This window comes from Notolepis coatsorum (assembly GCF_963971535.1).
Source record: "Notolepis coatsorum genome assembly, chromosome: 12".
Lineage (NCBI taxonomy): Eukaryota > Metazoa > Chordata > Actinopteri > Aulopiformes > Paralepididae > Notolepis > Notolepis coatsorum.
This window is the reverse complement of record NC_140176.1, coordinates 66,049,263-66,285,319: the sequence shown is the minus strand read 5'-3', so window position 1 is coordinate 66,285,319 and position 236,057 is coordinate 66,049,263. Positions and strand designations below refer to the sequence as shown.

The following is a 236,057-nucleotide window of genomic DNA, read 5'->3' as shown; positions in this document are numbered from 1 at the left end:
GGGTGATGAGACCTCCCCTCTGGCGCTGTCACGGCTGTTGAGGAGGTTGTGTTGTCTCCTACAGTCGTCGTTGGCTCGATCCCCGTCGACCCTCGGAATAGTGGAAGAGGTTGTGATTCTCTCCACCCTCCGCCTGGTCGTTGATAGGGGCGATAGGGGCTCAACCCCCTCGTTCGATGACACCCGGTCAGTTGATAAGGCCTTACAGCCCTTCTGTTGACAGCCGGAGCAGTTGATAAGGCCTTGCAGCCCTTCTGTTGACAGCCGGAGCAGTTGATGAGGTGTGGCAACCCCAAGCCACCCCTGGGCTTGGTGATTGATGGGCGCTATGTGGCGACCCAATGGCTGGGCGGCTGCCCATGTTTGGGCGTCCGCTTCCGGACGCACCTGTCACTAAATACCCATCAGAGTGATTACCTGATTAGCGAATCACGGCGCGGTGCGCCTGTTGGAGAGGGGGGACTTAATGGAGCCGAGGAGCCTCCTCTCAGTCCCCCGTAGCAGCGCAAGGCAAAAGGCCACAGAGCGGAGACGCCGCCCGGCCGACAGCAAACCGTTATTATTTGACTAAGAAAATAAAGAGTATGATTTTGGGAACTGCAACCTGTCTGTGTGTTGTTTATTCTGCCACCCCTACACCTGGAATTGCCACAGTGGTGGAGAATGTGGGCATAGTCTACTGGCAATCAGGGGTGCAGAATAAACAACAATAGACTTTATCAGAATAGAATAAAAGAAATTAAAAAAAAAAAAATAATAATAATATATATATATATATAAATTTAATAACGGAAAAAGCATGGACGCGCTGGTGCAGCAGCTTGTACAGGCGAGCATGGAACAACAGACCCGGCACGAAGAGGCCCTGCACGAACAGAGGAAACAGACGGGGATGATCCACGCAGAGCTCCAGCGGATGGCCGCTCACCGGCAGGAGGAAGGGGCCGCCGGGACGCGGCCTAACCCCGGGCGCTTCATCCCCAAGCTGACGGAGCAGGAGGATATAGAAGCCTATCTCCTGGCGTTTGAGCGCACCGCCGGCCGGGAGGGCTGGCCCGAAGACGACTGGGGGGGACTGCTGGCCCCCTTCCTGTCGGGTAATGCACAAAAGGCCTACCAGGACCTGCCACCGGAGCAAGCCGGGAACTACACTCGGCTAAAGCAGGAAATTCTGTCCCGGTACGGCCATAGTCTGCAGTCCCGCGCGCAGCGGTTCCATGACTGGGTGTATGACGCACAGGCCTCCCCGCGCTCCCAGATGCACGACCTGGTCCGCACAAGCCGAGCCTGGCTAATGACTGACCCCGGAGGGCCCACGGTTTTGGAACGGATTGTTATGGACCGCTTTGTCAGAGCCCTCCCCTATGACTCGAAGAAGCAGGCGAGTCAAGCGGACCCCCGCTCCGTGGAGCAGCTGGTGAATATTGTGGAGGCCCACCAGGTAACGCGGGAGTTACTCAAAGGGGGGCGAGGGGAAAAGCCAGAGCGGCCGAGAACAAGGAGGGGTCCCGACGAGCCCAGCCCAAGGGGCCGGGTAGGGAACGCAGGTGAGCCCGAACTACCCCGAAGAAGACCGCTGTTCGACCAGGACTAAAGACGCTGCTACGACTGCGGCGAGCCCGGGCATCTCTCGTGGAACTGCCCAGGCCGGGATGTGTCCATGCCATCGGCGGCAGCTTCAGACCCCCGCGGAAAGACGTGCAACTATGGCGCAGCCTGTTGGGCCCATAAGGAAACATCGGCGACACTTTTACCCGTGCGCGTCAACGACAAAGATGCCGTAGCGCTCCTGGACTCGGGTAGTGCCATAACGCTGGTACAGCCCCATTTGGCACACTGCGACGCAGAAGCTCCGCAAGTGTCAGTGTCCTGTGTGCACGGGGACACAAAGTTGTATCCTACAGCGCCGATCACCCTGACAACCACCAAGGGGGTCTGCTCGATGACAGCCGGCGTCATACCTAACCTGCCGGTAGCGCTGCTGATTGGTCGAGACTGCCCCCTGTATCGCCAGCTGTGCTCAGCCGTCATCTCCCCGCGCACCCCACCCTCTACGGGTAAACCGAGGAAGAAGAAAGGGTTAAGTCAGCCGAAGGTGTGTGCTCTGAACGTAACGGGGAGTGAGACTGAGACGGCCTCAGATGTAGGGGACGACGCGCCGGAACCCCTGGATATACCGGGGAGTGAGACAGAGACGGCATCAGGTGTGGGTGACGACGCGCCAGCGCCCCAAGCGGGCCCCGAGACGGATAACAGTGACGAGGACCCCTTTGCGGAGTTCCCCCAGGCGGACGAGGTGGGGAGGGACCTGGCGGGTCAGTTCGGAACGGCCCAGCTGGAAGACCCAAACCTAACGCAGGCCCGGGCGAATATCAAGACCATAGATGGAAATCCCGTGGAGGGGGTGAGTAACCTGCCATATCCTCACTTTGCAATAAAAAGACAATTGCTGTACCAAGTGGTAAAAAAGAATGATGAGGTTAGGGATCTATTGCTGGTACCGAAGTTCTTTATTCCCACTGTACTCCAGCTGGCGCATTCACATATCCTCGGAGCGCACCTGGACGTGGACAAAACCATGGAGCGCATAAGGGCGCGTTTCCATTGGCCGGGCATGAAGAGAGCGGTAGAGGACTATTGCCGGAGCTGCCCAGAGTGTCAACGCGCAGCACCAAAGGTACAATATAAAAGTCCTCTGATCCCGCTGCCCATCATTGAGACCCCATTCTCAAGAATTGCCCTCGACGTAGTGGGCCCTCTAGTTAAATCGTCCCGAGGCCACCAGTATATACTGGTAATCATAGATTATGCTACCCGTTACCCCGAAGCCATCCCGTTACGCACGGTGACGGCCAAAATTGTGGCACGGGAGCTCTTTCATTTGTTTAGTCGGGTGGGAATTGCCGACTCTATTCTCACGGATCAGGGCTCGTGCTTTATGTCGCGGGTCATGAAAGAAATGTGCAAACTAATGAAAGTGGAACAGCTACGAACCTCCATATACCATCCACAGACGGATGGACTGTGCGAGCGCTTTAACAAGACCCTGAAAAGCATGCTAAGGAAGGTGATGGAGAAGGATGGGAAGAATTGGGATCAGTTGTTGCCCTTTCTGATGTTCTCTGTGCGTGAGGTCCCACAGGCCTCCACTGGCTTCTCGCCATTTGAGCTGCTCTACGCCCGCAAGCCGCGGGGTCTCCTGGACATCGCAAAGGAGATTTGGGAGGAACAGCCGTCGCCCCACCGGTCTCTCATAGAGCATGTGCAGGTAATGAGAGACAGGATGAAGGCGCTCTGGCCAGTGGTGAGAGAACACATGCAACAGGCCCAAGACGCACAGAAGCGCATTTATGACCGGGGCGCACAGCCACGGGAGTTTAATGTGGGGGACCGAGTCCTAGTACTGGTACCGACAGCAGAGTGCAAATTCCTAGCCAAATGGCAGGGACCCTACGACATAATCGAGAAAGTGGGTCCCGTCAACTACAAGGTCCACCAGCCCGACCGTAGGAAGCATCGACAGTTATACCATGTTAACCTGTTGAAGAAATGGTATGCCCGGGATGTGTTGCTCTCGCCCCCCCCTCTTCCCCCTTTTGCGCAGCAGGTGGCAGAGGCGGCCGATGTTCCCATCGGGGAACAGTTGTCCCCGACCCAACGGGCTTCGGGAGCTGGTCCAACAGAACCGGGACGTGTTCTCGGCCACGCCGGGCCGCACCACATTGGCCCAGCACCACATCATTACCAGCCCGGGAGACAAGGTAAAGCTGAAGCCCTATCGTATCCCAGAGGCAAAAAGAGAGGCAGTCAGAAGAGAAGTGCGGGTCATGCTGGAGATGGGAGTAATTGAGGAGTCTCATAGCGGGTGGTCCAGTCCTATTGTTTTAGTGCCAAAACCCGACTCAACAACCAGGTTATAATAATATAATAATGCAGGACCTGTTCAGAGGTCTTTAATTGGCATGCAATTATCCTCAACGTTTTAGCGATTAGCACACACGGTTAGCACACACACACACCGGAACACACACGCATGCATTGTCTTTTGTAGGATCGCCGATGCGATTCGTCTCTGCGATTAACCCATCCCGTCGTCCTTCCCCCCAAGGGCAGCCGGGAGCAGACAGGCGTCGGCGAGGGCCGCGCCAGGGGACCAATCCAAGTGCTCCTGCCCGTCTTCGTCAAGGACACCACAGCGTTAGCGATCTGTTGTTGTGCATGTTTTTCCATTGGGTTTATCTTATCGGGGGGGAAACCCTTGCGAGCACGGGGAGAACATGCAAACTCCACACAGAAAGGCCTGGGAGATACCCCACCTGGGTACCTGGCATCATGGAAACCTGGTCCCCAAGCGGGAATCGAACCCTGGACCTTCTTGCTGTGAGGCGACAGTGTTAACCACTACACCACCGTGCCGGTTCTGTAATGATTTCAGGAAGCTTAATGAAATTTCAAAGTTTGACGCCTATCCCATGCCTAGAGTGGATGAGCTCATTGACAGACTGGGCCTGGCCAGATTTATCACGACACTAGACCTAACGAAGGGTTATTGGCAAGTCCCTCTGGCCCCCGCCTCAAGGGAGAAGACGGCTTTCTCCACCCCAGATGGGCTGTTCCATTATAAAGTTCTCCCGTTTGGCCTGCATGGGGCGCCATCTACCTTTCAGAGGCTGATGGACAGACTACTACGGCCCCATCGGGAGTATGCAGCCGCATATCTCGATGACATTATCATCCACTCGTCAGATTGGGACACCCACCTCCAAAAGGTGAGAGCGGTGTTGGGGGCCCTCCGGGAGGCGGGTCTCACCGCCAACCCAAAGAAATGCAGGCTGGGATTAGAAGAGGCAGAGTACCTGGGGTTCACAATAGGCCGGGGCAATGTGAAACCGCAGAAGAGGAAGATTGATGCAATAAGGGAGTGGCCTCGCCCTTTAACCAAGAAGCAGGTCAGGACATTTAATGGGCTGGCGAGCTATTATAGGAGGTTTATCCCTAACTTTGCTGCTCGCGCTGCTCCCCTCACAGATCTGACCCAGGCGCGGCGGCCGTTCACGGTGAAGTGGACACCGGAGGCGGAGGCGGCGTTCGAGGACCTCAAGACTGCCCTCTGTTCGGGACCGGTGCTGATCTCCCCGAACTTCGACAAGGAGATGACGGTACAAACAGACGCATCAGAGGTGGGACTGGGAGCGGTCCTCTCCCAGCAACTGGAGGGTGAGGAACATCCGATTTTATATGTGAGCAGGAAGCTGCTACCACACGAGCGCAACTATTCTGCGGTGGAGCGCGAAGGTCTGGCAATTAAGTGGGCACTGGAGACGCTCCGCTATTATCTGCTGGGGAGGCGTTTCACGCTGGTGACGGATCACGCCCCCCTAGTCTGGATGGCCAAGACAAAGGGGACCAATGCCAGGGTGACTCGATGGTTTCTGGAGTTACAGTCATTTAACTTTTCTGTCATTCACAGGTCAGGGGTGGCGCATAGCAACGCAGACGCCCTCTCCAGGAAGGATGCCTGTTGGGCGTCGGACGCTCTTCCCCGACGGTCGGAGCTGGAGGGGGGGTACTGTGGCAACCCCAAGCCACCCCTGGGCTTGGTGATTGATGGGCGCTATGTGGCGACCCAATGGCTTGGCGCTGCCCATGTTTGGGCGTCCGCTTCCGGACGCAGCTGTCACTAAATACCCATCAGAGTGATTACCTGATTAGCGAATCACGGCGCGGTGCGCCTGTTGGAGAGGGGGGACTTAATGGAGCCGAGGAGCCTCCTCTCAGTCCCCCGTAGCAGCGCAAGGCAAAAGGCCACAGAGCGGAGACGCCGCCCGGCCGACAGCAAACCGTTATTATTTGACTAAGAAAATAAAGAGTATGATTTTGGGAACTGCAACCTGTCTGTGTGTTGTTTATTCTGCCACCCCTACACCTGGAATTGCCACAGAGGCCTGTCCTCTCCTCGGAGATTGCCTGTCGTTTGGCCTCTCTTGTTCCCTTCCGAATCCTCAGGACTCGGACACTGCATTGGCCGGTACTCTCAATGCTTGAGAGTTAAGTTTCTCCTGGATCTCTTGGTACCCACAGTGTTATGGTTCCCCATGGAATCGCTGGGTAGACACTAGCCAGTGGCTTGGATCAACAGTACCGATGGAGTCCTTGGTTTTCCTCGTACCACACTCTGATGAATGCTGACAAACCAATCTCCCATCCGTATCCTGCAGTGAGTATATATCGCTTCGGTGGACAACGCAGGTTACTTATATCACAACAATTGATTGAGAATTTTTCCTCCCTCAGACACTGTTCTGAGTTTGACAACTTTCTTTTCTTTTCCAAATCATTTATCTATATATTTCATGGCTTCTAGATCGTTAATATTCAAAAAAATTCACATGGCTCTCATTACTTTGTGCTGTACTCTATTACTAGACCAATGTCTCAAGTTCAACACAATATACCCCACCACCCTTTGAGTGTGGAATATCATTATTTACACAATCATACCTCTGTTTCCAGACAGTTTCCTCGGTTCGGACAGCCAGCACTGACGAGACCCCGTCACCAACAAATCCTATAGCCTGGCAACAAACCACAGTCGCCTTTAAACACACATCTTTCACACGCTCTGCCAGCCTCTAACAAGCCGTCAGAGTCCCCCACAAGCCAATTATCAATTGCACATGTTCACACCTTACACAAAAGCTATTTGGCCAATTGCGACCAAAATCTACAGAGCTTATCTATGTACAGAGAGTCATGTTTTTCCAACACTCACCACAAACTGCGACACAACCTCCCAGATTCTAAATCTGGATTCTTAATGAGCGGAGAACAAAATCATGAACCAGCTCTAGTCCATTCACCTTGTTCCCAGTCCATTATATAGACATTTCCTACCAGTCCTGCTGTGTCGCCACCATCCTCCTACCCTGACCGGTGAGAGATCACTCCCAGCCCGTCAGGTCCTAAGAAAAAAATAGAGAAAAGAAACAAAAACAAAGAAAAACACGCCAAAACAACAAACGAAAATAATAAACGAAAAATGTGAGTGTCCTAGCAACACCCCCATCAAACAGAATCAACCTATCATCTAGAGGCATAAATACCCCCGTAAACACTAAGAAAGAGAAAGAAAAAAATTAAAAGAAGAAATAAAATACTCAGTACATTCTCTCATGTTTTTCCTTTTTTTTTTTCTAAGTCTGCAGTCCACCCTTTGACCAATCCAATTATTTATCAAGCATGGATAATCACTACTGGTCACTAGCTGAAGTAGTACCATATCATTACTCTGTCTAATATTAAATGTTCCAAAAATCTGTTTAACTACCATTTAGTTGTTAGTATAATTAGCTCATGCAACTGCCAGTTACTTCATATTCCACTTTCCCACGTTAGTCACACATTCTTTTAGTAACTTGCACACATAATCTAATCATCTAACCTATCTATATATCTTCTTTTCTATTTTTTATTCTAGTCAGTAGCATTTTTCATTTAATTTATTATTATTTTTAATACCTCTCAATTTTTTTTTCTTCAGCCTATGGCCTCTGCAGACACGACCTTTGATAATGACCTATCATTCCACAGGTCCAGCAAGCCTGTCCTTGTTCCCTCGGTTGTGGGGCCCTGTGGGCCCCCCGCCTGTACTCCGATGGCCCCGGGTTTGTCGGCCCCAGAGTCTGTCCTTGCTCTCTGCCATTACCTCCATGGCTTTTTCCTCTGACAGTCCATCTTTGGGCTCGCCCCCCTTGAGCCTGTTCTGGGGAGAGAGGCACATACCTGTTCCTTTCAGCCGCTGTCCTTTGAGCCTGTTGTTGGGAGGGGCCTGGAAACTCACCCCTCCCGAGGTTCTCATCACCATGTTGCGGCCCAGTTCCCTGTCCGGGCAACGGAGCAAGCAACATCTCTTGTTCACGGAGTCCTAGTTCTGCAGCACGGAACATAACTTCTAAAATTACATCACTCATGATCTCAGTCTGTTCCACCAGTTCTAGCATTTCCCTCTCGTGTGTGACTCGGTCAACCGCCAGCTGTTTCTCCACCAGCTTTCTACGGACTGTCTCATGTCTTTCGGACGTTTCCGTGAATGCCCTCTGTCTTTCTGGAGAGAGGCACGTCATCCTCTCTTCCTCCACCCTGGCCCTCGCTGACTGGCTCCTCATCACTGGGCCACGCCTCTCAGTTTGGCTCTGGTGTTGGGGGACGTCTGGACAAGGGAAACTGGTGGGCTGTGGAAACTGTTTGTGTAATTTCCCATACCTGCTGTCGGTCTCTGTTCCAGCCGTACGGCCAGAGTCAACTTCCCGGGACTGATGTAACAACGCTGCTCTCCTCAGTCGCTTTCTTTGTCCCTTGGTTAAATTGCAGTTACCTGCAATGGACACTCCAGCGGGGATCGGCTCTGGTAAAACAGTTGTCTCTGGTTCTCTCTCCTCAAAGACCCCCTGTGTTGGAATCAAAATCATCATTCCAAGTCCCTCAGACACGCTCGTCACATGAGGGGAATCAGTCATATTCAAATCAATCAGGTTAACGTCACTGCTCAATTCGGTCAGTGAAGTGTCTGCAGAGGTTATTGGCCTGCTGTCATTGCCGGCATTATTTCTTTTCGCCCTTCGTTATTTCTTTTTCTGTTTCTTGATTTGGTTATGCAGCCTATAACGACCTCCTCTTCTATACTTAAATACAAGGTTTTGTAAAGGCCTGAATATCTTTGGCCATTGCTTCTTCACTTTTATTGTGACATCTCCAGTTATTGAAATAGACAGATTGTCTACCTTTGCTATTGTTATTGCATCTAAACCCTTAGTTGCTCCTATCAATGTTCCACCAAGGTGAACCTGTTGGGTATTCGGCATTCTCACCACTTTCACATACTCGCAATATTACCGTTTGGAAAAACAAGTTTCTCTGTGTTTAAAACAATTTTTACAAACTTGAGTTAAAAATCACTCACACTGTCAAATTTTTACTGGTGCAGACAGGAATCGATAAGTCGCTTATCATACTATACCCAGGCTTCAAATAGCCAATTTTTCCCCAGTTGGAGTTGGAATCGTCAGCACTGTCTCAGTCCGCCCCGAGCAACTGTGGAGAAAGAAAGAAAAAAAACACTTAAATATCAGTGATATTCGCTTTTCATTCCATTATTATCTTAAGCATGGAAATGTTGCGCATCTCTATACTAATACCACTTTAGAGAGAGTTAGTGCAATTTATTTGGACATAACGACACAGCCTTAGCCTTTTTCCGTTGTCCAATTAGAAAACTGGATTTTTCCCAATCCCTTGTCGTGTCCTCTCACACGACTCCCTGAGGAACACAATTCTGCATCAATCTCCACTTCTGTTCCGGTATGGTTGGTCCTCCTTTAGGACAATCAGAATTAGTTTTACAACCTATCATTTCTAAACATTTGTGATGGATATGGTAATTTAGTTGATTAAAATGTCTTCTTTGCTTAATGTATTTGTCCTATAAATCTCATATAACAGCCACTGACAGCTTAATGCCTATGTGTAGATCTAATTTTAACATTTCCTTCTATGTGTAGCGCTTTTTATTTCTATCTGAGAAAGTCTAAAATGTATTCCTTGCTTACATTACATTTTACATAACAGTATTCACATAATTACTAACCACATCTCCCCCCTCAACACCAAAACAATTCGGTGTTGACTACAGCCACCAACATCTCACGAGGAAAAATGAATTTCCAGTGGCTTATACCACTGAATCCCCGTGCGTTGCACAGTGTCCAGCTGTCCATGTTATAAACCATAGACCCCAGCACTATACTGCAGCAATATCCCCACAGATCCCTGACCTCCAAGGACCTGCCACCATGGGCAAGATTATTTTTATTTTAATAAAATTATAATAATTGTGAGAAACAAATCTGAATTCTATTATGTTTTGTTTTACAATACATTCATTTTATAGTAGTAATCATGTCACATTATAAGGCGAACCTTCTGTAGTGTGGCAGTGAAAGGGTTAACGCGCGGCCAAGCAGCAGCAGCAGAATGCCCCGCACGATAGATTGTAAAGCTTGTACAAAGCCACTTATTCTGAGATGATAATTAATGTATCTGGATAACCAATGCACGGATTTTGTCGAGGCAGGTAGCGTTATTTCGGGAAAATTGATATCTATAGTCTGGTATATTTTTCGTCCATGAAAAATGGAGGCTGTAATAATTATTATATTATATTTATATATATATAAAATATTATTATGAATAATAATAATTAGAGCCTCCATTTTTCAAGTCAGTTAAAAATGATCCCCCGTAGTGCTGTGTGTGTGAGTGTGTGTGTGTGCTGCTGTACTACCTAAATAAAATAAAAAATTAGGGGTTAGGGCATTGTAAAAACGCTAAAATAATAAAATAAAGGTCAAAAAAATCGGGTATCGTTCGCCAAGCAGTCGAACTCAAGTTCAAACTCCGCCTATGCCTGCCACCACTCAGCCCAAAGCATATCCGCTACAGTTTCGAACCTGAACGAAAGACCTCGGCTCCCTTTATAAGGAATATCACCAACATCGTCCCACCATACACGTACTCCAGACGGACAGCGTCTACCCGGCTCCCCGACTCCCACACCTGCCATAACAACACTTCCCTGCACAACCTATGCTAAAGAATCAGAAGTGAGTATGGAGCTAGCACCTTGTCTAAATGAAAAAATATACACACCACGTCCACCCAAACCTGAACTAAAACCAACTCACACCCAACATGGCATAAAGCCTAACGCTTTTCCAAACGCATCCCTCAACCGCTACTACCACACATCTTCCCCTACAAAAATAATACACAAACCTAAGCTAAAAATTGAGAAGATTGGCATTTTGAATAGGAAAACACAATCCCCACTATGAGAGGGGGGGATTAGCAACCCGTTCTAAACACAAAAAATACACACTATGTATCGTCAACCCAGAACCATAATTAACCTACAGACTACCCAGCATCACTTAATCCAGTATATAAACAGGAGACACTAATAAACAAATAAACAAGTTCACACCATACCCCTATAGGCCACATTTTGGAAAGGCCGCCACCAAAAAGGAGAAAAGGAGAGAGACAGAGAGCTTACTGAGCTCCTATCACTGTAAATTCCCATACCTAACCTAGTCTGAACTCAACTGCACATCTAACCTGTATGAGCCACTAGGCACACTGAACCAAATTAATAACGAGGGAGAGTGAGAAGGAGAAGGGGGGGAAATAGAGTGAGCGCACCACTGTACCTCATTGCACTCCCATATGCACACTGTACGCCTCCACATTTACCTATCACATTGTTCCAACCACTTCAAACGCAACACCAACAACCTAACAATGCCTGCCCCATTCCCTAAACCAACATCTGGGTCGACCACCGATCTTGTGCAGGTGTGAGGTGCAGAAGAAATCGGAGTCCACACGAGCAAGTTAGAGTGGTATTTCGGCCGCTTTATCTAAGAGATCCCCTGAAGGTGGTTGTCTCAAAAACTCTAGTAAATACACACTCATATAGTGCCAAGCCTAAAACCTCATTCATTAACACCAAATAAAACCATAAGTCTATAACTGAATTACAAATAGTAAGCCACTTTAGATCCCAACTTGACAAGGGAAAGAAAGAGAGAGAGAGAAAGAGGGAGGGAGAGAGAAGGGGAGGGGGGGGGGGAACAAGCCGGGCTCCCACATTTCCCTACATCTCACTACCAGACTAAACTATACTACTAATAACTATCACTGCTTAACAATCTAACCTCACTATCAAACCAACCTTAATCCTAATGCCAGTAGCATAACAGAAAAAAACACCCCGTGTGTAAGATCAACATAAAAACCAAAAGCAGCTCTGAATGGAAACCTAACCTGGCCTTTTCCGCCCCCTACTGCATTCCTAAACAAACACCACTCCTATTTACCACCCCATATGCTGGCCACTATTGGTTCAAACCAGGTCTTATTGTCACAAACAAAACACACACATCTGTCCCGCTTTCCCCCTACTACCATCATACTGGGCCCACAATATATATAGATCGATAACCAGATTTGTACAGACCAGATCAATCGCCATCATTCCAAAACGGGAAAAACGAAGAAAAAAAAATCCCTCAAAATGGTCGCCACGGCGCCCCTACCCTAGATAGCCAACAAACTTTTCAAAATGGTCGCCCCGGCGCCCCTACCCAAGATGGTCGCGCTTCTTGTTTACATGCCAAGTTGCATTAGTAGCACATCGCGAGATATACCGAGAGTTCCACCATGCTATGTCGTTAGCATATGTAGCTCAGCATATTAGCTTCGTTAGCTATTTGTGTGATAGCCTAGCGCGGCTAGTTAGCATTAGCTTAGCTTCAACAACGACACCGCAATAACGTCCCCAAACGGCATATTGTCCCGTTGTGTCGAGTGGCCCGACACACCGCAATGTTAGCACAACACAGCTCCACCCGCAACAGAACTTTAATCCCTTTAAGCGCTAGTTTACAGATTTAAACAAAACAAAAACATTACATTATACACAGGCCATTGCAATTGCTAGCTTGACCCCACCGTCAGCTTCCGCCATCTTTTCTAGCTGAGCTTAGAACGACTTCTTCGCCCCATTCGATTCCTTATTTCATTAAACAATGACCCTAAACCCACCGAATTCGAAAATTCTAACGTACACCACACATCCCAGTGGCCCCATGACACTCCCGATCCATACCATATACTCGATACCACGACGCCCCGTCCATATTTAATCCCGCTCGCCCTCGCGGCTAACGTAGCAGCTAACGTCTGCTGCGTTCCAACGGCCCCCGAAAAAAACGGCACTTCCTATATCGTTTCCCCGCAGCTGATGGTCACTAGAATTTCATAATAATACAACAATAACCCACACATATTTGGCATTCAATCCTAACCACTAACAGACATCCATCAGCGAAACACATTATCCTAGTTATAAACATCCATTCATTTCCAGTGCTTGCACATTGTATCTCCCAACCTAAACCGCTCGTTACATTACTTTTTTCAATAGCTTCGCTGCGCACATTTCTATCACGCTAAGAGCATTAGTACACAATACCCGCAATGAACATTTACATTGTAAACAGCCTAAATTAAACGATTGTTTCTAAGAGCTTGTTGTTTGTCGCGGCGTAAAACAGTGAAACAGACGCCGAAGCGTGCACGCCCTATTGGGATCTTTGCCGACCATTGCCTTCTTGAATTAACCTTCTCGTGGTCAACAGGCAATCCCGCACCCCCTTAATCAAACCTCAATAACGGCTAGATCATGGTTAGGACAGCTGATACCCCCCCAGAGAAATTCCCCGTCTGTAGAACACCGGCATTTGGCTAGTCTGGTTTGGTACTTTATTAGCTTACGTGCCCGCCTTGGAAGGCACCCTTGTACGTCTGTTTTTCCACCATCTTAATATTCCCACGACCCGTAACGAACTTATCATATCGGCGCTTTTCTACATAACCAACTGATCTCGCAATCTGTACAGTGTTGGATTGAAGCTTGGAAGACCCATTGCGTTCATGCCGACATTCTATGCACCCGCCTTCTGCCGTTTTGAGATGCTGCAGTCGGCGGAGGCCTGATGTTATCCCAGCAGTCACACACTCTCATACCCCACTCACTGTAAAGCACACAAACAAAATAACTCATCACACCTATACACCCCTGAAAAGGACATGGCCTGTCTGTTATCCCAGGGTGTACACTACCGCACTTCTCGAACGCACAGGTGATTTGGCAGCGATCAGATGCCATTTACCCAGCGCAGCACGGTCCCATCAATTACCGAGTGACGTCCTGGACATCCTCGCTTTAAATTGACTCTCTACAATATGATATCGTACGTTACGCATCCCCGTCACCATCATTGCGCCCACCGAGATCCCCGCGACACACACGGAGTTCTGGCGGGCGTCCTCAGCAACCCCATCCCACCTGGACGCCTCGTTGTCGGCATAATCGCCTTGTGTCTGTCACTCACCTGATTCACATAGAATTGTAGAATGTCCTGTGGTGCGATCCAGATCATCCGGCGCTGAAAAATCACGAACTCCTTGCTCGTATGCCGAAAAATTTACGTTCCAGCTAGGGTCAAACGGCACCATTTATCGTAAAAGGGTTTTACCTTAAAAAACCATCTATCTAAGCTACTCTGCGTTGTGTTCTGTATTTCACCTTAAAACCTATTTACTGATAAAACCAACACGGTCTGTAAGACGGCAGCGGAGCAGGAGAATGAAGAGAAGTTTTCTATTTCCCAGATCTGTTTTAATTCAAAGTCAAGAAGTACAAGAAATTCTCTGAGTCCGGATTTCCTGAATCAAAATGTAGCAAATAACCCAAAGCATGACGAAAATGCCGGAAACAGTTAAGCCTCTCTCTAAATATATACCAGTGTTGGAATGACTTTATTGTGTTCATCAATGAGGTCATTCCACCAGTGTTGGAATGACATTGTTGTGTTCATCAAAGTAGCAAACGATATGCAAGTCGTCTATAACAAAGTGTACTGTGTATAATACGATTCATAATACATTATAATTTCAGTCTCTGGTCTCTGAGGGGACAAATAAATATCAATGCAAAAAGATCTATCTGGAATATTCTGGGTTTATCGCTCAAATGCCCTGGGTCTCTTAGATCATTCTGGAATGTAAAATAGTCTAGGCACTAGTATATTCTACAACCTTCTAGAATATAAGGCACCATGACAACGAAGCATACAACTCTAACAATAACATTCGGTGTGTAGACACATAGCAGATAATAAATTAAATGAAGTGCAATCAGTCCTTAATAATACTTTAAAATTAACCACACATAAACGTATGAGCACAGCAAGGTCATTCTAACAATTTAAGTAATCACTCCATTAAAGGCACATTGAAGCGCTAAAAGGCGCTGCTTTTCTATCTTATCTAATCAGTTCAATCGGTTCTAGTGGCTTCTCCACGTTGATAATTATTTATCTCTTATTCCTTATCTATATCTTTCCATTGATTTTTATTTTATTAAATTTTTTCTTCTCATTACTCTATATTTTTTAAATATATTTTAACTTACATTGTTCTTTTCCAATGTTCTTCACATTAAGGTGTCAATATTACTCTATATTTTTTAAATATATTTTAACTTACATTATTCTTTTCCAATGTTCTTCACATTAAGGTGTCAATATTGCTCTACAATCTTTTCCTTTTTTTCCCCCACACGTTAGTGGAGGGTTCGAAGGAATATGTCGATAAAGGTTTATTCTTTTTTTTTATTTTATTTTTTTTTTTTATCTTTATGTTATTTATCACAATACTTCATTACAGTAAGGGAAGGTGCAAGACCAAAAGCGACATTCTATTGCAATAGAATGGAAATGTTAGATCCTATGGCAATTAGCATAGGAAAATTAGGATTACAATGCTCAGTTTGGGCAATCCGGTGGACCATGGGAGAAAGTCAATCGCGGAGGATGTGTTCTTGGAACACAGGCATGTTCGACTTTCTGGGTGAGGGGAAAATAGGGGATTTTTATTTGTATATATATATGTTTTTAAGCTCAGCTCTCAACGGGACCTCATTAATTGGATGTGCATCTATTGTAGCTTCATACTCCAGAAACATTACCAAAAACTACACGAAAACATGCATAGACTATGGCTAGTTTGAATATAATGGTATGGAACACCGGTGGGATAAACAAACAACACAAGCGCAAAAGCGTGCTTACACTGATGAAAAAAGAACATGTGGACGTGGCTCTATTAAGCGAAACGCACATTTTAGAGGGAGACATAAATACGTTAGCGGATAACATATACCATAATATTAGTCACTCTTCTTTTGCTACGAGAACTAGAGGGGTAGCCATAGTCGTCAGACGCAAATTAAATATCGAATTGAAAGGGGTATGGTCGGATGCTGAGGGGCGCATAACTATAGCTAGGATTATACACAATAACAGGAAAATTGCATTGGCAGCGGTATATGCCCCGAATTTGTACGAAGTGGGTTTCTTCACTTCACTAACAGGAGAAATGTTAAACCATCCCGAGTACTCATATATAATAGGTGCGGATTTTAATGCCATTTGGAACCCAAGGATGGACAAAACTTACCTTTCCTTCTCCAGCGAACAAAAGAATTCATCTAAAGCATTAAAAGATTGGTCGAAATCAACAGGAGTAACTGATTTATGGCGTTCACTTAACCCCATGACCTGCAAGTACTCCTGTCGTTCGGCGAGACACAACACACTATCCAGAATTGATTACGTCTTTGCATCCCCGAGAATATTTGATAAATATGAAGTGGAAATGACACCCAATGCGCTATCAGATCACTGCTACTTAATCCTGAAAGCAACATTTGGTACACTATCTACCCGGGCCCCAAGATGGCGTTTTAATTCGATGCTGCTTAACAACAAGGAATTCATTACACAAATTAAAGAAGCTCTCACAGTATTCCTACAAGATAATGCTAACTCGGTGCAAGATCCCAGAATATTATGGATGTCGGTAAAGAATATGATCAAGGATTTCTCGGATAGATTTACCTCCATATTGCGCAAAAATCAAAACACAAAACTGTCTGAAATGGAAACGCTTTACTCAACGCTTTTTAATTCTTTAAAATACAACAACTCTACTAGACTAGATAACCAAGTTAACATTCTAAAGACAGAGATCAAAGCAATGTACAGACAAAAATCGGAATTGCAAATACGCAGCACTAGACAACAGCAGTACTTCCAAGGTTCTAAACCTAGTCACCTATTAGCCATGCGACTAAGAATTAATGCAAAATTTGCAGATATAACTGCCATTAGGAAACAACAAGCTCTAGTAACAGAACCCAAAATAATAAACGATACATTCAAAGAATTCTACTCCGATTTATATAACTCAGAAACGACCTTTGATCAAGACAAATTAGACACATATCTTAATCAAATTACTCTCCCTAAACTTACGGATGAAGACGCTAAACAGTTAGAAGTACCGATCACATTAGAAGAACTCAAGAAGGCCATATCCGGAATGAAAAACGGCAAAGCTCCGGGAATTGACGGTATCCCATCAGAAATGTACATTTCTTGCTGGGACATATTTGGACCCTTATTACTAAATATGATCTTATACTCAGTCAAAGAGGGAAGCTTCATTGAACACCAAAATACCGCACTCATTTCAGTTCTTCACAAAAAAGACAAAGACCCCACTGAGTGCGGTAGTTACCGTCCTTTAAGCCTCCTCGGAACCGATGTCAAACTGTACTCTAAGATATTAGCCATCAGATTGCAAAAGCATATGACGTCTTTAGTTCATCCGGACCAAACAGGCTTCATAAAAGGTCGCCTGATCAATGATAACATAAGGCGAATACTGCACGTACTAGATACAGACAAAGAGGACATCACACCTAAGGCGATACTATCCCTGGATGCTATGAAAGCATTTGACAGGTTGGAATGGTCGTTTCTATGGGCAGTATTGGAAAGGATGGGGTTAGGAAAAGGTTTCATTGATATGATTAAAGTACTATACAAGGACCCATCGGCCAGGATTACAACAGGCACATTCATCTCCGATATCTTTCCGGTATCACGCTCAGCCAGACAAGGTTGCCCTCTTAGTCCCGGACTATTCGATCTATCATTAGAACCTTTAGCACAATTTATAAGACAATCCCAACACATAGAACCAATAGTAATCAAGGGCACACATCATAAAATTAGTTTATATGCGGACGACGTAATATTGTTCATGCAAAACCCCAACAACACATTGCCGCTTATACTCAAGTTGATAGAGAACTTTGGTGATTTATCGGGATTTAAAATAAATTGGCCTAAGTCGGCTTTTCTTCCTCTTAACACCAGTGCAAAAAAAGAGACAACCCTCCCAGGTGCGATACCCATGGTCAAACATTTCAGATGCTTGGGTGTGGAAATATTTCCCACCATAAGACAAACGGTGAAGCACAATTACACAAAAATACAGAACAAAATCAAAGACGACCTGGACAGGTGGGCAAAACTTAAAAACTCAGTACAGGCAAGGGTATCAATAGTTAAGATGGATGTATTACCAAGAATCAATTTCTTCAGCTCAATGCTTCCGTTACCTCCTCCAGAGGGCTACTGGAAAAGATTACAAACCTCCACATACAAATTTATTTGGAATAACAAACCACCTCGCATAAAAAGATCCACCGCACAGATAAATAAAGCAGACGGTGGCATGGCAGTCCCAGATTTTTTACAATATTTTAATGCCTTCACATTAAGACCATTGAAGAAGATATGGTTTGACCCCGAGGCTTTGGTATCTTGGAGAAAATTAGAAGAAAACATAGTAGCCCCACAGAGATTGAAAGACATAGCATACACTAAACTTTCAATCAAGCATTGTGAGCGAGAATTTGGCCCAATAATTACCCATGCAATCAGGACATGGCGGGAAACACAAAGGAAATTTCCTAACCCTCAAGTATGGCATAATCACACTCCCATATTCAATAACAATGCTCTCTTAATGGGAAAACGACCTATAAGATTCCCTATATGGGAAGAGAGAGGCATACACTCATTAGGGGATATTTTTAATAACAAGGGCCTCTGTAGTTATGTCGAAATATGCATAAAGTTTAACCTCACCGAGTCCACATGGCTTTTTTACATACAGTTACGACTTTGTATGAGATCTCACGGTGTTCCATTACACATACCAATTGAACACCACAGATACCACAATTTTTTCTATGAAAGAGATACATTGGGAGGTTTTGTATCAGGTTTTTATTATCAATTACTAACGTCCTCGTATGAAACCCTTCAACTAGACAATGTCTGGAGGAGGGATATACCAGACCTGGAAAATGACTTTGATTGGCAAGGAGCCTGGGCAAATGTCCGACTTACATCAAGGAACCCGGATCATCAACAAATCAATCTGAACTATATTCACAGGACATACTTGACTCCTATAAGGCTGTGCAAAATGGGGCTTATACAAGACTCCAAATGCTCCCAATGTACAAATGGGGACGAAGGAACATTTATGCACATGTATTGGGACTGCCCACCAGTTAAGGCATTCTGGAAAGATGTGTCCCAACAATTATCAATACTCGTATTTTGGAATATACCTGTACACCCCGCGGTATTGCTATTGAATGATGTTTTTGAGTTTGCAGTGAATCCACAACTAAAAAGATTGGTTTTATCGGGTATCACAGTAGCTAAAAAACTGATCGCATCACGTTGGTTTCAACCGGAAGAAATGTGCCGGAAAGTGTGGTTTCTTACATATCTCGATGTGATATATCAAGAAATATCTACAGCAAGAATTCTGGGGCTCAATGAATCCAAAATGTCAATGTGGTTAGAAGTGGTGGAGAGAATAAAAGCTAGCCTATAATGGTGGTGTCTGGTTAGGAGTGAGGGATAATGGAGGTACTATCCAAGAGGGGGTCCGGGAGGGGGGGGTTTGAGCTGGAGCATATGTGTGTAGGGTTTTAGAAAATAGGTATTAGGGGTATATTATATACTAACATTTATATAATTGTAACTTCGCTGGATATACACTGTATACGGTTAAAATGTTATTATTGACTATTTTTGTTTTATCCTGTTTCTGTACTTGCATATATTTTAACCACCTTTACTGAAAGTTTCATTATACATTGTGTGTTGAGTACTGACTTTTAATAAGTTTTGTTTTGCAATAATAAAAAAAAAAAAAAAAAAAAAAAAAATCTCTGAGTCCAAATGAGTATACTGTGCAATAATATTAATGTACCAAACACTATGCCATTTGTCATTAATACTAGACTAATCAAATACAATTAAAAATAATGGTCTTCTGGTGTTTGATGATCTGGCTTCTCCTAGGGACAAAGAGATTGTTTTCTCGTTTCAAAAAGCTTCTTCTTCGTCCGTTCCTCTGTTCGCCGTCCTCTTCCGGTGGGGGGTGGTGTGTGTTCTTTCTGTTGTGTTTCCCACACCCCCCTTTTATCAATGAGCTGAAAACTCTCAACGTGAGGTCATCAGTGACCTCACACAAATTGTTTCATCCAATCACCAGCATTCACAGTTCAAATCTCAATGGAGGTGGGACTTGGTCCAACTGCTTCATTTTTCATTGTTTCAAATCAAATGGATATTTACTAGTTAAAAAATAGACTTAATAATTTTGGTATTAAGTCTCAAAACATTCATGGTTGAATGCTGCTTAATTCCCTAAACACATACATTATATTTTTGTCTCAAAATCATTTGATTCTAGATGAGAATCACTATTTGTCTCATCAGTCTAGTTTTATAGCATTTTAATCATTCCTTTTAGCTTAAGTTAAATAGCTACTAGCAGTTATACTTAGTTTATCATTTAAAATATGTCCAACTTGATTCAACGAAGGCTTAATTGTATCGCTCAATAATTCTTCGCTTATATACAACATTATTTCATATCATCCCATTCATCAGCCTTTGTACAGTTCAACAGTAACACTTGCAAGTTGTTTCCCATTAATGTAAGTATATTAACAGTTAAAATGAATCCAAGTTACTGAAAAGATAGTTTCTACTTGAAACCTCCTCTATACCACTCAGACCAGCTGTCTGTCATCTGTGTCACAAGGCAGCTAGGTAAGAGATAACAACTACATGATATGTGCTCATCCTTTGTTCAACATTTGGCCAACACCCGTTGTAAACAGAGTCTCTGTTGACCATCCATTGTCTCAGTGTTTGGTCACATTCCAAGTCGCTTCACACACACCCTATTTTGAGAACAGTTCTTAACTACATCATGTTCCCAGTATACGTTACTGTCTCTATGATTAATCATTAACTTTTATTAGACTAAAAGTGTATTACAGTCATTTTGCCCCTAATATAGCTTTACTTTAATTAACTGACTATCTTATTGCAAAAATACCTATTCCCTGCATCCAGTATCTGTTTCCCTGTAACCTGAAAAAACCTTTGTCACTTTCTGCACTTAATACCTTTTGGGGAAAGTTCCACAGTATGTTTTAAGAGCTATAGTTATCAAATTATACCACAGTACAGTAGATCACTATCCAAGTCATTATGTGACTGATTCAAGATAACATCTTTACACATTCATACATAACGGACAGGCAAACAAACATGTGATCTGTTCTGAGATCATTATTAATTATTTAAGTGTCCATGTTATCCGTTTAATAAAGCGGCACAAACAAATTCTCCTCTGTCCTGATTCTCCTAGATCTATCTGCAGCCTTTGACACAGTCAACCATCAGATCCTCCTCGCGGCCCTCGCAGGAATGGGAGTGGCTGGAACTGCGCTGACATGGCTGTCATCATACCTCAATGACCGCTCCTACCAAGTGTCATGGAGAGGGACCCTGTCGGCCACCCGCCCCCTGCGGACGGGTGTCCCCCAGGCAGGGCCGCCTGGGAGAAATGCGAGGCCCTGTGCGAGATTGATTAGTTAGTAGTTATTTTTTTTCATACAGTCAACATATTCTTAAATAATAGCGCTGCCCGAGGCTGGGCATGAAACAGTCAACATATAGCAAGAGCCTTTAGCTAAGCTACTAGCCGACATGGCTATCCCGACTGAACCACACGTTAGCACTCGATATTATAACATAGCTAAAGCTAACTAGCTGTCCCTGCCTTTAGCTAAGCCGACATGGCTAGCTTGACTGAACTTTCTAACATGCAACAACTTTCATCTTCAGTCCATCTGCCGAACGACCATCCTCTTCGTCTTGGCTGGCATAACCTCCAATGCTGCACGCGCGAAATAGTCAGACGCAGCTGACGCACGCCGGCCGACTGTACACATGTAACCCCTCCCTTCGTTGAAACCAATAGTATGTCTGCTGCAGAGCCCCAGAGCTCCAATAGTGTATCTGCAGTCTGCAGAGCCGCAGAGCCAGGAACAAGTCAGACACATTCTACAAACGTGTCTAATGTGAAATATATAAGCATATAAGCAAAACTAGATTTGAGGTCTGTGAGGAAAAAGGGCCTCGCGAGAAGGGGGCCTCGAAATAAAAAAAAAATAAAAAAAATAAAAAATAATAATAAAAAAAAAGAAATAAAAAAAAGAAAATTGTGCGAGGCCCCCCTTCCCGCGAGGCCCTGTGCAACCGCACTGCTCGCACACACCCTGAGGCGGCCCTGCCCCCAGGGCTCGGTCCTAGGACCCCTTCTCTTCTCTCTCTACACTAAATCACTGGGTAACATTATCACGTCTCATGGCTTCTTGTATCATTGTTATGCCGATGATACTCAACTCCTCCTCTCCTTCCCTCCCTCAGATATCCACGTCTCTGAGCGGATCTCGGCCTGTCTGTCCGACATCTCCGCCTGGATGACGACCAACCACCTCAAACTGAACCTAAGTAAAACAGAATTGCTCCACTTGCCAGCCAAATCCTCCCCCCTGACCGACCTTTCCATCACAGTCGAGAATGCAGCTGTGACCGCGTCCCCGACTGCCAAGAACCTTGGTGTCGTCCTCGATGACCAGTTGAACTTCTCTGCTCACATCGCAGCGACAACCAGAACCTGCAGATTTCTCCTGAGCAACATCAGAAGGATCCGCCCCTTCCTGACAAAAGAAGCCACCCAACTCCTCGTCCAATCAACAGTCATCTCCCGCCTCGACTACTGCAACGCACTGCTCGCTGGCCTCCCGGCCACCGCCACCAAGCCTCTTCAACTTGTTCAAAACGCAGCGGCCCGCCTGATCTCAAACCTCCCGAAGTCGGCCCATGTCACCCCACTTCTTAGGGACCTGCACTGGCTCCCCATTGCTGCACGTATCCGCTTCAAGGCCCTCGACCTGGCATACCGTGCGGCAAAGGGAACCGCTCCCGCCTACCTCCGGTCAATGGTCTCTAACTACACACCCTCAAGACCCCTACGCTCTGCATCTTCTGGCTGCCTCAGACCTACTCCTATCCAAGCTCCGGGAGGGTCATCAAAGAGAAGCCGCCTATATTCTCAGTCCTTGCCCCACAATGGTGGAATGAACTACCCACCCCAGTTAGGACAGCTGAATCCCGTCCAATCTTTTGCCGTCGACTAAAGACGCACTTCTTCAACCATTATCTGAAATTTAAAAAATGTAAACTAACCCTAACTAACCTTACTGTCATGCACTTGTCCTAATAAACTAACCTACACTGTAACACGCAACACTTTGATGAGCATTGTTACTCAGCTGATAGAGTTGTACCCTTCCTGATGACTTGTCGTACAGAACTTGTAAGTCGCTTTGGATAAAAGCATCAGCTAAATGACTAAATGTAAATTGCCTACCCCCACTCATCTATAAACAAACCAGTTTAATACAGTATATATTACCAAACCAGTTTAATACAGTATCTATTACCAAACCAGTTTAATAAAGTATCTATTACCAAACCAGTTTAGACAGTATATATGACCAAACTAGTTTAGACAGTATATATGACCAAACCAGTTTAATACAGTATATTACCAAACCAGTTTAATACAGTATGTATTATCAAACCAGTTTAATACAATATCTATTACCAAACCAGTTTAATACAGTATCTATTACCAAACCAGTTTCTGGTTGCAATGTGCCAACAACTACAACAATAGTGCAAGTGCTTATAAGTGGGTGGGGGAATCTAATTTTGACTTGTTGCCATTACCAGAGATTACATCACACTGCCATTGATGTTGAAAAGGGGTGGAAAATACTCAAGAGACTCGAAGGTTGTTTGAAAGTTGCTAGTCATTATGTAACTCAGCCTTCTGAAAACCATATCATTTTACTTTCACTAACACTCTACTACAAATCCGCACATCGAACCTTCGCATTCAGTTGGGTGCGCTTCAGGGGCGTTTTTAGGGTTAGAAAACATTGGGGGCTTCAGCCCAGGGGGGTGGAGGGGGGGGTCACCCCCCCCCCCCCCCCTTTTTTTATGTTTTTTTATTTTTTTTCTAGCACAGAAATACGCAATTTTAGAGTAATTAGAGATGAATACTGAATAACTAGAATCATTAGAGGTTCTCAAAGTGAGGTCCAGGTCCATGAGAGGGATCTGGGCAGTCCCCATAGAAAATTCAAAGTTAACAATAAACTGAGCGCCCTCCAACCTAACAAGGCCACTGGCCATGACAACATCCCCTCCAAATTCCTCAGAGACTCAGCAGCCGCCATCACCCCAATCATCACACACATAATAAACCTCTCCATAAAACAGGGACACGTCCCCAAGGACTTCAAAATTGCGAGGGTGACCCCTCTGCACAAAAAGGGCAGCAAATTAGACCCAGGCAACTACCGCCCTGTTTCTATTCTCACCTCCATCTCGAAAGTCATGGAAAAAATAGTCTACGAACAGGTCGAAAAGTACCTAGCGGAAAAAAATCTAATCTACGAATTCCAATCTGGCTTCAGAACATCCCACTCCACTGACACATGCCTTCTCTATTTGAATGACCACATCAAACAAGAGGTGGACGCAGGCAAATACTGCGGCATGGTCATGCTGGACCTACAAAAGGCCTTTGACACGGTCAATCACTCCATTCTGATTGACAAGCTAAAAGCAATTGGTTTTGATAGTCTATCAGTGAGCTGGATGCAATCCTACCTTGAGGGGAGGGAACAGATGGTGGAGGTAAACGGTACCCTATCCCCCCCCCTCACAGTGAGCTGTGGTGTTCCACAAGGAAGCATACTAGGACCGCTACTGTTCCTAATTTATGCAAATGACATGTCGTCAGCTTGTGACTGCAACTTGTTCCTGTTTGCGGACGACTCAGCCCTGCTGGTCTCTGACAAGAACAAGTTACAGGTTGAAAAAACCCTCAGCTCGGAACTAGGCAGAATCTGCATATGGCTCGCTGATAACAAACTATCATTACACATGGGCAAAACAGAGTCCATTCTCTTTTTCTTCAAATAACAAACTCAGCAAGACCGACGGCTTCTCAGTTACAGTGGGTGACAATATTGTCACAAGGAAAGATGAAATTACCTACCTGGGTTCCATCCTAGAGGCTAATCTCTCCTGTGACAAAATGGCATCCAATGTAATAAAAAAAGTCAACCAACGAACTCGATTCTTGTACCGGATCTCCTCTCTGGTAAACAAGAACACCCTGAAGACTCTGGCAGGAGCACTCATTCAGGGGTACTACGACTATGCTTGCACCTCATGGTACCAAAGCACCTCAAAGGCGCTAAAAACAAAATTACAAACATCTCAAAACAAACTGGTCAGACTACTGCTTGACCTTACTCCTAGAACCCACCTCACCCCTGCCCACTTTGACAACCTAGGATGGCTTAGAGTAGACGACAGAGTACAACAACTTGCAATGGGCCTGGTCTACAAGATACACTACACGACCAAGGTACCCATGTACATGTCAAAATACTTCCCAAAGGTCAGTGAATACCACGATCACAACACCAGAGGGAGCTCCACAAATCATGTTAAACCCAGATTCGGCTCAAATAAGGGACTAAACACGTTTCGCAATTATGCCACATCAATGTGGAACGCCCTACCCAAAGCTGTAAAGGAATGTGGATCACTACCCACTTTCAAAACCTCTCTCAAGGGACACCTACGGGAGACTGCAATTCAACACTGGCCCCTGTAAATATCCTAACCCAACCCCCTCCAAGGTACAGTCATTTACCTAGTATGGTTTTGTCAATAGTTCAATGTACAATTTTGTTTGTTTGTACAGTGTCTCCTCCCCCCCCCCCCCCCCTCAATGTACAGTTTTACTTGTTTATACAGTGTGCCCCCCCCCCCCCCAACCACCTCCAATGTAAATGACCCAGTATGGTTGTCAATATCCCAATGTACCCAACCCCCCCCACCCAACCTCCTCCAATGTACAGTTTCTACGTCAAATGTATATACTCCCTTTTCTTGACTCCTTCTGTATCACAAACAGTACTGTATTTGCAAATCTGGTATGTCATAAATGTATAGATGTAGCAGTACTGACTATCTGTATGTCATGTATGTCATATATGTCCTGATGAATTGAAAATGGGGGACCCTGATGTAAACAAGACGAAAGTCTTTCTCTGGTCTGCATCCCCTTAACAATTGTGTGTATTGAGCTGTACTGTATTGTACCCATTCTGCAATCTGTTAATAAAGTTTTCAATCAATCAATCAATCAACAGGACCAAATCATCAGTTTCTTATTTATTTATTTATTTAGCCAGATAAAACATTGATCTGGTCCAAGAAGCCCCAACAGGAGTACAAATATACATATATACACACATATATATATATATATATATATATATATATATATATATATATATATATATATATATATATATATATATATATATATATATATATATATATATATATATATACATATACTGTACATACATACACATATACACCAATAACAAAATAAAAACACAGTTAAGAATCATACACATAAGCAAATAAACAAACAAACAAACATATGCACAGCCTATGTACAAAATAAATAAACAGTTCATCTCTAGTCTTTACAGTTTTCTTCAATTGCATAAACACTCAAATCAAAAGTATTACACAATTATCAAAACCTTACACTCAAGGAGCAAAATATAGGCCCAGATTTGCACCCCTACAATGTCAGCCTCACTTTTTGCAAAACAATACACACAGTGATTTGCAAAACACTAAACACACTTGCATTACATTAGACACAGAATGTCAAATTACCACACATATGAGCCAATTGGTTAAACACAGCCATCAGATGCACAAACACACCATTGCTTAATTGTAGATACACAATCAGGTTTAAGCACTATAAAAATGCAGCAGGTGAGTTCACCTGTCTTCAACCAAAATGGAAGGAGAGTGAAGTACTGTACACAGAGAACGTGAAAATATACAATACATTCACCAAACACTACACAAGACAACCAATGATGCAGACTGATGAAAATATACATTTTCTCCCATTTTCCCAAATCAGTCAACATGTCAACATGGAGAATCACAACAAAAAAATATCTTGCCAGATCCAGCTAGGCAAAGAGATAATGTCTAGTATTTTCTGTTTAAATTTTTTCAAAAAAGAAATTGTGTTACTGTAATTTTAACCTGTACTGGATACAGTATTTTATGTTTGTCTGATATTTGCTGAGCTTACAGTGTTATGCACATAGTAGCATGAAAACTGGGACATGTATTGTTGTGATTCTCCATGTTGAAATGTTGACTGATTTGGTTATATGGAGAGAACATTTATATTTTCATCAGTCTGCATCATTGATTTGGGTATATGGAGAGAAAATGTTATTTTTTTCATCAGTCTGCATCATTGATTTGGGTATATGTAGATACATAAATTATATTTTCATCAGTCTACAGCATTGGTCTTGTGTAGTGTTTGGTGAATTTATTGTATATTTGCACATTCTCTGCGTACTTCACTTACAGTACTCTAATCAATGAGAAGTAGAATTGCTAAATGTGTTTTAGGTTAAGCACAGCAGTGTGTGTAACTGGTTCAAACAGAATTAAGTCATTATGTAACGTGTGTTTCATATGGTAACAAAATTAGTGTATGGTTTTGACAAGTGTTTAATTTAGCAAAGGATCTGAGGTGTTCTGATAATTGTGTGTGTGGTTGTGCTAATTGTGTGTTTTGAAACACCGGGCCCCGTTTTCAAAATCATGCTTAGGCAATCGAAAAAAAACTATTGTGTGTTTCATTATATACATATGTTTCAGTCTTCTCATAAAAAAACATTTGATTTTTGGGTCTTTTCCTGCCTTTGGTCCGCTTTGCATTCACATCTCAAATGAACCGCAGCAGGGTTCACTTGCAAGAGTGAATGAGCTTTCACACCACCCCAAACCAACCGGACTATCCGAGGTTCGATTAAAGCTTATTATAGGACACTGGACATGGGTATGGATGGCTCCAAGTGCTGCTGCTTTAAAGTGCACATCTTCAATATCTGTACTATTTAAAAGCACAGTGCAGGACACACTCAAAGGTTATCGCACCTCAGAGATGGCAGTGGACATGTATGACAGGACAAAGGCCATATGTAATGGCCTTTGGATTGAGGAACATACTACCAGCCAAAGGAGGAAGCAGAAAAGGATGGACGAGTATGTAGTTGAGTCATCTTGTGGCACAAGCTCAGACCTCAGCTCAGGAGATCAGCTGAGACAGAGACTGTTCTATCCAGTCGTCGACAGAATGCTGCAAGAGCTTGAGAGCAGGTTCTCATGAGTTGGATAACAACTTATGAGAGTCATACAGGCATGTTATCCAGCCTCAGACCAGTTTCTCTCAGTGGAATTGCTGCAACCCCTCGCCACACATTACAATATCCAACTATTGCCAGAGGAGATCATAGTTGCAAAGTGTTTCCTGGTCAGGACAGGCAGAGATGCAGTCCCTACTATCCAAAGTGTCTTTTCCCTCCTGGATGATAATAATAATAATAATAATAATGCATTTGATTTATAAGGCGCCTTTCAGGACACTAAAAAAAAGTCCACAAATCGGTGAATGAAAGAATTATACTATAGGATCAAATGAAAACTACTTACTAAAAATGTTTAAAAGTACTAAAAACCAACAAAAAATACCAAACACTAACAAACATTCAGCACAGACAATGGGGATGCTGACAAAAAAAAAAAAAAAAAAAAAAAAAAAAATTAAACAATTTTTTTTTTTTTTAGATCCGGGGCTAGGAGAAAAACATCCGGAAGCCCAGGGCTAACGACGCGACTGGTGCGCTTGTTGTTACTCCCGGGTGTTCCCAGGTGCTGCGCCAATTTGAATGCCTTGCAGTAGAGTAATATAGTAACGTTAGCGAATGTAAAGGTGCATTTGTTTTGATAAGGGTATAGTACCTGTGCCTAGAGACTTTCATGTTTCATGGAGTATATTTTCACCCCTTTTCAACATCAGTGGCAGTGTGAAAGGTAGGCTGAGATCTACTGAAGTGAGCTATTGCTTTTATAAAACAGTTACCAAGTAGGCTATGGCAATTATGAAAGTAAGACACAATTCAATTTAAATAGTTTTTATTAGTAAATTATTATTTTATTATTAACCTTTATTTACCCAGGGTAGGTTCTCTGAGCATGGATGCTCTTTTTCAGGAACGCCCTGCTTCACATTCACACAGTTCCATTCACACCTGGGAGCTGCCCAGTACAACCACAGTCTGCCACCGTTGGCCACTGAGCAACTCCACTGGAGCAGTTGGGGGTTAAGTGCCTTGCTCAAGGGCACTTCAGCGGTTGGTGTTAAGGGTATGGGAGAGAGTTATTAATTCACTTCCCCAGCCCAGATTTGTTCCTGTCGGTCCGGGGGATTGAACCAGCGACCTTCCGGTCACAAACCTGCTTCGCTAACCATTAGGCCACCCGCTGTCCCAAAGCCCCATTATTATATGCCGACTATTTACCAAGGCCAAATGCAGTTTTAACATATGACCTAGGACGTATGACCTATTACTGTATACAGTTTTAATATTTTTTCAGGCGAGAATGTACCCATTTAGATTCCAAATGTAGTCAGTTTGTCCAAATAACGGCTTGTTTGAAAATTTGCTCCAACGTTTTTGATATTCCTTTATCTGCAATTTATCAGTCTCTCCAGTTAGTAGCTACATTAATACATTTAGTGGAAGTGGCAATAATACAATTATCTGAATAAAAGCATCGCTTTATCCGTCTGATTCAGATGACGCTAACAGACATTTTGAACCTATCTTGGTCCATATATGGGCATATGTTAGTGCCGTGATGCAAGGGCTTCTCCAATCTGCATGCATCAGCCCCAGTCTCCACCGTAGACCAGACCATCTCATTTAACAAGGCTATTATTTTCCTCAGGCACGGAGTGATACTGACTGGTGAAAGAACCATAGCTGTGGATTTGCGCTCACCATGGCTATGAACCGAGCAGATTGCTTGATTTGAGCTACTCATTTTATAAATTGAGCATACACGTTCAGGGAATCTAACCTGTGTGTGCGGGGGGGGGCGGCTCATAGAACTGTCAGAATATCCTTTCAGTGATGGCTCTCCATGATGCTGAGCGGTGGAGATGTGTGAGCCTCGCTGACAACCTGAACCAGTCTGCTTCTGATGTTCCTTCAAACCCAGGAGAGTGTCTAAATCCTACACTAATGGTTTCTATCCTGCCAAGTCCAGCTAAATGGTTGAATATGAAACACACTCTGCCTTTGAGGCATATAATGAAGGCTTAAATTCCCACATAGGCCTTTGAATTACCCCCCCTAATGAATTTCCTTTTCTGAGCGTGGTCGTCATTCCTGACAGCCTCTATTATTCTCTCAATCTGACAACTTTCCATTATTTGCTTTTCATCAGGTCTCTCCCTCCGTCCGTCTGTCTGTCTGTCTGTCTGTCTGTCTGTCTGTCTGTCTGTCTGTCTGTCTGTCTGTCTGTCTGTCTGTCTGTCTGTCTGTCTGTCTGTCTGTCTGTCTGTCTGTCTGTCTGTCTGTCTGTCTGTCTGTCTGTCTGCACTATCCTAGCTTTGTGACAGACTAGCACCATCTGCTACAGTAAAAAGAGAGAGAAATGACACCTCCTGCAGCTTTTAATGGCGAAATATTCATCTGTTGGATCACTGCATGGGTCCGTCCCATTCCGCTTTGAACTGTAAAAGTTGTCTGTCCAGCAGTTGAGTGGTCCATGCAACACTCAGGCAATCCTCCTCCTCTCCGGTCTCAAAGGCAAGGGGGGTGACAGTTTCCATTCCCTCTTTGAGAGAGAGAGAGAGAGAGAGAGAGAGAGAGAGAGAGAGAGAGAGAGAGAGAGAGAGAGAGAGAGAGAGAGAGAGAGAGAGAGAGAGAGAGAGAGAGAGAGAGAGAGAGAGATGATCAGGCAGTGACTGTGACACATTCAAATATACAAATATATACAATAATTGGATAATTGCTTTCAGGGATACCAATCAGGGCTCACCTTATACCATATCGTATTCTATTATAACAAACATTCAGACAAATATGTATTTCATTCATTCACACAATGAGTAGAGAATTAGTTGATGGGTAAGCAAATGACATAGTATACAATAATGCATAGTAGAGTATTAAATGAGTAAATACACTAAGTGGCCAGAGAAAGAGGCTGTACTCTATGTCTATTGTTATATGTTTCTGTAATCAGCCAATCTCATCTCATCATCTCCTTCGTGACTCTCCCTGTCCTGCGTTGTTTGTATCAACCCCTGTTAGTACATCCATTAGTCATAAGAAACGACACTGCAACATGATCTCTTTCCTTAGCTCCTCAAGTTTATTTTCATAAACATAGCCTCTGTACCCGATGTAACCCATTCTGTATTGTCCTTGAACAGTCTTAATTCATTCTTTTCCATTGAGTCTCTTCTGTCACAACAGTCCGATGGTCCTGGGCCTCGTCATGGCCAACCACCATTCCCTGTTAGCCGAAGCTAGCGATGACATGGCATATTCCCTTCCTCCCCGCGAGGGGAGGAGGGACCGTTTCAAAGTCTCTGATCAATGCGTCTGCTCGTCTGGGCTTCGTATCTCAGTCTAACTTACCCCGGAAGGAACTCACACCTCATAACATTATCCCCATAACAACAGGCCTGCCCCATCTTCTTGTTACTACGTGACACGCTGTCTTTGACAACGGCTCCTTGACCCAAATCACTATAGCAACGGTGATGTTGATATTACCGGACCTCTTACCCCAAACAAACGCTGTGGCACTTTCTCCAGATCGAGTAACCTTGATGCTGTCGCTATCAGCTGTTGATGTTAAACAGCACAGCCCGAATCCTCATCTGCTGCTGTTAGTCTGCTGCAACACACTCTGACTGCCGGCTACTTTTAAGATCTATAGATTCGTCTGAGTAGATGCTGTCACCCACCAATACATTATATACACATGTGTCTGTGGGACCCGTTTTCAATGTTTACTCAAACAGAAATGATACAGTTCATTATTATTTTTAAACGTGAGACTCACCGGCCTTGGCTCATTCTCTGTGAAACACATAAAAGAACACATTTTGATTGAGTGCACATTGTGCCCCCCCCCCCCTAAACATTATTACATTATGTGATGTTTGGGTCCACTGGGCCTGAACGTGTGGTAATTGTACAGTAGGTGGAAACAAGTAAAACTGGTAAGAATTCAACAAAAAGGTTAACTGTGTACTGTACCTTCACTGTCTTCCCCCAGCTTGTTTCATTCACATTTTTAAGATAAACATGAATTGGGCGGCTGGGTGGCGCAGCGGACATTGCACTCGTCACCAACGCAAGAGACACCGGGTTCGACTCCGGCTGTCGGCGTTGCCTGCGGCTTGGGCCATCCGTCATACTAACTCAATTGGCGGGTGGAAGTCGATGGGTGGTAATCTGGACGTTGTGGACAGCGACTCCTACAGGTCGGTTGGGGGACGCCTGCACAGCAGAGACAGGAAATGGCGGGGGTAGTGTGAGCCTCCCACACGTTACACCTCGCCAATGAGAGTCCGCGCTGGCAGGTGAAAAGATGTGACAGGCTGCCTCCACGTGTATCGGAGGGGACACGTGATGCAAGGCTTCTATCCTCCCTACAACCGGCCAGTGGGGGGCATATGCGAGCAACGTTCAAGACAGGGGAGGGGAGAATTGGCACAGTGGAATTGGGATGGGAGAAAAATAGAAAAAGAGGAGAAAAAGTGGATACAAAAAAAGATAAACATGAATTATTCCACTCACGTCTTGATTTAAGATGAATTCTTTTTTTTACAGACATCATTTATCACAAAAAACGAATAGCACTTTTATTGATAAATGTGATCTAGCAGAGGAAAATGGCAAATATTAACCATAATGCTGTCTAGATTGCTTGTAATTAAGATATGTTAAGTATTTTACATTAATTGTTTATTCTACCAGACCTGTGAACGTTGGGTTAACGAGTTACTCACAAACACCACACAAGGGTTAACAATCTGTCATGACACTGTTATTTCACAAGCGCAATACAGTAACATATGAGTAATGAATGCATTGTGAGCGCCCGGTTAATGTAAGTCAACATTGTCAAGCCAGAACACTGCAACCATACATTATTGCCTGGGGGCTGCAGGGACCAAACAACTCCGCCAAGACGTTGAAGTACGCAGACAGGAAGTCCATAGTCTAACTAAAATTACTTAATTAAATCACTCCTCATCCCTTATTATCTCCACCCGGACATGTCCACCGGTTTGAACCCCACGAAAGCTACCCTTTATGTTTGCCTTTTCATGAATAAATCATGACAGGGGCACTTGAATTGTGCTTTGATAGGCTGTGCATATGAATTAATAATTTGTAGTTGGACCCTGTGTGAGGGGTTAGATTGGGTTAGAATGGATAGATTGGGCAAGGTGATGAGGTAAAGAGAAAAGTCATTCATCTCTACACATGTTTCAGTCTCTATGGAGCTGGGGCCATACATGCTGTGGACAACTGTGGCAATCAAATATAATCAGCAAGCCTGCATCCCATTCCCTCTCATCGTCCCCATGGATACCGCATAAACAACCGTCTCCGTGCTCTCTATCTCTCTTCCATGTGCATCAAACGCCCAATCCCCTCAATCACCACATATTGTATATGGATGTGTTTTCTGCCTTTGTAGATCAATTTAATCTTTAATCTTTTCCCTGCTTTAAAGGCTGGCCAGTGTATGTGAAAATGTGTCTTAAACACCACATGAACTGAAGAAAGTAATCACATTGATAAAAATGTGTCATAGACACTGCATAAACTGAAGGAAGTCATCACATTTTATTAAAATGTTATTTAAACATCACATAAACTGAAGGAAGTCATCACATTTGACAAAAATGCCATGCTACAAACAATGCTAATCTATTCAGAAACGCAACAAGAGGGGATGTCAGTAAGACAGGTTCACTCATTGAAGTGACGTTTGTGGGAGGCGCTTTATACGTATAACAGCCGAAATCAGAGATCTTAAAAAAAGATTAAATCTGCATGAAGACACGCACATGTATCCTCTCTTGTAGGAGACAAGCAAGGAAACCTCAGACAAAGAGGCTGGATACAGGAAGAGGGAAGACAGGTTGGAAAATGAACAGGAGGTAATGTCCTCACTGAGAACTCAACACACGTCATTCAAAATGAACAGGAGGTGATGTCCTCAGTGAAAACTCAACACACGTCATTCAAAATGAACAGGAGGTGATGTCCTCAGTGAAAACTCAACACACGTCATTCATGTTAGCGTTGTTATGCAGAATAGCAATCAGCTGCTTATCAGGAATGTCAATTTCAATATTGTAAATAAAATATTTTCTCAATTTGATGTCAAAACTAACCAAAATCGCCTAGTTTACCCTCGCTTTTTGGAAATCATCAACAAAAAGTGAAATACATCATCAGTAGGCCTATGCACACAAAATATAACAAAAATCCCTTTTGAAAAAGATTCACTGAATGGCGTTCTGAGTTTAAAATGTCAATATGTTTCTAATACCCTAACATGGCAAATAAATTAAATACAGTAAGCCTCCTCTGCTATTACTGGTATAAGGGAGCCAGGGAGCTCCATGTATCAGTTCCTCTGCGTCTCTGCCTCAGGCTTCCTCTATGTGTTTCTTATGGCTTTGGAACACACCTCGCTGTCGGGGGGAAATAAGCGGAGGAGGCATGTGGTAGTTCTACACCCTCCCCAGACTGACAGTAGGGTAGCGCAACAACCAGGCATAAGAATTGGCACAACGACAAAATTGGGGGATGGGAGTTATAAAGGCAAAAAATATATATATCTTTCTAATGCCCCCCAGGCAAATGGTGCATTTATATAGCGCTTTTATCCAAATAACATTCAACCGTTCACTCACACATTCACGCACCGATGGCGGAGGCAACCATGCAAGGTGCCAACCTGCGCATCGGGAGCAATTGAGGGTTAAGTGTCTTGCTCAAGGACGCTTCAACACGCTGCCCAGGAGGAGCAGGAATCTAACTGGGAACCATCCGATTACCAGACGACTGCTCTATCTCCTGAGCCACTGTCCCATATCATGGGGCGACAGTTAGCAGGTGACTGTCATTAATCAATCAAATCAACTGATAAACTCAATAATTTTTTTATGCCACTATACTGCAATTCACTTTGACATTATAGAGTATGCTGTCCTACACACAACGACCTTGTAAGTTCCCCTTATTTTTCATCCTGTGTGTGTGTGTTTCTAATGTTTAAAGGTCCCATATTGTGAAAAGCTTTTTCTTTCTTGTATGTCGTGTTTGACCTAACGCTCTTTCCCATCATGCATCTCTCCCATCAGTTCAACATCAAAGCCCAGACAAGAGCATATGATGTATGAGATATTCCTTCCAGGCTCCAGCAGAAACAGTTGACTGATTGATTGATTGATTGATTGATTGATTGATTGATTGATTGATTGATTGAAAACTTTATTAACAGATTGCAGAATGGGTACAATACAGTACGGCTCAATACAAACAATTGTTAGCACATTCGGGGCCAATCACGTATATAATGTTTTTCGGCGCCATGCTTAACACTTTGATTACCACTGGTGAACATAGTAAAACGTGGTTAAATGCCACCACCCACTTCAATGATAGCGTTGTGAACGCATAATCTCTGTCTTAAATTATGGCTATGTGTTAGGGGTGTAACGGTACGCGGATACGTACTGTACCGCCTCAATGTGGTCCTCCGGTACAGTACGCGCTGTGCACCGAGCGATTGCAACGGTATGGCATTTTTTTTTGCAGAACTTAAATCCCCCCGGCCCCACATAATTTATCAACAACACTGTAGTCTGCTGTGAGCATTATAAAACAAACGTGTGTTTAACCGACCGTGAATTAAAGTGTCAATGCTGTTTGTCATTTTAACAGCAGATACTTTCTTAAATGCCACATCGTCCCGACAGAGCGGTGTTGACGGGGAGCTCTGATGGGTTCGCTTGGTGGTGTTATTAGCATTGAACAGCTAACCGAAAGCTAGCGTTAACTAACGTTAAAGGTTTAGACATAACGTTACCTTGGCTAAAGTTGGGGCTATTCATAATCCAGCAATAATGGCTGCAGACCTGCAAGCAAAGTACAGCAAGTTGGCAAAGGAGTATTCCAACGTAAATCACATTTTCACCAGTAAAGTTAGTCTTTCCATCTCCCGGTAGCTCATGCTAGCTAACCTAGCTCACGTTAGCGTAGTCACTGAACCACCTCGCGTACACAATTAATGACATGTTGCGGACAGCCATATTGGTGACAATGTTTAGCTTTTAGTGCCAAATGATAAGAGTCTGAGGCGGAGTCTCAAAAGAGAATGTTGAATATTTATTGTGCAAAAATCACAACAGATCCTCTGCACTTCAACGGAGCCTTCTGGAAGCAAGTGCAGCAACGAATAATGTCCGTGTGGATCATTGGAGTAGGGTATATCTGCAGTGCTGCAGCCCCATACTACTCATTGATTAATACTAATACAAATCTATACAATCACCTGTTGTTGAATAAATACCATTACTTTCTAGTTATTACTAAAAAACAGTATATATAAAACAGTAGCTGTATAAAAAAATTACCGTATTAAACGTACCGAACCGTGGATTTTGTGTACCGTTACACCCCTACTATGTGTCTAATCTGCCCGTCGTTTATCAATGACTTGTTTGCAGTCAACATTGTCGAAACGGATTGTTTTTTTAATCGGTTCATTTCCGTTTTATAGCATTTTGAAAAGCCCTAGTTTTTCACGAAAATATATAGATTCCGTGATAAACGGCATTTACTGGAATATTCTGGCATACACAAAAACGTTGTAATTTTTCGGCCTATTTATGATAGTATATGTGTACTTATGTGTAACGGTTGTCATCTGGTCAGAGATTGAAGAGACGGAACTGCTTTCGACTGTTTATTGCCTATAAAAAGACATGAAATAGAAACAGCTGTAGTGTTTTCTTGGTCACTGTACATCTGGTAGACCTCAAGCAGACCAGTACAACACTGCTGGATAGATACGGTGTCCCCACAGGGACATGCAGCGCGATATACAATGACCTCAACACGTCACCAGGTGGCTCCCAAAACAATATGGTATGATGTTTCTCAATTTAGATAAAATTCACATGCAAACAAATATCATTTCTAACTCCGTTACACCCACCCCCACTGAATTTTGGCGACATTGAGCACCAACCACGTACTACCTACTAAAGGCACAGTACAACACAATCACACACACACTGGGTCTTCAAAATAACAAAACCAACTCAAAGTATCCCATAAGGATGAAGTGGTATGAGAACAACGCTCTCAATCCAGCTACTGGCGGTAGGGTGCCTTGTACACCCCACAAGACCCTCATACACTGTGTAGTATAAGCCCATGAAAATAAATCATCCGAACATAAAAAAAAATGTATGTAAGATAAATTACTCTGGACTGTCAAAACCTAGAACAAGGACCCTGTGTCGCGAACAACATCCTGCCTTGACATGGTCTGTATTAACCTGCTAACTGGTTTGATAAGGCGGCCAAATCTAGACCGAGCCTGATCAGTGTGCACGGGTGGACTCTGTATGTCACTGCACTGCACATTTCTCGCCCTATCAGTCCGTGTCACAGTGTCAAGTGAAGGATCCGCCTGCACTCTGTGTACAGAACTGTCAGCATCAACAGTGACGTTCACTGGTCCATAGTCACAGCTCACAGACCGAACCTCCATCTGGCCCTCAGGTCCCTCTGAGATGTCTCGAGACACAGAGGCTGCACTGCTTATGTCTGTAATGTCGGCCTGCGAAAGACTAGGAACGGACAATTGCGTAATCCAGTCTCGGGTCCTTCCTTCAGAGTCCACAGATGCTGGGCCAGTCAAGAGATCCCCACTCCCTTCCTCAGAGATGTTCTCTGTGTTCTCCCCCACACCGTCGACACTTGGAATGGACGATTGGGTCTCAGGCATGGATGAGGCAAGGTCGGACACTTCACTCATGTCATCCACAGGGATAAAATTGACAAGCATCAGCAGGTTCCTATGGACCACCTTCTCACGTCCAGCAACTGTGTCACAGATCCTGTACGTATGTGTCTCAGCATTCATGCCCACCACAGTGTAGATGGTTGATTCCCATCGATCAGCGACTTTCCTCTTCCCCCTTTCCCTCCTGTTTGCCAAGAGCACCCTGTCGCCGACCTCAATGTCAGACCCCTTCACTTTCCTGTTGTAGAGCCGAGCATGCCTGTTCTGCTCCTTCGTGGCATGTTCCTGGGCAATGGCCATGGCCTCCCTCAGATCTTTAGTGAGAGATTCTACATACTTGTCATAACTCGTCACACATGAGTCATTCAAGACGGTTCGGAAGAGGACATCTACAGGTAGACGGGGAATGCGGCCAAACATGAGATAAAAGGGGGCGTATCCCGTCGTCTCATGGACCGTACAGTTGTACATGAATGTCAACGTCTGCAAACGCCGTGGCCAGTCAGCCTTTGCTTCAGGTGTCAATGCACGGATCATCCCACCCAGGGTCCTGTTGAATCGTTCCACACTACCATTTCCCATTGGATGGTAGGGTGTTGTGTGCGACTTCCTGACACCTGAAACTCTGAGAAGCTCACTGATTAGCTGACTCTCAAAGTTGGCCCCTTGGTCGCTGTGGATCCGCTCTGGGAACCCGAAGACACAGAAATATCTGTCCCAGAGGACTCTCGCCACTTGCTTGGCTGACTGGTTTCTACAGGAAAACGCCTGAGCCATCCTCGTAAAGTGATCGGTCACCACCAAGACATCGACTGACTTGTTTCTGGAATCTTCAGCCGACCAAAAGTCGATGCAGACAAGCTGCAGCGGTCTGGTTGATGTTATACTCTCTAAGGGAGCTCTCCCCTCAGGTTCGACTGTCTTGCTGACGATGCATCGCTGACAGTGGCGCACATGGTCTCTCACATCCCTGTCAAGGTTTAGCCAGAAGAACCTTTGTCTGGTTAAACTGAGACTCCTGAACTGGCCCTGATGTCCTGCATCATCATGAACACCCTTCAGAACCTCAACCTTGAGTGAATCAGGCACGACATACTGAGACCGCCTTGCCTTGGTGATCTGGTCTCTTGAAACTCTGTACAGCACACCATTGCTCACAGCGAGCTTCTCCCAGTGCTTCAAGTATCTCATGACTGTGACAGACTCTTTCACTCTTTCTCTCCTGGAAGGTCTCCGACATCTCTCCACGTAATACAAGACACGGGAAACGGTTCTGTCTTCCAACTGCCTATCACGGAGGTCCCTCTCTGTGTGGGCAGGCAAAGAGTCTTGTCCAGGCGGAACCAACTGAGGCAAATACTGCAGCACTGCCACAGCACGAGCCCTTGAACCAGCCTCCCATTCCACATGTGATTGTACAACAGCAGACACATCTTCCATCTCAATGGATTGAGTATGCATGTGAATGGGACTGCATGAGGCCTGAGCATCGACACTCATCGGGGGGTGTTCCCTGTGACCACTGGAAACCCGAAAGGCATCTTGAACAGAGCCACTCGACATATCCCTGACTTGGGACAGGAGACTCAGGTAGGGCTCTTCCAGCAACCTATGACCAACACTGTCCTTAACAAACGGCACACGGCTCAGGGCATCAGCCACAACGTTCAGCCGGCCTGGCACATACTTGATGTCAAAGTCGTAGCTTGCCAATTTAGCTACCCAGCGCTGTTCACAACAGTCCAGCTTCGGCTTTGTCATTATGTGAGTCAGCGGGTTGTTGTCAGTCCAAATTGTAAACTTGTGGCCCTTCAGCCAGTGACTAAACTTGTCACAGACTGACCACTTCAAGGCCAGAAACTCCAAACGATGAGCTGGATAGTTCTTTTGAGACTGAGACAAGGACTTGCTGGCGAACGCAATAGGCCTGGCTCTGGTTTCGCCTTCCTGGACTTGTGACAGGACAGCACCAATACCATCCAGGGATGCATCCGTCGACAGCATGAAGGGGCGGCTGAAGTCAGGGTGAGCCAGGACCACCGTGTTAACAAGGGATGTCTTCAGCTTCTCAAAAGCCTGTTCCTGGTCTGAGGTCCAGTCAGAGGCTCTCAACTTCTTGTTCGACAGTCTGTACTTCCCCTCCTTCCCTTTTCTTCTCTCGCCCTTTAACAGAGAGAAGAGAGGCTTGGCGACGGCGGAGTATCTGGGAATGAAGTGCTGGTAATAGTTGATCATCCCCAAAAACGATCTTATCCGCTTCTGTGATGGGTTCACCCCATTGGGCTCCATGAGGTCAGCACTCGTCATTTTTGCAATGCTCTCAACCTTGCTGCGGTCTGTTGACACGCCCTTCTCGTCTATTATGTGACCGAGAAATTTCACAGACCTTCTAAGGAAGAAGCATTTCTTTGGGGCCAACTTCAGGTTATGACCACGCAGTCTGTCGAACACCATTTTAAGGCGCCCCAAGGCAGTCTCCTCATCTGGAGCAAACACCAACAAGTCATCCAAGTAGCACAGTAAACTCAAGTAGTTCTGGTCCCCGAAGATACTGGTCATCATGCGCATAAAGCTCCCGGGGCTATTGCAGAGGCCCTGCGGAAGGCGGTTGTACTCATACAAGCCCATGGGCGTGGTGAAGGCTGAGTACTTTCTGTCGTCCTCATGTAATGGCATGTTATAGAACCCGGAGGTCAAGTCCATTGTACTGAAGAAACAGTTGCCACCAAGCGCAGCCAGGCAATCCGCCTGGTGAGGGAGAGGATGAGCGTCCTTTAGGGTCCTCTTGTTCAGCCAACGGAAATCCGTACACACACGGAGATCGCCATTCTTTTTCCACACAAGTACCAGAGGAGACGCGTATTCACTGGTGGACTTTCGGATGATCTCCTTCTCCTCCATCTCACTCAGTACCCGGCGTAATATCTGATACTGGCCGGGGGGAACCCGCCTGAATGGGAGCCGGAATGGTCTGTGGTCAGAGAGGTGAATGCGGTGTACGAAGTCCTTCGCTTCTCCACAGTCAAGATGGTGGCGTGAGAAGATGTCCTCATACCGCACAATCAGGTCAGCCATCTCCTGTTTCCAGCTCTCTGATACATCACAAGACTGGACGTCGAGACTGCTCAACCCAACTGACTCAAGTTTGTCATCAGTGGAACGTACCTCGGCAGAGGCGGGCATCTCCACTTGAGTGCAACTGACCAGGGGGACCTTTGGAGGGTCAGCGACATCCATGTCCTCAAGCGCCATGCAGGAGAAGACGTCGGCCAGCTTTGCATTACGCCTCACCAACACGGGCCTGTCAGAAGTATTGATGAGCTTCAGTGGGACCCATCTGTCTCCCCACAATGGAGTAACAATCCTTGCTACCAAAACTCCCCTCGGGGCCAAACGAGCAGATGTGGGCTCTGTCATTACGGTGCTGCCCGGAGATACAACAGTGTCTTTAGGTAGTTTTCCCCATACGAGATATTCACGGCCAGGTTCAAGGCAAACAGCTGAATTGCACCTCACAGTGCCAACTTTGTCCGGCACGTCCTGACCTCTCCACGGACTCAGACCAGAGAGCATAGATAGGAACTGTTCAGATTCTTGATCTTTGGCAGTGCAGGGGTCGGATACAGCTTTCCAGTAGGAATCGCACAGCTTAGACTGACGAAGGACATGCTTAATAACATTAGTCCCCAGTATCAACTCATCATGCTGTCCCTGAACAACGAGCGTGGGGACCGACATCTTACAGCCATACACTTCCATCTCCACATCGAAGGCAGACTTTGGCGTGACACGACGTCCACCACATCCAACAAGGACCACGTTCACATTGATCTGGTTGTGCTCAGTTATCACTCCAGCCTCCCTCAGCTTCATCTCTGCTGCCTCGCTGATGCTACAAGCCATGGAACCGCTGTCCAGCATGCCACCCAGCGTTGTTGTACCACCCACACCCACAGGTGTATAAAAAAGACTGTCACTGCTGCTAATCCTGTGTATGTTCTGATACACAACAACTTCTGAGTCATCACTTGAATCCTTCACAGACGTATAAACCGTCTCAGCATCAGATATATAACTAGTTTGGGAGTTCACGACGGGACCTGTACTGCCTCCCTTCACATACAGGTCAGTTAGTTTCCCCCAAACTGAGGTTGGGAGGACTTATTGGCCTGACAGTCCCTCTTTGTATGCCCAGGGGCCAGACAGGCGAAACACAGCCTCTCATTCATGCAGTGTGAAATGGTGCTATGACTAGAGTCATCACAGACCCGACAAGCTTGCTCCCTGGGACGTCCCCCTCCAGGGGTACGCGGGAACCTCCCACCACGCATTGGCGTAGCGACATTGCGCTGCTGCATTTTCTCCATCATCCCCTGAAATATGTCCACCATACGGCTAAGAAGCCTCTCCTCCGACTGCTGGAGATTCTGACCGACAACTGCCGTAGAGGTGGGGCGTGGGACATGGCAGAACTCTCCTTGAACTGGGACAGAACCAGGAGAGGGGTAAGGAGTATGACACTCCTGGTGTTGGGCTTGAAGAGAGAGAGAGATAGGACTCTGGGTGTGGCACTGCTCAGGTACTGACAAACTGGCTGGTGATGAGCTAGACTGCTCATGGAGGACAGTGGTGGTGTGACTCTTTAACTGCACAGCCCCACTAACTCTGCTGCTAGCCCTCAACTCCCTTTGGTAATCATCAATCCTCATCTGCACATCTCGTGAGGTCCATTCATGGATTGGCTTACATTTCAGAGTGTAGGATAACTCTGGGTCAGGACAATGTTTCACAAACATGAGCGCCACCTCATCACTCATGTTCCCTGCTTGCTTGCCCTGTCTGTCCAGACCCTCAATAGCTAGGTCTGCTGCCTTGTTCAATCTAATCCAGTAATCGACTGGGTTTTCTCTGGGTTTGGGCAGGGTGGCATAGAAGTCTGAAAGAGGGAGACATGAGGATGCATCACTGAAGTACTGAAGGAGGATATTGTAAATCAGCCCAGGGTCTCTATTGGCATCAAGTGATGGATCACTACGTAGGCCGATCCTCACAACATCTCTAGCTTTACCCCTTAACCGACTCAGAATTTCCTCAGCCTGCTCAAGCATAGGTATCGCCTGTTTCCTGAGATGAGACTTAGTCATGTCAATCCACTCCTGAACTGAACACTTATCAGAACCGTCACCTCTGAATGTCTGGGGTTCTCTGTCTGGCCTAACCTGAACTGTCACATGTGGGGCTTCCTGCCTGGTAGCTTCCCTGTGCGTATCCTGACGTGAAGTATTCTGGAGATCGCCACTCATGTTTATTACACCAGATGACATCAACTTTGCGACTATAGACTCGCCAATCTGGGCACCTAACTGCCCTACCATGTCTGTGAGGTTGTTCATAGCATCAGCATCACTACTAGGTGTAGAAGTGTGAGGACCCTCCCCCATGACCTGCCCAACAGGGGCACAACCTGGGCTCTGACTCAACCCTGTACCCCTACCGCTGTCAGCCATGGACCGGGAATGCCCCACCCCCCCATCAAACTTCCTGGTGACATCGCTGCCTTCAGCATAGCCACTCAACGCCAAACCTCTTCCCATCGATAGGACTGGGCTGGCAAAAGTATCCACCCTATCGTCATCAACTCCCCCCTCAGACATTGCAAGTACTCACGTTGTGTTAAACTACGGAATATCAAATGAAAAGAAAGAAAATAAAGAAAAATAAATAAAGAAAAAGAAAATTATAATCAAAATAATAATTATATATATATTTTTTCTTTCTTTTTAACAAAACAAAACAAAACTAATCGTCACTCTATGTATGGGAGTGAAAACACTTCGCTCTGACCAATATACTAGTTACAGATCTGACCACACACTGATCTTGTACACTGGACAGCCACACAGCATCCACGGCGATCGGCATCGAGCTGATCTTGAAGATCCAGAAGGTCACGGCACCAGTGTAACGGTTGTCATCTGGTCAGAGATTGAAGAGAACTGCTTTCGACTGTTTATTGCCTATAAAAAGACATGAAATAGAAACAGCTGTAGTGTTTTCTTGGTCACTGTACATCTGGTAGACCTCAAGCAGACCAGTACAACACTGCTGGATAGATACGGTGTCCCCACAGGGACATGCAGCGCGATATACAATGACCTCAACACGTCACCAGGTGGCTCCCAAAACAATATGGTATGATGTTTCTCAATTTAGATAAAATTCACATGCAAACAAATATCATTTCTAACTCCGTTACATATGCACGCTATAGAAGCGGGCTGAAATATCGATTCTCTCATTTCCTGATCAGCGCACACACACAGACACACACATATGGGACACGTTGATATATCTGTGAAAAAAGCTCTGATTACCCCAAGACTGGTAAAATAGATTCCTTACCTCAGATCAGATGTTATCCAAAAAGATTATTCCAATTCCATTCGAAATATCGATCGCGTTTATTGATTCAGCGTTGGGTACTGTAAATATATATTCCACGCGTTTTCCGGGCCGGCGATCAACTTGGGTCACTTCAGTTGGCTTGACGGAAAAGTTAAATGGGGAGTTACACAGGGAGAGACGGTAGGGGGCGGTATCTTCCCAATTGAGCTCAGAGAGACTCTGCAACACTAGCGTGAGGCTCGATTGATGAAATATGAATTCAAATCGCCAATAAAAAAAATATGACAAACAAACGCTATATGTCGTTGGCGGCACTCAACTGGCGGCATGAACTAACGACATATAGCGTTGTTGGCATCCAAAGTGTTAAAGGGCCAACCACGTATATATATACATGGCAAGGTTGTTTTGGCTTTTATTCCATTGTAATATCCTACTCAATGTCACCGAGCGGCACTGCATATTTACCCTACTCTTGGAATTCAGAAAAGTGCATTACCGGCCAGATCCTCGTAGGGGCGCTGTCTCGATAATGCAGTGTTCCCTGTTACAGACCGGTGTTTTTTTTTTTATTATGAATGGACTTTTCTGTTAGCCTAAAGCTATGCGTGTAGCCGATCGCCTAGAATAGTTTTTGGGACGCTGAATTCAGTGTGCAGTAAAGGAATATAGCATCAGCCAATGGACATATTGATCTACCAGATGGCGATCGATAACTGGGAAATACTTTTTGCAGTCCAACCGGCCACAGGTAAGAGCGATTTGACGTCAATTTCAGCTTGGTCGGGCCTTGCTTTGATAGCCATCCACCCGGTCAGCGAATGAGGCTACTGAGGCTAATGCCGTTATTGGTAATCAATAATCAGAAACGACGTCCCCCGCCCCCCCCCCCCTTTCATGCATTGATGGTGGACCATGATACCGACAATATGCATTTTGAGTTTTAACTCTAGCTTGTCTATAGCCGAAACGCCATTCGATTTAACGTTATTAGCTTAGCACCATATATCTCGCGTTCCAGGAAATACCCCAGAACATTCTGCTATAACGTTCATATTCAAGACACTATAAAATGGGAACGTATTGATGAAAAAAATATTTATTTAAGGCATATTGAAGGGACGGTTTATAGTGTCAATTGACAATGAGAATGGACAGATAGCAATAATATTAAGTATAGATTTAGCTCTACAAACAGCCTCACACACAATGAAAGGTTGTTATGATATCCTGGCCGTATAGAGTGGGCCCCGTCTAATCCCAATGGCCCCGAATGTGTTAAGGGGATGCAGACCAGAAAAATACTTTCGTCTTGTTTACATCAGGGTCCGCCATTTTCAATTCATTCATCATGACATTTATGACATACATGACATATACAGTACCGTTTCATTCAGACAGTTTTTTTCCCCAAACGTATTCAAGAGTAAACATCATAACCATGTCACAACAGCAGTCATAGTGTATATTTTCAACAATAGGTTGGTTTACCAATAGGTTAAAGTGTTATTAGTGATATTTTAGTTTTTGAAATGTGTTGTTGTGATCGCAGAGATCGGCCATTTTGAATTAGCGGCCATCGCTGAATGATGGATATTGTAGTCATTTTGAGAAGAGGACATCCAGAGCTTTCAATGAGCGTTGGAATTTTTTTAAACTACACTTCCCAAAGGCTTCTAGCTCCCTTATTTGCTTATGAATTTCTTTTTATTCTCTTATTACTCAGGGGAAAAAATGGAACGTTATTGGCATATATTGGAGCGCAGTTAGTTTGTCTCCCCTATTGTGAGCATTTAGCAACCATCCGATTTGAAATCAGTTTCAAAATGGCCGAGCTGTTACAAGAATAAAAAACCTACTGTACAGTAGATTTCATTCTCTGTTCTTCATGCACGCCTGGTGATACTAAATCCAAATTGAACTCTGCCATTGGAAAGAGTAGATTTGGCCCGATCCATAGTATGCAAGTTGGCTATAATAAGGTAATTTATAGGCCTCATATTCTATATTCTATAATAATATTTAAAATTGCATGGGTCCTGATGGCAGAATTCAGTACTGTATCTACAAAACCTTCTGTTTAACTGTTTAGACCTTCTGTCTTCCCTTTATTCATTTCATTAGATTTTTTGTACACATGATCTCAAGAAGGTACTGAATGAGCTCAGTGGCAGTTTCTTATGTCTGGTCATTTTTAGCATGGTGTTATTCACTGTCAAAGATGCAAAGAAAAATCATAATTCATATTCTCCTTTGTTTCATCACAATTTAAGCAAGCCTAGAATCAAGAATCAAGAGGTTTATTTGTCACATACATTTCAGGGCATACAGTGAAATGTGGGTGGCCATGCCCGTGTGACGGATCATACTGGTCTGCGTTGTGTTTGATGTTAAATGAGAATGTCCCGAGGGGGAGTCGAACAGGGGGCTCCCGCGTCCGCGGGCGACGACACAGGCCGCTGCACTAAGAAGTGAATTCACTCCTAACTACCGTACCTATGCGTCTGTTAACCCTGTTATGGGGATGTGAGTTTAATTTACCAGCCCGCACTGCCACAGTCACTCGTCAACACACCTGTTTCCGTGACTGTGGACATACCCACAGGCTTCCCCGTTACACTCACCTCCCTAAACTCACGCCCCTCAGGACATCCGGGTCACTGGGCACCACTGTGACGGATCATATTGGTCTGCATTGTGTTTGATGTTAAATGAGAATGTCCCGAGGGGGAGTCGAACAGGGGGCTCCCGCGTCCGCGGGCGACGACACAGGCCGCTGCACTAAGAAGTGAATTCACTCCTAACTACCGTACCTATGCGTCTGTTAACCCTGTTATGGGGAAGTGAGTTTAATTTACCAGCCCGCACTGCCACAGTCACTCGTCAACACACCTGTTTCCGTGACTGTGGACATACCCACGGGCTTCCCCGTTACACCCGCATCAATTGTACAATAATACAATAATAAAAATAGACATAGAAAAAAAACAGGTAAGACATAAGATGTGCATGATAAAAATAGACATGCTAAATTCCTGAGAAGGCACTGGTTCCTATGTACACTACAATACAATATACAATTTTAACTCTGTCATTAGTTATGCTTACTTTTATTTATTTTTTTTTATTGGTCTTTTTCCCCCTCCATTTTCCTCCGATTTTCTCCCATCCCAATGTTAGTCGTATGCCAATTCCCAGTCCCTTCCTGGTCGCTGCGCTTTACCCCCCACAGTCAGATCATTTGGGAGAGTGGAGGCTACCACGTGCTTCCTCCGACACACGTCCAGCCAATCACCGCTTCTTTTCACCTGGCAGCGCGGATTCTCATTGAGAGGGCGTAGCGTGTGGGAGGACCACACTATCCCCCTCACGTCCAATCCGCGTTTAGCAGGCGCCCCGACCGAACTGTAGGAGTCGCTGTTTACAACGACCCGGACCCACCCCGCCAGCTTCTCCCACCCTCTGATACAGCCAATTGTATTAGTGCAGACGGCCAGCCAAGCTGGTGACAACCCCGGAGCTGTGAGCTGGATTCGAACAGGCGAATCAAGCTCACAGCTCCGGGGCTGGTGACGAACGCAATCTCCGCTCGACCACCTAACCGCCCCGTTATGCTTACTTTTCTAAACAAGAACCACATCTGTTCTTTCCTTAAAGTGACTTTTATATTACTCATTCCTTTCAAGTGACTTTTCCATTTAGTTTAAAGTGACATTTTGTTTAAAGTGATTGTTTAATGCGGTTGCAGCATGTGTGTTGTGTGTGTGTGTGTGTGTGTGTGTGTGTGTGTGTGTGTGTGTGTGTGTGTGTGTGTGTGTGTGTGTGTGTGTGTGTGTGTGTGTGTGTGTGTGTGTGTGTGTGTGTGTGTGTGTGTGTGTGTGTGTGTGTGTGTGTGTGCTCATGTGTACTTGTGAGTGGAGAGTTCAGTGTTCAGTGTTCTCTCTGTTCTCGTAGCGTGTGTCCGTAGGCACTTGCCTGACCGCAGCAGCTTGAACAGGCTGTTGTTGGGGTGGTGCAGGTCTTTCATTATTCTGCAGGCTCTGGATTTGCACCTCCTGTTATATAAGTCCTGCAGGGGTGGTAGTGCAATACCCATAGTATGCTCTGCTGAGCGCACCACTCTCTGGAGGGCCTTCCTGTCCTGTGCTGTGCTGTTTCCAAACCAGGCAGTGATGTTTCCAGTTAGGATGCTCTCTACAGCCCCGGAATAGAAGGAGTGGAGTATCTTCCCCGATACTCTGAACTTCCTTAACTGTCTCAGGTGATAGAGGCGCTGTTTCGCCTTTTTCACCACAGAATCTATGTGTGTTGACCATGTCAGGTCCTCTGTGATGTGGACTCCCAGGTACATTTATCCACAGTGGCGTGTGTCTCCCCTGCTGTATTCTCCTAAAATCCACGATCAGCTCTTTGGTTTTACCAATGTTCAGGAGTAGGCTGTTATCCCGGCACCACCGTGCCAGTTCATCAACCTCCTCCCGATAGGCCTTCTCGTCATTGTTAGAGATCAGCCCCACCACCACCGTGTCGTCCGCAAACTTCACTATGGAGTTGAACCTGGCCACACAGTCATGTGTGTACAGTGAATACAGCAGGGGGCTCAGAACGCAGCTAGTAATAGCCTAGTAATAGACACAATATTTCTGACACTGGGAATACATTCACTGAGGTCCATAAATGTCCCTAGATACCAAGAACATGCAAATGGACCTTGTAGAAGTGGAGCAATATTCCATTTACTTAGGTATGTATTTTAGTTTTAAATCTTTTTATTTTTCATGAGGTTTCACATTCAATCGACAGATCTACAGAATGTTCAGTGTCACTCTCATGAACAATTTTTAACAATTTTCCTTGTGCTCCCCACTCAATCCATTCTCCCATCTCTCACTCACACTCACACACACTGGGACATACACACACGTACACGCGCACACACGCGCATACAGGCATACACACACACACACATACACACACACACACATACACACATACACTTGCCCACATACACACAAATAAACAATTAGACAACAATAAAAAGAAAATAATAATAATAAAAATAAAGTAAAATAAAATAAAATAAAGGGACAGTAGGTAAATCATAAGTAAATAAGGAATAAGGAATAAAAGTGCAAATGTCGGTATTGTAAACAGTGACATTTTATAGCACCCAGTTGCTCACACCCGCTTATCGATGGCTACTCCGACAGAGAAGGGTCCGGGCCGCTTCGTGTTCAGCTCCCTTTCCCAGACCCGACCCCGTGGGGGCAGGGTTTAACAGCCATGCGCAGGCAACCAGGCACTTATATGCAGACAAAGAGCCTCAACAGATCAGCTAATCTAATCTGCTAAAACTCCACGTCTGTTATTTAGATATGACACATTTATAGGACTACATTATGAGTTTCCAGTTGAGTATAGAGTGGATTCCAAAGTTCTTGAAATAAGTGACCCTGGTTGTGCTTTTCAAGCGTTATCTTTTCTAAGGGAAGAAACTGAGATATTTGTTCTATGAACATATTGAATGTTGGTGCGATTTCATTTTTCCATAGAAGAAGTATACATTTCTTTGCAAAATATGTTATGTATACCAACAGTCTGCATTTCTTTTGGTCTAAGTGGCAGTTTGTTATATTATTTAATAGATGGACACATGGTGATAACTCAAATTCCAACTCCATGACAGATTTAGTAAATAAGTGGATCTTGTTCCAGAAATGCTTCAATTTGCTACATTGCCAGAACATATGCAGAAATTTTCCTTCTTTAATTTTACATCTTGGGCAATTTGGTGAGTTTTCTTTCGAGATTTTGTGCATTTTTACAGGAGTAAGGTAGAATTTATGAATAAATTTGAAATTACTTTCTTTGATCTTATTGCTTGTAAAGGGAAAGAAAGTTCGATCACAGGTATGTATTTTAGGCGGATTTTCAGAAAATAGGGCTCCGGGCTTAAGAGGTAAATTATAAATTCATATTTGACCTTGAACTTGACCTTATTATGGCCAACTCATACATCTATGGATAGGGAAAAAGCTCGTCTTTCCAATGTGTTAAATCTGGATTTAGTCATTTCCTCGCGGTTTTACGATAAAAGAGATATAATTTGCATCAGTAAATCTTAAAAACATCGGTACAAATAAAAATATACACTTTGACTGCTGTTTTGATAGGGTTAAGGTATTTACTCTTGGCTACATTTGTAAAAGAAACACAACATTAACCTCTTAACATCCAAGGGACGATTTGCGACGAGCCACTTTGCCGACCTCTAGCGGCTCAGGTGTGCATTTCTATATAGAATTAAAGCCCTATTTGTTGCCTGTCGATTGTAACAAAATCCGTTCAGCGGTTCTCGAGTTACATGCCGATATGTGAGGCGTGCGTCAAAGTACACTGCAAAGTACACAACACGTACACGACTTCCGGGGCTCTAGCTCCGTCAATCATTTAGCGATCTCGAAAATCTTTGGACAGGGTTGTAGCCAATGAGTGTGGCTTTCCATTGATACCCCACGTGGGGATCTAATACGCCGAAATACGGTCTGTATTGATCTAATTATGATAAAAAAGGGGACCCTACAGCTTAACAGGTTATGTAACTTATTTAATAACTAACATTATCAAATATACCTCATCTTCTTTTGTGCTTTTCTTTTTTTCGGTCTTCTTCCTGGCGTGTGACAGGGAAACTATAAAAGAAAGAAGGGCCATCACATCACTGCGTAGCACGTGAACGCACATTGGTGCCAAGTGTGGAAAATGTCAGTTTGGCCTAAATTGGTCCTCATTCTCGAACATGTTCGTAAGTACCTTTGTAAATATCTTGGTACAAATTTCGTACTAACACATTTACAAAGATCCTCCTCCGGATTCCTGAGCGCATACGCCTGAATTTGCATACAGACACGCCCGCCACCTCTTTATGATCATCCGCCGTCATAGCCTCAGTTTCCACTCCTACACAGACGACACACTATACTTCTCCACCAAACCATCCACCCAGCTCCCCCCATGCTCCCTTGTCAACTGCCTCCACGAAATAAAAACCTTGGATGTCATCTAACCTCCTGAAACTAAACAACAATAAAACTAAGCTCATGGTTGTGGCACCCAAGGCCCTGCTCCGGAAGGTTGGAGATCTCACCCTGGACATAGACAGCTGCTCCATCTGCCCTTCCCCAAAGGTCTGCAACCTGGGCGTCATCCTGGACTCCACCCTTTCTTACCAAACCCACATCAGTTCTGTCACCAAATCCGCCTTCTATCACCTCAGAAACATCTCCAGACTCCGACCATCACTTTCCGACTCCACAGCAGAGACCCTCATCCATGCCTTCGTCACCTCCCTCCTGGACTACTGCAACAGGGTCCTGTCCGAGGTTCAAGCAAAACCCTGGACAGGTTCCAGTATGTTCAAAACTCAGCTGCCAGGGTTCTCACCCGCACAAAACCCTGGCAGCACATCACCCCCACCCTCATCCACCTTCACTGGCTCCCCATCAAATCCTGCATCACCTATACAAAACCCTCCTGATCACTTACAAGTCCCTCCACGCTCTGGCACCTCAGTACCTCACTGACCTCCTCCACCCTCACACTCAGTCACGGTCCCTGCAATCCTCGGACACTGGTCAGCTCTCCATTCCCCGAACCAGACTGCGGACCTTTGGGGACAGAGCTTTCAGAGTGGCAGCTCCCACCCTCTGGAACTTCCTCCCAGCAGAACTCCGCAACACCCCAAATCTGGACTCCTTCAAAAACCTCTTCAACATGGCCTTTGACCCCTAACTTCATACATTTAATGTTGTGTCTGTGTCTGTCTACCATGTTTGATATTGTTGTTTTCGCCCCCTGTGTAAAGCGACCTTGGGTTTTATGAAAGGCGCTATACAAAACCAAGTTATTATTATTATGACAGAGAATTTATGAAAAGGTAATGTATGGACTAACCTTTACTGTCAACTTTCTGCTGGAGCCGGGAAGGAATATCTCATACATCAGGCTCTTGTCTGGGCTTTGATGTTGAATTTATGGGAGAGATGCATGATGGGAAAGAGCGTTAGGTCAAACACGACATACAAGAAGGGAAAAGAAAGAAAAAGCTTTTCACAATATGGGACCTTTAAACATTAGAAACACACACACAGGATTATTTCATCAGGCATAATTGCTGTGTTGGTTGGATGATTTCTAGCTGGGGTGCCTGAATCCAAAGCAATTGATTAGAAGTGGTATCAGTGGTTCTGCCTGAATGTCTTATTTCCACTACTATTTATTTGGGTAGTCTCTGCTGACTTTGCAGACTCTTTTGCTAAAAATGCTTCGTCGAGAAAAGAGTTTCTTGAGCCTGAAGATGACAGAAGTACACCAAAGCTCCTGTTTGCAAAACAGTCCAGCCAGACTGCTTCTGCTGGAGCCGGGAAGGAATATCTCATACAACATCATATGCTCTTGTGTGGGCGTTGATGTTGAATTGATGGGAGAGATGCATGATGGGAAAGAGCGTTAGGTCAAACGTGACATACAAGAAGGGAAAAGAAAGAAAAAGCTTTTCACAATATGGGACCTTTAAACATTAGAAACACACACACACAGGATTATTTCAACGTATACAGTTCAACGTATTACTCCACGCCTTCAAAGCCCTCCATAGCCTGCCACCCCCCCCTACCTGACTGACCTCCTTCTCCCTTACCACCACACCCAATCCCTCCAGTCCTCTTCCCTCATCATCCCGTCAACCAAACTAAAACATTTTGGTGATTGGGCCTTCTCACGAGCTGCACCCCGACTCTGGAACACCCTCCCTCAGACCATTAGAGACTCTCCCTCACTCTCCACCTTCAAATCCCATCTCCAAACCTACCTGTTCTCCCTAGCATTTAACCTTCCCTACCCATAACCACCCTCCTCCTACCTATCACCCCCTTTTGTGTATTAATATTGTTTCCTGTTTCCCTGTGGTTCTATGTTTCTTTGTTTATTCTTAAAAAAAAATTGCCTATTGTCAGCGACTTCGGGTCATTGAGAAGCGCTATATAAAATAAATGTATTATTATTATTATTATTATAAGACGAAGGAGGCTTTGCAAAACGGCGAGGGCCGTGTGCAAAACAGCTTGATAGGTTGGGCATTGCATCTGCACCATGCTGACCCGTTCTACAGGTAGCAAGGAAGCGATTTGTGACTGATCTCAAAATTTGATTAGATTCAAATGTATTGTACAATACACCATCCAACCAGAGTGGATAAATAAATGCTCCAGAAATAAATAAATGCGTGGAGAAACGGCTTAGTGAGGCAGTCTCAGTGCACGAGCACACACACACATACACACACACTTACTGTATACATGCTAAATTAATCGTTCCAGCAAAGTAGGCTTCTATTATTCTAATGACTTGTTTTATTAGGTATTATAGTAGTAAGTCCTACTGTAGAACATGACATAGTATTGACATTACTAAAGTAGATGTCATGCTAATATGTCATGTTCTACAGTAGGACTTACTACTATAATACCTAATAAAACAAGTCATTAGAATAATAGAAGCCTACTTTGCTGGAACGATTAATTTTGCACGTATACAGTACGCGCACGTGTGTGTGTGCTCGTCCGCTGAGGCTGCCTCACTAAACCGTTTCTCCACGCATTTATTTAGTTCTAGCAATAGGAATCAAACCAACAATAAATAATATCATAGAGAAGAAGACAGTATATGGCATATTAATACAGTATATTACACTATACAGTAGTTATATCCGCAGTGATCGGTTTAGTTCTTATTTATTTAGTTTGCAGTGTGTAATGCTCACGATGCCTCATTGTGTCAGGACTATAAATGCTAAATGTAATTGTTAATGATACAAATATTGTCATATTTATTATCATTATAATTATTTAATTCCACGGATGTCTGTAGTATCGGCAATCCCCAATGACTTGTCCCAGAGAAAGCTGTTGAAAACACGGGCACACACCGGTCTGTCTGAGTTATGACTGCCTTTTTGAGTTCTTAAATCCTACAACAAATTTACAATACGAAGCCGTTCGAGAATGCCTAAAAAGTACGTAAATCGAGTTACGAAGGAATTCCTTGGTAACTTTTACGTATGTCCATTAGAGAATGAAGACCATTTAGTTGAATGGGATCAACCATCTCCTTGTTTATGACCCACATAACGTGCACCGGGACGTATACATGCTCACGAGCAAGTCACGGCACTTTGCGACTAGCGGCTCTGGGCTGCATTTTTCACTGAACCTATAATATACCGCTCGAAAGATCTATTTGTTGGCGTCCGAACGCCACCTCACTCGACCAGATCTGTGCCTAGGTTCTCGAGTTACATGACGATATGTCAGGCGAGCGTCTTTTGACGTGCCACGCGTCATATGACCACCCCGGACTCCAGACGCTCCAGAACTGCCAATCATCCACAGATGGTGAAAATGCTTGCGAAAACCCGAAGTGATTCAGACTTCAGAACACACAGCGGTGGATGAGGAAATGGATTTTGGAACGCTTTTTTTGTGTGTCGGTTTTACTCAGACATCTCTCAAAAACCCATTTCTGAACGGATTTTAATAAAATGTGGACTTGTACTACATAAGACATCAGGCTATGGAACCGCTGTGTTTTCCAGCTTATACCTCTATGCTGGAATATTGGAATATGGAATCTTGCAACCACTACAGAACAATTTGAGTACACAAGTTCAAGTTCAACTCAAGTTCAGACCTCTGTCTCTGTTACTATATTTCAGGGGTGGCCAACCAGTCAGAGTCTAAGGCCCAGTCCACACGAGCGCTGGATTTAATATAACCATGATTGTATGTGCGCAGTTGCACTGTTCGGCCACACACAACCGGGGTTTTGCTACACTGCAACCGCGGTCTTTGAAAACCGGAGTCCAGGGTGAAATTTGGCGCACATCCCGGTTTCAGTGGGTGCGTGTGGGCATAGTGTTTACGGCAGAGCTGTCGCAATTATTTTCCATGTTTACGGCAGACTGTCGCAAACAATAGCAAGTTAGAGAGGAGCAGAGCCAGCTACATCTGAGGGAACACCGTTTTGAAAAGACAGCTACTGAAATGGAAGTGGTGGTGTCGGCTGTTCATGGATGTTATGCTCTGTTGATGAACGCGTTGCACGAACGTAGGCGCATGGCCGTGATTCGAAGAAGGCTACTGCTCTTGTCTGCTAGCCCAAATACAACTACACGAAGACAGCGGCGATGCGCTCGCCAGCGGAGGTTCTGGACGAGACCAGGTCGGACCTCTAGCTGGTGGGATAATTTCGAGAATGAGGTCGTGTTGGAAGAAGAATGGCGAGAGAACTTTAGGATGTCCCGACCAGCGCTACTGTCGCTCAGTGAAATGCTTCGCCCGCACATTCAAGGACAAACAACAGTCATGCGTTCGCCGGTCGGTGTGGTAAAGAAAGTAGCCTGCACTCTCTACTATCTAGCAGATGAGGGAAGACTGCGAAAGACAGCTCATGCCTTTGGCTTGTCGAGACAGGTGGTCTCAAAAATAATCCGGCAGGTATCTCGGGCAATAACAATACACATGGGCCCCCAATATATTCCTCGCACGGTTTCCGAAGTCCAAGAACTGACCACAGCCTTCGAAAGAGCCCATGTCATGCCACAATGCATCGGTGCGGTCGATTGTACACACATTGACGTACGACAGCCGCTCTCCAACTCCATGGATTACCTGAACAGGTGAGACAACCTTTCACTTTATATTGTATGACAGCTTGGTGTACAATACCATTGGATTAATTGATAAATCTGGTGTGTGCTGTGTGTGCCCATTAGGTGTGCTTGATTAATCAATTTATTAATCCAATAGTATAGGACAGGAAGCAAAGATGCCTGTTGTGTTGTATTATTCTGAAATTATATCCATGTAACAGGTTAACTGGGGAGTGGATTGCTGTTGGACATTGTTTTCCTTTGTGTGTGTGCCTTTTTTATTTTGAACAGGAAGGGACGATATTCTCTCAATGTCCAGGCTGCCTGTGACTACAAGTACTCCTTCATTGATGTGGACGTGAAGTGGCCGGGTAGCTTACATGACGCTCGTATCTGGGCCAATTCAATGCTGGCGTCGCATCTAAAGAACGGGGTTATCCCTTCCTGTCCCAAAAAAATCCTGGACCATGAGGAGCCTGTCCCAGTCTTTCTCCTTGGAGACCCAGCTTATCCTTTGTCTCCCTACTTGATGAAGGAGTATGCAAGTGGAGGCAGCACTCCCACGGAGAAGTACTTTGGACTGACCTTGTGTCAGGGGAGAATGGTAATTGATTACTACATTATTGATGTCTAAAACTATACATTTTGACAAATATAGCCACAATATAGGTGCTGCTTACAGGTTGAAAAAAGCAGTACATTTTAGTAGCTCTAGAGATGGCCAATAATGTTATACTAGTTGCAACTATGCAAGTGACAAACATCTGACTGCCTTTTTACTTACAGGTGATCGAATGTGCTTTTGGAAGATTGAAAGCACGCTTTGGTGCACTGAGAAGACCGATGGACATCAATTTAGATGATCTCCCTTTCGTTGTTTATGCCTGCTTTGTCCTCAATAACTACTGTGAGGCCCAACGTGAGAGCCACAAAAATTACTGTGGTACCACAAAGAGCCACACCAGCGTTTCTCAACCTTTTTTTCAGTCACGGCAGCCTTCATGTGTTTATAGGTCCCACGCTCTAGCCTCTGATGTTGCTAATGTCTTTTTTATTTGGGCCTCACAGGGTTAACCTCTTAAGCCCGAGCGGTCCGGTACTGGACCGCAAATATCAGGCCATAAATCCATCTCTACAGAATGTATGAATTAATGTTGCGTTTTCTTTTCAAATGTAGCTAAGAGTAATTTTCAGCATTACGTTTGTTTACCAATGATTGATTGATTGATTGATTGAAAACTTTATTAACAGATTGCAGAATGGGTACAGTACAGCTCAATACATACAATTGTTAAGGGGATGCAGACCAGAGAAAGACTTTCGTCTTGTTTACATCAGGGTCCCCCATTTTCAATTCATCATAACATATATGACACACACGACATACAGATAGACAGTACTGCTACATCTATACATTTATGACATACCAGAATTGCAAATACAGTACTGTTTGTGATACAAAAAGAGTCCAGAAAAGAGAGTATATACATTTTGACATAGAAACTGTACATTGCAGGAGGTTGGGTAGGTGGGGTGGGGTTGGGTGGGTGGGGGGGGAACTGTACATTGGAGGTGGTTGGGTGGGTGGGGTGGGGCGGGGGGGGTTGGGTAGGGGGTGGGTGGGGGACACTGTACACTGTACATTGGAATATTGATAAAGCCATACTTGGTCATTTACTGTACATTGGAGGGGGTTGGGTTAGGACATTTGCAGGGGCCAGTTTCGAATTGCAGTCTCCCGTAGGTGTTCTTTGAGAGTGTTTTTGAAAGTGGGTAGTGATTCACATTCCTTTACAGCTTTGGGTAGGGCGTTCCACATTGATGTGGCATAATTGCGAAACGTGTTTAGTCCCTTGTTTGAGCCGAATCTGGGTTTAACATGATTTGTGGAGCTCCCTCTGGTGTTGTGATCGTGGTATTCACTGACCTTTGGGAAGTATTTTGACATGTACATGGGTACCTTGGTCGTGTAGTGTATCTTGTAGACCAGGCCCATTGCAAGTTGCTGTACTCTGTCGTCTACTCTAAGCCATCCTAGTGTAGCAGGGTGGATTATCCCTGCTTCGTGGGAACTGTGGTGCACGGTCACTAGGTAGCGAGACACAGTAGCACTCTGGCCAGCTGCACCTCCATCTTTGGGGTCCGGAGCGTCAACTGGAGGCTGGCAGTGGGAGTGTATGAGGCCCAGGATTTACAAACCTGGTCCGGTACTCTGGTCTTCCTCCCTCTCTCTTCGGCAGTCAGCAGTACTCCCCAACACACCCTCACCCTCCACAATTGTCTCCTTAGCCCTCCCACACCTAATGACTGGATGGTAAAGAAATAACTTGGTTCCCCCCGCAAGCAGTACCCTCCCTCAGTAACACCAGAAACCTTACAGTGGAAATGGAAGGTGGAATAGGAAGGGGTTAATGATAGATATATTACCCGCATCAAAGGGTTAGGATTAGGGTTAGGCTCAATAAAAGACACACACACAGTGCTCATGGTACCAAAGCACCTCAAAGGCGCTAAAAACAAAATTACAAACATCTCAAAACAAACTGGTCAGACTACTGCTTGACCTTACTCCTAGAACCCACCTCATCCCTGCCCACTTTGACAACCTAGGATGGCTTAGAGTAGACGACAGAGTACAGCAACTTGCAATGGGCCTGGTCTACAAGATACACTACACGACCAAGGTACCCATGTACATGTCAAAATACTTCCCAAAGGTCAGTGAATACCACGATCACAACACCAGAGGGAGCTCCACAAATCATGTTAAACCCAGATTCGGCTAAACTAAGGGACTAAACACGTTTCGCAATTATGGGGCGGAACGCCCTACCCAAAGCTGTAAAGGAATGTGGATCACTACCCACTTTCAAAACCTCTCTCAAGGGACACCTACGGGAGACTGCAATTCAAAACTGGCCCCTGTAAATATCCTAACCCAACCCCCTCCAATGTACAGTAATTTACCTAGTATGGTTTTGTCAATAGTCAAATGTACAATTTTGTTTGTTTGTACAGTGTCTCCTCCCCCCCCCCCTCAATGTACAGTTTTGCTTGTTTATACAGTGTGTCTCCCCCCCCCCCAACCACCTCCAATGTAAATTACCCAGTATGGTTGTCAATATCCCAATGTACCCAACCCCCCCCCACCCAACCTCCTCCAATGTACAGTTTCTACGTCAAATGTATATACTCCCTTTTCTTGACTCCTTCTGTATCACAAACAGTACTGTATTTGCAAATCTGGTATGTCATAAATGTATAGATGTAGCAGTACTGACTATCTGTATGTCATGTATGTCATATATGTCCTGATGAATTGAAAATGGGGGACCCTGATGTAAACAAGACGAAAGTCTTTCTCTGGTCTGCATCCCCTTAACAATTGTGTGTATTGAGCTGTACTGTATTGTACCCATTCTGCAATCTGTTAATAAAGTTTTCAATCAATTCAATCAATCAATCAATGCTCCCGTTCTGGATTAATGTTATTGTAACGTGGCCTAGTTACAACAATGCTACGTCTGGTGATTATTGCACCATGGGTATCAACACACAATGATTACACTGGCATAAATCAATTATAGAATTACACCCAGGCACCAAGTGCTCTCACGGTACCCAGACTAAGTGCTGCCCACGTCTGGGCTGAACACAGTATCTACCTTCGCTAAGGAATTACACATATACTGCTCCAGGTCGGTAATATGGGGAAGGAAGGGGGAGCATAGGGAAGGAAAATAAAAGGGATTCACTGAACGGGAAATATTATGAAACACACACCTTATCACGCTCAAAGAAAAGGAATGAAATAAAAGAGTGAGCCCACAAAATACCAGTAAAAGTCCTATCTTAATGCCGGCATATATTGTTCGGGGTACCCCTATGAAATGGTAGTAGCAACGTTACTTTCGCCCACGGGCTGCACCACACTGTGTATTGTATAAGGAATCGGGAGCATCAATGCTCATTTGTACTCATCCGAAATGGCCGCCTCGCCACTCCACTGTTGTCCGGGAGGCAAGATGGCGTCGAACGCTCTCGGCGAGGATGTTAGCAGGCGGAGCTAGGCAGAGAGGCAGCGCCGGCTGAGAGCGTGTGCTGAGCGATGACGACCCCTGCTGGATGGGCGGAACTCCCGTCGGCCGCAGGCAGCCTGGTGCAGGTCTGAGTGAAGTCCTCCGGAGCAGGCTGAATGCAGGCAGCCGGTTGCAGGTCTGGTCGAAGTCAGCCGGAGCAGAATGGTTGTTGGCCCACGCTCGTCCTGGTGCGCGCACTCTATACCGCACACTGTAACTACTATAACTCGGTAGTTAAAGACTTGGATACTTGGTTAACCGCACGTTACTTATACCGCACACAGTAACTATCATAACCCGATTGCTAGTGCCTGGCTCTGCACTAATTGTTCATATACTATCGCTGGTACTGCTAGGATATCGTGTCCACTAGCCAGTACTTGTTATCACCTGTTGTCCTCTCACGGGGCCCTCTGGCATAACGTCAGCAACAGGGCTATCCAGAGCCCCCGTTAGCTGCGACTACTCGTTGTCCAAGTTCACTGCCGAAGAGAACGGCTTCCGCTTGCCTCCTCCCTATATCACCTCTCAACTCTCTCCGCCACTCTCTGCCTGCTACCGCCCCCTGCTGGTCCCGCCTGCCAGTCACAAGGGGAGACGCATTGTAGAATAGATCCAATACTGTCATTTATAATCCATATTCCAGTGCTCTTATGAAGGGGACGCTTGTGTCATTGTTCGTGTGAGTATCAATGAAACTAGTTAGAATGTCTTTGTGTACAAAAGGGATATAAAACACCAGTCAGCAGTCCTGAATAATATACAATATTTTTCAGACTGCTACATTTCCCCCCACTTTGAACTTGCTAAGTCCTCTGCAAGTTAACAACAACAACAACCAGTGCATGCATGAAAACGGTCCTGAGACCAACAGTTTCACACATCGATTGACAATTACACATTATGCTAACAGTTTTACACACTTCTTCAGGAGTTGGACACACTGTTCAGCAAACACACTCTTGAGCACGTAGTCCTGGCAATACCGAGCGGGTAGCCGACCTCTGGTGCTCCTCTGGGGCTGAGCGGGCTCCACTCTGGGGGGTTCCACCTCCCCCGCCTCCGACTCCGTGTCGGATTCTTCAGTGTCCGTCGGCGGGTCATGGACCACAGCCGCGCCCTCCGGGGCCATCGGTGGACCGCCCACGACCTCCTCTTCGACTCCGTCTCCGCCGCCTTCCCCCTCCTCTCCTGAGGGGGTCGACTCCACCTCTGACTCGGCACTCGCGGCCTCCTCAGGGGCGTCCCGCAGGGGCCCGGGGTGGTTACACGCCCTAGGATGCGGTTCCCGCCGGTGCCCGAAAGCACCTCCGATGTCTGATTCGGACGAGCTCCGCGGTGCCACCGGGATCTGTCGAGGGGCCCTCCCCCGCACTTCCGGGTCAGAAGCCGGGAAAGGACAGGTCTTGAGCTGGTCTCGATGCATGGTCCTTTCCGGACCCCCTGCTTCGGGCCTGACCGTGAACACGGGCGTCCCTTCGTGGCTCTGCCTAACCACCACATACGGCGTAGGCTCCCACTTGTCCTGTATCTTATTACGGCCCCGGATTCGGTGGTCGCGTATCAGGACCCGGTCTCCGGCCCGCAGGAGTGCACCTCTGCTCTTCCTGTCGTAAATTCTCTTGCGTCGATGAGACGCCTGCTTCGCCGTGGCCTCAGCGGCCTCCGCAGCAGCCTTTAGTCGCTCATGGTGACTCTGCACCCACTCGTCTAGGTCCGCCGCCCCCTCCTCGATGACGTCTCTGCCCCCCAGGACATCCCGGGGCATCCTAGCGTCCCTCCCGAAGAGCAGGTAGAAGGGAGAGTATCCCGTGGAGGAGTGCACGTGGCAGTTGTACGTAAGTACCAACTCGGGTAGGTGCTCCTTCCAGTCCCGCTTCTTCTCCGCGGGCAGACTACGCAGCATGTCGTGCATTGTCCGATTGAACCTCTCGCATTGCCCATTCCCCTGGGGATGGTAAGGCGTGGTACGCCTCTTTGAAATCCCGTACAGTCGGCAGAGCTCCTTGATGACGCTCGACTCGAAATTTCGCCCTTGATCGGCATGGAGTCGGGCAGGGCAACCGTAGTACATGAACCAGTACTTGATGATGGCAGCGGCGGTGGTCTTCGCAGTCTGGTCTTTGGTCGGTACGGCAATAGTGAATCTGGTGAACATATCGATCAGCACCAGTACGTTCTCGTAGCCACCCGCCGACCTCTCTGTCACGTTAGTGCAGGTCATCTGGGCCTGGGCTTTAGGGAACACGTCGCGGGCTAATGCACATCGCTTGCATTGCTGCACCCATTGCTTCACCTCTTCTGCCATTCCGATCCAGTAGTAACCTCGCCTCATCAGGACCACCGTCCCTCGTCCCCTGTAGTGTCCCGCGTCTTCGTGCTGGGTCTCGTAGATCCTCCTTCGCAGGGCTGTGGGCACCACCAGCTGGAGAACCTCCTCTCCATCCCGGGGATCGCTTACGCGCCGAAACAGCACTTGTTGGTGCAGACGGAATCGTTCCCACTGCCCGTATAACTTGCGGAGTTTCGGGTCTCCTTCCTTCAGCTGTACTTTAGTGGGAGGGACCCCCTGTGTCACCGCCCGCCACACCGGACCCAACTCGGGGTCGTCTGCCTGGAGCTGCCGCATTTCCGCCCAGTCATATCCGCTGTTCCCCTTCTGTGCCGCTATCCGTCGTGCACCGACACTCGAGACCTCCCGCGTCTCCGTCGGTCTCCCGGGGCACAGCTGGGTCCGTACTTCCTCCGCTGGGACCACGACGTAGCCCTCGCGGGCGACTGGGGCGGGGACGGACAATGGAGCGGCCCGTTCCTGGAGACCCTGACGGGTGTGGGGGCCGGCCGCGGGTATCATTAGGAAGTCCTTCTCAGTGTCTTCCACTTCCGGTTCTGATCGCATCGGCATGCGAGACAGAGCGTCTGCGTTCTAGTTGAGTCGACCAGGTTTGTAGTGCACCACGAAGTCGTACTCCGCAAGCTGAGCGTTCCACCGCTGCTCCACTGCTCCCAGGTTGGCCGTGCCGAGGTGCCTCAGCGGGTTGTGGTCGGTGATCACGGTGAACTGGGCGTACATCAAGAGGTCTCTGAACTTCTCAGTGACTGCCCACTTCAGGGCGAGGAGTTCCAGCTTGAACGCACTATAATTTTGGTCATTCCTTTCGGACCCACGCAGGCCTCGGCTCGCGAAGGCGATGACCCGCTCCACTCCCTCTTGTTTCTGGCTTAGTACCGCTCCCAGTCCCAAGTAACTCCCGTCTGTGGTCACTATGAAGGGGAGCTGGAGGTCGGGGTAGGCCAGCACCGGGGGTGCCAGGAGGCACTGCCGCAGGTGGTCGAAGGCCGTCTGACACTGCGGAGTCCACTTGAAGGCCTCGGGCCGGCCTTTGGCGAACCCCTTCTTTTCTTTCCCCATCAGGGCGTGCAGCGGCTGGGCCACCTGTGCGAAGCGGGGCACGAACCGCCGATAATAAGACAGGAACCCGATCACCTGCCTCACTTCCTTCGCTGAGCGTGGCGCCGGCCAGTCCTCCAACGCCTTCACTTTGTCGGTGTCGACCTGTATGCCTGCCGCGGAGACGACGTGTCCCAGGAACTTGACTTCGGTCTTCAGAAGGAAGCACTTCCGGGGCTTGAGTTTGAGCCCATGCTCCCGAAGTCGTCCAAACACCAGGTCCAACTTCTGACAGTGGCTCTCGAAGTCCCTGGCGAACACCAAGACGTCATCTAGATAGACGAGTAGGACGTCGAAGGCCAGGTCTCCCAGCACGGCGGTCATCAGCCGCTGGAATGTCGCTGGTGCGTTGCACAGCCCAAAGGGCATACGGGTCCACTGGTAGAGGCCGAAGGGCGTCGTGACTGCCATCTTCTCTTGGTCTTCTTCTTTCACCGCCACCTGGAAGTAGCCGGCGGTGAGATCGAGCGAAGAGAAGATCTTGGCCTGCCCCAAGGCGTCTAGGGACTCCTCGATGCGAGGTAGGGGGTACGCGTCCCGGTGCGTCACGTGATTTAGGCGGCGGTAGTCGCAGCAGAACCGCACAGAGCCATCCTTCTTTATGACGATCACGGCTGGTGACGCCCACGGACTGCAGCTCTCTACCAGGACACCCTGGTTCACCAGGTCTTGTACGTGTCTCTTCACTTCTTGGAACACGTGGGGCGGTATTCGGCGGTGTCGTTGCTTGACCGGGTGTGCGTCACCAGTGGGAACGTAGTGCGTGACGGTGGTTGTGTAACCATAGTCCCCGTCGTCGACGGAGAACACCGCCTTGTGTTTCTCCAGCACTTGATTTAGCCGGCTCACTTGGGCCGGTGTGAGATCCTGCAGGTTCGCCTGCACGGCCACGGCGAGCCCGCGGATCTTCCCGTCCGGCTCCGCCTCTGGCGGGCTGGCTCGAGTCTCAATCGCCGTCACTCGGACGCCTCCGTCTACTTCCTCCACGGTCACCCTCTCCTGGGGCCGTACCTGACGGGGGCAGTGAAGCTCTGCCAGCCTGGACCGGGGTCGGAGCACCATCTCGACGTCGGTGGGGTTCAACACCCGCACAGGCACTATCCCCTGTCGGGCGTATGCCACCACGTTCGCCACCAATAGTCCGGGAGGCAGGTTGGCACTCGGCGTATTCTCTAGCATCACGGGGCGCCGCATCCCTGCTGTCGTCTCGCAGCGGCCTGAGACGATCACTTCGCTGTGCGGGGGAATGACCACAGACTCTCTGCCGGCCACCTTGACGTACCCCATCTTTCCCGGGGCGGTACACTCTCTGCCTTCTTGGGCCAGGACGGTGACCACACGGCGGATGGCGATGCTTCTAGCGTCGACACGTCTTCGGTTCACCGGCCGCATCCCCTTGATCCCTGCGAACAGGCCGTCTACCCCGCCGAGCACGTTCATGCCCAGAAGTCCCTGGACGGCGTCTCCTGGGTCCCCTCGGCCTGGGTCGTCTTTTTCCCCGTAAATGTCATATCTAGGCACTTCACTTCGGCGTAGAGACACCCCACTACTGGGATCTCCAACCCGTTGGCGGCGATGAGAGTGATCCAGTTGGCGGGGGTCAACTTCGACTTCGGGAAGTGTCTTCGAAAGTGGCTCTCGGACATGGTTGTGACTTCGGCGCCGGTGTCGAAGAGGCAGCGGGTCTCGACCCCGTCGATCTGGACGTCTAGTGTGAGGCATTCCCCTTGCACGTCTTGCGTCTCGGTGCCCTCCGCGGCCGAGTCGGCGACTCCGGTTACGACGGCGTCGACTGTCCTTCGTGTTCCGGGTCGGTACCCTGACGAGCCCGGAGCTTCGGGGTTGGGAGTAGGGGCGGGGCGTGGCTCGCCGGCTGAGCGGGGGCAGTCTCTGCTGATGTGGCCCGGCTGATTGCAGGCATAGCAGATCAGCCGGCCGTCTTCGTCTCGGCGGGGCTCTCGTGTGGCGGCGGTCCCGTCGTCTCGGCGCCGCCGTCCGGTGGCGCCTCTCCGGGGCGCGTCACGTTCCTGTGAGAAGGTCTGGGCTAGTTGGTCCTGGCGCGCACCTAGCCGCTCCATTCCCGCCTGGATCTGCTTAATAGTGTCCCGCAGCGTGTCCACGCTCGGCGGGGTCTCTCGTCCCTCCCCGGTCGCGGCGTGGACCAAGCCCCGGGGGGGACCCTTGTCGGCGGGGAGGACCAGCTCGTCTTCCGTCCAATCGATCGCCGCCTGCAGTACCTGGGGAAACGGCCGCGTCCCGTCCTCCCTCATGTACTTCCGCATTTCTCTCCTCAGGGCCTCGTCTCGGAGACCCACCACAAACCGCTCTGGTATCAGGGCGGTGGCGTCGGCCACCAGCGTAGGCGACGGATCCTCTCCTGCAGGTCATAGGCGAACTGGCGTACGGTCTCGCCGGTGGCCTGTCTTCGGTCGAAGAACTCCCCCAGTCGAACGCTGACCGGGACCTTGTCCCCATAGGTTTCCTCGAGGAGCGCGAACAAGCCTTCCGTGTCTGGAATAGTTCCCTCCGTCCGGAAGCGTACCATCTGCTTCGCTTCGCCTTTGAGGTGAAGCTGTACGACCTCCGCTTGTTCTTCCGCGGGCACTCGACTGGCACGGAGATGGGTCTTCATGGCCTGGATCCAGTCTTCCACAAGCAGTTCCCTTCTCTCCTTTTCACCCCCGAATTCGCTGCACTTCCGCTCTCGTTGGACGTACACCACCGGGAGGGGCGCTGGAGGGAGCTGTAGGATCATGGCCTGCGCCGCTGCAAGCGACTCCTGGCGCCGGGCCCTTTCCAGTTGTTCGGCCTGGTGGTCCAGGACGCCCGCCTGGTCTTGGAGTTGACCCTTTAGGAACTCCACTTCTGCGGCCAACGTCTGCACCGTCTCGGCTTTCTCTCCTTCTTCTTTGAGAGGGGACGGCGGGTCATCTCGTCGCTCCGACCGGGACGGCCCGGCTTTGACCTCCGGCTTCGGGGTGTCGCTGTCCGACATCTCAGGCCTCTTGGTCGTCACTTACGAGGGAGTGGAGTAGGATGTTGATCCTGTTCGTGATGCCAAATGTAGCAGGGTGGATTATCCCTGCTTCGTGGGAACTGTGGTGCACGGTCACTAGGTAGCGAGACACAGTAGCACTCTGGCCAGCTGCACCTCCGTCTTTGGGGTCCGGAGCGTCAACTGGAGGCTGGCAGTGGGAGTGTATGAGGCCCAGGATTTACAAACCTGGTCAGGTACTCTGGTCTTCCTCCCTCTCTCTTGGGCAGTCAGCAGTACTCCCCAACACACCCTCACCCTCCACAATTGTCTCCTTAGCCCTCCCACACCTAATGACTGGATGGTAAAGAAATAACTAACTTGGTTCCCCCCGCAAGCAGTACCCTCCCTCAGTAACACCAGAAACCTGACAGTGGAAATGGAAGGTGGAATAGGAAGGGGTTAATGATAGATATATTACCCGCATCAAAGGGTTAGGATTAGGGTTAGTCTCAATAAAAGACACACACACAGTGCTCCCGTTCTGGATGAATGTTATTGTAACGTGGCCTAGTTACAACAATGCTACGTCTGGTGATTATTGCACCATGGGTATCAACACACAATGATTACACTGGCATAAATCAATTATAGAATTACACCCAGGCACCAAGTGCTCTCACGGTACCCAGACTAAGTGCTGCCCACGTCTGGGCTGAACACAGTATCTACCTTCGCTAAGGAATTACACATATACTGCTCCAGGTCGGTAATATGGGGAAGGAAGGGGGAGCATAGGGAAGGAAAATAAAAGGGATTCACTGAACGGGAAATATTATGAAACACACACCTTATCACGCTCAAAGAAAAGGAATGAAATAAAAGAGTGAGCCCACAAAATACCAGTAAAAGTCCTATCTTAATGCCGGCATATATTGTTCGGGGTACCCCTATGAAATGGTAGTAGCAACGTTACTTTCGCCCGCGGGCTGCACCACACTGTGTATTGTATAAGGAATCGGGAGCATCAATGCTCATTTGTACTCATCCGAAATGGCCGCCTCGCCACTCCACTGTTGTCCGGGAGGCAAGATGGCGTCGAACGCTCTCGGCGAGGATGTTAGCAGGCGGAGCTAGGCAGAGAGGCAGCGCCGGCTGAGAGCGTGTGCTGAGCGATGACGACCCCTGCTGGATGGGCGGAACTCCCGTCGGCCGCAGGCAGCCTGGTGCAGGTCTGAGTGAAGTCCTCCGGAGCAGGCTGAATGCAGGCAGCCGGTTGCAGGTCTGGTCGAAGTCAGCCGGAGCAGAATGGTTGTTGGCCCACGCTCGTCCTGGTGCGCGCACTCTATACCGCACACTGTAACTACTATAACTCGGTAGTTAAAGACTTGGATAACCGCACGTTACTTATACCGCACACAGTAACTATCATAACCCGATTGCTAGTGCCTGGCTCTGCACTAATTGTTCATATACTATCGCTGGTACTGCTAGGATATCGTGTCCACTAGCCAGTACTTGTTATCACCCGTTGTCCTCTCACGGGGCCCTCTGGCATAACGTCAGCAACAGGGCTATCCAGAGCCCCCGTTAGCTGCGACTACTCGTTGTCCAAGTTCACTGCCGAAGATAATGGCTTCCGCTTGCCTCCTCCCTATATCACCTCTCAACTCTCTCCGCCACTCTCTGCCTGCTACCGCCCCCTGCTGGTCCCGCCTACCAGTCACAAGGGGAGACGCATTGTAGAATAGATCCGATACTGTCATTTATAATCCATATTCCAATGCTCTTATGAAGGGGACGCTTGTGTCATTGTTCGTGTGAGTATCAATGAAACTAGTTAGAATGTCTTTGTGTACAAAAGGGATATAAAACACCAGTCAGCAGTCCTGAATAATATACAATATTTTTCAGACTGCTACACTAGGTTGTCCTAGTTTGTAATTTTGTTTTTAGTGCCTTTGAGGTGCTTTGGTACCATGAGGTGCAAGCATAGTCGTAGTACCCTTGAATGAGTGCTCCTGCCAGAGTCTTCAGGGTATTCTTGTTTACCAGAGAGGAGATCCGGTACAAGAATCGAGTTTGTTGGTTGACTTTTTTTATTACATTGGATGCCATTTTGTCACAGGAAAGATTAGCCTCTAGGATGGAACCCAGGTAGGTAATTTAATCTTTCATTGTGGCAATATTGTCACCCACTGTAACTGAGAAGTTTGTTATTTGAACCGAAGAGAATGGACTCTGTTTTGCCCATGTGTAATGATAGTTTGTTATCGGCAAGCCATATGCAGATTTTGCCTAGTTCCGAGCCGAGGGTTTTTTCAACCTGTAACTTGTTCTTGTCAGAGACCAGCAGGGCTGAGGCCATGGTTACGTTTTTGTTGCTGAATGATTACGTTTGCTGTCCAAGTTAAAAAAGAAACGCCGTTTTGGCAGGAAAACGCGTTGTCCTACTGGCAACGCTGAAAAGGTGTTTTCGTTTTGGATACTCGCCAAAACTCACCGACAATGATGCCATGTAATCTGCGTGAGCCGGATACGGAGCCGTTCTGCCCAATGCCCATGCGCAGTAGAGACCCGCACGGTTATTTGTTGTCAAGTTATTGTTACCACACAAGAGTCGACTGCATGAGCAGCTCAGAGCTCCTCTTTCAACATAACAAGCATTAATTATTCAATAACAATGCACTCTTGATTGGAAAACAACCTAGAAGATTCCCTAGATGGGAAAAGCAAGGCATACACTCATTAGGAGATGTTTTCAACAAACAGGGTTTTTGTAGTTATGATGAAATACGCAAAAAATGTAATCTCACCAAGTCCACATATTATTTTTACGCACAGTTATTGGCATGTTTGAAGGCTCACGGTGTTCCATTAAGGATACCAATTGTACACCACAGATACCACAAATTCTTCTATGAAAGAGAGACATCGAGAGGTTTTGTTTCAGATTTTTATCATCAATTACTAACATCCTCATATGAAACCCTCCATCTAGACTCAGTCTGGAGGAGGGATATACCAGACCTGGAGATAGATTTTGACTGGCAAGAAGCCTGGGAAAATGTTCGACTTGCATCAAGGAACCCGGACCATCAACAAATCAATCTTAACTATATTCACAGGACATACTTAACTCCTATAAGACTGAACAAAATGGGTATTAAACAAGACCCAAATGCTCCTTATGTACAAATGGGGACGAGGGGACATTTATGCACATGTACTGGGACTGCCCACCAGTTAAGATATTCTGGAAAGAAGTGACCCAACAATTATCAAATCTCTTAACTCTGAATATACCTGTACACCCCTCTGTATTACTGCTGAATTATGTCTTTGAGTGTGCAGTACATCCACAGCTAAAGAGATTGGTTTTATCTGGTATCACAGTGGCTAAAAAGCTGATAGCATCACGATGGTTTCAACTGGAAAAAATGTGCCGGAAGGTCTGGATTCTTACATATCTCGATGTGATTTATCAAGAAATATCTACAGAAAGAATTTTGGGTCTCAATGAATCCAAAATGACAATGTGGTTAGAAGTGGTGGAGAGAATAAAAGCTAGCATATAAAGGTAGTGTCTGGTAGGAACAAGTTATAATGGATGTATTATCCAATGGGGGGTCCGGGAGGGGGGGGTACGAGCTAGAGCATATGTGTGTAGGGTACTAGATAACAGGTATTAGGGGTATATCCTGTATAAGACATTTAACTAAATGGTGATTTCATTGGATATGCACTGTTAATTAATGCTTGTATATCTTATTGTGTGTTGTCATGTTTGTTTATATGTTTGTTTAAAAAATTATTAAAAAAATAAAATACAAAAAAAAACAAGCATTAAACAAAATGGCCCAGTCATCTATTCACTTTTGTTTAATACATGAGGCGTTGTCTAATGTTATCTAGCTACTGATAGCTCCTGATATCAACGTTTGATATCATCAGTTTGGTGCTGGCTGGCTAGCGTCGCTCGTGAGCTAACTTAACGTTACTTTCAGACCCTGTTAGCTGCGGCTACCAACGTGTTGTCAAGTTATTGTTATAAGGAGCCCAGTCCAAGCTACAACAGTCTGCATTCCCTTTTGTTAAATAACGTTTACATCCATTAATTCTGCTAGCATTAACGTTACCACGCTGCTAGCCACAATGCTATACTGTTATACTGGCATATTCCAATCACGTTAGCACGTAAGCTAACGAAATCAGCGATATTTTTGTGAGACTAAACAATCCGCTCTTGGTGGTAAATTGTGTTTATGTTGGTTTTGTTTCATCAACAAATGAGAGGCAGAACACACAGTGAATGTATCCGTTTTGTTTATTGCACTTTCTTTGCTGAAAAAATAAATGCTACGTTGGCTAAATGGCTCATGCGAGGCATTTAAAGATGGTGGATTGTTGATTTTTAGCAGGAAGTGTATTGGCACATTCAACTTTTCTGATTGGTTGAAAATGGCCTTCATGTTTGAACTACGTCGCATTTGCATAAATTAGGAACAGTAGCGGTCCTAGTATGCTTCCTTGTGGAACACCACAGCTCACTGGGAGGGGGGGGGGGGATAGGGTACCGTTTACCTCCACCATCTGTTCTCTCCCCTCCAGGTAGGATTGTATCGTTGACTCTGTTTTTTGACTCTGACATTATTTGACTCTGACATTATTACGTTGACTCTGTTTTTTCATCGCCTTCGGGTTGTTTTGTTTTTGCCTTGAGAGGACTCGTTTTTCTTCACGTAGATTTTTCCTTAAAGGAACAGTGCTGCATTTTTTGTTGTTCATGATTCCTGGACTCTAGTGTAATTCACCCTTAAATGAACAGTGTTGCCTTTATCTGTTGTTTAATAAATACGCCCTTGTTTTGGCTAACTCTGAATACCTGTCTGTGTCGTGCAATTGGGGTCGCATTACAAGACCTCGCCATGTCGACGACCCCAGCCGGCACAGACGGTATTAGAGCAGCCCTGGTTGATCAGATCCAGCTGACAACCGCCCACACCCAGCAGCTAGAGGCGGCTGCGGTTGCTGTGCAGGGCCTCCGGGCCCAGGTCCAGCCACTCCTGGCCGCTTTGGATGTCCTAACCACCCAGCAGGCTGCGCAGGGGGTTCAACAGGCAGATATCCTGCAGCAGCTACAGGCCCTCGGTACAGCACTTAACACCCTGCTGTTAAACCAACCTGTTGCTGGAGCCCCAGTAAACCTACCCCCCGCCGTCGCAGCTGACCCCGCGCCCCCCAACCCAGCTCCCCAAGAACCCCATCTCTCCAGCCCACGACTTTTTGATGGTGACTTCGAGAACTGTGCCACGTTCATAATGCAGTGTGAGCTGGTCTTCATTCATCAACCCAGCAGGTTCACGACAGAGGCTGCCCGGGTGGCGTACATGACAAACCTGTTCACAGGCCGAGCAGCACAGTGGGCCACTGCTTCCTGGTCCATGAGGGCTAATTTCTTGTTTTCCTACAGAGACTTTGTGGCGGAGCTCCGGAGGGTATTCCACCACCCAGCTAGCGGGGGTTCGGCTGGGTAGTTTCCAGCAGGGCAGTGGCAGTGTCACTGACTACTCGCTGGAGTTCAGGCTGGCCGCAGCCGAGAGCGGTTGGAACGACAGGGCGCTTCGTGTCACATTCCGGAGGGGCCATAACGAAGCTGTGAGGGACCAGCTTGCCACCCGGGAGGAGCCCGCCTTGCTCGAGGACCTAATCAGCCTCGCCATCCGCATCGATAGACGCCTCCGGGAGAGGGGGCGCGAGCGAGCCCGGCAGGGACCCCCAACCATTCCCCAGTTTTCCCACACTCGTGACTGGACTGCTGCTCGTCCTGCCGCTCCTGCGGCTAGTACGTCCTCCACCTCCCAGCCCGTGACCGGGGAGGAACCCATGCAGCTGGGACGCGCACGCCTTAGTCCGGCCGAACGAGATAACCGATACAGGTTCGGTCTTTGCCTCAACTGCGGCCTTACGGGACATCGATACAGCAGTTGCCCTACCCGGTCGAGGGACCCCAGGAGATCCTGGTGAGTCACCTTTCCATCATGACCCCTGCCCTGCTCTCTGTCTTTCAGCGTTCCCACCCCGACAAGCCAGGCAGGTCGCCAGGTGGCTCCCGTGGAGGGGGGGGTACTGTGAGGGCTGGATGGGCACTGCATGCACCACACACCTGATGATTTGCTCGTCACGCACCTGAGAGGAATTTCAATCTGCTCGTCCTGGAGAGCTTAAATGGGCAGGCTTCCCTCTGTTCGTTGCAAGGTCATGCCGTATACTCCCGTGTCTCCTGTGTGAGACGTTGCATCGCTCCCCACCGTCCCATGGATGTTTTCCCTGGGCGCTTGCTCTCTTTCCTAGGATCCGTGTTTTTGAATTGCCCGTTCAGCAGTTGCCCCCTGGTGAGTCCTTTGACCTTAAAGGAACAGTGCTGCATTTTTTGTTGTTCATGATTCCTGGACTCTAGTGTAATTCACCCTTAAAGGAACAGTGTTGCTTTTTTCTGTTGTTTAATAAATACGCCCTTGTTTTGGCTAACTCTGAATACCTGTCTGTGTCGTGCAATTGGGGTCGCATTACAAACCTTAACACAGGGCTTTTGATGGACTTTCGAATTTCGACGACCCTCCCCAGCTCACGCCAGCCCCTGTCATCATCTGACTTCTGGATAAACTTTTTTATTTCTCTTATTTTTCGGGATTATCTCCCACAAACCTGAACGTTATTGCCATAATACAGAACACAGTTAGTTTATCTACCTTTCTGTGAACGTCTATCAAAAAACGGCATTGCAATCTGATGAAAAACTTTGGAGAAATTTACATTATAAAAAAGTAACTGTAGGCCTACTTGTGAATCATGCCTGGTGATACTAAATCCAGATTGAATTCTGCCATTGGAAAGGGGAGATTTGGCCCGATCCATAGATGTGCGACTTGGCCATAATAAGGACATTTATAGGCCTGATATTCTATAATCATATTTCAAATTGCATGTGTCCGGATGGCAGAATTCAGTACTGTATCTACAAAACCTTCTGTTTAATCATCTTCCCTTTATTAATTTGCTTAGATTTTTCAGGTCTGGTACATTTTTGCATGGTGTTATTCAGTCAAAGATAAAAAAAACATATATATATATTGAATTGATATTCTCCTTTGGTTCATTACAATTTACTCAAGCCTAGTAACATACACAATATTTCTGACACTGGGAATACATTCCCTGAGATCCATAGATGTCCCTAGAATCAGATACCAAGAACATGCAAATTAACCATTTAAAAAAAAATCTGTAAATGTTTATTCTACGACACGTCTTATGGAATGAATGACACATTTTTAATTTTTTTTATTGAGGGAGGAGCCACACATTGGCGGGCAAAGATTTACATCAGGTTGTTCAAGTAAGTTGAATCAACTTAACCTGTCCCACACAAGGTGAAAATCCGCCTAAAATATATACCTAGGTAAATGGAATATTGCTCCACTTCTACAAGGGCTATTTGCATTTTCTTGGTATCTAGGTACATCTATGGACCTCAGGGAATGTATTCACAGTGTCAGAAATATTGTGTCTATTACTAGGCTTGCTTAAATTGTGATGAAACAAAGGAGAATATGAATTATGATTTTTCTTTGCATCTTTGACAGTGAATAACACCATGATAATAATGACCAAACTTTAAAAACTGCCACTGACCTCATTCAATACCCTCTTGAGATCATGTGTACAAAAAATCTAAGGGAATTAATAAAGGGAAGATGATTAAACCGAAGGTTCTGTAGATACAGTACTGAATTCTCCCATCCGGACAAATGCTATTTGAAATATTATTATAGAATATAGAATATGATGCTTATACATTACCTTATTATAGCCAATTCGCACATTTATATATATATACATATATTATCTTTCAAATGCCCGAGTTCAATTTGGATTTAGTATCACCAGGCGTGCATAAGAACAGATAATGAAATCTACTGTCATCTACTGTACTTTAAAATTTTCCCCACAGTGCAACCGTTTTGAAACTAATTTCAGATCTAATTGTTCCTATATGCTAACAATAGGGAAGAGAAACTAACTGCGTTTCAATATTTGTCAAAAACGTTACCTTTTGTGGCTTATTATCGCGAATCATAACAGTTATTGATATGATTCATTCAGAACGCTGAACTTTGAAACCCCACAGTATCTGACAGGAAGTGTAGTTCGGAAAAATGTTAACGCTGCAAAATGGCTGCAAAAAGACTACAATTCCCATGGTTAAAAATGTCCATTTCCGTTTCCGTCTGCAATAGACTTCAGAAAATCGAAAACTTAAAACTATCTAATGGCACTTTTAACCTATTGCTAAACTAACGTATTGATGATAATATACATTCTACATGCTTTTGTGACATGTTAGTGATGTTAATACTTGAAAACGTTTGATTAAAAAATCGCAACTTAAATGCAACACTGAAAAATATTGATTTATGACCAGATATCGCCCGGTCATGCCCCGTTATATACAACATCGTGGTTCTAGTTTAAATATGGCCCGTAGCAGAGGGTGTTATGAACAGGGAGCATGTTATACTAGAATATGGAATGAGACTGTGAGAGACGGGTTCGCCTATCTTTGTCGCTCTTCATAATGTAAGCCTGGAGCACGGATTTGACGTAGTGTCAGAGCAGACCGCTCTCCAAGAACTACACCCACCCACCCATTCAGTGCTCAACTGTCAGTTTTCATGAGAGGAACTCCTCTCTTCTTCTCGCCCAATGAAAAACGAGCCCTACATCAAAAGCTGACACTGCAACAGCTCCCTCGGCAGATCCTGACCCTCCCCTGTCCCCATGGTAACCCTTGACCGCACACTGTTAAAAGGATGGGGCAGATGCAGTCGTGACACCCTCCGTCTGACATATAGGCTAACTGTAAATGATGGATCACCGTAGTAGAGGGCAAATGCCTTATTACTTCCCCGATATATTTCAGGATTCATTTACACGCATAAATCATCAAATAGTGTTCTAAACCAACGGTAACATTCTCTCTCAGGCCGTGGTGTGAATATTTCATCAGGCCCTGCATCATAATATATTCAGTAAGGTTTAATGATGCTATTGGAATATATAGAAAAGAGGTCATAACATGGGCCTACTGGCACAACTTCTGCCAAAAGGCACCCATGCGCTTTAGCTCTTGCAGTTGTACACCCTAATAGGATATGGTAAGAAATCTCTAAAGGGAGATTCCTTTTCCCCAAATTGTTCCAGTTATGTTTCGTGAAAAGGGCCACTTTTTCACTGTAGCGTGTATACAGTCTTTCTACTGTATGCGAGAGGGATCCACTTTCTCTACAATATATTCACATAATAGGCTAGTTGAAATGGGAGGAACAGAACACAGCCAGTGAACCGTATACTGAGCAGTCTTGAGGAGTTGCATGGACCTCAGTCACTTACCCCATTTAGACTCGAGATAAGGGAGTTAACACCAAAATTGCGCTCCAGTACTCCCCATTCAGACCTCTGACTTATTCTTGGAATTAAGGCAATTGTGCGGCTAGGTGGCGCAGTGGGCAAGGCGCTCGCCACCAACGCAGGAGATGCTGGGTTCGAGCCCAGCTCTCGGCGTTGCTACCAGCTTGGCTGGTCGTTCATACTAATACAATTGGCAGTATTAGGGGGTGGGAAGCTGGTGGGTGGGGATCGGACGTTGTGGACAGCGACTCCTACAGGTCGGTTGGGGCGCCTGCCCAGTAGAATCAGGAAGCGACGAGGGCGGCGTGTCCCTCCCACGCAGACCCTCGCCGCTGAGAGATCGCGCTGTGCAGGTGAAAAGATGCGACGGCTGCCTCCTCGAGTACCAGAGGGGACACGTGATGCAAGGCTTCGTCCACATTGCAGCCGGCTTGTGGGAGGCATGGCCTAACAACGTTCGAGACAGGGGAGGGTAGAATTGGACAATGCGAAATTGGGGACGGGAGAAAAATTGAAAAATGGGGAGAAAAAGTAGAAAAAAAAAAGAATTAAGACAATGATTTATGAATAATTTATTCAGGTAAGATTGCTGAATTTCTTTTTATCCGACTCCATCAACAGCAATGTCTCCTCTATAGTTTTATCTCCATGGGCCCAATTCGCTCCACCTTACCTCTGAAGCGGTATCGATAGGGATACAAATAGTATAAGATGAATACCTGGCGTCGCTTTCATTTCATAACGGATTGAAAATCAAATGCAACCCTATTCCTCGAGATGAAAAGAGCCAATAACTCAACAACTGCGCAGGCAATAATGATGACAGCTTGGAATGATGGTGAGCTACAAAGCACCCAGAAACCATTTTCTGTTTTGAAGCAGTGAGCTGAGCTGAATAACATTACAGCAGAACGTTTGTTCATTTACAGCAGCTACTAGTATTGAATATCTGCTCAAGTCTGCTTTATTCACACCATTTAATTTTCCACTCCGAAAACATCAGATCCATGTACAGCATCTGTGATGATGGGGCAAATCAGTCTCTCTGTGCATTTTCTCCAATCCCTCCAAAACCGGCGTGCATCCAATTATTTTCTTGTTGGATGGCAAAACCCTTAACTGGCCAAGTAACTATAGTCGAGGGCAAAACCCTTAATTGGCCAAGTGACTATAGTTCGATGGCAACAACCAGTGGTGGAAAATAAGTATTTTTACTCAAGTACTGTACTTACAGTACATACTATATTATACTTTTACTCCACTACATTTCAAAGGAAATATTGTACTTTTTACTCCACTACATTTATCTGAACCCATCAGTTACTAGTTACTTTGAGGAAAAAGACTTTGCATAGAAAACATGGTGAAAATGTATGAAGATGATATACTTTCACATTTGAAGCCTGTCAACACTGAACTACACAAACGTTTACTTTAGATACTTAAGTACATCCAATAGCAAATACTTCTCAACTTTAGTAGAATTTGAATGGAGGACTTTTACTTTTACCAGATTATTATTTTATCTGGGTATTTCTACTTTTACTTAGGTAAAGGAACTGTGTACTTCTTCCACCACTGGCAATAACTGGCCAAAGTCTGTTGTAAAAAGCTGTAAGGTAATTTGGGAACTGGCCCAAGACTTTGGTATACTGGAAGGTGAGAGCTGTAAATCAACTTATCGACTATCGTCAATAAGGCTCCCCTGACTCCTCTCGGCCATGCCCATAAAAACACTTAAGAACCAGTGAAACTTCCTCCACCTCTCAAATAAAAAGGCTTTAAAGAATTGTCATCTTCCTCCACCTCTCAAGTAAAAAGGCTTTAAAGAATTCTCATCTTCCTCCACTTCTCTAGTAAAAATACTTTAAAGAATTCTCATCTTCCTCCACCTCTCGAGTAAAAAGGCTTTAAATAATTCTCATCTTCCTAGGCTCAATCACACATCACACCGCTGGCTTCACTGAAGGGCCAGTCAGGCCTGCTGGGGAGAGGAGGCAGTCTTATCAACTGCTGCCATGACATGTCGATAGCAAGTCTGGCAGCCATGTGAAGTGCCAGATGAATGCGAGGCCTTACTTGGACAGCAAAGTTGTCCGGAAGAATGCTGCAGAAGGGGAACATTTTAACGATCCACCAGGAGTGGAACATTCCATCTGTGAAATTGGTTCAAACAAGCTGTAGGATCACCTGCTGGATGCAACACTCAGGGATTCCTTTTTAACATGTGAATAGTGCCCTGTCACTCACACTGCAGAGATGAGAGAGATGTGCACACAAGTTCATACTGACTAGCATGTGGCAGTGAGTTTATCTGCAGAGAAGCCCCCCCCCCCCCCCACCCCCCCCCATGCCTGTATTTTTACCTCCTTACACTACAGCATTATTGGAATGGAATTGTGGAACCTATGGAACCCCTTCTAGTGACTGGCTGGTACATAAGGACCCTTGAGTTTTCTCGGAACAGGGTAAATCTGCATTTTGCTATGATGCCCCTAGGTCATGGAATGAACTCCTCGATCTCCAACCTTTGTCAATTAACTCATTGACTGCCACGCTGTTTTTCCATCTTTAATATCTGGCGCCAGTGTTTCAGACCATTTTGACGATGTCTGCAGACCCATCGTATATTCTATATTATAGCTATGGAGACAATAGTATGGCTAATTTGAAAGGCAATATTTATAGTCCAACAGGGAACAAAGCGTTTATTTCTACATACCTTCGTACCTGCGCCATCCCAGGCTAAAAAGCGCCCCGTTTCAAAATAATCCAGGCTAGTTTCCTAGAACGTGAGATATTGCATGTTTTGTGTGCAGCATGCGCATTTCGTGCTTGTTGCTTGCCTGACACCTATATTATTTCCAGGTCAAAGGTAAACATGACCATACATGGAATTGTTCTATTCACAAAGCCACCATGGGGGGTGGGGGGTCCCTCACCGGTTTTCTGAAGCTGGGATCATCACAAAGGCATGTTTTATGATGGGGTTCAGTAAAATAGATGTTACCTTTGTCAGCAGGTCCGCCAAAACCCAATCCACTCTTGCTCCGAAGTGTCAACTAATAAATAATGTTAGTTGGCTCTGGCAAATACCGCAGAGCGGAGAACAAATAACGTTAAAGCCTCGGCCGGTTTGAAAATTCTAGAGTCCAACGTAGTCTGGTGAAAACGCCCTCTTCATAATAATCTCCAATAGTTCGCTCTAGCGATCGCCATTGCCGAACGTTACTCTAGAGTGCTCTCAAGTCCGGTGGTGACAACTGCGGAGCGGTGAACAGATACACGTTACATGCTAGGCCGGTTTGACTATAGTATTTTTATGATTTACCAGAAGTGCTGAGTCCAATGTAGTCTGCTGAAAACGCACCTTATCATCCATAAGTGTGATTGTCACCTTTTGTTCTCTTCATAATAATCTCCAATAGTTCGCTCCACGCGTCGCCATTGCAGAGGCAGACAGTTTGCTGGCGACTGTGGCCAGTGAGCAACCCCCCCCCCCCGCCAGGAAACTAGCCCAGATACTTGTTTTTGGCATCCAATGAGTTAAGTTGTACATGTTTTAATTGATTGTTATCTTGTCTAATTGTTATGATTGTATATGCGGTGTGATTTGATATGCCTTTGTTTTACTTAATACACTCGACTTGACTGTAAATGAGGGAAACCTCAGTTGCCTTTAGAGTCTAAAAGGTTTGAAATTTTTTTTTCTTTTATAAAAATGTCTTTATTATTTACTAATAATTATTCCTTCTATTTTGCTGTGCTGTGGACTTTCCTGTGCATCACCCTTTAGGCAGTGAATGCACGTTATATTGTGTGCATGTATGCCCTCCCTACTTGCCATTTCCTAGGCTGGTAAAGATATGTCTCCTAAAGTGTGTAAACGGAAGTACATGCTACAGGCTTTCCGGTTTCGACAAAACAATTATAGAAACGTGTGAAGTGCACAATATTTCCTTGTTTAAGCCACTGCAACGGCTTTGCCTGAATAATTTACTACATGACCGGGACGTTCTAGCTTGTTTGCCGACAGGATTCGGGAAGTTTGGTCCGTTCGGAGGCAGCTTCCAGGGGAAGTATACACCGGAAATTCTACCCCATACACACTTTCGGCTGTAGTTCTTTACCAGGCTTTATCTCACGGAGGAGATAAAAAACTGGGAACGAGGTTAGCCATTTCCCCACGTGGAACACACCTGATTGGATAAACACGCTGCTAGTGGTCAGTCCCTGGTTCTTTGCTCCCATTTTCAAAAAGAAAAATGGTGGCTCATTCGCTCGTCAAATTTCTTTTTCTCTACCTAAATTTGAACCTAAAATATGTTTCAGACAACATTTTACACGGAAAATAAAATGTGCAATTGCTAGATCTTGAGTCATATTTGATCTGCAATGCCCAGTTTGTATAGTAGTCATAGTCAATGTCAGACGTTTCAGCCTATAGAGGTTTGTTTGCACTTACGTCACGGTTTGGTCAGTAACCCGGATGCGTGGCCATTGTGGAGATACTGGGATTTAAACATCAGAATGGATTGCACGTTGAATGTTAGATTAAAAAAATATATATCTTTTTCCCCCTTTTCTTTTTCCGTTTTTCTCCCATCCCATCCCAATGTTAGTCGTTATGCCAATTCTCAATCCCCTTCCTGGTCGCTGCGCACTCTACCCCCTACCGTCGGTCTGGGAGGGCGGAGACTATCACATGCTTCCTCCGACACATGTGTAGCCAGCCCACCGCTTCTTTTCACCTGGCAGCGCGGACTCTCACTGGGAGAGTGTAACGTGTGGAAGGTCACACTACCTCTCCCAGATCCTTCCCTTGCTGTGCAGGCGCCCCGACCGAACTGTAGGAGTCGCTGTTTACAACGACCAGGACCCACCCACGCCGGCTTCCCACCCACTAACACTACCAATTGTGTTAGTATGGACGGTCGGCCAAGCCGGAGGTACCGCAGCTGGATTCGATCCCATTCCCACTGGCTCTGTGGTGGTAGACAGACGCTTAGTCTGCTGCGCTACCCGGACACCCTCTGAATGTTAGATTTAAGTAGATTTTTAGGTTGTCTCTAAACCACAGAAAAGTCCAGGAAAGTGCGTGGAAGCTGCTAGAACCTACAGAGAAGGACTTAGTTGTCAGGAAATGGCGCAATATTCTGATAAACTCAAGACTAATAGGTGGTGAAGATCCGTACAAGCTGGCTCCTTCATCTTGGAATTACGACAAGACAATTCTGCCTTCTATTGCCTATCCCGACATAGTGAACTACCTTGTTTTTTCACCAAGCCCATACACAGATGAAGACATTAAATCTTACAAAGGTTTGGATGCCTACAACCAGATGGTGTGTGGATGGGTGAGAGAGGCACAGTATTAGCTCATCGATGACATGTGTATTGTGAAAGCCAAGGTAGGTGATTCAATAACGTTACTAGATCAACTGATTTTTTTCCTAATAGTCTACTAGTACACATGTTTGGATCTAAATGCTGATCGGTAGTTTGGTAGTTCGATCAGATGGGAGGAGGGGGGTGTTCGCCTCCTTTCCACAGACAATATTTTGCACTCTTCTCCCTGATTTGTAATATCGTTTGGCAATCTAAAGTACTCCAAATGCTTTTCCCTGTCCAACCGATTAGTACAGCCAAAAACACTGCAATAATTGAAAAATGTTTGCAACAATGACCAGGAACAGTTGCGAGTTTGGTTGCGTTGGTTACGTTCAGTATCACCAAAATGGCCGACCTCTGGTTTGATGACGCGCCGTGAAAACACTATATAAACACGTTGTTTTGGTGGTTCTGAGATCTACAGGCATCTGGGGTGGCGACAGTGGCTCTTGAGGTAGAGCAGTCATCTGATAATCCAGATTTTCCCGGTGTGAGTGCATGAGTAAAATGTGAGGAACAAATTGTAAAGCGCTTTGGATAAAAGCACTATATAAATGCAGCCATTTACCATTTACAGGCTGAAACTACGAAGTATGCCTTTAGTACTGGTACAGGTACTCACAATTAAAAAGGGGCTTGGAGCCAGAAGTGGAATTCCAGGCAAGAATTTGCTCTACATATCATATTTATAGCTTTGGATGAGAACTATACTGTACTACCAAAAGATCATTCCTATACATCCACCGAAATACTAACTTGACGACAGGTGAGAAGGAAACGTGTATATTTCTTGCTCTAGTGAAGTGAAGAAATCCCTTCTGGCTCCGGGACATTCATCTGGACATGAGCCGTATCTTTCCCTCTCTCTTTCCAGCCATGGATGTGTCTACACTCTCGGCAACACCAACAATGATTAAGAGGAGATAAGATCAGTGTGTGAGATTCTAGCAATTACCAAAAGTAAATGCTTAGAAAAATCAATTTTTTTTTGTGTAATCCAACACTAGCGTTGTAGTAAATGGCACCCTGTATTGCACTGCCAGTTCAATGGTATCTTGCGTTTGTATGGCTACATTCACATTGCAAGCCTTAGTGCTCAATTCAAATGTATTGCTCAGATCAGATTTATTTTAGTTTGGCTGTTTTTCTTTTTTAAGTGTGGCCAATATCAAATTCCAGTGTGAACTGGTCATGCTCCTGAACAAAGAAGATGGCCGTAAATCCTTTTTGACAATCTAGAGTGACGTAAAAGTTGCACAAAAGTCACATGAATGTTCAGACTGAGGTTGCATTGCAAAACAACCAGACCTGTATCTGATTTAGGACCACTTTATGAAAGTGGCCCAAATTGAGAATTGAAAAGATCAGATTTCATATGATTTGTGCCGTTCACACTGTTGTGAAAAGAAATCTGATCCAAGTCACATAATGAGCAAAGAAATCAGATTCGGGACACTTTTGCCTGCAGTCTGAACGTAGCCTACTTAATCTAGTTCCACTTCACTCTCAATACAACGGTTTAACCCTTTCACTAGCACACAACCAAAGGGTTAACACTTTCACTGCGACAATACAGATGGTTAACCCTTTCACTATCACACTACCAAAGGGTAACACTTTCACTGCGACAATACAGACAGTTAACCCTTTCACTGCCACACGACAATGGGTTAACCATTTCACAACCACACTACAGAAGGTTAACCCTTTCACTACCACACTACAGATGGTTCCGTCTGTTTGATTGATTGAAAACTTTATTAACAGATTGCAGAATGGGTACAATACAGTACGGCTCAATACACACAATTGTTAAGGGGATGCAGACCAGAGAAAGAATTGTGGTAGTGTAAGGGTTAACCTGCTGTAGTGTGGTCGTGAAAGGATTAAGGTCAGATCCGTCTAGAGCAGAGATTTATAGTACCTGGAAATGCTGTCAAGTCTTAAGTGCCGACTCTCGTATCGGAATGCCTCTCTTTAGAGGTTTTCTGGTATGGTATACCTGTATAAAACACCACATCAACAACTAAATATGGTGCGGAACAGAACACCACTGATCAGATAATCCAGTCCTCCTCGACATCCTAGATGCTGCACATCCCAGGGTCTCTTACATCACCCCTAATGATATACAGCCAGGATAAGAATTATACACATTTAAAATGACTCTGGAACCGCATTGGAAATGTATTCGTTTAACACAAGAAAAGCCCACATTGCATAGAATTAGTTTATAGACCCTTTAAGTGTGTTTCATTTTTTCTTTATGCACGCACCGACAGTCCTTAGAATCACACTCTCCCTCTCGCTCAAAGTCTGCCCTTACCGCCGCCCCCGGACACCTCTAGCAGTCAATTATAGTCCCCGTTCTTCAAATGATTCCCTCCGTGGCTGCATGGAGGATGGTGGCGGCATGCCAAGTCTTCACCTGTGCTGCTCAGTAGGAACCGACAAGACGGGAGAGAAACCCCAGGGAGCGGCTCCCCCGACGCCAGCCGCCACACGTGGAGGAATGTGGACGATAACGTTTGCAATATGTTCACGCTCCTCTTAATGGCTTTAATGGCATAACGACTGTGTCAAGTGACATGTACGTGTGATGCTCGAGTGCCAGCACATGCAGAGGGTAGGTACTGTATGTAAATGTGATAAGAAACTCTCAAGAGCGAAAGGTATATTCAAATGTATTACACAGCAAGTACATCGGCCATTAGAGGTAATCGTAACTGGCCGTAAAAAAGAAATCTCCATGAAGATGTGAGAAAAGCAGATCCTTGATGACAGAAAACACAACATTAGAAACATCAATAAAGCATGAAGTGATGTCAACACGGAGCGTCATGGGGGCTAAATGCAGTCAAACGGAAATCTCATTGGACACGCAGTGACTTCGTATTGATTGCAGACCATGTTTTTCCCCCTCCGTCTGGTCTGGTGCTGCTGCTGCTGTTCTAGGTGTGTTAACGAGTCCTGGAGACATTAGTCATACTCTTGGTTGCGTTCAGTCGGTCCTCGTAAACTTCATGTGACCGAATGGTATGTACAAGACGGCGGATTCAGACACTTCAGTCAACCTTTCCGTCTCAGGAAACGTCATGTTCAGTTCATGATGAAGAACGTTTTCGCCGCGAAAGGGTGAAGGATCGGTGAAACGCCACGACTCGTAAACACGGGCATCACGGGAGTTTAACACTTGCCGTTCCAGTGCAACTTCCTGGCGGTAAACTGGGACATTTACAAGTTGACGAGGACCGACCGAAGTAGGGCTGTCAAAATTGGCCAAAAATGACATTAGAATATTCCTTCTAAAAAATGGATTATATTGGAATATCTATTTTTGCATATATATAGAAAAAAATATATATAAATTGTTTTACATTGTTTGTTATTTCCGTTATTCCGTCGTTATTGTTGTTGTTGTAACTATGTCCTGTGAAGTCCTGTTTATTGTTGTTATTACTGTATTGTGTCATCTTAAATAAATATATAATAATTCAAATATATACGTTGATAGCCCTAGACCGAAGACACGTTCTGACCTGGAATAGAACCGCGGCAGGAGACTCACGGTCGATACTCCACCACTGTCCTCCCACTCCCGTCTCCATGGAATCATCCACCCCTCCTCCACTCCACTCCTCCCTGAAGGAGATGCTTGTGACAGAAATCTCTCTCCTCCCTCTCCCTCTTCCTTTCTCCCCCCGACCTTCCTCTCTCCTGAGCCGTTGTGGGAAACCCGGCTAATCCCACAGATTGACCCCCGTCTCCCTGCAGCGGCGGCGGTTCTCCTTGACCCGGTTGTGTAGCCGAAGGCACTTTTTAAGAGAAAGAAGAAAAGATTTCATCCGGCTAGACCACTGATCCTGAGATTAAGGGAGCAGCATCCACTCTTCTAATCCTCCCTAATCCCTTCATTCCGAACTCCATCGCTCTTCCCCCTCCCCCAGAATCATCCGTCCTTGCTTAGTCTCCTCGGCCCCGCCTCTCCCCTTCCAGCACCCTCCTCCTGAGCAGGTCCAGCTGGTCTCCGGCCAGGGCCTCCCTCACGGCGCTGAAGAAAGCCTGGTAGTGGGCCGTGTTGTGGAGCATGAGCAGCACTCCGGCCAGCAGCTCATTGGTCACCAGCAGGTGGTGTACGTACGCCCTCTGGTGGTTCCGGCAGCAGTAACAGCCACACCCCTCCACCAGGGGTCTGAAGTCCTCCCGGTACCTGGACAGAAGTTACCAGGTTACAGGTCTCCACACACACACAAGGAGAAAAGTTACTTATTTTAATAGCCTTCATTATAATAGCGTATCCACGTCTGGCACCACACAATTAAAAACACACCTGTCCAGAGTCAAACACCCCTGTAGCAGCAAAGAGGAGCGCTAACATAACGGAACACTACTTCAACAACTGCACAATTAATGGCGATATCCAGGTAAGGCATGCTTGACTAGGTGATTACTGTAGCATGCTTTCCACTGCTGACAGAAAAGGAAAATGTTTGGAGGTAAATTTGACGGCTGGACGGCTTGTGCTAAACATGCTGTTGGAGCATATTCACTGTTGGCAAAGCTAGCAACCATAATGCCTGCTTTCTGAAAAAGATGAAGACACATGCTTTCCACTGTGTCTTTGTGTTGCTTGGCAACCATTCTGCTAAATGTCTGAAGAACTAAATTGCTCGGCGGAAGAATGATTTTGTTATCAGCATTTTTATTTTGCTGTGTTTATTTTATTAAAACTGCCAGATATTCATATTGCCATACTTGGTGATTGTTTTATAAAAGCAATAGCTCACTTCAGGCCGTAGTATATGGTTATTACCCCACGCCCCTTTGCTGTGATATAATAACCATATACCACAACCTGTTGTGAGCTATTGCATTCAATGAATGATTAAATTAATGATTTTACTTGTGTCGGGCCATTCCAACCTTACAGGATTATAAAAAAAAATGTAAAGAACAAATTAAAACTACTAAACTACTTCTCTGCATGTTACGCCCACTCCCAGCTGTTTCATTATTTCCCTTGCCAGATCATTAATAAAGGTAACAAATAGGGTTGGAGATAGAGCATCACCTTGTTTCACCCCTTAGGCTTAGGGTGTTGGGAACCAGTATAATATTAATTTAGATTAACATAAGCCATGGGTACCCTATAGTTGGACTGTACAGCATGGTAGAATATGCTGTGGATTCGTGTTTGAAGGAGCCTAAATGCAAGGTGGTCTCCGTTAACAAAACCAAAAGTCTTTTGGAAATCAATAAAACAGGTAAACCTGTTTTCCTGAATTCTGTTTCTAATTACAGTACATTAGATTCGATTAAAATGTATTGTCATAGGGCGGTCAGGTGGCGTAACGGAGATTGCGTTCGTCACCAAACCCCGGAGCGGCTAGATTCGCCTGTTCGAATCCAGCTCACAGCTCCGGGGTTGTCACCAGCTTGGCTAGCCGTTCACACTAATACAATTGGCAGTATTAGAGGGTGGGAGAAGCTGGCGGGGTGGGTCCTACAGTTCGGTCGGGGCGCCTGCTAAGCGCGGATAGGACTTGAGTGGGATAGTGTGATCCTTCCACACGTTACGCCCTCTCAGGGAGAATACGCGCTGCCAGGTGAAAAGAAGCGGTTGATTGGCTGGACGTGTGTCGGAGGAAGCACGTGATAGCCTCCACTCTCCCAGACCGACTGTGGGGGGTAAGTGCGCAGCGACCAGGAAGGGGATTGGGAATTGGCATAACGACTAACATTGGGATGGGAGAAAATCGGAGGAAAATGGAGGGGGAAAAAGATCTTTTGAGGTTTTGGGAACGTAGTGAGACAGCAAAAGTTAACGTTACAGAGCTGATGGAATGGGACGCATTCTAATGATGATGGATCACGAGTCGCAACGTTTGTAGGACAAGAAGCTGCAGTGTCCAGAGATAAATAAACATTAACTCTCTAAAAATCAATCACACGTCAAAGTTAGTTAGGAAACATAAGGAGGAGATTGTCGCTTGCAACCAATGAAGCTCCTCTCCATAGGAAAGCCAGCGTCACATCCTCCTCGTATTCTCATGCAAAACAAGACGTGCCTCACTGGAGCGCCGATAGATACCTGCTCTTTTTCCTCCCCAGAGCAACGTGGTTGTTTTAGAAGTGCCTGGTATGCAAGTTATCCAAGTACGTTTACTGGTCTCATTTACATTTAGTAATTTAGCTGATTTACTTGTTGTACAAGTTAGCAGGAAGGGTACAGTAAGATTGTGCTACAGTCTTGAGTGCATAGTAGTATAGACATATTCGCAGAGTAGGTAGTAGTATAGACATAATGTGATCAGGCACAGACTTCAGGTCTTGTTGAACAATCTTTAAAAAATAATTGGATTTGGATTTCTTGGATATGAAAGTACAGGTTCATACCTTCAAAATAAGACATCACTTGTACAAATCGGGCGAAAACTTTTCAATCCATGTCTTATTAACCAAGATGATACCACAATAGGTAGTTTAGAGCGACAGAGCTTCAAAGGCTTGGATCTGTTTCTCTTAACGATGCATTCAGCACTACTTTACCCACATTGCAACACACCTAACCCCTCCCCCACCTAACACCTTCTCCAGGTGAGCTGCAGGAGAGCTTTGTTATTATGATGTGAGAGATGTGTCTGGGCTGCTCCGGAGAATAATGTGTGTGTGGGGGGGGGGGGGGGGGGGGGGGGGGGGGTGTGCGTGTGCATGTGCGTGTGTATGTGCGGTGCCCGCACTCAGTATCGGAGTCGCTCCGTTATGAGCGAGCAGCACAAGTCAGTCTCACTTTCGACTGAAATAGATGCGTTTGTTAGAGAAATTCAATAATCGAACAGTTATGCCTTTATTATATGCCTTATGCGCACTGCCAGCCTGCCTTTATGCGATGGAGAGATACACTTTCAATCTCCGTCGCATAAAGGCTGGCTGCGGCTGGCAGTGCAGTTCTATACTACAGTGCGCTCCGCACTGCTGCTCTTGTTCGATTGTTAGAGGAGTTTTCGCAAAATAGGTCTGCTGCCATATTTTGCTCCCCTTCGCAAGATTCACTCGTATGTCGGATTGTGTGAGCCATGCATGCAAGTCAATTTTAGAGTGAAATGTAATGTGTGGTGGTGAGTTTAATTCGTTTCAAAGCATTCGGATCATCATCTGTTATAGTGGGTCCGATTGTGAAGATTAAAGCAATACTTCACTTAGTTTTCACCATATGGGCGAATATGCCTATTACCTCCATGTAACCCACTTGAGAAGTCAATCACCAAGTTTCTGTGTCCCTGTGACAACTTTGAAATGGTCACATTTTGCTCCCCATCGACTTTGATGAGTTAAAAGAATTATTAAAAAAATCCTAATAACATGTTTGCGAACACATTTCTAGGCTCTGCAAAGAGGAGAGGTTGTCAGACCTTCTTTTATTGGCAACTGAGAAGGATGTTCCAATCAACCACAATGATGTCACAGAAATTTTTCGGGACCTGGCCAACAGGGAGATTCGGTTGTGAACCGGGAGGAGAGAATCTGTTCTCTATTGAACATCATACAGTAACATTGCATGTGTGGCTGTTTTGAATGGAAACCAAAGATTCTATTTCACACTATTCCACAATACTGTACCCATAGTATTCATTTCTCTCGCTTATATGATAGATAGATAGATAGATAGATAGATAGATAGATAGATAGATAGATAGATAGATAGATAGATAGATAGATAGATAGATAGATAGATAGATAGATAGATAGATAGATAGATAGATAGATTCTGTATTTATTCTTTTTATTATTGCTAATGTCATTATTGTTATTATTATTGTGGTATTGTGAGGTCTTGTTATTATTATTACTGTATTGTGTTTGTCTTTTTTTGTGTATAAAATGAAAAATAAATAAAAATATTTGATTAAAAAAAAGAAATTAGATAGTTCGTTAGAGAAATTAAATAATCGAACATGCCTTTATTATATGCCTTATGCGCACTGCCAGCCAGCCTTTATGCAATGGAGAGATACACTTACAATGTTGACGGAGAGAAGATAATCTCCCGAATGAGATATAATTCAACACAAACGGTTCCAAAGATATTAATCTTTCTCTGCATATTTTCACACAGCCAACAAAGTACTGGGTCCGTTGTCTCTGAATGGATTTGGTAGCTTGTCATCTCTGCGCGTCTCGTCTCCGACACTTGAGACCTGAGTACTTAGCCACTCCCCTCCAACACAACTGTAGCATTTTCACACAGCGAGGGATATAATACTGGCGGACAATCTAACATTAATTAACACATTTACACGTCGTATTAGGTTTTGCAAATAAGGAAACAGATAGAGAACATTTCAAAGCACAAAAAATTGCCAATATCTCAATTTCGACCTATTTCTGAATCACGCAACGTTTTGGGATTTTCTGAAGAATCGTGCGCTCCGGCATAATCCCCCCCACCGCCCCCCCAACATCACCGGCTGTCAAAACATATCCCGTTCCGCCTCAAAACCTAGTCACATTCCAGGGAAGGTGAATGAATGAAAACTTTATTAACAGATTGCAGAATGGGTACAGTACAGTACAGCTCAATACATACAATTGTTAAGGGGATGCAGACCAAAGAAAGACTTTCGTCTTGTTTACATCAGGGTCCCCCATTTTCAATTCATCGTAACATATATGACTTACATGACATACAGATAGACAGTACTGCTACATCTATACATTTATGACATACCAGATTTAGGTCTTGAGGTGGGAAGTTGGCAGTACAGTCTTCCCTGGATATCGACCCCTACTCCCGTTCACATATGGGGAATGTTCCTGAACACTTCAGGGATCCACTTCATGTGTGATCCTAGAAGATAGAAGCTCGATTCTTCTCTTCGATTTACCCCACCCCTACCCCTAGAGGGGATGCTGTTTGAGGTGTAAATTAGGCCTTATGGAGAAATTCTAGACAATAAAAGCAAGATGTAGGAATCTAAACATAGAACTGCAGGCGCAAAGCAGAGCGTAACAAACCTCTTATCTTGCAGATTGATTTCAAAGGGAGTCATCATTTGCATTTGGTCATCAGGCTTGACGGCTCCATTCTCTCGCGAGTCCCCTGCTGTGTTACACTCTTCATTCGACTCCAGCTCTGTCGACATGACATAACACACCGCAGTCGCATTACTCCCCAAAACACCCCATTTCACTACACAATCCCTTCCCCAAGAAAAGACATTTCCCAGAACAACACTACTTTGGCAGCTCTGATCCCCAAAACACATTAAACACCAAAAACATACATCAAAGCCAATTAAATACCGCATTGTCCTAATTTCATGCAGCTGTGGTAAAATAGTTATTGGACTGGCTTTGTTCCAAACCCAACCAAACAAGCCCCCCCCCCACCCATCTCCCATCCCTTAAATGATGCATAAATAAATACCAGCATTCACACATAATGCTGTAAAAGGCTCCCTTGCACATTACGTAAGCGATGTTCTCCACATGCCAAGCCGTTTCTATCATGAGGAACCGGCTGTAGTTAACGGGAGGGTGACCCAATGGGGGGGGGGGGGGATTACTGAAATGCATATGATGGAGAGAAGAAGCTGGCGATAAAAGAAACATGAGACAGAAAGATGAGTAGTGGAGCCAAAAAGACAGAGCAATGCCGGAAGAAAGAAAATGAAAATAAATTGAATGGACCAGGATGAAGAAAAGAGGGCAGGGTTTGAGATGGGTCAATTATTAAAGAGGCCTCAGCCTTCAAAGGGGAGGTGGTGTCCCAGGCGTGCTCCATTGGCTTTTTAAACGTTTTTTTCTCCTGGCGCTGGAAAACGGTAGAGGAAAGACCAGCGTGTATTTTGAGTTCCAAGTTTCAAGTTGTTTTATTTGTCACATATAAGGTACATGTACATTACAGTGAAATGCTTGGTTCTGTGTGACCCTCCTGAGATTGTGCTTCATACAGTAAAAATGTAAAAGAATAAAGACCAAACACTACACAAAATACACAATACAAAACTAAAATGTACAAAATGCAAAAAAAAACTCTTTGTGTGCAAGTACTTTGTGTTTGAGTTTAATAAAAAATAACGTTTGGCCTCTGCCTCTCGAGTCTCCGTCACGTCCTGTTTTAGGAAACCAGAGTCAACAGGGGGTTCTGCCTGCGGTTCTGTGGCCCGTTGATGAGGTGCCCCAGGTGTGGCCAACGTCTCGTTATCACTCAGGAATTGGGAGCCACTTGTCTGTCTCACCGACCAGCTGACTACCAGTTGACGAGACAAGTGACTCTCCATTGGCTCTCCCACAGGGCACTTGATGTGAAGAGCGCTTTTAGTGAGACTGAAGAGATTGTGAGAGGGGGGAGGTGGCTACACACATGTGGCAAGATGGAGACTAACAGTACATTCAGATACAACATGAATAGGAATAGCTTTACTTGTGTCAGCTCATAACTAACAAAACTGGCGTGGAGAGATGCAAAAAAAAAATTAAAATCTAAATGTAACCTATTCAATATCTATTCATAGCAGTCTATTTCATGTTCATTGTTCATCTCTGCCTGGTGAATTTCATGGATTTCCTGGTGAATTTGAAAGATTTTCCACTCAAGCAAACACCCTGCCTAGAGAGAAGCGGCGTCGGTTCACGTCTTTCAACTCTGATTCAGATTCAAAACTAACTTGACTTTGTACGCATTTGTGTCGCCTCTAAATCTTGCTTGTTCGTGTTGTATTTGAACCATACCTGGGTTACCATACCTTTTATTTGTACCATGACTGGGAGGTGTGTGTGAAAGGGGTGGGAGTGGGGGGGCCGTGCCTCTCCCACGGGGGCTTATAATTGGCTGAGAGGGAATCTCGCTTCTGGATTCGCCGGCCGGTGCCAGCGGTGCTGTTCTCACCTCCGGCGAACTCCATTATACCGCCGTGCGGAATCGACCGGTGCCGTCTGACACCAGGAACCCGCCAGTCCACCCCAGAGGAATCCGTAGCGGGGGCATGGCCACTCCAGCACAATCAAAAAGGAACAGAGTGCTAAGGAGAGGGCCGGCGCAGGTGGATAAGCATAATGGCCCCCTGCTGTGACACCATACTTCCCCCCATGGGGGCTTTTAATTGGCTGAGAGGGGGATTCGGGATATCGCCTCTGCTTTGCCGGTTTGGCAACGGCGAGGCTCATTGTCACCTCCAGTGACCTCCATTAATACCGCCTGTACAGACTACATTTAGTGCCGTCTGACACCAGGAACCCGTCCGGTAGACCCGGAGGAAAAACATAAAAACCTGCTTCATTCTTTTTCCACACAACATGGCATAGGGGCATGCGGTTTCATTGTTACCTCGCTGCTGCGAGGCTCTCTGCAGATTTAATTTCACCGGCTGGGTCTTTTTCTACCCAATTACTTTGTCTGATCTCGAGGTGAGAGGATGTAAACTCCCGTCAAACACACGTCTACGATCTTCTTATTAGCTCTCTCTCTGCTTCAACAAACTAAACTGCCCCCCCCATAATGTTGGCGTGTTCCTTTAACTAAAGCCAAAAATCGAAAACTAGGTGTGGAAAAAAAACATAAGACTAGAATTGTAAAAGGAAACTATATTGTGCACTTGCAGAATTAGTTCAAATAAAATACAAAATGAAATACAGAAAATGACTCTGAAAAAGTCTGTCAATTTGGTCAAATGTATCAACAAAGTAAGCATGAGGAGGCATTGGTGCATAATGTTCATTGAGACTGGGATGTTTACATGACTGTCAATTGCCTTCATGATGTTTGTATTTCACAATACCTATTCTGAACTTCTTAAATCGTGCCCCTGACAAATATTATAATGAAAAACTTTTTTCTGAAACGAAAACTAAACAATTTTAAAACAATAAAAACTAAACTGAAACTAACAAACCCACTCTGGAAACTGTTATGTATGTACCGGTATGTATATATGTATGTACGGTGTGTATGTATGTATACAGTATATGTACGTAGGTATGTATGTATATGTAACCGGTCTTATTTGACATGCCCGGGGTGGGAGTCGAACCCCGGTCTCCCGCGCCGCGGGCGGCATCACAGACCACTATACCAAGAGGTGAATTCACTTCTTGTTAATGGGTCTGGATGCCTCTGGGGAGTGAGTTTACTTGCAGTACCACTTAACGTCCACAGCCACTTCACTACACTGTCCATCCTGACTTAGTCCAGTCATTATAGGCCAGAATTAGGCTAAACCTAGGACAAATTGCAACATTAGCAAACTCAACTGATTTTGTATCCTCAATATGTCTTTAGTGAGAGAAAAAAAGTCCCAAGGAATCCCATCATGGGAAATGTGTTTTTTTTCAATGTACTTGATTGCTGGCAGGATCACTGACGACACTGTCTTTCAGAGATTGTGACGCGTTCAAATTTTGAGGTAGCTCAAAAGTAAAGATACCATTTGATTCTAGACAACCTCGGGTTTCCAATGAGACCAACCATGTCATGTTACCTCATTGGAAAGGGGGCTACATACCTAATTATTCAAAGTTAAGACGATTTTTTGGGGAGGGAAATATGGCCATCACCATTTTTCAAATGGTCCCTTGGCCTTCTACCTCAATATATGTTAATGGAAATGGGTTATAAAAAAAAAAACATCTCCATGGACCTATCCCCACGGACATAAACCCTTGAGCCCCATCCTCGTGGACTGAGCTCCACAGAGCCTATCTACTAATATTCCAAGAAGAAAAAATTTTCTTTATCAAATGTTTTGATTCGTTCTGGCGTGTATGCTAATTGGTGCATATCAAATAAGATAATGTGTGATTTGCATGAGTAAACAGAATAATTCAATGAAGTTGTGATTGACTTTTTTTCTTGTCTTTGTGTGTGTAATCAGCTTGTGAGTTTTTATAGTGATATCTAAAAGTAAAATTTTCACCACTATGTTATAACAGGCATTTTTCGATATGAATATATATAGGTCGTTTTCAAAACTTTCCCATGATGGGATTCCTTGGGACTTTTTTTCCCTCACTAAGGACATAATGAGGATACAAAATCAGTTGACTTTGCTACTGTTGCAATTTGTCCTAGGTTTTTTCATATAATGACTGGACTAACTGTGGATAGACACGTGCTACCTCCGTTACATATATTAGGGGTGGGAATCACCAGAGGCCTCACGATACTTAAGCCACGATACGATAGTATTGCGATTCAAAATATATTGCAATATTAATATTGTGATTTATTACCTTTTTTCAATTGCAAAGTAAAACTTTGTCAACATGTTTTATCTAATAAAATAGTTTTCAGTCTGTTCATCTCACATTTTTATTGCAGCAAATGGGATTTTCTCAAGCAGACAGATGTCAACACTGTAATCTGTGTTGCATGTACCTGACAAACTGAACTGTTTGTATTACAGTCATATTCCAACTTAACTGAATGCACACGTGTGCATGTGTGTGGACTACTGTACTATTACAGGTATTGAAATGAACAATGCAACTTCCTTATACAAAAAAATTATTATAATAATTTATAATAAATAATAAAATATCGATACTTGGCGTCCTTGTATCGATACAGTATCGCCACGCAAAGTATCGCGATACTATACTGTATCGATATTTTCCCCCACCACTGATGTATATGCCACTGCGTGTGTGCTGTCCTGCAGAGGCAAGCTGTAGTGGCTGATATGTGTCTTTTTTACTTTTCTTTTAAATTGTTATCATTATTTATTTGTTTAATTAGCCTTTGTAGGGCTACATGTATCAATCAATCAGATTTATTTATATAGCACATTTAACATGACACATGTATGTATGTATGTATGTATGTATGTATGTATGTATGTATGTATGTATGTATGTATGTATGTATGTATGTATGTATGTATGTATGTATGCATGTATGTATGTATATATGGATAATGCACGCAAGCATGTTAACCTTACGGAAAAGAGAGAAATCCAAAATGAATAAAAGAAAGAATTGATAACAAAAAAGAAACTGAACGAAACTAAACTGAAAACTAAAATAAAAAATGAAATAAAAATAAAAGCGAATAAATTTTTTAAAACTATAATAACCCTGGCTCCACTGCAGGCAACCCACAGCAGTCAATGTTCTCCCCCGTCAAATTGGATGTGCGTTGAGCGCTCATTAATTTGTGACGTCAATCTAAAGCAGCATAGTATAGTTAACCATATCCACGGCTATATGGTGAATCCGAGATCAATCTTCCTGCAGGCGTCACCACTCTGAGCTCTGAGTCTTCATCATCATCATCTGCTCTGCCGGTCCGTTATTAATCTCATCTTTATCACCATCACGAGCGTCATCCCAGGGGAGATGCTTAGGCCCTCTGTGATCTGCTAGCGAGAGGTGTGCATCTTTTATCCACCCTCGACGTTCTCATCATTCTGCATCAAGGAGGAGGAGGCTAAAAGGCTCAAGGAACTAATCAGAAAAAGGCCGGACACCGTGGAAGTTGTGATAAAGGAGAACTCATCTCCGCCCAGAGGAAACGTCTCACCCTCTCTACGTGATGATGAGATCGCATGGCTAAGGAGCACATGTCACCCGTCTCTGTAATGGCTCCTCCTGTCACGATGGCTCTAGCCCTCTGATGCTGATCTGCACCCGTGGCCCCGTTACATACTATCCGTCTCTATATTTCTATACGGGGGGCGACGGTGGCTCGGGAGGTAAACGCATGGTTCCCGGTTAGATTTGTTAGATTCCGACTGCAGCGTGTTGAAGTGTCCTTGAGCAAGACACTTAAACCCCTAACTGCTCCCGATGAGCAGGTTGGCACCTTGCATGGTCGCCTCCACCGTCGGTGTGTGAATGTGTGAGTGAATGGGTGAATGCGAGGCATTTAAGTTGTAAAGCGCTTTGGATAAAAGCGCTATATACAAGGCGGTTAGGTGGCCGAGCGGAGATTGCGTTCGTCACCAACCCCGGAGCTGTGAGCTGGATTCGCCTGTTCGAATCCAGCTCACAGCTCCGGGGTTGTCACCAGCTTGGCTGGCCGTCTGCACTAATACAATTGGCTGTATTAGAGGGTGGGAGAAGCTGGCGGGGTGGGTCCGGGTCGTTGTAAACAGCGACTCCTACAGTTCGGTCGGGGCGCCTGCTAAGCGCGGATAGGACTCGAGGGGGATAGTGTGGTCCTCCCACACGCTACGCCCTCTCGATGAGAATCCGCGCTGCCAGGTGAAAAGAAGCGGTGATTGGCTGGACGTGTGTCGGAGGAAGCACGTGGTAGCCTCCACTCTCCCAGATGATCTGACTGTGGGGGGTAAGTGCGCAGCGACCAGGAAGGGACTGGGAATTGGCATACGACTAACATTGGGATGGGGAGAAAAATCGGAGGAAAATGGAGGGGGGAAAAGACCAAAAAAAAAAAAAAAAAAAAAAGCGCTATATACATGCAGTCCATTTACCATTTCTATATTTGGGTTTATCTGAAATAATTTACCAGATCATTTAACCCCATTTGGTATATTTAATACTTCATCTTAAAACGTAGCTGCTCATGGTTTGAATGACTGTTGCTTGTTGCAAATAGCTCATGACATTGTTGTTTTTTATTTATTGTTGTTTTATTGTTGGGGCACCTATTGTAGTTGTGTGCTTTCTTCTTTCTTTCATTCGTTATACTGTAGTGTGTGTCTATGGCAACCCATAGAACTGATTGGTAACATTCTATGAAACGGTGAACAATGACTATAGACCACCGCAACACTTCCGGGATTCTGAAATCAGGGAGGAGATAGCGGGGGGAGCAAATTAATGAATGTGGATGAGAGCCTTGATATAAGTTGTTGCAGCTACGGCTGTGGGGGTGCTGGAGACATGATCCAATATACTTTTATTTTTATTTTTTACTTTGGCCATTTCCCTGGCTCTTTTATACGTTTATCACATTTATACTTGGTCAAGTTCGACCGACAGAAGCAGGCTGAAAGGGTTCAGATGGGGGGGAAGACACTCTGGGAAAGGCACGGCTGCAGTCCGGGATTCGAACTCGCTCAGCCCCAGATCCGTGACGAGCACGGTTGTCCACGGCGCTGAAATAGCACTCGCGGTACGTGGTGAGCTACTGGAGCTCCCCGATCCAATATACTTTTATGTGCCTGAGTCTCCTGAACACGGCGCAACCAATTCCAAATCGATCAGAACTAAATCGGCCGAGCTAAAGTCCCCTTTTCAGCACCTACTCCCCATACGCATGCGCAGATTGCCAACGGAGTCTGAACGGCGCACGGCGCGCGACGCGGCGCGAATGAATGTTGAATGTTCCATCAGAGGGGGGGAGCTTGTGGTGGTAATGTGAGTGGCTATAGACCACTGCACTTAAATATAAACATTAGTCTACCTGGAGACTCAATGAGGTCATTGTAGATGTCGCCATAAGACGCGTCTGGCCATTGAGTGGGATCATTTTACCATTATCCTGTTCGGCTGAAAGGACACTGGCCACCGAAGCAGGCACAAGCTCCCCCCCTCTGATGGAACATTCAACATTCATTCGCGCCGCATCGCGCGCCGTTCAGACTCCATTGGCAATCTGCGCATGCGTATGGGGAGTAGGTGCTGAAAAAGGGACTTTAGCTCGGCCCATTTAGTTCTGATCGATTTGGCGCCGTGTTCAGGAGACTCAGGCGCATAAAAGTCTATTGGATCATGTCTCCAGCACCCCCACAGCCGTAGCTGCAACCACTTACATCAAGGCTCTCATCCACATTCATTAATTTGCTCCCCCCGCTATCTCCTCCCTGATTTCAATGTAACGCGGAAGTGCAGTGGTCTATAGGCGGTTTTGCTGGAATTCTGTTGCTAGGGAATAGTTTGGACCCAAATGTGTTCCAAACATTGCAACAGGAAATACACGTGTGTCCTTGTAGAATGCTATTGTTGTCTCTTTGAAACAGTCAATAGTTGTGTCCCAGGGGCCGTATCATTTGAAGACCGGATGTGTCACAGCGGTGTGACCAAGGTGGTCCGGTTTCAAAAGATCCTTAAAATGCAGCTGAGAAAAGCAGCCTTCTGGAGGATCCAACGGATGGCTCCTTTGGGACAGCCAAGTATCCCAGAATGTATTTCACATCAACCGGCAGCAATGACAGAAGGCTGAAAGCTGTTGTAATGTGTGATCTAGGACCGTTATCATGTCGGTATTAATATTTTTTCGATTTACAGTCCCAATATGTGGTCAGTTTATACAAATAATGCCTGTTTGGAAATTAGCTTCAAGGTCTTTCCAGAAATGGAGCAGCTGCAAGAGGACAGCGGTTGACTCATGCCCAGTTGTAAACCCTGAGGTTTAACAATCGTGACCAGTCGTCCTCGCTATGTTCCTTATCAGTCATTTGTCAGCCTCCCCAGTTAGTAGCTAAATTAATAAACTTAGTGGAAGTGGCAATAATCAAATAATCTGTATACAAATCATTGATTTATCTGTCTGATTCAGATGACACTGACACTCTCATCTCTTAATCACAACACAGTATGGATATTAAATATTATTATATATTATTTACACAGAATTGATATTAAATATTATATATTATTTAATATCAATGCTGTGTTGTGATTAAGAGATGAGAGAAAACTTAATTATTCCCAGGGGGAAATTATGTTGTTGGAAGGGATATTGCAAATTATTTCAATAACTATTTCACAAATAAAGTAAATACTATAAGAAACAACATGCCACCTGTAAATGCTAATTTATCAGATTAAATTATAAAAGGTCAGATCATGAAGGACAAATAATGTGAATTAGAATTTTTGTTCACAAATCTTTCAGAAATTGAAAAGCTATTGTCTGAATTAAAATGTGACAAACCCTCTGGTCACGACAATCTGGACAGTAGACTTTTAAAGCTATCAGCTGGAAGTATTGCTGGTCCGATTCAATTTGAGTCTCAACACATTGAGTGCCGACCACGAGATTAGTCGGGTTAACTCGCCATGCGTTGAGTGCCAAGGCCCGAGAAAACCAGAGAAAACTCAGGTTTTAATCGTTATTTCTTTTATTAGCAATATCCATTCATTTTTCATCCATCCAGCCTGACGTTATCATTGGGAATGGGTCTGAGCTCGAAAAGGGCAAATACCGCCGCCTATCGTCTCCCGGATGGTATGGCACATTGGATTGGATTGGGTGGGGCTGTGCATCAGAAAAAAAGTCCGTCCGGGGTTTTCCCTTCTCTGGCAAGCAGTATCTGTTACCACATTCACTGGGGAGGCTCGGAGCAGCTTTCGATTATGTGTTTTGGACTATAACGTTGGATCAATAAACGCGATCAATATTTGGAATGGCAATCAGGAATTGGATTAATCTTTTTGCAGAACATCTGATGTGAGGTAAGGACTCTATGTTACCAGTTTTGGGTTAATCAAATGTTTTTTTCACAGCGATCACGTGTGTGTGTGTGTGCGTAACGTTAGCACTAAGCACGGCATGGATAATCGATTTTTCAGCCTGCTTCTCTAGCGTGCATAAGTACACATATACTATCGATAATCTAGCGTTTATTTGAAAACTATTCATAAATCAGCCGAAAAATTACAACGCGTTTTGTGTATTCCACTAAAGAGCTATTATCGCGGAATTTCTCTGGAATTACTAGAAATCTCCAAAACTATACTCGTATTCAAAACGGTAAAAAACGGAAATGTACCAATGAAAAAACAATACGTTTCGTACATGTTGACTGCAAGCAAGTCATTGATAAGCGAGGGGTGTTTTAGACCCATAGCCATAATTTAAGATATAGTTTAAGCCTTCGCAAATTTCCCAGACCTCCCATTGACTTCCATATTGGCACGGTAGCCCTAATATGGTCAAAGGGGCGTGGCACTGAATGTGTTAACACTTTCACTGCCACACACGAGATATCTCTTCTAAAAAAAATATATATATATATATATATATTTTTTTTTTAAGTGATCTGAAATCATATTGCATCACGCGAGCCTACCCGAGTATACCCGAGCACCGCCGGCGATCAGATGTGGAAAAAAGCGCCCCCTATCGTCTCCCAGATGACATAAGGGATTTTGGAATGGACTCAATGAAAATGGATGGGGAAAAAAATCCTGTACTCCACAATTTCCAGTCCACTGATGCAGCCGGGGTTACCACAGTTCATTCTGGAGCCTCTCAGCTCCGCGGAATCATGTACTGTGCTGTACACACGTTGGATCCATACACTTATCGATTTTTTCGAATGGTGATCAGGAATTGGAATATACCAGTTGGATACCATCTGATGTCAGGTAAGGAATCTATGTTCAGTGTTAGGATAATCAGACTAATTTTGATGAAGATATAGGCTGTTTTGTGAAATGGGCTCTTTCGGTTTCACTGTAAAAGTCCAAGAGGAAATGAACACGGCGATTATCCGTGCGCGGCTCGAATGTGCTTGCGTGCACGTATAATATTGATCATCTAGCATTTATTTGAAAACGATTCATAAATAGGCAGACGAATATCAACGTTCTGGAATATTCCAGTAAAAGACGATTATCATAGAATGGTCTAGAATGAACTGTTTTTTACCTCAAAATGAATGCTTTTCAAAATGCTCTCAAACGGAAATGAAGCGATAAAAAACCAATCTGCCTTGACAGCACTGACTGGAAAAGGATTCTTTGATAAGCGACGGGCAGATTAGACACATAGCCATAATTTAAAACATAGATTAGGCGATATTAAGCGTAACATTGGCGCCGATGGTGGCATTGAAGCGATACCTCTGGCGCCACCTCGTGGCATTCAAAGTGTTAAGGAAGGAATTTATCCGCAAATATGGAAGGTAGCTAAGGTCACTCCTCTACCAAAAAATGTAAAAGAATCATTCATTGGACCAAATAGTAGGCCAATCAGTATTTTACCTGTTTATACTTATGGAAAGAATTGCATTTAAACAAATTCAAAATGACTTCTCCCTTAATAACATAAATTCTGACTTTCAACATGCTTATAAACCTGGCTATTCAACATGCACAGCACTTACACAATTGGCTGATGATTGGCTAAGAAATATTGACTGTAAATTATTAGTTGGTACAGTACTGTTAGATTTTAGCGCAGCTTTTGATCTCATTGATCATGAACTGCTGCTTACAATATATAATATAAATATAAATAAATAAATAATGCTAAATAATGCTAAATAATGCTTGCAATAGAGAGCATCCTGACCGGCAACATCACCTCCTGGTTTGGGAATAGCACTGCACAAGACCGTAGCAGACTACAAAGAGTGACACGTTCAGCCGAACGCACAATTAGAGGGGGGCTTCCCACCCTCCAGAACATTTACAACAAGCGGTGCAAGGGGAAGGCTAAGAGAATTATTAAGGACTCGAGCCACCCGAACAACTGCCTCTTTGAACTGCTGCCGTCAGGCAAGCGATACCGGAGTCTTAAGGCGAGCACAGAAAGACTCAGAAGGAGCTTCTATCCCCAGGCCATCAGGCTGCTAAACGAACAATAATCGCTAAACGAACAATAATCACTATGCAACAACCATCAAATGCACACAGCACACACACCCACACGCACACACTCACTCAAACAAACAACACACTGCAGCACCCACTCTCCACACTTTAGATCACACAAACACACTTACACTTTATATTTATTGATAAAGGATTTGCACTACAACTCGTACACCTACTGTGAATTGTACCTAAACTGCACCTCGTCCATTTATGCCTTGCACTATATAGTATTGTATATTAGTACACTGCACAGTATTGTATATTGTATGGTAACTACTAGGGATGTCCGATATTATCGGCCGACCGATATTATCGGCCGATATCGGCAGTAAAATGTGATATCGGAAAATATCGGTATCGGTTTAAAAACAAAAAGAAACAATAACAATATTTGTTATATATATATCCAGTGAAATTATTAGTTACCTGAAATTATTCAGTTTTTTGGACGGGGAAACCCTGCATATATCGGTATCGGTTGATATCGGTTGATATCGGTATCGGAAATTAAGAGTTGGACAATATCGGAATATCGGTATCGGTAAAAAAGCCAATATCGAGCATCCCTAGTAACTACGTCTACGAACATTGTACATATGTCTAAACTGAACACTGTGACCTCTTTTTTTACTTCTAATTTTTACTATGTTTTTATTTCATACTTATCTTGTCATGCACAGTCTCTGGAGCGCAACAGTAAGAAGCATTTTGTACAAAAGTATTCTGTACTTCTGTATGACAACTATTAAAGAAACTTGAACTTGAAACTTACAAAACTAGCTGATTATGGTTTCAAACACTCAGCTTCTAACTGGATGAAAAGTTACTTATTCATGAGACAACAATGTGTCCTGTTTAATGGAACTTTATCAAGCGTTAAAACGCTACAATGTGGCATTCCTCAAGGAAGTTGCCTTGGACCATTATTATATTCAATATTTGTAAATGATATGCCACATAGTTTAAAAAATGCAAGCAGTTCCGTTTATGCAGATGACACATGCTTCGGCAAGCAATGCCAAAGACCTCAGCAGTCTTCTTCAAAGCGAGTTAATGCAGATTTCTGAATGGGTCATGGTAAATAAGCTGAAACTAAATGAATCCAAAACAAAATGTCTGATTATTTGTTCAAAGCATGCTCAGAAAGATAAACACAGATTAAATATTTCTTTGCATGGTGCAGATATTATATAGATAAGTTAAGGAGGCCAGATTGTTCGGAGTTATAATAGATGAAACACTCTCTTGGTCAACACACATTAACAATATTGTAAAAAATTTAAATAAAAAATTAGCAGAGGCGGCTGAGTGGCGCAGTGGGCAAGGCGCTCGCCACTAACGCAGGAGATGCTGGTATCGAGCACAGCTCTCGGCGTTGCTACCGGCTTGGCCGGCCGTCATACTAACACAATTGGCAGTGTTAGAGGTTGTGGACAGCGACTCCTACAGGTCGGTTGGGTGACGCCTGTACAACAGGAAGTATCGGGGGCAGCGTGAGCCTCCCACGCGTTACTCCTCGCCACTGAGAGTTCGAGCTGTCTGGTGAAAAGATGCGACAGGCTGCCTCCTCGTGTACTGGAGGGGACACGTGATGCAAGGCTTCTATCCTCACTACAGCCGAGCAGAGGGAGGCATAGTCTAGCAACGTTCAAGACAGGGGAGGGAAGAATTGGAGTCACGAAATTGGGATGGGAAGTATTTAAATTATTAGACGGAATGCCTATTTTTTAACTGACACAACTACCAAGCAAGTCATACAATGGCTAGATTTGTCACATCTGGACTACTGTCCAGCAATCTGGTCAAATGCATCTAAACAAGACTTAAATAAAATACAGCTCACTCAAAATAAAGCTGCAAGACTTGCATTGCATAGCTCAATTAGAAACAGTGTTGAAAAAATGCACAAGGAACTGTCATGGATGAGAGTCAATGAGAGACTAGTGTGTAGTCTTATTTTGTTTATGAGAAATATTTATACTTTACATAAACCTGTGTGCCTCTTTTCGCAGCTGGTGCTTACTAGTGATGGTCATGGCTATGGCACTAGACAAGCCTTGAGGGGTTGGTTCGCCCTGCCGAGACCCAGAACTGAAGCCTTAAAGAAAACTGTAATGTACAGGGCAATGTCCTACTCTGGAATAGACTTCCACAGTATTTGGTTTCAATTACCAGTAAGGTGGGATTCAAGAGGAGACTAAGAGGGGCTGTAATGCAGAAAGAGATTGATTTAGGTTGGGTCTAATCTGTGTCTAATGAATGGGTTCTTGTGTTGGGTTATGTGTTGATTTGGAATGTCTTTGTCTAGTGGTTATGAGGAGTATTAGTGTATGGAATGTCGTGCTGTTTTTGAGCATGTTTTAGTTTTCTCTGAGATGTCTCCGTTTGTTGTTTTATTGATATTTGTTGTTTTATTGATATTTGATTTGTTCTATGTTTGTATATTTGTTATTGTTCTATATTTGTTTGTATGTTTTATTGGTGTTTTATTGATATTCGTTTCATTTTTATGTAGTTTTATAGATTATTCTTGTTTGATTTTTATATGTTTGTATCCAGACCCCAGGAAGAATAGTCGAGGCAGTGACTAATGAGGATCTGAAATAAAGAAATAAAGAAATATACAAAAGGTAAATAAGAAGAAAGAAAGAAAGAAAGAAAGAAAGAAAGAAAGAAAGAAAGATAGAAATAATTGTGTTAAGCCCGCCATGTACTGCAATTGTCATCATAACCTAAAAATCAAAGTTAAATCAAATAATACAATAATAATAAGTATTTACTCAGTCAAATCCCTTTGATATACAGAGATGAAGAGCATTTAGTTGATTAATTTTCAGCAGCTGCTCCCACTTTAGAATTTAATTATAACAAATGCTTGTTATATTCATCCTCTTTCTCGTGTCTGTGCAAATTATTTTTGATGGGAGTTAGGAAAATAATAAGGAGACTGGCTTCTGGATGTCAACCACATGAGAAAGGAAAACTGCAGGTATATACAGTATGTTGAAGTCATCAAAAGATTTCAACTAGAGCAGTCTGAGGCAGGCAATGAGCAAAACGTAATGCAAAGCCAGTGTTATAATTGAAAGGAAAGTGAAAACTTTGAAGCAAGCTAGCATACGAGTGCGCTGACTCCAAGTCTACATTCTTCATTTTCTTTCCCCCAAAGCTGATATATGTAAGATGTTTGATTGCTTGGAATGAGGACAATGTAACCTCAACTACATACAAATGATGTTCAATAAATAAATCAATGTTGCCAGCATGAAAAAGTAACTACATTCTTATTGAATCCCTTTGAGGATTTTTTTAGAATGGAATATGTATCTCGGCTGCTACACTGTAATGTGACTGAGTCAGTGTGTCCGTGTCCACTTGCTTTACAGGCAAGAAATAAACAAACAAAAGAGGCCATTTACCTCTGAATGGCTTTGTTGTTATGATTTGGGGCAATGCCCCTGTTCACTTGAAGATCATTTAGAGGATGTCAGCAGCTATAAACAACCGCTACTGGTCCACAAACCTGCACAGTTACCCGAGATATTGCCTGAAAAGGACATTCCTTGACAGGGCAGCAGGGGGAGAAAAAACGGCAGAGAATGATGGATTATGGCTTCAGATTCAAATGGTTTCCTGTTAGCAGCACGATGTGATGGAGCTTACCGGTAAATGGAACAGCGGCAGATACTGTGACTTTGAATTAGCCTACACATCTCACAGAACACTCTGTATTACCCACGCGTCCACATGGATCTGAATAAGCGGCCAAATGACACAGGTAAGTGAAAATCTCAGGTAATTTTCCTTTACATTCCAACAGCACTGGTGGGTGAATGTAGATTCATACATACACATAGAGGGGCGGGGTTAGGCGGAGATGGTTAGATTCATACATACATACTAGGGCTGACCCCTATTAGTAGAATAGTAGACTAATTGATCGAAAGGAGCCGTAGTCGACTGCCAACCTCTTAGTAAAAAAATAAAAAAAATTAAAAATATTTAAAATATTTTTTTTTCTTTTCTTTTTTTTATCATTCTTTCCAAAAAGAAAAGAGGCCTAGAAGCGTGGCTAACGCTAATGGCACGCATACCAGAGGCTAACTGCCTAAGAAAACAGGCACAGAGGCACTGAAAGAGGATTTCACCCATCTAATGAACACACTAGACTAAATATCAAGATGTATCCATCAGTGGACCAATTGCATGCTTTTGCAGAGAACAAGAAGCCTTCAGTCGACTCATTCAGACATTAAGCACCCCCCACAGCCCAAATGGAATAAAAAAATATATATATACCTTTTTTTTCACTTATTTTCGACTAATAGTCGACTATCGGCTAATTTCGGTCAATCATAGTCGACTATCCAAATCCTTAGTCGGGGACAGCCCTAATACATACACACAGAGGGGCGGGGCTAGGCGGAGATGGTTAGATTCATACATACATACACACAGAGGGGCGGGGCTAGGCGGAGATGGCTAGATCCATACATACACAGAGGGGCGGGGCTAGGCGGAGATGGTTAGATAATTCATACATACATACACACAGAGGGGCGGGGCTAGGCGGAGATGGCTAGATCCATACATACACACAGAGGGGCGGGTACAATCTCTCCCAACAACTTTTGTAAATCCCCATCAAAATGACTCCAATGAAAAGAGTTTTTCGATCGTTTGTCTTATATACAGTTGTACAGCCCTAGCCTATATTTAATTGTATTTCATAATTACCGTATATTATTCTATTGCTTAACTTAGCTCATATTTCATTTTATTTTACTCCACCACTTTATTGTATTATCTGTCTGTTTATGTCTGTCCGCTACTGTCGCTAATGTCGCACCAATAACGTCCAAAGCAAATTCCTTGTATGTGAAAAGTGTACATGGCAATAAAGACCTTTCTGATTCTGAAAACCAAACAAACATTTAGCATTTCTATTGGTTAAAATGTCAAGGCAGGCGTACCTTTAGAGTACAAAAGTGTGATCAGTTTCAGCTCTTCCCTGTCGATTGCCCCCCGGGCCCTCCTCGTGTACAGTATATCTACCACCGTCTATCTACAGTGACACAGTGATTCACGACACCTGCAGGGGGCGCTGTACCTGCGCATTCTGGGTCAGGGGAGATGTCGAAGGGGAAGCAGAGGGCACAGCCACGCTCCGTCACCTGGAAGGGGAAGAAGCTCTCAAACAGGTCCACGCCGGCCTCCACACACGCCAGGACCTCGTCAGGCCTCCCCACGCCCTGGAGCAGTCTGACACACGCACACGCACACGCACACACACACACACACACACAGAATCAAATGCGTATAAAAAACATTTCACTGCTTGTATGATGCTCACATGATGAATAAAGACTTCACTTTGATCAGACGTACAAATACTATATAACCCAAAGCTACATTAAACCTTCATACATAACGCATGAAATCCATTTAAAATGAGCACACACACAAACTATCAAAACACTTCACAAACAGATGGCATACATACCTTTTCCCTAGATACATATTTGACCAAGGGCCCTATTTGATAAGATTTTCTTCCCAGTGTGAGGATATTTGTTGTGACTTATGATTTCATCCAGAATTCCATAATAGAGGATGTAGATTAGATTACAAAGTGCAAATGTAACAATAAAAAGCAACAGCAATGTACAGGTGATTAAACCGGGTAAATATATATATATATATATATATATATATATATATATATATATATATAAATGAGTACTACTGAGTGTAGTGCTAGTCAGATGTATGTACAGAGTTGTAGTATAATATGTACAGTGATACAGGTATAAAGACACTGACCAGCCGCGTAACTAGTAAGAGTAGGATATGTACAGTATATATTATACAGCATTATTGTACAGTATGCTATCATGTACTAACTTATATTTAACTATTAGTAATTTTGCGGGGAAATTAGTACACGTATTGCCATTGTGATGCTGCTGCATCGAACACAAAAATGTAAAAAAAAAATATATATCATGAAATCATGTAGGTTGATTGGAAGCATATCCTAGAAGTAGGAAACTGTCAACAAAAATACCAGAGACAAAAAAATACCGTTTTAACTAGCTCTCTCTGGCCCTGTGCCTATTGGGGGCCAAAGCCTAATTTGGCATTATATAATGAGTCCCCACTGCCAAGAGGACAGCTCTGTGTCTCAACACAACAACCAGTGGGGACGCGGACCCCAGTAGTGTAGTCTAGGGGTACACTGGTGTGGAGTGTACTGCCTGCACAATTTAGAAAATGATAGTGTACCCTCTGCAAATTTAAAAGCATACATTTTAAATTAATTTAATTTAACCTCTTAAATCATAATAATCCATGCTTTTCATTGAAAAATCTGTCCAAAGCATTTAAATCTCCCCAGCTGTAAAAGCTGTAAATGTAAGTGGCTTTCACATCACTGTCTGACCCGAGGGTCTCTCTTCAGAATCAGAACCAATAAGGCCTACAGGGTTCCTGGCTACAGCCGTCACAGCATGCCATTCACTGGTCCATCCCTCGAGGCCGGAAGCCAGAGCCAGCAGAGCTCCATCATCTCCGGGGGGACTGGTAGGAAGTCTCCCCCTATGAAATGCCAATGAAAGGTCACAGGGGGAGCTGGGTGGGCGGATTGGTGAATTGGGGGGTTTGAGTTTCTCTGCGGGAAGTTGGTCCCACAATGCCACAGTCCCAAGAGAGTACAGAACAGTAGAGTTCCAGTGAAAGTTCCAGCGCTGATGTACAAAAGGAGAAAGGCTCCCACGTGGGGAAGAGGCAGGGGTTGCCATGGTTTCCTGGGAATCTTGTGAGCATAATGAGAGTGAAGGTGATGGGAGGGGGAGAGAGAGGGAGTGTGGGGGGCGATGGGGGAGAGTTGACGTTCATTCACACCTCACCTTAAGAGGAAGCGCAATGAATACTAGAGGTCGATGGTGGAAGGCTCAGGAAAAGCGGGGGCTGAGACAGTCGGCGGGCCGCGCTGTCCAAATGCGATCAATCAATTAGGATAACTAATTGGCTGGCCGGACCCTTTGACTGGCTCTGGCCTGGTTCTAAATTACATTGTTATTGAGGAAAGCATGGAACATAGGTGGCCACAGCTGTACCTGACAAACGCAGTGGGATGAGAAGCGGGAGGCTGTCACATGGTTGTTAAGGCAGCTGTATATATAAACAGCATCTGTAGGTTACGTCTGTATCAGGAGGACAAGGAAGGCAAGAGTATATATGGGGGCCCTGAGGGGCCCTGCGGGGATTATACTGATGATCACATTGGTTAAAGGTAAAGAAGTCTCTTCTTCTCTTGGGGTCTTGTGTACAAAGGTCAGGATAATGTGAAACAAAGTCTTATAGATCATTGGTCCTCAGCCTGTTTTGTATTAGAACTAGGGTTGGGCAATAATTCAATATTATCATTGTACGGCATCTGGATCATATCATAATGAAATGATGACATTGTGATGTAAACTAATGATGACAGCCACAATCTCACATTTCTCCCATATCATCCCAACTAGACCCATACCAATTTGCTTACCGTGCCAACAGGTCAGTAGAGGATGCCATTAGCCTGGTACTCCACCACACACTCCTACACCTAGAAACCCCTAACACATACGCACGCATCCTGTTTATCGACTTCAGCTCAGCCTTTAACACCATCTCCCCCAATAAACTATTCTCCAAGCTACAGGACATGAACATCAACCCGGCCATAAACTACTGGATCCTTGACTTCCTCAGCAAGAGAACCCAAAAAGTCAAGGTGAAGAATCTCACAATCCATAACCCTGACGGACTCACTCAAATTCCTCTGCACCCACATCAACAATAACTTAAAATGGGACACAAACATCACGAAAAAGGCCGAGCAGCGCCTGTACTTCCTCAGGCAGTGAGACAGGGCTGTTTGTTGTCACCATTTCTGTTCCTGCTGGCAATAGACTGGGTCATGAAGCAATCCACGGCAGAGAAACGAAATGGCATATAATGGACATTATGGACGCAGTTAGAAGACCTCGACTTTGCAGATGACCTGGCCCTTCTCTCTCACACCCAGCAGCAGATGCAGGAAAAGACAAGTACCATCGCTGACAACTCTACTCGGCTTGGGCTTAACCTCCACAGAGGGAAGAGCAAGGTCATGAGAATCAATACTGACAACACATCACCCATCATTCTGGAAGGAGAAGCGTTGGAAGAGGTAGACAACTTCACCTACCTGGGAAGCATGGTTAACAAGCAAGGTGGAACAGATGCTGATGTGAGAGCCAGGATTGGCAAGGCCAGAGGAGCCTTTCTCCAACTAAAAAACATCTGGAGCTCAAGACACATTTCCATCACAACCAAGATCAGGATCTTTAACACCAACGTGAAGTCAGTCCTACTCTATGGCGCTGAGACCTGGAGGACCACTGCCATCACAACCAATAAACTACAAGTTTTCCTAAACACCCGTCTGCGCCGAATCCTCCAGATTCGCTGGCCTAACAGCGTGTATGCCTTCTACAACGCTGTTCCAGTTCCGCATTGCCGCTTTGCGCTCCGATTGGCAGAGCGCGCGCATGCACATGAGCCGCGACAAGCCCCTCCGCCGTGCTGCGATAAGGCTTTCGCCAGCCGGGAGAGTAGGCGCCGCGAGCGGCATCGCTGCGCTCATCAACGCCCCTCCGTGCTCCGGCTTTCAACAGCGGGGAGAGTATTATGGGGCTTATGCCGCGAAGCAGTAACACAACAGTGAACACATAGTTAAGTACGACTGACAGATGCATTGCAACTATGTGTTCACTGTTGTGTTACTGCTTCTCGGCATAAGCCCCATAATAAGACCGTCTCTGGCTTCGTCCAGCGGACACCATGGCGAGCTCAGCGATGCCGCTCGCGGCAGCATACTCTCCCCGCTGTTGAAAGCCTTATCGCAGCACGGAGGGTCGTGGACACCACCAACGCAGCCGCGAAGGCGGCGATGAAGCCCGAGTCGCGCGACTTTTTATTGTTTGTCATGACAAACCAATTACATAATCCAACATATTCCAGCTAACGGTATATTTTTTTAATGATTGCTTAAGGTATAAATTAGGTTAACTGGAGCTTAGTATTGCTGCCTGGCTGAGGGCCGCGTTGTGGCTCATGCGCGCGCTCTGCCAATCAGAGCGCAAAACGGCAACGCGGAACTGGAACAGCGTTGTAGAAGGCATACACGCGGCCTAACACCATCAGCAACAAAGACCTGTGGCAACGAACACAACAACAGCCAGCAGAGAAAGAGATTCTCCAACGGCGTTGGAGATGGATTGGCCAAACACTCCGTAAACCATCCCTGAGCATCACAAGACAATCTCTCAGGTGGAACCCCCAAGGGAAAAGAAAGAGAGGCCGATCACGAAACACCTGACGCAGAGACTTGGAAGATGATGCCAAGAAGATGGGACACACCTGGGGCCAGCTGGAGAGGTTGGCTCAGGATCGGGATGCTTGGAGAACCCTTGTTGACGGCCTATGCCCCAAACGGGGTAAAAGGCGTAAGTAAGTAATCATGCAAAGCATACTCACCTCATCAATCATAGTCTGGTATGGTTCTGCACAAGAACACTCTATTCAAAAACGTCAGCGCATCATAAACAAGGCCTCCAAAATTATAGGGTGTGACCTTCCCTCCCTGTACTCCATCTTTACCTCCTGCACAACCACCCGTGCCAGAAAAATTGCAAAGGACCCCTCACACCCAGCACACAAATAAGGGATCTAGGTGAAAGGTGACGAGCGAAAACCAGAAGTGAAAAAAATAATCCGAATTAATTGACGTGGATGAGGAAATGGAGAGCTTTTTTTTTTCTTGGCACAGTTTACCTGGAAGACTCATTTCTCCATATTTCCACCCACTCTCCCACAACCCCACCACGTTTACTTATGCTTTTAAAAGTTCATCAGTCATCCATTTTCACTCAACTCAGGCCGGTATTACTCGGTTGCATCCAATTTTAATCAAGTGAATTATTGCTAATTCAGCATACAGTACCTACTCTGAAATCATAACCGTGGAAATCGTTTTGCGCAAGATAAGTGAAAGCTGCGATGGAAAGAGATGCTGAGGTGAGAGATACTCAGCTCTCCGAGTCGAGGGCCAGTTTAACCTAGAATTGCTAATCTTACAAACTATTGCGGGTGAATAATGAATTGAAATCCATTGTATGATTAATTTGCATGCATTAATCATTATTTTAATTAATTTCACATACCTACTGTGAAACAAAGCCGTAGAAATAATTGTTTTCGTGCTAGACCAGTGAAATCCGAGATGTTTTGCATGCGTGTGTATTCTACTTCATTTTCCAATATGTAATTTTAAAAAGTTAAAAGAATTATCTATAATGAGCCAATATCCATAAATTATGCCTCCTTGCCCACCTCTTAAAGAAATAGCCGTTCTTGTATTCATGGAGGAGAATGAACAGAAGTGCATTTACAGTAACATATTGAGCTGGTATGCACAAATTGAGCGGATAAACAGAATGACAAATTAACCAAGTGACCTCAATGAAATTTCCTTTTTCTTTGTGTGAGTCTGGCCCTAAGTTAAGTTTAAGTTTAAGTTGATTTATTTATTTATTACTCAGGGACAATGCATATCAATCAACATTTTTTTTTAATTATTATTATCTTTTTCCACCTTTTTTTCCCAGTTTTTCTCCCATCCCAATGTTAGTCGTTATGCCAATTCCCAATCCTCTTCCTGGTCGTTGCGCACTCTACCCCCTACCGTCGGTCCGGGAGGGCGGAGATTATCACATGCTTCCTCCGACACATGTGTACCCAGCCCACCGCTTCTTTTCACCTGGCAGCGCAGACTCTCACTGGGAGAGTGTAACGTGTGGAAGGTCACACTACCTCTCTTAGATCCTTCCCTTGCTGTGCAGGCGCCCCGACCAAACTGTCCTGGAGTCGCTGTTTTACAACGACCAGGACCCACCCTCGCCGGGTTTCCCACCCTCTAACACTGCCAATTGTGTTAGTATTGACGGCACCACAGCTGGATTTGATCCCACTGTCTCTGTGGTGGTAGACAGACGCTTAGTCCGCTGCACTACCTGGCCGCCATCAATCAACACTTTCATGTAAATGTGCCAGAGTTAGCTAATGAGCTGCCTAACATGCATGTCCGGAGTCCCTGGAGGAAACCCACGCAAACACGGGGAGAACATGCAAACTCCACACAGAAAGACCTCCCTCTGGGGTTCGAGGCACAGGTGGCTAACCTGCCCATCTGGATTCTTCATTTCAGCGTCCTTGGTAATTGAGTTTGTCACCCCCTGGTTTGGTCAGACTGGCTTGTTTGCCATGTAGGCCAATATATTAATTATATTCTCTCCAGGTTTGTGCAAAGGCAACACAGCTTTCCATAAATGCATCCCAGATGCCAAATATCTGGGGTAAACCTTTCGGTTTCCCATCAAGTGGGTCGCCTGTCCTTTGTGTGTCCTCAACCGAGCCCGCTTTCCTACAGCGCGCACAGAACAGACAGGAAATAAGTGGTTCAAGGAGGAGAACTGTTATTACACTGGGGTTCAAACAACTAGACTATTTGCTTGCGGCAACGTTTGTACATCATTCTTGGCGCCACAGTCAATTTGTTTGTATTGATTTATTGACTAAACATATGTAGCTCAAACATTTCCAGGCACACAGGCTGTGCGCTCTCCTGCCAATATCGAGCCACTTCACAAGTAAATTTGATCAAATGGGGTTATTTTGAATTCATATTTCCACATGAGGCTATCTCTTTGAAATTTTTCATCTGGCACCGATCGCTACCAAACTGTATTTGATCATCAATATAATGCATTTGGAGCTATAAATCAAGTTCTGGAGAAAGCTGCAGAAACCGATAAAAACATACTTATACTTTAGACCATATTTTAGTATGAATATGTGAATGAAAAGGTATATCGTTGCTACACCCTGAACAATGGATATAGGACATTGAATGGGCCATAATAATGTCAATTTAGCAATAGAATTTAAAAAGTTATAGCCCTGCAAAGAAGGGGAACTTCTCCATAGACAATAGAGCTGGCTAGGGATGGTAAATTATGAATTTAACCATGGCGATCAAAGTGTTAAGAAAAAGGTTTGTAAAGATATTTTTGAAAACTACAAGGGTGAATAACACTGTTTTGTTTTCTTTTTTTTCTTTTAGAATACTGTTTTGGAATCTATATTTTTGTATTTTTTTGTAAAGCTAAATTTTGAAAAACTACAAGGGTGAATAATACTGTTTTGCTTGCTTTTTTTTCTTTTCTTTAGAATACTGTTTGAGTCTAAATTTTTGTATTTTTTGGTAAGAATATAGGACAGTCACTGTAAATAATCAAATATTGATAAATGATGATATATATTGTACTGTGTGTGATGATGACTGAAAAAATAAACTACTACTACTATATATTGTCATTTGAAACAAGTTACCAATGCATTGTCCCATGGGATTATGCCCCCCACGGCGAAATTAATTAGTCCCTCTCTCTCTCTCTCTCTCTCTCTCTCTCTCCCCCAAAGGTATCTGCCAGTGCAGGTGGGTGACTGTCACGCAAAGCGCATTGCGAGTATGGGCGGAGCCCAGCCAAAAACAGCTTGGAATCTGGAAGGGCAGAAAGTGGTCCACCAAAGTACTTGATTAAAAATACATAACAATGAATTTTATTGGAAATACTATGTACAGATGTGTTCCATAGACTCACAGGAATTGTGGTAAATTGCCCAAATAGTGAAAGAAAGCTAAATAGTTCCCCTTTAATGATTTTATAATACTTCTAATATAGCTAGTGAACTGAACTCTTATCATCATCAACTATCCAGTTCGTTTTTATAGTGTAACAGTTGGCTAAGAAAAAGAATGAATAAGTTGGTTGGTTAAATGGGAATATTTAGAAAGTACAGAGAGCTTCTAATAACGTTATGCCCACAAAACCAACTTGATTGAAAATGTATGTAAACACCTGCTCTGGTGTGAACTGCTCCAGGGTGACTTTTGAGCCAGCTTAGTATGTTGAGTTACCGGTAAGTCTTTTTTTTACCTTGACTTGGGAAAACAGGGATAAACTCAAAGAATGCACCCTGCGACTTGTTGGACCCTTTGGTCACTTTTTGTCGCCTTTGGTCACTTTTTGTCACATGTTTTGCAAATTGGATATCAGTCTTCAACAACCCCATTTTTTTAGATAGTGTTTTTTAGACAATATCATAAAGTGCTATTTTGGCGCATATAGGCTATAGGGCTGGTATGTTGGTTCCCTCTGCCATTTCCACAGCAAGTCTCCTCTCTGCCCGCTAGTAGTGGCTATCACTCACAGACAAACAACACATGACTGGTGTTTTCACTGCACACACAAACTTGTGTTCCCAAGGGGCCAAGTGGCGCTGTCCGTGGTGCTGAACTGGACAGCGGAGAAGCACCTGAACTGCAAAGTCTCATTTCTCTCTCTTGAACATTCACTTATACAAAAAGACTGAAGCTATCTAACGGAGGACACTCTTCTTCTATTTTAATTAGGAAAATGTATTCACATATCATAGAATTGTTCTGCCAATTGATGACCCAATAAAGTCACCCTATAAGACACCCTATAAAGTCCACGACCCTACATTTGGGAAACGCTGACCTACGTGAAACAAAACATTAACTTAGAGCCTCTCTCACCACTTATACTGAGAACATGTAGACATGCTGTGCTACCTGTAGTCCTACTTTACAGCATGGTTAGGGGGCGCTCTCTCTCTCTCTCTCTCAATTTATAAGACAGGGGACCTTTAACCCATTCAGTGCCAACCACGAGTATAGTAGGGTTAACTCGCCATCGCTTGAGTGCCAATCACGAGTATAGTCGGGTTTTAATCGTTATTTCTTTTATTAGCGATATCCATTCATTTTCATCCACCCTGATGTTATCGTTGGGAATGGGTCTGAGCTCGCAAAAGGGCAAATACCGCCGCCTATCGTCTCCTGGATGGTATTGCACATCATTGGATTGGTCCGGGTTTCCCTTCTCGGGCAAGCAGTATCGTGTTACCACATTGACTGGGGAGGCTGGGAGCAGCGTCGATTATGTGTTTTGGACTATAACGTTGGATCAATGATTATGTGTTTTGGACTATAACGTTGGATCAATAAACGCGATCAATATTTGGAATGGCGATCAGGAATTAGATTAATCTTTTTGCAGAACATCAGATGTGAGGTAAGGAATCTATGTTACCAGTATTGGGTTAATTAATATCTAGCGTGCATAAGGACACATATACTATTGATAATCTAGCGTTTATTTGAAAACAATTCATAAATCAGCCGAAAAATTACAACGTGTTTTGTGTATTCCACTAAGGGGTATTATCGCGTCTTTCTCTGGAATTACTAGAAATCTCCAAAACTATACTCGTATTCAAAACGGTATAAAACGGAAATGTACAGATGAAAAAACAATCAGTTTCGTACATGTTGACTGCAAGCAAGTCATTGATGAGCGACGGGTGTATTAGACCCATAGCCACAATTTAAGATATAGTTTAAGCGTTCGCAAATATCCCTGTCCTCCCATTGATTAAAGCGCTGGCCTACAAGCCCTAATTTGGTCATATCCGGCCGGCTCTGAATTAGGGCTGGGCGATATGGCCTAAATATGATATCACGATATTTTCTGACCTTTCGGCGATACACGATACACATCACGATGTCTTTCTTTTTTTCCCCAAACAATTCATTATGAGGCTTACCAAGACAGTATTTGAGTTTGCAAGCTAACATTAAAGACAAAATAAAATACCCATGCATTTAGCATTTTTATATTATATATTAGATTTAGATTATTGGATTATTAGATTATATATTGCATATATTTAGCAATGAGATATTATATGATTTAGATATGAAATATGATGAATTGAAAATGGGGGACCTGATGTAAACAAGACGAAAGTCTTTCTCTGGTCTGCATCCCCTTAACAATTGTATGTATTGAGCTGTACTGTACCCATTCTGCAATATGTTAATAAAGTTTTAAATCAATCAATAGCATTTTAGCATTTTTATGAAACTACTGTATATTTGTATGTCTCTAAATGTTTTGAAAATGGAGGACCCTTATGTAAAAAAGCCAAAAGTCTTTTTCTGGTCTTCATCCTCCAGTCCACTGTTGTTGTATTCAGCTGTACTGTATTGTACCCATTCTGCAATCTGTTAATAAAGTTTTCATTCATTCATTCATTCTGACGGCAAACAGAATAATTTTGATTGACAGTCGAGTCTGCCAATTACGTCACACCGCTTGCACCCGCCCTGATGTTCTTAGCACCGGCAAGCGCTTATTCGTTTTTAACTTCCGGTAAATCCGCCATTGATCTACACGGACCGAAAACCACAACAAACCTACCGTGGCTAATAACGTTAGCTCCCCGCGGCCCACAGAGTAGGCTACCAGCGCTCCGCAGGAGTACTAAACGAGGCATAATGATTTTACTGCAACGAATGTTATAATAAAAGCCTTTCCATACATCTGTCTGATTGAAAACTTTATTAACAGACCGCAGAACCTCACAGGCTGAGATATGAACGAGTAATGCTTGCTATCTATCTATGTCGTCCTCGGACGTTGCTATGTCATACGCTGATGTTATTGAACGTGTAACTATATAACGTTAATGCCACAAAACGAATGCTTTTGTTAATCATAAGTAGTAACTTTGATGCAGTAGTGTGTGTGTGGGGGCGGCGTTGTTCAAAAGTTTGAACGTGTGGACCAGATTGACGCGACACAATCCTCTTGGGCAAAACATCACGATATCCACGATACGTTTAAAAAGTGTATCGTTAATGAACTGTACCCGATATTTATATAATATCGTCATATCGCCCAGCCCTACTCTGAATGTGTTAAGAATGAGTCATTCGCTTTTGGTTTTTAAGAAAATGGTTTCTATAGCTATTTTTGAAGATTACAAATGTGAATAACTGCTGCTGCTACAACAGCAACAACAACAACATAAGTCGGCCGGCTGGACAGACTGCGCCGCAAAGACCCACCTTGGTTTGTCCTCCGGCAGCTCCTTGGTCACCTCCCCGATGACCTGGGTCCTCAGTGCTTGGTCCATGGAGCCTGTGTGGAGGCCATCCAGGCAGAATCCCGCCACGGGCCTCTTGGCCGTTTCCCTGGCCGAACGCACCCGCTCGTCCAGCAGATCTCCCCCCTCCACCACTCCAAACACAGCCACGCCCTGCAGCTCCTGCCCACAGAAGAAACGAGAACAGCTGATGTACGCAATATGAATTATGTCAAGATGCCGTTGAGTTGATTGAATATGTGCACACATACAACACTCGTAACTATTTACAACCAGTGTCAGAGCGAGCGCACTCAAGTTGTTCAGAAATTCTGAGGGCTCAGGTGCACACTGGATGCTCTGACCAAAGAGTCCGTTTATCAGAGCGGAGCAGATTTTCAGAGTGAATTTATTAACTCACCTTAACACATTCGGGGCCATTGGGGCCCATCTAATCCCACTCTATGAGGCCAGCTTTTCATTACAAGTTTTCATTGTGCGTGAGGTTGTTTGTAGAGCTAAATCTATATTTTATATTATTGCTATGTGTCCATTGTCATTGTCAATTGACAGTATAAACCTTCCCTTCAATATGCCATAAAGAAATAATTTCTTCATCAATACGTTCCAATTTTCGTGAATATGAACTATATACAGCAGTGGTTCTCAAACTGTGGTACGCGTACCACTAGTGGTACTTGGTGGTACTGCTGGTGGTACTTGAAAACATTTACAAAAAAGCAAATTTTTTTTTTCTTTTTTCTTTTCGTCTTCTTGTCAGGCCACTGAACTTAGAAGCAGGCCAGGCCAGTGTTTCTGGTTGCAGCGGCGCGATAGTTAGATAACCTAAGTGGGGAACAACCAGGAGATCACTGTGACAGAGAGTAATGCGGTCTAAACAGTCATAAATCTTTAATTCAACTTCAGCCCTGATCATAACCATTTATTTTTTGATTTTTTTGTAATGTCAGATAAAAAATGAAGTACTCCCACTTTTCTGAAAAGAGTTGATGTTAAATCTGACATTACAAAAAATCCATCAAAATCTGTGTTGCTGCTAATCATTGTCACATGCCTAGCCTGTAATAATCCCCCCCAGAAAAATGTACTTTGCATTTGATATATTGAAAATATTTGACTTGATATTTTTTTTACAATAATTTGTGATGCCATCACACAAACTGGCATTTAAAGGGTAAACATTAAAATGTTTATTGAATATGTGTTTTCTTTTCTTTTTTACAATAATTTGTGATGCCCATCATAAACACTGGCATTTAAGGGTAACATTTAAAAAATGCCTGCACCTGAATGCAGGAAATTAAGTTTTTGTAACAAAATAATTGTGTGTGTGTGTGTGTGTGTGTGTGAGTGAGAGACTGACGGACAATTGCTTGCTGTGTGAGAGAGAGAGAGAGAGAGAGAGAGAGAGAGAGAGAGAGAGAGAGAGAGAGAGAGAGAGAGAGAGAGAGAGAGAGAGAGAGAGAGAGAGAGAGAGAGAGAGAGAAAACAGAAACAGAATTAAGTACATTTGCTGAAATACAGTTCTTAATTTTCTCACTTGCTATGTGAGAATGTTAGTTATTATGTTCTCAATGCCCCTTGCATTGTATGAGTTGTGTGGAAGCGTTTGCTAGTTCTAGTGCTATCCCTTTGTACATTGTGGCTGTGTCTGACAAAAGTTAACAATAAATAATGGTATTAGGAATACATTTGCCTCCTGCGTGAACTGTGCATAGCTGAATAGACTGGATTTTAACGCCGGTCATATGGTGGTACTTGGAGAGCCAGCTATGTTCTCAGGTGGTACTTGGTGTAAAAAGTTTGAGAACCACTGATATACAGCAATGATCTGGGGTAATTCCTGCAAAGCTAGTTATAGGGCGCTAAGCTAATAACGTTAAATCGAGGCATTTCGGCCCTACACAAGCTAGAGTTAAAAATCTAAATGCATATGATCGGTATCATGTTCCACCATGAATGCATGAAAGGGGGGGGGGGGGGGGGGGTCGTTTCTGATTATTGATTACCAATAACGGCATTTGTTATTGCAACATCATACGCTGACCGGGTGGATGCTATGAGAACAAGGCCCGATCAGACTGAAATTGTCGTCAAATCGCTCTTACCTGTGGCTGGTTGGATTCCAAAAAGAATTTCCCAGTTATTTGATCGCCAACTGGTAGATCGATATGTCCATTGGCTGATGCTATATTCCTTTACTGCATACTGAATTCAGCGTCGCAAAAAGTATTCCAGGCGATCTGGTAAAGCCATAGCTTTAGGCTAACAGAAAACCTAACCCGGAGCAAAAAAAAAAGTGACACCCGGTCTGCAACAGGGGAAACTGCATTATCGAGACAGCGCCAATACCAGGATCTGGCCGGTACTGCACTTTCGGAGTCCCGATATGCCGTTTCCAGCCAAAATACAGCTCTGTGACATTGAGTAGGATATTAAAATGGAATAAAAGCAAAACCGAGTTTACAACATTCAAAGGATGGCGCCCAATCACGTATATATACGTGGTTGGCCGCAAATCGGTTAACTAGGGCCCTATGAAATCAGTTTTTTATCTTTTCCTGTTTTCGGATATGAATTTTCCTGTTTTCGGATTTCTCAGTTTTTTTTTCCCGTTTTCGGATTTCTCTGATTTTATATTTTTTCCTTTGGATTTAACCACAAAAAAAACTATACAAAATTATGTTTTTAACTAACTTTAATAACAGTACATCTGAAAACAGTGCCAGTGTAGTTCAATGTTCAGTGGCAGTTAGGTTATGAGGTTTCTTTTTTCAAATTCAGTTCAGTTCAATGCAGTTAAACTGCCAGTGCAGTGCAATAACTAAATCATAATTAAATAGTTAAATAATACAAAATAATTATTTGTTTAAAAGAAATCAGAAAAAAAAAAAAAAAAATTATTTCAAATAGATGTCCTTTAAAGGTTCATGCTTCTCCCCATCTCTGGCTGACATCACCATTGTGATACATGATGGTTAGGCCTTTGTGTTTTCCTCAGTGAGGGATTCTCTTTTGTCGGTCAGCAGCGTTTTGTACTTGCTGAAATAATTTTTTAAGTTTAAATATCAACATTATCTGGCCATCCTCAGTAAATACTATCAAACTTGCCAAAGACCAGAGTTGGGACGGGCACCCGTGCACACACAGAAAGTGTAACGTTTGGTTACTTGAAGGAGAGAGGGAGAGAGAGAGAGAGAGACTGAGACTTGTTACACGCGACGCTAGTCAGTCTCGGAGTTGTCTCGGAATGGATTTGGTAGCTTTTTTCTGCGTCTCCGTAGACCGTGCCGCACCACCGTTTTAAAGGCTTAGTGAAGATTGATTTATATGAAAACCGATGTATGTATAATTTAGCTAGCTCGCCAACGTTACTGTGATTAAAGCAAACATAAAAAGAAAAAGAAAAAAAAGAAGAATTAATACTTTTTTCTTTATTATAATTTTTTCTGGTGGAGCGTCCCGTTGATATGAATGGTATGGTATGGAAATGGTATGAATGCGTGCGTGTGTGAAATCAGCCCGAATTTAATCCGGGTCTCTGCGGTGGTAGGTGAGTGCTTATACCTCTACACTACCCAGACCACCTGTTTGAGTGAACTCAAAGAGAACTTGAGAACCGTTCATCCGATGTGCGATGTCGAGTGTGAAGTTGACTGGATGAGAGGTTCTTGAGAAAGCTGCAAGCAGCAATACCAGGGGCCGAGCAATCGACCAGTTCCGAACGGGCACTGCACTAGTAGGGTTTAAAACCCAATACCAGGTTGACGAGGATGTAATGGTACAGTTGTGGTGACTCACTTATTACGCACAATTGGTGCAGACATTCACTGGACTTGAGGAGCGGAGTGAGTGCTCCTTTAAGCCTGGGGATTCTGGGAACGGGGTGTGTATTTGGTAACCTATATTATGTCACCTGTCAGCTGTCAGCTGGCTGCTGTCACTTTCGAGTAGTAACGTTAACGTCTCTGCACTCTGTTGGATGTATGTAATTTATGTTGGGAAGTAAAAGGAAAGCCTCGACTACCGTCTAACGTTTCATCCTTTCTTGCGTTCCCACACAGTCAGCATAAACGAAAAACAAATCATCAATGTTGATTGCGTCTGCCCTGTCACTCTTTATACAAAAAGGGATGGTTACTTTTGAGCTGTATTCCCGTATATCATTAGGCCGTGCTATTCTCTCTTTCTCAATCCATGGATCTGTAATTAACACAACACAAGAATTCAGAATCCTCAGATGACATCACGCAAGGACAAATTCAAAACTCAATAACTTGCAAATCAGATGAATTTATGCAAGACATACAGTCTAGGGATATGTGTGAGAATGTGTGCAAAATAAATGAACAGTAACACGAAACCTGAAAACATTTTAATTTTGTTTGGCTCCTCTCTGTAACTTGTAAAATAAAATACAGTCAAACCTATACACACTACAAAAATACTGCAATGATTCACCATAGTATTTCTGTAGTGGAATATTGTAGTCCTGTCGTTTAACCATGCAAATGCTATGTATAGATAGTGATTCCCTATAGAGTGTTTTCACAGCACGTCATCAAACCGGAGGTCGGACATTTGGGAGATACTGAACGTATCCAACGCAAGCGAACTAGCAACTGTTCCTGGTCATTGTTGCTCAAAATGATCGATTATTGCCGTGTCTTTGGCTGTAGTAATCGGTCGGACCGAGAAAAGCATTTGGAGTACTTCAGATTGCCAAAAGCTATTACAAATCAAGGAGAAGAGTGCAAAAAAGGAGGTGAACACCCCCTCTCCTGTCCTCTCCCGTCTGAAAGAACTACCAAAGTACCGATCAGCATTTCGATCCAAAAATGTGTACTAGTAGACTATTAGACAGACACATTTTTCAAAAGTAAAGATCAGTTGATCTAGTAACGTTATTGAATCGCCTACCTTGGCTTTCACAATACACATGTAACATGTCATCGATGAGCTGATACTGTGCCTCGCTCACCCATCCACACATCATCAGGTTGTAGTAGGCAATAGTAGGCATCCAAACCTTTGTAAGATTTAAAGTCTTCATAGGCAATAGAAGGCAGAATTGTTGGGTCGTAACTCGAAGATGAAGGAGCCAGCTCGTACGGATCTTCACCACCTATTAGTCTGAGTTTATCAGAATATCGCGCCCTTTCCTGCCGACTAAGTCCTTCTCTGTAGATTCTAGCAGCTTCCACACGCTTTCCTGAACTTTTCTGTGGTTTAGACATCCTAAAATCCTAAAAAGTCAAATTAAATCAAACATTCAGCATGCAATCCATTCTTTTTCCCCCTCCATTTTCCTCCAATTTTTCTCCCATCCCAATGTTAGTCGTATGCCAATTCCCAATCCCCTTCCTGGTCGCTGCGCACTTACCCCCCACAGTCAGATCATCTGGGAGAGTGGAGGCTATCACGTGCTTCCTCCGACACACGTCCAGCCAATCAACCGCTTCTTTTCACCTGGCAGCGCGGATCCTCCCTGAGAGGGCGTAGCGTGTGGAAGGATCACACTATCCCACTCAGGTCCTATCCGCGCTTAGCAGGCGCCCCGACCGAACTGTAGGAGTCGCTGTTTACAATGACCCGGACCCACCCCGCCAGCTTCTCCCACCCTCTAATACAGCCAATTGTATTAGTGTGAACGGCCAGCCAAGCTGGTGACAACCCCGGAGCTGTGAGCTGGATTCGAACAGGCGAATCCAGCTCACAGCTCCGGGGTTGGTGACGAACGCAATCTCCGCTACGCCACCTAACCGCGCATGCAATCCATTCTGATGTTTATCTCCGCGCATCCGGGTTACTGACCAAATCGTGACGTCGGTGCAAACACTATAGTATTTCTACAGTAATAATCGGTGGGTGCAGAGAGAAACCCAGGGGAATACTATAGTTTTACTATAGTTAATTTACACAGTCTAGCGGCTTTCCGGTGGAAGTCAAGAGGATGTATCGGTGTGTTTACTGGGCCGCCCATGTACCTGTGCGTTGTGGTGCAGCAGTAGACACTCGTCCAGGTGGGCCAGGGTGCGGTCCACAGACTTGCGGACCCTCTTGCGAGAGGTGCCACTCTGCCAGGTCTCTCCGTCCGCCATGCTCTGGTACCAGTCCGGCTGTACCGCCTTCTGCAGGGCCATGAACTTGGCCGTGGTCAGCTCTATCCGTCCGCCACTTCCCCACACAGACACCGTCTGACGCGACAAGAGACGAGACACGGGGTCACCGACAACAGTACAGTAACAAGGCAGGAACTGTTTTTATTGTTGATTTTATTTGATCTCGTGTTGCTGGAGTGCCGAAGAACATTTAACCACGTCTCATATGATTAAAATCGGAACGACGGGAAGCCACTTGAATGCAAGTACAATCTTTTATTTACTCAAATAGCGCATTGATCAGGACTCGCCTTAAAGGTAATGGACCACAATAATTGGCTAATGATGCAGTCTACACAAGGCGAGCTAAAGCTCGTCATAAGGGAGCGTCGGCCAAATGCAGATGTAATGGACAAGTGATGTATCTTATCTTATCTAAAGAAATGATGGAGGGCAGGTTTTGCCTCTGGTGGCCCATTTCCACAGGCGTTTTGTGATATTCTGGAGCAATATGCTTATTTACTTATTTGACTGCATTACAAAAGGTAAATTATCTGCGAACAATTTGGGGGCAGGTACCGGTATATATTTTTTTGCCTCTTTCCCCACACATTTTGATTCATGAGGACAGATTTGCCCTTTTCCCCCCAGTATACCACTATAACAATTATTCACAATCTTTACAAATTTGTTGTCAAGTAAAGGCAAGTCATAAGACACATATATTTGAGTGATGTTACAGGTATACTGATGATGTGATGGTGTCAGAACCTTGTTGGTGATGTGGCCTGTAGGGCATGTGGCTGCGGGGTCATGGAGAGAACAGTACAGCACTGTATCGTGAAGACCTGCACATAACAAAACAAGAAAATAAAAACAAGAGAAATCAAAGCATAAGTGACATTTTCCACACATCATCTTCTTCATCTCAATTTAAATCACTGATATAGTGTTTGGTCAGTAACATGGGGTCTCCCAGTCCCTCCGCTATGCGGTAAACACAAAATACTTTTCCTGGTCTCACTTTATCCAATCAGGAGAGAGCCCCTTTAATGGTGGATCGCAAACAATTTAAGGTGCATACCGCTACCTAACTACTAGGGTCGGGTACCGAACTCGGTACTACCGAGTACCGATTCACGCTAGATCAATCAGTACCAGATTTCATTACCTTCACATGTTTAGTATAATATGTGTGTAATATACTAGACAAGAGGGAGCCTTTTCCACAAATATACTGTATATATTACTGTCCCATATTACTGTCCCATCTCTTGGGTCTTTGGAAAGGCTAACTAAAAAAACATTATACATGATCATGCGATTTATTTTGTGTGGTGTGTTACAACATTAAATAACAAAATATTCTAAATAATGTTGAAATTGGAGACTTATTTTTTTACAACTGAAAAAAAACGTTTGTTATTACAGAGAGTTAAGTACTGAAAAAAGGGAACCGATACTGAATTCCAGGAACTGGTACTGGTACTGGTATCGGTTCAAATGTGAACGGTACCCAACCCTACTACCCACACAATGTATACAGTATATGGATAACATATATTCAGTTGTTGTGCTGAAAAGTCATTCACTTTAAGATATTTCTGAGCTGCGGTCACTATCACTTCTAGTTTCTGTCTCTTCTTTGCTAATGTCCCGGTACAGTTAACACTTTAATCGCCATGGGTTAAATTCATAATTTACCATCCCTCGCCAGCTCTATTTGTCTATGGAGAAGTTCCCCTTCTTTGCAGGGCTATAACTTTTTAAATTCTATTGCTAAATTGCCATTATTATGGCCCATTCAATGTCCTATATGTATTGTTCAGGGTGTAGCAACGTTAAACTTTTTCATTCACATATTCATACTAAAATATGGTCTAAAGTATAAATATGTTTTTATCGTTTTCTGCAGCTTTCTTCAGAACGTGATTTATAGCCCTAAATGCATTATATTGATGATCAAATACAGTTTGGTAGGAATCTGTGCGAGATAAAAAAAAAAAATTCAACTGGACGTGGTTCTAGAAGTTTCTACGCATCATCTGATGATGACCGGATGGCCTGTATCAGTTCCGCAACCGTTTTTTCCGGGGTAGGCCTGATTGGCCGAGACGGCCACGTGACGTGCGTGGCACGCCCCCGCGGCAGGAAGCGCGCTACTGCTGGAGTTCGCCTCGCCTTTCACATCGCTGCCGTTGGCGAAAGCAGGATGAGGCGAGAGCGTAGATTTCGCTGTGTATCATTTAATCATTTATCATTTAACATTTGAAAGGCATACATTGTTGTCATACAGAAGTACAGAATACTTTTATCCAAAATGCTTCTTACTGTTACACTGTTACTTAGAGACTGTGCTAGACAAATGAATGACTAATTCGGTCAGAAATAACGTAACTAATAACGTTAGTAAGCACTGCTTATATGCTTATTATGTCTGCGGGGTACAGTAAACGTTTCTCCCGGTACATTCTGAAGAGCACACCGCTGTATGTTGGAGAACCAGCGGTCTTCCGCTCCTCCTCACTCGAGTGAGAGCAAAGCCGTGCACAGCTCAGTGTGAGACGCGAGGAGGAGATGGGAGTCCTTCCAATCGGAATATGTTGTTTCTTTACACATATGTTGGATTATGAATATGTCTTTATAGCTATGCTGCCAGGCTGGTCCGCGACCCTCCGTGCTGCGATCACCAGCGGGGAGAATATGCTCACGCGAGCGGCATCGCTGAGCTCTGGTGACGGTCTTATTGGGGCTTATGCCGAAGAAGCAGTAACACAACATTGCAACTGTTGTGTTACTGCTTTCTGACCGAATTAGTCATTCATTTGTAGCTATAAAGACATATTCATAATCCAACATATGTGTAAAGAAACAACATATTCCGATTGGAAGGACTCCCATCTCCTCCTCGCGTCTCACACTGAGCTGTGCACGGCTTTGCTCTCACTCGAGTGAGGAGGAGCGGAAGACCGCTGGTTCTCCAACATACAGCGGTGTGCTCTTCAGAATGTACCGGGAGAAACGTTTACTGTACCCCGCAGACATAATAAGCATATAAGCAGTGCTTACTAACGTTATTAGTTACGTTATTTCTGACCGAATTAGTCATTCATTTGTCTAGCACAGTCTCTAACAGTGTAACAGTAAGAAGCATTTTGGATAAAAGTATTCTGTACTTCTGTATGACAACAATGTATGCCTTTCAAATGTTAAATGATAAATGATTAAATGATACACAGCGAAATCTACGCTCTCGCCTCATCCTGCTTTCGCCAACAGCAGCGATGTGAAAGGCGAGGCGAACTCCAGCAGTAGCGCGCTTGCTGCCGCGGGGGCGTGCCACGCGTGTCACGTGGCCGTCTCGGCCAATCAGGTCTACTCCGGAAATGGAAACGGTTGCGGAACTGATACAGGCGACCGGATGGGCGGGGGATCGTTTATAATTCCGTGGGCAGCGTTAGATGATTCATCCAGAGTGGGTCATATGTTCATCATAGCAGTTTATAAGGAACACGTTAGAATATAACGCTGAATCTTACCGTGGCTTCCTCGCGCCGCTGGCAGATGAGCGTGGAACAGAATTTTTTCTATTATGGGATGGAGAAATGCCCGATCCATTTCCAGGTTGTATAATAGTATATACGTCCAAATCATGTTGTTTTTTCGAGTTATTTGCACCGATCGATGTTCACTGTGTCAATACGGAGTCTCTCTAATGATAGCGAGTGCCCGGACCACATATGGATGAGCACTACCGGTTCAAAGGTTAATTTCCGGTTGGCGATCTGCCGATCGGCCACCAGATGGCGCTCTTGAACCGCTAGAGAATTGAGTGGAGCTTTGCAGTGTGTCTCAGGGCTCCGGAAAGGAAATATGATTTCGATGACAGATTTTTGAAATATTGACATCAAAGACGAGTTACGGCGTCTTCGGCAGAATGAGCATGGCTAGGAATGACGTGAAAACTCGTCCACGGCGATCATAGTGTTAATCACCGTATCTATATATATTTCCGCACAGTAAACAAAACAACACAAAAGGGCTGCGGCAACAGTAGTTGGAGGAATGTTAATTCCACCACCATTACAGTCAAGGTTTTACGATTGGGGTGTGGCCTTATCAGGGAGCCCAGCTGTGGCAGAAGATCACAAGGTGACAAAACGAGGAGTCTGATAACAGCTGCGAACATCATTCACTTATAATCTATCGCTGGCCCGGCCCGGCCTCCAGGGGACAGTAATATAATAACTCTGTCCCGTGTTCGAACAACAAGTTCTCTGGATGGTAATTATATTTCTAATTTCTGTTGTTGCCACGAGGCAGGGTACAGCTTAGTGCTCACTGCATTAGCAAAAATGAGGTCACTGATCTGGGGCACAGATTTAGTACGTTTAGGCTCAAAGGGCTTTTCAATTATGTACTTCACATACAGATGTACTTAACTGTAAGTTGCTTCTCTATTTGCAGATGGACCTGTATGAAGCAATGCATGTCCGATATAGATGTATATGCACCAGGGTGGGGAATTAAAAGATAATTGACCCATCTCAAACCTGGCCGACTTTTCTCTTGATCCTCCAATCGCAACTGTTGTGATTGGAGGATCAAGAAGAGGGGGCAGGGCTTGAGATAGGTACATTTTGATCATTATTGTTCTATCTACTGGCATCATACCGATCGACTCTGACCAAAATATCATCAGTTGAACCATTACGGAGAGAGCTCTCAATTTTTTTTTGTGGTGTTGATGTTATCAACAGTCTTTGTCTATTGTGTGGTTGCTCTGTCGAGACTCAATTGCAGCTGGGAGAGTGGCAGCCGACCCCCAGGGCCCAGAACACACAGCTCGCTCACTCCTGGTCCAACGGAAGAGATTTTGGTTGGAATTGATCGGTGTGACGCCACAATGATAGAAAAATTTGTTCTAGGTTGAAAATAACCAGAATTATCCTTTAACAGGGGCTTGGGGCGAAATAACCCTTGGAATAGGGAAATGGAAAATGGTGCATATACTGTATATAGCGTTTTTATCCAAAGCGCTTTACAATTTTTGTTCCTCACATTCACCCAGTCACGGTGACTCAGACATTCACACACGGATGCAAGGTGCCGACCTGCTCATCGGGAGCAGTTAGGGCCGGGGTTAAGAATCTTGCTCAAGGACACTTTGACACACTGCCCGGGAATCTAACCGGGAAACTTCCAATTACCAGACAACTGTTCTACCTCCTGAGCCACTGTCGCACCATGAAGTGACTCAGGAGCTACTGCCACACCATGAAATTAGAGGTGAAATGTCATTATTATATAATATCACCTGGCTATAATCACAATTATTTAAATGTAAATAAATGAAAAGAAAAGGAAAGTTTATTGTATGCCAATGGCGTTAAAGGAGCAATAGGCGGCCGTTGATTTTGGGCAGTTTTCAATTCCTTAAACTGAATTCAACAACGCCCTTCCTAATCAGAATGCCTCCAAAGCCACGGCCCGCTAGGAAGCTAGCAGGCAGCTATGTGTTACGCGCATAACAAGTGTGCGTGTATCACTAGAGGGTTTGATAGACAGCTCGCTCGTTACAATCATTTTTTTTTTGTCCACTTTTTCTCCTTATTTTTTCCCGCATCCCAATTTCGCCTCGCCAATTCTCCCTTCAATTCTCCCCTCCCCTGTCTCGAACGTTGCTAGACTATGCCTCCCACTGGTCGGCTGCAGTGAGGACCAAGCCTTGCATCACGTGTCCCCTCCGGTACACGAGGAGGCAGCTGTCGCATCTTTTCACCTGTACAGCGCAATCTCTCAGTGGCGAGGAGTAACGCGTGGGAGGCTCACGCTGCCCCCGATACGTCCTGATTCTGCTGTACAGGCACACCAACCGACCTGTAGGAGTCGCTGTCCACAACGTCCGATCCCCACCCACCAGCTTTCCCACCCCTAACACTGCCAATTGTGTTAGTATGAACGACCAGCCAAGCTGGTAGCAACGCAGAGAGCTGGGCTCGAACCCAGCATCTCCTGCGTTAGTGGCGAGCGCCTTGCCCACTGCGCCACTTAGCCGCCCTCGTTCCAATCATTTGACTTAGTTGTTTGTTTGATTGGATGTCGTTGTTTTAGCTACTGCCCCTTACCGGAATGGAATGTTTTTTTTTCTTTTTTCTTTTACTATGGATTACTGTCGAGATATAATAAGAAATCTGAAATGTTGCCAAAAATTGGCAGCCGCCTATTGATCCTTTGATAATGGTTTTGATGGGTGCGGCTGGGTAGTGTAGAGTTAAAAGCACTCGCCTACCACCACACAGACCCAGGTTCAATTCCCAGTAGCGGTACTTCTGATTAATTATAGCTCCATGAATTGAGCAGATAGAATAGCATGGCCTAATGATTTACAGAGGGAGGGGTATAACATTTGTAAAATAGACACGTGTACAAAGCATTAGGAACATGTTCCTAGTATTGGGTTACGCCGCCTTTTCCAGAATCCATGTCTCAAGACCCAGAAATCTATCTTTAACTTGTCTCCTCCTACTACATCCCCCCTTCATGACTGAAGTGGATTTAATGGGCAACATCAAAGGAAGAACGTGGTTTTCAGCGTTTTTCATGAAAGCTACGGATCATTATAGATCACATCTTGTTTAATGCCCGGCCGTAAATGCAGCTCAGAAATCGCTTAGCCTACCCTTTTTATATAAAGAGTGACTGTTGGGCGGTCAGGTGGCGTAGCAGAGATTGCGTTCGTCACCAAACGCCGGAGACGCTGGATTCGCCTGTTCGAATCCAGCTCACAGCTCCGGGGTTGTCACCAGCTTGGCTGGCCGTTCACACTAATACAATTGGCAGTATTAGAGGGTGGGAAAGCTGGCGGGGTGGGTCCGGGTCGTTGTAAACAGCGACTCCTACAGTTCGGTCGGGGCGCCTGCTAAGCGCGGATAGGATCTAAGGGGGGTAGTGTGATCCTTCCACACGTTACACCCTCTCAGAGTCCGCGCTGCCAGGTGAAAAGAAGCGGTTGATTGGCTAGACGTGTGTCGGAGGAAGCACGTGATAGCTTCCACTCTCCCAGACCGACTGTGGGGGGTAAGTGCGCAGCGACCAGGAAGGGGATTGGGAATTGGCATAATGACTAACATTGGGATGGGAGAAAATCGGAGGAAAAAGGAGGGGGAAAAAGATAAAAAAAAATTAAAATAAAGAGTGACTGTTAGAATCTGGTGAGGTGTGGAGCGTGGGCCCAAACGCAGGACAGAGGCGAGTAGAGAGACGAGGCAACAGTCGACGGAGTGAGGAACAATAATGCTTTTACTTGCAAGGCAGTAACAAAGGTGATACACGAAAGCACGGAACATAAAAGGCGCAGCCAAGCTGGCACGGGAAAGAACAACACTGACTACAAAACAAAACCTAACCAGAAAGCGAACTGAGACACAAAATAAGGAGAGCACCAAAAACAAGGGATAGTAGACTAGACTTACTATTACAGGAGGAACACGGGACTAGACTTACTATTACAGGAGGAACACGGGACTATTCCGCGAACGGCAGGAATCAGAACACGACAGAGAAAACTGGTACAGGGTGTACAGAGCATACGGGATACGGGGAGCTTCACGGGCAAGGTAACAAGGAACACAGGGTAAACGGAACAATGGAACACAAGGAAACACGGAAGACGCAGCCATAATATATACAGGACGTGATTACAAGGGGCGGCAGCTGGGGGAAGCTACAGAACCAGACTGGAATACACGACAGGTACTAATCAACAATACATACATACAGGAGAGAACACTAGACTAAATAATGGGACACGGCAGGTACAGGAACGCAGGGAATGACAATAAGACAGGGAGCAGAGTAATAAAGACAGACAGGCAGGCAGATAAAACACGACAGATAACACACGAGCAAAGGCAATAGCGGAAACAGGCCACAGGATGGCAGCTGTTCACGAGCCCTTGGGTGGACGAAAGGAACGGATTGTCACAGTGACAGGGCAGACAGAATCAACAATGGACTCTTTGCTTTTCGTAGATAATAATATAACACACTGACTGTACTATTACATCCTCGTCTATCTGGTGTTGGGTTTTAAACACTACTAGTGCAGTGCTTGTTTGGAACGGGTCGATTACTTGGGCCCCAGTAGAACCGCTCATCCAGTCAACTTCACACAGATGAACGGTTCTCGAGAAAATCGAAGGACAGACAAGACAGATTCCTTCAATCTTTTGTTAGATTTCACTCACGCAGGGCGTTGAGGTAAAAGCACTGTCCTACCATCGCAGAGACCTGGGTTAAAGTCCTGGTAGCAGTACTTCCGGCTTTGTCAGTCATCCCTACGAACACAATTGGCAGTGTTCGAGGGTGGGAAGTAGGGGTGGACGGTATAAACGGTATACGGTATAAACGGTATTCATTTGCTCTACGGTATGGATTTTGACTATACCGTGTAACCGGTAGAGCAGCTCTAAAATAGCAATGACGTCATGTAACCACAGCGCGACTATTTCAATCGCATTTGCCCCTAAAAATAGATAGAATTAGTCATAGATAATAGATATGTGCAAACTGGAAAAAGTTATTTAGGAGGCTTCGCGCAGTGGGCGTGTCAACACGCAATTGTCATTTCATAATAAACACATATCACCGCGGCGCACAGCAAGTTTCAATTTCAGTTCCTGGCATTTTTAACCAGTGGAGAAAGGTAAGATATTTCCCTATCGTTTTTCTTATATGAATTATTCTACGTTAATAAAACATACCTGGTGATCAACTACAGTTTGCTGTAAACATTACGATATGTGTGTAGTGTTATGATAACGACGGCTGCAGCCGGGAGGACTGCTGCAGCAGTGGATTTGCAAATAGCATGCAGGTGCAGAGCCACAGAGCCAGGGGCTCTTTCAGGTCTGGTCACAGGCCCGTCAAACAGCGCCCCCCCCACCCAACGGCTGAATTGCCACCAGACCTGAAAGAGCCCCTGGCTCTGCGCCTCTGCAGCTACATATGCTTCTAGCAAAATCCAGCCCCGCTGTTTGCAATGGGAGCAGGAGTCTCGACTCGGGACTTATTTTATTTGGAATATAATGACTTTATACGCAAAAGTAGCCTAGTTTTAAGTTAAAATATTATAAATCTACATGCCTTGAGGATGTCATTCTTTATATAGCCTGCCTATCAGGCAAAAAAAATTATTCTAACAGAAACACTGATACCGTGATATATACCGTTACCGTCTATGCTTCAAATTATACCGTGATATAAATTTTAGACCATACCGTCCACCCCTAGTGGGAAGCCGGTGGGGGTGTGAGTCCTGGTCATGGCAACATCCTGATCCTACTGGTGGGTAGGCGCCTGTTCGGCAGGGAGGGGATTTGGGGAATTTTGTGAATTTCCGCACGCGTTACCCTCTCCCAGTTAAACTCCTCGCTGTCAGGTGAAAAGAAGCGGCTGGCAACTCCACATGTATTGGTGAGGCATGTGGTAGTCTACGCCCTCCCCAGACCGAGAGTAGGGCAGCACAACGACCAAGACACTTTGTGGGACACACAGGGAATTGGCATAATGACTAAATTGGGGAGAAAATGGTAGAAGACATGGGGGGATAAATAAATAAATAATGGTTTTGATGAGATTGACCAGCAGAGAATAGAAGCAGAAATTCAGGTTTGAAGTCAATCAAAAGTAATGGAAAAGATAAATGGCTCTCAGCACCCATATTCATATATATTCATATTCAGTATAAGCCAGTCCATTTAAAAAATATTATTAAAAAAACAGCAGCAACATCCAAGGAACTCTGCTATTTGCAGCAATGATTACATGTCGAATACAATAATGAATTTAGTTAAGACCATGGTTATTTGGCCAGCGTGGTATTCATCAGGATATTATTACCTCGCTCCAATTTATATTTGACTGATAAATCATCCAAAGTACAACAGAACCAATGCAACATTCTAATGAGTCCACCAAGGACAGCGGGCTACAGGATGGTTATATTCTGTATACAGGTCCATCAGCATATTGATTACAACAGCTAAATCAGAGCCTCAATCAATGTCTATTACATGTAATTGCTCTGAGTAAGGCTAAATACAGCCCAAGGCCTTTCGCACACTTATGAGACTCAGAATGGCCTTCAACATTTAATCTCTTCTCAGTCAATACCTGTCCTGCTCGTCACATCTATGACGCTTTGGGTTTTCTAATATCAAGATTACTTTGTCAATTTACACTTTCCTCAGAAACAACAATTGTGATTGGAGGATCAAGAAAAGAGAGCAAGGTTTGAGATTGCCCCCATGAAAGCTGAACAATGACCCCTAACAAGGGCAAAAAGCCCTCAATAGAAGAAGTTCTGTATCATAATGGCTCCGCTCGGCATCACTACTGCACTGTACCTCGCACGTGCACGCGCACTGAATAAAGACCACAATGTACCTTTATATCCCAATATTCGTCTGACCACACCCCTATCAGCTTACCTACATAAGCAGGGGTGGGGCCACATACTCGCCTCCTTCTTCGCTTTCACCACAAGGAAGTGCCTTCGGTAGATCCCCACTTGACGATGTTGTTAGGAGAAAGTTGGAAAACAAGGGATACGTTGACATCATATCTTTATTTTCTCTCTCACTATATTCGAGAAAATACGGCGATATTGTCTTCGTACTGGAGTGTCTGGAAGATGATGATCATTCTACACCTCCGCCGGTTTTTTCGTATTGGGAGTTCACGCCGCTACATGCCTCCCAACTGCAGTCCTCCTTGCTGCGGCTGGATGGGGTGAAACCCTCCAGCGACACAGCTGGACTGTAGGACGCACCGCTGTTGTGAGAAGCGGTGGGTTCCAGGTTTGGTGAGTAATGTTTGCTTGCGAGCACCACTTGTCTGTTAGTGCTATGGGGGCTAGCTGACAATGTTTACGAAAACCGGCCCCAGATTAGGGTCCTTTGTTCAGCCTTTTAGGCGACGGCGGAGGATCTTGGTTTGAAGCCCATTATAGCAACTAGTGGGCCACGACCAGTAGAACTGGTGATCCCAGGATCTCTGGACGCGTGGGTACTTCTCTGTCACCGTATAGGCCCCGTCTTTCATATGCAAATGAGAGTATACCCTAAACGAGGAAATGTGGGCATGGATGTTCGTTATCGGAAAATCCATGTTCAAGTCGGCTACAGCCCAGATGGGACTTGTGCTGGCTCCGCCGGATGTATGGTAAAATCACCGTTGTAAAACTGTGTTAACATCTCGTTTCTCTTCTCTCTTAAAAGGTGAGGAGGGTTTCAGAACGGCGGCCTGTCTGAGTGTGGCTTGTTATATCGTTGTGTACAGGTTCAGGTGATAGCTGCTTAGCTTGCGTGCTAGTTGTGGCCTACCTGTTAGCCGGTCAGCTGTTAGCTGCAGGCGCTAGCCTGTTGTGTCACTAGGCTAGGTAACGTTAGCTTGCTGCCGGCTGTTAGCTTAATGCTACACTGTTGAACGTTCTGAGACTATAACATGCTTTAAACACTCTGACTACGACGTCATCTTTGACAGAGGATGTTAGTCGAACCTACCCTGAGCCCGGCCGGCGAGGACTGCGTCAACAAGGAGAACCGTAGCAGGGGGATGGAGCGGCGACGCTGCCCATGTCGACAACACAGGAATGCTGTGTTTACTATCGGTGCCTTGTTAGAGACTGCAGTTACCTTGATCTGCGCTCACGGTAGGAAAGGTCCTGACCAGACCTTGAACACTTCTTCTTTCTTTCCCTTCTAAATGTTTTGTAAATAACGATGTTTTCCAAAACGAGTGTTGCTGCACTACATTTAGGATACGACGCGAGTTATGTGTGAATTGTCTTGTCACTGGTCTCCATGCAAATCGGGTTGTTTGTTACAGATGTGAAAATGATCTGGTTTGTTGTGTTGAGAAACATCATGTGTGTTCATGTACCGTGTACTCACAACTAAGGGGGTTAAACTAACCTATAAAGCTATGCTTATGTGTGTAGGTTTTTTTTTAGATAACAGGTATTAGGGGTATATCTTATATAAGACAACTAACTAAAATGTGATCTCATTGGATGTGCCCTGACAATTAATGCTTGTATATCTTATCGTGTGTTGTCATGTTTGTTTATATGTTTGTTTAAAAAATAATAAAAAAATTAAATACAAAAAGCTATGCTTAGTGACATATGAGTAAAGAATGAATTCTTTTCTCAGCCTGTAATGACAATGAACAGTGTGTTCACATATTAACAGGTTTACCTGTTTAACTGGCCGTATTAAGGGTAAAGTAGGAGGGGTGTTTTCCCCCCGGTTCCCTGGGGACTTCTTCACCCTCCTCTCAGACATGTTGTTACAATATATTGTGTCACTGTGTGGTAGGGATACGATGTAACCCTTAGCTTAGTTGCTGGGGTTGTGCTCACCGCTTGAGAAACTATATTTTCCTAAAGAAAAGATTGTTTGGTCACTTTTCGTGTGTGCTTAGCAAGGCCTGTGGCCGATACTGATAGAGAATTATGTATTCTCTCATTATGAAAAACGGCGTTCCTCTGTAGAGTGTTTTTGCCATTTTTTGTAGGTGATAATGGGTTGTGTGTGTCGTGTGACCTACAACTGGGTTGGGTTGGCCACAGAAGCACATGTGTAAGTCTGGTACCGGGGCTCTTAAGGGGGCCCTCTCTATTCTGTGTTTTTTCCTTAGTAAAAATCAGATAGCATGTTAGCACATGAGCTGTGTGAAGTAGTGCACTGCAACCTTGCCCAGGCCCGACGGGGCCCGGCCCGGCCCGGCGGGTTCGGGCTGGGTAGGGCTTTTTTTTTAATAAATAATTCGGGCTCGGCCGCCGCGGTTTTTAATTTTTTTAATTTTTTCATTGCGTTTTTTTTAATTTTTTTCATATAACTAGGGTTATAGGATAACCTTCGTTTTAAGATTTGTTTTCTCTTTTGCGCCAGAGAAACATTTGGATGTAATTACCGCAGCGCGCAGGGAGAACTCAGGGGACAAGTTCAACTCGATTGGTTGTGTTGGAATATAGCCAGTTGTAGGGGTGGGAATCACCAGTTTCATCATGATACGATACGATATCGATTCTTTGGACAACGATATGATATTTGCCGATATCACAAAGTCTCTCACGATACAATATGATACGATTAGATTCAGGTGCCTGCGATCGATATGAGATGATATCATATGCCCATTTAACACAATCAGTAACATTTAGATCAACAAAAAAAAGGTAATGAAAATATCATTTGACATTTGTATTTTTGAGCTCTTCCAGACATTTAAAGGAAAATCAATCTATTGTTTTTAATACAAATAGACCTCCTGTTCACTGTAAAGTGCCACGTTTTTATATATTGAGCTTTAAACTTTAAGCTACATTTTTTGGAACTCAAAACTCACAACCTCCCTCTCCCAAACCGTTCCTACAACAATTTGTTGATGTTGCATGATCATGTATAGGCCTACATTTATTATGTATTATATTGTTTATGTTTAAATAACATTTAAACATCAAACTCCTCTGACCTCATCTGGTCTTTCCAAAGACGCGCGCACACACACACACACAGAAAGGGAGAATGCTATGCTGTAACACACACGGAGCTACTGCTGTTGTTCTTGGGCGGATATGAGACTCGCCACAGGATTTTCAAAATAAGAGTATCGATATGAATCGATCTTATTACATCGCATCGATCCGATTCGATTGTTGATAATTACATCGATGTATCGATCTGGATCGATGTATCGTCCCACCCCTAGCCAGTTGGCGAACGTTTTAATTTGTTCTTGGGATGTATGTAGCCGGTTGGGGAAGTTTTGTTAGCGGTGTTCAACGCGTTGCTGACGTCGTGGTGAGTGATGTTTATTATTTGCTGGGTCGCTCGCTACCTGTTTTGTTGTGCTTTTCATTATGTTGCTTGCTCTGCTCGAAATCTGATTTCTGTTTTCTGTTTGTTTGTTTGACTGAGTAGGCTATTGTGTGTCGTGTGTGTGTGTGTGAGTGTGTGTCAAAGAAGATTCTATAGCCTTCAATACGTTTTACGAGGCTGATGTGTGAGTCAGTCTATAAGCGAGCACTGGGAGAGACGCATTCTAAGAGCGAAACAGGCTATGTAAATGCTTCTTAGTTTTGTTTATTTATTACGTTCATATAAAACCGTGTTTCGAATATTTAAAACAAATACAAAATTTTTTTATATTTTAATAATAATGATAATAATTTTTTTCGGGTTTTCACGCGGGCTAGGGCTTAAAATATTATTTACAGTCGGGCTTATTTTCGGGCAGGGCCTGAAGTTCACGGGCTCGGGCAGGGCTCTGGCTTTATTTCAAGGCCCTTGCAGACCACTAGTGTGAAGCTGTTAAAAAGACACTTCATGTAGCAGAATATGACTGCGTCATACTCTTTTTTGTCATTACATCGTATCATGGGTGTGGGGTCGTAAAGGGGTGAACTGGTAATCCTTTTCTCCCCTTCTTTGATGGGCAGGGGTTAAACCCTCCTGTCCTTCAAGGTTCATGTCATGTTGCTGTTCGGCACGTTACAGGGTAAGAGGGGGGGGGGGGGGGGGGGGGGAGTTTCCTGGTCCCACGCCCTGGAATATTGTGCACCGCAGAAATTCCCCCGCCATAGAGTACGTCACTGTGCGCGTCTCTGTTGGTAGGACTTCCGTGAGCTGTTCGGGTCCATATGATGGATCTGTTCGGGGAGTGGTCAGGGCTCCTCCTCACGAAGCTCCTATTCGGGCCTTCTGTGAGTTAGGACTCTCCTTCCATGTGAGGGAGCCTCCTCAGAGTGCAGAGCCTCCTCCTCAGATTGTCAAGGTGAGTAGAACTTCAAAAAGGAGTCCTGCTCTATTGTGTGTGTATTCGATTCAATTCGATTATTGAGTGTGTATGGGTTCAGTGCCTCCTCCCCGGAGAGCCCTAAAACCAAAATTTTACATGGCTCAAGGTTGCAATATATTCTTTTCAATCTGTACAGCTCGCGTGGGAAGTCTCTCTGGGGATTTCCGTCTCCTCCCTATGGGAGGGTGGTGGGATGTAAAAATGTAAAAAAAAATTACCCCCGGCTGTGTAGACTGCAGGGCTGTACGCTAAGCTTTTTCACTAGGGGCACACTTGCCCCTAAATGAGAAATTTAGGGGCAAAAAATATTTTTTAGGGGCACATTTTTAAATAACAATTTTACCATTATGTATGTTGATTGTTTTTTATTTTAAAAAAAATAAAAAAAATAATATAATTTTTTTTAATAAAATATATATATTATATAATCATACTTGTAGTTGTATTATCTGCGAGACATCGCCACCACGCAACAAGTCTAAATGCTCGCTATATGCAACCAGCTCCACTGTCTGTGTGTACTCGAGTAGCCTCCAGCTACGGCCAGGATTCCCCGGAGCTGCAGCTGGACCCTATACTGTAGCCTCCAGCTACGGCCAGGGGTCTCCGGCGCTGCAGCTGGACCCTATTGACTATATTCAGCGTGCCCTCAGCTCGAATACGCATCGACTCAGTGTTATAAGACATTGATATCAGGAGCTATCTGAACTATTTAGTTTAATGGGACGTTTCGTTTTGAACAGTAAGCTAACGCGAGCTATCATGCACTACTAGACTTACTGGAGCATTTGTTGATAGCTATCAGTAGCTAGCCGGCTGGCAGGCTCACCGAGGTCCCAGTGTCCCACTAGAGACTAGTGTTTACAACAGCCACGGGTGCGGGAGGGAGGAGGAGCAGCAGACGCCTCTCCGTGTGTCTGAGTTCAGTTCAGTTCGGCTCACTATAGGAGGTCGAACGCGTCGAAAATATGAAACAATACTAACTTTACTTTTCTTCATAGCTAAATCAGACAGTCAGCCAGTCTATCAGAGTGAGTGCTCAGTCGATTGTTCCCGCTGATCATACCTGCTGAGTGCTCACCAGGGTTTCCGTTAGAAAAAATTGTTGCCGGCCTCAGTGTCCGGTAGATTTAAATCTACCGGTCAAATGAGAGAAATTCCGGTCAGAGTTTATTGAGCTTTAAAACAATTGATAGGCAAAAGAATGACAACAAAACAAAAGAATGACATCATCAAGGCATGTAGATTTATAATATTTTTACTTAAAACTAGGCTACTTTTGCGTATAAAGTCATTATATTCCAAATAAAATAAGTCCCGAGACTCAGTGCTGCTGCCGACTTTAAATCAAATAGTCTGTGGGCAGTCGCCCGACATTAATAAACGGCAGTCTGTTATAATCACATTTTTATGAGCTAACGAATTCCGTTATATTGGACATTTGTATTAATTATATCAAGCGAAGAACTGAGAAATTTGGCAGAGAGAGACGGCAACATTATCGTGGGTTTGCGTGACGACTCTCTCTCTCTCCACCTCCCAATGACTTATTTGCGAGAGTATGTCGATGCAGAGCAGCAGATTCAGCTGTTATTGGCTCTTTTCTGGGGACCGCACAGCAGCGCCCCCCACCCAACATTGAATTGCCAATGGCTGAATTGGAGTACTGCTGGAGTACTGCACTGTGCTGCTGCTGCTCCGGCTCTGCAGCTTCACAAAAGTTCGCACAGCACTAAGCTCTCGCTGACAACGTCGTTGTCATTATTAGAAGCAACGATGAAACAAATGTAATGATTGTTTCATTCATCGCATAGGCTATTTAATTTTAGCCTCTTTTAATACAAATCAAATTCAGGGAATTATTTTCACCGGACATTAAGACCGGAGAGATTAAATATGTCGGACTTCAACAGATTTTGCCGGTCAAATACCGGTAATTACCGGCTAACGGAAACGCTGGTGCTCACTGCTCAGCTCGCGTGAGTGGCGTCATCACACGCCTTGGATAATTTAGGAGTGAAATGCGAATGCAAGGCTTGAAAGCACTACTCGCAAGCCCGCCCCCAGATAATATTTACCAATCGCAACGGCCAATTAAAGGGGCAATTCGCGACAATATCATCGCAGTGTAGAGCCCTGGACTGGGATACATGCTGTTGGTGCTTCCTTCTTTTCTATTAAAAAGAGTTGGAGTTAGGAAGCATCACACCCCTCTGGTCGTTCCCCTGGGCGCCTTGGGGATTTAATGACAGGTCTAAATAGCCTGTTCATTGATGTGGTTGTGTCCCGACGCACGCATAGTGCTAGCTCGGGGTGTTCTGTTGAAGATCAGGCGAATGACTGGCACGCCTTGGTTGCTTGAGGTTAAAACAGCGTTTTTATAAAGCAACTGGGATGGAGGTTTTTCCTCTTCCGACGACCTGTGTTGGTTGTCGACGGATTCTCGTTCATATCTGGGGGATGATGACGGAATGGATCTGAACATATGTAGAGGGGTCTCACGCCCTGGGGGTGGGCCACCGGGCGCGGTTCGCACCGAACGTCTGGGTGGCGCCTTCTTTTCATGTTTAAGATCAACACGCATATCTGCCCCTTCTCCTGGAGTAGGCATGTCGGCGTGGTTAGGGCACGGGACTGGTTCTGGTCACGCTGGTCCGGATCAGTTAAACCCATTGTCCGCCGGGGATGCAGATCTGCTGTTCTGGTACCCTGAGGGACTTGGGCTTTTTTCAGGGGGAAAAATGCCAGGTCGGTCCGGGTGTCACAGGGTTAAGCGCTATGGAGACCCTGGTTGGGTACATTTTGTACTCTGCACTGTCGTAATGGCTTACGGCCATGCCAACCTGTACACGCTCGATCTCGTCAGATCTCAACCGCTACGCAGGTTGGTCCTGGTTAGTACTTGGTTGGGAGACCGCCTGGGAATACCAAGTACGGTGTGCTTGGGGCTGGTTCTCCATTCTTTTCGCTTCTCTCTCACGCATGGCGAAGAGGGGCCTGTTGGGGTGGTCTTTGACCTCCTCTGGTGATCCTGTGCTTCCCGTATCGCCGGGCCCGGTCCGAAGTAATGTTTCGTCGACCCATAGGCCTGGAATAACCCTTTTTTGAAAACTTGTACTGCGGTATAGCCAGTGTGTACCCGCAGGTGTGTTTTGGAGTTTTTTCTTGAGGGGTTATAGGAACAACCACCGCATTGGGTAATGACAAGGTGGTTGATTCCCTGGTGTGTTGGAGCAGTGTCAACTCCCGGGTTACCCGGTTGAGGGTGCCCCTGCACGTTCATGACGTCTGCCAATCATGTCAGCCTTCTCTGCCTCAACCCCTCTGGGTGGTTTTTTTTTTTAACTGGAGGCTTGGTCATGCAACAATGCCAGCATACGCCCCTTCCTGCCGGGGGGGCTGTTCTCAGCTAACTCCTTTGGCGCCTGTCTCGTCCGCAGTGCTCCAGGCTCAGGTTACAGCCTGTTGCCTGGTTTTTCCCCGGTGCGCTGCCTGCTTCCGTTGGTTAACCTTTTTTGTGTGCTTACGGCCATGCTGACTGCCTGTTCTGCAGGGTCAGTGTGCCAGGCGGTGTGCTATTGGGGGGAAAGGGCCCGCTCTTGGAGGGGCCTTGTCCGAATACGCTGGCGATGTGGGGGGCGGTGTCACTAAGTGACCGCCTGGTGGGGTCTTGATGCCTGGCGTCATTGACCTCTCCGGGCCCCCGTTTTCCAGGGGATCCAGTCCCTTCAGTGGGTCTGGGTCTTCCTTCGCGCTCCGCTGCTACGGCCTTGCCACGGGGTTGGGTTTGCTCTTGACCCCGTGATTCTGGGGGCAGTAACGAGGTTGTTCCCTCCGTTCGTTCCCGAGTGGCATGCGGGTTGTGCGTGTGTGTAGTCGTGGGGTCAGGCCACGGTCTGCTCACCCTGTGCGTTGAGTTGCTTGAGTGCCTCTTCGCACGGTCGGGTCCGTCGCCCTCCCGGGAACCTCCAATAGGGGGGTGCCCTCCATTAGGGGGGGTCGGGGGGGCTCGGTCCTCCCTGATCTGATGGTTGTGGGGGGCCTCAGCGGGGTGTATTTGTCGGCCGATGGCTCTCGCTCGGCCTCCCTTGTGCAGTAGTGATGCCGAGCGGAGCCATTATGATACAGAACGATAGGTTATGACTATAACCAAGTTCTGTTAATAATGGTGACGCTCGGCATCAGACGCCGCTGCTGCCCTTGATCTCACCTTGTGGTGAAAGCTTGGGAAGGAGGCGAGTACGTGGCCCCACCCCTGCTTATGTAGGTAAGCTGATAGGGGTGTGGTCAGACGAATATTGGGATATAAAGGTACATTGTGGTCTTTATTCAGTGCGTGTGCACGTGCGAGGTACAGTGCAGTAGTGATGCCGAGCGTCACCATTATTAACAGAACTTGGTTATAGTCATAACCTATCGTTATGTTCCCTTCCTGAGTGGATACACTAGGGCTGACCCCTATTAGTCGATTAATCGGTCGAAAGGAGCCGTAGTCGACTGCCAACCTCTTAAGTCGGAAAAGAAAAATATTATAAATTATTATTATTATAATTATTTTTTATATCATTCTTTCCAAAAGAAAAGAGGCCTAGAAGTGTGGCTAACACTAATGGCACGCATACCAGAGGCTAACTGCCTACGAAAACAGGCACAGAGGCACTGAAAGAGGATTTCACCCATCTAATGAACACACTAGACTAGACAAATATCAAGATGTATCCATCAGTGGACCAATTGCATGCTTTTGCAGAGGACAAGAAGCCTTCAGTCGACTCCTTCAGACATTAAGAACCCCCCACAGCCCAAATGGAATGATAAAAAAAAGATATATATATATTTTATACTTTTTTTTTTTGTCGACTAATAGTCGACTAACGGCAAATTTTGGCCAATCATAGTCGACCATCCAAATCCTTAGTCAGGGACAGCCCTAGGATACACACATTATGCATGTAAATACTTTTTTTTTTTTAAATCATGGCCACACCAATGTGGAATCTTGAACATCTGAGGCGCAGGTTGTTCTGATGGACATGCAGAAGGATGGATAGAGAGGGCCATGAGGGATGTGGGGGCTCAGGAGGTAGAGCCTGGTTCGATTCCGGCTCCTCCCGGCGGTGTGTCGAAGTGTCCTTGAGCGGGACGCCTAACCAGGTGAGACGTTGTTGATTGATTGATTGAAAACTTTATCAACAGATTGCAGAATGGGTACAATACAGTATGGCTCAATACACACAATTGTTAACTCATTCCCCGCCAACAACGATTATACTTGTTATTGGGCGCCATCGCTTGAACGCCAACAACGAGTATACTCGTTATTTGATCGTTTTTCCTTTTTTCCGATTTTAATATTCTATTCAATGTCATGGACCTGTATGTTGCCGTTAAAAACCATACTGGGACGCCAAGGGTGCAGTACCGGCCAGATCCTGCCAGGTGGCAGTATCGAGAGTGCAGTAAACCCTGTTCCAAACCGGGTCTTACGTTTAAACCGCTCCGGTAGAGCCATATGAAATCCGCGTTCACGGAATCGCGGACGGAATCGCGGAATTGACCAATAAAAATGGAATCAACTGCAAAACGTGGAATATTGCAGAATTTGGCCTAATCTGGACTGAAATTCCGTTTTTGGGTGGAACGCTTGGTGCACACGCGACCGGGGAGGCGGACGCTAGAGCGGGTTACACACAACACAGCAGTCTCCAAGCGTCTCGCTGCTTCGGTGTTTACATCGTCAAGAAGCTAATAAATTCCCCAATAAGCCCTCAATTCAGAGCAGAGCAGTATCCTAATGACTTTTATGCCTCCGGCGATAAGGTGTTTTGCTAATTCTGTCAACGTTCCGTGGACTGGAGCCACAAAAACACTTGCGACATTATTGTGATTAAATAGCTATGTAACGTTAGGACATGATCGCTTCTTGCTAAATCTAGTGCACCCATCCATTTGTTTAATGCAAACGAGTCATTATACACTGCCCTTTATAAACTAAATACACTTAAATAGCTATGAAACGTTTTACAGTACATAGGACTATAGATGGAAATGATAGCTTCTTGCTAAATCTGGTGCAATCCATTTGTTTAATGCAAACGATTGTCATTATACACTGTCCTTTATAAACGAAATAAACTAAACTAAAGGTGCCTAAATTATGCATTACTATATTTCATCACAATAAAATAGATATAGCTAGGCTACTGACATTGTGATAATGTCAGTAGTAGCTAGCTGTATCTATTGTTTACACTTGAAATGTGTATTTTTATTTTGTCACAATATTATTTGAAAAGTATTGTGTAAAATGTAACTTCTGAGTTGCAGCACTTAAAAACATTAAATGGACTGTTATATCATATTCAATTGTAGACATTTATTCATTCCCACTTATTAGACACTATTTCTGATGGTAAAATGAGCATAAAAAGCAAAATACAGAATTCTGAAATATTAAAACGGAAAAAACGGAATTTGGGAAAAAATAAAATGGAATTTGGAAAATAATAAAACGGATTTCATATGGCTCTACGCTCCGGGCGCAGTTTTTCAGTACAGGGAAGCCTAGAGATTCACTCTGTCTAATTGAAACGGGTCCGGGCCCCTGCAGGCATGTGTTGTGCCGTTATATACAATGGCATGCAAATTTCTTGATTCTGATTGGCTGAAACAGTCAAGTTAGACGTTGTTATTTCGTATAACACACTCCACGTGACCCCAGATCCCTCCCACAACCGAATTACTTTTTTTTCTGTCTGAATGAATCCGCCATAGACAAATGGAAGTATGAATAGCTTTTGAACGAATCCTCCAAAAAAGATACAGTCAACTGGAATATGTTAGTTTGTTACACATATGTTGGATTATGTAATTAATTTGTCATGACCCATTGTGAAACAAAAGAAAAATGAACGTTACATTAGTGTAAGCTAACAAGCTAATCCTGATCAGAGCGATAGACAGAGAGAACAGCAGAGGGAACTGGGGAATGGGGGGGGAAGGCATTCTCCCTGTGTGTGTGCGTGCGTGCGTGCGTGTGTGTGTGTGTGTGTGTAGGTGTGTGTAGGTGTGTGTGTGCGCGCGCTTTGGAAAGACCAGATGAAGTATAGTATATTTATAGTAAATGTACTGAGGATGGACAGATAATGTTGATATATTTTAAACATAAAAAATACAATACACGGGGCGGCTAGGTGGTGTAGTGGGCAAGGCACTCGCCACCAATGTGGAGACGCTGGGTTCGCGTGTTCGAATCCAGCTCTCCACATTGTTTTCAGTTTGGCTGGTCGTCCGTACTAATACAATTGGCAGTATTAGAGGGTGGGAAACTGATGGGTGGGGATCGGGCGTTGTGGACAGCGACTCCTACAGGTCGGTTGGTGCGCCTGCGCAGTAGAATCAGGAAGTGTCGGGGGCAGCGTGAGCCTCCCACGCGTTACTCCTCGCCACTGAGAGATCGAGCTGCGCAGGTGAAAAGATGCGACTGCTGTTACCTCAAGTACCGGAGGGGACTTGTGCTATGTACTGTATGACTTAGTCCACATTGCAGCCGGCTTGTGGGAGGCAAGAAACAGCGTTCGTGACAGGGGAGGGTTGAATTGGATGATACGAAATTGGGATGGGAGAAAAATATAGAAAATGGGAGAAAAAGTGGATAAAAAAAAAAAAAAATACAATACATATAATAAATGTATTCATGATCATCATGCAACATAAAACAATTGCAGGAACGGTTTGGGAGAGGAAGGGGTTTTAGGTTGCGTGTTGTGAGTTCCAAAAAAGATTACTCAGTTTAAAGCTCAATATATCAAAACGTGGCACTTTACAGTGAACAGGAGGTCTATTTGTATTAAAAACAATAGATTGTTTTTCATTTAAATGTCTGGAAGAGCTCAAAAATAAAAATGTCAAATGATATTTCCGTTGCCTTTTTTTAGTTGATCTAAATGTTACAGATTGTGTTAAATGGTCATATAATATCGTCTCATATCGATCGCAGGCACCTGAATCGAATCGTATCGTGGCAGACTGTGATATCGGCAAATATCGTATCGTTGTCCAAAGAATCGATATTGTATCGTGATGAAACTGGTGATTCCCACCCCTAACTAGGTCTACACTATACTATAGTTTAAGGCTACTTTCACTGTTTTACTGCATTACAGTACCGTTATAGTCGTTTTTTTATCAATACAAAAAATATATTACATACCGGTATATATTGTTGGTGCTCCTTACATTTTGGTGGGTGCTCCTAAATTTTTGCTGGTGCTCCCAACTTTTTGAAGTTGGGAGCACCAGTGCTACCAAGTAAAAATGTAAATTTCAAGCCCGTACAAGTCACAGGCTCTTAGCCCATTCGGTAAGTCCGATCACGCCGCCATCTTTCTTTTGCCAAAGTACAAACAAAGTCTCAAGCGAACGCCGGTGGTCTCGCGAGAGGTTAAGCGTTGGACCGTGACGTCAGAGGAGTCACTCCAAGCTGCACTTGAATGCACAGACTGGAGTGTATTCCGTGATAACACAGCCAATATTAACGAATACACTGAAACGGTGCTTGACTATGTCTGTACTCTGGTAGAAGAAACAATCCCCTCCACCACAATTAAAATCTACCCAAATCAAAAGCCCTGGGTAGACAAATCCGTCCGTGAGGCTCTGAAAGTGCGCACATCAACATACAACACCGGGCTGGTGACAGGCAACATGGAAGAACACAAGATGGCAAGATACAACGTCAGGAGAGCAGTAATAGAGGCAAAACGGCGTTACAGGGATAAAGTTGAACTTCAGTTTGAACAGGCTGACTCTAGAGGCATGTGGCAGGGCCTCAGAACAATGACAGATTACAAAGGCACCTCCCTCAAACTGACATCTCCTTAGCAAATTATCTCAATTCCTTCTATGCGAGGTTTGAGGCTGTGAATAAAAACACCAGCCTACAAACCACGGCAATGGGGGGGGGGGGGGGGTCTGCTGATGGAGACTCAGTGTTCAGGGTAACAGAGCATGAGGTGAGACGGATCTTTAAAAAAGTGAATATCAGGAAGGCAGCAGGACCGGACGGCATCCCCGGCCGCGTCCTAAAAGTCTGTGCCGACCAACTGGCCCCGGTATTCACTGACATCTTCAACCCGTCCTTGGAACAGGCTGTCATCCCCACCTGTCTGAAGAAGTCCACCATCATCCCTGTACCCAAAAAATCTACGCCCGCTTGCCTCAACGACTACCGCCCTGTAGCCCTCACCTCCATAGCCATGAAGTGCTTTGAGAAGCTAGTGAAGGGCTACATCTGTTCCTACCTCCCCATCAACCTGGACCCTCTGCAATTTGCATATCGCCCCAACATATAGCCCATGTGCTGCACACAGCAGCATCACACCTGGACAAGAGGCAGGGGAACTATGTGAGAATGCTGTTCATCGACTACAGCTCAGCATTCAATACCATAGTCCCCTCCAAACTCATAGCCAAGCTCAGGGACCTGGGCTTGAACTATGACCTCTGCCAGTGGGTCTTGGACTTCATGACGGGCAGATCCCAGGTGGTAAGAGCAGGCAACTGCACCTCCTCATCCATCACGCTCAACATAGGGGCCCCCCAGGGCTGTGTTCTGAGCCCCCTCCTCTACTCCCTGTACACACATGACTGCGTAGCACAGCGGAACAACAACACCATCATCAAATTCGCTGATGACACAGTAGTGGTGGGCCTGATCTCTGCCAACGACGAAAGGGCCTACCTGGAAGAGGTAGAGAACCTGTCACAGTGGTGTCAGGAGAACTGCCTCTCCCTGAACGTCAGCAAAACAAAAGAGATGATTGTGGACTTCAGGAGGTCGGGGGTCAAGGACTACAGCCCCCTCAGCATCGACGGGGCACCGGTTGAGAGAGTGAACAGTTTCAAGTACCTCGGAGCCCACATATCCGAGGATTTGACATGGACCACACACATTGACAGTGTTGTGAAGAAGGCACGACAACGCCTCTACTTCCTCAGGCGCCTAAGGAAGTTCCAAGTCAGTCAGAAGATCCTTAGGAACTTCTACTCATGTACAATAGAGAGCATCCTGACTGGCAACATCACCTCCTGGTTTGGGAATAGCACTGCACAAGACCGTAGCAGACTACAAAGAGTGACACGTTCAGCCGAACGCACAATTGGAGGGGGGCTTCCCACCCTCCAGAACATTTACAACAAGCGGTGCAAGGGGAAGGCTAAGAGAATTATTAAGGACTCGAGCCACCCGAACAACTGCCTCTTTGAACTGCTGCGGTCAGGCAAGCGATACCGGAGTCTTAAGGCGAGCACAGAAAGACTCAGAAGAAGCTTCTATCCCCAGGCCATCAGGCTGCTAAACGAACAATAAACACTATGCAACAACCATCAAATGCATACAGCACACACACCCACACACTCACTTAAACAAACAACAAACTGCAGCACCCACTCTCCACACTTTAGATCACACAAACACACTTTATATTTATTGATAAAGGATTTGCACTACAACTCGTACACCTACTGTAAATTGTACCTAAATTGCACCTCATCCCATTTCTGCCTTGCACTATATAGTATGGTATATTAGTACACTGCACAGTATTGTATATTATATGGTAACTCAGTTACGTCTATTCTGCATCGAACATTGTACATATGTCTATACTGAACACTGTGACCTCATTTTTTTTTACTTCTAATTTACATGCTATACTATGTTATTTTATTTCATACTTATCTTGTCTTGCACAGTCTCTGGAGCGTAACAGTAAGAAACATTTTGTATAAAAGTATTCTGTACTTCTGTATGACAACTATTAAAGAAACTTGAAACTTGAGTTGTGGACCCGAGTTCAACCAAATGCTCCAGGGTTCAATTCAACCAGACAAAACAAGGCAGCTGTGAACGTGTCGTGAAACAGGTGCAATGGATTATCATCATCATCATCATCATAAATGAATGTGTTTCATCTTATCATCTATTATTCTTAAAAGCGCATACCATTAATGGTTTATTACAGTACCTGCAAACTTCCTGAATCCACCCTTGAACTCTTCCAGTACTTCCTGATGTTCTGCACTGAAGGGAAAGCAAGGGAGAGAACAGCGATGAAGAAGAGAACATCCTGGCATACAGATTGTATGCCGATACAGGTGTGTGTGCCACGGTGGGGTCTTACATTGTGGACAGGGTGAGCTGAGTGACTGATGGGAGGCTGCTAAGGGTGTGCAGTGTGTCCTGGGTGAGATGAGGTACAGTGCCACAGCGTGTGTACAGCAGACACCCTGGGACCTCCAGAGAGTGCTGCCCTGTCTTGCCGAGCCCCGTCAGGACACCCAGTCGGCACCCTCCCTGGACAACACGGGACAGCTCCAGTTTCATCTTGCTGCCTGTAGCATGAGCAATTGGAATTACTGTGTGGTTTTCCACGAAATTACACAAAGACGGCTATAGTAGCCATGAATGAATGAAAACTTTATTTAACAGATTGCAGAATGGGTACAATACAATACAATATCGTGTGCATACATAGAACGGGTTAGCCTAAAGTGTACAACAACTAATACCCACATTAACAAGAAGTTGACAGGCAAGATGTATTTGCAAATCTGGTATGTCATAAATGTATAGATGTAGCAGTACTGTCTATCTGTATGTCATTATTTATGTCCTAAATGTTATGAATTGAAAATGGGGCACCCTGATGTAAACAAGACGAAAGTCTTTCTCTGGTCTGCATCCCCTTAACAATTGTGTGTATTGAGCCGTACTGTATTGTACCCATTCTGCAATCTGTTAATAAAGTTTTCAATTAATCAATCAATGCAGCATTCAACATGATGATAGACTATGATAGTAGCTAACGCGTTAGCATTAGCTAACGACGTTATGCAGCTGAATTGTGCTCACGTGCTGTTAACTTACGTCTCTCAATGCTGGGATGTCAGCGTTTAGTGGTTTTATATTTCCAAGTGAATGAGCTCATGTGAGTTTGTATTCAAATCTCAAATTTTTCAATTCCACCAGTGTTGACAGCATCTTTTTTCTACTGTTGTTAAGGCACGCAGCCTGCCGACACAATGAAGAACTACAAGTCGCGAAAATAAATCGTCATCACTACCCGCGTGAAAACTACAAACCATGCGCTGTGCCCGAGCCTCCGTTTCTTTTTCAGACTTCGTTTTCGTCTACGTAATATAAAATGGTGTAACGTACCAAATAAATTAATAAATGAATTAAATAATAATAATAATAATAATAATAATAATAACTTGTTTTCGGTTACATACCGGGTACCTCGTAACTGGGGAACTGACTGAGAGGCTCACGTTACTATGGTTACCAAAGAGACTCTTTTAGTTGCACGTAAGTTGTATCGGGATTTGTAGTCTAAAATGCTTAATTCTGGCCGACGATAAACACAGGAAAGTCGTTAATTTACTGCAATACCCAGAGTACTCGGTCGGCTCTCCTTACAGACTGCTTGTGTGTTCAGCGTTGGTAGCTTGCATGGTTGATTGTAACATTTGTAAAAGAAAATGAATGATAAAAGTTATGTCGCGAGTAGGAGGCAACAGCAAGTTGTTAGCAAGATAGGGAACATGACACGAAGATGAATACACCATCATACCATAACATAATATTAATGGCATCCCCAAAACACAATCCTCATCTCTCTACGACGTGGAGGAGAATCGCCAAATGTAAAACACCAACAAAGAAGGTAAATTAAGATTATTTTCTAGCCACCAAAGGCAACTATGTTACACCCTACATTCCTGAATCCAAAATTCGATTGGTTGATTGATTGATTGATTGATTGATTGATTGATTGATTGATTGATTGATTGATTGATTGATTGATTGATTGAAAAGTGTATTAACAGATTGCAGAATGGGTACAGTACAGTACAGTACAGTACAGCTCAATACTGTACATACAATTGTTAAGGGGATGCAGACCAGAGAAAGACTTTCGTCTTGTTTACATCAGGGTCCCCCATTTTCAATTCATCATAACATAATATGACACACACAACATACAGATAGACAGTAGCCTACTGCTACATCTATACATTTATGACATACCAGATTTGCAAATACAGTACTGTTTGTGATACAAAAAGTGTCCAGAAAAGAGTGTATATACATTTGACATAGAAACTGTACATTGGAGGAGGTAGGGGTGGGTGGGTGGGGAACACTGCACTGTACATTGGAATACTGACAAAGCCATACTTGGTCATTTACTGTACAACTGGGTTAGGACATTTGTAGGGGCCAGTTTCGAATTGCAGTCTCTCGTAGGTGTTCTTTGAGAGTGTTTTTGAAAGTGGGTAGTGATTCACATTCCTTTACAGCTTTGGATAGGGCGTTCCACATTGATGTGGCATAATTGCGAAACGTGTTTAGTCCCTTGTTTGAGCCGAATCTGGGTTTAACATGATTTGTGGAGCTCCCTCTGGTGTTGTGATCGTGGTATTCACTGACCTTTGGGAAGTATTTTGACATGTACATGGGTACCTTGGTCGTGTAGTGTATCTTGTAGACCAGGCCCATTGCAAGTTGCTGTACTCTGTCGTCTACTCTAAGCCATCCTAGGTTGTCAAAGTGGGCAGGGGTGAGGTGGGTTCTAGGAGTCAGGTCAAGCAGTAGTCTGACTAGTTTGTTTTGAGATGTTTGTAATTTGGTTTTTAGTGCCTTTGAGGTGCTTTGGTACCATGAGGTGCAAGCATAGTCGTAGTACCCTTGAATGAGTGCTCCTGCCAGAGTCTTCAGGGTATTCTTGTTTACCAGAGAGGAGATCCGGTACAAGAATCGAGTTCGTTGGTTGACTTTTTTTATTACATTGGATGCCATTTTGTCACAGGAAAGATTAGCCTCTAGGATGGAACCCAGGTAGGTAATTTCATCTTTCCTTGTGACAATATTGTCACCCACTGTAACTGAGAAGCCGTCAGTCTTGCTGAGTTTGTTATTTGAACCGAAGAGAATGGACTCTGTTTTGCCCATGTGTAATGATAGTTTGTTATCGGTGAGCCATATGCAAATTTTGCCTAGTTCCGAGCTGAGGTTTTTTTCAACCCTTTTCTTATCTTATTCGCTAATGGAAAAAAGCGAGACTATAAAACTAAACAAAAATAGGCTCAGTGTAATGCCCCACTTGTTTGATCCTGCTCCTTGACACTTTCACTTTTAGAGGGAAATAAATCATAAATTATTCAATGGCTGAACTGTGTTGTATTCTTTTCTATCTACCCTTTCCAGGCTTTTCCTTTTTAGTATTAAATCCCCCTGAATAAAGGAGCAGTGTCCAGAAATGTGGCTGTGTGTGAATTAGTTTACGTCCCAGGAAAGCGTAATATGTCTCACGACGGCTTTTCTCAGATACTCGGATACCTGCGTTGTGGAACAGGGGTGTTTAATTAAACCACGCGTCGTCTTTTCGACGTCTGGGAAATTATTTTTGAAATAATCTGCTGGCTAAGCTTCCCTCTGAAATGATCCGCAGATATTAGGCTGTGCCCTACATTTTCACACTGTGCCTGTTGCAGCTATCTTATGTGAACGTGTCTGATAATTACAATGAAGCAGAGGCACCTTGTTATGGGATCTGTGTCTCTAATTATAACAGCACAACATTTTTTACCCCCCCCCCCCCTAATAACAGGTGCAGTTGAATAATGGCGATATTGATCAATGGATGAAGGTGAGAATAAACTGTGTGTGTGTGTGTGTGTGTGTGTGTGTGTGTGTGTGTGTGTGTGTGTGTGTGTGTGTGTGTGTGTGTGTGTGTGTGTGTGTGTGTGTGTGTGTGTGTGTGTGTGTGTGTGTGTGTGTGTGTGTGTGTGTGTGTGTGTGTGTGTGTGTGTGTGTGTGTGTGTATAATGTAATGTACTATGTGTTACATTATGTACTCATAATGTAACGATGGTGGAACAAACTTCCCACCACAGTCAGGACAGCTAAAATACATACAGTAAAAAAGTTAAAAGAATAAAGACCAAACACTATATCAAATATAAAATATACAAAACTAAAGTACAAAATGTTAAAATGAGGTAGAGAGGTGTAGTGCAAATATTTTAGTAATATATAGATTAAATATGGTGTAGTGTTAAAGTGTTTAAAGTGACTAAAACACACACTTTTCCAATCAATATCTGAAAACAAAACAAACCTTCTTACTGTATTTTACGGTTATGTACTATACTATGCTACTATGCCTGTACTACTGTACCTACTATGCTAACATGTCTATACTACTATTATGTGCACTCAAGCTCTGTCTAATGCTAGGCGAACAATACCACTTACCGTTAGCCGCCAGAGGTGTGACCCCTTCTGCTGACTTGTTGTACACAATTTGTAAGTCGCTTTGGATAAAAGTGTCAGCTAAATGACTAAATGTAAATGTAATGGGATCATTCATTTCTGCGTTCTCAGCGAGTAGAGAGGGCCTCTGAGTTTGCTGTTTCTGAAGTTTTCTCCCTGAAGAAACCGCATTCAGGTATCAGCAGACAAGCAGTGGGACTGCAAGGCACCGAGCAGTTACAAGACCACGACGATGCTTACACTGAAGGTAGGTCGACCCCTGCCACACATAACATTAGACCTGTCCCCGGAGAAGTGATGCCTATAAAGAAAATCTCATTTAGGTTACACAGCAGAGTGAAAAGGAGACCATTGTTTCTTAGGGAGCTTCTTTCACACCAAATCAAATCAAATAATTTGTAAGGCCCGACAACACACGTTAATGTCCCCATGGGCCGGACACGTCTTCTTTAAACAAGTCAAGAAGAAACATCACAATAAATCAAGAACAAAACAAAAACACCATGAAGTCCAAAAAATGTAAAATAAATGAATGCAACACTCCCAGACATATCCCACGCGAAGGTAAGGAAAAACTAAAACCTAGCAATAGGGGAAAAAAATGCACCACAGGCAATGTGGAGGAGAGAAACCTTAGAAGGGCCGTTCAAGGGGGGATCTCCCTTATTTTTTTTTGAAATTTTTTTTTTATTATTTTTTTGACATGACGTAAAACTAGACACACAAACATTAACAGTAAATATCCACAATAAATCACAGGACTATACAGTCCATTATTTGGATCAATATAAATGTAGGTTACCAGATATATACATAATACTTACAATACAATACAATGCATACATATGCTCTTGCTCGTTCTTCTTCCCCCCCCCTCAGGACCCCCCTTGGATAATCCATCCATTATTTCGTTTCTAACCAAGGATTACAATTCATATGCTAACCTTTATTCTCTCCACCACCTCTAACCAGATTGCAATGCTGGCTTCATTGACACCTAAAATTCTTGCGGTAGATATCTCTAGATAAATCACATCGAGATAGGTAAGAACCCATACCTTCCGGCACATTTTATCCGGTTGAATCCAGCGTGATGCTATCAGCTTTTTAGCAACCGTAAGACCGGACAAAATTTGTCTCTTTAGCTGTATAGAGGCTGCTAACTGAGAAACATCATTCAACAACAATACAGAAGGCAGTACAGGTATGGTCAGAAATAAAAATTCTGATAATTGCGTGGTTACTTCTTCCCAGAATATCTTAACAGGGGGGCATTCCCAATACATATGCATAAATGTACCGATATCACCCCTTAGACACAAGGAGCATAGAGAGTCTTGTTTAAGCCCCATTCGGTTCAATCTTATAGGAGTCAGGTAAGTCCTATGAATAAAATTAAGATTAATCTGTTGATGATCCGGGTTGCGTGAGTGACGCTAGTCGAACGTTTGCCCAGACTTCATGCCAATCAAAATCTACTTCCAAGTCTGGTATATCCTTCCTCCAAACTGAGTCTAGGGGAAGGATTCCATACGAAGACGTAAGTAAGTGATGATAAAAGTCAGATACGAAGCCTCTCGATGTCTCCCTTTCATAAAAGAATTTGTGATATCTGTGGTGCTCAAGTGGTATCTTTAATGGGACTCCATGAGCCTTCAAAGTTGCTAATAACTGTATATAGAAATAATAAGTGGAGCTGGTGAGGTTACATTTGTTATGAATATCTTGATAGCTACAGAAACCCCGTTCGTTGAAGATATCTCCCAATGTATGTATGCCCTGCTTTTCCCATTTGGGATATCTGATAGGTCGTTGTGCAATAAGGAGTGCATTGTTATTGAATAGGGGAGAATGGCTATGCCATTTATGTTGGTTAGTAAATTCTTTCTGTGTGTCACGCCATATCTCCCTTCTTATGATGTCGGTGATAGTAGTGTTGCAATAAAACAGGCGAAACAGTTGGTAAGCATGCACATATACGTGTAATGAAACACAAATAAGTGCATGCAATAGCAACTTAAGTGGGTCATTCCAGAATTGGAGGACAATTAGGCATCAATACTTTTGAAAAATGGACCCTTTATTTGATAATTTTCTGTTATGTATTTCATAAAAACAGGTATTAAGGGGAGACACTGCAGGTGAATAGGGTAAAAAAGTTAATTAATAGATATCACAATGAAACTTCCCCAGTTGATTACTTATATTAAGACAAGACTTTTTTGTATTACAAGTTTTCTGAAATTGTATGTTTAAATATGCAAATGAGGCATAATCTACTTAAATATGCACTAATTTGCATATAATTCCAGGACAGAAATCTGAACATTGGATAAAGCCATTTTCAAAATGATAGTTTCATTTTGTTGACATATTAGAGCCAAAGGTTATTACAGAGGGGATTTTGGATATCTCTTTTTATCACTCCATAAATCAGAAAATACTCCATTCAGTCCATTTTTATGGTAAAATTCCATATTTCGCCATGTTTTTAGGAATAAAATGTGATATAAATCAGGGTATGAATGCGATATCAACAAACCCTTCTGTAAATACCTTCAGAACATAGATATGAATAGAACTGGAAGTTTTGGTGTATGTGAGTGCTACTGAAGTGGAGATTTCTGGCTCAGAGTATGAGGAAAAACTGTTAAAACTCATTTTTGGGAAAACGCATTCAAAGTTCTGTATTGTAAAATGCCATACTTTTTTTTAAACAGATATTTACAAACACAATACCTAATCAAACCATTAGTAATAGACAACCTAAACACATGTCTGATAACTGAATAATAATAATAATGATGTTATTGAACTGAACAGAACTACAGACAGGCTACAAACAGTGTAGTACAGTGTAGTACCCCCTAATAGGCAAAACATATTTGAATAGATATCACTATGAAACTTTCCCAATTTGTTATGCACATATAAACTAAGAAAAAATATATTGCAAGTTTTCTGAAATTTATGTTTATATATGCAAATGAGGCACTTCCCCATTAAATATATGCACATTTATGGATGCAATAAGGCAAAATGATGTAAAATAAACAAACTAAATGTGTGTTATTGACGTTTTATTGTCACTAGTTTCATAGAAGACATGTTTAGGAAGCAAAATATAACAAAATCTCAAAATCAACAAAAAAAGTATATTTGACTATTCACCTGCAGTGTCTCGCCTTAAACCATCAAATAATTGGATTCGTCCAGCTCAGGCATCAAAGGTACACTTTTTATGATACGTTTTATTTGTTGTGTGCTATGTTTGCCGCAACCCTGTTACAAATACTCAGGAAGCTGAAAAAAGTACATTTAAAAATATTTTCAATAAATCCTTTACAATTAAGTAAAGAAAGTCACATGCTTACTGAATACTGATTTAATTTCAGATAAGACTTCACTTATATTAATTTAAGCAACTTTGAAATCGATCTTGCCCAACTTTTCAATAGTCACATCTTTCTTTTTACTAATTTCAGTATTTAATTTCAAATATTTGTTCAAATACATTATGCATTTAATCATGCAAACTATTACATTTACAATAGGTTAAACCACTGTGAGCTGAGAAAATCATGTATGATTATTTGAATAAAAATGATATGGCAACAGCCTTCAAATTAGAGTAACAGGGTTGCGCTAAGTAACAGTTACTTTACTTTTGATTGTAGATCATGACATATGTGACAAATACATACTCAGGACCACAGGAATGTTGTTTAATAATATTATTTTATTTTGGGACTCAACAGGATGAGTAGGAATAATACAAAATAAACATGTCAACAAAACCACAAACTGGATCAGAACAGGCCAACAACCTGGCATTCTTGCTGCATTCCTCACCTGAATGAGCATATCAAAAATAGTAATGAACTGATCAATCTTTTAGAAAGCTGATTTTATGTTCAGATTTCATTTTTCGTGGCTGGCCAGAGTATCCCATACCTCTCTTGCTATAGCCATGTGGCGCAAGGTAACATTCTCTAGGGGAGGAATGAGGGTCAGCATATCCTCTGAGGGATACCAGTGGAGATCATCCCTAAATGGCCAGAAAAAAACGGTTTGCCCCCACTCTATGCATACATTTCACTTGGCAGTGAGTCTCATTCACCTCCTGGATGATCCCAGGGTAGATGGTGTGGTCGTACAGCAGGGCACACCATTTCCCCATAACGCCTGGACTGAGCCACTGCACTTCTTCACATACACATGTGCTGTGTATGGGGTCTTCTGTGTGGTCATCTGTGGGATTAAAGCTGAAGATTTTTGGCAATTACACTCCAGATTCCCTGTTGCAGAACATATGCAGCTGACATCGTGGTAGAGCATTTTCCCAGGTGAAAGAGTGACCACCTGGTGGAGCCTCATAGTGGACAGTACGGCTGGAAGGTCAGCTGGCATTTCTTTCACTGCATTATCCACAGCTTGCTCCTGAATGTAAAACAATTTCACTTTTGATTGTTCCTTACTCAGAGCTTGGTACAGGGATAGTGCCGTAGGGATATCAACTCCTTGGGCGACAAGCCTGTCGGCCCTCCTCTGCAATGTGCCACCCACACCATCTCGGACACCTTTTCCATGGCTGGCTTCAAAGTAGTTCCATGATCGTCTTGTAAACCCCCTTTTGAAGATTTCAGTACAAAACAGGTAAAAATTGCCACGCTGCTTGTACTGTGTGCAGGGTCCGTCGCTAAGAAAATGGATGGTTTTCACATCTGGGAGTTTCTCTCTGATTTCCCTCAGGATGGGCTGCAGGTGTTGCCATATGGCAGGTGGTCCCTTCAGTCTGGATGCTGATACAGTGCAGAAGGAGGTAGGGGCAGATGCCTCCCCCACATAGTAAACCCCAGTGTGCAAAGTGGCCTGTTGGTGTGATGCACCAAAATGGACAGCCTGTACTTCAGTGCTGTACTTGCAGCTGTAGTTCTCTGAGAAGTCGATATGGACTGCACATTCATTTGCAGGGAGGTCCAGCTTCAGGGCCCGTGAGAAAGCATATTGCTGCCTGATGTTGTAGAGATGGCGCCTGAACTTCTGGAGCAAAATCTGAAAAGTTTCCACCAGCTCTTCTTGGGAGCATTCAAATTATTTTTTCAAAGTGACCTTTGAGGCTGCTCCAGGATACTTTTTGTGCTCTTTGTCCACAGTGGCCCACTGAAGGTAGGAGACAGATCGGTGGCTCTGTAGTGGCTTGTGAGTGTATAGGTATTGTTGCTGCAGTTCTCACATTCCCCATACATACATTGCTTGCTTGTGGTGTCACACATGATGGCTTGTGTCAGGCTCTCCAAGTCACGTACTTCCTCAGCTACAGCTGTGTGGAACAACAGGGTTCTCCTTAGGGTTGTGACCGAGATGTGTCAAATCAACTTGTTGACTTTGGATCTTGGAGATGGATTGTTCTTTTTCAAACGTTGGAGTCGCTTTCTGTATTTTGCTGCCCTCTGTTCAGCTTTCCTCAACGTATCCTGTACTTTCTGGAACTCCCTGTTTAACTTTGCTTTGGTAGCCCTCAATGTTCTTCTCCCAGCATCACGTTGCCTAAAAGAAAGATATAAACATAAATGCATTGTCACATAATCATTTCACTTGCATGGACTTTTTCCCAATTGTAGTTTTGCACCAAACAAAGTAATTACCAGGATTAGATGGGCCTAATAATTACTGAGTACATATATCAAGTAAATTAAATGGTAAATGGTGCATTTACTGTATAGCACTTTTATCCAAAGCACTTTACAATGTTTTGTAAAAGATTGAATGATATTTTTTTAAATTAAATTACCTTGAAGTCCCAGTTTGAGAGCTGACTGGGTATTCTGGCCTGACTGGAACGTCTGGACTGACTGGGGCATCAGGGCTGACTGGAGGGGTGTTCAATCCTTCAAGTACACTATTCCTGGCATCACTCCTCTTATGAGCCTCCTTCCATTTTTTACGTTGGGCACGCTGCTCTCTCATACTGCAGTCTTTTAGCCTTTTCTTCTTCCCTGTTTCTACACCTTTTCTCCACTTATCTTTCTCTTTTTCTAAGTACTGCTGTCTCCTCTGTTCATCAGCATCACGCCTGGCACGGTAGCGCCTCTGATTTTCAGCAGTGCTCAATGGTGTGGAAGAACTCTGTAGAAATCAATTACATTTCAAACAAAATGTCTATTAACCTTTGATAAAATAATGATTTGGGTAACACCTTACATTAAGTCTGCATTCACTACTATTAGGCACTAATAACATAGTTGTTACTAGTACACGTAAGTACAGTTAGTTACAGATGGAACAAGACATCTAATAATTACAAAGAAATGTGTGTAATTACACATGTTCATGTTCTACTTCTGTAAAGACATACTGCTGAACTGAAGGAGATGCAACCCTGTTACTGTAGTGCAACCCTGTTACTCTAATTATAGTAACAGGGTTGCAAGTAACAGGGTTGCAAATCAATGCTAATGTTAGCTTTTACTTCAGGAAAAGATGCTAGCTGAGGAATGTAAGTTACTGTCAATGTCGAGGTTAAACATAGTTATATGAATAAAGAAAGATACATTTGAAATAAATGTGTCTTATTGTGATAATATGAGTAACAGGGTTGTGTTGGCTAGAGTGACACAGTCAATCAAGGCTGAAAAGATTAGAAAAATATAAAAAGTAGAAGAGAGGACTTACCTTTGGTCTAGCCATTTTGTTAGCAGATGGCTTGATGATGTCATTTCCTGTGTCATGTGACTCACTGTTTTTATTTTTTCCCCTCTATCAGGTGAAATAGGTTATATATCGTATTTGCTTCGCGTCCCGCTCTGAGCCTTATTGAGATACCCCTTATCTCCCACGAACAAATACATGCACCCCACCTGTATGGGGCCCCGCCCCCATGGTGGCACCGCCCATATAACTGTGACTCTGGTCACCAAACACTCTTCCTCTATTTTCGTCCCATCGTACTGGCTGCGTGCACCATTCGTTAACTAGCAGGATGAAAAAGATCAGAGTCATAATGTTGAAAGCTTACCGGAGGTTGCTGGCCCCTGGCATCTTCGACGCATGTTTTCGGCGACACGACGGGCCTATGTTGATGTTCCTCGTTTGATGACAGCACATCGAGGTTCAGCTGTACAAGACTGGCTGTCGGGCCAGCTTGTACTCAGGTAGGCCCTGTGTCTTCAGGCATGGGTATTAGTGTTAGTAATGCTGGTTTGTTTTGTTACACAACCATGTTGTGTGTTGGCGCCGGGGGCAGGATGGTTTGGTGAACGTTCACTGCAGGGAACGGTTTCCAAGCTGTCTTGGGCGTGCTGCTAAAACATCTAATGCTATGCTACATGCTATCGCTAATGCCGCATGCTATTACTACTGCTAATTGCTACGCTGTTCTAATGTCTCCGCCGTGAGATGTTGTCACTCTCCCTCCTCTTGCCCGGTTCATCAATGAAGGTCAGTCGGTAGCTGTTGTGGTTTTTTTTGCTGAGTCCTATTTACCTTTTTTCGGGTAAATGGGTTGACAACAGGGTAGGCCGTGGCTAGGGTTCCTAGCCAGGTATGTTACCTTGTGTTCCGGCGGGGTTTGTTGAACAGTGTTCCCATCTGGGTTGGCGTCGGGTAGTGGGGCTATGGGTCCAGCCGACATGGTAAACATGTTGCGTGTCTGTGCGCAGGCAATTGTTGTTCTGGGTCCCACATCGCCTCGCGCTAGGCTGCAGTAGTATAAGGGCAGGGCCGCCTGGGAGAAATGTGAGGCCCTGTGCGTTTTTAGACGCGAGGCCCCCCACCCCCTGAGGCGGCCCTGTGTAGTGGGCTATTGTTTCGTTTTGTCACTCTGCTATGAGAAGGTGTTGGGGAAAATGTGTATACGAGGGTGGAGGTAGGAAAGGGGTTAGTCTTGACTAGTTTAATATAGGTCAACTAGCAGGGCTCAAAGACACTAGGGCGACAGTCTGGCTGATGTTCTTAAAACAGCCTCAAGATAGTAGATGGACATTTCAGCACATCATATCGTGTGTTCTAATCTTGTGTCTTTTCTCTCTTACACACATACACAGCACACACACAGACACAGCACACACACACAGACACACACAGTTACACAGCACACACACAGACACACACAGTTACACAGCACACACACAGACACACACAGTCGCACAGACATACACACCGACACACACACACATTCCCTGTGTCACAATACACACATACAATACACACACGTCTGTACACAGACGCACACACACACAGACACACACACACATACACACACACACACACAAACACACATATCTCACTCTCTCTTCATGTTCTTAATGTTTTACATCATATCGTGTGTGGATATCATATCTTGCTTATCTCTCCTCATGTTCTCTCTCTCTCCAATGTTAAATCTACGTATCATCTTAATGTACGTCATGTCAGATCTGACATGATGTGACACGTCATCATATCTGTCATGGGGGCAGGACTGAGAGGGGATTTAGGGACAGGCAAAGGGTTCCAGGGGGGAGTGTTTTTGTTCAAGCTGTGGCGATCATCTTTGACCCATAGCTCTTGCTGTTAACGAACTTCTTTTCTTAAATAAATTACCTATTTGTTACAATTGGAAATATCGTCTCCTGCTGTGTCAAACAACCTTTCCACAACAAAGGTCTGTCTTGCTACAGTTTTCTCTCCTCTCAACCATTCATACTGACGGTCAATCGGTATACTGGGGGAGTAGTGCGGGGGGGGGCTTTGTTTACCTTTTTTGGTAAATGGGCTAAACTAGGGCTGGTGTCCTGTTGTGAATATTTTGAATGAAGGCGGGACTAGTTCGCTCTGGTCCGTCTCCCCTTAACTTTGTGTGTATGGGTTTGCTCATTCTACAGTATTTTGTGGATTAGTTCTTTTATTCATTTAACCTTTTCATGGTGCACACCATAGTGGAGGTTGCTGTTTGCAATCACCACTGGTGCTCCGTGTTAACATCAGTCCTTTGTTTTTGACATATTGAAACAATGCCCCGCCCGGCCGACGCCATGGGTGGGTCGGCCTGGCGAGTGGCTGGTGGGCTGTTAAGGCTTGTACCGCCACGGTATGGAATTGGCAACGATTAGAACTGTGTTCGAATTGCTGTTTTTTTCTATTAAAAAAATGGTGTCTGGTGGAGGGGCCTTGAGGGCCAGCCGACGTCGACACATCGCGCAAGGTTGTTGACGTTATTAGCTTTGACCCAGCCGCAAGCTATAACCGCTCAGGGTTCCCCTCTCCGCAGGGGATTTTTGGTCTTCTGCTGGAGCGCGGGCGGTATTGTCCTAGGCCCTACACCGCCTCACACCGCGCAGCCAGAAGAAGAGAGAGCACGGCCTCGTCAGCGGCGATGACGAGGCCCTCGACAGGCAGCCATATTTTTCCACGCCGGAGGTATCCTGGGCGTTGATTCGACAGGTGTCCACAAGGCCGACAGCCTTGGCGGCCGAGGGATCGGCCATGTAGGATGGGTTCGGCTTGAACAAACAAGCCGTCACCGTCCTGCCGCGAACAGCCCGCTCTCCGATCACTCCCTTCCCCAACACCAGCGGAAGAAGTGGGCTCTGATTGTTTCCTTTGGCTGCGGGCCGCGTGCCTTCGTTGATGCGCGGGCGGCCCCCCTTTTCGCTTCTCATGGGGACAGGGGCTGACACCCAGTTGATGGCTGAGCCTGGGTCTGTCCGTGAGAATGTTGTGCTGTCAAGCGGCTCCCACACCTTGAACTGTGTTGGTTGAGCCTGGTGTTACGTCTGTCAACGTAAGTGTTGTCAGCAGGGGGGCTCGAAACCTTTTGAGGCACACAGTGCGGGCTTCCCCGGCCTCGCCTTCGCCAGGCCAGGTATCATGTTGGTGCCTCCCACTCCTGAAATATTGGCAAGTGGTCGCAGCTCACATGATTTGGGGTGGTAGTAATATCACTGCAGGGCTACGGTGTGTAGGAACCCATGGGGGCCTTACATCTTGCATGTCCGGCTGCAGAACAACTCCTTCAGCATGTTCTGGAGGGGTGTTCAGTGGGGGGGCTTTTTTCATCGGAAGCCCCCCGTATCAGACCGGCCCTTTCTGTCGGGGTTCCCCCTTGGGTGCGTTTGCCTCGTGGGTGGTGTCAGGGTCAGGTGTTCCGACACGGAACGCGCTCCTCGCACGGTTCCAGGTTTGGCTACGCACAGCGGGGGGACCGGGCCAACTATCTACAGTTCCTGGCGGACCTGCGCCACGTGACGGCGGGTGCGTTGGGAGTGTCGTCACATATGACTACGGCAGTACCATATGTCGAGGTGGATGGAGAGAACGCTGTGGCGGGGACTTGTGTTTACACAACCCCACCCGTTTTCAGGTTTGGTACAGACCCTATTGTCAGGGTCTCCAGCAGTGACAGCTCTGGTCAACGAGATCCAATCTCTGTGGACGAAGCAAGCCATCGTCGTGGCGTTCTCCTCCCGGTGTTCTCTGCCCGAGAAGTTGGGAGGGAGGGGTGTAAGACCCAGGCTGGACCTGTCCCATGGGAAGGTTCAGCATTTTTTGGATCATCTCCTACCTGTTGAACACTGTCAGGTGGGGGTCTGGTTCTCCTCCATAGACCTGTAGGATGCGTATGCGCATCCCCGATCTTCCATCCTAGGGCTTACCTACGCTTCCTTTGCAGGGTTAGCGTATGAGTACCAGAGGCTGCCGTTCGGTTTTCTCTGGCTCCCCGCATCTTCACCAAGTGCGTGGAGGCCGCACTGGGGCCTCTGCGTCGTCCGGGGTTACGGAGTGTTCTGCCCTGATGACGTTCTGGTCCTTCGCGGTCAAGGTGGATCGTCAGGTCTCGTACCAGGCAGGTCTCTACCAGCCTGGGGTTGCTGTAGACTGGATGTAGAGTACTCCTCTTCCCAGTCAACGGTTGGAGGGCTATGGGCATCCATCTCAGAGCGTGTTGTCAACACGCTCGGGAGGTTCCGTCCTAGGACGGTTACGGCGCTGTCTCACGTCGCGTTTTCACCGACGCCTCCCTCGCTGGTGACGCGTCGGGCCAACGCAGTAGGGGGCAGCTGGCAAACCATGCTGCCCGGTCTGCGCTACGTTCAATGTGTTGGTGTTGAAAGCGGTCCTTCTGGTCCACAAATGGTGTTGATCAGGACGGACGATACGACGTCAGTGTCGTGTATCGACAGACGGGGAGGAGTACGCTCCCCCTGTCTGCACCAGGCGGCGGGCGGCTGGCTATGGGCGTCCTCCATCTGCGCGGCCTGAGGGCTCCCCACATCCCCGGCAGGGAGAATGTGGGTGCAGGTGTACTGTCGCGGGGCGGTCCTCATCCTGACGGGTGAGGATTACGTCTGGACATGGCCAGGCAGGTCTGGGACCGATGCCGTGCCGCCAGGGATTCTTCCCCATACATCTGTTAGGTCAGTTGTTGGGACGGGTACGTTGAGGGGCGCAGGTTCTTGATCCTGATGGTGTTACCATCTGGAATGCGCATGCTCCCTCCACTGTCGCGCTTACGCGGGCAGATGACGTATGTTCCAAGTGTGGTGTAAGGCGGGGGGCCGGGACTCAGTCTCCTGCCCCCTGGATGCTGTCCTTAGTTACCTCCAGTCTCTCCTTGATAGACTGTCGGCTTCGACGGTGAGGGTATATGCAGCAGCTATATCCTCCTATCATGAGGGGTTTGAGGGGATGTCTTGTTCAGCCACCCTCTTGTGAAGCGTTTCCTGCTTGGCGCTCGACGCGTTAAGCCGGTGCAACGCTCCTTGGCTCCGACTTGGGATCTTCAATTGGTCCTCGGTCGGTTGTCCTTGGCCCCGTTTGAGCCGCTCGAGCAGGCGCCGTTGGGACAGCTGTCCTTCAAGACCGCGTTCCTACTGGCTGTCACTTCCGCTAAACGCGTAGGTGAGCTCTGTGCTCTCTCGGTACGTCCAGAGTGCCTGTCTTTTCGGACCGATTGCGGTGTCACTCTGCGACCTAATCCTGCTTTCGTGCCTAAGAATATCCGGAGTTCCTTCCGCTCCCGGGATATTGTGGTTCAGGCGTTTCGTCCTCTTCCTCACACTAGTGAGTTAGATGCGGGCCTTCACCTGTCATGTCCAGTCCGTGCTTGGGGATTTACCTCAGCCGTACTCAGGACTTCAGGGTTACCGACCAGCTTTTTGTCTGTTACGGTGGGGCTCATGCTGGTAAGGCACTGTCGGAGCAGCGCCTGTCCCATTGGTTGTGCGAGGGTATTACCCTCTGCTACACGTTGGCTGGGCAGGATCCCCCTGGGGGCATCAGGGCGCACTCCACTCGTGGGGTGGCTGCCTCTGCCGCTCTCCTGGGTGGGGCCTCGGTGGAGGACATCTGTGCTGCAGCTTCATGGTCCTCCCCGGGCCCCTTTGTAAGGTTTTACCTCATGGACATGACCGGGGGTTCTGTCTCCCAGGCGGTTCTGGGGTCTGTGGCCTTTCCTGCTTCCCGTCCTTTGGTCGGGTAGCAGGAGTGTATGGGTATGGGCCACAGTGTGTTGAGTCACACGTGGTTCCGCCTGTACGGTGTGTTCAAGGGGTTCTAGTTCCCTCTTGTTCGCATTCAGGTGGAGTTCATTAGGAAGGATGGGGTGACAGGGCTCCCCGCACCCCTTGATGTGGGCTTACGGGTCCTCAGGGGGTACATTTGTCGGGCCTCGCGTCCGCTCTTCCCCATATCTCAATAAGGCTCAGAGCGGGACGCGAAGCAAATACGATATATAACGATCACTGCAGGGCTACGGTGTGTAGGAACCCATGGGGGCCTTACACCTTGCATGTCCGGCTGCAGAACAACTCCTTCAGCATGTTCTGGAGGGGTGTTCAGTGGGGGGGCTTTTTTCATCGGAAGCCCCCCGTATCAGACCGGCCCTTTCTGTCGGGGTTCCCCCTTGGGTGCGTTTGCCTCGTGGGTGGTGTCAGGGTCAGGTGTTCCGACACGGAACGCGCTCCTCGCACGGTTCCAGGTTTGGCTACGCACAGCGGGGGGACCGGGCCAACTATTCCCTCTTGAGGGATCTTTTCCTGGGACGGGATTTGGCGAGGAAGAGTGTTTGGTGACCAGAGTCACAGTTATATGGGCGGTGCCACCATGGGGGCGGGGCCCCATACAGGTGGGGTGCATGTATTTGTTCGTGGGAGATACAGTAGGTATCATAGGAGATAAGGGGTATCTCAATAAGGCTCAGAGCGGGACGCTCAGCCAATACTAATATAACTAGGTTATCTACATAACCTATCGTTTCGGTAACAGGGTTGCACACATGTTGTGGGACACAACTTCAGTGCATAATTACTATTATTTAAAATATGTTGATGAATAAACAAATTGTTTTTATAATTACAATAGACATATATCAACAATCTAATACCAAAAAAGTATATTTAAAACATATATTTAAATGTTATATTGGACATGCAAGTTGGTCATCAAGAAGGTGGGACAAGAGAAAAGTGCCATTTTAGGGGGTGTTCAAGAGCTATTTGGTATTTTAAATAATATTTTGGAACCACTTTTTCCACAACCATATTTAAATTTAGTCTCAGGACAAGTACAATTTACATAACAAGTGCATGTTTTAGTATTTTGTGCATGGATTGTTTGGAATTTCATGGGTGGGACTGAAAATGTCCTCCAATTCTGGAATGTCAACATTTTGAAAGATTGAAAATAGAGCTGATGACGGATCCAGATCCAGATGACGGAGGTATGGGGGAGGAGTAGAGGGGATCGCATCCTCCCAGCCATCATCATGGGACATGCACCACTCCGGTCATCACCAGGAGACAACCTCTCACAGGGAGACAGGGACAGGCGTTAGATGTCGGTGATAGTAGTGTTGCAATAAAACAGTGTTGCAATAAAACAGTGTTTCAATAAAACAGGCGAAACAGTTGGTAAGCATCCACATATACGCGTAATGAAACACAAACAAGTTCATGCAATAGCAGCTAGGGTATATAAGAACATTTTGAAAGATTGAAAATAGAGCTGATGACGACACCAGCCTTGTTTTAGTGCGGTTCAATTACACCCCTGGAACGTGCACCGTATTGGTTGGGTTCATTTGAGAAGAAAACATCCCAACCTGGTCCACCTGTTTGTGTAAGTATCTTATTTTGGTGACCCCATGACCTTTCCTCGAGCGTTCCTAAAAGTAATGGCTGGATTGCCATGAAATTTGCTGTGCACATTCATGGTCTGAAGAGGAAGAAACCTGTTGATTCTGGCACCACCATGGATTTAGCCAGGGCCTGCCTGACACTATCAGCAACTCTTGTTTCTGTCATCTACCCAGTAAAATGTTGCATGTGGAAGTAATCGCAAAATTGAGAGATTGTTAGGCCTTGGTGGAGGTCTGTACTCTACTGAGGGCATTTCTAGTTTGAAATGAGAGTGCAATTAGATTAAAGACAGGAAAATACCAGAGAAATTATTTGTGCATTTTCTTGTTTTTCTTGCTTTTCTGTATTTATGAAAGTCTGCATATATGAATCAAGAATCAACCTTTAGCTTTTATTGTTATTTGCACATTTGTACCTTTTATTTCAAAGCATATATATATAATAATAATAATAATAATAATTCATTTTTATTTGTATAACGCTTCTCAGAAACCCGAAGTTGCTGACAATAGACAGAGAAACAGAGAAAAAACAAAGAAACAAAAAGGAACATAAGACCACGGGGGAAACAGGGAAAACAGCATGAGATACACAGAAACATAAAGCCACAGTAACAAACATCAAAACAGGTTGGAGGGGGGGGTTACGGTTGGGGAAGGTTGAAGGCTAGGGAGAACAGGTGGGTTTTGAGGCGGGATTTGAAGGTGGAGAGTGTGGGGGAGTCTCTGATGGTCTGAGGGAGGGAGTTCCAGAGTCGAGGTGCAGTGCGTGAGAAGGCCCGATCGCGTCTAGTTTTCTGCCAACACATTGGCCACTGACGTTTCTGGTCATGTGACATCTGCGCCAATTGTGTGACGCCTGTTTCTGCGCCTATTTCCGCCTCTAACAGCCTGCAAACTACCTAATGCCTAGTTCTATCACTGGTTAAGCTTACTCGACTCTTTCAAAGTTGGTTAAGGTTAGAGTTTGGAATCAGGGCTGGTGTTCTATCGCCCTGCTCTAAGACAAACTCTAACCTTAACCAACTTCGAAAGAGTGCCTAAGCTTAACCAGTGATAGAAATAGGCGTCACACGATTGGCACAGATGTCACATGACCAGAAACGTCAGTGGCCAATCAGATCGCGGAAAAATGCAAGTGTGTTGGCAGAAAACTAGATGCGGCCCGATCACCAACGTTTTTGAGTTTGGATGACGGGACAGTGATATCCTGCCTTAAACTCTAAAAGGTTTAGCATAAAGTGTATGCAATAAATTCATAAAAATTATGTACTTTTTACATTCTTAACCTGCGCCCCCAAAAGTGGCCATTTTAGTTTTCATTTTTGAGGACTGCATACTTTTTTTGCAAACCAAAATACTATACTTTATACTTATAGCACATGCATGAGCCTGGTCTCTTTTGAAAGATGACAGTTTATGATACAATAAAGAAAGATCACTTTTAGAGCTAATGGAATAAAGTAACATAGGTCTGAACTTGAGTTGTAGAAACACTTGTTACTCAAGTTTTTCTGTAGTAGTTAGTATTCCAGAAGTAGTATTTCCCCAGAAATTTGTATGGCTTAAAAAACAAAAAAAGAGACCCATGACCTGAAGCCTTATGTAGTACATGTCCAAATTCATTGGAATCATTGGAAAGCCACACTCATTGGCTACAACCCTCCACAATCATTTTCGAGATTGCCAAATGATTGACGGAACTAGAGCCCCAAGAGTCGGAGTGGTATTTTGCGCAATACCGTGTACTTTGCACAAGCCTCAAATATCGGCATGTAACTCGAGAACCGCTGAACGGATTTTGTCCGCTGAAAGGGCTCTCGACAGGCAACAAATGGGGCTTCAATTCGATATATATATTGTATTACAAAATATGCACAGCCGAGCCACTAGTGGTCGCCAAAGTGCTGGTGGGCAAATCGTCCTAAAAAGGGCCCACATGTGGGCCCTTGCATGTTAAGAGGCTGGATAGTTCAGATTTTTGGAACCCAATCCCTATATCCTACTTACCAATGATTTTGTCAAATGGTAGAATTATTTCTCAGCACAATCCATGCTGTTCCTCATGCTACCGTAGCTCTGGCTAGTAGTCAATGGGGTCAATCTCCTGTCTGTACAAGCTGACTATAGCTCACTGAAAAATACTCCACCATGCACACAAAGTAGCTTTCAGTGAGCTTCGGTTATCGGAATCTTTGGAATCTCCATTACTGATCGAGAGATGGTTCAGGTATCAGGAATCTCCATTGCTGTAATTTTTCTAAATTGAGTGAGCTACGTGTCATTATGAGAAATAGCTCTACCAAATTAGCTCCTTCCACTGCCAATGTTTCTAAGCAGAGATCACGTTGGCCACAAAGAGAGAATTAATCAGGTATGCCTCAATCTGGTAAATAAGTTTAATGTTGCTTTACGGTTGAATTTCCCTTTAAGTATGTTTAATATCAAGAACTTCCATTCTTTTAGATGGATTCATTTTGGGTACCTTTTACTTTTACCACGGTACTATTAGTACTACTCAATCTATAGAGTATTTCTATTTTTACATGAGTAAAAGTAAAAAAAATCGAATCTCAGTTCAGATTTAACTTCTGTGTATTTCCTGTCTTGCAGCTCAGGCTCTCCTCAGTGACTGGATGAACAGTAAGCTGCGTCTGGAGTTGGAGATGGAGGAAGAGGACGATCTGATGGGCTCCTCCGAGAAAAGCTGTCCTGTTGCCATGGCCACCTTTCAACCTACTACCCTGGACTACAGTACATTTGATGGTACTGACATTTTGTCAGCCATCTAGTCTGTGGCTCAGTTCAGGAGAAGAAAACACTGTCACAACATTTGCTGAAATGCATGGGCTGTTATTATAGCAAAATAATGTTTGTGAGAATATCCATTGGCCTCAAAAAGTAGCTGAATTGTTCCTATATAGACGGTTTCACTGGAATTCTGTTGCTATAGGGAGCTATTTGGACCCATATTTATTGATATTAGCTAACATTGCGACAGGAAGTAAACGTGGGTCTATTTAGAATGTTTATGTTGTCAAGATGAAACGGTCTATACAGATCAGTCCAAATTTTTCAGAATTTGAATGCATTCAGAAAGAGGATACAGAGATGTCAGTTCGCCTGGCTCAGTAGACTAGTAAAAAAATTTTAATCCTTAAAGGGCCATTTCACTGGATGCTATTTTCTCCCAGCTTTGGACTTCATAAGGTTTGAACCAATAATAATCAAGCTGATCCAATTTAAGTGTTTGATGTAACACTCTCTCTCTCTCTCTCTCTCTCTCTCTCTCTCTCTCTCTCTCTCTCTCTCTCTCTCTCTCTCTCTCTCTCTCTCTCTCTCTCTCTCTCACACACACCCAGACCTATACAACCATCTGGCCGAGGAAGAGGAGAGTCACACAGTCAAAAACTTCTTACAGGACCTAATGGAGCAAGAAGTGGTGGACTCTGGAGTAGTGGAGGACCTGGCACTGGACTCGGGGGAGAAGAGGAAACAATCGAGAGACCCCACCGTCACCATGGAGGCACGACACACACAGGTATGTGACTGGAACCGTGCAAAGCCCGATCAGGCCGGTTCATAGAGGTGTACGAGGACATCTCTGTGCACAGAGTTTCTGAAGAAACACGCTGTAAGTGGCACTGAAGGAAGCAAGCCCTCAATCACACCCTGATTGCCGCTGATTGCTATTGAAGGTGCGGGAGAACCGGGTACGGCGGGATGCAGAGAGGGGGAGGCAGCAGAGAGAGAGGGAGGTTCGCCAGGAGGCCAGAGAGGAGGCGAGGAGGACGGAGCGAGAGGAGGAGACGAGGAGGCGGGAGGAGGCGCGCCGGCATGAGGAGATTGTACAGCGGGAGATGGTCAAATTGCGCCGTCAGATGGAGGAGAGGAGGGGCGCGGCTCAGCTGGTTAGACGGAGGTACGGTATCTATGGCAACTGTCAACCCCCGCCAATGTATGTTTTGCACACGTCTGAAATTATTATCAGTCATCCACCCGTGTCCCCTGCATACACAGCCTGTTGAAGGGGGTTGAATGAGCACAGTGACAGTCCAAGGGTTAAAGAAGGGACTGGACTGTGTCATCATCAGACTCTTGTATTAACATCAAGATGGCTGATGGCTAAAAGCTGCACAGAGGAGGTGTTTCAATGTCATGACATTAGAGTTTTACCTGAGGAAGGTCTAAGCACAGAAACGTATTTCATATAAAGTTCATTGCAAGTAAAAAGAGTTTTCTCTTCTCTTGTCTATGGACATTTAGAAAATGTCCACAAAAAAACAGAAGAATGAAATATGAGAAGTTTTTAATGTCATGACATTTGAAAACCCAACTGCAGGGACATACTGGAAACAACTAACCCAGAAACTCTTGCAGATTACAATATAATGAAGACATATTCCACAGAAAAACAAATGGCTCCATCTAAGGTAATGAATCCCTGTTGGTGATAATTCACTGTAACATTACAGGAGGACATCCCGATTAACCTTTCAAACTCAATATCCGGCAATACACAATATCCAGCGGGAGCATCTGGGTTTCTCAGATTAGTGACTGGAAGATCGCTGGGGAAATCTGAACATGGTGAGATGCACTCTAACCCTCTGTCACATCAGCAATAAACTAAAATGGGACATTAACACCACTGCCATCACCAAAAAGGCCCAGCAGCACCTGTACTTCCTCAGGCAACTGAGGAAGTACAGAGTCCAACAACGCCTGCTGGTCCAATTCTACACTGCCATAATTCAAAGCATCCTCACCTCATCCATCACAGTCTGGTACGGTTCCACTGATAAACACACCAAACACAAACTCCAACGCATCACCAAGACAGCCTCCAAAATAATTGGCTGCCCCCTCCCCTCTCTGGACTCCATCTACACCTCACGCACAGTCACCCGCTCTGGTAAAATAGTCAACAATCCCTCTCACCCAGCACACCACTTATTCCAGCACATGCCCTCAGGTCGCTACAGGTCCATTCTAACCAGACACACACGCTTCACAAACAGTTTTTTCCCCACAGCAGTCCGTACACTGAACACCCTGGCCCGCCCCCCTTTGCACAGACGGGCAAGCATCTGTCACTGACTGACACTGTTACCGTGACTGTCCTGTATGTTTTTATGTATATATGTATTTATTGTGGGGAGTGGGAGGGGGGCGTTTGATGTTTGATGTCTGATGTTTCATGTTGATGTAACCAGTGCTTAACAATCTGTACCGCAAACAATTACCACCAACCATCGTTGTGTGGCATTAAAGTATCTTGTATCTTGTCATCAACTAGTGTCCAAGTGCTCCTGAGCACAGCTATGCATCCCCAGCTGTTCATTTCTTCAACAACTTGTCTGGTTAACTAAGGCTGAAAAAGACACACATACACGCACGCACACACACACACACACACACACACTTAGCTGTCCATCGTGTTCGATGATGACGCTTGCTCCAGGGATGGGGGGGGGGTTAGCGCCGCTGCCGCTGGTGCCACTTCTCGTGGGCGTTAAGTCCGATCCTTGAGCCGCACACACACACACACACATACAGATGTGTTAAAGGGGCACTTCACCAAGGGGCACTTGTGTTGTGTTAATTATGATTAACTATATTAGTTCATCATATCAGTTATATTAGTATGAACACACTCACACACGCATGTCATTATGCTACTGGTGAGGACATTGTATGCAATTAAAGAAAAAATCTTCTTACTGTCTTCTATCATGCACTCTTCCACTAGAAGAAGAAGTCGAAGAAGAAGAAGAAGAAGTCTTTATTTGTCATGCAGATTTTAACACACACACACATGCGATGGGCGACCCACAGGAACACACACACATGCATTGAGTCGCTGAATGAAATGTTCTCTGCACTTCCCATCCCGTCGTCCTTGCCCCCCAAGGGCAGCCGGGAACAGACAAGGGCTGCGGCACGGGGCCACGCCCATGGAGGGGAAACCCTTGCGAGCACGGGGAGAACTCCACACAGAAAGGTCTGGGAGATACCCCACCTGGTTAACTGGCAAAACGGCAACCTGGTCCCCAAGAGGGAATCGAACCCAGGACCTTCTAGCTGTGAGGCGACAGTGTTAACCACTGCCACAAAATAATCTTCCTTGCCTATATTACTAACTATTATACTAATATGTCTCTACTACTATGCACTCAACACTGCAGCACCCAAGTTTCAACACAGTTTGATAAACATTGTTACTCGGCTTGTAAGAGTTGTACCCTTCTTGCTGACTTGTCGTACAGAACTTGTAAGTTGCTTTGGATAAAAGCGTCAGCTAAATGACTAGGTATTGCTGATTCTTTAATTCTACATCATTTCACGGAGCTGTGATGAACACAAAACAAGGATTCAATGTCCCCGATGACATCCCTGTCAGAAATACGGTAGGTTACGGTGACGGAAAAGTGTATTTCTTTGGCATCTCACCTCCAATTTCTATAGTTAACTTTGTGCAGTGTTTTGAGGATCTTGCCCAGACACCTGCATCGCTCACACTCAGCCCCCCCCCCCCCCCCCCACATACACTCTCTCCGCTCCCAACAACAGTTGGTCGGCTCCCGCATAGTGATTGACAGAGTTATATCGGGAGACGCCAAAATGGGCTCACTTTGTCGCCTATGAGAAATGGGTCACCGGGGAGTTATTTGGAAGTGTTGTGTCATGTGAACATTATGTGCATGGAAATGTCCGTCATTGTACACAATCTTCAACCGACGAGGTTTCACCTAACGATACGGTGTACAACATCATGATCTAATCCAGTAGAGTCAAGTCAAGTCAACTTTATTCATAAAGCATGTTTAAAAACAACAGAGTTGACCGAAGTGCTGTACAAGGCCTTATAAATAATAATAACACATTAAAATACGGTAAAGCAGGCATACAAAGATCAGTACATAGAAGAGACATATACACATATACAAGCAGCACAAAACCCATTAAGAAGATTCAAAAGCTTAAGTCGAGACTTGAAGGAATCTGCGGATGCGGTGAAGAGAGAAGGCTATTCCATAGTCTCTAGAGGCTGTAACTGCGAAAGCACGGTCGCCTCTGAGTTTGAGTCTTGAGCGTGGGGCGACCAGGAGGCCCAGGTCAGACGACCTGAGAGAACGAAGGTTATGAGTTCTTGTGAGCGTTCTGTCTGCTGGACAATCTCATCATACTTATTGTATTTACTGAAAGCTTTTAGCCACATGCACCTTCATTTACCTTCACTAGGGTTATAGGATAACCTTCGTTACATTTCGTTCTTGCTTGCGTTCTGCTCTGCTGGACAACAGGAGCGGAGCAGGACGTGAAGGGCCCGCTGAGGTCCCCTTTACAACCATCAGAACACTGGGCAGGGTCCGGGCCCCCACACCCGTCCTAGTGAGGGGTGGGGGGACAGGACAGGACACCGACTGTGAAAAAAGGTGACAGCACCCAAAAAACGCACAAGGTGAGTAGACCGTGGGAAAAAAGGGCCTGCGTCTACCCCACCGCGCATTCCGCTCACTACAAGGGAAACGTATGCGAAGCATATGTTCATGTTACCGCTCCCACACCTCGTGGGGTCGGGCCGTTGAACCCTGACTCTGCCCACGAGGCGTCTCGTGGTGGGGCCGGGGTTCCGAACCCTGACTCCGCCAGTGAAGCCTTAGCAGCGGGGAGAGGAGGAGGTCCCAGCCCCATGGACCACTCAAGGGACAGGGCTTTCTGTCGAGTCCAGGAGCTAGGACCTGATCAAAGGGACCAGGGCCCTCATTTATCAAGTTTCTTCAGAAAATGTTCTATTTCCACACGTAAACACAGAATTTAGAATGTGTGCACGCACAAAAAAAACGGGATTTATCACACGTGCGTACACAGGTCCTACGCACACCTGTCATGATAAATATCACCTTGGTCCTACGCCGAGGCTCGTGCACACTTTCACGTATTTGCATACCAAAACCGCCCCGATTAACCATATACGGTAATGGAACACCCCCATGAAATGTGGAAAAATGGACTAAACCGAGGGAAGCGTGTTATGAGACAGGCTGACAGACGTGTACACGTACGGTGATGTCGGATATGATATCTATTAACCATTGCTGCCTGGGCAGCGCAAACACTAATAAAGACCGTGCTGGAATATGACTGCCTTTTTTCGTTTTGTTTGATTAATACCCAGGGATTAAAGTTCTCCTCAATTTTATTCCAAATCGCGACGGATTTTCCGTAAATTTTCTACCTGCTGCATATGATTTCTAGAGGCATACAATCTATTTTGATGTCAGTATTGGGTAGCCTATATAAACAATAATACGAGAGCATATACAAGAACAATGAATCTCACTGCCATGTATGATGTAGCCTGCCTATGTGATCAATACAAACTGAATTCCATCATGTTTGTGTGCGGGAGCTCACAAGGCTGTTGTCACAATGGGTGGTACAGTAATAACAGTCTACACAATATCACGATGGACCATGCCATGTAGCCTATGTTCTATTATGACATTATCTGTGACGACAAATGTTCTAGAATGTTTGATTATGACACCATACTCTGACAGCATGCCTATGATCAATAAAAACGCGAACTTGAATCCCATCATCATATTTACATAGTCTGTCCACTATCTTTATTACTTTGTTATACCCCCCCCCCCCCCCCATCTATGTAAAGCGACCTTGCATGGGTCTCTTGAAAGGCGCTATGTAAAATGAAGCTATTATTATTATTGTTGTTGTTATTATTATTATCATGTCTGTGTGCTGAGCTCAGTGAAGTTTCAACGGAGCGAGGTAATCTATTCTAATCAACAAATTGAAGTAGAAAGCATTCCGTTGTGGCCAATCTTATTTGGAAACATGACACAAAATAATAGTATGTCGCTTTTTATTTGAAACAATATTTAATGGCGTTTGGAGGTGGGTGTTCTGCTTCTGCCCCCCGTGCCAAACAAGCAAGCCAACCTCTTGTTCCCGCATGAGCCCGTTATAATTACACTACTGTCGCTATTTTACAATGAACTATAATGAATTACGGGTCATACAGAAGTTGAACACGCCAGTTTAATGGCTGAATGAATGAATGAATGAAAACTTTATTTAACAGATTGCAGAATGGGTACAATACAGTACGGCTCAATACACACAATTGTTAAGGGGATGCAGACCAGAGAAAGACTTTTGTCTTGTTTACATCAGGGTCCCCCAACTCGAGTCCTCGATATCCTCGCGGACGGACCAGTATACCTTTATATCATCATATTCATATTCATATCATAGTTTACTCTTATCAGCCTACCAGCATGTAATACGTTCTTTGTTAGAACTCAACTCGTTATTATTTTGCGCATAGATTGCAGAAATACGGGGACGTTTTGATTTAGGCTTTGACACAGAATACAAGTCATGATATCACCCACACGATATATGCTCTGTGTCCAGAGCATGTATGCTTTTCATTCATTTAAGACACATTTATTGCAAGGGTTTTGTATACACATACACTCAACAAATAACCTCTGTCTGTTCTCGTTGCAATGCGTTTATATCGTGGGTGTTCATATGACTTGTATTCTGCTTACAGCTTCGGGGTTCCACTTATTACGTTTAACAATGGCAAAGCCTTTTAAATATAATCAAAACGTTCCCGTATTTCTGCAATATATGCGCAAAATAATAACGAGTTGAGTTACGCGGAGCGCAGTCAGTGCTTATTTCCGCGTTGTAAAAATATTCTACCACCGGGCGCCAACTACGCATGGTCCGACCTGTGCTTAAATATACGCACAAAGTCAAGCACAAGTTCAAATAGATAAATCCCACACTTTGCTTAGGAATGGTCGTACGCACGGCTTAAGCACATATCTGTGCGTACGTCAGGTTGATACATGAGGGCCCTGGTGAGGTCAACGAGGCCATGGCATCGAGACCCCCCCAGGCGTTTGCTTGTGACACCACCGGGGGTGTCCGGTACGCCGTGTATAATGTTATAATCTCGTGGGGTCATAATCTCGCGGGGTCGGGGTCCCGAACCCTGACTCCGCCAGTGAACTGACTCCGCCACAAACCCTGACTCTGCCAGCAAGCCTGTATCTCGCGGGGTCGGGTTTCAGAGAAAGAGTTTGACACAATTGACAGACGTCATAATCCTGCGGGGGCATACTCTCGTGGGATCGGGGTGTCGAACCCGGACTCTGCCAGTGAGCTGACTCTGCCACCGGCATACCGGGGAGACAACCACTCCAAAACAGAAGGTTGCTCCCTTAACCCAGGCCGACAGGTTCTTTTTTTTTTAAACTTTATTTTTTTAGCGTTTATCGCTTTCCTGGTCAAGCATGACCGACAGTTGCAGGGTGAAACGGGAGAGAGAGCAGGGGGAGACATTAGGCAAATGACGGCGAGTCCGGGAATCGAACTCGGAGTCAACCAGATCCGTGACGCAGCACGGAGTCCCGCGCGAGCGCGGTAACATGGTGTGCTACTGGAGCACCCTCCCGACAGGTTCTTTAGCAAGAGCATGGCTCGACCTGTGCCTGAGGACCGTGAACTACACAGGAGCGCTTAGAGGGGCTGACTGCTAAAAAACAGTACCTCGATGGCCCACCCACCGAGCGGGGGGGGGAGGAGCCCCCGTGGCGTCCGGTCCGCCCTGGCATTTCCCCCCGGAAACGGACAGGGCCCTTCGGGCTGACAGAATACATTGTACAAGCAGAGCTCGCCTGTTATCTGGCGGAACACCGGGTCGGACTGATCTGGTCCGGCGTGACCAGGATGAGTTCCGGGTCCCCAACGCTGCCGCCCCTCTTTTTTTTTTTTTTTTTTTTTTAACTTAAATTTTTATTGACAGTTTTAGACAAACAGCACTTACATAAAAAAAAGAAAACCGAAACTAACATCACAATAAAAACAAAAAGAAAAAACAGTGCACATAAATATTTACATGGGTATCATGGTTAGTTGTCTGGTTCCCCTACAGTTGTTTTCCAGGTACTTAATACAAAGGCTGATTGTGTATCTCCCTTAAACAGGCATAAACAAGTAATTCCTACTCAAAGATGATAAATACTGACTAAGGCATGTATGTGTGATCTGGGTCCAGAGACCCTCCTTGAGCTTCTTTCTTCCCTTATTGCTGCCGCCCCTCTTAAAAAAAACTGTAAAAAACAGCTCACAGTGGCCCACCCATTGGGTGTGAAGCCCACCTGTGACGCTTGATCTGCCCCGTCATTGTAGTGAAGGCAGGGTATGGTGTAGTGAAGGCAGGGTGTGGTGTAGTGAAGGCAGGGTGTGGTGTAGTGAAGGCAGGGTGTGGTGTAGTGAAGGCAGGGTGTGGTGGAGTGAAGGCAGGGTGTGGTGGAGTGAAGGCAGGGTGTGGTGGAGTGAAGGCAGGGTGTGGCGGAGTGAAGGCACGGTGTGGTGGAGTGAAGGCAGGGTGTGGTGTAGTGAAGGCAGGGTGTGGTGTAGTGAAGGCAGGGTGTGGTGTAGTGAAGGCAGGGTGTGGTGGAGTGAAGGCAGGGTGTGGTGTGGTGAAGGCAGGGTGTGGTGGAGTGAAGGCAGGGTGTGGTGTGGTGAAGGCAGGGTGTGGTGGAGTGAAGGCAGGGTGTGGTGTGGTGGAGTGAAGGCAGGGTGTGATGGAGTGAAGGCAGGGTGTGGTGGAGTGAAGGCAGGGTGTGGTTAGAGTGAAGGCAGGGTGTGGTGGAGTGAAGGCAGGGTATGGTGGAGTGAAGGCAGGGTGTGGTGGAGTGAAGGCAGGGTGTGGTTAGAGTGAAGGCAGGGTGTGGTGGAGTGAAGGCAGGGTGTGGTGTAGTGAAGGCAGGGTGTGGTTAGAGTGAAGGCAGGGTGTGGTTAGAGTGAAGGCAGGGTGTGGTGGAGTGAAGGCAGGGTATGGTGGAGTGAAGGCAGGGTATGGTGGAGTGAAGGCAGGGTATGGTGGAGTGGGTGTAACTGTGGCAGGTGTGTCCCACAGGGAGAGGGAGAGGCTGGACGGACAGCGAGCAGCAAAGTGCCTCCAGATGGATCTGTCACCCCCCACGGCACAGCAGCACCAAGCTACGTACAAGCAGCAGCAGATACAAGCCAGAGTTCACATGCTCAACCTCAAGGTGTGTGTGTGTGTGTGTGTGTGTGTGTGTGTGTGTGTGTGTGTGTGTGTGTGTGTGTGTGTGTGTGTGTGTGTGTGTGTGTGTGTGTGTGTGTGTGTGTGTGTGTGTGTGTGTGTGTGTGTGTGTGTGTGTGTGTGTGTGTGTGTGTGTGTGTGTGTGTGTGTGTGTGTGTGTGTGTGTGTGTGTGTGTGTTCATTCACAGAAATATTGTATCACCATCGAATATGTTTGTGCAAGTATTCACATTATTGTGTGTGTGTGTGGCTGTCAGTGTCTACAGAGACATTTCTCTGGCTGGTATTCGGTGCTGTTGGAGCGTAGGGTTCAGATGGGGAAGGCCGCGGCTCTCTGCGATTGGAGGAGGCAGCTGAGGGCGTGGCGCGCCTGGCGGGCGCTGGTGTGGGCGGGGCGAAGGCAGAAGGAGGCAGAGAAAACGGGGGAGGAGCTACGAGCTGAAAACAGGCATGTACTGAACCCCCTGATGCATCTCACTAAACCTGTAGGAGTCTCAAAACTCTTAGAAGTCGCTGGACACTTTGACCACATTCACACGGCGGCCATTTTGCTCTTATGTCATGCTTGGTTGGGATTCCTGGTGATAAGATAAGATAAGAGATTCCTTTATTCCTATATTCCTTTAGACGACTGCTCTACCTCCCAAGCCACTGTCGCCCCAACAAGTAACATCTTCATTGACCGTTGCTGATAGAAGAGGACGTCCAGACAATATTATCATGGACATCCAGATTGTAAAAAGGAGTCTATAGATAAACTGTGTATTGACTGTTCATCTTGGCCACGTTTTGATATTAGCCGACACTGCAGCAAATCCAAATATAGTCAAATATAGTCTGTAGCTGTTACCCAGAACAGTGTTTCCCAAAGTGGATGCTGTGGCACCCTGGTGTGTGCAGTGATAACAATCGGCTCATTTCACATTCTAATTTGTGTAAAACAATGCACTAAACATTCCACAGAGTGTGTAGGCGTACAATATTCATAACAAACTGAAAATGACATTCATTTGAAACAGCCTCTCGGAGAACAATCCCTCATTGGTAAAAGAACATCTGCCCTCACCGGCAGATCATAACTGAAAGAGGGTGAATAAATATTAGGGGTGAGAAGCACCAGAGGCCCCACCATATTATATTATCGCCATATATTGCGATGTATGACCCTTTTTCAACTGCAAACTGTGTCCCCAACGGAAGACTTAGTCAACATCTGCAATAAAGATATATATACAGCATCTGTTTTATCTAATAAGCTAACAGCTGTTCACCTCAGTCCAATCATTTTATTGCAGAACAATTATTAATTTTTTTTAAATATTGATACTTGGCGTCAGTGTATCGATATAATATCGGCACGCAAAATATTGCGATATACAGTATCGCTGTATTGATTGTCTTCCCCCACCCCTAATAATAACTATGCTTAACTATCCCAACCCCCCCCCCCCCCCCCCCCTCCCCCTACAGACGATGCCAGCTGGCCGCGGAGAGTGACCGAGGGCGGTTGCTACGGCGATGCCTAAACGAGTGGCAGCTATGGTGTCGGAGGGTGAGGGAGCGGCGAGAGCTCCTGGCTCAGCAGGAGGAAACCCGGCACAAGATGGCCGCCCTCATCAGCGCAGTGGGCAACCTCAAGAGCGTGGAACCCACAGCTAACGAGCCCGGCGCCGTCCGGCCTGAGGCATCCGGCCAATCGGAGGCCACTGAGGAAGCGAGTGTCAAGGTCAGAACAACCTAGATATGCAGTGACGTGCACACACGTGGGTACAGAGGCAAGCGGTAACACTTGGAAACACGTACACTGCGGTATATAATGGTTATTACTATGCTCTGAGAAGGACTCGGCTCATCGGACAGAGATCCAAAGGTTGTTGTGTGAAACCATGAATAAAACATTAGCTCCATGTTTCAGTTCCGGATATCAGAGAAGAAAAAAACCAATTGGCGAGGTAATAAAAAGAGATTCTCCCATTAATTTGGAGGAATCCATACTTCAGCCGACATCTGCGCTGGTGGATAAACAAGTTTGGTCTCCTGGTTTATCTTCCCTGCATGAGGTGTGACATGTACTTTCGTCAGACAGTTTTATCATCCAGAGAGAGAGACGGAGAGGAGAGGGAAACTTTCCCCCGATTAAATATTCACAAGTCTTCCCAGAATCTCTCAACAAGAGAGAGAGAGAGAGAGAGAGAGAGAGAGAGAGAGAGAGAGAGAGAGAGAGAGAGAGAGAGAGAGAGAGAGAGAGAGAGAGAGAGAGAGAGAGAGAGAGAGAGAGAGAGAGAGAGAGAGAGAGAGAGGCAGGCGCTTGAGGACAGGAGGGGGGAAGGTGGAGAAGGTCAGTGGATGTGTCATGTGCCACCAGACTTCTGCTTATATAGTAAAGTTATACCAGGTTGCCTGGAGCAGGATGAGCGTGACGAAGGATAAAGTACACCTGAGATTCTGGCAGAATCTCCCTGAGCCCCTCTTCTGTCCCTCTGATACATCCCAAGCGTAGAGGGTCAAAAACCTCTTGATTAGGGCTTTAACTTTAGTTCAACTAAATTAAACTAAATGAGCTTTAGGACCTTGTAAATGTTAAATTGACTGCATTTATATAGCACTTCTATCCAAAGTGCTTTACAACGTGTGCCTCACATTCACCCGTTCACTCACACACCATGCAAGGTGCTCATCAGGAGCAGTTAGGGTTAACAGTCAAGTGTCTTGCTGAAGGACACCTAGGGGTGAATTCAAAGGGATTGTGCAGCTTTTTCTGATGAAATAGCTCTGAAACACAGTTTGCTATTCACAAAGCAAGCGCAAAGGGTGAAATACGGTGGTAATTGCGTTACCCTCAGCATTGCATCTCGGTGCGTCAGTGGTATTGCGGGTATTTAAATGAGGTAATATGAGCGGAACATGTGCCCCTTTCTATGCAAATGAGCCTCATCCCAGATACACTCCCAATTCACAAAGATCGGCGCTAATTGCCACAGGCAGTTAAAGCGACAGCATTTTTGCGTCTTCAGGGATTTGGTGGTAACTAAGCGCATTTATAAAGGGATGTCATTGCCAGGGTCTCAGGTGATCATAGCAGCAGTAATTGTTGCCAGGCGAAGGCATCGTAATGCCAGGCGTGCTCATGAAAGATTTTTTTTTTTTTTATCTACTTTTTTCTCCCATTTTCCATTTTTCTCCCATCCCAATTTCGTATCGTCCAATTCTACCCTCCCCTGTCTCGAACGCTGTTAGGCCATGCCTCCCACAAGCCGGCTGCAATGTGGACGAAGCCTTACATCACGTGTCCCCTCCGGTACTCGAGGAAGCAGCCGTCGCATCTTTTCACCTGCACAGCGCGATCTCTCAGCGGCGGGGGTCTGCGTGGGAGGGACACGCCGCCCCCGTCGCTTCCTGATTCTGCTGCACAGGCGCACCAACCGACCTGTAGGAGTCGCTGTCCACAACGTCCGATCCCCACCCATCAGCTTTCCCACCCCTAACACTGCCAATTGTGTTAGTATGAACGACCAGCCAAGCTGATAGCAATGTGGAGAGCTGGGCTCGAACCCAGCGTTTCCTGCATTGGTGGCGAGCGCCTTGCCCACTACACCACCTAGCCGCCCCCATGAAAGAATATTTCTAATGAGAATATCACTTTTTGATTTAGGCGAGACTGAAATCATCCGGAGACACAGGTTGCCAGCTCAAGCAATTCTTGATCTACTCAATGAAATCAAGGATGCTATTGAGCCAGCCACCCAGAGATCCCATGCAATTTTATTTATTATTTAAATATTGTTATTTAACGTTGTCGGCTTTCCCAATGTTGTCGGTGCTATTGATTGATTTTGTAACGAGACTTTGATTTTGCATCATGCTGCAATTTGTATGTGTTATGCATTGCTCTTGCTGCTTGTTTTATTATGTCTTCATTATATAAAACAATTTAAACTGCAATCATTGTATGAAAGGTGCTATATAAATAAAGTTTATTATTATTATTAACTGCACTCACATTTCTTGAAATAGGAAGCAAATGTATTCAATCAACACAGGTAGTGTGCAATGCCAGTAATATAATAACGAATGTGGTTGCCAAACTCCCTGGGTCCACTTGCCAACGTTGGAGAGGCAGTGTACAATCGGGCTCACATCAGAACGTGCACATTTGGCATCTTAAAAAGCCGGCTTAGATGCCTGGGCCCTCATTCATCAACGTGGCGTAGAAAATGTTCTATTTCCACACGTAAGCACAGAATTTAGAATCAGTGCACGCACAAAAAAAACTGGATTTACCACACGTGCGTACGCAGGTTCTACGCACACCTGTCATGATAAATATCACCTTGGCCCTGCGCCGAGGCTCGTGCACACTTTCACGTATTTGCATAGCAAAACCGCCCCGATTAACCATATACGGTAATGGACACCCCCATGAAATGTGGAAGAATGGACTAAACCGAGGGAAGCGTGTTATGAGACAGGCTGACAGACGTGTACACGTACGGTGATGTCGGATATGATATCTATTAACCATTGCTGCATGGGCAGCGCAAACACTAATAAAGACCGTGCTGGAATATGACTGCCTTTTTCCGTTTTGTTTGATTAATACCCAGGGATTAAAGTTCTCCTCAATTTTATTCCAAATCGCGACGGATTTTCCGTCTATTTTCTACCTGCTGCTGATGATTTCTAGAAGCATACAATCTATTTTGATGTCAGTATTGGGTAGCCTATATAAACAATAATACGAGAGCATATACAAGAACAATGAATCTTACTGCCATGTATGATGTAGCAGATACGCCATGTGTAGCCTGCCTATATGTGATCAATACAAACATGAACTTGAATTCCATCATGTCTGTGTGCGGGTCACTGCGGGAACTCACAAGGCTGTTGTCACAATGTAAATAAGAACGTGCACTGAAAAGTTACAGTATGTAGTTGATTGATTATTTGTATGACAGTCAGTAAACCCTTGCAAAAAGTATCCGTTTTATTTAATGAATTGAAAACATGCAGCATGCCTTTCCTCCCGGCATGCAGCAACAACATGTATCAGGCAAATGCGCATCGCAACATTGACTGAGTGGAATCCCTTTCTATTCACATAACTGCATTTGTGATGGAGCTTTGACAGCTACAGTAACAGTCTATTGCTCGATCCATCTCCAATATCACGATGGACCGTGCCGGTGGCAAAGACCCGAGGGTGGAGAGGACTTGAATGAATTCCATCATCATATTTATATGTTGTGAACTTGTGTCTGTCCACTATGTTTGTTATTGCAAGGGTTTTGTAATACACATACACCCTGGTGTCATTGCAATGCGTTTTTTATTCTTTCTTATACAGTAAAAAGGGGGAAGAACACTATCGTGGGTGTTCATATGACTTGTATTCTGCTTACAGCTTCGAAATTCCACTTGTTTCGTTTAACGTAAAGCCTTTTAAATATAATCAAAACGTTCCCGTGTTTCTGCGGTCTGTGCACAAAATAATAACGAGTTGAGCTACGCGGAGCGCAGTCAGTCAGTACACCCCGTATATTCCGATAACGCTATATAAACCATGCTGCATTCATTCTGAGAGAAAGATCTATTATTCCAAATGCTACTTATAGGGTTTTGACCATAATTACACTACTGTTGCTATTTTACAATGAACTATAATGAATTACGGTTCATACAGAACATGCCAGTGTTGAAACTAATGCACAGAAGCTCATTTCCTTGTTGTAATAATATATTCTACCAACGGGCGCCAGGTACGCATGGTCCGAGCTGTGCGTAAATATAACCAAGTTCAAGTTGAAATTGATGAATCCCACACTCACTTAGCGGTGGCAATGCTATATATTCCCCCCAAAGCACATCACTCCTTTAGGTGCTGGGTTAGGTAATAATCACAACTAGACAATTCCGCGCGGGGGAAATTGTGACAGTGTGGGTGACGCCTGTGCACCGCCGGCCAACGGGAGAGGGTCTCTCTGACTAACGGTTCAAAAGATACAAAAAGGGGGAGGAGCCAAACTATGGGCATGGTCAACATAGACCAATGAAAGAGGACATCCCTACTGAGTACAATGGCACAACCTCCCGAAAATTTTTAAAAACTCAGAAAGGTTTTTTTATTCGTTTTTTTAAATATTTTTTCCCGAAAATGTTTAAAAACTCAGAAAAGTTTTTTAATACGTTTTTTTATATATATATTTTTTCATAAAAAAAATACTTTTTGACAGCAAGCCGGTCGTTTTGATACCTTTCACGTGTATGGGGCGCGAATGCTCTGGGAGGGGTTTTGTTGGCAAAATCGGCGGAATAAAGAAGAATAAAAATAGTATAGATTCTAATAGTGTGGCAAGTGACCTGGCTAACGCCAGGTCACCCACACTAATGAGGTGAATACAACCCGCACACTCATATGCTCCAGAATAAACTTTGAATTTATAACGTTTCGTCAGGTTCATGAGTAGTAGACGCTGGAAACACAGCCAATGAAAAGTTCTATACATTACGAAATAAACAAAATTCAATATGAAATAAACAAAATACAAATGGTTATGTCTATGCCTCATTTTGGGTTTATTTATTCCCCTTCCTGAAAAAAAACTCAAGTGACAAAATCTCCCCATAGTTAAACAATAGCAGTGTTGGTCAGACAAATAGAATCTGTAGAGCTGCTGAACAAAAATGGAGGAAAACCAAGCACACAGTCCACTGCGATATATATAAGGAAGCCATGACTGCCTATAACAAAGAAATACGAGTGGCAAGAAAGGACTATTTCTCTAAGATTATCACAGAGAATGTTGGAAACTCTAGAATATTATTCTCAGCCATCTACTCTACACTGCCCCCACCCCTCCACAGTCATCTGCATCAAAATGTGAACTAGAATTATTCTTCAATAACAAAATAACTTCATAACGCCATCACCCCAGTCATCACACACATAATAAACCTCTCCATAAAACAGGGACACGTACCCAAAGACTTCAAAATTGCGGGTGTAATCCCCCTGCACAAAAAGGGCAGCAAATTAGACCCAGGCAACTACCGCCCTGTTTCTTTGTATTTCATTTTTTTTATTATTTTTTAAACAAACATATAAACAAACATGACAACACACGATAAGATATACAAGCATTAGTTAACAGTGCATATCCAATGAAATCACCATTTAGTTAAATGTCTTATACAGGATATACCCCTAATATACCCCTGTTTCTATTCTTACCTCCATCTCGAAAGTCATGGAAAAAATAGTATACGAACAGGTCGAAAAGTACCTGGCGGAAAAAAATCGAATCTACGAATTCCAATCTGACTTCAGAACATCCCAGTCCACTGACACACATGCCTTCAATTTTGAACGACCACATCAAACAAGAGGTGGACGCAGGCAAATACTGCGGCATGGTCATGCTGGACCTACAAAAGGCCTTCGACACTGTCAATCACTCCATTCTGATTGACAAGCAAAAAACCATTGGTTTTGATAGTCTATCAGTGAGTTGGATGCAATCCTACCTGGAGGGAAGAGAACAGATGGTGGAGGTAAACGGTACCCTATCCTCCCCCCCTCACAGTGAGCTGTGGTGTTCCACAAGGAAGCATACTAGGACCGCTAATGTTCCTAATTTATGCAAATGTCATGTCGTCAGCTTGTGACTGCAACTTGTTCCTGTTCACGGACGACTCAGCCCTGCTGGTCTCTGACAAGAACAAGTTACAGGTTGAAAAAACCCTCAGCTCGGAACTAGGCAGAATCTGCACCTGGCTCGCTGATAACAAACTATCATTACACCTGGTTAAAACGGAGTCCATTCTCTTCGATTCAAATAACAAACTCAGCAAGACCAACGGCTTCTCAGTTACAGTGGGTGACAATATTGTCACAAGGAAATATGAAATTACATACCTGGGTTCCATCCTAGAGGCAAATCTTTCTTGTGACAAAATGGCATCCAATGTAATCAAAAAAGTCAACCAACGAACTTGATTCTTGTACCGGATCTCCTCTCTGGTAAACAAAAATACCCTGAAGACTCATTCAAGGGTACTACGACTATGCTTGCACCTCATGGTACCAAAGCACCTCAAAGGCGCTAAAAACAAAATTACAAACCTCACAAAACAAACTGGTCAGACTACTGCTTGACCTTACACCTCACCCCTGCCCACTTTGACAACCTAGGATGGCTTAGAGTAGACGACAGAGTACAGCAACTTGCAATGGGCCTGGTCTACAAGATACACTACACCACTAAGGTACCCATGCACATGTCAAAATACTTCCCAAAGGTCAGTGAATACCACGATCACAACACCAGAGGGAGCTCCACAAATCATGTTAAACCCAGATTCGGCTCAAACAAGGGACTAAAAACTTTTCGCAAATTATGCCACATCAATGTGGAATGCCCTACCCACAGCTGTAAAGGAATGTGAATCACTACCCACTTTCAAAACCACTCTCAAAGAGCATCTACGGGAGACTGCAATTCGAAACTGGCCCCTGTAAATGTCCAAACCCAACCCCCTCCAATGTACAGAATGGGCAACTGTGTCTCGGAGACAGTGGTCAGCAGCACTGGGGCTCCACAGGAGACTGTTCTCGCTCCGTTCCTGTTCACCCTCTACACGGCAGACTTCACTTACAACTCTGAGTCTTGCCATGTCCAAAAATACTCGGACGACACAGTGATTGTGGCGTGTGTGAGGAAGGGACAGGAGGGAGAGTACAGGGACCAGGTGCGAGCATTCAGTGACTGGAGCGAACGGAACGGCCTTCTCCTGAACGCAACAAAGACCAAGGAGATGATACTGGACTTCCGCAGGTTGAAACCACCTCTGCAACCAGTCAGCATACGGGGAAACAACATTGCGACGGTGCAGACATACAAATATTTAGGTGTGCACCTTGACGATAAGCTGGCCTGGGCTGCAAACGCGGAAGCGCTCTACAAGAAAGGACAGAGCCGGCTGTTCTTCCTTAGGAGGCTCAGGTCTTTTAATGTGTGTGGGGAAATGTTGTTCATGTTCTATGAGGCAGTGGTGGCTCCTGTATGCCGCTGTCTGCTGGGGTGGTAATACCACGGCCAGGGATACCAGGCGGCTGGATAAGCTGGTGAAAAAGGCTGGCTCAGTGGTGGGGAGGAGACTGGTCCCACTGGGGACCGTGGTGGAGAGCCGCACGCAGAGCAAGCTGCTGGCCATTATGGACAATACCAACCACCCTCTCCACCACACCCTGGTGGGGCAGAGCAGCAGTCGCAGCGGACGGCTAATCTCCCTGCACTCACGGACTGAGCGGCATAGGAGGTCCTTTGTCCCTACTGCCATCAGACTGTACAACAGCGTAATATAGTGCGGGGGACCTTGACCTCTGACCCACACAACTGTTTTTACACCTGTTTTTATACACGGTTTTTCATACACCTGTTTTTTACACACTTGTTTTATACACCTGCTTTTATCTCATCACGCTCTTATTGATATTGATAGATGTGATTTAATTGAATTTTATTTGCTTATTTTTAATTCATGATGCAGACATAACGTGAAACAACTGAATGAGAACTGTCAATGTCTGTATACTGTGTGAGCTGCGAGATACCCTGAATTTCCCCAAGGGGATTAATAAAGTATCTATCTCCACAGGGGAGCTGCCTTGGTCCATTATTATTCTCACTATACATGCTGCCACTCTGAGACATCATTAGAAAACACAATGTATGTTTCCATAGTTACATAGATGACACACAATTGTACATCTCTGCTGAACCAAATGATCACACAGCTATTAACTCCATTTCCGCCTGTCTCTTAGCAATAAACAAATGGATGACGAACAACTTCCTAAAACTGAAAAAAAAATTAAATCCTACTAGTCGGTCCTATAACAAAAAGAGAAATGTTACAGAGCAATATGGGGCAACTTACTCCTTGGATCAAACCCCAAGTTACAAGTCTTGGTGTTATAATAGACTCAGACCTAAGCTTTAAATCGCACGTCAACAAGGTGACAAAAACATAATTTTTCCACCTTAGAAACATAGATACGGTACAGCCTTTATAAATCAAAAAGCCGCTGAAAAACTGATCCATGCCTTTATCTCAAGCCGACTTGACTACTGTAATGCACTCCTCACCGGCCTCCCAAAAAAAACCACAGAACGACTCCAACTCATTCAAAACTCGGCAGCTAGGCTACTAACTAGAACCAAGAGGAGAGACCACATCAGTCCAGTATTAGCTAACCTACACTGGCTTCCGGTAACATTTCAAATTGATTTAAAGGTCCTCCTCCTTATATACAAAGCACTAAATGGAACAGGACCAAGCTACATTGCAAATTCTCTAGTCAACTATGTGCCTCCTAGAACATTGCGATCATCTACTACTGGTCTATTGAAGGTTCCAAGCCACAGTCTAAGGAAAATTGGGGATGCAGCTTTTGCAAACTATGCACCAAAGTTATGGAACACACTACCTATGGACATTAGGGAAGCTAGATCTCTTAATATTTAAAAGAATAAGCTAAAAACGTACCTCTTCACCATAGCCTTCTAATACACTCTGTTGTTGATTGTACTGTAGCACTATTTTACTCTGTCCATTCTATTGCATAATTTTACTATCTATTCAATTCTACTATTTTATTGTACTGTATTATTTTACTCTGTCTATTACTTTTTATTACAGGTTAAAAACTGTCAGGTAGGTATCACTGTGTGGGTATCAAACAAGAGACTGTCAGGCTTTAAAACTGTGTAGGACCCAGGCCCAGAACTGCACCCTGAGAGAGGGAACTGTGCCCTGAGAGGGAGGTTTGCCCTGAGTGGGAGGTTCTAATAATAATAATAACTTTATTTGTTCTAAGGGTCAAAGTGGGTATAAAACAGGAGGGAAGACTGTCAAGTTTTAAACTCTGGATACCAAACAGAGAAGGTAAAGACGACTTTGAACTGTTGAACAGTAATCCAGAAAAACTTTATTGCACTGTAAAAATTTATATTTTATCTATTCTATTCTACTATTTTATTGTACTGCACTATTGCACTATTTTACTCTGTCTATTTTATCTTACTCTTTTTATTACTGTCTATTTAAAACTGAATCAAACCATAAACAAGGTGGCCTGTTGGGATGTTAGATCCTAATGTGAAAAACAGTGATTTTATATGTCTGCACTTTATTTATTTTTTGATCCACTTTTTCTATTTTTCTCCCATCCCAATTCCGCTGTGCTAATTCTCCCCTCCCCTGTCTTGAACATTGCTCGCATATGCCCCCCACTGGCCAGTTGTAGGAAGAATAGAAGCCTTGCATCACGTGTCCCCTCCGATACACAAGGAGGCAGCCTGTCGCCTGACTCTCATTGGCGAGGTGTAACGTGTGGGAGGCTCACACTACCCCCGCCATTTCCTGTCTCTGCTGTGCAGGCGTCCCCCAACCGACCTGTAGGAGTCGCTGTCCACAACGTCCAGATTACCACCCATCGACTTCCACCCGCTAACTCTGCCAATTGAGTTAGTATGACGGCTGGCCCAAGCCGGAGGCAACGCTGACAGCCGGAGTCGAACCCGGTGTCTCTTGCATTGGTGACGAGCGCAATGTCCGCTGCGCCACCCAGCCGCCCTCCTATAATAGTCTGCACTTTATGTGCTCATTTTATGCCTGTCTTTTTTCTGTTGTGAAGCACTTTGAGCTGCAGTTTCTGTATGAAAGGTGCTATACAAATAAAGTTTATTATTATCTGCCAACAGCGCTGCCAGGTGCAAACTGCTCCGCAAGCCAACTGCGCTGAAGCAAATCAGGAGCAAATTGCACACCTATGGGCGTGTTTGCGCTAGTATCTCATCCGCTCAATATCTTTAGTGAATGGCTCGCAAAGACGGAGCACATAGCGCACACTAATCGTGTGCAGTTAAGGGTGCTATTAGCGCCGCCCTAGACACGCTGCCGAGAGTAGCCGTAATCGAGCCGGGAACCTGCCGGGATTACCAGACGACTGCTCTACCCTTCTGTCGCCCCGACCTTGTCTTGCAGGGTGTAGGGTGTTCCCTCCAAACATCTATACAACTTACTGTCCCAAATGAAAGTTTTCTTCTAAAGAAACAACAGCATGGTGTGCAGATTGTAGCCGTCAAACAAGATAACTGATCACGCAAACTCCAGGGTCTGTAGCACCAATTTCATCCATACCCTCGTGCCTGACACCGGATACTTCCACGGACCAGCATATGCCGTGCATCGGTACTGTGTCATCGTTATGAAACATTGAAAAAGTCTATTCTAACATCTCCCCATGTGTTCTGTTCTTCTCTGCTTCCTTGCAGCAAGGTCACCAGAGGTCAGACCCTCCAGCCTCCGCTCCCAGCCCGACCTCTCGGGGTGACGGCTCAGCGGACGCTGTGACCAAGCCCACCCAGCCGTGGCAGGTGACTCGGCGGCACGCGGCGTTGAGTGCCGGCGAGTTTTTCCGGGCACGGCAGAGGGACGGCGAGCGTAACGCCACCGCCCGTCCCGGGACAGTGACGTCACAAGGCGGGAGGTTCGAGAACAGGCACAGCGCCCAGCAGAGGACGATCGCGGAGCAGAAGAGGCTCCTCCGGGAGCAGCAGGAGCAGATCACACGGCTGCAGGAGGAACGGAGCGCGACGGGGTCGAAGCTGGAGGCGCAGTGGCTCACTCAGCCTGCAGGCCCTGCAGCCGCTGGGCCGGAGGGGCTCAACCGGGACTCCGAGGAGCAGAGGTAGGCTCACTGTAACTCAGGAAATGTGGGTTGTATTGTGTACCGCTGTATCTAAGTACAACTGTAACCTTCTACGAAGGTTTCTAAGGTATACCTTTCAAAAGGAACTACGGCTACGGTTTGTGCTCATACTCGGATCACATTGAATCTGATTTGGGCCACTTTCATATGTGGTCCTAAATAAAAAATACAGATATTTTTTTTGCAATGCGACCTCAGTCTGAACAGTCATATCAGAATAAATGCGAATTTTACCTCACTCTAGTGACATTTGTCACAATCTTTTACATCCATCTTCATTATTGTTCATCTGCGCATGTGTGTCAGTTCAGGAGTGTGACCAGTTCACACTGGAATCTGATATTGGCCGCATTTTTTAATAATGTTTTAAAAAACAGCCAAACGAAAATTTTTTTTTTAAATAAATCTGATCTGAGCAATAACTCAGAATTGAGCACTACGGCTTGCAGTGTGAACGGAGGCTAAGGGACAGCTATGCCTAATGGACAGCTGCATGACAGGTACTTTGGTCAATTGGAGCTGTCCTTCACTGTGGTGCTGAAAAGTGTGCCGATCGATGCCACACAAATCGATTGTCTCACTTGTCAAGGCTTGACGTTTTAATATAACAAGTGTCATTTTACATCAAGTTGCAGAAGAGGAAGCCATGCCTACTGAATATCATCCACTGATCTATTCAAGAGTCAAGACGAGACCTTGTGATAGTTTCGATAAATACATACAGGCTGCAGAAGATTGATTGAAACCTTTATTTATTCTTGAAATGGACATTGAGGTTTTACACTTTGCAATGCCGTCGAGATCACAAATTCAAACAGTTCAGAATACTTAAAAGGGATAAGATACAGTTGCATACATAGCACAAAAACTGCAGGTGAAGATAGAAAACACAAAGAAAGAGAGGTAGGGAGGTTTGTGATCATGTTTGTCCAGAGGATGGTGGGGTATTGATTCTTAGTGTGAGCTGAAGATCATTCCAGGAAGCTGGTGCATCAAAAAACTAAAGGCAGATGTACCAAGATAACATGAAGATCAATCATAAGTCATGGTCTGGGACTTAAGGCAGATGTACCAAGATAACATGAAGATCAATCATAAGTCACGGTCTGGGACTTCTTGGAAGCCCAGGAAACAGAGTATAGGCTACATATCGGTGAATTGTTTTGTTGTTGTTGAAACAAAGGTTTAATGTGAATTTGTTTGTTTTGAGAAACGAGGTTGATTGAAGGGAGTGTGGATGTCGTGTGGGTGATATTCAGTGACTGCAAAGGAAAAAACTAAAAGAACGAGTCCAACAGTCGGCAGAGTATCTCCGCCCGTGGCAGTTGCTATTTAACCAGGGTGGCACTCACCGAGAGGACACCAAATGGATTAAAGTCGGTCCTTATAAAATCATTGGAGCATGGGGGGATCGGTCAATAGGGTACGAAGTAACAAAAACACTTTCTCCATACAGTCTACTCAGTGTTGTGAAGCGGTTAGACTGTTGTTTCCGAGGCCTGTTGAAATGCGTCGCACTCCGTTGACTTCCAACAAACGCAGACAATCTCCGCCTCCGATATTTGCAAAACGCTTGTGCGATGGACTGAAATCATGACTCACAATTAGTCATTTCATCGGATATGCTTCACTGAATGGACGGAGGACTTTTATTTTTTAATAAACTACAAGGATGGATGAAAAAAAGAAAAACTCAACATAAAACTTCTAAAGTTTTCTCTGATTTCCATTACGGTGGCTATTATTCTCCCAGCGCGACGCAAGAGGTGGTTAGTTATGTGTGAAAAGTAATTAGCAGCAATCATTTACTTAATTAAGGTGGGATAGGGCATTTAAGGATTCGTTTTTATTAAAAAATAATATACCACATCCTCTTGAGGCAATTCAAGATTCACTGTGGTAATATACACCGTTAAATGCATGTCAGTCAACTTCACGAATGTGCCTGTTTAGCACTTAACTGATTAAAAGTGGTCCGTTCATTATGATGTGAACCTGGGGAGTGACTTCCGATGGCGTTATACACAAAGTATGAAGCGATATTCACATTTCACATTCAGGTTCTGCCTCTGTCATTGTACTCTATGGAGAGGGTTTTATCCATCGGTAAAACCAATCCAATTAATTGAAATTTGAACCCTCCGCTAGCTGTATAGACCACTGCACTTATGCGTTACATTGAGCTCATGGAGGAGAGAGCGGGGGGAGAAAATGAATGAATGTGGATGAGCACCTTGACATTAAGTGGTTGTAGGTACGGCTGTGGGGGTGCGGGAGACATGATCCAATCTACTTTTATACGCCTGAGTCTCCTGAACACGGAGAGACCAATCCCAAGTCGATCGGCACTGTCTCGGCCGAGCGATAGTCACCTTTCCGCATCTACTCCCGCTACTACCACGATGTGGTCATCTGCTGCCAGTGGTGACCTCAGGAAGCTCCAGGTGGTCCAGAACAGGGCAGCACGGTTGGTACTGGGCTGCTCACTAAGGTCTAATGTGAGCCGTATGCATGCCCGCCTCTCTTGGCTTAACGTTGAAAATAGATTGTCTTTTAATATACTTGAGCAGTAAGACTCCTGTTTTTATACATAATCAGATTGTTTTTAGTAATACTGTGCACGAGCATTACACTAGAGGTTCCAGTAGTGGGCAGCTTGAATTGCCAGGTCCTAGAACCAGCGCTCTGGGGAGATCTTTTATTTTTAGAGCATTAACTCTGTGGAATGGCCTGCCTCGGAACCTCTGCTGCATTTACAGTAGATTCACTTTTAAAAAGAATCTTAAATAGTTTTTAAATTGTTTTTAACACTGTAAAGTGGTTTTTTGTTTTTGTTTTACACTAATGTAATTTTAGCTATATTAATTGTTACAGTAGGTTCATTATGCATTGTGTGTACTGACTTTTAATAATTTTGTTTTTTTGCAATGGTGATTGTTTTTGTGTTTTTTTGTGTGTGGACCCCAGGAAGACTAGCTGGTTGCTATCGCACCAGCTAATGGGGATCCCTAATAAAATCAAATCAAATCAAATCATGCGCAGATTGATAAACCTAGAAATCGAGACTCCGTGGGCAATCTGCACATGCATAGTTCGAGAGTAGGTGCGGAAAAGTGACGATTGCTCGGTCGAGAAAGTGCCGATCGATTTGGGATTGGTCTCTACGTGTTCAGGAGACTCAGGCGTATAAAAGTAGATTGGATCATGTCTCCCGCACCCCCACAGCCGTACCTACAACCACTTAATGTCAAGGCTCTCATCCACATTCATTCATTTTCTCCCGCCACTCTCTCCTCCATGAGCTCAATGTAACGCGGAAGTGCAGTGGTCTATAATATGTTGTAGTCGCTGGTCATTTCCAAAAAGTCTACACAACATGATATTTTAGCCAACCCGAATCAATTTAAAAGTGACTGGTGGTGTGTTTTTGTGTCAGATTTGACATAGTAGTGTTATTTTTTCTTTATTAAAATGTATTTTTCAGTTTGTGCTGCAGTGTTGCCTCTGCCATGGAAATATGACTGTTGCATAAAAGCACATTGTTGCTCGTTAAGATTCACAGAGTATAATATGTCCGGGAGTTCTATACCCCACCCAGAAAAAGCTTAGTACTGTACATAGACTTGTGATTTCCGCTAGTGTTGGTCGGGAGAAGGTTTGACCGAAGGCAGAGATCTATACACATCAACATTTCCTGAGGCTCCTGGGTGAATGTCTTCTGTTCCAGGGCCCCCGACGTCCCCCAGGAGAACGCTAGCTGTTCTTCAGCTCCCAGAAAAGTGGTCGCCCAGCAGCCCTGCCCTCATCCTATTGTTATGGGTCAGTCAGCAGCGTGCACACGCACACACGCACACACACACACACACAAAGACACACACATAGACTGTCATGGAGCATAATGGAAAAAGTAAAATTTTATTTCATGGCTTAAGAGTCATTGTATAGAAAGCCAAACTGCTGGAGAAGAAATACAACTGGGCCAAAGTTCTCTAACAGGGGCGACGCTGCTCCCCCAAAGCCCCAGCTAACGGTACGTGGGAGGAATGTGAAGAGACATGCACATTATCCACTCTGGGGACTTTCTGTCCTGCTTCACGCGAGCATCTTTACGGGACCGCTTTTTTTCTCTCTCTCACGTCTCACTCATGTCAACACAGTTGCTTCTGCGCATCAGCACTCAGCGCGTCAGATCAACAAGGACACGCGGCTCTCACTGATGCAAAGAAAAGGGCTGTGAGTGAATGAATGAGTATTGTATTTACTGTATGTGGCACTTTTCTAGACACTCAAAGCACGTTATGATGTAGGGTGGAAATGGCCTCCTTCACCATAATCATAATGGTGATAATGGTGGTGAAGGAGGCAATTTCCACCCTACATTGAGGGGAGCTCTTTGAGTGTCAAATGAGTGCATGGGGTTCAGATATAAATAAAAAATTAAAGAAAGAAAAGTGCAGCAGATTACAAAAATAAGGCATAAAAGTAACAACCTAGGAGGCAGGCTCAGCTCTGGCCAAAGGCCAGGGAGAATAGATGGCTAATGGCAAATGGCTGCATTTATATAATTTGTTCCTCACATTTTACATGAGTCAGCGGCCGGGAGCAAATAATTTTGGACTCTCAGGAATGCCGTTTCAGTGCTGTGAGATGTTTTAAAACCAGACTGTTTTTTCTCGTGGATGGTGTTTATGGCAAGGAAAGATTGTAGCTGGATATAGACTACTCGCTCAAGGACTTTGGACACCACTTTCACCACCACTATGTAGCACCCAACCTTGGGCTACGCAGGCTCAATGGTTGCCATTCACCAGGCACACATCACACTACACTACACAATGGCTGAAAGGCTCAGATAGGCGCCCTGGGTTCTTTAACGACCGAATTCAGTCGGATTAACGTCTCACCTGAAGGACGCCACTGTATGTTGTTCCTATCACCGTAAAAGGGGGCATTGTTCCCGCCAAAAGTCTAGAGGACAGAGTGTTCCCTGCTGGACAACAACACCACTTTCCGACACTTTCCTTGACCGGTGCTCGAACCGGTGGTCTTCCGCTCATGAGTCCAGAGCTCTACCCATGTAGCCACGCTGCCGGACATGCCAAGCCTGTGAAGCGCCACTAGGGGCACAGTGAGTGAGTGCCACATTGTGGCTTTGCGGGGTGCTTCGTAAAAGACAACAACGCAGACAACACGATCATACTTCATACCATGAAGGACTGGTTCTGGCCGAACCGTTCGTTATACAAGTATCACAGAGAAATTTCAAAGGTATTCACAGTTGCACAAGGGTTTCAGACAAAAATACGGGATGGTTTGAATTGAAAGCTTGGCGTCACTAATAAACATTTTAAATATTTTTTATAAACTGGTCAACACTGCATTATTTCCGGCATTGGGTGCATGATGCGCATGCACTGTGATCACAGCGCAGGCGCACCAGGCAGCCAATGCCGGAAATAATGCCGTTTTGAGCAGTGTTGACCAGTTTATAAAAAATATTAAAAATGTTTATTAGCAACGCCGAGCTTTCAAACCATCCTGTATTTTTGTCCGAAACCCTCGTGCAACTGTGAGTACCTTTGAAATGTCTCTGTGATACTTGTATAACGAACAATTCGGCCAGAACCAGTCCTTCATGGTCAACATACGTTGGTTTCCTATTGAGGAGCAAGTGACTGTGGATTCACTCGGTGCATCACAGTCACGAAAGGGGCTAGCAATACTGCATGTTATGAATGAATGAATGAATGAAAACTTTATTTAACAGATTGCAGAATGGGTACAATACAGTACGGCTCAATACATACAATTGTTAAGGGGATGCAGACCTGAGAAAGACGTTTGTCTTGTTTCCATCAGGGTCCCCCATTTTCAATTCATATAGACATATATGACATACATGACATACAGATAGTCAGTACTGCTACATCTATACATTTATGACATACCAGATTTGCAAATACAGTACTGTTTGTGATACAGAAGGAGTCAAGAAAAGGGAGTATATACATTTGACGTAGAAACTGTACATTGGAGGTTGGGTGGGGGGGGGTTGGGTACATTGGGATATTGACAACCATACTGGGTAATTTACATTGGAGGTGGTTGGGGGGGGGGGGGGGCGGGGGGCACACTGTATAAACAAGTAACACTGTACATTGAGGGGGGGGGGGGAGGAGACACTGTACAAACAAACACAATTGTACATTGAACTATTGACAAAACCATACTAGGTAAATGACTGTACATTGGAGGGGGTTGGAATGATTGGGTTAGGATATTTACAGGGGCCAGTGTTGAATTGCAGTCTCCCGTAGGTGTCTCTTGAGAGAGGTTTTGAAAGTGGGTAGTGATCCACATTCCTTTACAGCTTTGGGTAGGGCGTTCCACATTGATGTGGCATAATTGCGAAACGTGTTTAGTCCCTTATTTGAGCCGAATCTGGGTTTGACATGATTTGTGGAGCTCCCTCTGGTGTTGTGATCGTGGTATTCACTGACCTTTGGGAAGTATTTTGACATGTACATGGGTACCTTGGTCGTGTAGTGTATCTTGTAGACCAGGCCCATTGCAAGTTGTTGTACTCTGTCGTCTACTCTAAGCCATCCTAGGTTGTCGAAGTGGGCAGGGGTGAGGTGGGTTCTAGGAGTAAGGTCAAGCAGTAGTCTGACCAGTTTGTTTTGAGATGTTTGTAATTTTGTTTTTAGCGCCTTTGAGGTGCTTTGGTACCATGAGGTGCAAGCATAGTCGTAGTACCCCTGAATGAGTGCTCCTGCCAGAGTCTTCAGGGTGTTCTTGTTTACCAGAGAGGAGATCCGGTACAAGAATCGAGTTCGTTGGTTGTCTTTTTTTATTACATTGGATGCCATTTTGTCACAGGAGAGATTAGCCTCTAGGATGGACCCCAGGTAGGTAATTTATACACACGAGGTACGAAGTAAGTGATATTCACATTTCACATTCAGGTTCTGCCTCTGCCATTGTACTCTATGGAGAGGGTTTTATCCTGCCAGTCAGACCAATCTGACATTCCAAAGTTCCAATTAATTGAACTTTGAACCCTAGTAGCTGTATGGTAGGTTGTAGTCAGAGCAGTGCGCCTCTGCAGTGGAAATATGACTGTTACATAAAAGCACATTGTTGTTCGTTAAGATTCACAGAGTGTAATGCGTCCCAGAGTTATACCCCACCAGAAAAAGCATAGCCTCTTTTTATGGTGCAGCAATAGATCAAGAGCTACTCCCAATTGACATAACCAAGGTTCAGGTTAGGATACAGCCTCTGGATAGCCGCTATTGTGGATTTTTTTTTTTTTTTTTTTTTTTTAGATGTAGCATCTCGTTTTCAAGGAGGTCCTGCAACATAAAAACCCAATACAGAGACTGAATTGAAGCCAGTGGGAGTGTCTCCTAGTGTACAGGGAAGGCCAGTAGAGTGCATCTAACATGCAATGAGTTCCATAGGAAAGTCTTAGAACAAATCTACAAAGGCTATTATTATAAACTACATTCAGAGGTGAGATTTGTGTTTTTGTGTTGGTTTTGATAGAGGACCTCGGCATAGTCTAAAATATGCATTCATGATTGTGTTACATGCTTGCGTCAATATGAGGTTTAAAGAAGTTCAGAATCTATCGCCAGACCCTAATGTTTATTTGTCAGAATAAGACCGGCTGGACCCCAAAGCGATAGACGTTTTAGTCCTAATGCTACAACAACAGAGACGTTTTAGTCCTAATGCTCTTACAACAACAGAGACGTTTTAGTCCTAATGCTCTTACAACAACAGAGACGTTTTAGTCCTAATGCTACAACAACAGAGACGTTTTAGTCCTAATGCTCTTACAACAACAGAGACGTTTTAGTCCTAATGCTCTTACAACAACAGAGACGTTTTAGTCCTAATGCTACAACAACAGAGACGTTTTAGTCCTAATGCTACAACAACAGAGACGTTTTAGTCCTAATGTTTACAACAACGGAGACGTTTTAGTCCTAATGCTCTTACAACAACAGAGACGTTTTAAAAGTTGGCAGGATGGGAGGAGGTCTGCAGACACCTTTGTGGAAGGGCATGATAACCCAATTACTTTTATTTTCTTTCAATATTTGTATTGGGTGGAGCAATGGGTGTCCAGAAATACATGAAATGTTGAGTTTAATTGAATGCAATTATTTTAAAGGTTACTTTTTAAATGTATCCCATTGCAGATTACTGATTACCTGCTTACAATTGTAATATTAGTAACATAATCGATTGGATCGCTCCAATACGTAACCTGATTACAAGTGATTACTTCAAGATTACTTTGCCTCTTAAAGGCAAAGAATTGGAGCGTATCACAGACTATATATTCCAATTCACAGTCCTTTGAATAACTTTGTTACCCATGCCTATATCCATGATAAAGACTATTTCATCTCGTATTACCCTTTTCAAAACGTGCTCCTGAGTAATCCAACAGCTCTCTCTCTCTCTCTCTCTCTCTCTCTCTCATACACACAGCCATGGAGGAGCGTGCACGCCAGCGCGCACGACGAAGGAGAGAGGTGGAGGAACTGAAGAGAAAGAAGGAGGAGGAGAGGCTGGTGAGCGATGGCACCAGATACTGATGCTCCTAAAGCAGAGTTGGTCTAAAGGAAAGCCTGTCTTTCCTTCCCGCTTGGGCCTCGGAGGACATTATGCAGGGGTTTAGTTTAGTCCCCGTGTGTGCATGTGTGTGTATCTGCGTACGTGCATGTGTGTGGCGGGAGAAATGGAAGAGGGAAAAAAAACCTTCTTCTCTTTTCAGGCTCGGATGAAAGTGGATGAAGAGGAGAGGCAGAGGGAGGAGGAAGAGGAGAGACTCAGCGCGGTGGAGAGGAGGAAGGAGGAGAGGAGACAGGAGAGAGAGGTGAGAGAGGTATCATGGTGAACGGGAGCACGGTGCAGAGAGAGAGAGAGAGAGAGAGACGGAGACATGAGTCAGAATACATGAAGCCGTCCTCCCCTGAATAGATATTGTGCTCACAATGGGTCGTGTGTGTGTGTGTGTGTGTGTGTGTGCGAATGTGTGTGCGTGTCTGTGTGCACCTCCACAGTTCTATAATACAACATCCATATGAAATTGCACCAACAGCGACCTCTGACCCCACCACCTCATCATCCATATCTGTCGGTCTGAATGCCTAATTATGGACTACACAATGTCTGCAATTGTGCCTAAGTTGTGTGTGTGTGTGTGCGTGTGCGTGTGTGTGTGTGTGTGTGTGTGTGTGTGTGTGTGTGTGTGTGTGTGTGTGTGTGTGTGTGCGTGTCTCTCAGAGGGAGCAGGAGAAACAGCGGCAGGTGGAGCGGGAACAGCAGCAGAGGACGCTGGCGCGTCACCACTACCACAGGACGCTGTTGGTACGACGAGGCCTGGCGCCATGGCGACGCCTCCTCCACCTCAGCCGAACCAACCAGCAGGTGATCACCACCACCCTGTCGAACTCCGCCAATCAACGGGAGTCCCCCGTTCATCTGGAGAGACGCGGCTCGTCAGGCGCGATGCCTGGAGACGTTCCCGGCGTACAAAGACACAGCATACTTTCACTTCACTTCGCTTCACTTCACTTCGCTGCCTCTTGTGTTCCCACGCGTTAAATTATGATGACAGCTGGGGGGAACCGGGTGGGGTGCCGATCCTCCCACACTGTGGTGAAACGAGACATCCTAAGCCCCTTAGCCCGGGGCATAAACGCATAGCCACCCACCTACCCCCCTGACTCAGGGCACATTCACATCCAATCCTAAGTCTCACCCTTCTTTTTAATGGGGGGGGGGGGTAGTTCAAGTTTCAAGTTTCAAGTTTCTTTAATAGTTGTCATACAGAAGTACAGAATACTTTCATACAAAATGCTTCTTACTGTTACGCTCCAGAGACTGTGCTAGACAAGATAGTATCAAATAACATAGTATAGCATGTAAATTAGAAGTAGAAAATGAGGTCACAGTGTTCAGTATAGACATATGTACAATGTTCGATGCAGAATAGACGTAACTGAGTTACCATATAATATACAATACTATGCAGTGTACTAATGTACAATACTATATAGTGCAAAGCAGAAATGGGATGAGGTACAATTTAGGTACAATTTACAGTAAGGTGTACGAGTTGTAGTGCAATCCTTCATCAATAAATATAAAGTGTGGGGAGTGGGTGCTACAGTGTGTTTGTTTAAAGTGAGTGTGTGCTATAAAGTGTGGGGAGTGGGTGCTACAGTGTGTTTGTTTAAAGTGAGTGTGTGCGTGTGGATGTGTGTGCTATGTGCGTTTGATGGTTGTTGTTGTGTAGTGTTCATTGTTCGTTGAGCAGCCTGATGGCCTGGGGATAGAAGCTTCTTCTGAGTCTTTCTGTGCTCGCCTTGAGACTCCGGTATCGCTTGCCTGACCGCAGCAGTTTAAAGAGGCAGTTGTTCGGGTGACTGGAGTCTTTAATGATTCTCTTAGCCTTGCCCCTGCACCGCTTGTTGTAAATGTTCTGGAGGGTGGGGCAGAAACGGAGAAGCGTTACCCCAAGAAAGTTGAACTGGGTCAACTTTTGCCGTAACACAACCCTCCCCCGGCGAATCGATCAGAGAGAGAGAGAGAGTGACCAACCATTCTGCTGTGCTTGAGTTATACTGACTTTGAACTATTCAGGGGCCATGAACAGATTGAAGAAACTCTGTCAATTTAAAAGCCGACTTGTCTGAATCAGAACATGATGTTCAGCCTATTGCAATGGTCAGTGACCCTGCCGTGTTATTAGAGTGTTTCAACTGTGATTCAGACATTTTAAAAAGGGGATGTGCAGAGATCTGGGAAATAGCCGACTATACAGTCCATGGGGAAAATGAGACCCGGACAAGGACAGAATGGCGGCTCATTCTCTCAGAGCAAAAGAGAAACAGCTAAAACCTTGACTTGTGCTTTCTCCAGTGTCTTCCTCTGACCAAAACAAATACCTCCATGACCGACCAAAACCGTCACTTCTCGTGTGTTTTCATGACAAAGACAGTTGTAAGTTGTGAAAAAGAGCAGGGACAAGGTTGCAGCTACGGACACTTTGTGGACGACTGCGGTGAGAGGATACTGACTTGTTTTGAAAGTGCAAACTCGCCACTTGCGAAACGACACGCACATATACACACACAGTCACGCACATGCGCACAGACATACACACATAGTCCAGACATCACGCTCAATACTTTAATGATGTTTATACTGCTGTTGCTGTGAGCATCTGCTGGGCCACCTGTTAAGAGGAGCTGGCAGAACCAGACAGGAGAATTTAGATGGGGAGACCAGGGTTTGTGTGCGTGCGTGCGTGTGTGTGTGTGGTGAAACAGTAGGGCTGGGCGATAACGATATGATAATGTTATCATATCACTCGATATCGATAATTGACCTTACTCCTACAACCCACCTCACCCCTGCCCACTTTGACTACCTAGGATGGCTTAGAGTATACGACAGAGTACAGCAACTTGCAATGGGCCTGGTCTACAAGATACACTACACCACACAGGTACCCATGTACATGTCGAAATACTTCCCAAAGGTCAGTGAATACCTACCACGCCCACAACACCAGAGGGAGCTCCACAAATCATGTGCAACCCAGATTCGGCACAAACAAGGGACTAAACACATTTCGCAATTATGCCACAACAATGTGGAACGCCCTACCCACAGCCGTAAAAAGATGTGAATCCCTACCCACATTCAAAACCGCTCTTAAAGAGCACCTACGGGAGGCTGCAATTCTAAACTGGCCACCGTAAATGTCCAAAAAATGTACAGTCTCCTCCCCATCATATGTATATATTCTCTGTTAGGATCTATGGGTAACAGTACTGTATATTTGCATATCGTATATATCACAAATGTAACCGTACTATATACCTGTATGTCATGTATGACTGTATGTCATAAATGTCACTATGAATTGAAAATGGGGGACCCTGATGTAAACAAGACAAACATCTTTCTCTGGTCTGCATCCCCTTAACAATTGTGTGTATTGAGCCGTACTGTATTGTACCCATTCTGCAATCTGTTAAATAAAGTATTCATTCATTCATTCATTCATTCACTGGGAGGTTATTTGAAGGGGAAGGGGATCATTATTCCACAGTGTCCTGCCATTGTGTATACCTAGAGTGATGTTACTCATGTGACTCATGTATTCATTGGTCTTCCTTCTCAACTCCCTCCAGCTCGCCGCGGGTCATCATGACCTATCTGTCCTGAGACGGTGCGTCTCATCCTGGCGGCATGCGGCCAGCGAGTCCCTGGCTCAGAAACGGGCCTCTGCTGATCAACTGCTTCACCACATCCTGCTTCGGAGGAGTCTAAACTGCTGGAAAAGGGTACACCCTTTGTATTTTATCACCGGTTGTGATGATTCATGAATGCTTATTTATTCTGCCGTTTATCATTGTTATTCTATCATTCTGGAGAGAGCATAATAATACCACAGATTTTAACACGATATCCTGTCGCACTCAAACTCTACATGTGCGATTATCTTGCCCTGAGCGAGTGATAGTCAGGGAATATTATCAGATATTTGGCCAATCTTGGAATAAATTCCTTACCAAGAAATTTCTTCACCAATGTGTTTGTAAAGGTGTCTAATAACACACATTTAAATTCAGCTCCTATAGGAAAACCTGTGACGGCCATCCGCCAGAAACCACCAGGCTGGAGCAGGGCTGGTTAGTGAGGTCAAGTGGATCGGTCAACTCCTTCGGCCTGGTCTTGGAAAAGCCTGCCTTCTTTGCCTTGTTCATTTTCTGGTCTTTGTTACTGAACAAGGGGAAGGGAGTCGGCTCATACGCTAAGCTTGTCTCGATTGTCATATCCCGTCGGTTGAACAACCTTGGTTGACCTTGGGAATCTTTCTGAGTGATGACAAGGCCTGTACCTTGAACCTCACCTCCATGGTCGATGTTACCGACTGTCCATCCAGCTTTATCTGTATCTCCCTCCCTACTTCAGCTGCTCTTTCAGTATTGACTGCATCATCTATCTGCAGTGCTTGTGAATCCTGTTGAGAAGGACACAAGCAACTGCTTGTCTCGGTTGTGGTTGAAGGGGTTGTTCTCCTCGAACCATTTGAGGGCAAGTTCAGCACTTGTGGCCAGCTAGCTAACAAGTAAGATCATTTGATGATAGTAGTCATAGTACACACACACACCCTATATATTATGTATAATTATGCATATTATCAATGTAGTGACATGAAATATTCCAGTTGTACTTTTTTTCAGATGTAAAATCTTCTTGTAGTATCTTGCTGACTGGTGAATATTGTTATTTGATGTGTGTGGAGTCTATTGTGTCGGTCCATGATCCACACAGGAGAGGGTTGCAAATGGCTCGAGCATGACTGACACCTGCCACTCACTTGCTGCAAATCCCAACCAACTACAACAGTTACCAGTAAACAATGAGTAGTTAGTTACCATGGCAAGTAGGTGAATAAACTAATAAAGCTACTTTTAAATGTACATGCACCCAGAACCCATATTTATTTTCACAAAAAAAAAAAGGGTTGGCGATGAGCGGGAAAGTACATGATTATTGCAATCGATTCAGAATCATGAAAATCCCTAGTTTGACACCTCACAAGGTAAATTAAAGTGTAAAATGTTTCACAGATAAGGTTCGGGGTACTCCAACTTTCAGCAGCTGTCACAAGTTTTCCTATGGGAGTTGAATTAAAATATTTTGATATGGGTTATTATTAGACACTTTTACAAACACATTGGTGAAGAAATGTCTTGGTAAGGAATTTATTCCAAGATTTCCCTAACTATGAGTGTCGTGTGTTTCAGCTGAAAGACTGGCGGATGATCCTGGAGGAGCGGGCGGATCGCTTCTATCGGCAGCGCACCCTGAGGAGAGTTCTCGGGGCGCTGCTGGACTATGTGACAGAGGAGAGGCTGGCAGACTGGGACCACCAGGAGCTGGCTCAGCAGCACAGCGGCAGGTCAGCTACCGGCACTCTTTGTCATACGGCCAGCTAGACGGCATTGGATAAAAGCGCTATATAAATACAGTTAATTGACCATTTTACTCTGAAGGTTCCCAGTTCGATTCCGGGTTCCTTGAGCAAGGCACTTAACCCCCAACTGTTCCCAGTGAGCAGGTCGGCACCTTGCCTATAGCCTAGCCTGTACTCCATCAGCCCCACATTATGATCAGCTAAAGGGGAACGCCACCCATTTTAAGCCCCCTCCCTGGGACATTTTAATCAATATTTGTGGTAGAACACACTGATGAAGGCCGGATGGCTGAAAACGTTTTGTGTCCTTTGAAAATAAAAAACAACGATATTCAGAGTGCGGTCCCTACCTCCCTTTTTTGCAATCAATATTTGTGAACATGCACCACTCACTCCTGAAACTAGAAATCAGAGTGAGAAGGACCCTGGGATTTGTGACGTCACCTGGGTGTGAGATCTGGTGCGGCTGGGTAGTGTAGAGGTCTAAGCACTCGCCTACCACCACAGAGACCCAGGTTCACACTCGGGTGTTTGCGGGTGGGAAGCCTGTGGGGTGTGAGTCCTGGTCGTTGCAACAGCGACTCCTACTGGCAGGAAGGGGATCTGGGGGAGATTTCCAGTCCACCCTACATTGTAAAGCGCTTTGAGTGTCTAGAAAAGCGCTATATAAATGCAATTAATTATTATTATTATTAGATAATGTGAACCTCCCAGTGAAACTAGCTGTCAGGTGAAAAGAAGCAGTTGTATCGGAGGAGGCATGTGGTCGTCTACACCCTCCCCAGACCAACAGTAGGTCAGCATGTGGTAGTCTACACCCTCCCCAGACCAACAGTAGGTCAGCATGTGGTAGTCTACACCCTGCCCAGACCAACAGTAGGTCAGCATGTGGTAGTCTACACCCTCCCCAGACCAACAGTAGGTCAGCATGTGGTAGTCTACACCCTCCCCAGACCAACAGTAGGTCAGCATGTGGTAGTCTACACCCTCCCCAGACCAACAGTAGGTCAGCATGTGGTAGTCTACACCCTCCCCAGACCAACAGTAGGTCAGCATGTGGTAGTCTACACCCTGCCCAGACCAACAGTAGGTCAGCATGTGGTAGTCTACACCCTCCCCAGACCAACAGTAGGTCAGCATGTGGTAGTCTACACCCTGCCCAGACCAACAGTAGGTCAGCATGTGGTAGTCTACACCCTCCCCAGACCAACAGTAGGTCAGCATGTGGTAGTCTACACCCTCCCCAGACCAACAGTAGGTCAGCATGTGGTAGTCTACACCCTGCCCAGACCAACAGTAGGTCAGCATGTGGTAGTCTACACCCTCCCCAGACCAACAGTAGGTCAGCATGTGGTAGTCTACACCCTCCCCAGACCAACAGTAGGTCAGCATGTGGTAGTCTACACCCTCCCCAGACCAACAGTAGGTCAGCACAATGGCCAGAAAGGGAATCGGGAACTGAATTGGGGGATGAGAGAAAAGGTAAAAAGGAAAAAAATCTGGAGCAGATCCATAGAGAAGTAATGGGGCACCGTGGGCCTATAATATGATGGTTGAGTTCTCACATCAAAATGAGTTATATATGCCGACAGGTCTGAACTGGAATGAACTCACACAACCATTTGATGTGCTTGTGAAGCCAGTGTGGTGGCACTCCATTTTACTTACATTTTTATTGGATTTTGAAACATGTAAAAAATTGAATAAAAACAATCACCATGAACAAAAAAGGAAGTCAAAACAGCCATGGTTACATTTGACCTATATGTATGTATGTATATATATATATATATATATATATATATATATATATATATATATATACAGAGTTGTGTGGTAACGTGCGCTCTGTGCCTTTATCAATATGGATGTGGTGTAGAGCTGGATTCCCCACAGAACTGGGAGCACGTGGCGCCGTGGCGGGTAACTTGATATGATGTATTCTGGCACGGAACTCACTGTGCCTCCGACCTACACCATCCATTTTCTCCCTGTGGCCAATGGTGCGGTGTGTGCTGTGTAAAAATGCAACGGCATCTCCATAAATCCATAGGAGGTGCCTCTCGGGTTATCTGCTGGTATCTCTGGAGTGCCCTTCAGATGATGGCCTGTGTAATGACTCGGGGCGCCAGAGCAGCACACAGCTTTAATAAGTGGTCAAACTAGCTGGCTGACTTTTCTTTTTATTTCTTTTTGTATTACTACTAAGTGAGATATGCTCTATTTCTAAAAAGGCAGTCCGTTTTTGGGGAATCTGAATTCATACTCCCCCTTTCCCCCATGCTGCTATGACGCCCAAATTTCTCCCAAATGGATCAATAAAGGAATATCTCATCTCCCACAAAAAGATATAAAAATTATTTAAATATATTGGGTTTCGTTTTTGTTTTGTTTGTGAAGCTCCCGCGGGTCCGCTGTGGCTTACCTCCGGAGGCACGGCACCACAATTTGGACATTTATCAACTTCTTTTTTAGAACGTTTTTATCTTCTCAAGTGAGGCGGTGTTGGCGTAAATGAGCAGGAAGCAGCCAAGACACTTGTGAATCTCCACCCACAGCCCAACTGGCTCCCTGGCAGCGACACCGCTAGTGTGACGAGTTGCCAAGCTTCTCTTTATCCCCGCGGTCCCCGAATCTCACCCGCCCGCTGCTCAACGGACGGCCTCGGTCCTCTCTCTCCCTCCCTCTTGTGTTTCAGACGGGCGCTGCGGAGCTGTTTCCTGGCCTGGCGGCGGTTCCCGTGTCTGCTTCGCCAGGAGAGCGAGCGGGAGGTGAGGCGCGAGCGGCTGAGGCGCCGCGTGGCCGAGGTCCTGCCCGACTTCTGCTTCTCTCCACTGGACTGCCCCAGGTTCTAACCCCTGAGATACGAACCCACTCAGGCTCATGTACAAAGACACAGAGTAAATGGATAGTAAATCTCTCTCTCTATCTCTACAAACCTACCGTACATTAAGACTCAAATATTCAACACGGCTCTCCTCTGTTAACACAGTGTACTTAACACTTTCAGTGCCAGCAGGGGGTGCACGATTTAGTGCTTGAGTGCCACCACCCACTTCAATGATAGCGCTCTCATATTTGCGAACGCATAAACTACATTTTAAATTATGGCTATGTGTCTAATCTGGCCGTCGCTTATCAATGACTTGTTTGCAGTCAACATTGTCGAAACGGATTGTTTTTTTTAATCGGTTCATTTCCGTTTTATACCATTTTGAAAAACGCTTGTTTTTTTGAACGTTTCAGAAAAATATAAAGATTCTGTGATAAACGCCCTTTACTAGAATATTCTGGAATACACAAAAAACGTTGTAATTTTTCAGCCTATTTATGAATCGTTTTCAAATAAACGCTAGATTATCGATAGTATATGTGTACTTATGCACGCTATAGAAGCGGGCTGAAAAATCGATTATCTCATTTCCTGATCAGCACACACAGACACGCACACACACATAGGGTACATGTTGATATCTGTGAAAAAAGCTCTGATTATCCTAAGACTGGTCAAATTGATTCCTTACCTCAGATCATAATAATAATAATAATTTAGGACCTGCTCAGAGGTCACCAATCGGCACACATGCGATGCATGCATGCAATTCGTATCTGCGATTAACCCATCCCGTCGTCCTTCCCCCCCAAGGGCAGCCGGGAGCAGACAGGCGTCAACGTGAGCCGCGCCAGGGGACCAATCCAAGTGCTCCTGTCCGTCTTCGTCAAGGACGCCACAGCGTTAGCGATCTATTGTAGTGCATGTTTTTCCATTGGGTTTATCTTATCGGGGGGGAAACCCTTGCGAGCACGGGGAGAACATGCAAACTCCACACAGAAAGGCCTGGGAGATACCCCACCTGGGTACCTGGCATCATGGAAACCTGGTCCCCAAGCGGGAATCGAACCCTGGACCTTCTTGCTGTGAGGCGACAGTGTTAACCACTACACCACCGTGCCGATCAGATGTTCTCCAAAAAGATTATTCCAATTCCTGATCGCCATTCCAAATATCGAACGCTGGGTACTGGAAATATGTATTCCACGCTGTTCTGGGGCTCGGCAATGAATCCGATCGTCTCAGGTGACTTGTCTGAGAAGTAAAATGAGGAAGCAGGATTTTTTTTTTCATGCGTTTCATTCAATCCATTCCAAAGGGGTGCAGTACCACAGGGAGAGACGATAGGGGGCTGTATTTTCCCAATGGAGCTCAGAGAGAGTTTGCAGCACTAACGTGGGGCTAGATTGATGAAATATGAATTCAAATCGCTAATAAAAAAAAATACAAGATCTATCGTCGTTGGCACTGACCGGTCGGCATGAACAAACGAGATATCTCGTCGTTGGCACTGAAAGTGTTAAAGGAGCGCGCCAACATTATGGGAAATGCGCTTACCGTCTTCTCCAGAGTCAGACAAGAAGATAAATACCAATTTTCTGTCCGTTCAGTAGAAAGCTATCCGGCTGCATGGACAAATGCATACGCACCACTAAGCCTAGCTGTTGACCAAAAGAAACACCTCTTCCAGAGTTTTAAGCTCGGCATTCGTGGTCCTTATCCGCTTCCATTCATTTGTGCTACACTAGGCTAGCTTGCAGCCGGATACTTTCTACTGAACACACAGAGAGGAAACTTCTCGTCTGACTCTGGAGAAGACGGTAAACGCTTTTCCCCATAATGTTGCCGTGTTCCTTTAAGGATACAGGAACATTGTCTCTCTTCCACGTGGCCTGGCTGTCCTACTTCAGCAGAAACAGAGATGAATCTCGCTGGTTGCCTGGCCCTTTTCTTTGTTAGTATAGGCCTGGAATCTTTAATCCACTAACAGGTTTATGAACATATGAGACTGCCAATTAGGCACAGCATAGGGTATCAAACTCATCTCTGTGTGTCATGTTAGATGTACTCGCCTGGCAGACTGAAGCAGTTGTTAGAACCATATCAATCAACATGCATTCTTCTGATCATCTTTTCTTTTCTGTTCCAATCGTTTTCAAAATAATTGGTAAAAGGGGCATTTATTTTGAGGGCTCCTTCTGATTGGAATAATAATCTATGATCTCCATGTGGTATATTTAAAACAACTTAATTTTCTCCATCTTAAAACTAGCTGTTCATGCTTTGAATTAATCGTATGTATATATATATATATATATATATATATATATATATATATATATATATTTTTTTTTTTTTTATCCACTTTTTCTCCCATTTCTATATTTTCTCCCATCCCAATTTCGTATCATCCAATTCAACCCTCCCCTGTCACGAACGCTGTTTCTTGCCTCCCACAAGCCGGCTGCAATGTGGACTAAGTCATACATAGCACAAGTCCCCTCCGATACTCGAGGTAACAGCAGTCGCATCTTTTCACCTGCGCAGCTCGATCTCTCAGTGGCGAGGAGTAACGCGTGGGAGGCTCACGCTGCCCCCGACACTTCCTGATTCTACTGCGCAGGCGCACCAACCGACCTGTAGGAGTCGCTGTCCACAACGCCCGATCCCCACCCATCAGTTTCCCACCCCCTAATACGGCCAATGTGTATTAGTACGGACGACCAGCTAAACTGAAAGCAATGGGGAGCGCTGGGCTCGAACTGACGAGCCCAGCGTCTCCGTCATTCGTGGCGAGCGCCTTGCCCACTACGCCACGTAGCCGCTTATATATATATATATATATATACACATATACATACTGTATATACACATTGTTTTTAGTTTGTCAAGTGTTTCTGTGTTGTTGTTTATCGTTGTTTCTTTGTATCGTGTTTATGTTGCAGGACCCCATGTTAAAACTAGCTGTTCCTGCTTTGAATGAATATATAGAGCATATATATATTTATATATAGTTTTCGATTAACAGTCAAGTGTTTCAGTGTTGTTGTTTATTGTTGTTTCTTTGTATCGTGTCTTTATGTTGCAGGGCCTCCTTCAAAGCGAGATGCTACATCTCAAGGGGTTTATCCTGCGAATCAAATAAATTATTTCCACTAAGACATCAGGTCCGTTTGCGAAGGCCTCCAATATGTTCCACTAAGGGCTGTAAGCTCTTGTTATTTTTGCCAAGGGGGGCTTCTTCCACATCTCCAGGACAAGCACCCGCTCTCTGATCTTTGTTGATGAAAGCAATATTGGCGGCATCATGAAGACTGGAGAACACGACTCTATGCTCTCTGATCCCCCATGGAACACTAATGCTTTTGGCTGATGAAAGCGGACGGAAAGCACAACCACAACTCGCTTCCACATGTGTTCATTTATTTATTTATTCATACAGTATATGATTCTGAAATGGCATTAAAGAATTAAAAAATATTTGCATTAATGTCACTTTTCTCCGGTCTTGGTGTGTTTTTAAGTTGAGCTGTTCCAATCAGTGTTGCCCTCGGATAGTTATTTTTTATTTCTCCATTTCTTTATTTATTTTCTGTTTACTACGGCGACGTGCAGCGCTGCGCTAATTAGCCCGACTCATGCGGAGAGATGCATGGACACGACGCCCGTTTGAGAAAGTACCCGAGACGCCGTTTGTAGAACCTGTATTTATCAGCAGGCAACTTGCACAGCTGCTGCTGGGGAGCCCTGATATTGATAACAGCTGTCTCCTCTCTCGCTCTCAGCCGCACGCTGAGCACCACGGAGCGTCTGGGGTTCAGAGCTCGCTGCCACAGTTTACTGTGTTGCCTGGTAAAGCACTAAAACACAGAGAGAGAGAGGAGTGAGAGGGCGTGGAGTGGAGTCTAGAGGGGAGATGGCCTGTGTGTGTGTGTGTGTGTGTGTGTGTGTGTGTGTGTGTGTGTGTATAGTAGAGGTGAAACGGTGAGATTGATAGCCATCCATGTAGTGATGGATGGAAAAGCAGCGGCGGGGAGTCAACAGACGCGGTCAAGGGTCGGAAGGTACAGATGGCACACGGCGGACGTCGTCAGTCAGGAACCATTCATGTGGGCAGACGCGTCTTGTTGCGGTCCGTTGTTGTCGCGGCTCAGGGTCAACGCGGGGTCAACTCGATAACATTGACACCTTAAAACAGAGACTTGACGCTGAGATTCCCGGGAGATCTCTCAGCCAAAGGCAGAGGGTGTCTGGAGGAGAAGTGACCATGCTGCCATCCAGTGGCCGTGGACTGTATAGCAGCCACACGCAACACACACACACACACACACACACACACACACACACACACAGTTGAGTCAAAATGAATGAGTGGCTGTCACACCAAATTGGTGGGGGTGGTAGCATGGTGGGGGCGCACGTCATCCCCCATGGTCATGAACTCCGCCCAGTTGCTGTGGAAACCTCGAGAATGGACGCCCGTGTCCACGACGAGGCCCCAGCAGGCGCCGTGGGCGGTTTTCTCTCGCAGGGCGACGCGCGTCTCTCGCTCCGTCACGTTGCAGCTGACGTTGATGACCTGCAGCAGCAGCAGGTGGAGCAGCCCTGCAGTCACCAGGCTGCTGTACCACGCACAGGTGAAGCACAGGGCGGCGCTGGAGCACACACACACACACACACACACACACACATACACACACATACATACATACATACATACATACATACATACATACATACATACATACATACATACATACATACATACACACACACGATTGATTGAACATTTTAATTAACAGATTGCAGAATGGTTACAGTACAGTACGGCTCAATACACACAATTGTTAAGGGGATGCAGACCAGAGAAAGACTTTTGTCTTGTTTACATCAGGGTCCCCCATTTTCAATTCATAATGACATTTATGACATGCACGACATACAGATATATAGATATAAGAATCTAATCTAATCATGGAAGCATAGGGAGGGGGGGGGTTTGGACATTTACGGGGGCCAGTTTCGAATTGCAGCCTCCCGTAGGTGCTCTTTGAGAGCGGTTTTGACGGTGGGTAGGGATTCACATTTTCTTACGGCTGTGGGTAGGGCGTTCCACATTGATGTGGCATAATTGCGAAACGTGTTTAGTCCCTTGTTTGAGCCGAATCTCAAACCTACCGAAGTCGGCCCATGTCACCCCACTTCTTAGGGACCTGCACTGGCTCCCCATTGCTGCACGAATCCGCTTCAAGGCCCTCGACCTAGCATACCGTGCGGCAAAGGGAACCGCTCCCGCCTACCTCCGGTCAATGGTCTCTAACTACACACCCTCAAGACCCCTACGCTCTGCATCTTCTGGCCGCCTCAGACCTACTCCTATCCAAGCTCCGGGAGGGTCATCAAAGAGAAGTCGCCTATTCTCAGTCCTTGCCCCACAATGGTGGAATGAACTACCCACCCCAGTTAGGACAGCCGAAACCCGTCCAATCTTTCGCCGTCGACTAAAGACGCACTTCTTCAACCATTATCTGAATTAAAAAGAAAAGAAAAAAAATCTAACCCTAACTAACCTTACTGTCATGCACTTGTCCTAATAAACTAACCTACACTGTAGCACTCAACACTTTGATGAACATTGTTACTCAGCTGATAGAGTTGTGCCCTTCCTGATGACTTGTCGTACAGAACTTGTAAGTCACTTTGGATAAAAGCGTCAGCTAAATGACTAAATGTAAATGTAAATGTATAATTAAGGAAATTCCAATAATTGACAGTAGTGTTGTTATTTTTGCATTGACACATATAGAGTCCGCTTGTGTTCATTGCTCCATATTTCTTAAGTACAGATGAGTACATCTTCTAATAAGTCTTAAGGTCCTTACACTACATCATTATTGGAAAAGGGATTTTGGAACCTATGGAACCCGTTCTGGTGACTGGCTGGTCCTTAAGTTCCCAAGATTTTGCTCTGAACAGGGTAAATCTGCATTCTCCCCTCTGTTGCAGAGTTTAAAACCTTGATCCCCAACCTTTGTCAATCAAGTTGTACATGTTTTAATTGATTGAATCCTTGTTGTCTTATATGCCCACTCACCCCCACTTATTTCTGTATGTAGTGTACACTCGACGTGACTGTAAATGAGGGAAACCTCTGTTGCCTTTCGCGTTTAAATAAAGGTTTGAAATGTAATTAAACTGGTCAGAGTTAGATTCAGATCCCCTCCCCCAACACCTGAGCAAAAAGACCCGCTCATTCACCCATCGCACAAGAGAGCCTGGCCCTTTACCATTTACCATTTAAATTAATGTGGGTCAGTGGTACAGAAAGCCCGGTGGCGGATTCTGCACAATCTTAAAGGAACCTCAATTAGCCTACATTTTCAGCATCAATGTGTGGAAAATATCAAACCCTATAGAATTAACTGAGGGCAACTTGGCTATGAGTCACTGCTAGAAGGCAAATCTACAGTGGCCTATTTTAATGGGTTGCGTTTGAACTCTTTGATTGTGCAACATGCCATTCATTTTCTCTATGCACTGGTTGCGTGTGTTGAATATGAATTACTGAGAACGTTCATTGTTTACTTGTGAAAGTTTGACCTGTGTGTTTTTTTGCTTTCAGCGCGTCATTATGTCTGCTGGTGTGTGTGTGTACGGCTAGGCTACAAATGATGGCTGGTGGATTTTGACATTTACCTGGGCCAGTTTCTAATTGCAGCCACCCGTAGGTGCTCTTTGAGAGCGGTTTTGACTTGAGCCCATATATGTAACTGAAAGGTCATATGTAACCATACCGGTCTATTTGACATGTGGTAACTGGTAAATGGTAAATGGACTGCATTTATATTTGATATTATATATCCAAAGTGCTTTGCAACTTATGCCTCACGTTCACCCATTCAGGTGTCTACCTCTACCTCATGAAGCTGGTTGAAAAGCATCCCAGGTGGCCACCTCTACCTCATGAAGCTGGTAGACAGAATAGCAAGAGTGTGCAAAACTCATCAACCCAAATGGTACTACTTTGAAGAAACTAAAATATAAGATTGTTTGGATTTGTTTAACACTTTTTTGTCCCCAGGCTGAGGGTGAAACAAAGGAGGCCATTTAATGTGTGTTTTTTTCATGTGGAAAATAGAATAAAAAAAAAACAGTAGTACAGTAGGTGTCCAACCATTTGACTGGTGAGTGAGTGAGTGAGTGAGTGAGTGATAGAGACTCTGTACCTGTACTGGCTGTAGACCCCGGGGCAGTAGAGCAGAGCAACAACAAGGTTCTGTTGAGGACACACACTCTGGAGCACCAGGCTGATCCCATACAGAGAGGTCGACAGGAAGAGTAGGAGCATCAGCAGGAAGCTGCGGTGATTGGCCTGTCCTACACAGCTGTTTATCCTTCCCCCCCGGAGTGACAGACAGGACACATGCAAGAATACACAGAGACCGACAAAACAATGGTTACCTTACATACACACGCATTTGAATGTAAATGTGAAATACAGTAGATATTCATGATTACACTACATGAACTTGAACGGAAAGACTTTCTAGTGAGTCATAGTAATTTGTTTCATATTGGCTGCCATATAATTTTGATAATGTCTTCACCATAGCCTTTACAGTAATACACTCTGCCACCTAAGACTCATTACATCCACACTATGATTATTGTATTGTAAATGAGAGCTATTTTATTCCGTCCATCTTGTGCTAATTCTATGTCTATTTTTATGATTATTGCACTGTAAATTAGAGCTATTTTATTGCACCGATTCTGTCTGCACTTTATGCATTGCCTTTATTCTGTCTATTTTATACTCATTTTATGTCTGTACTATATGCATTGCTTTTATTTTGTCAATGTCTATTGTATGTCTACATTACTTCTTGAATGAAAGGTGCTATATACAGATAACGTTTACTATTAGTTATTATTATTATTAAGAAGGAAATGGCCCTGAAAGTTATGTTCAACCAAAGATACTGCAATGAGTTCTGAATAGTTAGCATTAGCCGCAAAGCCACTGAAAAAAAGACAATTGTGTTTATTGTCTGTAAATGGACTGCATTTACAGTATATAGCGCTTTTATCCAAAGCGCTTTACAACTTATGCCTCACATTCACCCATTCGCTCACACATTCACACACCGACAGCGGAGGCGACCATGCAAGGTACCAATCTGTTCAATGGGAGCAGTTAGGGGTTAAGTGTCTTGCTCAACGACAAGCTGGGAGGAGCTAGAATCTAACCGCACACCTTCCGATTACCAGATGACCGCTCTACCTCCTGAGCCACTGTCACCCCTCGTCTGTAGAGGGAAGGAGTGTTAAAGCTGGTAAGTGAATGGATTCCAGTTGGCCACATGTTTCGAGGATGATGCTAACACCTCAAATTCAGAATTCACTGCTTTTCTTGTTGTTCCTAAATCACAACTTCTCTGAATATTGTGCAGTGGTTTTGGAGGAAAATCTTAGATTTGACTGCGGGCCCTTTCTCACTCACCCTATTCGTTTCTATTTCGTTCCGTTCTGGGAACTTCTGGCCCGTTCCGAGATCTGATGCGAACTCCCCCCCCCCCCTCTCCCCCCTCTAGTTTGCGTACACACTGCAGTCTTGTTTCGTTCCGGGTTCTGTTTACGGTTTGCCTTTTGAGCGTTTACGCTTGCCGTAGGTGATGATGTCACGTTCGAAAATGTAAACAGGAAGTGTTAACATGGCGCTGGAGATTGGATGCTGATATAAAATGAATAAATAAGCAATAAATATGAAGTTATATTTGAACCTCTGTTGTCAAGCCTTGTCAATATAACCCACCCCATTTTATCACGAATGGATGGTGTTGTAGAGTTAGCTTTTGAGCGTTTCCCAGGGCTAACGCTAAGCTAACGGTTAACGCTAGTTAGCTTAGCCTAGTCTAGTATAGCCTGTAGCACTTTTTCTTTTCAGCAAAGAACGTGCAATAAACAAAACGGATACATTCACTGTGTGTTCTGCCTCTTTTCTCACGAATGGAACTCTGTTGTAGAGTCCGCTTTTGGGTTAACGCTAAGAGAGGCCTATATTTCAAATTTTCAAACAGATCATAATGAATAAATCAACATTTTGTGTCAGTTTGAACCCAGTAAAATGTACTGGGTTCATTTATTGAAACCAAGCAAGTACTGTATGAAATACGGTAGTAAACAGTGCAATTACAGGTGGTCAAAAAAAGTAAAATAAAGTAAAATAGTGCAATCACAATACTGGTATAATAATAATAATAACTTCGTTTTATACAATTCTGAGGTAGGCTTACTCTCTTGGTAAACATTAACACCATACCATTATATGGTATTTACTGCACAGCCAGGCCAGCATATAACAATAACTCTAATATACACGAAACCCGGCTTGTATTAGGAGGCCGGCTTATAATTGCTTAGCTCAACAGCGCACCTGCCACCCGGTCATTAATAGAGACCCGTTTTTAATTGAATACCGGTTACTATTAGAGGAATTACGGTATTACATGTCATTGATCTACTGGTCGACCACGGCCGACTGGTTGGGCACCACTGGTCTAATAGAAATAAATGCATTAAAACAAGAAACTAATGTATAGAAAATAGCATGGCAAACAAAAATTGCCAGGCCTAATGTGAGCCAGGGAAGTGCTGTGCGTTTGTAACGTGGCTTCATGTTTTCATCCACTTGTTTTTGGTTGAGGTCTGAACTCTCAAATTGCCCATAAATATCGTTTTTGTGGGTATTCTCCAGTTGTTGCTGTGTGTGGTGTTATCTGCCCAAAATTCAAGCAAGCATGACAGTAACGACGCTGTGTGTCACGCCCCCCGCACCCCGATTCCGAGACCACCTAATCCAACTGATCCCGTTCAGCGGGGGGTAAAACGAATCAGCGCCGTTTCGCATCCCAAAAGGGGTGAGTGAGAACACTCCCCCCCGTTCCCGGGAGCAGTGATTCGATCCCCAAACGTAAGTGAGAAAGGGCCCTGCAAGACCCTGGCAATCACACAGGCGCACTTGCCTTGGGCTCGGATATGCTAGCATATGATTTTCCTTTGGTGACCTAATTTTCTTTTTTATATTGTTTTTTATATTGTTGTTATTATTATTATCTATAGTTCAACGCAACCGCCACTGGAATGTTCATTCAAATAATGCCTTGCGATAGCATCACATCAACTTTAATGGGAAATGGCTGTTCTACCTATTCCATTTCTATCAATGTCAACAGCTGCAGAATGGGTCTAAGTGGTTAATCCAGATGTTGGGAGAAGCGAAAGGAAGACATTTCGGCTGTGATCACATTGGATGCCTTTTTCTTGCTCAGACGAGAGGTGGGGCGCTGTTCATAGAGAATAGAAAGTGCACAGGTGACAGGGCGCAACGAGCGATACCACTGTAAGTTACATACATTACTACTCTGCTGTTCACATCTCTGGTTCGTAAGACCTGCTCGTACAAATAAGGTTTGCCTGAAACAGCCAAAATTTGCTTCTCCTCCGTTGTTTTGCCGTAGATTTGTAATCCCTCCCATCGGTTGATTTAAATGGTCCGCCCACGAGAAGGTGATACTGACGTCGGTGCACTCTGTGGCTAAAGTTGAAACTTTTTCAACTGAGAGTGCCCGGAAAAATCTACGGTTCAAAAAACGCAAGGCATGTAGTTTGAAGGAGACGCCTGTCATGACAAAACCATTGCAAACAATAGAAAAAGGCGCAAACACGTTTAAAAAAGGTGTCCGATGTGATCACAGCCTAAAGGTCCTGGTGTAGAAAACAAGCAAACAAGAAGTGTTGCTAGTCCTTCTATTTATTGATTAGTCTTTACGAGAGAAAAGACTAAAGTGAGTGAGGGTGACACAGACAGTTAACAGCACATCCACAGTGTGTCTGAGGCTTGAGACGGAACCAGAGACCAGCCTCTCAGTGATATCTGAACCCACCAGACACAGTGGTGGTCGAGACGCAGCACGCAGACGCCACAGATCCGACAGTGCCCCGCCCTGGGGGGGCGCACCAGCCTGCACACAGAGCACCAGCTCCCGTCCTCACTCCCGTCCTCGCTCCCCCGTCGCTCCGCCCCCACTTGCCCCGACGAACCCGCCCGATTGGCTACCGTCGTCATCAACAGCGCCTCCTGCCGTGACCCGCCGCCCACGGCGGGATCTCTGTCCGCCGACGGGCCGTGATAGGTCACCGTGCTGTGGACCCGCTCCGCGTCCGGCCGCACCACGCCGGGGTCTCTCTTGGCGTGCGCCATGGCGACCAGGGTCAGCGCCACCCCTGCGGTTACCGCCCCCAGCTGGCCCGGGCCCACGTCCCCGCGGGGCAGCACCTCCGCGATGAAGACGTAGTACATGTAGGCCAGAGAAAAGAGAGCCAGGCTGAGGAAGAACAGCGTGCGGCCCTTCTTGCGGTGGGTGAAGTAGTAGTACCACAGCACCAGGACCGGCAGCGCCACCAGGACCGCCGCTCCGAGCAGGACGTGGAGGGCCGCCAGGCGCAGCAGGACGGGGAGCAGGATGAGCGGTGGGACCGCGGACAGGTCCAGTGTCCGGGCTCCGCCCTGCAGCCAGGGAACGCGGAGACGGTCCGTCACCACGGCGGCCAGCCGCGACAGGGAGTCGGCTTTCTGGGGTTCCCTCTTCACCCACCTAGAGGAGGGGGAGAGGAAAGCTACGTCTGGTGATCCAACTAGTCACAGTCACATGTCCCTCACCTGTCACAGGCCTCGTCCAGGTCCTCACAGTCACATGTCCCTCACCTGTCAGAGGCCTCGTCCAGGTCCTCACAGTCACATGTCCCTCACCTGTCACAGGCCTCGTCCAGGTCCTCACAGTCACATGTCCCTCACCTGTCACAGGCCTCGTCCAGGTCCTCACAGTCACATGTCCCTCACCTGTCACAGGCCTCGTCCAGGTCCTCACAGTCACATGTCCCTCACCTGTCACAGGCCTCGTCCAGGTCCTCACAGTCACATGTCCCTCACCTGTCACAGGCCTCGTCCAGGTCCTCACAGTCACATGTCCCTCACCTGTCACAGGCCTCGTCCAGGTCCTCAGTCACATGTCCCTCACCTGTCACAGGCCTCGTCCAGGTCCTCAGTCACATGTCCCTCACCTGTCACAGGCCTCGTCCAGGTCCTCACAGTCACATGTCCCTCACCTGTCACAGGCCTCGTCCAGGTCCTCACAGTCACATGTCCCTCACCTGTCACAGGCCTCGTCCAGGTCCTCAGTCACATGTCCCTCACCTGTCACAGGCCTCGTCCAGGTCCTCACAGTCACATGTCCCTCACCTGTCACAGGCCTCGTCCAGGTCCTCACAGTCACATGTCCCTCACCTGTCACAGGCCTCGTCCAGGTCCTCAGTCACATGTCCCTCACCTGTCGCAGGCCTCGTCCAGGTCCTCACAGTCACATGTCCCTCACCTGTCACAGGCCTCGTCCAGGTCCTCACAGTCACATGTCCCTCACCTGTCACAGGCCTCGTCCAGGTCCTCACAGTCACATGTCCCTCACCTGTCACAGGCCTCGTCCAGGTCCTCACAGTCACATGTCCCTCACCTGTCACAGGCCTCGTCCAGGTCCTCACAGTCACATGTCCCTCACCTGTCACAGGCCTCGTCCAGGTCCTCACAGTCACATGTCCCTCACCTGTCACAGGCCTCGTCCAGGTCCTCACAGTCACATGTCCCTCACCTGTCACAGGCCTCGTCCAGGTCCTCACAGTCACATGTCCCTCACCTGTCACAGGCCTCGTCCAGGTCCTCAGTCACATGTCCCTCACCTGTCACAGGCCTCGTCCAGGTCCTCACAGTCACATGTCCCTCACCTGTCACAGGCCTCGTCCAGGTCCTCACAGTCACATGTCCCTCACCTGTCACAGGCCTCGTCCAGGTCCTCAGTCACATGTCCCTCACCTGTCACAGGCCTCGTCCAGGTCCTCACAGTCACAGCAGCATGCGGCCACGTGGCTCCGCTCCCCGTGCCGGTTCACGTACTCGCAGCAGCACAACGACGCGTCCTCCTCCGGCACCTCCTTTCTGGCTCGTCTCTTCATGACGGACAGCTTCGTTGGAGCCAATCGGTCTGGAGCAGCATGAGGCGGAGGGCAGTGTGGAGTCTGCTCACTCCCCTGCACACATGATACACAATAGTTTGGTACTGTGGTCTACCAGTGTGTGTGGTACCGTGGTCTACCAGTGTGTGTGTGCGTGCATGTGTGTGTGCATGTATGCGGGTATATATGTATGTGTGTGTGCATGTGTGAGTTTGGTACTGTGGTCTACCAGTGTGTGTGTGTGCATGCATGCATGTGGGTAAATGTGTGTGTGTGTGTGTGTGTGTGTGTGTGTGTGTGTGTGTGTGTGTGTGTGTGTGTGTGTGTGTGTGTGTGTGTGTGTGTGTGTGTGTGTGTGTGTGTGTGTGTGTGTGTGTGCATGCATGTGCATATACGTGTGTGGAGTTGTGCAGGTGATGAGACAGAGGGAAAGAAAGAGACAGACTCAGTTTCCACTGTTTGAGAATCCCACTTTAAAAACACACACTAAAATGACCTTTGTGCATCAGCTAAGAAACCATTTCCATACATTTGTTTTTAAACAGAACAGTGCTTCCAGATAGATTTTGTCTGCAAAACACGACATAACATCATAACGGCTACGTAAAAAAATGTCATGACAGTGTGAACAGCACAAATCACATGGAATCTGATCTTTTCAATTCTGGATTTGGGCCACTTTCATATGTTGTCCTATATCCGATACAGGTCTTGCAATGCGACCCCAGTCTGAACAGTCATGTGACTTTCATGCAACTTTTAGGTCACTCTAGATCAGGGGTCGGCAACCTGCGGCTCCGGAGCCGCATGCGGCTCTTTAGCCAATCAGCTGCGGCTCCCTGGCCAATATATATTTTTTTGTATCTCTTATTTTGGAGATCGATGTCATACTGTGACACTGAAATGAAAAAAAAATTTCATCAACTAAAATATTTAGTCAACTAAAATATTTCATCAACTAAAATAAATTATACAGTATGTCACACCCCGCGCCTCTCCCTGCCGTCTGCAATTGGCTAATCTTGAGTTTCCGACCCCCCAGTAAGCTAACCATGGATAAATCCAAAAAAAGGAAAGTGAGGAAAATAGAGGGTTTAATTCAGCATGGACAGATTAATTTGCTTTCACGACTAACGATGCAGGCTTACCTGTATGCCTGATATGTGGTGAGAAATTTGCAAACAACAAAACATTTTCTTTTTATTTTATAGATTTTACACAAATAAGGGAAGGACTCAAATAGAGCTGCATAGTTCAGGGTTTTATTTCAAAGTAGGTCTACAGATGCCAGTGTTTTTTCTCCTCTTCTGTGTTTTATTTAAAAATAGGTCTACACGGCCAGTCTTTTTTCTCCTCTTCATAAGAGTTTGAGGTTTTCCTTTGTTATAACAGGTAAAAACAGCAATAAAAAGTCAAACATTTTATTTTTGTTGCTTTATAATCCCATGAATGCAACAAACTGTGTGCTATAAGTATAAAGTATAATAAATCGTTAATTACTTTGGGTATGCAATTGTCAGGCGTTTTATGCTAAATGTGGGGTATGCTTGGGGAGAACTATATATAAAATGGTATACACTGTTATCTTCATTTTAAGGGTAAATTGGTTTTGCGGCTCCAGAGGAATTTGATTTTGTAGGAGGGGGGGAAAATGGCTCTTTTGATAGTAAAGGTTGCTGACCCCTGCTCTAGATTGTTAGATTTTTACGTGAGGAGCGTGACCACACTGGAATCTGATATTGGCCACATTTAGAAAATAATGTGAAAAGCCAAACAAAAACAAATCTGATCTGAGCAATGAATCAGAATTGAGCACTAAGGCTTGCAGTGTGAACGTAGCCAAAGTTGTCCTATTTCCTGGTTTGTCTCGCCACAGCGCAGCTATTATCGTCATTGTCTTGTCTATTTTTATGGCTGTGAAGTTTGTGTAGTTTAGTAACTTGTACATGAACTGTTGTCTGTTCTTGTGATTTATGAAGTAATTTGTCAGTTCTGTTAACATCAACCTGCAAAGGGACTACAGATGGAAATTAGCCTCTGGCTATAATCCGGCATATTTACATGAAAATGTTCCTGATTATGTACTGTCCCTATTTAAATTAAATAAAAAAAAAAAAAAACATTTCCCAGTGAATGCCAGCCACTCATGCATCGGTCACATTTACAAATATGAAGGCAGGGAGACGCTCCACGTAACAGTTGTAAGCCGTGACTTATTCAGACTACACAGATGGAACTTGATAGTGGTGACTGTCTGTCCACTAGAGTAGATGAATCATTTAGCTCAGTCCAAGCCCTCTCCAATGGGATATAGATCTTGGACTGAGCTAAATGATTAATCTACTCTAGTGGTTCTCCGGGGAGTATATATAGTTATATATATAGTTTAGGGCTGACCCCTATTAGTCGACTAATCGGTCGAAAGGAGCCGTAGTTGACTGGCCAACCTCTTAGTCGAATATATATAAAAAAAAAATATTTATACTTTTTCTTTTCATTCTTTCCAAAAGAAAAGAGGCCTAGAAGTGTGGCTAACGCTAATGGCACGCATACCAGAGGCTAACTAGTAACTGCCTAAGAAAACAGGCACAGAGGCACTGAAAGAGGATTTCACCCATCTAATGAACACACTAGACTAGACAAATATCAAGATGTATCCATCAGTGGACCAATTGCATGCTTTTGCAGAGGACAAAAAGCCTTTAGTCGACTCCTTCAGACATTAAGCACCCCCCACAGCCCAAATGGAATGATACAAAATAAAAATAAATAAATAAATAAACATTTCTTTTTAAAAATATTATACTTTATTTTTTTTATCAATAGTCGACTAACGGCAAATTTTGGCCAATCATAGTCGACCATCCAAATCCTTAGTCGGGGACAGCCCTAATATAGTTATATATGTATTTATTATACCGTATATCTATCCTCATCTGTCTGTATATACCTGTATATAATCCTTTTTACATATCTGTAGATAGATACTATATCTGTACACATCCCTTACCTACTCTTACTAGTTATGCTGCTGGCCAGTATGACTACTACCATAGTGTCTTTATACCTGTATCACTGTACATATTAATACTACAACTCTGTACTATACATCTGATTAGCACTATACTCTGTAGTACTATATATTTTATACCCAGTTCATTTGTTACATTTGCACTCTGGTTGAATGAATGAATGAATGAATGAAAACTTTATTAACAGATTGCAGAATGGGTACAATACAGTACAGCTCAATACATACAATTGTTAAGGGGATGCAGACCAGAGAAAGACTTTCGTCTTGTTTACATCAGGGTCCCCCATTTTCAATTAATCGTAACATATATGACATACATGACATACAGATAGACAGTACTGCTACATCTATACATTTATGACATACCAGATTTGCAAATACAGTACTGTTTGTGATACGAAAAGAGTCCAGAAAAAAAAGTATATACATTTGACGTAGAAACTGTACATTGGAGGAGGTTGGGTAGGTGGGGGGGACTGTACATTGGAGGTGGTTGGGGGGGGGGGGGGGGGGGGTTGGATAGGAGTGGGGGGGGGGAGGTTGGGTAGGAGTGGGGGGAGGTTGGGTAGGAGGGGTGGGTGGGGGACACTGTACCACTGTACAAGCAAAACTGTACATTGGAATATTGACAAGACCATACTTGGTAATTTACTGTACATTGGAGGGGGTTGTGTTAGGACATTTACAGGGGCCAGTTTCGAATTGCAGTCTCCCGTAGGTGTTTTTTTAGAGTGTTTTTGAAAGTGGGTAGTGATTCACATTCCTTTACAGCTTTGGGTAGGGCATTCCACATTGATGTGGCATAATTGCGAAACGTGTTTAGTCCCTTGTTTGAGCCGAATCTGGGTTTAACATGATTTGTGGAGCTCCCTCTGGTGTTGTGATCGTGGTATTCACTGACCTTTGGGAAGTATTTTGACATGTACATGGGTACCTTGGTCGTGTAGTGTATCTTGTAGACCAGGCCCATTGCAAGTTGCTGTACTCTGTCGTCTACTCTAAGCCATCCTAGGTTGTCAAAGTGGGCAGGGGTGAGGTGGGTTCTAGGAGTAAGGTCAAGCAGTAGTCTGACCAGTTTGTTTTGAGATGTTTGTAATTTTGTTTTTAGCGCCTTTGAGGTGCTTTGGTACTATGAGGTGCAAGCATAGTCGTAGTACCCTTGAATGAGTGCTCCTGCCAGAGTCTTCAGGGTATTCTTGTTTACCAGTGAGGAGATCCGGTACAAGAATCGAGTTCGTTGGTTGACTTTTTTTTATTACATTGGATGCCATTTTGTCACAGGAAAGATTTGCCTCTAGGATGGAACCCAGGTAGGTAATATCTTCTTTCCTTGTGACAATATTGTCACCCACTGTAACTGATAAGCCGTCGGTCTTGCTGAGTTTGTTATTTGAACCGAAGAGAATGGACTCTGTTTTGCCCATGTGTAGTGATAGTTTGTGATCAGCAAGCCATATGCAGATTTTGCCTAGTTCTGAGCTGAGGGTTTTTTCAACCTGTAACTTGTTCTTGTCAGAGACCAGCAGGGCTGAGTCGTCTGCAAACAGGAACAAGTTGCAGTCACAAGCTGACGAGATGCCATTTGCATAAATTAGGTTGGATGCCAAACATCTTTTTGTTGTACTGTACTTGTGCTGTATAATGACAATACCTTTGAATTGAATCTAATCTCAACTGCATTTGGAGGGTGATGCAATGAGCCAGAGTGAGCATCCTGATTATCTTAAAATTAATGACAGATGAGTGCTGTGTTATTAAAAACTACCTTATTTGGACTGCTACCTTATAATTTCATTGAGCTGGAATTAACACAACAAGGATGCAATGTCCCTGATGTTGACATCACTGGTGACCATATTCAAAACCATTTAACCTCAATAACTTAAATGGTTGAGGTTTAAGCGCTTTGAGATGCCTAATGTAAGGCGCTATATAAAATAAATTGATTATTATTAACTGTCAAACTAAATGAATGTGTGCAAAACGGTTTTGAGTTTTTGGATGTGTGGGCGATTATGAGCTAAATTAATCAGCATTGGGATTTTTGTGTGTGAATTGCCCCTTTAAGAGACCTTATTAATTAACCTGAAGGGGAAATAGATTGGACCATAGATTGGACTAACCGGCCCACGTGACGGTCGATGCACAGGAATGGAAATGCAGGTAACCTATTCATTCAATCTGCCGTTTGATTGATTGATTGAAAACTTTATTAACAGATTGCAGAATGGGTACAATACAGTAGCCTACAGCTCAATACACAGATTTGTTAAGGGGATGCAGACCAGAGAAAGACTTTCGTCTAGTTTACATCAGGGTCCCCCGTTCAGTCTCACTCACAACACGCTGATTCGTCATCAAACGCAATACCTACTTTCCTATGACAAATATAATACCATGTAATCATATATAATCGGGATGTAAACATGCCCTACTCTAACCTACTTCAGAGTTGATGATCTGATTCTGATGAGTTGTCCTGCTAACTTGTCCTCCAGACGTGTCGAGGTGCGAAGATCTTGAGAGAGGCAACAGAAGAATGTCTTGGAACAAATGAAGCGATTTATTTCTAATAACAATATTGTCAAATCCATTTTAATGGCAGCTGGATACATGGTGGCTCGGCTGTGAGAAAAACGTCCTCGACGAACACACCCAACTCATCACAACGAGCTGTTGGCCAAAGTGTCACTCTCTCTGTGACATGACACCCAAACAGAAGAGGAAACAATGCAACGTACCCGTAGATCGAACGAGTTGCAAGTTGATACTTTCGAGGATAAATCGATCGATCGATATTTTCCCCGCCCGGCAGAGAAATCGCACGCATATGTTTCGGTTTTATTTACCGAGTGAAAGTGTCCAGGAACAGAAGCTTAATGTTTTGCGTTGCAGCGGCACACACAGGCAAAGCGTCTTGTTCGTTTACCATCCGGTGTGGGCAAGCCCCCTCTCAGACCTCTGACGTCAGGCCAGGCTCGGCAGCGTGTATGCTTTTACCAACGCAGTTGTGTTTCAGGGTTCCCGTTTTGCGCTCTGATTAGCCACTGACCTACACGCGTGTATGCTTTTAACAACCCAGTTGTGTTTCCTGGTGCGAGTTTTGCGCTCTGATTGGCCAGGTCATGTGACATGTGCGCCAATCGTGGGACAGCAAGTTCTGCGCCTATTTCCGGGTCTAACAGCCTGCAAACTACCTGGCGTTCTATCGCCATGCTCTAAGACAAACGCTAACCTTAACCAACTTCGAAAGAGTGCCTAAGCTTAACCGTCGAAAGAAGGGCAGGCGTTCTATCGCCATGCTCTAAGACAAACGCTAACCTTAACCAACTTCGAAAAAGCGCCTATGCTTAACCAGTGTAGACACTTGCGGTCCCAAGATTGGGCGTACATGTCACATGACCAGAAATTACCTGGCCAATCAGAGACACGGAAACACAACTGGGTTGGTAAAAGCATAGATATATATAGAACATATCTATGGGTAAAAGCATTCACGCAACCTACACGCGTACGCCCGCCTCGCTATCGCCTTTGGGGCGTGAGATATGAAGACAGATTTAACTGGGTATAGGAAGGCAGTACCATACGAGCCGCAAATTGAACATGCAGTGAGTCTGCGACAACAACCCAATAATAAACACTCGAAACAGCTATTACCAGACAATTACAACAGCAGTGTCACGTATTGTAGGCTATAAGCCCGTGTAGATCTATTCGGAATAATAAACACACCCTCTAGCAAAACATGACACAATGTGATCAATTACTTAAACATCTTTTTCACAAACATAGCCACAACACTGGTAAACAAACTACCCTCCCACTCAGGGCATTATGGGGTAGAACACATAGTAGCATACTACAAAAACCTAGGGGTCCACAAAGACGACTTCAAACTTGAAATGGTAACAACCGATGAGGTACTCAAAAAATTGAGCGCCCTCCAACCTAACAAGGCCACTGGCCATGACAACATCCCCTCCAAATTCCTCAGAGACGCAGCAGCCGCCATCACCCCAGTCATCACACACATAATAAACCTCTCTATAAAACAGGGGCACGTCCCCAAGGACTTCAAAATTGCGAGAGTGACCCCTCTGCACAAAAAGGGCAGCAAATTAGACCCAGGCAACTACCGCCCTGTTTCTATTCTTACCTCCATCTCGAAAGTCATGGAGAAAATAGTCTACGAACAGGTCGAAAAGTACCTGGCGGAAAAAAATCGAATCTACGAATTCCAATCTGGCTTCAGAACGTCCCACTCCACTGACACATGCCTCCTCTATTTGAACGACCACATCAAACAAGAGGTGGACGCGGGCAAATACTGCGGCATGGTCATGCTGGACCTACAAAAGGCCTTCGACACTGTCAATCACTCCATTCTAATGGACAAGCTAAAAGCAATTGGTTTTGATAGCTTATCAGTGAGCTGGATGCAATCCTACCTGGAGGGGAGAGAACAGATGGTAGAGGTAAACGGTACTCTATCCCCCCCCCTCACAGTGAGCTGTGGTGTTCCACAAGGAAGCATACTAGGACCGCTACTCTTCCTAATTTATGCAAATGACATGTCGTCAGCCTGTGACTGCAACTTGTTCCTGTTTGCGGACGACTCAGCCCTGCTGGTCTCTGACAAGAACAAGTTGCAGGTTGAAAAAACCCTCAGCACGGAACTAGGCAAAATCTGCATATGGCTCGCTGATAACAAACTATCATTACACATGGGCAAAACAGAGTCCATTCTCTTCGGTTCAAATAACAAACTCAGCAAGACAGACGGCTTCTCAGTTACAGTGGGTGACAATATTGTCACAAGGAAAGACGAAATTACCTACCTGGGTTCCATCCTAGAGGCAAATCTTTCCTGTGACAAAATGGCATCCAATGTAATAAAAAAAGTCAACCAATGAACTAGATTCTTGTACCGGATCTCCTCTCTGGTAAACAAGAATACCCTGGGTACTGGACTTTCTGAGTGAAAGACCCCAGGCGGTCAGGGTGGGGGGTCAGACCTCCAACACCATCACCCTGAGCATCGGGTCCCCCCAGGGCTGTGTTCTAAGCCCCCTGCTGTACTCACTCTACACACACGACTGTGTGGCCAAGTTCAGCTCCAACTCCATAGTGAAGTTCGCAGACGACACGGTGGTGGTGGGGCTGATCTCGGACAACAACGAGAAGGCCTACCGGGAGGAGGTTGAGGTACTGGAACGCTGGTGCCAGGACAACAGCCTGCTCCTGAACATTGGTAAAACCAAGGAGCTGATCGTGGATTATAGGAGAGGACAGCAGGAGACACACACACCACTGATGATTAACAGGGCTACCGTGGACAGGGTGAGCAGCTTTAAGTACCTGGGGGTCCACATCTCAGAGGATCTGACATGGTCAACACACATAGACAAAGTAGTAAAGAAGGCGAAACAGCGCCTCTACCACCTGAGACAGTTAAGGAAGTTCAGAGTATCGGGGAAGATACTCCAGTCCTTCTACTCAGGAGCTGTAGAGAGCATCTTGACTGGAAACATCACTGCCTGGTATGGAAACAGCACGGCACAAGACAAGAAGGCCCTACAGAGAGTGGTGCGCTCAGCCGAGCGTACCACGGGTATTGCACTACCTCCACTGCAGGTTCTATACAACAAGAGGTGCAAATCCAGAGCCTGCAGGATAATGAAAGACCCTCACCACCCCAATAACAGCCTGTTCCAGCTGCTGAGGTCAGGCAGACGCCTGCGAACCCCAGCTACTAGGACAGAGAGGCTTAGGCTCAGCTTCTTCCCCCAGGCCATCAGAGTCCTGAACAATGAACATTGAGTACCACTGTAACACTTTAGCATGAGCGGGCACACACTCAGGCCGCACGCACCCCACTTATTGCCAAAAGGAAAGGCCACTTTAAATTAGTATTAGCAACAGTAACAGTGTATTGCACTACTATTACTACTACTGTTAACTGTTAACTGTTACCCGTTATTGCACAAATTTATTGTTACCTGCTACCTGTTATTGCACAATTTTATTGCACAATTTTTTGTATTGGATTCTATTATATGTTGTACCAATTGCACATCGTTGCGGGCAAGACCACCCGCATTTCATTGTATATCCGTATGCCGTGACAAATAAAACTCTTGACTTGACTTGACTTGATACCCTGAAGACTCTGGCAGGAGCACTCATTCAAGGGTACTATGACTATGCGTGCACCTCATGGTACCAAAGCACCTCAAAGGCGCTTAAAACAAAATTACAAACATCACAAAACAAACTGGTCAGACTACTACTTGACCTGAACCCCAGAACCCACCTCACCCCTGCCCACTTTGACAACCTAGGATGGCTTAGAGTAGACGACAGAGTACAGCAACTTGCAATGGGCCTGGTCTACAAGATACACTATACGACCGGGGTGCCCATGTACATGTCAAAATACTTCCCAAAGGTCAGTGAATACCACAACCACTACACCAGAGGAAGCTCAACAAATCATGTTAAACCCAGATTCGGCTCAAACAAGGGACTAAACACGTTTCGCAATTATGCCACAACAATGTGGAACGTCCTACCCAAAGCTGTAAAGGAATGTGAATCCCTGCCCACATTCAAAACCGCTCTTAAAGAGCACCTACGGGAGGCTGCAATTCGAAACTGGCCACCGTAAATGCCCAAAACCCCCACCACCTCCTAATAGACAGTCTCCTCCCCACCGCATGTATATATTCCCTCCCCGCCGTATGTATATTTCCCTCCCACCCACCCACCCCCTCCTAATGTACAGTCCCCTCCCCATCATATGTATATACTCTGTCAGGATCTAGGGGTAACAGTACTGTATATTTGAATACCGCTTATGTCACAAATGTATCAGTACCAAATACCTATATGTCCCTATGCCATAAATGTCATGTATGTTGTGTATGTCATAAATGTCTATATGAATTGAAAATGGGGGACCCTGATGGAAACAAGACAAACATCTTTCTCAGGTCTGCATCCCCTTAACAATTGTATGTATTGAGCCGTACTGTATTGTACCCATTCTGCAATCTGTTAAATAAAGTTTTCATTCATTCATCCTATCTCCAGCTCCGCAAATCAGGAAGTGAACATCAAAACAGACCACTGAATGAATGAATGAACCAGTCCGCGCGAAATGGCAGAGGGATTCGATGTTTCCATGGCTGATGGCATTGATGAAGATGATGTCAATAACAACAATGCCTCTCCATGGCCCTATCTGGAAACATTTATGAGTTTGACTGAAAAAACGCCTAAAACATATGTGTTTAGGTGTTTATTGTGTCAGCCAAAAACGAAGCTGCTCTCAACCTCCCACACTAACTTGAGAACACATATTCAGGTGAGCTGATGAAAATCTTTACATAAACATTGTCAACTGTTCCCAAACAGCACACAAGTCAGTGCACTTTTTGTCAACAGCTTTAACTAACAGCTTAGAGTAGACGACAGAGTACAACAACTTGCAATGGGCCTGGTCTACAAGATACACTACACGACCAAGGTACCCATGTACATGTCAAAATACTTCCCAAAGGTCAGTGAATACCACGATCACAACACCAGAGGGAGCTCCACAAATCATGTTAAACCCAGATTCGGCTCAAATAAGGGACTAAACACGTTTCGCAATTATGCCACATCAATGTGGAACGCCCTACCCAAAGCTGTAAAGGAATGTGGATCACTACCCACTTTCAAAACCTCTCTCAAGGGACACCTACGGGAGACTGCAATTCAACACTGGCCCCTGTAAATATCCTAACCCAACCCCCTCCAATACATACAATGTACAGTCATTTACCTAGTATGGTTTTGTCAATAGTTCAATGTACAATTGTGTTTGTTTGTACAGTGTCTCCTCCCCCCCCCCCCCCCCTCAATGTACAGTGTTACTTGTTTATACAGTGTGCCCCCCGGCCCCCCCCCAACCACCTCCAATGTAAATTACCCAGTATGGTTGTCAATATCCCAATGTACCCAACCCCCCCCACCCAACCTCCTCCAATGTACAGTTTCTACGTCAAATGTATATACTCCCTTTTCTTGACTCCTTCTGTATCACAAACAGTACTGTATTTGCAAATCTGGTATGTCATAAATGTATAGATGTAGCAGTACTGACTATCTGTATGTCATGTATGTCATATATGTCTATATGAATTGAAAATGGGGGACCCTGATGGAAACAAGACAAACGTCTTTCTCAGGTCTGCATCCCCTTAACAATTGTATGTATTGAGCCGTACTGTATTGTACCCATTCTGCAATCTGTTAAATAAAGTTTTCATTCATTCATTCATTCATTCATGCTATCATGTTTCACTGTAGGCAGAAAAAAAAAACTAACATAAATACATATGTTATGATGAATTGAAAATGGGGGACGCTGGTGTAAACAAGACGAAAGTCTTTCTTTGGTCTGCATCCCCTTAACAATTGTATGTATTGAGCTGTAATGTACTGTACTGCAATCTGTTAATAAAGTTTTCAATCAATCAATCAATCACATACACTAAGAGGGAAAAGATCACCTAGAGCAGTCTCAACCACATGATTTTGGGGCCATGGAATGTTTTGTGAGTTACATATTTAAATACATTCAGTCATTTAGCTGACGCTTTCATTCAAAGCAACTTACAAATTGTGTACAACAAGTCAGCAGGAGTGGTACATATCTAGCAGTGTCAAGCTTGAGTGTTATACTCTGAGTACATACTGTAGTAGTATAGACATATTAGCATAGTTGGTGGTAGTATAGACATGGTAGCATAATAGTAAAATGCAGTAAGAGTTATTATTAGTTAAAATTCAGATATTGAAGAAGTGTGTTTTTGGTTGATAAAGTGGGCAGTTTATCCTGTGCTGAAAAGTCTCCATTCCAATAGAGTATATATTTAGGTGTTTATTTGATTATTGTTTCACTGCCTTTTATTTATTACGTTTCCACAGTTCTTTCCTCATACTTTATTAACATTTTGTACATAATATAAGTTCATGTTAAAAGGATGACACAAAAAGCCAGACCGAGGGCTTGTTTCAGTTTTCTAATAAACAATCAAACTGAACTTTTTTTGTCTGCCTATTTGTTTGGTGGAAACTTGATCATAAAAAATTAAATAAATTAAAAGTAGTGCCGATGTAGTTAGCTATTTTTGCCATGTTCTTGTAGTGTAGCTTGCTACATTTATCTGGGGATAGCTTCCATTGTAGTTGAGCTATATTTAATCGAGAGTAACTTGTAGTGTAGCTTACTACATTTTCCAAGTAGCTTGCCCATCAGGCTATTCTCCACCATAAACCAACTTCTCAAAACGCAAACTCTCACACACACACAGACATCACAGAGGAACAGTGCAATAACTTCATTACCTTTTTCAGAACCAAAGTCGACACCATCCGGTCCCTTCTCACCAGCCTTCTCACAGCCAGGGATTTCCCAGCCTCTGCTGTTTCTCCAACATCACACAGCGAGAGGTTGAGGATACCATCAACACGATGAAACCCTCCACCTGTGCCCTGGACCCCTTTCCCAACACCCTGGTTAAATCAAACATTTGTGCCATAAGTCCCCTGATCACCAAAACCTAAATAAAT

The 236,057-nt window shown here is 44.9% G+C and overlaps 3 protein-coding genes across 6 annotated transcripts; 1 reads left to right on the top strand and 2 right to left on the bottom strand.

Annotated features, from left to right (window-relative positions):
* Positions 1-83,788: 83,788 nt before the first annotated feature.
* Positions 83,789-151,197, bottom strand: qtrt2 (queuine tRNA-ribosyltransferase accessory subunit 2). Its single transcript, XM_084325687.1, has 9 exons — positions 151,062-151,197; positions 150,316-150,526; positions 150,160-150,215; positions 125,036-125,112; positions 124,151-124,360; positions 118,126-118,325; positions 107,152-107,303; positions 90,548-90,665; positions 83,789-85,742 (listed from the first exon to the last, which is right to left on the bottom strand). Exons 2-9 carry the CDS (start codon positions 150,516-150,518, stop codon positions 85,496-85,498), a joined length of 1,263 nt encoding a protein of 420 aa, XP_084181813.1. The 5' UTR covers positions 150,519-150,526; positions 151,062-151,197; the 3' UTR covers positions 83,789-85,495.
* A 494-nt stretch (positions 151,198-151,691) lies between these two features.
* On the top strand, positions 151,692-210,810 carry ccdc191 (coiled-coil domain containing 191; the record flags this gene model as incomplete). Its single annotated transcript, XM_084325855.1, has 17 exons — positions 151,692-151,700; positions 153,808-153,846; positions 154,584-154,719; positions 171,202-171,354; positions 171,951-172,129; positions 172,287-172,510; positions 180,560-180,695; positions 180,967-181,157; positions 182,180-182,435; positions 193,048-193,463; positions 197,212-197,303; positions 201,990-202,072; positions 202,276-202,377; positions 202,788-203,033; positions 205,709-205,861; positions 207,332-207,514; positions 210,060-210,810. 17 exons carry the CDS (start codon positions 151,692-151,694, stop codon positions 210,354-210,356), a joined length of 2,895 nt encoding a protein of 964 aa, XP_084181981.1. The 3' UTR covers positions 210,357-210,810.
* Positions 210,811-213,780: 2,970 nt separating this feature from the next.
* Positions 213,781-229,345, bottom strand: zdhhc23b (zDHHC palmitoyltransferase 23b). Of its 4 annotated transcripts, none has more exons than XM_084326123.1 (5): positions 228,879-229,345; positions 223,260-223,474; positions 221,281-221,991; positions 217,561-217,728; positions 213,781-214,989 (listed from the first exon to the last, which is right to left on the bottom strand). In XM_084326123.1, exons 2-5 carry the CDS (start codon positions 223,397-223,399, stop codon positions 214,713-214,715), a joined length of 1,296 nt encoding a protein of 431 aa, XP_084182249.1. In that variant the 5' UTR covers positions 223,400-223,474; positions 228,879-229,345; the 3' UTR covers positions 213,781-214,712. The 4 variants fall into 4 exon arrangements, with proteins under 4 accessions (XP_084182249.1, XP_084182248.1, XP_084182251.1 ...); XM_084326122.1 differs by having other exon boundaries at positions 229,175-229,345; XM_084326125.1 differs by having other exon boundaries at positions 213,781-214,956; positions 229,175-229,345.
* Between the last annotated feature and the right edge of the window lie 6,712 nt (positions 229,346-236,057).

Excerpts from the sequence above, each read along its gene's own strand:
- qtrt2 (XM_084325687.1), bottom strand. The coding sequence starts at position 150,518 with ATGAAACTGGAGCTGTCCCGTGTTGTCCAGGGAGGGTGCCGACTGGGT. Across the intron at positions 150,216-150,315 it reads CAGCTCACCCTGTCCACAAT|TGCAGAACATCAGGAAGTAC; the intron begins GTAAGACCCCAC and ends CTTTCCCTTCAG. Across the intron at positions 90,666-107,151 it reads CCCTGACCCAGAATGCGCAG|AGCTGGAGTCGAATGAAGAG; the intron begins GTACAGCGCCCC and ends TCATGTCGACAG.
- zdhhc23b (XM_084326123.1), bottom strand. The coding sequence starts at position 223,399 with ATGAAGAGACGAGCCAGAAAGGAGGTGCCGGAGGAGGACGCGTCGTTG. Across the intron at positions 221,992-223,259 it reads CTGGACGAGGCCTGTGACAG|GTGGGTGAAGAGGGAACCCC; the intron begins GTGAGGGACATG and ends CCCCTCCTCTAG. Across the intron at positions 214,990-217,560 it reads GGGGTCTACAGCCAGTACAG|CGCCGCCCTGTGCTTCACCT; the intron begins GTACAGAGTCTC and ends TGTGTGCTCCAG.